The sequence below is a fragment of the Myotis daubentonii genome, chromosome 7 (genome assembly GCF_963259705.1).
Source record: "Myotis daubentonii chromosome 7, mMyoDau2.1, whole genome shotgun sequence".
NCBI classification, from domain to species: domain Eukaryota; kingdom Metazoa; phylum Chordata; class Mammalia; order Chiroptera; family Vespertilionidae; genus Myotis; species Myotis daubentonii.
The window spans coordinates 85,822,839-86,110,499 of record NC_081846.1 but is presented as its reverse complement, the minus strand read 5'-3'; the positions used below and the strand labels follow the sequence as shown (position 1 = coordinate 86,110,499).

Genomic DNA, 287,661 nt, shown 5'->3' with positions numbered 1-287,661 from the left:
TGTGGGGCCACAGGGGGAGAGGGAAGGGCTGTGGGGTCACAGGGGAGAGAGGGAAGGGCTGTGTGGGCACAGGGGGAGAGGGAGGGGCTGTGGGGCCACAGGGGGAGAGGGAAGGGCTGTGGACTGGGCTGAGGAAGCAGTTTGTGGAAGGGGCTCTGGGAGAAGTGGGCACAGCAGGGGGAGTCAGGGGCTCAGTGTGTCTGTGCTTCCAATCGTGAGCACGTGTGTGTGTGTGCGCGCATGCACGTGTGCGTGTGCATGTGTGTGCACAGCTTGTGGTGGGAGGACTGTTCAAGACAAAAGGCACTGAGGAAACATATACCAAATGCAATGCGTGGACCTTGTTTAAATCTCGATTCAAACAAACCAACTGCACACCAAACATCGTTGGAACAATGGGAGAATTTGAATGTGGATTGGGTATTAGAAAATCATAAGAAACCTTTGCTCATTTTGTTAGATGTGAATGTGTGAACATGGGTGAGAGCAACTTAAATCTGCTTGTTATGTAAGAAAATGTCCTTATTTTGTAGAGATACATACTGAGATCATTTAGCAGCATCGTGATGTCTGGGATTTTTTCCCCACAAAAATAAAAATAGCTGAAGTATGGCAGGATGGCAATGGTTGTTAAATCTGGGATGAGTGTTTGGGTGTTTATTGCACCGTTTGTATGAGTCAGGATCTAATGAGGAGGCAAAAACCACTTGAACATTTAAAGCAGAGGGACTTGAGACAGAATATTGGCTGCACAGGAGATGGGAGCCTGGGGAGCCTGCAGAGAACCCCGAGATTAGGGCCAGCACTGCCAGCTCTGGGCTGGGGGGACAACGCCAGAAGGTGCTGTCCTGGAGCCCAGTAGGAACCACAGCAGGCCGATGGTGGGAGGGGGTGCTGGGGTCACCGTGGAGCCACTGCTGCTGGGGACACTACCCAAGGCAGAAAGGAGGAGAAAACCCTGCCCCCCCCCCCCCCCCCCCCGCTCCAGTCTCCTTCAGTGATCGCTTTCAGCCAAGCACAACCTACACTCAAAATGAGCCTGTCAGGGGTCAGCCTCTCACACCACAGCGCAGAGCAGGGGGGTGGGCACGTGGAATGGGTCTGAGGGCAAACAGGTCTAGGGCCTGTGTGGGATTCTCTTGGCGTGCGCGTGCGTGCGTGCGTGCGTGCGTGTGTGTGTGTGTGTGTGTGTGTGTGTGTTAAAAAGGGAAGCAGAGGCAATCTCTACCCTGAAGCGCTATTGCACTGGGACATCCCAGCCTGTGGAGGCTGCGGACCCCTGGCCACCCCGCCACGCTCTTAGGGTAGAAGAGCACTAGCTCCATTTCCAGCAGATGATGCCTTTCTGACAATAAACCAGGAACCTCTGTGTCGGCGCCAACGGCTGACAAGGACCCAGAAAGAATCGACTGCGGTCTGCAGAGCATCAGCTGTGCCACACCCTGGAGATGAGGCCCAAGATGCCACAGCAGTCCTGCTGATGACCGACCCAGATCCAGCTCCATCTTCCCACCAGCAGAACCTGGATTTTGTTCCTGCTGGCAAGGTGCCCAGCTTAAAAATGTGCTTCCGCAGTTCTCGTGGAGTTACTGGTGGCGCCTGGACACGTTCTGGCTGGGACGATGTAGCTGGAGGTCCTCGGGGAAGGTGAGCCTTCAGAGTGAAACGGCAGGTCTCCTTGTGCCCCTGCTTCTGCCTGTGTGCACACGGGCGCGAGGCCTGGGGAGGCAGCCGCAGGCTTGTGACAATGAGGACTGAAGTGTGATGCGGGAGCGGGAGGGCGTCTGGGGTAGCAATGACATCTTTGAGCAGCTGCACCAGGCCTGGCCTGCCTAGCCCTGGGCTGCTTGTTAGGTGATGAAAATAGATCCCTTACTTCAGCGGTTCTCAACCTTCCTAATGCTGCGACCCTTTAATACAGTTCCTCATGTTGTGGTGACCCCCAATTTCATTGATACAAATTGAACATAATGAAAGCATAGTGATTCATCACAAAAACAATATGTCATTATATATGTGTTTTCCGATGGTCTTAGGTGACCCTTGTGAAAGGGTCGTTCGACCCTCAAAGGGGTCGCGACCCACAGGTTGAGAACCGCTGCCTTACTTATTTAGCCGCTGAAGGGTTTTGTGTTATTTGCAGGTGAACACATACCTTGTCTCAAAGCAAAGAAATATGCTTTTACCCAACAGAAGGAAAAGACGGCAGTAAATAAGTTGGCTGCCGAGGAAGAGGCTGGCAGCATGCTCTCCATGCACAGCACACAGCAGATGCTCTGAAACAGACGCCAACGCCTGGGTGAATCGGTGTGGACAGCAAGTAGTGAATCTGAAGGGTATAAAGGCTTCAGGTGGTAAGACAACCGCTCCCATTGTCAACTCAAGGGAAACCCACAGCAAACATGGCCCGTACTCCTGCTGTTATCACAATTATCTTGGGATAAAGAATTTTATTTCCTGAGTGTCCTGGCAAAAAATGGAAATAGTGTACATGGAAGGCAAATACATGTTTGTTCGTCACTCAACAGACAGCAGGGCTCTGAGGGGATAGGTGTGGAATACACACTCTAAGGGACCCCAGTGAGTAGCACTCGGTATAATTCCCGCCCGCCCCCGTCATTGTGCTTCACTTTATTGCGCTTTGCAGATGCTGAGATTTTTACAAATTGAAGATAAAACCCTCCACCAGCAAAAAGATTATGATTCGCCCTTAGCGGTTTGGCTCAGTGGATAGAGTGTTGGCCTGCGGACTCAAGGATCTCAGGTTCGATTCTGGTCAAGAGCATGTACCTTGGTTGTGGGTACATCCCCAGTAGGGAGTGTGCAGGAGGCAGCTGATCGATGTTTCTCTCTCATCGATGTTTCTAACTCTCTATCCCTCTCCCTTCCTCTCTGTAAAAAAATCAATAAAAAATATATATATTAAAAAGATTATAATTCACTGAAGGCTCAGATGATGGTTAACGTTGTTTTTAGCAATAAATCATTTTAAAATTAAGGTAAGTACATTGTTTTATTAGACATAATGCTATTGCATATTAATAGACTACAGTATAGTGTAAACATAACTTTTATATGCAATGGAAAACCAAAAACTTCATGAGACTAGCCTTATTGCAATATTCACTATTTTTGCGGTGGTCCAGAACTAAACCTGCAATATCTCTAAGGTATGCCTGCGTATGGCAAAGGTAATCATATATGTGTGTGTTATAGGAACACACACACACACACACACACACACACACACACACACACTGGGCAGACTGGAGTCAGAGAGAGAGTCTTCCGTGCTGACTTTGAAGAAGGAAGCTGCCATGTGGTGAGATGGCCACTTGGCAAGGAGCTGTGGGCAGCCTCGACAGCCAGCAGGAAAACAGAGACCTTCATCCTAAATCTAAGGAGATGAATTCCGTTACAAGCTGGATGAGTCAACAAGCTTGAGAGTCGACTGCCTGTGCCCAGGCTCTGAGAACAACTCCCGCCAAACCTTCAGATAAGAACTCAGCCCCTCCAGCCCCTTGATTGCAGCTTGTCACCTGAGCAGCAGCCCTAGCTAATCTGTGCTCAGAAACTCTGAGATAATAAATGCGTGTTGTTTAAGCCACTAACTGTGGGAATTTTTTACACAGCAATAAAAACTGATACAACGGGACAGAGAATAAAGATCCTCTCTGGAGAAGAGTCATCCTAGAACCCAGCCTGGGGAGGGCAAATCCTGGTAAAATATTCATTTCTTCCTTCGTTGATTTGTCAACTGCTTATTAAGAGCTACTATAATGTACTGGGCACCAGGTCACATACAGCTTGTGTCTCTTACTCCTCATTTCTTCTTTTCCAGGCAGCCATAGCTGTAACTTTTCCAATCTAGACAGGGCTGCAGGGAGAGAAGGGGAAGTCACAGTTACAGTTCCCATGATGACCTGGGCACAGGGCCAGACTTTACATGCACTGACTCATCAATCATCACAATGACCCTGAGGGTCTGTATTAATATCATCATTTTACAGATTTAAAAAGCTGAGGTCACACAGTGGTAGAGCTGGGATTCTAAGAAATGAAGTCCCCTCCTCCTGCTCCAAGTTGGGTTAGAATTTGGCGCCGGGAAAAATCAGGTCATCTGAGCTCATGTGGCCTACTTTATCAAGCACCCTCCGCCTCCCTCTTCCTCCCCTCAGAAGCACATTCTTGAAAGAATTAAAACATTATGTATTTAAAAATACAATCTGTAACTTATGGCTATTTTAAAATGAAATAAATGTCGAGTGTACCTTTGTCCCTTTCCTTTGTCGGCATGCTCTTCCCTTCCGATAAAGACACAGTCGGAACATCCCTTCAAACATTTCTAAATGCGAGCCTGGTGTCAGCACTCCCCCGGCCTTCCGCTGCCTGCTGTGAGGGACCGCGGCATAATGCAGAGAACGCACCTGGCCTTTTCTTCTCTGCAAAGCTTTGTGTTTTCTTTTCACTTAACATGTTATCTGTCAGAGTCCTGGCAGGAAACAGCACTCACCCGGGTGGCTCAAATGGAGAGCCATTTAGTGAAGGGTGATTCACTGAGATGTGGGAAGGTGGAAGCCATCCAACAAAGGCTGCTGAGGCACCACCCTCCACCAAAAGGGCAGGGGAAAATGGTGGTAGCAGGGCCCCAGAGGGCTGCAGGCTTAGGGGAGGCGCCCAGCAGGACCTGTAATCCTAGAGGCACCGAGACAAGGATTGAATGGAGAACATGTATCACAGCCTCTCTGTCCTCCCACCCTTCCATCTCCTGCTGGTGTCCCCCATTGGCTGAGCCCAATGCAGACCGAAGGCAAGGGAGTCGGGATAAAGTAGTTGGCTGGGGCCAGCTTCCTGGGGTGTAGATTAAGGCGGAAAATAGTTCTGGAAGGACAAATGGAGAAGAATTAGCACATTATATTATGAAATAAATGTCGACTATCCCATGTCGTTAAATGTCCTTTGAAGACAGTATGCTTTTTTTTTTTTTTTTTAAATATATTCCATTGATTTCCCACAGAGAGGAAGGGAGAGAGATAGAGAGTTAGAAACATCGATGAGAGAGAAACATCAATCAGCTGCCTCCTGCACATCTCCCACTGGGGATATGCCCGCAACCCAGGCACATGCCCCCGACCGGAATCGAACCCGGGACCCCTCAGTCCGCAGGCCGACGCTCCATCCACTGAGCCAAACCGGTTTCGGCGAAGACAGTATGCTTAATGGCTAAGTAATATTTCACCATTTGGTGGGTCTACAATTTATTATTATTAATAGCAGCAACAGCAGCAGTAGAAACATTATTGCTATTCTTCTCACCTGCCATTTCTAGTGACCCAGTTCATGGAGGGTCTAGGCGGGAAATACCAGAGGCCCAGCCATCCCAGGATCCCTGGAAACCACCTTGAGCCATCAAGTCCTCACTTTCCTTTGCCCAGTTGCAAGTCAGGAGAAGGCTTGGGCGGCACCTGAAATAACAGCGCTTCAGAAAACGCAAGGCTGGGTTTGGGGCTGAGAGAGGGCGATGGATGTCCAGGGTTGGGTCTGACACTCACAAAGGTGCCTTCTCCCTAGAAAACTATTAAGGCCAAGAGACTCAGCATTCAGGTCTTCCACCCACCCTTCTCCCTGGGGCTCCAGGGCCTTGGGCTGTGGTGAGCTTGCGCCCCCTGCTGGCCAGCCATGGCATCTGCATGAAACGGTGTCCTGCCCAGCTCCAGTGGTCGTGCGCATCAGCCGCTCTGAGCAAAGTCACCGGTATGGTATGTGCCCAGGCTCTGGGACTGCCTGCTGAAAAGTTCCCGCAGGGCTTTGAGCACCAGAGGGATGCTGGGATTCACCTCCCTGGAATAGAAAACTGTCCTGGTTAGAACAGGATCTCTCGGACACGGGTGGAAATTTAAACTGGACTATCTATTGAAAGCCTTCATATTTTTGATTCAGCCTCACCTCCTCCAGGAAGCCTTCCAGGACCACACTCCCAACCTCCAGTGTAATACATCTGCCCCCTTTTTTCTGCTCCTGCAGCTTTTCTGCTGGTCTCTGATTCAGGTGAACAGTAACTTTATTTTGCCCTAATTTTTAACATCTCTATTTTGAACTCCAATTCTGCAAGCTATTGTAGTAACTTGATTTCAGTCATTTCAGGGTTTTTCTCTGCTTTTTCCCTGGGATTGTGAACTAGAGGGAGGTGGAGGGAATGCCTACTAGCCAAGACACAAGGGACGTGGGCAGCCCTAGGCCTCTGAGTCATCTGTCCTCACACAGGCACACAGGCACCTGCTGAGATGCCCCTGGGCGGCAGCCAGGGAGTCCCACCAAGAGCCCTGCATTCCTGATTGTGCGCTTCTTCCCTGGCTGCCCTGGGATTCCTGGGCACCTCTCTGAGGTCCCGTGCACAGGGGCACAGGACTTTCTGAAAGAATAGCTGAGGCAGTGGTCAGCAAACTCATTAGTCAACAGAGCCAAATATCAACAGTACAACGATTGAAATTTCTTTTGAGAGCTAAATTTTTTAAACTTATATAGGTAGGTACATTGTTATTAACTTAATTAGGGTACTCCTAAGGCTTAGGAAGAGCCACACTCAAGGGGCCAAAGCCGCATGTGGCTCGAGAGCCGCAGTTTGCCGACCACAGAGCTAAGGAATAAAAAAAGCTGAACTCTTTTGACCTCTCCCCTCCCCGCACTGGTGCTTCCTGGAAAAGAGGGCCTGGTACCCTCTACTCTCACATCCCATTGCCCCAGCTGGTCCTGTCACACCCCAGGGGCTCAGCTCAGGAAGCAGGGCCAGGGCCCACCTACCCCCTCCTCCCCTCCGACGGGTCTCCGCCCAGCCTGAGAATCCTAGCCCGGGCAGGAAACCTGGCTCTCATTCCCCTCCCAGATCTTTTGTCCTTGCCCAAGTGACTCTTCCCCTAACAATCTGGGAGGGTGTTTGAAAAACAAAAGCCAGGAAGTGACTGCTCTCATTCTGCTTTCTGCTCTCCCACTTCTCCCGGCTTCCAGGAGGAAGGGAACACTGGTGAACAGCGGGGAGGAAGGGAAGAGGAAAAGGAGATGAGGAGCCCTGGCTGGGTAGCTCAGTTGGTCAGAGCATTGTCCCCATACACCAAGGTTGTGGGCTCGATCCCCAGTCAAGGCACAGATAAGCATCAACCAGTGAATGCATAAATAAGAGGAACTACAAATTGATGTTTCTCTCTCTCTCTCTCAAAAATAATAAATAAATAAATAAATAAATAAATAATAAAAAGTTTTAAATAAGCAAAGGAGGCGAGGAAGTGGAGGAGAAACCCTGATGTTTTAGTCATGCCACCACACATTCCCACTCTCATTCTTGCCTCACCTGTCCTCACTCCTCCTGTCCCAGGGTGGGGGTGGGGCAGTCAGGACCTGCCCTCTATGAGCCCTTGGCGGCAGGCCCATCCCTGTTGCCCGAGCCGGGCCTGATCTGCAGCTCGTCCTCAGTCAATGCAAGCCGTGAGGAAGATCTTAAGAGAGCCAGAAAGCAAGGAGGTAACCTTCTCCCGAAAGAGAGAGCCGGAGACAGCGAGAGGCGGAGAGAAAAACAAAGGGAGGGAAACCTGCCAGGAGAAACAGCCTTGGAGAAATGAGCACTTAACTAGAAGCTGGGAGACGCATGTGCACGGAGACCTTTGAAATGGTGCTTCCACCTTATCCTGGGCTGGTCCTGAGAAAGCTAAAAGGCTAACTCCAATGTAACCCTGATGTCTGGGAGGCTACAATCTGAACCTGTGCGGGAACCTAATGGACATTCTTGATAACCTATAATTAAGTCACTGCCCCTTTCTCCACAATCCGGTCTTGCAAGACCTGTTACCTAAATGCTCACATTTTACAGAGCCATAAACCATGAACAATACACAACCCCCGGAGGGGTTATCAGCCCTGGCGCCAGGCCAGGCCCTTAGATATGATCTCAAGACCCCCATCCCAACCCATGGGGCTTTGTGCAAAGCCCATGAAAGGTCCGGAAGTCCCCATCCATATTTGGGCGACAAAGAAACCAAAAGGGGATAAAAGAAGGGCTTCCACCAGACTGGTTTGCTCAGACTTTGGAGGCAACTCCTCTGAGACCGCTGGCCTAATAAAGCTGTGTCACTCCATTTCTCTAAGCGTCCCTTGGGTTTCTTCGGTCTTCTACAACAGTCCTTCTATGGAGACTGGGAGGCAGAAGAAGACAGAAGAAATCATGGTCTTGGCCGTTGATATTGTCTATGAAATAGCCCACTGGTGGGTGTGACCCTGGGCAGTCAGTTAACCTTTTCTAAGTCGCATTGTTCTCATCTGTAAAGAATTTCCACGTTGCAGTGCTGTTCTGAGGATTAAGTGAGAATAGTTGTGAAAGTGATACCATTGTAATTAACCCAGTTATTATTTAACTGGAAAGGAGCAAAGGAAGGCCACATTTTGTAGGCACGCCATTTGTGAGCTTTGCCAGGAAGCTGCCCTTCGACACTCCCCAGGTAGCCACCAGAAGGGACTGGACGGACGGGGGAGAGTAGATGTGTGCCCAGTAAAGTCTGGATGAAATGGGGAAGGTACGTGTCTGTCAGTCACACCTGGGAACAGGTCATTGCCAGAGTAGGCGTGGCCACTGCAACTGCGGGAAGAATTGCGATACTTAAACTCCTAAACAGAGGATCTCTCTCTCTCTCTCTCTCTCTCTCTCTCTCTCTCGCCTCTTTCCTGCAGGGACTCTCATGCTCCTGCATTTGCCCACACACAATGGACTGCGACCAGCCTGATGCTCCACGGGACCAGCCCCACCAGGGAGCGGAAACTCTGGACGCTGGCTTTGCTTCTAACTCTGCAGGAGCCCCAGCTGCAACTCTCTCAGGACTGGATTAAGGGAGAGGGGCTTTGCAAACCCAGGGGTGCAATTCCATGCAAATAAAGCTTTCTACCACATCTCATCGCCCTGCAGGAGCCTCCGGAAATGCTTATTCCAGCAGCACCCCAAGAACCCCACTCCCACTGGCAATGGAGAAAGGCCATCCACGCATCTCTCTGAAAACGAAAGGACCCCACGTAAAGCCGGCCTGGCATGAGCATTCTCCCGAGGTGGACAAGCCATTGTTTAAACGTCCCGGAAAACCAGGGACAGCTCCCAGCACAGGTAAACGGAAGACTCAGTGATGTGTCACCTGGGAAGCCTGCCGGCTCTGTCCACATCCGGCTACCCCTTGTCCCCGCCTTCCTTCCAGGGCCTGGGAGCACTAGCCCCCTGTCCCCATCTCCTGCTTCACTCCCAGCCCTGGTCCTCTCCACCCTAAAGCCCAGCCACCAGAACCAGGGAGCCAACACTTGTTGTTAAACAAGAACTTCTCGAGACTTCATGCAGAGGCAATAATGCCTGTGTACAAGGGAACAAAATCGACACTCAGGAGGAGAAAGAAGCCAGGAAGTCCCCCGGCACAGTGATTCCGCTGATGACGGAGGAAGACAGAGGGGGGTGTGAGGAATCAGCCATTTCCTGGGGGATGGAGCCTGGGGAGCCAGATGACGAAGGCTGCGGTGCTTCAGGCACGTGCACGTATCCCGGCGACGGGAAGAGCCCGCGGTTACACAGCTGGATGCTGAGCCTGTGGCCACGGAGCAGAGGCAGAGGCAGACACGTGCCCCGGCCCTCAGTCCTGTGACAGGGCTGGTTCCGTGTTCTAGGGCAGCACCACTCAAAGGCAAGTTGGTGTGATCTGCACCTCAGAGCCGTGTCCTCGGGCCTCCTGGAAAGGCCAAGGTCCCGGGAGCTGTGTCCAGCAGCCTGTCTGCCATAGTGACCATGCGCGGGCCTCAGGCAGGCTCCTTTCCAGGCCGACGGGGCTGATGTCAGCAGCAGAGGCAAGAAGATAAGCAAAGGTTCCACGATGAAGCCAGTCCTTCCTTTACAAGACCCTGATAAACCACAATTAGTGACAGGCTGTGATGAAGCATAAAAGGCATTTTTTTTGAGCAAAAAGGAGCTGCAGCCTGGGAGACTGACTCCCTTGCAACCTACACTGTGTTGCACAGAGACAGAGGGGAGGCCGTCCTTCACAGAGAAAGTCCTGCCCAGGTTCCAGTTAGTCCATTTTGTGGGAATGAGGTACCAAATCGTGCGGTTCTGGTTGGACCGGGCAGTTGGTAGGAAGAGAGACCAGGCCCTGCAGGGTTGAGCAGATGGCATCAGCAGCGGGCGCGGGGGGAGGGGGAGGGTGGGTGGGTGGAAGGGGTGGGAGGGCGGGGGGGGGGTAGCTGAGAGTTCTTCCAGGGGCCAGAGCTGTGAGGAGCCCGTCAGCAAGTGCCACCAGGCTCTTGTTATTCATAAAATGTGTGTCCTCAGATGACCACAGAGTCCATCTCAGCAGATAACTTCCTTCTCAGCGTTCACATCACATGGATCTTCTCAGGGTCCACACCCTACATAATCCAACCCCTTCTCTCACCTCCCTCATTTCCTCTCCCGCTTCTCCCTGCTCCCCTCCTGCTCCAACCTCAAGCTGCGGGCACAGCTTCTGCCCCACAGCCTTTGCCCTGGCCTTTCCCTTAGCCCAGATGCTCTTCCCCCTGATTCCACTGGGCTCCCTCCCTCCCTTTGCTCAGGTCTTGGCTCCAAGGTCACCTTCCTTGGCCGCCCTATTTAGGAAAGCCCCTGTCTCCTCCCCCCCAACCCCCCAACACTTCTAATCCCTGGCCCACAGCTGTCCTTATCAAAATCGTGTTTGCTTGTCGTAGCCGGGTTTGGCTCGGTGGACAGAGCGTTGGCCTGTGGACTCAAGGGTCCCGGGTTGGATTCCGATCAAGGGCATTTCAGGCTTCATCCCCGTTGGGGGCATGCAGGAGGCAGCCAATCAATGGTTCTCTCTCATCATTGATGTTTCTCTCTCTCCTGCTCTGAAATCAATAAAAATAAAAAATAAAAAAAAATATTATTTGCTCTGTAACTACTTATTCCTAGTTTATAGTCTAGACTCTAGACCAGTGATGGCGAACCTATGACACCTGTGTCAGAGGTGACACGCAAACTCATTTTTTTGGTTGATTTTTCTTTGTTAAATGGCATTTAAATATCTACACTAATAAAAGAGAAACATGGTAATTGGCGTACGACCGCTACCCTTTTCATTGGCTAATCAGCGAGATATGCAAATTAACTGTCAGCCAAGATGGCGGCCAGCAGCCAGGCAGCTTGAAACTAACATGAGGCTTGCTTGCCTCAGTGACGGTTGGCGTTCCAGCCTCTGAGCAGGCAGTTTAAGAAACATTATAACAAATACCGCCAGGCTTCAGCCAGCAGGATCGCAACATTGTATGCAAAGGTCAGAAACCTAGAGCCAAGCCTCAAGCTAAAGCTGGCCCAGAATAAAAAAAAAACAAGGAAAAAAGGAGCGGTTGGGAGTTCAGTCACCCCCAGCCTGAAAACAGCCATCATCCCCTCACCCAGGCTGGCCAGGCACCCCAGTGGGGACCCCCACCCTGATCCAGGACACCCTTCAGGGCAAACCAGCCGGCCCCCACCTGTGCACCACGCCTCTATCCTATATAGTAAAAGGGTAATATGCCTCCCGGCACCGGGATCAGCATGACAGGGGGCAGCGCCCAAACCCCCTGATCAGCCCTGCTCTGTGTGTGACGGGGTAGAGCCATAACCGCCCCATCGGCCCTGCCCTGAGTGTGAGAGTGGCGTCGCCCCAACCCCCTGATTGGCCCTGCTCTGTGGGTGATAGAGGGCGGCGCCCCAACCCACTGATCCGCCCTGCTCTGTGTGTGACAGGGGATGGTGCCCCAACTCCCCTATCGAACCTACTCTGTGAGTGACAGGGGGGAGCTCCTCAACCCCCTGATGGGCCCTGCTCTGTTCGTGACAGGAGGGAACTCCCCAACCCCCTGATGGGCCCTGCTCTGTGCATGACAGGGTACGGAGCCCCAACCCCCCTGATGGGCCCTGCTCTGTGCGTGACAGGGGATGGTGCCCCAACTCCCCTATCGAACCTACTCTGTGAGTGACAGGGGGGAGCTCCTCAACCCCCTGATGGGCCCTGCTCTGTTCGTGACAGGAGGGAACTCCCCAACCCCCTGATGGGCCCTGCTCTGTGTGTGACAGGGGGTGGCGCCGCAACCTCCCCATCGACCCTGCCTTGAGTGTGACTGGGGGCGGTGCCCCACCCCCCAATCGGCCCTGCTCTGAGCCCAACCAGGGGCCGCACCTAGGGATTGGGCCTGCCCTCTGCTACCCGGGAGCAGGCCTAAGCCAGCAGGTTGTTATCTCCTGAGGGGTCCCAGACTTCGAGAGGGCACAGGCCAGGCTGAGGGACTCCCCCTTCCCCCCCGAGTGCACAAATTTTTGTGCACCGGGCCTCTAGTATAAAATAAATATCAAAAATATAAATCTTTGTTTTACTATGGCTGCAAATATCAAAAAATTTCTATATGTGACACGGCACCAGAGTTAAGTTAGGGTTTTTCAAAATGCTGACACACCGAGCTCAAAGGTTCACCATCACTGCTGTAGGCTATAAAGGCAGGGATTTTTCCCCATTGCTGTTTCCAGAGCCTAGAATGGAACCTGGTGCCCAGCAGGTGCTCACTAAACGTGTGCTGCTGAACGAAGGGCTGAGGAGGTGGGGTGTAGATCTATGTCGATGCCCCTGCAACATGGTGGTTACCACAAGGTCAGTGACCACACGAGCTGTCCAGTCCTCCTGGGGTGTAAGAGCTCTCAGTGTCCACCCAGCTGTCCACCCAGCCACACCCTCCCTGGGCCTGGCCCCTTGGGCCAGATTTCTTCTCCGAGCACTGATCTCTGCCCACGTGCTCTTGAGCAGCTGGGATTTCTGGCCACTGTCCCATCCAGGCTGCCCATTCCTCGGTCGTGCATGTATTCACTGCGTGCCTCCTCAGCCAGGCCCCGAAGGATGCTCTGTGGACCTGGAGCTGAGGGGGTCCCAACTGCCCCCAGGCCTGAGCCTGCTATCACACTCAAGGCACCTGCACGCCTCTTGCTCAGTGAATCAAGCAGCCCAGGTTTCAGGCCAGGCTGGGGTGTGGGGAGAAGGGGGCGGTTGCAGGGCCAGCCCCTCCTTTCATAAACCAGATGCTGAAATTCCTACAGTCACTTGCCGTTGGGGGCAAATCCAGGAGGACTCAAAGCAAGGTGCATGGTCCAAGGCCACTCCCCCTTTTGCCACAACTCATGTAAGCTCAGTAAACCCACTCTCTTCTACAGCAGAACAGGATACTTTATGTACAGTTTGCCTCGCCACAGTGTTGTCAAGTTCAAAAAACAAATATAGGAAGGTGTTCATGATGGGGACTTTCCCCACGCCTCACCCTGTGGTACACAGTGGGTGCTCAGTAAATGCGTTTGGATTGGGTTCTCTCAGGCCCACGGGGTCCTCCTCTCCCGGGCCTCCTCCTGGCCTTCCCCCACCCCCACCCCCACCTAAAGCGCCAGGTGCTCAGCCAGATGGCCGACACACAGGAAGGAAGGCCCGGCCCTGCCCTGCCTGAGACATTCACAGCCCAGTTGGGCGAGACTGACAAGGTACCAGACAAAATGCGGTGTGAACGGTGCCTGGCAGAGCGTGCCAGGCTGCCATGGAAACCGAGGGGGCTTGCAGCCATGGGATGAACACAGCTCCTTACATCTGCGCATTGCTTTCAGCTTTTCAAAGAACTGGGTGTGAAGGGGGAGGAGGGTGGTGGGAGACAGACACTGAGAAATGGCGGTTTCCCACCCCATTTGCTCACATTCCAGGACTGTCGCCTCAGTTGAGCCCTTTCCATGGAGAAGAAAGAAGAGACACAAACTCACCCACCCGTGAACGAGGCATGTTAGCAGCTCCGAGAAGCAGGCATTTCTCGGCAAGGCTTTGTAGCATCAGCTGACCGTGCTGTCGAGGATGAGCATTAAGAATCTGTAGGTGAGCCCTGGCTGGTTGGCTCAGTGGATGGAGCGTTGGCCTATGGACCGAAGGGTCCCAGGTTTGATTCTGGTCAAGGGCACATGCCCGGGTTGTGGGCTCCGTCCCCAGTAGGGCGCGTGCAGGAGGCAGCTGATCAATGATTCTCTCTCATCATTGATGTTTCTATCTCTCTCTCCCTTTCCCTTCCTCTCTGTAATCAATAAAAATATATTTTAAAAAAAGAATCTGCAGGTCGGCTTTGAGTGAGCAGAGTCCTCACCCTGTGAATGAGCCACTCCACCCCACCTCTAGTTTAGTGCCAGTTACATGCCAGTCTAAGCAGAGGGACTTAACCTGGGGGTGGGTTGGCTCTTAAGTGTGGCATTGCAGCAGGAGGGGGAGGTAAGTAGGTGGTGACAAATAACCTAATCTGGGCCTTAAAACCACAAAGGTTTCTTTTTGCTCTCACTACATGCACGTCCGTGGGTGGGCAGGTCTCTGCGACAGGCCATCCCCACCTGGGGACCCAACATCCGGAGGCCCATTGGGGAAGGGGAGATGGAGACACGCTGGCTCCCGAATGCTTTCATGTGGAAGCGCTGCTACGATCTAACGAATCCACTGGCCAGAGTGGGTCCTGTGGCCATGCCCACCTGCAAAGGGGTAGGGAGTAGCTGGAACAGAACCTGGTCCACTGTGACGTTCACACAGGTGGCAAAGCGTGGGGTCCATCCCTGCCAGTCACCCGGGTCTCAAGGCTTCCCAGGCCCCACCACAGGTGGCGCTTAACCACCTGGGAGAGAATGGGACGGAGCCAGGGAATTAATATCACCCTTATTTGGGCTAGACTTCCAAAGGCTGCCTGGAGTGTGGGGGGTGTGTGTGTGTGCGTGGTATGTAGATTGCATGTCTGTGTGTGTACTCTTTAAGGTGGTGTGTGTGTGTGCATGTTATGTAGATTGCATGTCCGTGTGTGTACTCTTCAAGGCTCCCATTGGTGTGCAGAGGTCACATGGGTGGGCCACGTGGTTCCTGCAGCAGACCTTTGCTTCAGACGTGGCCCAGGCCTTTTGCCATAGAAGGAGCTGCATGGATTTGAGAGGCTTCACTCCTCAGGCATTTAAAGATATTAATCTGCCCAGCCAGTGTGGCTCAGTGGTTGAGCATCAACCTATGAACCAAGAGGTCACCGGTTCGATTCCCAGTCAGGGCACATGCCTGGGTTGCAGGCTCGATCCCCAGTGGCAGGCGTGCAGGGGGCAGCCAATCTATGATCCATGATGTTTCTCTCTCATCAGTGTTTCTATCTCTCTATCCCTCTCCCTTCCTCTCTCTCTAAAAAAATCAATAAAAACATATTAAAAACAAAACAGTATTCGTATTTTTTAAAAAAGATATTGACCTAAATGTTGGCTTATCCAAAAGCAGCGATTCTCAAATTTTAGGGGACACACGTCACCTCAGGGACAGCCTGTGAGCAGTGAGCCTCCTGTGCCCACACGAGGTCTGACTCAGGTTCTCAGGGGGGCCTGGGGATCTGCAGCCAACAAGCGTCCCACGTGGTGGTTCAGAGCTTCCTTTTCTGAAAGCTGATCGAGTTTCACTGTCCATCTTTGTCTCCTTAGAGGAAGTTTTACGAAGAACCCGCCCGCAGGCCAGCATCATCTCCCTGTCTGACAAAATGACAGAGCAGTGACCCAGGGACTGAGCTGCTGCAGCTGGGGCTCCCGGGGCCCATGTGCTACTGCTGGAGACCTGTTCAGCTAGAATGCCCCAGCAGGGGAGGGGGGCTCCCGGGGTCTCCAGGAGGCTTTGCCACTTCACAAGAGGACGCTGCCGTCCCAGCTGTAGAAACCCTAGGTGGCCCCTACTTCCCCAGGGAGGCTGCAGCCCCGCTAGAAGAAACAGCACTGGCTTTGCATTAGGGCTCGGGAGTCTCATTCTGGTCCCCCAGCAAGAGCTGTGTGTCCTTGGGCAAGTTACTTAACTTCTCTGAGCCACTGCTTCCCATCCGGATCAGGACACAGCCTGCACAGAGCAGCTGCTCCAGGCACGGGGGCTGTGACACTGGTCAGTGGAGGGAGCCTCTGCGAGGGCCTGGGGAAATAGGAAAGCTCTGCCGACCTGGGTGGGCACCAAAAGCCACCCCTGCCACCTCTGCTGAGGACCAGCCCAGCATTGGCCCCTCAGGGGGCAGGGGCCCAGCACCACAGCAACTTCCTCCTCAGGCCACAGGGCATCCTGCTTGCTGGGCCTCCTTAGTTGTCTCTAGGCCTCTAGCCTCTGCCCTTCCCCAGGGCTGTCAGTTCTGCCTCCAGGTTAATGTAACCTCTGAATAATTTAGCCAATCTCCCCTTGCTCAACTGAAGAACATATCATGAGGCAAAACAAAATTGAATCGTATGTATGCAAGCATTTCCCCAACAGCTGTCGCTGGCTTACGCAACAGATGGCTCCCGACATTCACTTGGCCTCGGGAGCAGGATCCAGAATGGAGGGGGCGGGAGTTAGGGAATGAAGGAAGCTGAGTCTGCCGTTAGGAGGCGGGCCAGGCCAGAGTGGGGCCGCTGTGGCCCAACTCCCGAGGGTTCCCTGCAGCCCAGGCCGCTGCACAGGCTCCTCTGCAGGGCTGAGTGGGCCCAAGGCTGGGGCGGCTCGCCCCCAGGACCAGCAGAGGACGATCCCGTGTGCCATCAGGACCTGGGGTCGCTGCCTGAGGGTGGCCTCCAGCTGCTACCGGGAGCAGGTGCTGGGGTTGAGGTACCCTTTCCAGAAGGGGCAAGACGGGGTTAGAGGCCTGGCTACAGCAGCCTGTCCCTGTGGGTCCCCGAGAACTGTGGGCTCAGCTGAGCTTCACAGGCCAGCGCCGCTGGGTCCACGTGCCAGGCACACCTCTTCACTCCCAGCACAAGTCACTCCTTATTCCGCAGACTCCCTGCGCGCGGACTGTCGGCGCTGGGAATAGGAGAGTGGATGGCCCTGGGCTGCCCTTGGAGAAGTTCCAAGCTGGTCTGGGAGTCAGACACGGGAATAAGACTGCCAGGGGTTGAGGACGCTGTGGAGGGCAGCACTGCCAACCCTGGCTCACCTCAGGTGATAACGTGAGCCATTTCCAAAGGTGCCACCTGAGCCACTTCCCAACCACCGTGCCTTGGCTGATAGAGATAAGACTCACTTCCTCAGCTGCCCCTGTGCCAGACACTGTTCACAGTGCATTACAAATATCATCGTATTAAATTCTTAACAACACCCGGGCGTGGGCCTTGTCATGGTGTCATTAATGGACGGGGAAACGGAGGTACAGTGCGGGAAGTAACATGCCCAAGGAAGTAAGTTGCAGAGCCAGGATCTTTTTTATTTTTTTATTTTTATTTTTATTTTTTAAAATATTTTATTAATTTTTTACAGAGAGGAAGGGAGAGGGTTAGAGATTCAGAAAGGGAGAGGGATAGAGAGGTAGAAACATTGATCAGCTGCCTCCTGCACACCTCCTACTGGGGATGTGCCCGCAACCAAGGTACATGCCCTTGACCAGAACCGAACCTGGGACCCTTCAGTCTGCAGGCCAACACTCTATCCACTGAGCAAAACTGGTTAGGGCCAGAGCCAGGATCTTAACTCAGGTGTCTGGTCCTGAGGCCAAAGGCTGCCTGGAGTGGCCCAGATCCGGCCCCTGGACAACGGCCCCCAGTGGACCCAGTCTCCTCGGACCCCGACTCTGCTTCTTTCCTGCCTCAGCAAGTGGACAGGCCCCTGTCTCAGGCCCGCAGGATGGCTCAGGAGCAGGGGGAGCTGGCAGGGGCCTCCCATGGCCAGCGCTGGGAGGTCACGGGAGTGAAGCTCAGGGACCCAGGAAAGTGAGGGAGGCCCTCTGTTGGAAAAAGGGGCCGGGCCCTTTGCTCACAGGTGGGGCACACAAAATTCCACGCTGACATTGACTTGGGGTCTTGGAAAACCGAGCCAGTGAGCAGTGTCCACCTGACCGTGCCATGGGAAAGACGCAGATTACGGCCAGGCTGTAAGGGTCCCTGCCCATGCAGCGGTCAGTCCGAGGTGTCAGGCTCTGGCAGGTCTTGTTTGATGACAAGCAGAATCTGTACGATCATCAGAAGGTCTGACTATGAAGCGGTGACACTGCTGTCTGTGTGCTGTTGCCCTTCCCCTCTTTCCACGTGGGCTCTGGCTCCGGTTTGTCCCTTCGCCAGGCCTGCAGTGCCCGCAACCATCCCGTGCAGCAGGTGGGGTGAGAGGGAGGGTAGAGGCGGAGAGAACCTGGGTTGATCCTGGATGTGATTTACCGTTGATGTGCAGCAGGAAGCAGGGCCCTGGTGGGTGGGGTGGGGAGGGTGTAGGGGAAGGCTCTCAGGGGTGAGTTGGAAGAACTCCAGGGCCAGGGAGGCTTTGAGTCCAGGGGGCACAGGCAGCGCAATAATAAGCGTGTGCTTCCAGCCTGCGAGAGCTCCGGGGCTGAGTTAGAGGGTGCAGGGCGGAGAGCAGAGGGAGAGGCACGCGGGAAGGAGAGGGCAGGGCCCAGCCACAAGCACGGGGCTCACCTCCATTAGCCTTTGTTCTGAACAATCTGTGATGCTTTACAGACCATTTCGTTCCTCTTCCTCACCCTGCCTCAGTCAGGGAGCTCTCAGGCATCCCGGTGGGTTGAAAGGCTTCACCCATCATCATCATCCGTAAGAACAACAACATTGTGGTTCCGAGGAGGCATCATCAATGAGGGACGGCTCCCACTGCACTTACAATAAGCCCTGGACATCTCGCCATGGCCCCAAGGCCCTGTGCACCCTGGTTCCTGCCAGGCCCCTCAGCCTCACCTCTCCCCGCACCCTCCCTTGCACTCTATGCTAGCATGCTGGGTGTTGTATTTTTTATCGTTGACAGTATTACAGATGTCCCCCACAATTGGAGCAGTTATTGATTTATTGCCTTTCACTTACAAATCCATTCTTCCTTGCCTGTTCTGAGAAAATGGAGACGGGCATGCTAAGCATCTCTCCCCAGTTGGCACAGTGTTGGATGTTGTTAGGAGAGGGCGCTGGAGGGACCCTGGGGCAGGACTGGACTTTTCTCTTCCTGGTTCCATGGTGCCACTCGGGCCAGGCTCTTGCAGGGCCATTGCTCCTCCTGGGTGTTGGGCCCCTCCTGGGTGTCGGAGCCCTGCAGCTGCCTGGCATCCCTTCCGTGGCTCTCAGCAGAGTGCTGCGGGTGAGGCCCCTCCCCAGGGACCCCAGCATTCCCTCAGGCGACTTTGAACCAAGTTCCGAAGTGGGGCACCTGCTGTGGTTGTCTTCCCTGTTACCCCGAAGAGGGTATTTCCAGCAAGTTCTTCTCAGCATGAGCCATGCCGGCACCTTCTCCAATGAGGCCTGGCTCAGCCAGGGCAGGGGCGTGGGCTGCTCCTCATGTATTCCTAGAGTTCTCTTCATTTCTATAAACTAGTCCCTCATCACTCTAATCCCGTTATAATGGTAATAACTCCTCACGGAATAATGATTCTTCACACTGAACTTTTCTTATTGAAATTTCTGTGCGACGTCAGTCGCCTGGTTGGGCCCTGACTACACAAAACGACACAAACCGTCGCAGTTCTGGCTTGGGTAGAGGCTACGTGCACATACGTAGCCTGTCTCACCCGGCGAACTCGGGATAGTGCTAAGAGCATGAAAACGAGAGCCAGCCTACCTTTCCCAGATCCCAGGTCTAGCACTGGCGGGTGGGAAACCACTTACTCTCCCTATGCCTTGATCTCCCCATCAGAAACAGGGGGATAATAGGATTGCTGTAGGGATTACATAAATCGATACATGTAAAGCGTCTGGTATGTCACTGTTACATGCCTTTGATATTATTAGCATTAGCTTCTTTTACCTCACACTTAGGGGTTTCCGCACCACGTCCCCTCTTCTGGGAAGTCCTTCCGGCCCACCTCCCGTCCCAGGCTGTTAGTGCCCCTCCCCTGTGCTCCCACACGAGTCTGCCCCTCATGCTCCTTCACTGCACGGATCTCAGTGTGTTGTCACTGCAGGCTGACGTGCCAGTCTCTTCTGCAGGGCTGCAAGCTCCATGAGGGCAGGGTGTCCTCAGGACCTCCTTGTGTTGTGCCCAGATTTCAAGGTTCCCAGGACCCCCAGGGAGCCCGTCAGTCCGATGCAAAAGCAAAGAGTCATTCATTTCAAACCTAGGTTTGGCTCCCCTGCCACACTCACCGATGCAACGGTAAGCTCCAGTGGCCGAGAGAGAGAGGCCTGATGGGACAGGGGGTTTTAAAGGGGGGTGGAGTGAGGGCAGGAGAGGGGACTATGGGCCCCGCCGATTGGCCAGGCGCGAGTCGGTACAGGATGTGGTCATAGTGATGGCGTGCACTTTCCTTGATTATTATTGGTTAGTCCAGAGAAATCCTGGGTGTGGCTAGCAGCGGCTTCTTCCCGTGAGGAAGCACATGGCACCGTCCCAAGATGGAGAACCCAAGGCAAGATGGAGGGCGCAGTAACTGCCCGGCTCCTGCTGCTGCCGCTCGAACTCGCCACAAGGCAGGATGGCCCCCCGCACAGCACCCGCAGCCGGCCTGCGGGCAGACCGGGACTCCAGCGTGTCTGGGCGGCAGAGGCCCAGCACACGGGGTGCGGCCGGTGGAGCGGCCCAGCTCTGGGGGAGCAGCATCCGCTCGGAGCAGGCCCGGCCCATGGGGCCGGCGCACCTCAGCATGGCGGCCTCCCCGAGCCAGGGCACGCGCCCCACTCCGCTGCCGCCGCCGCTGCACTGGGCCCGGTCCGGGGGTGGGGGCAGCCCGCGCTGGGCTCCCGCTGTGGGCCGGGGAGCCAATGCCCCCCCCATGGGGCCCCGTGGCCGGCCCACGCAGGCCCCAGCCCCCCCGACAGGCCCCGAGGGCCGCATGGACCCCCGGCCCCAGCGCGGGCAAGCGGGGAGCCAACCACGGGGGAAGGGAGGAAAGAGCCAGGCGGTGAGGCCTTCCACTCCCATGACCACCCCCGTGGTCGGTCGCCGCCCGGCCCCACCCCTCGGCCGCTGCCGGCCACCACGCAGCCGGTCGGGACACTCGGACCCGGACCCACTCCGGGGAGGCCAGGCCCTACGGCGGGCGCGGAGGGATTTCAGAGCCGGGCGGCCAGACTCCTCCTCCCGCACCGCCCGGAGAGGCGGGTGGTGCGCCTTTCACTTGCACCTGCCTGAGTGAGGGGTAACCTGTTAGTTCAGGTCCTCTGAGAAGCAGACACTGAGACAGGGTAAGAGATGTGTTGGGGGAAATGCCTGTGAAGGGAAAAGGGGAAGGGACAGGAGAAGGTGGGGAGAGCCTTCAGACCACCACGCAGGTCTGGCACCTGTGGCGGGGAGAGGGGAGGAAGGAGGCTGGGGAGGAAGGGTCTCAGGTGTCAGAGCAGTTCTAAGAAAGATCTGCCCAGGCCACTGGCACGTCCTTGAGCCTTAGTCCCTCCCTGGTGGACTCCTACAGTCCACTGGAATGGGCCTGGGTTAGTACTGCCACAGTGATCAGCCCTTGGCTGGAGCAGCCCGCGGGAGGATGGCTGGGTGGGAATGTGGTGGTGGATCTGGAGAAACAACAGCTGGGGCTGTCAGTCCGTTCTGCTCCCACAGCAGATCCCAGCAGCACATTTTCATGACCGACACAGTAACTGACAGACAGAAGGTTGGCTACATCCCAAGGATACAAGGCCAAAAGCAGTGATGCCAGAATCTGTCACCTTGATGCAGGGAGAGGGAGTGGGGCCCATGGACTCCCCCTCAAGTAAGTTTTTGTACATATATATAAGTATACACAGAGCTAAGTCCTTATATATATACAGGGTGTCCCAAAAATGTATACAAACTCTAACAGCTAATAGCTCAATTTTGAAAATGAAATATATTTTAATAAACACTGCCTTTATAATTATTTAAAATGTGTGTATACATTTCTTTTAGGACACCATATATATTGAATGTATAAAGTCATTCAAAATTCTACCATAACAGAATTACTTTCAGTGTGTGAAATTTCTTTCCAGGTCTTATCATGTTTACATTATTGCAATCACTGTGCAAGTAGTGTTTCATATTTTTAAATATTTAATATTTATAACTAATATTTCCATGTTTTTACCATTATCTTCATAGTTACAGTTTTTAAAGTGGTATTATTTTATTTTTACTTTTGTTAATCCTTACCCGAGGATATTTTTCTTAGAGAAAGTAGAAGGGAGGGGGAGAGACATAGAGAGAGAAAATCAATGCGAGAGAGACACATCGATTGGTTGCCTCTCGCACATGCCCTGACTAGGGCCAGGGATTGAGCTTGCAACTGAGGTACGTGCCCTTGGCTGGAATCGAACCCAGGACCCTTCAGTCCACAGGCCAACACTCTATCCACTGAGCCAAACTGGAGTGACTGGACAATATTCAACAAATGGATGTACCACAATTTCCTAAGTCATTACTGTTCAAGATTTCCATTATTCCTATTTTTGTGTGTTATAGCTAATAGTCTTATATACGTACTAGAGGTCTTGTGCACGAAATTTGTGAAGGGGGGTGTGGTAGGGGAGGGTCCCTCAGCCTGGCCTGCACCCTTTCGCAATCTGGGACCCCTCAGGGGATGTCCGACTGCTGGTTTAGGCCCAATGCAGGATTGGGCATCAACTGGCATTTGGACAGCCCTCTCGCAATCTGGGACAGCTGGCTCCTAACCACTCACCTGCCTGCCTCATTGCCCCTAACTGCTTGCCTGCCTGCCTGATCACCCCTAACTGCTCACCTGCTTGCTTGATCTACCCTAACCGCCTCTGCCTCGGTCCCCACCACCATGGCTTTGTCCGGAAGGACATTTGGAATGACGTCTGGAAGGTCCTTCGGCTGTCCAGTCTAATTAGCATATTACACTTTTATTATAGACTTGGGCATATACTTTTTCGTTTCTGTTAGATTATAGCTCTAGGATAAATTTCAAGGTTTAAAGTTACTAGATCAAAAAAGCAATTTTATGATTTTATCAAGTTTTGCCAAATTACTTTCTAAAAACATTATGCCAATTAATAATGTGTATTGGTTGTATATTGCTGCATAAAAAATACCATAAAACTAAATGGCTTAATACAACCCACATTTGTTGTCTCACTGTTTCTGTGGATCAGGGATGCAGACATGGCTTAGCTGTGTCCTCTGCTTTATGGTCTGTCATGGGCTGAGATGAAGGTGTTGCTGAGGCTGGGGTTGTGCCTGGCCAGCTCAGCCAAGGGTTCAGTGAGCCTGAGGGGGGTTGGGGGTGGTGAAGGATGTAGAAAAGACAGACAAAGAGAATAAGCTGGGTCTAGGTGGATCTCCGTGCCTGGCTTGGGCCACAGAGAGAGAGAGATCCAGAGGCAAGCTGAGCCTTTATTTTGTAGCCAGAGGTAAACAAGGTAGTGGTCACCATAGTTACAATGTTCTTGTGAGTTTCACTTGTTTGGCAGCACTTGCTACATCTCCCTCAGCCCATTACTTCCAGATAAGATCTAGGGAGTATCATAAGGTCAAGCCTAATTATGCTAAGAGGACTGTGCCCTCTAAGCTGGGACTTGTTTGTGGTTTTGCCAACAGGTCAGTCCAATGCTTAACCCTACAGCCGCTCCCTACATGGGGTATCATCTGAAAGGCTGGCTGGGGAAGGATTCTCTTTCATGCTCACATGGTTATTGGGGGCTGTTGGACTGATGACCTCAGTTCTTAGCCAGCTGCTTGGCAGAGGCTGCCCTTTTTTCCTCTCCATGTGAGCCTCTCCAACAAGGCAACTTGCTTCATCAAAGCATGTATCTGAGAAGATAACATTCTACCAGCAAGATAGAAGTAAAAATCCTTTGTAATTTAATTATAGAAGCAACATCTGCTTAATGTTGCTGTGTTCTATTGTTTTAAAACCAAGGGGAGCAAAGGAAAGGATGACACTAGACCAAGAATTCAGGAGCAGGGAGGAGGAGGAGGAGGAGGAAGAGGAGGAGGAAGAGGAAGAGGAAGAGGAGGAGGAGGAGGAGGAAGAGGAGGAGGGGGATGAGGAGAAAAACATAGTTAAAAGAATAAAATGGCAATAAATATTTCCCTATCAATAATCTCTTTAAATGTAAACAGTTTAAATGCTCCAATAAAAAGATATCAGATAATTGAATGGGTAAGAAAATAAGACCCATATATAAGCAGTCTACAAGAGACCGATCTCAGAGCAAAAGATACACAGACTAAAAGTAAAGGGACGGAAAAATATTATTTCATGCAAATGGAAATGAAGAAAAAGCTGGAGTATCAAAACATATCTGACAAAATAGACTTTATAACAAAGGCTATAGTAAAAGACAAAGAAAGACACCACATAATGATAGAGGAAGCAATCCAAGAGACTATAACCCTTGTCAACATGTATGCACCCAACTCTGGAGCACTAAACATGTAAAGCAAATCTTGATGGACATAAAGGAAGAGACTGACAGTAATAGAGTCATAGGATATTTTAACACCCCATTGACACCAATGGATAGATAGTTCAGGCAGAAAACCACAAGGAAATGTGCCAGAAGCCAATTCCAGCAGGTCATAATTTCAAGAGTTTCATCAAAAGGTTGATGGAACTTGGGGACTCAACAAGGGCTGAGCCACATATGTTGTCACCTGCTGGGAATGGCTGATGGCATTTCCACAGACCTGAATAGGATACATTAAATTGATTGTTTGCTGCCAGACAGCTCAAGGCATCTTAATCTACATGTTATTGCCTCCTACTGGCCAAACACCTGAACAGCCATAGGCTAATTCTCCCATTCTGACAATGCCTCTGTATATGAAACCCTGACCCTCTGAAATGTATATCTCTGCCTTGCCTCAGGACAAATTGTGTTAATAAAAAGCATGGAGCCCTGAGGTGAGTAGATCTTAGTTTCCTTTAAACTAGGCTCCTCTGACCCCCTAATGCCTTTCAAAATTATGCTTCATCTCTGGACTCCCATTTAATCTACGCACAGCCTTCTCCAGATTTCCTAAACCCTTCTTAATGCTGGAACAAGAACCCTGGCAGAAATGGTGATCTCTTAAATGACACACAAATTATATGGATTTAAATAAAATCTTTGGAGCATTTCACCCCAAAGCAGCAGAATATACATTCTTTTCAAGTGAACATGAAACATTTTCTTTTTTAAAAATAAATATATTTTTTATTAATTTCAGAGAGGAAGGGAGAAGGAGAGAGAGATAGAAATATCAATGATGAGAGAGAATCATTGATTGGCTGTGTCCTGCATGCCCCACACCGGGGATTGAGCCCACAATCTGGGCATGTGCCCTGACTGGGAATCAAAATGTGACCTCCTGGTTCATAGGTCAATGCTTAGCCACTGAGCCACACCAGCCAGATGAACATGGGACATTTTCCAGGACAGATCACATATTACGGCAGAAATCAATCACAGGAAAAAACCCAAAACAACAACAGAAAAACACAGAGACATGAAAGCTAAATTACATGCTATTAAACAATGAATGGGTCAACAGTGAGATCAAGGAAGAAAGCAAAAGATACCTTGTAACAAATGAAAATGAGAACACAACAACCCCAAATCTATGGGACACAGTGAAAGCAGTCCTAAGAGGGAAAGTCATAGCATTACAGGCCTACCTGAAGAAACAAGAAGAATCTCAAATAAACAATCTAACTTTATACTTAGAGGAACTGGAAAAAGAAAAATAATTAAAGCCCAAAGTGGGCAGAAGAAAGGAAATAAATATTAGAGCAGAACTTAATGAAATACGGTCTAAAAATTTTAAAACATCAATGAAACCAACAGCTGGTTCTTTGAAAAGATAAACAAGATTGACAGACCTTTAACCAGACTCATCGAAAAAAAAAAGAGAGAGGACCCAAATTATTAAAATCAGAAATAAAAGAGGAGCCCGGCTGCGGTGGCTCAGTGGTTGAGTGTCAATCTATGAACCAGGAGATCACGGTTTAATTCCTAGTCAGGGAATGTGCCCTGGTTGCAGGCTCAATCCCCAGTAGGGGTCTTGCAGGAGGCAGCCAATCAACGTTTCTCTCTTATCACTGATGTTTCTATCTCTCTCTCTCCCTCTCCCTTCCTCTCTGAAATCAATAAAAATATTTTTTAAAATAAAGAAATAAAAGAGAAGATGTAACAACTAACTCCACAAAATAAAAGGGATTTAAGAAAACATTATAAACAACTATATACCAACAAATTGGACAATCTGGACATAATGGATAAATTCTTAGAAACATACAATACAATCTTCCAAAACTGAATCAGGACAAATCAGAGAATCTGAATAGACAGATTACAACTAGTGAAACTGAAGTAGTAATAAAAAATTCCCAGATCAGACAGCTTCACAGGTAAATTTTACCAAACATTTAAAGAACTAACATCTATCCTTCTCAAACTATTCTAAAAAATTCAAGAGGAAGGAAGACTCCAGAGTTCACTTTATGAGGTCAGCATTACCCCAATTGCAAAACCAGATTGAGACACTACAAAGAAAGAAAATTATAGAGCAATATCCATGATGAACATAGATGCTCAAATCCTCAACAAAATATTAGCAAACCAGATCCAGGAATACATTAAAAGGTCATATACCATGACCAAATGGGATTTATTCTGGGGATGTAAGGTTGGTAAATATCTGCAAATCAATAAATATGAAACACCACATAAAAAAAATGAAGAATAAAAAACACATGATTATATCAATAGATGAAGAAAAAGCACTTGATAAAATCCAGCACCCATCCTATATAATAAAAGAGAAACATGCAAATTAACTGTCCCTCCACCACACCCACCAGCCAATCAGGAGTGAGTATGCAAACTAACCCAACTAAGATGGTGGCGGCCACAGAGCTGGAGTGAACAGGAGGCTTGGGTTGCCCCTGGTAATGGAGGAAGCCAAGCTTCCTGACTGCCCTGGCCGGCCCTGGGCTCCGCTCAAGGCTACAAAGTTTCAATTATAGAAGATAAATAAATCCCAGAAAAAAGAAAAAAGAAAAAAAGGAGAGGCTGGGAGCTTGGGTCACCAGGGGGCATGGCCAGCCTGTAAACGGCCCTCGGCCCCTCACCCAGGCTGGCCAGGCACCCCAGCAGGACTCCCCCCACCCTGAAGGAGCTGTGGGCAGCCTGAAAACAGCCCTCAGTCCCTCACCCAGGCTGGCCACACCCCCATGGGGTGAGGGTCCCTGCTGGGGGGCTTGGCCAGCCTGCAAACAACTATCAGCCCCTCACCCAGGCTGGCCAGGCACCCCAGTGGGGACCCCCACCCTGAAGGGGGTGTGGCCAGCCTGCAAACAACCCTCATCCCCTCACCCAGGCTGGCCAGGCACCCCAAGAGGGACCCCCACCCTGAAGGGGGTGTGGCCAGCCTGCAAACAGCCCTCAGCCCCTCCTGACTCCTCAGGAGTGCTAAGGATATCTGACTGCAGCTTAGGCCTGCTCCCCGCTAGCAAGTGGACATCCCCTGAGGGTTCCCGGGCTGCCAGAGGGATGTCTGACTGCCAGTTTAGGCCTGATTCCCTGGGGAGTGGGCCTAAACCAGCAGGTGGACATCCCCCGAGGGGTCCCAGAATGCGAGAGGGCTCAGGCCGGGCTGAGGGACCCGCCCTCCCAAGTGCACAAATTTTTGTGCACTGGGCCTCTAGTCAACAAATGAAAAGCCAACCCACTGAATGGGAGAACATATTCACTGATATATCTGAGAAGGGTTTAATATCCAAAATTTATAAGGAACTTATAAAACTCAACACACACACACAAAAATCCAATTAAGAAACAGGCAAAGGACCTAAATAGACACTTCTGCAAAGGGGATATACAGATGGTCAATAGACATATGAAAAAATGCCCAATGTCAATAATCATCAGAGAAATGCAAATTAAAACCACAATGAGATATCACCTCACACTTGTCAGAATGGCTGCCATCAATACATCAACAAACAACAATTGTTGGTGAGGATGTGGAGAAAAGGGAACCTTTGTGTACTGTTGGTGGGAATGAAGATTGGTGTAGCCACTGTGGAAAGCAGTACGGAATAACCTCAAAAAAATTAAAAATGAAACTTCCTTATGACCCCACAATTCCACTTCTGTGAATTTATTCAAAGAATCCTGAAATACTAATTCTAAAGAATATATACCTCCGTATGTTCATTGTAGCATTATTTAAAATAGCTAAGATTTGGAAGTAGCCCAAGTGTCCCTCAATAGATGAGTGGATAAAAAAAGCTGTGTGGCTCATTAGGCTGAGCATTGTTCCATGTACCAGAAGGTCACCAGTTCGATTCTTGGTCAGGGCACATGCCTGGGTTGCAGGCTCAATCCCCATTAGGGGGCTTGCAGGAGGAAGCCTATCGATGTTTCTCTCTCACATTGATGTGTCTCTCTCCCCCTCACCCTTTCTCTCTCTCTCAAATCAACACACACACACACACACACACACACACACACACACACACACACACTTTAAAAGCAGTGGTACATATACACAATGGAATACTACTCAGCCATGAAAAAGAAGAAACTCTTACCATTTGGATGGACCTGGAGAATATTATGTGAAATAAGCCAGTCATAGAACGACAAGTACCACATGATTTAACTTATATGTGGAATCTAATGAACAAAATAAACAAAGTGGAGACAGACTCATAGATTCAGAAAACAGACTGATGGCTGTCAGTGGGGCAGGGGTGGGGAGCTAGGTGAGAAGGATAAAGGGATTAAGCAAAGAGGAGAAAAAGAAGACTCATGCACACAAACAACAGTATGGTGATTACCAGAGGGAAGGTGGGGGGGATGAGGTAGAAGAAGGTAAAGGGATAAATGGTGATTGTGCTAAGGGCAGGGGCCTGGCAGAGAAGAATTACTAAGTGGGCTGAGGGGCAGGGACCATGGGAGAGAAAAATTGCTAATTATCTTGCTAGAAAAGCAATGTGTTATGATTAAACCCAGCCAGGTGTGACCTTGCTTTCCTCCCGTTTGTACTTGTAAACTTTATGTGAACTTTTACCCAGCCAGTATCAGAAACGGCTAATGAACCGCTTTGCAGTTTTTTTCTTTTTTTAGAAATACTTTGTAGTGTTGCAGATAAAAGGCTTTGCTGTACTCTTGGTCAGCACTGCAAGCTGTGAGGCTCCTACAGGAGGGACGCGGCTGTAGTCAGCTGGCCAGCTAAATAAAGGCTCTTAAAATTTAAATTTTGAGTCAGTGGTCTATCTCGCTGATTGAACCTATAACAGTGATGGAAGGCTACTTAACTTGGGGTGGTAAATACACAATTCAATATACAGATAATATATTATACAATTGTATACCTGAAACCTATATAATTTTACCCAATGTTGCCCCAATAAATTTAGTTAAAAAAAAAAAAGGTCAAGCCCTAGCCTGTTTGGCTCGGTGGATAGAGCGTTGCCTGCCAACCCAAGGGTCCCAGGTTCGATTCTGGTCAAGAGTAAGTAGGTAGGTTGCAGGCTCCTCCTCAGCTTGGCCCAGGTCAGGGTGCATGCAGGAGGCAACCAATCAATGTGTTTCTCTCACATCGATATTTCTGTCTTTCCCTCTCTCTTCCACTCTCTCTAAAAATCAATGGAAAAAATATCCTCCTGGTTTCTGGGGCAACGAGTGGTCGGGCCACGTGCCCAACATGGAGGGCGGAAAGAAGAGTTGAGCGACTGCTCCGGCTTAGGCTCCAGGTTCGGTAGGCTGGCCGCAGTCCCAGCCCACGCTCCTATATTTCGCCTGTGGGCATCCTGGCTGTGGGCACCTGCGAGGCGCGGGGCTGCTGGGGTGCGACATGAAGGTCGATGGGCGCCAGCTGCGCAAGATGCTCAGCAAGGAGGCGGCGGCGTGCTACCTGGTGCTGGACTGAGGCCCTACCTGGCCTTCACTGCCTCCAGCAGGCGCGGCTCGCTCAGCGTCAACATCAACTCTGTGGTGCTGCTCCCGTGGCGGGGCGGGGGGGGGGGGGGGGGGGGGGGAGTGCTGGTGTGCTGGGCCAGGGCAGCCGCCACTGGCAGAAGCTGCGTGAGGAGAGCGCTGTACGCGTTGTGCTCACCTCACTGCTGGCTGCCTGCCTGCCAGCCTGCAGGTCTACTTCCTCAAAGGGGGATATGAGACTTTCCACTCGGAATATCCTGATTGTTGCGTGGAGGTAGAACCCATCTCACAAGAGAAGATTGAGACCCAGAGAGCCCCCATCAGCCAGTGTGGGGAGCCCGTGCTCAGCATCAGCTACAGGCCAGCTTATGACCAGGTCGGCCCAGTTGAAATCCTTCCGCTGGGAGGCTGGGATCTCCGGGCCACCCACCATCTGCAAGGCTTACCTCCTGAAGACCAGGCAGTTGCTTCCGAAGGACGCCTTCCATTACATCAAGCAGAAGAGGGGTGTGGTCTCACCCAACTCTGGCTTCATGGGCCAGCTCCTGCGTATGAATCTGAGATCCTGCCCTCCATGCCCACTCCCCAGGTTCCCTCCTGCCGAGGGGAGGCAGCCAGCTCTTCCTTCAGAGCCCATTTGCAGATACTGGGCCCTGATGTGCAGGGTTCCTACTACACATTCCCTACCTCGGTGCTGGCACCAGTGCCCACCCACTCGATGGTCTCAGGGCTCAGCAGGAGCCCCATGGCCACAGCCACATCCTGCTAAAACTGGATGGGGAACCCACCCAGCCCCAAGAAAAACTGATTTTGTTTTTTAAACTGGTGGACATTTCATACCTGGGCAATACTGAAGACCCCTTCTGTCCTGCTGCCCCTGGGGGATAGCGAAGGGTCCCCAGGCTTGCAGACTGACCTCGGGGATAGGTTCTCCGGACCGAAGGAAGGTGAAGCCATTGTGAGAGCACAGCTTGTGCTGACTACTGTACTTCCAGACCCCTCTGCCCTCTCGACTGCTCAGTCCTGGCACCTCAAAGTTCGCCTTTTCATGTCAAGCGTAAGGCAATAGACACCTGCAGCAACATGGGAGAAAGCAGTTGCTGGACCCGGAGAAAAGGCAGTTAAGAAGTGGCAGTCTCCATGTCTGTCTCTGTTGCTTCAGGGAATAAGCCTATCTAGTCAGGCAAGTATCCCCATGGGATTTGTAGGGACCCCATATATATGCTGATTTGAACCCTCATATCCTTTCTAGATTCCCTCTTAGGTTCGGTAGACACAGTTCGTTGAAGTAACAAGATGTTAACACTTCCGAGTTGCCTTTTCACTGTGGGTTCCTCCCTGACTTTGGACTTTGGCGTAACTTTTACTCATACTTGAACCTTTCTTGTTACACCTTTACTCAAAGCAACTCTTGTGTCATTTTGAAGAGAGTTCCTTAGACCATAGACCAAAAAATCACCCATTTGAAGTGGTGGCATGGGTGCCAGAAGAAAGGGTATCTACTGTCTGGGTCAGAGTCATTGACATGGTCTTTTCCCCAGCTTGCTGTCTTTATGTGTGCTTGTCTCATCTCTTGTAACACTTATTTTCCCCCCTACCCCTGGAGATTGTCTTCAAGATGTTGATGTCTAGAATTTGTAGATTTCACAGTGTGGTACAACTTTATATTTTGTCTAGGTTATTCCTCCAGGGGAAAAGGCAATAATTTCCTAAAATCCATACGAATGTGAAGACAAGCAGTATGTTATTGGTTGTCATTTTTTACAGTATTAAATAAAAATAGTACAAAGAAAAATATCCTCAGGTGAGGATTAAAAATAAAAGTCAACAAGAGTATATGCTTGTGTCAATTTCACCAAAACCTTACTAACACACAATGTTATAGTACAGTGGTCGGCAAACCACGGCTCGCAAGCCACATGCAGCTCTTTGGCCTCTTGAGTGTGGCTCTTCCACAAAATACCACATGTGGGCGCGCACGTACAGTGCGATTGAAACTTCGTGGCCCATGCGCAGAAGTCGGTTTTCAGCCTGGGCGAGGAGTCTATTTTGAAGAAGTGGCCTTAGAAGAAATGGGGGGTATTGTTGGTTGGGCGACGCCACAGGGTACCAGCGCGGGGGAGGCGCCAAATATCAACAGTACTTAAACTATGCGCATGTACAGTGTGATTGAAACTTCGTGGCCCATGCGCAGAAGTCGGTTTTCAGCCTGGGTGAGTCTATTTTGAAGAAGTGGCGTTAGAAAAAGTGGGGGGTGTCGGTAGGTTGGGCGACGCCACAGGATACCAGTGTGGGGGGAGGCGCCAAATATCAACAGTATTTAAACTATATAGGTAGGTTAATAACAATGTACCTACCTATATAGTTTAAGTTTAAAAAATTTGGCTCTCAAAAGAAATTTCAATCGTTGTACTGTTGATATTTGGCTCTGTTGACTAATGAGTTTGCCGACCACTGTTCTAGTATTTAAAAATTACCAATATAGTGGGTGTAAAGGACGATCCCTCATCTTAATGCCCTCTTCTCCTCTCAAGACTGCTCAGTCCTGGCACCTCAAAGGTCCTGGCACCCTAGGGCCACCCGGGTCCTTTGCTCTCAGCTGCTGCCAGGTAATTTCCCAAAAGGTGTCAACTGGCAGTAACCTGAAGAACTGCCCTAACTGGGACTTGAAAAGCTATAAGCACAGACTTGTATTAGGCAGCAGTGAGTTCCCTGAGGGTTCGAGTCTCAAAGAATTGCTGGTATTTGGGCAGCAACTCACAGACCTGAACTTCTTGGTACTTGTACCACTTAAAAATACTAAAATTTAGGAAACCAATCTTCTTTTAAAGTTTAAAACTATTTCATTATTTTTGTCAAAACAATGAATATACATATTAATACCCCACTTTTATAAATAGGAAACTCAAGATCAGAGATGTGAAATCACTTGTTCAAGGCCATCCTGCTCAAATGGCAGGACCAGGATTTGAACCCATAACTGGCTGCCGAGTCAGTGCTCTCCCTCTGCCTCCTAAGGTGCCCTGTCCTCAGCTGGAGCCTCCTAGGGCTCTGTAACACTGCCCTTCCACCCCATTCCCACCTCGGCACTAAATATATCTGGTGGCCCTTCCTCTTCGGTTAGCTGAAAGGGTCTCCTGGAAGTTCCAGACTTTTTTTTTCTTCCTGATAAGAGCTGAGGCTAGAGTCACCTCTAACCAGCATGGGGAGAAAGGCTATAGAGTCCAGAGTATAAGTTTGCACCATGAAACCCTCAGGATAAATAGGACAGTATAAACATTGTGTCTCAAGAATGGGATCTGGAGCCAGACTGCTAGCTTCAAACTTTGGTTCTGCCACTTACAAAGCTTTATGATTTGGGTATATTTCTTCACCTTTCTGTGCTGTTTGCTTGCCTGTATAATTGAAATAATGCCAATTACATGTCCTAATTTGGGGATAAGTTCTTTTAAATGCCTCTAAGAACCCAGCACAGTGTCTGGAGTACAATAAAGGCCCCATAAACATTACCAGAGGGATGTGAGGACCTACACATCCATTTGGGACCCAGCCTGTGATGCGGGGGATGGCTTCCATGTGTGTGTGCTCAGCTCCAGGCACGGCTGCATGGGGCCCTGCACTGTGGGCACTGGCTGGTGGGGAGGGAGGCAGCAGAGTAGGATCAGGGATGGGCAGAGCCAACGCCAGCACCTGGGACTCCCCTCCCTGTATTCTGGCTATGCTCGGATGTGTATGTGTGTGGTGGAGGTTGTATTTGTGTATTGATGTAGCTCTGAAAACTATGAACATGTGGGGGCAGGACTCAGAACTATGTCCCCTAGGGATCCAGGGCAGGGTGCTGATGACTGAGAAGATGCAGGGCTGTGTTCACTGGGTAACTTCCTGTCTCCTGGCCCATCTGCGAAGCCCTAGAGCATGTGTTTTAACCTTTTTGTGATCAACCCCCAAGTTGTGTGGAGGGGCCCAATATATCACAATAATTTGGAGGTCACCTTCCCCTAAAGCCTCTTGGCATCCCAGCTTCAGTAGTCACCTGAGCCCTGCAGGAAGTGACCCAGAAGTGTCCTGGTTTCCCCACTGAAATCAGCAACGATGGGAGATCAGGACCAGGCCCCGTCCCAAGTCGGGAAGACAGGACCGGGGTCACGTACCATCCGCGTGTCTAGCCAGCCTTACTGTAACTGCTGAGACTCCGAGGAGCCAGGACTGTCTGTTGTCGTCTCAGAGCCTCAATCATGTATTAAAAATGTTATGGAGAACCTCAGTCCAGAGCTATAAACAAGATACAACCTGCCCTTGCAGATAGTACTGCCGGGAGCCGGTCCATCCTTGCTGTTTCAAGGGACCTGGCATATATGGCATACTGTTCTTAATATATTTGCTCACCTTCTTGGCGCTATGTGTTTTAACCAAGGTCACCTCTCCGAGAAAGGTTGTTTCCCCAGGTAGGAATTTTTCCCTGAAGTCAGGGAGGGGATGCCTCTCCTAGAAAGGTTGTTTCCCCAGGTAGGAATTTTTCCCTGAAGTCAGGGAGGGGATGAAACTCCTTAACTAAGTGCCAGGCGGGTAGTTAATCACTACAAACAATCATGCTTAAGCTACATAATCTTTACTCCCTGGAATGGAGATAAGAAACGCCCTAACCTTTGTAATAGAGATTGATAGGATTGAATCAACTGGTATAAATACAGATGTAACCAGACAGAGAGAGACAGAACTTAGAAGAGAGCCAGGAGGACAGAACCCCTACACAGAACCTGCAGACAGAGGAACTTCGCTGGAGAGAACATGGCGGGGGATCCTGGACTGAACCTGACTGCAGAGGTTGGCAAGAGAGCCTGGCTGGAGCCTGGTGACAGAACCTGGCTGGAGAACCTGGACCAAACCTGGCTGGAGAAGTCCCCGTGTCATTCCTTCTTCGCCGACTCCGTCCACACCTTTGGGGACCCCTGGACCCGCTGGGGTTGGACCCCAGCATAGTACATTTCAGCAGGAGATGCTAAGCCACTAACCCCAGGGCAACTTACTTAATTACAGTTAGCAGTAAGGGCTAGGCAGAGGTACAGGGTGTGAAACAGGGCATGAATGGGGACGGTTACTGGAGTCGGGTCCCTGAGTAATCTTGCAGGACAAAGTGCTTCAGGTGAAGGACGGAGCCATGGTAAAGGCCTGTGTGGGGATGGAGGGGAGGCACTTAAGCAACCATAGAGCTGGGGGAAGTGGGATGCAGGACAGTTGGGCAGGCCAGCAGGCCCGGGCTAACAAGGAAATGCCAGGGGCGGGCCTGCAGAGAGAGGGTTTCGGATACTCATATTGCTTAGGCTTGGGCCAGGCTCGGGGAACGTGTGGAAGGCGGCGACGAGGAGGGGCAGCTCACAGATGGGAGGCTCTGAGCCAAGGTTCGGAGCTGGGCCCGTGTGGAGCATATGCAGGGAGCGGGAACAGCCTACCAGCAGAGACAAAATTTGACATGGAGCAGAGGGAGCCAAGTGAGCAGCAGTTTTAGGGGACCCCCCCCCACACACACATAATGGGGCTCCCTTATCTTACCATTTGGGAAGGCAGGCTTGATGCCACCATCTTGGCTCTTGCAGGGGTGGTGAGAAAGTGGTCCCATGTGGCAGCAACAGCAGCAACAGCAGCTGGATGACATGCTGAGGGGCCACTGAAGGTGGTATTTCTGAGTGGGGGCTTGTTCACCCATTCACTAACTCATCCATTCTTCTATGCATACATCAGGCCTGTGCCCAACACTGCTCCAGGGACCTGAGAGCCAGGGTGCTCTGCCTCCAACAACAGTCTGGCTAGGCCTGATATGGGGAACCACAGGCTGGCAGAATGGAGCCAGAGCAGAGTGCCAGCCCAGAGCGAAGGACCCAGCAGGAAGGCCCGTTTCCTCATCATGCTCCTCTCCATCACAGTCCGCTGCAGGAACCATGTGCCACCGCGTGGCCTCCCGTAATGCTATGTACCTTCCCCGAGTTACATGATACCGGCCCGAATCCTTCAACTCTTCCAGGCAAACATAATCACCAACAAAAACAACACAGGAGGCCTGGCTTGCTGATCACAACTCTCCTCACCAGCCCCATCTGATCAAAGGTGGGCTCTGGCTCTGTCTACCAGAGGGCTCAAGGAAAACAGCAGGCTCAGGATGGGACACCAGGCCGGGTTGACAGTCCACTTCTATCCCTCTGCTCTCATCACGGTCTCCTGTGAGCCAAGTTCATCCCAGCTCCATCTCCCCTATGCCCCACCTCACTTCCCCTCCGAGTCCTGACCATGCTCGATATTACATCAGTGGGCTCTGTCCCTGCAGGGCCACAGTCTAGCAACGGCTTGTTCCTTCCTCTTCCTTTGGCCAGAGCTCCAGCCAGGTTTCCCTCACCATGGTCCTACCAGGTTCCAGCCACACGTCTCCCCTTCAGGCCCAGGGGCTCTCCTGGGGCCCACACCTTGCTGGCTTCCCAGCCCTGAGCATGCCAGCTGCACTTGGACACACCACCCTTAAAGCCCTCCTGCAAACTCTTATTTCCCAGCCTCACAGGCACAGTAGCTTCTCATCTTGACCTCTCAAAGCGTTTTTTAAAAAAAGTTTTTATTTATTGATTTTTGAGACCGAGGGAGGAAGAGGGGAGATAGAAATATCATTGATTGGCTGCCTCCTGCACACCCCCTACTGGGGATTGAGCCTGCAACCCGGGCATGTACCCTCATTGGAAATTGAACTGGTGACCTCTTGGTTCCTGGGTTGATGCTCAACCACTGAGCCACGCTGGCTGGGCACCCCTCAAAGCTTTTAATCTCTACCACAGAAGGAAACTGGGATCTGACCAACAGGCAAACCATGGGGTGGTTCTTCGCTGTAGGAGTGTTCACATCCTGCAAGCACCTCTGGTGGTGAGATGTATGACCTCATCCCCACAGCCTACTGGTTTCAAAGACCTAGAAGGAGGGACATCCCAGGAGGAGGGTGTTTATTTATGCCACACCCTTTTTGCCAGAGGACCCACAATCCTGCCAGAAGTGTACCTCATCCCCATTTTACAGTGGAGTAAACCAAGGCTCAGATTCATAAAGGGATGTGCCCAAGGTCGCTTAGATCAGAAGAGGTGGGTTGAGGTAGAATCCAGGCTGTTTAACTCCAATAACATTGGGCTGTGGGTGCAGGGAGCCCCCAGGGTCAATGGCAGGGCTGTGCCTGCACGCGCTGGAACTGTCCGTGAGATGATCCCTTCAGGAGTGGCCCGGGTTGCGTGTCGCCCTCCACATCTGCAGCACGGAATCCCGGCGGGTCGTGTAGGGTAAATGTTTGATGCGGAACCAACTTCGGGGAACGATGTTCCCACTGGGCGTATACAGCTTCTCTCCGGGTGGACCCAAGAGGCTGCGCAGGGCCAGGTTGCCAGACAGAACCTTCTCATAGAACTCCGCTCCGCCCTGGGCATAGGCTGCAGACATGGAAGCTGTGCGGCGGTCCAGCCAGGCTTCCAGGGCATGGGTGAGAGAGTCCGTGGAGAAGGCGTAAGCCACAAAGCCTACCACTGCTGCCACCAGGTTGAAGGCAACTCTTAAGTTCATGGGGCCTCCGTAGAGCCCCAGGGCATGCTTGGCACTCATGCTCAGCGTCCAAGTTCCTGCCAGGCAAGCGGGGGCCGGCAGGGCCTGCAGGGCCGCTGTACCGCTCTCCAGGTACACCACCTCCCTGGCCAAGGCAAACTTCTGGGCATCATGGGACAGGGTCAGGGCATCTCTCAGCCGGGTACCTTCTGGGCTTTTCCAGTCCACTCTCTGCCCATGTACAATCACAGGGCGGTCAGTGTTGGTCAATGTGTCACTCAGGAAGCTGGCGGGGATGCCCACCACGGCCCCAGCAGGGAGTCTTGGGAAGCCAGCACTCACCGGCTGGAAGGTGAAAGTGGTGAAGGCCTTGTAGCAATGGCCTGACGGGACGCCAACGTCCTGTAGCACCTCTTGGAAGAGTCTCTGAAGCTTTGGGGAGAGCAGGGCTGGCTGGCCCTGAGGCCAGTACTGGTAGAGCCATCGAACCACAGGATCTGGGAAGAGGTGGTACAAGATCTGGGCCCCAAACAGGCCTGCACAGGAACCCACCAATAGGCCTGTCCTATGTCTCTGCACAAATGCCGCGGCCCGCCACAGGGGACCCGCCATGGATGCTGCCACTGCTGGACACCTGGGCCAAGAAAAAGAGAAGTCAGCCAACGGCTCCCTGGGTCTGCCTGTAGACTGAAAATCCTCCCAGGGCCACATCCTTTCTAACTAGGGCAATACAACACAGTGGTGAGAGCCCAAGTTCCAATCTCAGTTCATCAGCCTCTCCATTTGCCAAACAGGCATGTGAAAATGACCCACCACTACGGTGGCTGTGATGAGTAAATGAATGAACACACATAAAGCAATTAGTGTCTGACATAGTAGTGGACAGCCGTGATCATTTCTGCGACTATTACTTTTATTCCCACTGCATTATTAGTAAGTGCCCAACGGCCTCGCTCCATTATTTACCCGAGTGAAGCGCTTCGACCACGAATTTACAGGTGAAGCCTAGGTTCAGCTTACTGAGCACTATTGTACGTTAGACAGTTCTGACAGCCTTGCATGTGTTATCTCACAACGACATGCTCACAACTCCATGGCCTAATGACTACATTTGCCCCTATTTAAAGCAGCGAAAACTGAGGCATAGACAGGCTAAGTGAATTGGTCAAAATTCCAAACTAGTAAAGTGGCTGTTATGGGCTGAACTGTGTCCACCCAAATGCATATACTTAAGTCTTAACCCCAGTACCTCTGAATGTGACTGTATTTATAGAGACGGGGCCTCTAAAGAGGTAAAGTTAAAATGAGGTCATTAGGGTGGGCCCTGATTCAATATGACGTCCTCACGAGAACAGGAGATTAGGACACACAGAGGGAAGATCCTGAGAGCTGACAAGCCAGAAACTGATCACCCACAAGCTAAGGAGAGAAGCCTCAGAAGCAACCAGCTCTGCTGACACCTCGACCATGGCCTTCCAGCCTCTAGAATCATTAGAGAAATAAACCTGTGCCATCCAGTTCTTGTCCTGACAGGCCTGGCAGACCAGTGATACAGGCACAGTATCTGAGCACAGGTGGTCAGGTGTTCACAGCAAACTTCATTTTAGGAAAAATCTTATCCCTGGCTGGGAGGCGTGGTTACTTAGAGTCATCCCTACACCTAAAGGCTGCCAGTTTGATGCCTGGTCAGGGCACATGCCCAGGTCAGGGCAGGGACGGAGGCAACTGATTGATGTTTCTCTCTCACATCGATGTCCCTCTCTCTCTAAAATCAATTTAAAAACAGCATATCCTTGTGTAAGGACTAAACCAAAATTGTAATGCCAAATTGCAAACATACAAAAGTAGAAAAAAAATATTACATCAACTTTAATCACATGGCCAATCTTGTTTCATCTCTACTCCCACCCATATCCCCCCTTTAACTGGTTTATTTTGAAAAACAGCCCGGGCAACCCATTATTTCAAATGTGAATATTTCAGGAAAGTTCACAATTAATCTAACTTTTGTTGAAGCTTCCTGTCTACAAAAAGTGTGTGTGTGTGTGTGTGTGTGTGAGAGAGGGAAGTGTTTAATTGGAGAATAAGACGCTGCACATAAGAGCGCGGGGCACTCGTTTTAATAAATTCCTAGTCACACACCTGGCCCTTTTTCCGATGAGGAAACAGCTAGGAAAGGAAGGGTCCTGGCCAGGTCCCGATGCCCGGCACCTGCGCCCAGGCCTCCCCGTCGGCACGCACCCCTCGGCAGCTGTGAGGCTTCCTGCGGCTCCCAGCCGGGCCCCCAGGCTCCGCTCGGGACTCCCACTCCCTACCTGCAAGGAACCGGGGGCGGGATCGGCCTCTGGGTGCCAGCACCGACCACCCAGGCCCGCACGCTCACCTCCGCCGGCTCCACCGCCGCAGCCTAGGACGCCGCAACGTGGGCTCGGGGTGGCGCCGGGAGCAAAGCAGGCCGGCGGGGGCGGGGTAGAGGGCGGGGCCTGTCGCAAAGCACGCCGGGGGGCGGGGACAGGGGGCGGGGCCTGTCGCAAAGCAGGCCGGCGGGGGCGGGGTAGGGGGCGGGGCCTGTCGCAGGAGGCTCCTCCCCCAGCTGAGTGCCCTGCGGGTGGTCTGCGACCTCAGCGTCCTGGCGGCGGATTGGCCCCTCGGTTTAACTCTGGAGGATACGGGGCTCCGCGGGGTTAGGAGGCGGGTCATAGCCCAGCCTCTGTGGGAGCCCCTGCCCTCCCGACTGCCGGGCCGTGAGCGTTCTGGGAGGAAGCGCACCGCCGGCGGGGTGCTCTGGTCCTCAATTACCACGCCCTCTGCCCCGCACCCCAGTTCCTCTCAGGTGATTCACACTGTACAGTCCATAGAGCAGCGTCACATCTGTCACCTCGCCTTCCAGCAGCTCTATGAGTAGGTCAGGGATGGGCTTGCCACCTGTTTTTGTAAATAAAGGTTTATTGGAATACTGTATAGCCAATAGAATGGACATGAGAGTACCTACTACCCCCTAGTGTAATTGTGGGGCGTCAGTGAGTTCATGTGTGTATAGTGCTCAGCACAACCCGTGCCATGTAACTATTAGCTGTTATTATTAAGATCTGTTCTGGTTCTGAGACTCCAATTTTGGCTGCTCAGTTGTTTGTATGCAAATGATGCTATAACATCTTTTAATATGTGACCTCAGCCAGATCCAGATGTGGGATATTCTACAGGGCAAATGATGTGTTTTTTCTAACAAATCAATGGCATGAAAAAGATGGAGGCAAAGGAGACTTGAAAGATAGCAGGTAAATGCAACTTGTGGCTTTTATTCGGGTCCTGAATTAAGTTAGTTTACTAACTGTCAAAAAAAGACGCCATATTCAGATTTCCCCAAAGACACCTTTGGATTGAGTATTAGGTGAAATTAATAAATTGTTTATTTTGCTAGGTGAGATGAAGCATGATATTTATGTAAACAAAAAAGCCCTTCAACTAGAGATGAATACTGAAGTACTTAAAAGTGAAAAGACATGATGTCTGCTATTTAGTTCAAAAGATTACAGCCAAAACAAAACAATGAAACAGGCATATATGAAACAACACTGACAAAATGTTGGTAGTTGTTGAAGCTTCATGACAAGTTGGGGAAGGTGTTCATCAGACTGTGCTGTATTTTATATATGTCTGGATACTTCCATAATAATTTTTTTAATGTGTCTTTAAAAATAGGCTGACCATTTTGAGTTTATTCTTGTGTATGGTGTAAGTTGGTGGTCTAGTTTCATCTTTTTGCATGTGTCTGTCCAGTTTTCCCAGCACCATTTGTTGAAGAGACTGTCTACTCCATTGTATGTTCTTGCCTCCTTTGTCAAATATTAATTGACCATAATGGTGTGAATTGGTTTTTGGGGTCTCTGTTCTGATCCATTGGCTTATATGTCTGTTCTTGTGCCAGTACCAGCCTTTGATTACAATGGCTTTGTAGTATAGTTTGATATCCGGTATTGTGATCCATCCAACTTTGTTCTTTCTCAAGATTGCTGTGGCTATTCGGGGTCTATAGATTGCTTTAGGTAGATGGACATTTTAATGATGTTAATTCTTCCAATCCAAGAACATGGTACACACTTCCACTTGTTTGTATTTTCCTCTATTTTTTCCTCCCAACATCCTATAGTTTTTCTAGTTAGGTCTTTTATCTCCTTAGTTAAGTTTTTGTGAGAAATGCTCACCTGTCTGAATTCAAATAATGGACTCAGAGATAGAAATATGGTGAAAATGAGACTTTTTAAAAAATATATATATTTTATTGATTTTTTTACAGAGAGGAAGGGAGAGAGATAGAGAGTTAGAAACATCGATCAGCTGCCTCCTGCACATCTCCTACGGGGGATGTGCCCACAACCCAGGTACATGCCCTCGACCGGAATCGAACCTGGGACCTTTCAGTCCTCAAGCCGACGCTCTATCCACTGAGCCAAACCGATTTCAGTGAAAATGAGGCTTTTAATACACTCTCCAGAGTGGGTGTCCCATCCGGTTATACAGGCACATCTGGGGCAGCAAACATAGCCCATTTATTCAGTCCCTCCTTCGGTTCTCATTGGCTGAGCACCATGGGGGGGGGGGGTAACCTGTTTCCTCATACATCACCTATGTCTTGCTGTCTCCCATTTGGGTCATTTAAAAAAAAATTGGGCTGAGGCCTTTTCTAGCTGCCTCCACCTCCTCCTGTCTAGCTGAGGCAGGCCCCTCAGGTGGTTTCCACTATGATGCTGGCCCACGTACCCTTTGTTCTTACATCCTCTTTCCTCCTCCCTACGTTCTGTTTGCCCTGGGGACATTCAGCAAATCCCATCTAAAAGCTGACCATGCTGGAGATGGATCACAGAGGTCCATTTCCTACAGTTTATTCCTAGATATCTTTTTTTTTTTTTTAATGGGATTGTTTTTTTAGTTTCTCTTTCTGAGAGCTCATTATTGGTATATAAAAATGCCATCAATTTCTAGGTGTTGATTTTATATCCTGCTACTTTGCTGAATTCATTTATTAAATCTAGTAACCCCGAAACACCAATCAGAAAGAATGTATGCACCCCTATGTTCATAGCAGCATTATTTACAGTAGCTAATATTTGGAACTAGCCCAAGTGACCATCAATAGATCAATGGATAAAAAAGCTGTGGTACATTTACAATAGAATACTATGCAGTTGTAAAAAAGAAGGTTCTCTTACCCTTTGAGATAGCATGGATGGACCTAGAAACTATCATGCTAAGTGAAATAAGCCAATCATAGAAAGACAAATATCACATGATCTCACTTATTTGTGGAATCTGATGAACAAAATGAATTGATCAACAAAATAAGACCTGAGACATGGAGATACGGAACAGACTGACATATCTCAGGGAGTTGGGAGGACAAGAAGAGATAAACCAAATAACTTAATATGCTTACTAGAGGCCTGGTGCACGAAAATGTGTGCACTTAGGCAGGGTCCCTCAGCCCAGCCTGTGCCCTCTCGTAGTTCAAGAACCCTCAGGGGATGTCCACCTGCTGGCTTAGGCCTGCTTCCCAGGGGATCAGGCCTAAGCTGGCAGTCAGACATCCCTCTGGCAGCCCGGGAGCTCTTGGGGGATGTCCAACTAACGCTAAGCCATTAGTCGGACATCCTTAGCGCTGCCAATGAGGTGGGAGAGGCTCCTGCCACCGCCGCTGCATTGGCCAGCCATGAGCTGGCTTCTGGCTGAGTGGCGCTCCCCCTGTGGAAGCACACTGAACACCAGGGGGCAGCTCCTGCGTTGAGTGTCTTCCCCCTGGTGGTCAGTGCACATCATAGTGACTGGTCGTTTCAGGTCATTCCATCGTTAGGGTCAATTTGCATATTACCCTTTTATTATATAGAATATGCATAGCCCGTGGACACAGACAATAGGGTGGTGAAGGCCTGAGGGGGTAGGGGCTGGACAGAGGGGGAGTAAATGAGGGGAATGGCGAACATTTGTAATACTGTGAACAATAAAAGTATATATTAAAAAAATAGGTTGACCAGTTTGACTTAATCAAACGAAAACTTTTGGGCATTAAAGAACATTATTAAGAAAGTCAAAAGACAAAAAAAAGTCAAAAGACAGTTCACAGAATGGGATAACATATTTGCAAATCATATATATGATAAGGGTCTAGTATGCAGAATATATAAAGAACTCCTAACAACTCAACAACAAAAAGATAACAGCCCAGTTAAAAAATGGGCAAATGACTTGAACAGACATTTCTTTAAAGAAGATATACAAATGGCCAACAAGCACATCAAAAGATGTTCCTCAGTAGTCATTAGGAAATCCACACTACCGGTAAGATACTACCTCACCTACTAGAATGTCATAAAAACAACAGACCAACAGAAAATAAACGTGAGAGTGTGCAGAAACTGAAACACTCGTGCATTATGGCTGGGAATATGAAACGGTTCAGCCCCTGTAGAGAACAGTTTGACAGCTCCTCACAAAGTTAAACAGAATTATCATATGATCAAGCAATTTCACTTCTAGGAATATACCCAAAAGAATCGAAAGCAGGTACTTAAACAAATACTTGTGCACAAAAGTTCACATATAATCACAGTAACCAAAAGGTGGAAACAACCCAAATGTCCATTAACTGATGTATGGATAAATAAATAAAGTATGGTATAATCCACACAATAAAATATTATCCTATATAATAAAAGCCTAATATGCAAATTGCCCCCTCCACCGGGAGTTTGACCACTCGCTATGACGTGCACTGATTACAAGGGGGCGGCGTGGAACATGGTGGGCGTCGGTGATGTGTGCTGGCAGCAGGCAGCAGTGGAGGCACTGCCAGCCCTGATGGGCCTGATGAGAGCGGGACCATGGTGGAATGGTGGAGCAGGTGAGCGGGCGGTGCCAGGCCAAGGCAGCGGGACCTGATCGTCCCGCAGATGGTGACCAGTGGGGGAGCAGAGGGTGGGCCGCCACCCGGCTCCCAGGTGCTCAGGGAGCTGGGCAAGGGGCCAGATTGTCCCACCAATTGCCCTGCAGACTTCGACCAACATCCATTATAGAGAAAGGGCAAATAGCAATATTAAAGTATTTCTTCTTATTACTTTCCTCTCAATGTAGACTAATCCGTGCACCGGGTTACTAGTCAACACTAATAAAAGAGAAAAATGGTAATTGGCGTACGAGCTACCCTTTTCATTGGCTAATCAGGGCTATATGCAAATTAACTGCCAACTAAGATTGGCAGTTAACTGCCAACAAGATGGCAGTTAATTTGCATATGTAGGCACAATGCAGGGAGGCGAAAGGGAAAGCAGGAAGAAGCCCCCTGCCACTGACAGTGATCGGAAACCCAGGGGGGAGCTAAGAGCTGGGAGGCAGGGCAAAGGCGGCCCTGGGGCCGCCTTTGCCCTGCCCCCCAGCCATGATCGGAGAATCAGGCGCCTTTTCCACCCTGGCCAGTGATAGCAGGAAGTAGGGGTGGAGCCAGCAATGGGAGCTGGGCACGGTCGAAGCTGGCAGTCCCAGGAGCTAGGGGTCCCTTGCCTGGGCCTAAAGTGAAGCCCACGATCGCGGGGCCGCTGCAGCTGCGGGTCCCCGCTGCCTGGGCTGGACGCCTAGGCCAGAGGCGTCAGACCTGGTCAAGGGGCCGATCCTGCGATTGGAGGGTGATGGGGGTCAACGCCTGAAGGCTCCCAGTATGTGAGAGGGGGCAGGCTGGGCTGAGGGACACTCCCCCCCCCCCCCACACACACCCAGTGCACGAATTTCGTGTACCGGGCCCCTAGTTTGGTCATAAAAAGGAATGACCACAACATGGATGACCTTGAAAATGTGATGCTAAGTGAAAGAAGCTCATCATAAAAGGCCATATATTGTATGATTGCATTTATGTGAAATGTCCAGTATCTATAGGCAAATCTATAGAAACAGAAAGGCTGTAAAAGGATGAGGGAGGGATAATGAGGAGTGACTGCTGATGGAGATAGGGTTTCTTTTAGAGTCAATGCAGAAAAATATTTATTTAATGTGTTATTTAACAACATAAGAAAATAAGGTAATTTCCGGGAGGGATAAGGCTACTAAGGAAGTAAAACTGGTACTAGGATAAAAGCGATAGAGTGGGGAGATTCTTCAGCTACAGTGTTTAGGGAAAGCCTCTCTCTACAGAGGTGAAGTTTGGGCTGAGTCCTGAGTAATGGGGAGGATAAGATGATGATCTGTGTGAAAGTTGTCCCAGCAGAGAAAACAGCCAGTTCCATGGCCCAAGGACAGGAACGAGAGTGTGTTTGAAGAGCAAAAATTCCAATGTAGTTGGCGGGGACTTGGATACCTTAGGCCCTTGCATTGTATTCTAACTGCAATGGCCTGTTATTGGTGATTTAGGCAAGAACTGTTCAGTGGAAAGTGAGCAGGATAGTTTGATTGGGTGACGAGAAAATGGGAGGAGGGGTTTAGGAAGTGGAGGTTTAAGAAGTGGGAATATAGCCAACTATTTTAGCTATGAAAGATAGCGTTTAAGAAGGGTTTTGCTTTGTATGGCATGTTTATGATAATTATCTCACTGAGAAATATTATTATTGAAATGATCTCATTGTGAGAGACAAATGGAAGGTCCCAGGGAGAGGGGATCCCACAGGAAGGAATTCCTTGAGTAGGAAGAGGACATGGGTAGGAGGAGGAAGAGAGATCAGGACCAATTCTACACTATAACAAGGGGGAAGCTGCTATCGACTCAACACTTTGCACACCTTAACCTTAGTGTTGTGTATAAACTATATCTCAATAAAGCTGGGAACAGAGGAAACTGGTGGTCACTGGGCCCAGGCCAGTGGTTTCATGATGGGAAGATGAGGTTGCTTTTATCTGATTGCTTCTTTTCTCCTCAGTGACTTATGGAGGAAGAGTGTAGAGGGAAGTGCCTGGTGAAGGCTTAAAGAAAGCAGAAAATAAGGGAAAATTCCATTCGAAGGGGGAGAAAGAATCCACCAGGAAAATGTAATAATTGTTGTAGAGAACTGAGTGCCTGTTTGAGATCTGAGACTAGTTAGTACTGTTGTGCGATTTTCTCCAACAGTGTTCAGGTGCTCAGGTGCAGGGATAGGTAGATGAAGTTTGAAAGTCAAGTGCAGAGTGGGGAGCAATAGGCAAGGGAGGTGGGGCTGTTTGCAAAGAAGTGATGATGTAGTGGTGGACCAGGAAGTCTAAGCTGTTGAGGAGGATGGCGAGGACCAGTGGGAGTGATTTATGTGCTTAACACTTAAATGGTGCATACCATGTGCCCAGCACTGTTTCTATGCACTTCACAAAAGGCAAGATTACTGGTCCAGTTGGAATGGGGCCACCAGAATAAGCCAAGTAGAAGTATAAGGAGGTGGAAATTAGAGGGTGGGAGTCGCTGGCAAGGTCAAGAGTATGACTGTGGGAGACAGTGACTGAGGTAGAGTTAAAGAGATTATAAAGAATTGAGAAGGTGTATTAATCATGTTTTTATTTTCTATATTTTATAATGCTTCGACAATTTACAGGCCTTCCTAATCTGAAGAGATTACCCCTCCTAGAGATAGCAAAGGACTCCATCCATCCTCACTCTAAGGGTACCTTTTATAATCAAACCAGCTAATCCAGAATCCATACCCTCCACCGGCTTCTTATCTAACTCGCAGTCCAAGTCAATATTTCCCTTGTTCTAAATCACCAGTGCCAGGTACCAGGCAGCTAGAGACCACCTGCTAGCCCAGAGCCTGCAAAAATTATACAAACTAGCTAAACCTAGACTTGCTCAAACTCCCCTACCCTGCTTTGCTCACTCCCCCCTACCCACTTCCCCCATGGAAACCACAATAAAGGCTCTGGGCCATGCTTTTCACTTGCTCCTTCTGCTTCTTGTCCAACCCTGGTACTTCCCCATGTGGCCCTGCATGGCATGGCATGATCCCTCCTCTCAGGAAATATAAATATTAAATACTTTAAATGGCATTGACCTTTCCACATTGTTCCTCATTCACCTCTATACATTAAATCTCAGATGCAATCAAAACAGGAGGCTCAGTTACAAGAGGCCAAAATGTTGGGTGGATTGTCTCTGCCAATGTTGAATTTGGCACGAATTGTGAAAAGGGGAATGGTGAAGAATACAGGAATCCAGATGCTAAAATAATTCAAGAATGAGAGAGAGAGTGACCAGGAGGTTGGTGGATGAAAGCAGCGCGGATAGTGGTGTACTGTACTGGTCTGATGGAATGCATTTCAAAGGACTGAGGTTTGTGAAGAAGAAAGTGGCCACAGGGAGCAAAGAGGACATCCCTTCTACCCTGATGTTCATGGAGCATGAGGAAGAAATTGGTTTCACCTAAGGAGACTATACTGTCCTCAGGGAAGACAGACCCGTTTTGGTGAAGGCAAGCAAGAGAAGTGAATGTTCAAAGAAGGAGGTGAAGGTGAATGTTCAGAGAAGGAATTTGCTGAGGATGCACCAAGAATTCTAAAGGTTACAGTGCAGTTTGGGAGGCCTGGGTGATTGGGAAAAGATTAGAGGAAAAACAGGAAATACAGGGACAAGCATCATGGACATGATGAATTCCAGGACATCTAATGTGTTGTTCTTTTAAATTGCAAAATGAAAAAATACACATAATATTTACCATCCTGAATATATTTAAGTGTACAGTTCCATGGTATTAATATATGCATAATGTTGTGCAACCATCACCACTATCCATCTCCATAACTGTGTTCATCTTGTAAAATGGAAGCTCTATATCCATTAAACACAAATTCCCTATTTCCCTGCCCCCAAGGCCCTGGCAACCACCATGCTGCATTTGGACTCTCTGATTTTGACTACTTTAAGCATCTCATAGAAGTAGAATCATACAGTTTTTTTTTTTTTGTCACTGGCTTATTTCACTTAGCATAATGTCCTCAAGGTTTATTTATATTGTAACATTCCCTTCCTTTTTAAGCTGAATAATATTCCATTGTATGTGTATAGCACATTTTGCTTATTCACTCATTTGCTGATAGACACCTGGGTTCCTTTCACATTTTAGTGATTGTGAATAATGCTGTTATGAACATGGGCATATAATCTCTTCAAGATCTTGCTTTCAATTCTTTTTGGGTATATGCCCAGAAGTAGAATGCCTGGATCATAGGATAATTCCATTTTTAATTTTTTGAAGATCCAGCATACTGTTTTCCACAGGGGCAGCACTGTTTCACATTCCCACCAACAGTGCACACTGGTTTCAGTTTCTCCACCTCCTTGCCAACACTTGTTGTTTTCTGGCGGGTTTGTGTGTTTTGTAGTAGCCATCCTAATGGGTGTGAATAGGTATGTTGTGGTTTTGATTTGCATTTTCCTAGTGATTAGCAATATCTTTTCATGTGCTTATTGACATTTGTATATCTTCTTTGGAGAAATGTCTGCTCAAGTCCTTTGCCCATTTTTGAATCAACTTTGTTTTTCTGTTGTTGAGTTTTAGGAGTTCTTAATATACTGTGCGTATTAATCACTTATTAGATACTAGTTCTTAATATACTGCGGGTATTAATCACTTATTAGATACTAGTGCAAAAATTTGTGCACTCTGGGGCCCCTCAGGAGATGACCACTTGCTGGCTTAAGCCCACTACTCGGGGGATTGGTCCTAAGCTAACAGTCAGACATCCCTCTGGCAGCCTGGGATCCCTCGGCGGTTGTCCACTTGCCAGCAGGGAGCAGGCCTAAGCTGCAGTTGGACATCCTTAGTGCTGCTGAGGAGGCGGAAGAGGCTCCCACCACCGCTGTGCTGGCAGCCGTCAGCCTGGCTTGTGGCTGAGCAGAGCTCCCACTGTGGGAGCACACTGACCACCAGGGGGCAGCTCCTGCATTGAGCGTCTGCCCCCTGGTGGTCAGTGTGTGTCACAGTGACCAGTCATTCCCAGTCGCTCTGCTGTTAGGGTCAGTTTGCATATTACCCTTTTATTATATAGGATAGAGGCCTGGTGCACAGGTGGGGGCCAGCTGGTTTGTCCTGAAGGGTGTCCAGGATCAGGGTGGGGGTCCCGCAGGAGTGCCTGGCCAGCCTGGGTGAGTGGCTGATGGCTGTTTGCAGCTGGTCACACCCCCTTCAGGGTGGGGGTCCCCACTGGGGTGCCTGGCCAGCCTGGTGAGGGGCTGATGGCTGTTTGCAGGTTGGTCAAGCTCCCCCTGCCAGTGGGGACCCTCACCCCATGGAGGTTTGGCCAGCCTGGGTGAAGGGCTGGTGGCTGTTTTCAGGCTGGCCACACCCCCTTTAGGGTGGGGGGTCTCCACTGGGGTTCCTGGCCAGCCTGGGTGAGGGGCTGATGGCTGTTTGCAGGCTGGCCACAGACCCCAGCCACCCAAGCTCCCAGTGGAGGCTGGCTGGAAGCAGGTATCTGAGATTTATTTAGCTTCTATAATTGAAACTTTGTTGCCTTTTGTGGAGGCCACAGCCGGCCAGGGCGGGCGGGAAGTTTGGATTCCTTTATCGCTGGGGCAACCAAGCCTCCTGCTTGCTCCAGCTCCCTGGCTGCCAGCCGCCATCTTGGTTGAGTTAATTTGCATAGAGTTGCTCTGATTGGCTGGTGGGTGTGGCTTGGGCATAGCGAAGGTACGTCAAGTAGCATCTTTGTCTTTTATTAATGTAGATTTCAGTCTTTGATACAGTTTTAGTTAATTTTTACATGTGGTGCTAGGCAAGGGTCCACCTTTTTTTTTTTTTTTTTTGTATGTGGATATCCAGTTTCTCAGCACCATTTGCTGGAAAGACTGTCCTTTCCTCATTGAATGGTCCTGCCATCCTTGTCAAAAATCATTTTCCCATGTATGCCAGGTTTATTGCTGGACTCTCCATTGGTCTCACTTTATGATAGTACCACATTGTTTTGATTAGTGTAGCTTTGTAATGAATTCTGAGATCAGGAACTGTGAAACCTCCAACTTTGTTCTTTTTCAAGTTCATGTTGGTCCCTTAAGATTTCATATAAGTTTTAATACAGGTTTTTATATTTCTGGGAAAAATAGCATTAGAATTTTGATAAGGATAGCATTGAATCTGTAGATTGCTTTGGGTTGTATTGACACCTTAAACATATTAAATCTCCACCTCATGAGTAAAAGGCAGCAGGAAAAGAGGAAAACCAAATATGAGATGGATTGACTCCATAAAAGAAGCCATAGGCAAGAGTCCCCAGGAGCTGAGTAGGGTTGTTGAGGATGGGACATTGTGGACTTCACTCATTAGTAAAGTCTACAGGAGTCAGAGCTGACTCAATGGTACTCAACACATACAGTCCACAAATATGGATGTGTTTCCATTTATTTGTGTCTTCTTTAGTTTCTTTCAGCAATGTTTTATAGTTTCATTATACAAGTCTCTCACCTAAAACACAATTCCTGTGTGTTTTATTCTTTTTGCTGCTATTCTAAATAAAATTGTTTTCATAACTTCTGTTTCAGATTATTTATTGCTAGTGTATAGCAATTGGTTTTTGTGTGTTAACTTTGTATCCTGCTACTTTGCCGAATTCACTTACCAGCTCTGACAGGAATTTTTAGGGTTTTCTGCATATGAGATTACATCACCTGTGAACAGAGATAATTTTACTTCTTCCTTTCTAATTTGGCTGCTTTTATTACTTTTCTGTGCCTAATTGCTCTGGCTAGAACTTCGTGTGCCATGTTAGATAGAACTGGGGAAAGTAAGCATTCCTATCTTGTTCCTGATCTTAGAAGAAAAGCTTGCAGTCTTTCACTATTGAGTATGACGTTTACTGTGGGGTTTTCATATATGGCTTTTATTATTTTGGGGCAGTTTTCTTCTCTTCCTAGTTTGTTGAGTTTTTTTCTCATGAAAGAGTTTTGAATTTTGTCAAATGCTTTTGCTGCACCAATTGAGATAATGTGTTTTCCCCTTTAATTTGTTAATGTGGTTGATTTTTGTACCATTCCAGGAATAAATCCCACCTCGTCAGGGTGTATGATCCTTTTAGTGTGCTGCTGGATTTGTTTTGATAGTATTTTGTTGAGGATTTTTGTAACAATATTAATTTTTGATATCAGGGCAATACTGCCACACAGAATGAATTAGAAGGTGTCCCCTCTTCTACAATTTTTGGGAAAAAGTTTGAGGATTGGCATTACTTGTTCTTTAAATATTTGGTAGAATTCAGGAATTTCTTTGCTGGAAGACTTTTAATTACTGAATCAATCTTCTTATTATAGGTCTACTCAGATTTTCTATTTCTTCATAAAATATTTCTGAAGGGATGCCTGGCTGTGTTGCTCAGTGGTTGAGCATCAACCTATGAACCAGGAGGTTACAGTTCAATTCCTGATCAAGGCATATGCGGGTTGTGGGCTCAATCCCCAGTGTGGGGTGTGCAGGAGGCACCTGATCAATGATTCTCTCTCATCATTGATGTTTCTATCTCTCTCCCTCTCCCTTCCTCTCTGAAATCAATAAGAATGTGTAAAAATTTTTTTTCTCATGGGGCTTCTGGGCATAAAATTTAAGAGTTACTATGTTTTAATTACTATTCAGTTGATTAAAGCAGCGAGTTTATTTTTATTTTTTTTAAAATAAAGCTATTTTTATTTTATTTATTATTGATTTTAGAGAGAAGAAGGGAGAAAGAGAGAGAGGAATCTGTAACCTGGGTATGTGCCCTAATGGGAATAGAACCCACCACCTTTTGGGTGTACGGGTGACGCTTCAACCCACTGAGCCACACAGTCAGGGCTAAAGCAGTGAGGTTAAGTATCCTGTGTCTCCTAAGCTTAAAAAACTTCAGTTTAGAGGAGAAACTAAGATGGCGGCATAGCTAAACACCGGGAAATTGCTGCCTCCCACAACAATTGAAAAATACATCAAAAAGACAAAACGGACATCATCCAGAACTACAGGAAGGCTGGCTGAGTGTAAATTCTACAACTAGAAGGAAAGAAAAGCACACTAAGAGCCAGAGGAGCTGCGGAAGTAAAGTGCAGAGGTACGGGGGCTCACGTGTGCCCGTGGAAAGGGGCTGGCACCTGAGGACGCGGCTGTCTTTTTGAATCAGGAGGGAGTCACAAGCTCCCGACTGCTCTGAACTCCGGTTCCGGGAAGTCTCTGGGGACCCAGGACTCATACGGGGAGAAACTGGACTGTCTGGCAGCGGGCGAACTTGAGGGCGCCTTTCCCTCAGAGGTGCTTGCAGCTATTACCAGGACACTGAGACGCCCGACTCCTTAGGGCAGGGCTGAGGATTCGCCATAGCTGCTTGCTCCGCCCTTTGATTCCTTGAGACCCCGCCCCACCCAGGCTGTGGCAGAGGCTTTTGCATATGAATGCCCTGGCCCTTTGCAACCTGATAATTACCTAACTGCAGCTGGGCCAGACAGACCCAGAACTTCCAAGAGAAGGCCCAAGGCCCCACTGCGGCTTGCATTGCTTCACAGCTGAGCCTCATCAGGGCACCTCCAAACTCCAAAAAAGGAAGGGGAATCTGCAGTTCTCTTCGTAGCTCCTGCTGTGTAACCTCAGGCAGAGACTAAATTAGCACCTCCTTAGATCCAAGAGCCACTGTACCCAGTGGTCAGAGGGGGACCATCCAGATCACAACTCCTCAGATCCATAAGGGACACATTCAGGGCGCAGACTCAGTGAGCACCAAAGCCCCACTGAAGCAAGTCTTGCCCCAGAAGGGTGTCTCCAGCACAGAAGTTCTCCCACTGCAGACATAGCTGATTCTCACTGCCAATTGGCCTGGAGGTCAATTCCTCCCGGTGATACCTACAAAAATCAAGGCATAACTACAACAAGACTGTGCACAAAGCCCACAAGGGGTGCACCAAGAGTGTCCACCTCAGGTAACTGGGGAGGCTGAGCCACTGGGTCGTACAGGACACCTAGCACACAAAGCCACTCTATCAACTCAGGGAAGCAGCCAAAATGCGGAGACAAAGAAACAGGTCACAAATGGCAGAAATGGAGGAAAGCAAACGACTGGACATAGAGTTCAAGGCCACGTTTATAAGGTTTTTCAAGAATTTTATGGAAACCGCCGATAAATTTAGTGAGTCCCTCAATAAGTATAGTGAGACCCTGGAGGACATGAAAAAGGACCAACTAGAAATTAAGCATACACTGACTGAAATAAAGAATAATTTACAGAGATCCAACAGCAGACAAGAGGATCCCAAGAATCAAGTCAAAGATTTGAAATACAAAGAAACAAAAAATACCCAACCAAAAAAGAAAAAAGAAAAGAGATTCCAAAAATATGAAGATAGTGTAAGGAGCCTCTGGGACAACTTCAAGCGTACCAACATCAGAATTATAGGGGTACCAGAAGAAGAGAGAGGGCAAGATATTGAAAACCTATTTGAAGAAATAATGACAGAAAACTTCCCCTACCTGATGAAAGAAATAGACTTACAAGTCCAGGAAGCGCAGAGAACCCCCAACAAAAGGAATCCAAAGAGGACCACACCAAGACACATCATAATTAAAATGCCAAGAGCAAAAGACAAAGAGAGAATCTTAAAAGCAGCAAGAGAAAGACAGTCAGTTACCTACAAGGGAGTACCCATACGACTGTCAGCTAATTTCTCAACAGAAACCATGCAGGCCAGAAGAGAGTGGCAAGAAATATTCAAAGTGATGAATAGCAAGAACCTGCAACCAAGATTACTTTATCCAGCAAAGCTATCTTTCAGAATTGAAGGTCAGATAAAGAGCTTCACAGATAAGGAAAAGCTAAAGGAGTTCATCACCACCAAACCAGCATTATATGAAATGCTGAAAGGTATTCTTTAAGAAGAGGAAGAAGAAAAAGGAACTCTTACCATTTGCCACAGCATGGATGGAACTGGAGAGCAGATAAATACCACATGATCTCACTCATTTGTGGAATATAATGAACAACATAAACTGATGAACAAGGGCTGATCCAGAGACGGAGAGGCATTGATTGGACTGTCGGGCCTTGGAGGGAAGGTAGGGGAGGGTGGGGGTAAGGGGGAAAGATCAACCAAAGGACTTACATGCAAGCATATAGGCCTAAACAATGGACACGGTCAACGGGGGGTGAGGGCATGAGCGGGGGGGGGGGGTAGAGGGTAACGTGGGGACAAGGACACATATGTAATACTAGGGGCCCGGTGCACGAAATTCGTGCACTGGGTGTGGCGGGGGGGGGAGTGTCCCTCAGCCCAGCCTACCCCCTCTCACATACTGGGAACCCTCAGGCGTTGACCCCCATCACCCTCCAATTGCAGGATCGGCCCCTTACAGAGGCGTCAGGCCTGGGCAGGGGACCCTCATTTCCCCCCATCACTGGTTCTGCCCCCAGCCCAGGCCTGATGCCTCTGGCCTAGGTGTTCGGCCCGGGCAGCGGGGACCCACAGCTGCAGCGGCCCCGCTATCGTGGGCTCCGCTTTAGGCCCAGGCAAGGGGCCCCTAACTCCTGGGACTGCCAGCTTCGACCGTGCCCAGCTCCCATCGCTGGCTCCACCCCTACTTCCTGCTATCATTGGCCAGGGTGGAAAAGGTGCCTGATTCTCCGATCATGGCTGGGGGGCAGGGCAAAGGCGGCCCCAGGGCCACCTTTGCCCTGCCCCCCAGTTCTTAGCTCCCCCCTGGGTTTCCGATCACTGTCAGTGGCAGGGGGCTTCTTCCTGCTTTCCCTTTCGCCTCCCTGCATTGTGCCTACATATGCAAATTAACCGCCATCTTGTTGGCAGTTAACTGCCAATCTTAGTTGGCAGTTAACTGCCAATCTTAGTTGGCAGTTAACTGCCAATCTTAGTTGGCAGTTAATTTGCATATAGCCCTGATTAGTCAATGAAAAGGGTATCGTCGTACGCCAATTACCATTTTTCTCTTTTATTAGTGTTGATCTTAATCAATAAAAAATATATTAAAAAAAATTAAAAAACACACAACAACTTCAGTTTAAAAATAGTTATCTTGCCCAGGCCTGTCTGCCTCAATGGCTAGAGTGTCGGCCTGTGCACTGAAGGGTCGTGGGTTCAATTCCTGGTCAAGCGCACACACCTGGGTTGCAGGTTTGATCCCTGACCAGCAGGGGCACATGTGGGAAGCAACTGTTTTTTTGGCAAAACATTGGTATTCCAGGCCCTTCTTCATTATCTTTACTCCAAGATATAGATTCAGATAACTTCCCAAGGCTTCCTGGTTCCTTTGGCTGCGGAATTGTATTTGGGATCAAAATCTACGTAGTTTGGACACAGATTGCTCTTCTTGACGCTGGGGGTGATAACGCAGCAGACCACATTAGAGGCAGGCTCAGAAAATACATGTCTTTGAAATGTCATGAAACCATACAATTATTTCCAAGTTAACTTCAATCTAACAGTTCTTAAGTAAATCTTGTTCTAATATAAAATGATTTCTTTTTTTCTTGTCTTTTGTGAGATACCAGCTCCCCTTATCGCCACAGTATACTGCATGCTCTTACTAACTTTAGCATGCCATGCTGCATATTGCAACACTGGCCAGCGAGGTCCAGGGGCCCTTGCCTCGGCTGGGCTGCACACTCCCCGTCTGCTTCCGTGATCCCATTTTCCCACAGAACTAGTGCTGCTTAGTGTCTTTTTGCCGTCGGGAGCTGGGACTAATGTGCTTACTCTCCCTGATGGCGAAAGTTTCCAAAATACGCCATTGGAAGCCAGTGATGACTGTAGTGTGAGCAGTTAGATTAAGTAATATCAGCTCACTGGGTATCAATGACATGACTTTATTTTTCCAGTAATTGCTACCTACTATACCAGTGATGTTGGAAACCCCTCTTTCTAGACCAGTGATGGCGAACCTTTTGAGCTCGGCGTGTCACCATTTTGGAAAACCCTAACTTAACTCTGGTGCCGTGTCACATATAGAAATTTTTTGATATTTGCAACCATAGTAAAACAAAGATTTATATTTTTGATATTTATTTTGTATATTTAAATGCCATTTAACAAAGATAAATCAACCAAAAAAATGAGTTTGTGTGTCACCCCTGACACGCGTGTCATAGGTTCGCCATCACTGTACTATACTTTCAAACCATCTGATTTCCTGCTTCTTAGCAGGCTCCCTTAATGATGCAAGGTCCAAATCTGTCAGTTGTCCACCAATAGCAGTTGCTGAGACAGTATCAGTTTGGTTAAGACTCAGACTCATTGTCTGTTTTCAAACTTCAGGCCTGGTATTTCACACCAAGCTGCCCCTACCACATTAGCATCCCACCCCCAGTGCAGACTAGACTGTGGCTCCCCTCCGCTCTTCTCCTTGCATGACTGCTCACTGGGGCTCCTCCTACTTGTGGGTCATACTGTGAACAGCCGATGCTGGTGGTAGCAACGTTTCTGTCTCCTGTGAGCCTTTCTGCTAACCAAGCTTGATTTTTGGTGGTGGTGGAAGTAAACAGCACTCCATGGCAAGGTGGGATTAGTCTTGGTAAGTACTCCAGACTTAGAGTCTAGGGCAGTGGTTCTCAACCTTCCTAATGCCGTGACCCTTTAATACAGTTCCTCATGTTGTGGTGACCCCCAATTTCATTGTTACAAATTGAACATAATTAAAGCATAGTGATTAATCACAAAAACAATATGTAATTATACATGTGTTTTCAGATGGTCTTAGGCGACCCTTGTGAAAGGGTCATTCAACCCCCAAAGGGGTCGCGACCCACAGGTTGAGAACCGCTGCTCTAGGGGAAGGTGGGCAAACAGTTTAGTTAAGGCCCACAGCCGTTAGCTGGAAGTTATAGGATAGGCCTGGGGCATCTGGTCAGGCTTGTAATTGAGGTGACTGTATCAGCCCAAAGCAGAAGCAGAGCTTCCGGAAGCCAGAGTGGGAGGGGGAGCAGCAGAACCATTGGTGTCCCAAGGGTGGCCAGCGTGGGGCTCCGGGCAATCTGGGTCATGAGAGTAGCCTGACCCTAGGTTCTGCCTCAACTCAGGTCAGCTTCTGCCACCAGGAAGAGTAAGCACTTCAAGAAAGGCCCCTCCTTTTGCGGGCCGCTAGCTGCTGAGAGATTGACGGCTGTACCTGGGCTAGGGTGTGTGTGTGTGTGTGTGTGTGTGTGTGTGTGTGTGTGTGTGTGTGTGTAAGGGCTGAGCTACTGGATAATGGGGAATAAGCATTGTCTGACAACCTTCTATATACATCTTAATGTCTCTTGAGTTTTTTTTCTTTTTTTTATTATTATTAGTTAAGGTATTACAAATGTGTCCTCATCCCCCCCATTAATCCCCAACTTCCCCCCCACACACAAACTCATGCTCCCATCCCCCTGTTGTCCATGTCCATTGGTTTGGCTTATATACATGTATACAAGTCCTTCGGTTGATCTCTTCCCCTTACCCCCGCCCTCCCCTACTTTCCTTCTGGGGATTGATAGCCTGATCACTGTTTCTCAGTCTTTGCATCGTTTCCTTTGAAGTTTTTTCACAATGGCTTTAACAAACTTCCTACAAACAAAGTATCTGAAATAAAACATTTAATTGAAGACACTTCCTCAACAAATAAACATTGAGATCCTAAAAATAGCTAATGTTTAGTATGTACTGTGCTGTGACATCTCATTTAACCCCATAACAATCCCATAAAGTCAAAAAGGTTATTCCCCTTATTTAATAAAAGTTGAGAAAACTGCATGAATTTGCTAAATTTGTGGTGACCACACCCATATTTAGCAGGACGGGATTAGATGATGTTCCATGTCTTTCCATCTCTGATGTTCTGGATTTTAAATTCTCTACTGGGTTTAACTCATTTTTTTCCTATAACAAATATACTCTATGAACACGTATGTCCATGGAAAGGTGAACAGATATTAGACATATAGTTCTCGTATTTCTTTTACATTCTTTGATCCAACAAACATTTATTGAGAGCCTACCTGTGCCAGACGTCTCGCTGTGTGCTGGGGTGCAGAAATGAGTGAGACGCGGCCACTGCCCTTGTGGGACAAACTTACCACTGTGTTTCTTTAGCTCCAGACCGATTGCTCTTAGAGCCAGGGCTTTTAGAGAAAGCACTTCCAGAAAGGCACTTACAAATGACTACGTAAAACGTAAACATCATTATGTAATATCTTTACACTTAGAGACCCAAAGTTTGAAAGTTTAAATAAAAAGTAAAGAAATGTAAATCTGTAATATTTTCATGTGATCAAGAGAAGAGTGGAGTACGAATCAGGAAGCCCAAACCAGGCCATTTTGTTTATTGGGCAAATCCATGAACCTCTCTGGACCTCAGTTTCCCCATATGCAAATCCCCATAGTAACAACTACTCTATGTGTCTCAGAATGGTGTGAGGAAAATGCTTCACACACTAAAAGGAAGCAATTATAATTACTTGTAAAATGAAGCAGTTTAGTAACTTATCCTGTGGTTCTTTGGTTTTATATAGTTTGGGCTTTAGAGAGAGAATGGGGTGATAAGGGGAGCGATGCAGGAGAGCGAGCTGGCAGTCTTTAGGGGCAGCTGTTTACGCCTGACGCCTCGTGCCCTCAGCCAGCCCTTGCTTATATCTGGGTGTCGATGGAACCTGGCTCTGATCCCACAGGAAGCCCTCAAACTTCACGTGGCCAATGATTTCACGGAAGGAGCTTTTTCTGTGGGGCTTATCCCAGATGACAATATATAGAAGGTCTTCTCACCTTTGCCACCTAGTGGTTGTCTGAAAAAAGGGAGGAAAGCAGAGACCATCATTCGTATTTGGAAGTCGCGTTGCTTGGCTTCATGGTGGGAATCCTAGGCTACTACTTAGGAGGCAGAAGAGGCCTTTCCTGTGGCATCCACCAGGTGGCACCAGATCCCCAATATACTCAGCCCATTCCAGGGGCCACAGCCGAGATGGGCCTTGGAAGGCAGGGAGAGAAATGAAAGGCATTGGCTCTGGTTTGTGGGTGGGGAGACAGATGGATACAGATACATGCACTGACATGAGAACGGGCTCAAAGTCAGTGTAACACGCCCTAAGCAAGAAGCTCACACAAGTAATGCAGTGCTGGCTGCCAGGAAGAAGGCGGGGCTGGGGGAGGTGGGGTTGCAGGGGCTCAGGAACCGCTGGCTGGACATGCTGAGTGCAGCGGCTAGTGAGGTGGAAGGTGGACGTCCAGGGAGGCAGCTCCCTGAGTAAGCCTGACAGGGCCCTCCCCTCTCAGTAGCGGTGGGGACTAGACACTGGGAGATGACTTAGTTCCACCTTGGAAGTAGTGCAGGGCCCAAGGGCCAGGGGCCTGGGGAAGACTGAGCTGTGCAGGACTTGAAGGCCAGAAGGTGGTGCAGTCTTAGGAGCAGCAGGCGCAAAGGTGCAGGTGTGAGGGCAGACTTAGGAGACTGCTGAGGCTGGTGAGTGCGGAGGAGGGATGCAGAGGGAAGGTCAGGGTTCTTGGCCCCCGGGAGCCTTGAAAAGATCACCAATCAGGCCCTAATTGGTTTGGCTCAGTGGATAGAGCCTCGGCCTGCGGACGGAAGGGTCCCTGGTTCGATTCCGTTAAGGGCATGTACCTTGGTTGCGGGCACTTCCCCAGTAGGGGCCGTGTGGGAGGCAGCTGATCGATGTTTCTCTCTCATCAATGTTCCTAACTCTCTATCCCTCTCCCTTCCTCTCCGTAAAAAAAATCAATAAAATATATTTAGAAAAAAAAAGATTACCAATCTGAAGGATAAACTGGAAACTACAGAGATTGATTCCCTACAGGGGATAGTCTCACGGGGGTAATAAGATGAGGGAATGGGAACTGGGAGTAAGAATGAGGGGGCAGGACACTTGCCTGAGTCTGGCTCTCAGAACCAGTGTGATGCTCCACATACCCGTCACATGCCCACATATAAACAAACAGCTAAAACCCATGAGGACACGGGGGACCCCGAGGTGGATATAAACCGTGAACCCAACCGTGTCCCAGATGTGTAACATAACCACACTGATAGGAGTGGAGAGAAAAAGAAAAGGACCGACATGAGTAACCGAGGAGAATTGTATTCTAACTGGACTCTGCAACGTCAAAGACAAAATGAACTCAAGTAAGAACTGTGATCTGGTTAGTACATGCGTTTCCCACAGGGAGATGGGCTGCCATTCCGACATTACTCTGTGGATATGCTAGCACTGGATGAATAAGTCACACTGTGGACAAGGAGAGTGGGATTAGCACTACTAGAGAAAGAAGTTACCAACGAGGAGAGGGGGAAAGCTCAAGTGAACCTCATAGGCTGGACTGAATCAGAAGTTGCAGCATCAATTCAGGGTTTGTAAGCTAGATAGATATTCAGATAGATATACAGACATGGTTATGCCTGTGGGTTATATGAATACATGTATTCCCAAGCTCTGTCCACTGAGAGAGACTAGAAGCAGTGAGACCCCAGTGGCACTGAGCTGCTTGGCTTCTAAGGGAAGGGGACCAAAGTTTTGCTCTCCTACAACTGCCCTTTGGATATGGGGAGACTGATCTTAAGCTGGTTATTAAAAAACAAAAGACTCGGAAAGAACCTTTGACCCTCCCTCTTTCCTGCAGGAGAGATTCGCTTGGAAAGGCCTGTTCCAGGAAGGAAGTCGCAGGATGCCCGCCTTGGCCTGATCGAACTGAGCGTGATGGACGGGAGGGCTGGCGGGAAGCCGGTGACAGGGTTACCCCAGGGCCTGTTGCCTACCAAGAATTTATCTGCTATAAGTGTTCCACAACTCCTCAATCTGTAAATTACCTAGTTCCTTTGAAATCTCAGCCCCTGCACCCCACTTCCTCTTGTACTCAATATTACCTTAAGGTCTTTGGGAATTTTCATGCTTATGTGAATTCCCAGTGCATACATATTACAAATTTGATTTTCTCCTGTTAATCTGTCTTTATTAAGACAGATTAACTGAGAAAAACTTAGGAGGTGGGAAGAAAAGTTTTATTTTAGCAGCATTCTCCCATAAAAGGAACCAAGGCTCTTTGGAGAAATAGTTGACTCCAGGGTTGAGGCAGAGAAAATACAAGATAAACCCAGGATATCTTGTAATGCCAGAAAGTGAGAAAATGCTTTAAAAAGGATGGGGGCATGTTTAAAGGACAGAGTCAACCTGAGGGAACTCCCAGTGGCCAAAGTTGAAACAGTTTGAGCAGCAAAATAAGTAATGATGGTATTGAAGTATAACTCATATAATAAAATAAATATCCATCGTTCTATTCTGATATAAATAATGAATGAGTGAATGAATGAGTGAATGAATGAATGAGGGAGGGAGGGAGGGCAGAGGCAGGTCATGGGAATCATCATTAAGCAGACACCGTGGTAATAACTGTTGTAAACGAGAACCACTGGTGGGTGCTGAAGTTGAGGAGAAATAGGACATTTCCATATTCTCAAATCATCTCCTCTAAGATATTAACTATCAAGAGAAAATTGGAAATTTTTCAGTGGAGAAACTCAGCAGACAGCTCTTTAGTCAAGTTTAATCACCAGCTGTAAGACCCACTGACGGCATGCACCCTTGCTAAGAGGCACCAAGCATGACACGCCATTCCTGTGGCTCTCTTGCAGATGCATAACCTCCTCCTCATCGTGAGAACACACCAGACAAACCCACACCGTAGGACAGTGATGGCGAACCTTTTGAGCTCGGCGTGTCACCATTTTGAAAAACCCTAACTTAACTCTGGTGCCGTGTCACATAGAGAAATTTTTTGATATTTGCAACCATAGTAAAACAAAGACTTATATTTTTGATATTTATTTTATGTATTTAAATGCCATTTAACCCTTTGTGGTCGTTTGTCTACTCTCAGCCACCAAAGCTTTTTTACCATTCCGGTCGTATGTCTGCTCTCAGCCACCACAGCAAGGAACCGTACAAATCTTAACTCTATTCATTCATGTATCAGTTCATAATTTCTCCGAAAGCTCTTAAGTGTCTGAGTGACCTTGTCATGAACCAAAACATTGCCCCGACAAATCGGAGATATCGAAACTCAATATAAACAAACGCGGTCGTTCCACACTCGCCATGCAAAACACCGTGGCGAGTCAGTCGCCTTTTGAGAGTGAAGAAATCGACAAGCTTCGGAGATACTTCGCAGAATTTCAAATAAAGCTTTACAAATTACGTTTAACTGTAATTAGGCATTCTCGTTTGTTAAGATATTTCAAAATAATACTCCAAAATGGCAAAAAGAAAGTTACCGAAAGAAGTGTACTGCGAATCTGAAAGTAACGATGAGGAGTTTTATTTTGGCACCTTGAATACTGACTCTGACGTAGAAAGTGATAACGTTTGTAGTGATTCTACTAGTAGTGACGTAGTTCCAAAAAAGAATTAACAAATCTTGTTTATCCTTCATAATCTTGCATGTTATGTATCACTGCTCTTCCAATGGAAATTAATTCCGACCAGTACGACACCCATGTCCAAATTTAATACGACCGCAAAGGGTTAACAAAGAAAAATCAACCAAAAAAAAATGAGTTCACGTGTCACCTCTGACACACGTGTCTTAGGTTCGCCATCACTGCTGTAGGAGATCCTAGAAAACTACCGCCCAAAGTGTCAAGGTCATGGTGATAAGAAGAGACCTCGAGGACTATGGCAGATTAGAAGGGACGAAGGAGACGACTGAATGCAGTGTGGCGTCCTGGGAAATAAAGGGGCATCCGCCAGGAGCACGGTGCCAACCTCCATGTCCTGCTTCTAATAGTTGTACCAAGTGGATGTTAACGTTGGGGGAAGCTCGGTAGCATGTATGTGGGAGCTCTGTATCAGTTTTATAGATTTCCCTTCTGTCTGAAATTATTTCAAAGTAAAAAAAAACACAAAAAAACTGGCTTAGGAAGGCAGCTATGCTCACCACTATACCACCAACGCAAAACTGGCCTAGGATGGCGGGCAGGGGACCCGTGTCCCAGGGTGCCTCCTCTCCACCTTGCCCCCATGCTGCATCCGGAGCACCCGTGTTTTCCTTTGTTGGTGTCACATGGTACCGACCCTGAGGTGAGCCTGCCTGCCATCCTCCAAAAGGCCCTGGTGCCAGACAGCCCGCGTTCTGACTGGAGCGTCTGGTGCCAGGGTCCCCTCATGGCCTCCTTTTTGCACCCCTGCTCCATATGGTCCCTTCCCCACAGGGGCCCATAACGTCTGTTCAGAACAGGAAAAGCTCATGTTGCTCCCTTGGTCAAAACTCTTCGAGGGCTCGGCATCTCACTTAGAATGAGATCCAAAGCCAAAGTCGTGTCCTGGCCGCGAGATCCCACGTGTCCTGCGCCTGCATCTCTGCGTTCAAGCCCCCCTTCCTCTCAGCTCACTGTGCTCAGCCCCTTGCCTTCTCACGGGTCCTCTGAGAGACCAGGCACACACCTCTGAGGGCCTCTGCACGTGCCCCTCTGCCCAGAAAGCTGTCCCCTTCCCTCAGGTCTCTGCTCAGCGGCACCTCCTCTGGCAGGCTTTGGGGGGCCACTCCCGCTCCCCTCGCCTACTTCAGTCTTCCTTTGTAGCACTTCTCACACCTGGCAGCATGCATGTGTGAAATCTGGGTTTTGCCAAGGGGAGGCTGTAGTGGTGTCCCTCCCCGGACCACCGGGAGCCTGGCTCCTGGATGGCTCAGCCACGCCAATGGAGCTTGTGTGTAAGTGTACACTTTTGTGTACAGATGTGTGTGTACACGTCTGCTGTGGAGGACAGCCCGTTTCCTGCTGTGACCACTGCCTGGGCGCAGCCAGACCTGCCAGCTAGATCCGGGACAGAAGAGGGTCACTCCCTGAACCCCCTCAGAGGTTGTCTGACTCCTCCCCCATGCCCTGCGGTGCCCTGGTTTGTGCTGGTTCCTGGGACAGGCCAATCGTTGGCCTGGGGAGCAGGATAGGCGGTTTCCCCTTGCCTGGGGCGGGTCAGACCCCAGGACCCTATCCCTCCTGCCCTGTCCTATATGCCCCCCAGCACCTGCCAGGCGGTGCAGAGGGTATCATGGCTTCTAGTGCCGCCTGGGACATGCCTCCTATGTAAGTTCCCATAATAAACTCTTTTTGGAGTTATTCAAGTATGCTCACATTGTGAACATTTATGGAGCCATACTCTTTCACTTTGTGCTCTTTTTTTGGTACATGTTACATTTTTAAAAACTTGTTTATTGTCTTTCCTGGTGTGCTTAGTACACTCTTAATGTGATGACCGAGTTGTGTCTTCCCCTGCTCTCCCAGCCCTGGGACATGTTCCCAACCCCCTGCCCGAGCGCGCATGTGCTCTGTGCTCTCTCCCAGGCCCGCATCATGTGCAGTGCCCGTTCTCCCCTCCCGCGCCCGACCAGCAGTGGTGGCTTAAGCCTTTGTCCCACGGCGGATGGGCACCCATCAGACTGCAGAGATACTCCCTGTGGGGGCAGCCCAGGCCCAGGGCGCCTGAGTGATTGTCAGGACCCGGCCAGGGGCAGCGTGTGGCCCCCGGGTGCATGGACTTATCCTGGGAAGAACACTGGCCCCTGGAAGGCAAGTGCACCATTTTCTGTTGTGGGTGGGGTGGGAGATATGAATTTTGGACTTTGCATAGTAAAAGTAATGTGACCTCATTTTATCCCTTAAGCAGCGATTTTCAGCTGCTGTGCCGCAAGAATTTTTAAAACATGCAATACCTGACTATTTAGCTAGGGGCACTGATCTCTTTTCCCTTCGATTGTCAAATAAAACATGACAACAGCCAACACATCCACAGCCATCTGGTGTGAATGAATTAAAGTCATACCCCCTTTTTTAGGGTCAGGTCGGCAAAAAATATATATTTTGGTGTGCTGCAGAATTTTAGTAATTAGTTTATGTGTGCCAGGAGACGAAAAAAGTTGAAAATTGCTGCCTTAAGCTGATAATGTGGGATACATTTGTAGCTTAAAAAAGAGGAGGAGATTGGCGACAAGGAGAGGAGGAGGCAGAGGGAGAAACAGGGTCTGCTGTGTCCCTTGAATGAAGACGGTGTCCTCTGGCGGCAGCAGGCAGTGACCCTGGCTCCCGCCGCCCCTCCAGCCCAGCACCTACGACTGGCCTGGCTCCCAGTGCCTCCCAGTCCCTTCCTGATTCTGCCCAGGCCTCACAGTCACAGGCTTCCTGGGGCCTCACCAGCGTGGGGAGTAACCTGGCTTCGGGACCTTTGGGCTTCTCTCCTGGGGGAAGTAATTCGGCCTCTCTCTGGGGAGGGAGTGAGGATGGAGGGAGCACTGCTCTCACGGGTCAGCAGAGGGCCTGGCACATGTGAGGCCCCACAGAAAACTGTTCTTCTACGTGGATGGAAAGTCTGCCTGGTGCCTCACACACAACTCCCGTGTGAATTACTGCCTCTGTCTCATTTGCACAGTATCCACTCAGACATTATTTCTCAAAACCACTGGGTGTTGAGTAGGGTTGTCAGATTCAGCAAATGAAGATATAGAACAGTTAACTATGAGTTTAGGACAAACAATGAATTACTTTTTTAGTGTAATATGTCCCAAATAGTACATATGCTACTGGGGCGTAAAACGCTATTTGTAGTGTACCTGAAACTCAGTTGTAACTGGGCACTGCTGTCCCTGGTACACCTAGTTTTGAGGAGTGGCAACTGGGCTCTGCCTCCCGTTGCTGGTGTCTCCCTCTGCCCCCCGCCCTAGGGCATTCCCCACAGGAACTGGTGCATAACTGAGTGATAAAAACTTCTGTTTTGCACATGGGGCTGGGATGGTGTTGGCTTTGGTTTCATGGTGGAAAAACAAATCCCAGAAAAATGTCAGGTTCAATGAATTAATGAAAAGTCCTTTCAAAATTGTATATACAACCTGATATCAGCAATTTAAGTGTACGCATAAAAATAATGGAAGAAATACATCCAGGCATATTTGGATCAGTATGGGTTGTTATATATAGTCCAAGTGCTGCCCTAGCCGGTTTGGCTCAGTGGTATGTACCTGGCCTGCCACAGGACCCATGAGAGGGCGCGTGGCTGAGCACAGCGGGTAGAGCTGGTCGGCCTGCGGACTGAAGGGTCCCAGGTTCGATTCCAGTCAAGGGCACGTACCTTGGCTGCAGGCTCCTCCCCGGCCTGGGCCCAGGTGGGGGCTTGAGCAGGAGGCAACCAATTGATGTGCTTCTCTCACATTCATATCTCTCTCTGTCTTTCCCTTTCTCTTCCTCTCTCTCTAAAAATCAATGGAAAAATAGCCTCGGATGAGGATTATAGTCCAACTGCCATAAGCCTTACCAGCTCGTGTAAGCGAACGCAGCCATGTTGACAAACACAATCCAAGGCCTGATTTTTACTGACATGTTTACAGGGCCCCCAGAGGGGTGTTTTTCCGGTTGCTCTCAAACCAGCCTGCAAGCTCTGCCCCACAATGTCCCCTCCATTTCCCACCCCCTCGCTAGTGTCTGCCAAATCCTAGCTACGTGGGGAGCCAACGTCCTTGCCAAGGCTGATCTCTCCCGAAATGGCTGCCAGGGAACCAGGGGCTGGTGCCATGCAGAGATGGGAGAGTGGCCCTCCCCACAGCCTCGCTCCTCTGGCCCTGGCGCCCCCTCCCCCGGACTCTCAGCACTGGCTCCTCCCCTTTCCCCAGAGGCTCACTCCATGCTCCAAGTCTTTGTCCACGAAGTCTCCCACCTAGAAGCTTTAGACATTGCCATCATAGTAATGACATTTTATTTTTAAAAAGAAAAGTTATAACAAAAATATACACATCATTCATATATCCACATTTCATTTTTTTCTCTAGAAACTTTAATTGCAAAAATGGTTGGAACATAAGTGGACACAAAGGACCACAGTGACTTGCAGGGAGCCGATGAGAAGAACTGGCCGGCTGGTTTTTATTCTAGAATCAGGTATGAGTTGAGAGCTTTGGCCCGCACATTCTTCATCTCCTCCAGCACCTTGTCTCCTGTCTTCTCCGGTGGTTGTGCCTGGTCTCTCACCTCTCTAAATATCAAAGGGCCGGACAAGGATACATCAGGGCACTCACAGAACATCCACGCCACTCACCAATGCCTCAGTGAAGGTTTAAGGAATATATATATATATATATATATATATATATATATATATATATGATATTAGTGGTAATTTAGTTGCTAGTGAAACACTTGGCTAAGTGATTCAGACCTGGCTCTCATCTCACTGCACAGTTTCTTAGCACGGCCAAGTTGCCTAAAATGTTCAGTCTCCCTTTCTAGATGTAAAAATGGTGGCGACCCCCATCTCCTAGTACTACTGCCAAGTGGAGAGAGAAATGATTCACAGACATCCTAGCACGCTGTCTTCTGAATGCTCAGTTGGCTTGTTAAGTCTTCATGTTTGTAAATAAAGTTGGCACACAATATCTCTGACTCAGATGAAGACTCCAGAAAGGAGAGGGGGCTAGAGCCAGAGTTAAGCACCTGGATGAGTAGTGGCTGACTGGAGCCCAGAACTTTGCTGGGTGTGGCAAGGAGTTGTGAGTAGAACTTTCTCAGTATCTGGGAGGAAATGATGAGTGCATTTGGTCCAAAGGACAGATGTCTAAAGATAGTGAGCTCAGTCACATGATCTGCCTAGACAGAAGAATCTATACTAATAAAAGGGCAATATGCTAATTAGACCAGACATCTTCCAGACATCCTTCTGGACATCCTTCTAGACAAAGCCACAGTGGCAGGGGCCAAGGCAGAGGTGGTTAGGGGTGATCAGGCCGGCAAGGGAGGGCAGTTAGGGGAATCAGGCTGGCAGGGGAGGGCAGTTGGGGGCGGCCAGACTAGTAGGGGAGGGCAGTTGGGGCAATCAGGAAGACAGGCAGAGGGGTTAGGGGTGATCAGGCAGGCAGGCAGGCGAGCAGTTAGGAGCCAGTAGTCCTGGATTGTGAGAGGGATGTCCCAGATTGGAGAGGGTGTAGGCCGGGCTGAGGGACACCCTCCCCCACCCCACCCCACCCTACCCCACCCCACCCCACCCCACCCTCTGTGCACGAATTTCGTACACTGGGCCTCTAGTATATTATAAAATCAAGTGATTCTGATACATTTTCTAAAGAGGGTGAAATGCAAAGTTCTGCAAATGCCTGGTAGTTTTGCAAAAGCAGAAATATCTGAAAATGGAGAATTAAAATGTTCCCTAATACATATACTTAGAAAATTAATTGGTACCATTTTATGGAATCATTTAAAAATATATAGGTCATGTCTTCCTTTAAAGGTATTAATGACTGAGTGATATTGTGAAAATCTAAGGAGTGTTGAATGAAGTTAGTCTCACAGTTTCCTGGACATTTTACATGATTCCCTTAGTGGGTATTGAGAGAGCGGAGGTCACCACGAGGGTAGCAAAGGATCTGTCGGTTAATCACAGCCAGGGAGGGAGAGCAGATGGTTCTCTGCATTCATGAAAATAGTATTTGCCAGAAACCAAACAGACAGCAGTCTTCCTGGGGAGTCAAACACCACTGGCAAGTTCCTTTTGCTCTGTCCCTGCCTGTCCGCGCTCTGTCTGTGTGTGTGCCTGACAGCGAGGCTGAGGCTGAAGGAGTGAGGAAAAGGAACAAGAAGGACAGAGAAGACAGAACTGAGCATCAGACAGTGATAGAGCTAAAGAGACTTTCTGAGCCAAAAGAACCTTTGAAAATCATCTATGGGATATTACCTGTTGGAATTCTAGTCAGCCAATAAAATGATAATTATGTTGACAATTTTAACACATGAAAAAATATACAAAAACAATTTAAGCTGCAAAATATTTGAATTCAAAATGCATGGCTATGTTTATTAAAATGTGTGAAATATATGTGTATTTTGAAAAAACTGGAAACTAATTTGGTGTGCAAAATATGTTGTTTATTGTTAGTTTATTTTGTTTGGTAAAGTAGCTAAAATACATTTAAAAAGGAAAAAAGATATACTACTTGGGTGGATATATAAAATAATAACTTCTATTTCATTTAATAATAATTTGATAATCCAGTGGCTTTAACATTAGCTTTGCAGGATGAAAAACCAGGTTAAAGAGCAAGTAAGCAGAGAGGTACTGGATATCCCTCACTCATGGGACAAGCTATTCTATGTTGAGGGGTAATTTTTGAAGTAGAAAATAAGTTTTAATTTAAAACTTCTAGTCAACTGCTTGGAAGCTGAAACAAAATGCTGTGCAAAGGGCATCTATTTGCTGAGGTGTGGGAGGTTTCATGGGCTATGTAGAGCAACATGTTATTTTATTGGTAATTAATTGATCAAAACAGAGCCCACTGAAATTCTACTTAAAGTTTTTATTTCCTAAATTTCCTTTTAGCGGACACTGCCAAACTATTTTCTGAGAAGAGCTTGTTTCTTTTTTTCCTCTTTTTTACCTTTATTGTTGAAAGTCTTACCTATGTCCTCCTATTTCCCCCATTGACCCCTTCTAGACTGCCCCCACTCCCCACCCCAGGCCTTCACCCCCTTATTGTCTTTGTCCCTGGATTATGCATATATGCATACAAGTTCTTTGTTTGATCTCTTCCCACCCACCCACCCTCCCCCGCCTTCCCTCTGAGATTCAACTGTATGTTTCATGCTTCTATGTCTCTGGATCTATTTTGTTCATTGGATTTCACATATGAGTGAAATCTTTTGATACTTGTCTTTCTCTGACTGGCTTATTTTGCTTAGCACAATACTCTCCAGGTCTCTCCATGTTGTCTCAAAGGGTAAGAGATCCTTCTCTTACTGCTGGATCTTTTTTTTTGGGGGGGGGGGTCTAAGAAGCTCTTTCATCATTTATTTTGAATGATAGCTCTGCTGGCTATAGTAATCATTGTTTCAGATCCTTGTTTTTCATTACCTTGAATACATCATGCCATTCCCTTCTGGCCTACAGCATCTGATGAGAAATCCGCTGACAGTCTTATGGGAGTTCCTTTGTAGGTAACAAATTGCTTTTCTCTTGCTGCCTTTAAGATTCTCTCTTTGTCTTTAATTTTTGGCATTTTAATTATGATGTGTCTTGGTGTGGGCCTGTTTGGGTTCTTCTTGTTTGGTGCACTCTGTGCCTCCTGGACTTGTGTGCTTTTTTCCTTCACAGGCTATGGAAGTTTTCTGCCTTTATTTCTTCAAACACGTTCTCTATCTCTTCTCCTTCTGGCACTCCTATTATGCAAATGTTGTTACATGTCACGTTGTCCCACAGCTCTCTTAAGCTGTCCTCCTGTTTTTTAATTTTTTCTTTTTGGTTCTCTGAGTGTGTGATTTATTTCTACCCTGTCTTCTAACTCACTGATATGAAGTTACATATCTTTTCTCATGCTGTTGAGCATCTTTGCCATCATTATTCTGAATAATGGGGGCCTTGACTTACGAGTGTCCCGACTAACGAGTTTTTCGAGATACGAGCCATCTCTCAGCTGATTTTTTGCTTTGAGTTGTGAGCAAAAATTCAGGTTATGAGCCAGCTTCAGATACCCCACTGCTAGTTGGTGCAGTGAACATCACAGTGAACGCCACAACATCAGCCCAGCATCACGTGTCTCACTCATTCACTTTAAGATTTGACATACGAGTAATTTGAGTTATGAGCTCCGTCACAGAACAAATTAACCTAGTAAGTCAAGGCCCCACTGTATCTGATAATTTTCTTATCTCCATTTCATTTATCTCTTCTTCTGGAGAATTCTCTTGTTCTTTCATTTGGGGCTTGTTTTTTTTCTCCCCATTTTGGCTGCCTGTTTGGATTTGTGTCAATGTATTAGGTAGACCTGCTATGACTCCCAATTTCTGGTGCAGGACAATGTCAGACACTCTTTCTGACTGGCCCTGAGTACCCTGTTTGGAGCTATCAGCAATCCACAGCTTGTGGCTCCATCTGCTGGAGCTTGGTGCCTTTGGAAAGGACCAAGATGTGCACCAGGGTCTGGTGAAGAGCTTATTTCTGTAGGTCTCTGAAACCATCACAAAGACACCGAAGGAAACCCACACTACTCTAAGACATGTGGGCATTCCTTTAAACAAAGGCAGGGCCTATAGCCTTGGCTGGACTTGTGAAGTGGTTAGAGCATCAGCCAGTGCACCCAAGGGTCTCAGGTATGATTCCTGGTCAAGATAATATACCTAGGTTGAAGGTTTGATTCCTATCTGAGCGATGTGTCTCTTTCACATCTCTCTATTTCTCTCTCTCGTCTTCTTCTCCCTCTCCCTCCCTGCCTTCCACTCTCTCTCTAAAAAAAAAAGTAAAAAAAAAAGTCAGAGCCTCCTAAAACACCCCAAACACATTTAGAAGATGAACTGAGAAATTTACAACACATATAAGAAAAGGTAATTATCTTTAATATATGAAGGACTCTTACAAATAAATAAGAAAAAGATACCATTTCCTATAAAATAGTCAAAATAAGCCCCTCATTAAAAAAATAGTTGATAAGCTAAGGAAAATGTAATATCTTTTGAAAACAAAAGAAGTTAGAATTAAAACAAGAAAGATGGACATTTAAAAATCTATCATATTGGTAAAGAATTAAAAACATTATAATATTTTGTTAAGGGCATTTGAATGTGGGCGGTCCTGACCTCTGCTGGTAGGAGGTATGCTGATGCACTTTGTGGGCAGCAATTAAATAATATGTATTAAAACTTTACAATGCACGTTGTTGTAGCATTAACATTTCTGGGAATTTATCCTAAGGAAACAGTCTGATAAGTTTGCAAGAAATTATGGCACAAGGATGTTTACTGAAGCACTACTGGTAACAGCAAAACATTGAAAAGAATTTACATGATCATCATAAGAGGGTTGGTTAACTAAATTATGGTACATCTACCAGTGAAATATAATGATGTGTGTTTGTATTTATAGATATATGTTTATGATATACTAGTGGCCCAGTGCATGTATTCATGTACATTGAAAGAAAATTAATTAGAAGAAATATTTTAATATTGCTCTTTCTCTATAATAGAAGTGTCATAGATGAAAGAAAGTTAGTAAAATACATATGAAAATAATATATAAGTTGATTAATAAATAAACAATAATATCAATAATATGTGAGCGTGAGGCAGTCTGCATTTCTATTGTGCCAATAGTTGGTCTTCAGATATATTCTATCAATGATGCCACTTTTATTCAGCCTCAGAATGTCAACAAAAACAATCAAATTCATGATCGATAATGACAGATTGAAACACACATGTGCGATTGGTGCCAGCAAGAGCTTTATATGTATCACGCATGCATGAGTCAGTGTTTATTTTTATTTATTTTTATTTATTTATTTATTTTTAAAATATATTTTATTGATTTTTTTTACAGAGAGGAAGGGAGAGGGATAGAGAGTTAGAAACATTGATGAGAGAGAAACATTGATCAGCTGCCTCCTGCACACTCCCCACTGGGGATGTGCCCGCAACCAAAGTACATGCCCTTGACCGGAATCGAACCTGGGACCCTTGAGTCCTCAGGCCAATGCTCTATCCACTGAGCCAAACTGGTTAGGGCTCAGTGTTTATTTTTAAATTGCCGGAGAAACCAATATGGCGGCATAGGTAAACACCAAAATTGCTGCCTCCTACAACAACTTTACAAATACAACAAAAAGACAAAATGGACATCATCCAGAACTACAGGAAGGCTGGCTGAGTGGAAATTCTACAACTAGAAGGAAAGAGAAAAGCACACTGAGAGTCAGGAGCTGAGGAAGTAAAGTGCAAAGGTACGGAGGTTCAAGTGTTCACGGAAAGGGGCTGGTACCGGAGGACACAGCTGTCTTTTTGAATCGGGAGGGAGTCACAAGCTCCCGACTGCTCTGAACTCCAGTTCCAGGAAGTCTCTGGGGACCCAGGACTCATACTGGGAGAAACCGGACTGTCTGGCAGCAGGCAGAACTCAGAACTTGAGGGCGGCTTTCCCTCAGAGGTGCTTGCAGCAATTAAATTACCCAGACACTGAGACGCGTGGCCCCTTAGGACAGGGCTGAGGATCTGCCATAGCTGCTTGCTCCGCCCTGTTGATTCCTTGAGACCCCGCCCCACCCAGGCTGTGGCAGAGGCTTTTGCATATGAATGCCCTGGCCCTTTGCAACCTGAAAAGTACCTAACAAATTACAGCTGGGCCAGACAGACCCAGAACTTCCAAGAGAAGGCCCAAGGCCCCACAGCAGCTTGCATTGCTCCACAGGTGGGCCTCATCTGGGCACCTCCAAACTCCAAAAAAGGAAGGGGAATCTGCAGATCTTTTCATAGCTCCTGCTGGGTAACCTCAGGCAGAGACTAAATTAGCACCTCCTTAAATCCAAGAGCCAGTGTACCCAGTGGTCAGAGTGGGACCATCCAGATTACAACTCCTCAGATCCATAGGGACACACTCGGGGGGCAGACTCAGTGAGCACCAAAGCCCCACTGAAGAAAGTCTTGCCCCAGAAGGGTGTCTTCAGTACAGAAGTTCTCCCACTGCAGACATAGCTGATTCTCACTGCCAATTGGCCTGGAGGTCAATTCCTCCCAGTGATACCTACAACAATCAAGGCATAACTACAACAAGACTGTGCACAAAGCCCACAAGGGGGTGCACCAAGAGTGTCCACCTCAGGTAACTGGGGAGGCTGAGCCACTGGGCCCTATAGGACACCTAGCACACAAAATCACTCTGCCAACACAGGGAAGCATAAAAAATGTGGAGACAAAGAAACAGGTCACAAATGACAGAAATGGAGTAAAGCAAACGACTGGATATAGAGTTCAAAACCACGTTTATAAGGTTTTTCAAGAATTTTATGGAAACCGCCAATGAATTTAGTGAGACCCTGGAGGATATGAAAAAAGACCAACTAGAAATTAAGCATACATTGACTGAAATAAAGAATAATATACAGAGATCCAATAGCAGACAAGAGGATCCCAAGAATCAAGTCAAAGATTTGAAATACGAAGAAACAAAAAATACCCAACCGAAGAAGCAAAAAGAAAAAAGAATCCAAAAATATGAAGATAGTGTAAGGAGCCTCTGGGACAACTTCAAGTGTACCAACATCTGAATTATAGGGGTGCCAGAAGAAGAGAGAGGGCAAGATATTGAAAACCTATTTGAAGAAATAATGACAGAAAACTTCCCCTACCTGGTGAAAGAAATAGACTTACAAGTCCAGGAAGCGCAGAGAACCCCAAGCAAAAGGAATCCAAAGAGGACCACACCAAGACACATCATAATTAAAATGCCAAGAGCAAAAGACAAAGAGAGAATCTTAAAAGCAGTAAGAGAAAAAAAGTTAGTTACCTACAAGGGAGTACCCATATGACTGTCAGCTGATTTCTCAACAGAAACCATGCAGGCCAGAAGAGAGTGGCAAGAAATATTCAAAGTGATGAATAGCAAGAACCTACAACCAAGATTACTTTATCCAGCAAAGCTATCTTTCAGAATTGAAGGTCAGATAAAGAGCTTCACAGATAAGAAAAAGCTAAAGGAGTTCATCACCACCAAACCAGCATTATATGAAATGCTGAAAGGTATTCTTTAAGAAGAGGAAGAAGAAAAAGGAACTCTTACCATTTGCCACAGCATGGATGGAACTGGAGAGCATTATGCTAAGTGAAATAAGCCAGTCAGAGAAGGATAAATACCACAGGATCTCACTCATTTGTGGAATATAATGAACAACATAAACTGATGAACAAGGACTGATCCAGAGAGGGAGAGGCATTGATTGGACTGTCGGGCCTTGGAGGGAAGGTAGGGGAGGGTGGAGGTAAGGGGGAAAGATCAACCAAAGGACTTATATGCAAGCATATAGGCCTAACCAATGGACACGGACAACAGGGGGGTGAGGGCATGAGCGGGGGGGGGGGGGTGAGGGGGGTTGGGGGTAACGTGGGGATAAGGACACATATGTAATCAATAAAATATATTAAAAAAAATTGCCAGCGTGTGTCAGTGAACTGGCCAGTCGGTCAGTCACTTAGCCTTTTATATATATAGATTGCTAAATAAAAGTGTAGCCCAGCTGGCATGGCTCAGTGGTTAAGCTTTGACCCAGGAACCAGGAGGTCACAATTTGGTTCCCGGTCAGGGCACATGCCTGGGTTGTGAGCTCAATTCCCAGTGTGGGGCATGCGGGAGACAGCCAATCAATGATTCTCTGTCATCATTGATGTTTCTATTTCTCTCTCCCTCTCCCTTCCTCTCTGAAATCAATAAGAAAATATTTTTTATAAAGTGTAAAAGACCAAATAATATGCCCTAATTGGTTTAGCTCAGTGGATAGAGTGTCGAACTGGAGACTGAAGGGTCCCAGGTTTGATACCAGTCAAGGGCACATGCCTGGGTTGTGGGCTCGATTCCCAGTGTGGGGCATGCGGGAGACAGCCAATCAATGATTCTCCCTCATCATTGATGTTTCTATCTCTCTCTTCCTGTCTGAAATCACTAAAAAATATATATATTAAAAAAGACAAAATAATCTGAATAATATGATTGAATTTTGGTAAAACATATGTACATTTATTTACTTAAATAAATATTTGGATGGCCATACATCAAAATGTATAAGTTACTGCTTCTAGGTGGTAGGGTTATGTTTTTATTTTATATATATATATGTATTTTTTTAAAATGTGTTTTATTGATTTCAGAGAAAGGAAGGGAGAAGGAGAGGGTTAGAAACATCAATGATGACAAAGAACCATTGATCAGCTACCTCATGCACACCTTCTACTAGGGATCGAGCCCAAAACTCGGGCATGTGCCCTGACCAAGAATCGAACCATGACCTCCTGGTTCATGGATCGACCCTCAACCATTGAGCCACACCAGCTGGGCAGTTTTTGATTATTTTTAATAACAAAAAGCATTTTTTTTAAATAAAAAGAATTTTTAAAAGTATACCTGGAATTTCAAACTTATGAACCATATGAACGACAGGTGGTTATGTCCATTATGAAAATATTAATCAACACCAGTTTCTTAAGGATGATGATGCTTGCTTAGCTGGCTGGCCCCTGATATAGAGGCCAAGGGAGACATTAACATTTGCCAAGCATCTGGTTCACATCTAGCAACTCGCTTGGTGTCTTCACATTTGAGTCTTATTTAATCCTCACAACTGCCTCGGAGAGTTTGCTTTCTGTGTATTACCAATGAGGAAACTGAGACCCAGCTACTAAAGGTAAGTAACCTGGCTGGCGATCTCACATGTCATAAATGGTGGAGTTGGGACTCATAGGTCTCATTTGGCTCCAGAGCCTGGAATGAAACTCCCCTCATATGGGATGAAACTCCTTCAGCTATCAATAAGAAACAAACACATCTCTGAGATTAATTGATAAGCAACTGGAAAAGTTGGATTCAGTTTTTAAAGGCGTATTTGCTAACAGCATTTAAAGGAATGCAGCGTGCCTAAAATAAAATACATATCTAATTACCAAAAGCATAGGAAACCTCTTTCTCTTAAAACCCGAGATATGTCGATTCAGACAACATGACAGTTCTGTGGTTCGTGTCGGGCAAATTTTATCCAAGGCCACCTCTTAGTAGGCATAAAAGCATCCACTTACTTCTCCTTTTTGGTGTCCTTGTGTTCCAACATAGGGAATTCCACTTCGATCATTTCTGGAGTCAACATAATTTCTATATTCTGTTCACAGAGCTCACTGAAAAGGAATAAGAAAACTGTTTGGCTGGAACAGTTTTTCCTTCCCAAAATAAAAGAAATACTGAATCATTTAAGAGTTATGCAACTCCTGTGGTCTTCAATGTTAGTTCTACCTACTTGTGTTGAGTCCATGTTAAGAGAAGCAGAGGGCTGATAAATTGCTTTCCACCAATGAACAGTAGTAGGAGTCATTATTTATAACCAGAGAATAAAAAGCAATGTTTAAAACAGGATTACAGAATTCATGTTCTTTTCAAGTGTACATGGAACATTTACCAATATTGACCATATCCCAGCCTGTAAAGAAGGCCTGAGTGAGTTCCAAAGATTGAAGTCATTCAGAGTACAATCTCTGCCCACAATGGAATTTGAATAGATTTCAACTGCACAGAAGATAACTAAAAAAAATCCACAACTGTTTGAAAAATTAAACAATATGTTTATAAATAATTTATGGGTGAAAGAAGAAATGAAAGGGAAAGAGCCTAGTGTTATCTGTGGTCTGCTATCCCTTAGGCCGGATTCAGCAGGCTTTTTCTGTAAAGGGCTTGCAGGTCACACAGTCTCTTGTGTAATTGCCAACTCTGCTTTTGTAGCATGAAAGGAAGTAGAAAATACTCAAATAAATGGGTGTGGTTATGTCACAGTAAAACTTTGTTTACACATCAGTAAAACTGATGACAGGAGATCAGCTATGTCTCAGATACTGGGCATTTCACTAATTGATTATTTACATATAAAAATGCTTAAGTGCGCCAAAACTGGTTTGGCTCAGTGGATAGAGCGTCAGCCTGCGGACTGAAAGGTCCCAGGTTCGATTCCGGTCAAGGGCATGTACCTGGGTTGTGGGCACATCCCTGGTGGGAGATGTGCAGGAGGCAGCTGATTGATGTTTCTCTCTCATCGATGTTTCTAACTCTCTATCTCTCTTCCTTCCTCTCTGTAAAAAATCAATAAAATATATATTAAAAAAAATGCTTAAGTGGGCACAGTGATAGGAGCTTCAAGGACATATTTCCGCTGGCTGTTGGATGCTTATCAGTGAAATTAAATGTAAGTGCCTTGGTTTCGGGCCTGTTTTTTTATCCCTCTCCAAGTCCTACCTGTCATTCAAGTACTGACCCAAGTCTACACAACCACTGAAGTCTTCCCACCCACCCACACTGCCTCTGCTCTCCCCTCCCTTGAGCTCCCAGACACCTACAGATCAGCACATTTGAGCCCTAGAGACTGTTATCCCCTGCAATGAATTTAACATCTTAACTACTTAGGGGTTCGGCTGGCTGTGAGCCTGGTCTCATTTGGGTTGCAAGCTCAGGCACTGAATGCTCCTCTGAAATCTCTCGCAGCATCCAGCATAATTGTGGAAAACAGACTACACAAGAGACAAAGGTGAAGACTGTACCGTTCGACTGTATCCAGTCTGTCTTCTTCTGGTAAGGCTTTAAGAGTCGCAGGGACGTCTATAGGGAGCATAACTGAACTGAGGGAGTCACAGCTGTGGGAAAATCACACAAGCAAAGGTAAACGATCACGTTAGCAGTCTTGGGGTCTTTGCGTAATTTCCTAAAGCACTTTTGTTGTACCCCCGCGGAGGCCTTTACCATTCTGTCCTCCCGCGCTCCCGAAATCCCACTGACATTTTCCTAGGGGCAAAGGCGGGGCGTGACAGGTCCCAGTCAAATCCAAGAATATGTTGCCAAATAAGACATTTCCCAGGGTTCAGAAACATAGATTTTTTTTTTTTTTGGTATAAGAAAGAAGGGAAAGTGAGGAAAACACATATATTCTGCTTAGCATTATAAAGAGAAACTAAGGGTGGATAAGTTAGAAGCCAAGCTGGTTGGGAGGAGGGACGGGAGGGTGTGACATTGCTCCCTGTGCCTTTCCTGTCCTTCTGAGTTTGGAAAGCATGCCGTTGCTCTACACATAAAACAATGACATTAAATCTATAAGAAAGGAAAGAAAAAGCCCTAAACGGAAAGCAAACGGAGACAAATAATGTTTCACATGAATTCCATAGCCGCACTGGAGGGACAGAAGAGAAAGAGAGGGAGGAAGAGAAAGAGAAAGGGGGAAAAAAGGGAAGGAAGGGAGGTGGGAAGGAGAAGTCATCCAAGCAATTTACAAACACAGTGCCTGACTATATACTTCCTGCTTTGAATGTGGTGGGGATAGGGGAAAACTACAAATAAATCCGAACTCTATTGTGCTTGCTTATTAAAGTGGTTACAGGTGCGGTGATTCTGAGATGAGTTTAGATGTGCTGTAAAACTGAGCAAGTACCCGTGTTAGGAGCCAGGGTTCCCACAGTGAGAGAAGGAACATACAAATACGAGCGGGGGAAGGAGGCAATACTCTGTGGGTAGAGAATTTGTATAAGCGCTGGTGTGAAGTCATGATTTCTGATATATACACTGTATATGTATATGTACCTGTGTTCATGTGCACATGTATACGCACACATGTACACACTATGTGTGTGTGCATGTGTTTTGGTATGTACGTGTGTGTGTGTGTGTGTGTGTGTGTGTGTGTGTGTGTGTTCCCTACTGACACACCCTGGCTTATCTGCTGAAGAGGCCAAGAAAGAAGCCCCCCAGGGGCAAGGAGTACAGGGAGCGCCCGATATTGGCTTTCACGTCCTTCCTCACTGAAAGGAACCCAGGCAGTGGCTTGCTGCCTGACCGTGGCCGAGTGCAGGCTCTAGCTGCCAGCGCGCTGGGCCTCCCAGGGGCAGTCGGGGGGTCCTGCCCGGAAGAGGGCCCAGCAGCTGCAAGCCCGGACTATCTCCAAAGCAGGCAGCACTGGGAAGACGGAATGGCAACCGCCGCGTGCTTTCCCTGATTACCCGCTTTTAAAGTTTTGAGACTATGTTCCTCTAACTTTTTGTTGTTGTTGTTGTTAATCCTCACCTGAGGATTTTTTTTCCCATTGCTTTTCAGAGAGAGTGGACAGGAGGGAGGGAGGGAGAGAGAAACATCAATGGGAGAGAGACACATTAACTGGCTGCCTCCAATATTCAGCCTGGATCGAACCTGCAACCCAGGTATGTGCCCTTGACGGGAAATCAAACCCGCGGCCCTTCAGTGCCCAGGTAGGTGTTCTGGCCACTGAGCACACCAGCCAGGGCTCCTCTTACTTTTTGTTCTTCTGAAACTGAAGTAATGGCAACGACAGAGGGTGGATGGGTGTTTTGCTCTGCTTTGCTTGTTTTAATGCCTTACTTGGCAAAGTAAATGCTGACAATGCTAAAGCAGTCCCCAAATTCCTCAGGCCATTTCACTCTCCTATAAAACCCAGAAGTCTGGGCACTGGATTAGATAACTCATTCAGTTGCCGTCGACTTTATGAAAGTCCTAGATATTCAACAAATTCTCTCTAAATTTATTAAAGAGTAAAACCAAGTTGAGGTGTTTTGATTATTCTGAATACCAAAATGACTTGGAATAAACACTAACTATATCACAGGGTTTAACAGCAAATAGGTAACTAGGTAACTCTCAGGGGAAAAAACACAAGGGAAACGCCTCATAAGTAATAGGTTAATTTATTCAAGCAAAATGGTTGCAAAGTTGAAGTATCATTAATGGATTGGTAGGAATTTAAAAAGAAATGCCATTATTATTTTATAACTCCTATTAGAAATAAAAACAACAACAACTCCCTGATCTAGAATCTTGTATCATGAAAATCCAGGATAAGGAAATATAGAATCCTCTTTTGATTTTATAATCTGTTACCAATTACAGTTTATTTGGAAACAATCTGGCCCAACAGAGCACTCAGACCCAGAAGCTGAAAGTGACAACTCATGGTCGGGGACTTTTCTCTAGTTCACGTAGAATTCGTGTTTAACTCATGGTTAATTCAAGCCCCAGGTAACTGCATTCTGACTGCTTTAGAAAGAACAGCCTCGGGAGATTTCCCCCCCTTCTTTCTGGAGGCCTGTGCGTGGGGCCAGTTGGTGGACAGGGCAGTCTCTACCTCTCACCATTTCTCATCTCACTTAGTCAGTCTCCTGACTACCCCACACCAGCTATATTTACGAATTATAAGGGTAAGTTTGAAGTGTCCTCACCCCACAGCAAAATGAGGTGGTCAGGTGGTGGCAGACTGTCGCCATCTGGTGGAAACAGGGGGATTGCAAGCTGTAGTGGGTGGGTATGGAAGGTAGAAGAGCAGGAAGTTATTGAAGACTAGAGGACTGGTGCACGAATTCATGCACAGGTAGGTTCTGGCTGGCCCGCCCTGGCTGGGGATAAGGGCCTCGGGTGGTTGCCCAGCCCCGCTCCCTGGTCGAACTCCCAGTTGAACTCCTGGTCGAGGGGACAATTTGCATATTAGTCTTTTATTATATAGGATGGTGCTAATGCATCACATCATCATTTCACTTTAATCCGCACAGCAGTGGGGTGAGGATGCCATCGCCATTGCTGTTTCACAGGCGGGGAAACTGTTGCACAAAGTGCTTCAGTAACAAGTAACTCGCCCAAGGACATAGAGCTGGTGACAGCTAGCAAGTAATGGAGCAGGTCTCTCAGACGCCAAAACATTGTTCTGTCTGCAGCGTCACTGCCATTATGGAGATTTGGGGTTTTGGAGATATGCTTAAGTGAAGAACAGAGATGCTTAGTTTATTTTGAGATGGCAGTGGGGTGGATGAGGTATGAATAAATGCAGAGAAAAAGAACGACTGTTTTTGAAGTCCTACATGTCCTATGCTTGGCGTCATGTTACTCTCCAGGTGGGAGGAGGAGTAGAGAAGCACTAAGGAGAAACCCCAAAGGGATGGTATTCGGAAAATCTCTGGAAGCAAGTCTGGATTTTCCTTAATTCAGGAAAAGCTTTTCCGCAGGCGAGAAGGAAGAAGTGAATGAAGCGTTCTGGAGTCACACACTGGATTTCAACTCGCTGCTCCGGCCCCGGGGAGGGGCGGTGGACGGTGGTACACTGAGGTTGCTGCACCCTGGCTTAGCTCTCCTCCTCCTCCTAAACGAAAATGTCAAGGCTGAGAAGGGTCTTGCCACAGTTCCAATCCCCCCCTCTGGACAGGAGGGCTGGGCTCGGAGGTGGCCGGGGGCGTGGCTGAGTTACAGCCGCGGGAGGCATTCTGCTGAGGGGGAGGGACTGGACACACTGTGGGGAGCCGGGGGCAAAGGTCCCCGCTGATCCTGTGGTGGCAGAGCTCGGTCACCTGACCACTCCTGGCACCATGGCACGGCTCTGTCGCCTTGGGTGGGCCTCATTCTGAAGCAAGGATTTGAACATAAGGTGACAACAATCATTTCAGGATACTAGTCAAATTTACTCACCAACAACTTATTTAACTATGTTTATAAGGATAATGAGCTGAAGATGCAAATTCAAGGTTTCAGAAGTGGGTTCTTGATCAGGCAGAGCCTTAAGGAAAAGGCAGCAGGCTTCTTGTTTGGTATCTCAGGGCTTTGAAGAGGTGTTATATAAGCAGATTGGACAAGGAGGGTGACTCTAAATTTCTTTGGTCCAACAATATTCTCATCTCCCCATTCGGCTTCTGGAGCTGAGTGATAGGCTGAATCCGGAGCTGAGCTATGCCTCTACATGATGATTACTGTGGGCCTTGCTGTGGCTCTCTCACAGGCTGTGGCATGAGGGAAACGTGGATCCTTTGGAACCGGACTGGAATGGTGTAGAAGGCTCATCTTGGCAATTTTAAAATGTGAAAAACTAACCATGAATATTTCATGTATGGATTGGTTGTTCACTTTTATTAAAATACAGAGGCCCAGTGCACAGATTTGTGCACCAGTGGGGTCCCTTGCTTTGGCCTGTGGGATCAGGATCTCTGACATCCCCTGAGAGGTCCTGGATTGTGAGAGGGGGCAGGCCAGGTTGAGGGACCCCACTGGTGCACAATCGGGGCCAGGAAGGGACCATGGGAGGGCTCCAGGGCATGTCCAGCCTGTCTCACCCATCCCAATTGGCTGGGCCCCAGCAGCAAGCTAACGTACTGGTCGAGTGTCCGCCCCCTAGTGGTCAATGTGCATTATACCAACTGGTCGAATGGTCAGACACTTAGCATATTAGACTTTTATTATATAGGACTAGAGGCCCGGTGCACAAAAATTTGTGCACTCGAGGGGGGGGGGGTCCCTCAGCCCGGCCTGTGCCCTCTCATAGTCTGGGACCCCTTGGGAGATAATGCCCTGCTGGCTTAGGCCTGCTCCTGGGTGGCAGAGGGCAGGCCCAATCCCTAGGTGCAGCCCCTGGTCGGGCTCAGAGCAGGGCTGATTGGGGAGTTGGGGCGCCGCCCCCTGTCATGCACAGAGCAGGGCGGATCGGTAGGTTGTGATGCCACCCTCAGTCATGCTAAGGGTAGGGCCAATTGGGGGGTTGGGGCACCGCCGCCTGTCACACTCAAGGCAGGGTTGAGGGGGAGGTTGTGGCGCCAGCCCCTGTCACGCACAGAGCAGGGCCCATCAGGGGGGTTGGGGCTCCGTACCCTGTCACGCACAGAGCAGGGCCCATCAGGGGGTTGGGGAGCTCCCCCCTGTCATGCACAGAGCAGGGCCGATCAGGGGGCTGAGGAGCTCCCCCTGTCACTCAAAGAGTAGGGCCGATAGGGGAGTTGGGGCACCGCCCCCGGTCACACACAGAGCAGGGCCGATCAGGGGGTTGGGGCTCCGCACCCTGTCACACACAGAGCCACAGGGCGATCAGGGGGTTGGGGAGCTCCCCCCTATCAGGCACAGAGCAGGGCTGATCAGGGAGTTGGGGTGCTTTCCCCTGTCACAAACAGAGCAGGGCGGATAGGGAGGTTGTGGCCCCGCCCCCTGTCACACACAGAGCAGGGCCAATCAGGGGGTTTGGGTGCTGCCCCCTGTCACACTGATCCCGGTGCCGGGAGGCCTCGCAGCTCCGCTGATCCCGGTGCTGGGAGGCATATTACCCTTTTACTATATAGGATAGAGGCCTGGTGCATGGGTGGGGGCTGGCTGGTTTGCCCTGAAGGGTGTCCTGGATCAGGGTGGAGGTCCCCACTGGGGTGCCTGGCCAGTCTGGGTGAGAGGCTGAGGGCTGTTTTCAGGATGGCGGGTGACTGAAGCTCCCAACCGCTCCTTTTTTTCTTTTTTCTTTTTTTATTCTGGGCCAGCTTTAGCTCTGAGGCTTGGCTCCAGCTCTGAGGCCTCGGCTGCTGAAAGCAGGTATCTGGTTTGTTTGGGTTCTATAATCAAAACATTATTTCAACTCCAGCTCTGAGATCCGGGCTGGCTGAAAGCAGGTTTCTGGGGTTTTGTTTAGCTTCTATATTTGTAACAATGTTTCAAACTGCAAGCTCAGAGGCCGGCAGTGGCAGGCGGGGAACATTGGAGTCCTCTGTCACTGAAGCAAGCAAGCCTCATGTTCGCTTCAAGCTGCCTGGCTGCCGGCCGTCATCTTGGCTGGCAGTTAATTTGCATATCACCCTGATTAGCCAATGGAAAGGGTAGCAGAGGTATGGCTAATTACCATGTTTCTCTTTTATTAGATAGGATGGCCAACTAGTCACCTCTGACACTAGTTGTTTTTAAAGTGTATCTTAATTCAAAATTTGAAAATCAGTGTACATCATCTTTTTCTGTGACTAGCAAACTTCCCTCATGAATTAAGAAAGCATAACCTGACACTAATTGGCATGTCACATTTTGGGACCACAGCCTCCGTGAGACATGAGCTGTGCTTACCTCTGTGTTGTCTCTATCTTGGAGGTGTCGGGCAGAGATGCGAGAACCAGGGGCTGGAACCTCTTCCAGTGCATTATTCCGGGTATAATGTCCTGGAATGGAAGCCGGCACAGGGCACTGCATGTAAAGGAACTGTTTGGTGAGGCAAAGCCTAGGAAGGACTTTCATTTCATTCAATTGACTATAGTTTATGCTTAAATCTTAATTCCAAAATTTATAATTTCATTCAGTTTGATTGAATTTGTATGAAGCTAAAAGACAAGTGCTCCAGCAAAAGGCATTCAACAATGCAGCACACAATTAACATGGGGCCAACGGAGCGTTCCTTCCCCTGATTCATTAGGCACATCATGATTCAGCAGGGCCTGGGGGAGGGCAGATGTGGCCTTACCATCTGCTTGGTTATGGTGACTATGGTGCTGAAGCCACAGTCAAAGAGGCTGGTGGTTCATCAAAGGGCATCTAGGCAGGGAGGTGCAGGGGGGTGTTGTCAGGAGGGCGCCCGCTGGGCTGAGTGTGAGGGCTGAAGGGAATATGTCTGGAGAGGCAGGCTGGTTATGAAAGGCCCAAGGGCCAAGCTAATGAGCTTGGAGCTAGTCTCATGGGTAGCAGGACCGCAGAGAGAGTTCAACTTAACAAACAACGTGATTGGAGGGATGCGTATTGAAGGAAGTTCTCTAGAGAGGGCTGACAGCACAGTGGTGGCCGCGGGGGTGTAGAGGGAGATTCAAAAGCTGTTTGAGGCAGACTGGTAGAACCCAGTGATGGTAGGTATTTGAGGGAGAGGCAGGGATCAAGGATCACATGGGCCATTGCACAAATCACAGAACAAAAAGGTAAGGCCGGAGGAGGAGCTGTTTGAGGTGTAGTTGGCAACAGTAGGGCATCGATAATGACCCGAGTTAGGGATTTATTGAGTGTAAAGGTCCTGAGGGCAACTCCCAAGAGATGTCACTGGATATTCGGGTTGGTTATCGGGGGGAAGAAGGAATTCTTTGGAGCCTCTTCCTTAGAGTGCATTTGCCATACCAGCACCTTGTCCATTCTGAGGTTTCTACACTTGCTGGGGACAAAGAAAGAGGCAATCAGGCCATGGGGTTATGCCTGCCATGTGATGGTTTTTGCGGGGTTGAAATAGGAATAAAAATGCATAGGAGGTGTCATCTTCAAGGGAAAAAGAGAGAGAGAGTGTGAGTATTGAAAAAGGGCAACTTGCAGCGGGAGAGGTGGGTCTGGATGGGGCCAGAGTGGGTGAGTCCCCCCCCCCCCCAGCCCCCCGACCTCTGGAGGGCTGTCAGTGCGAGAGTGCACATAGCCATCGTTGTTAGCTTTCTCGTTCCTCAGCTGTGGCTGCAAGCCTTCTTTGTCTCAATTCCAGTGGTGCCCCTCCATCCCTGTTCCCCGCCCTTCCCTGCAGCCCCAGGCGTGCTCTGCCAGCGAGCCTGGGGACGGCATTACCGTGTGATGGAGAAACTGTTTCTGGGTGAGAGGAATGCTGGACCCGCTGTGGGACTCCTTGGTGAACTTGTACTTGGGGTGAGTGCACAGATAGTAATCTATCAAGGTTTCTGTGTAGGTCAGAGGGTGCTTCACAGCAAATAATCCTGGGTTGGGATTCTGCAGGAGAGAGAGAGAGAAAACGATTCTCGTTTGTTTACTGGCCTATGAGCCAGGCGGAGGGCAGGCGCTGCTACTGCTCTTGGTGGCTTCCACTCGCACTAACAGGGTCTCCGTGGCAGCGCCTCTGGGGAGGAGCAGGAGAGCAGGTGTCTTCACACCGGCAGTCCCAAATGTCAGCCATTCATCAGTGTCCCTCTTCCGGCATGACATACCACATGGCTGCACTCAGCTCATCACATGGAAACAAGTACAACTGAAATCACAGCTTAAAACGGCTTAAAGTATTTGTTTCTTAATTCAATGAATTAGGGGGATTTATTAAATAAGCAAAGTGGTTTTAAAAAGCAAGTAAGCTTCTGGCTTTGAAAACAGAAGTAGCTTTTGAAAAACTACTTCGAAAAGAAGGCAAAGAGGGTGCCATTTGCTCTCTCAGGAAATGTCAGCATTTAACACTGTTTGGGTGATGTTTTTAATTGAGGAAGGCTCCAGTAGAGGTAGTATCTGGTTCTAGGGAAGAGCCTGCTTTTTATTAGTTTTCCAGCAGAACTAATGGAGGCACAGAGCAATTATACCACAGCATGAGAACATCGAGCCTTGCAGTGACCCTTCCAGGATTTTCTAACAACAACTCCATTCTTGTCGCAAACAACAACATAGCTGTTGCCCCTTCACAGTTGTTTAATTTCAGATGTTTAAGAAGTAGTAGGTTGAGAACTAGTTTGTTCTATTTGTTTGTATGTATAATTTTCTAAAACATTAAAAAAAAATCACAACAAAACACATGGCTTGTAGAAACCCAATCTCATTGCCAAGAAACAAATGTCTCTCAATTTAAGGCAGCGGTTCTCAACCTGTGGGCTGCAACCCCTTTGGCAGTTGAACGACCCTTTCACAGGGGTCGCCTAAGTCCATCCTGCATATCAGATATTTACATTATGATTCATAACAGTAGCAACATTACAGTTATGAAGGAGCAATGAAAATAATTTTATGGTTGGGTCACAACATGAGGAACTGTATTTAAAGGGCCAGAAGGTTGAGAACCACTGATTTAAGGGAACTGCAGCCGACCAGGGAGGCATAGAAGTGGGGGAAGGAGAGCCTAGTGTGGTGCCGGCATTGAATGGTCCAGTCAAGCTCTGCAAGCTGCTGCAGAGGGCCAGGGAGAAAGACGGAAGAGGGGTCTTGCCTGAACTCATTTTTTAATGTAGGTGAATAGTGTTATAAATTTCCCACAAAATTGTTGTGTTATGTTTTCATTTTCATTCAGTTAAAAATACCTTGTAATTTCTTTTGACTTCTTATTTGGCCTTTTGGCTATTTTACAGTATATAATTTAGCTACCAAATTTGGGGGGGGGGGATATTCTAGATATTTTTATGCTATTTATTTCTGACTTAATCTATCCAAGTCAGAAAAAAATACTTCCTTTAATTTGAATCTTTACCATTTCATTGAGCCTTGTTTGTGAGAGAGGGGTGTTTAAGTCACTAACTATAATTGTGGATTTGTCTACTTTTCCCTTTGTGGTTCAATCAGTTTTTGCTGCATGAGTTTGAAGCTCTGGCATTAGGTGGGTAGATATTTAGGGCTGTTGTGCCTCTTGGATGAATTGCTCCTTTACTTGGGCTCCTATCCTATGCATAGCAGGCACACCCTAAGTATTAGTGGAATTAATAAATTAATAAATAACTACTGATGTTTTCTAAGGAAGTTTAGTATGACTGGAAAATCCCTCAGTTCTTCCAGACCAGTGTTCTCACTTTTATTTATTTATTTATTTATTAAAAATAGATTGTATTGATTTTTTACAGAGGGGAAGGGAGAAGGATGGAGAGTTAGAAACATTGATGAAAGAGAAACATCAATCAGCTGCCTCCTGCACACCTCCCACTGGGGGATGTGCCCGCAACCAAGGTACATGCCCTTGACCGGAATCAAACCCGGGACCCTTCAGTCCGCAGGCCAACGCTCTATCCACTGAGCCAAACCGGTCAGAGCAGTGTTCTCACTTTGAAAACAATGAGAAGATGGCAGTGGGGGGGTCTGGGGAACAAACACTGGTTGTTCAGACCTTGCTGCGGGGGGGACCCCAGGGCTTTGCTGGGATGGCCCCTCAGAGAGCCCCTGCCCCACTGCCATCCGAGCAACCAGAGCTTTATCTGTTTTACATTTTGCCTTTCTCTGTAAAATTTCAGCTGTTGAGAGGCTTCTGGTACTAAAGGACATTTGAAAATCACTGAGTTAAATGTCCTGCGAGGTTATTCTAGTTCTAAGATTCCATGTCTCTGAGGAGCATTCTCCTCAACCCACGAGACAATAAGAAAATGCCAGAGCACGGCCAACACCACAGCTCTCCACAGAGAAGCAGCACCGCTCTGAGGGGAGCCCTCGGAACAGGCAGGAGACAGGCAGGCGGCATCCCAGCTCCCCACCAACTGGCTGGGTGCCCTGGGGTGTGACCATTAGCACCTCTGCCCACACGGAGATTCTCACAAAGGGGACTTTCTCAAGTGGCGATTGAGGCCCCCTGTTCTCTGTGTGTATGTGATGCCATCATGGCGTAGAACTTCATCAGATTTCCTGTCTGGATGGGACTTAGGCAGCTGGAAATGTGGAGTCGGAGAGAGAACCCCATGAGCGCAGGCCAGAATGAGCAAAGACCTGGTGATGGGAGGGACATAGAGTTTGGCAGGGATTTGTGTTGGGGGACAGGGACGCACAGGGCTGGGGATTATGACTGGCCTCACAGTTCCAGGAGTGTCTGCTTAATTTGGTAGAAAAGCAGGGTCCATGAAGACTAATGAGCAGGAAGTGGCATGGTTAGGGTGCTTCTGGTGGGTAAGCATGTGCAGCCACAGAAACAAAGTAGGACAGAGAAAGCTGGTAGGCAGAGGCATGAGTATGGCAGCGATGCACTGCCCAAGGGTGGAATAGGAGCCAACATTGAATGATGGGATTTGGGGTAATTTTACTTTCTTTTTCTGTTGTGATTTTTCTTTCTCTTTTTTAAAACATTATGTGTGTGCGCATGTATATACATGTAATCTATAATAAAAGCGTAATATGCTAATTAGACCAGACAGCCGAACAACCTTCCGGACGACTGTCCAGACAAAGCCGGGGCTGTGAGGGCCAAGCCCCTTGCACGAATTTCGTGCATCGGGCCTCTAGTATATTATATATGATATATAATTAGAAAAGATCACAAAGCTATTGTTATAAAAATAAATGCTGGGATTACTAAAAGACAGAAGCATTGATATTCTCCAAGCAAGCAATTTTGAAGATGACATATTTTTTAAACCTTGACATTCCAAAGAGGTAAAAATATTCCCAATTAATACATCTGTTTTCTTATAAAGCAACTGCTGAAATAAAGGAACACAGAACAAAAGACTTCAGCCAATGGTCACTTACAAAGATGTAAAGTGGGTCATAATCTGGAGACACAGCTAAGGCCTTGGGTGGCTTCATGTTCAAGATTGAGATCTTGCCAGGGGACTGAGGGGTGACGTCCTGCTTTGGCAGGGCTATCACGGTGGTAGCTTCATCCTGTGCAAGGACCAAGAGCAGTGTGAGTCTTAATGCTGGGACAAGAGGGGAAAGGTGAGGGCAAATTCCCAAAGGGAGGATGTGTTACCTCAGCTCCTTGCTTCAGGGTTCGAGCAAGCTTTTGAGGTCTGTAACTTGCTGAAGACAACTGAACAGAGAATGGCTGGTACCCCCTAATTTTGTACAATTGAGGAACCTGGTGGTGAAACAAGATGACTGATTCAATATTCCTAAAAATTTGTGACCATTTAATGGTGTCTACTCTCAACAATAACACTTCTGAGCTGCCTGGTGGTAAAAGAAAACAAGCTCCATGCTGTTGCCACAAGATTGTGGCAATGGTTCATTTCACTGTGCTGGGTGACTTGGTGCCAGTCCCCACAAGTACCCTTCAGTGTCACATGCTTAGAAAGACCTCAACTACTGATTAGTAATAAAAAATATTTATATTTTCAGGGGAGGATTAAAAATGATGGTGGAATAAGTGGATGCTGCACAGACATTCTCCTATGACCAAACTGGAATTACAACTGAAACACAGAAAAAGTTCCTTAATAATCAATGGAAGACTTGCTGGAGAGAACCCTGTTAACTGTGGACTGAAAGTGGAGACCACATAGAGACTGGTAGGAGGGGTGGAGGCATGAAAGGGCTGGCTGGGCTCCCACAGACAGCAACTGAAGTTTTAGAAACATATCTCAGATTGGGGGGAGGGGTTTGTCACTGAGAACTCTGGGGTCTAATCCTCAACCTGGGCTCCCCTAGCAGGGAGCACCAGAGCTGAGAAGGGTACCCACATAATACCTGGCTGTGAAAAGCAGCAGGATTGCTGTCTGTCAGGAAGAAGCAGCTGGAAATTCAGGCACCCTCTTAAAGGGCCAATGCACAGAATTCCCTATGGAGCCAACCACCTTGCGCTTCAGCAAAGGGAGGGAAGAGTGGACTGGAGCTGTGTGAGCAGGATCAGGGGCTCTGGGGTTAGAGCTCAGAAGGCAGACACCCTGGTTTCCTGTGCTGTCATTCCTTCATGCTGCGGAGGTCATCTTTCCCACACAGACATTTGTTATACAGGCAGCCTTGCTGTGGAAAGACAGTTGACCCACCCTATTGGAAAACACCTTGCCCCACAGTGCAGAGTTGCTGAGGCCCATTAAGAGACTGAGAATAACAATTAGCCCTCTAGGCAGAAGCAATTGCCCCACCCTATTGAAAAAAAAAACCTCTTGCAACACCTGTGGATGATTGCCTGAGGGCAATTCAAGATAGAATCCTGTAAGTCTGTAGACCAGTGGTTCTCAACCTTGGCTGCACATTAGAATCACCTGGGAATCTTTTTAAAATCCTGATTTCTGGGCTTCATCCTCCGGAAATCCTGTTTCTTTGTTTCTAATGTTTTGGCCCCATCCCATAACAAAGAAACAGAATTTCCAGAGGATGAGGCCCAGAAATCAGGACTTTAAAAATATTTCCAGGTGATTCTAATGTGCAGCCAAGGTTGAGAACCACTGCTGTAGACAGAGACAGTCTCTGGAGGCTTTGAGTATTTGCCTGATCTAATTAGTCAGAAAAAGTGTTTGACACTGTCCTGCACTAGAGATTAAGAGGCATTGCAGATCTACGTAATACATAGTCACAAATCCAAACAGGCAGTCAAAATGAGGAGACAAAGAAACAACTCAAAAATGAAAGAACAAGAGAATTATCCAGAAGAAGAGCTAAATGAAATAGAGATAAGAAATTTATCTGATATAGAGTTCAGAATAAGGATGCTAAAGAAGCTCAACAGCATGAGAAATGATATAGTAACTATAAATACAGAAATAAAAAAATGACATAGCACAAATAAAGAACACATTGGCAGGAATACACAGCAGATTAGAGGAAGGTGAGGGTCAAATCAGTGAATTAGAAGACAGGGTTGAAAAAAATCACTCAATCAGAGAACCAAAATGAGAAAACAGTTAAAAAACAGGAGGACAGCTTAAAGGAACTGTGGGACAACATGAAACGTACCAATATTCGAATAGCAGGCATGCCAGAAGAAGCAGAAAGGGATAGAGAACATGCTTGAAGAAATAATAGCAGAAAACTTCCCTAATTTGGTAAAGAAAAAAGTCACACAAGTTCAGGAGGCTCAGAGAACCCCAAACAAGAAGAACCGAAACAGGCCCACACCCAGACACATCATAATTAAAATCCCAAAAATTAAAGACAAGAGAAAAGCTTAAAGACAGCAAGAGAAAAGCAAACTGTTACCTATAAGGAGCTCTCATAAGACAGACACCTGATTTCTCATCAGAAACTCTACAAGCCAGAAGGAAATGGCATGAAGTACTCAAGGTAATGGAAAGCAATGATCTGAAACCAAGATACTATATCCAGCAAGGCTACCATTCAAAATAGACAGTCAAATAAAGAGTTTCCCAGAAAAAAAAAGCTAAAGGAATACATCACCACCAAGCCAGCATTACAACAAATGCTAAAGAGACTGTTGTACTGAGAAGAAATGGAGAGAGAAAACTAGGCATACAGAATTAAAATGGCAATAAATAAGTAAGTATTAATAATAACCTTAAATATAAATGGATTAAATGCTCCAATCAAAGGTGTAGGGTAGCTGATACAAAAACATGACCCAACTATATACTATATACCCAACTATATATTCTACAAGAGACCCACCTCAGAACAAAAGACCACACAGGATGAGAGAGAAGGGATGGAAAGAACATTTCCATGTAAATGGAAAAGAACAAAAAAACTGGAGTATCAATACTCATATATGACAAAATAGACTTCAAAATGAAGGCCATCACCAGAGACAATAAAGGCAAAAAAGAGAGAGACAATAAAGGTTACTACATAATACTAAAGGGATTGATCTAACAAGAGGATATATCCCTGGTAAACATATATGCACACAGTATCGGAGCACCTAAATATATAAAAATCTTATAGAGGACTTTAACGGAACAATTGACAATAATACAGCCATAGTAGGGACTTTAACACCCTGCTGACTTCACTGGATAGATCTTCCAGACAAAAACTTAACAAGGAAACAGTGACTGTAAAGGACACACTGGACCAGATGGATTTAATTGACATTTATAGAACATTTCACTCCAAAGCTGCAGAACATGCATTCTTCTCAAGTGCACATGGATCATTAACAAAGATAGACCACATGTTAGGACACAAAACAAGTCTCTACAAGTTCAAGAAGACTGAAATAATACCAAGCATCTTCTCAGATCACAGTGGAATGAAATTAGAAATCAACTACAGTAAAAACACCCAAAACATCCAAACACATGGAAGCTAAATAGCATGTAATTAAACAATGAGTGGGTTCCCAATGAGATCAAGAAAGAAATCAAAAACTTCCTGGAAACAAATGAAAATGAATACACAACAACCCAAAATCTCTGGGACATAGCAAAAGCAGTCCTGAGAGGGAAGTTCCTAGTACTACAGGCCCACCTCAAAAAACATGAAAAAGCAACAATAAATTATTTAACCCTACAACTTGAAACAGAACAACAAGAAAACCTAGAGTAAGTAGAAGAAAGGAAATAATAAAGATTAGAGCAAAAATAAATAACATAGAGACAAAAAAACAATACAAAAATCAATGAAAACCAAGAGCTGATCTTTGAAACAATAAACAAAATTGATGAACCAAACTCATCAAGAAACAAAGAGAGAGGACCCAAATAAATAAAATCAGAAATGAAAACAAAGAAGTAACCACTGACACCACAGAAACATAAAGGATTGTAAGAAAATACTATGAACAACTATATGCCAACAAGCTGGCCAATGTGGATGAAATGGACAAGTTCCTAAAAAACATACAAACTCCCAAAACTGAATCAGGAAGAATCAGAAAACTTGAATAGGCCAATAGCAACTCATGAAATAGAAGCAGTAATTTAAAAACTTCTAGCAAACAAAAGTCCTGGTCCTGATGGCTTCACAGGAGAGCTTTACCCAACATTCAATGAGGAACTAACACCTATCTTCCTCAAACTATTCCCTAAAAATCCAAGAGGAAGGAACACTTCCAAGCTCTTTATATGAGGCAAGCATTACCCTAATTCCAAAGCCAGATAAAGACACTACAAAGAAAGAGAATTGCACGCCAATATCCCTGATGAACATAGATGCTAAAATGCTCAACAAAATATTAGCAAATTGGATCCAGAAATATATTAAATGGATCATACACCATGACCAAGTGTGTTTTATTCAAGGGATGCAGGGTGATACAATATTCACAAATCAATAAATGCGATAGATCACACAAACAAATTGAAAGACAAAAATCACATGATATATCAATAGATGCAGAAAAAGAATTCGACAAAATCCAAAGGCGATTTTTGATAAAAACTCTCAGCAAAGTGGGAATAGAGGGAGAATATCTCAACCAAATAAAGGCCATATATGACAAACCTACAGCGAACATCATACCCAATACCCCAAAACTAAAACCATTTCCCCTAAGAACAAGAACAAGACAGGGATGTCTGCTTTCCTCACTCTTATTCAATATAGTTCTGGAAGTTCTAGCTGCAGTGATCAAACAAGAAGAAAACATAAAAGGCATCCAAATTGGAAAGGAGGAAGTAAAACTCTCACTATTCACAGATGACATGATATTGTACATAGATAACCCTAAAGACTTTACCAAGAAACTACTAGATTTAATAAATGAATTTGACAATGTAGCAGGATATAAAATCAACACCCCAAAATCGATGGCTTTTTTATACACCAATAATGAATTCTCAGAAAGAGAAATTAAACAAAGAATCCCATTTACCATTGCAACAAAAATATTAAGATACTTAGTAATAAACCAAGGAGGCAAAAGACTTGTACTCGGAAAACTACAGGATATTGAAAAAAGAGATAGAAGATATAAACAAGTGGAAGAATATACTGTGTTCATGGATTGGCAAAATCAACATCATTAAAATGTCCATAGTACCCAAGGCAATCTATTCAATGCAATCCCTATTAAAATTTCAATGGCATATTTCACAGATTTAGAACAAATATTCCAAAAATGTATATGGAATAAAAAAAGACCCTGAATAGCTGCAGCAATCTTGAGGAAGAAAAACAAAGTTGGAGGAATCACAATACTAAATATCAACTTGTACTACAAACCACTCTAAGCTAAACAGCCTGGTACTGGCACAATAATAGGCATATCGATCAATGGAACAGAACAGAGACCCCAGAAATCGACCCAAGCCATTATGCTCAATTAATATTTGACAAAGGAGTCAAGAACATACAATGGAGTCAAGAAATTCTCTTCAATAAATGGTGTTGAGACAATTGAACAGGTACATGCAAGAAAATGAAAATAGACCTCCAACTTACACCATACACAAGAATAAACTCAAAATGGATTAAAAGAATTAAATGTAAGTCAGGAAACCATAAAAATCCTAGAGGAAACCATAGGCAGCAAAATCTCAGACATCTCTCATAGCAATATGTTTATGGATACATCTCATAGGGCAAAGGAAACTTAAGGAGAAAATAAATAAATGGAACTACCATTAAAATAAAAAGCTTCTATACAGCAAAAGGAACCATCAACAAAACAAAAAGGGACCACACTGTATAGGAGAACATATTTGGAAAAGATACATCTGATAAAGGGTTAATATCTAAAATATATGAGGAACTCATACAACTTAACAAAAGGAAGACAAACAATCCAATTAAAAAATGGGCAAAGGACCTAAATAGACACTTCTCAAAAGTGGTCGTACAGATGACTAAGAGACATATGAAAAAATGCTCAAAGTCACTGATCATCAGAGAGATGCAAATTAAAACAACAATGAGGTACCATCTCACACCTGTCAGAATGGCTACCATCAACAAATCAACAAATGACAAGTGCTGGTGTGGATGTGGAGAAAAAGGAACCCTCCTTCACTGCTGGTGGGAATGCAGACTGGTGCAACAACTATGGAGAACAGTATGTAGTTTCCTCAAAAAATTAAAAATGGAAATCCCATTTGACCCAATAATCCCACTTCTAGGAATATATCCCAAAAAATCAGAAATACCAATCAGAAAGGATATATGCATCCCTATGTTCATAGCACAATTTATAATAGCTAAGAACTGGAAACAGCCCAAGTGCCCATCAGTAGATGAGCGGATAAAAAAGCTGTGGTACATTTATACCACGGAATACTATGCAGCAGCAAAAAAGAAGAATTTCTTACCCTTTGAGTCATAATAAAGGGACCTGGAGGATATCATGCTAAGTGAAATAAGTCAGTCAGAGAAAGATAAGTATCATATGATCGCACTCATCTGTGGAATCTAAGTAACAAAATAAACTGATGAATGGAGTGGATCCAGAGACACAGAAGCATGGAAGTGGGGAATCTTAGAGAGAAGGCGAGGGAGGGTGGGTGGGTGCGAGGAAATCAGCTAAGGACCTTATATGAATATATGCATGGCCTATGGGCACAGACAGTGGGGCAGTGAGGGCCTGGGGTGGGGGGTGATGGCGGGCTGGATGGGGTCAATGGGGGGAAAAAGGGGAATATGTAATACTTTCAACAATAAAGAATTATCTTTATACTTCTTTATAGTTGAAAAAATAAAAATATTTATATTTTCAAAAGCAGAAGTGGTCATATATACTCAAGGAGGACTGACTAACTTTGTTCACCTCATCTTGTGCTTTTTCTTAAAGTTTCTAACCTGTGTGCCTTCATGGTGCATAATAGATGGTATTTCCACAGAATAAGGAAGGATCCTGGATCCCATAAGCCACATCAGGAAAACAAAGTCTGTTAGCTTCACACATACCATAAAATGACAACAGGAAAGTACACACAGTATGTGACACAGTACAGTCCATAGTAAAATAAGCTATTAAAATAATGCAATTCAAATGTTTCGTTCATGTCATAAGGAGCCTAATTAACGATACCATGTAATCGGTCTGACCTGCAGGTTGAAGAAGGAATGATGGTGCTTGACTTGAATGTCTGAAGGTTTAATTGGGACAGGTCCAAGGCCGCCAGGAGCCTGAAAGGGGAAAATGCAAGGAATTGACACATAACCACATTAAGCAACGGTGGCTGTGCTGCTGGCCCTGACATTCTGAACATTAAGTGAACAGCTCTATTCTTAAAGCATCCCTTCCCGCGACCACAGTCGCTACTGCACGTGTGGGGCCTGGAGGTGGCGGTGGCCAACCTTCCCTCCTTGTCTCTTAGTAGAAGTGATTCTTCATTTTCATTTTCTACTGTCGTGGATGCTGCAAGGTGCCACCCAGAACACCTTTAGGCTCAAAGGGTTCAGTCCCCCAGTTGCTAGGAGTCCAGTTCATACAAACAACTCTCTGGGGTCAGCCCTCTTCAGGAGCTGCCCGGGCTGCAGGCGCTGCCTCAGTGAAGGCCACGTGCCCCTCTGAGGGCAGCCCACCTCCAGCGACAGGTCTAATGCTGGGTCCTCTCACCCTATCTCAGCATCAGAGCTCCTCATGAATTCAGCTGAGGCCTTTGTCAAGAAGGTCTGCAGTGCTGCTTCTCTCTCTGTCCACTCCCGCTCCCGCTCCCGCTCCCACCACCCTCGCCCAGCTGCGAATCCCTAAAGCACTGCCAATCCACGCCCTGCAGGCCAAGCTGCCTCAGACACCTAGAGAATCTGAAACAGCGCCTTCTGTATTATGGCACTCAATAAACATGGTATTTCACCTGATCTAAGACACCATAGTTAAATTAGTGTGATGCATGTTAATATGCCATCAACACTAATAAAAGAGAAAAATGGTAATTGGCGTACGAGCTACCCTTTTCATTGGCTAATCAGGGCTATATGCAAATTAACTGCCAACTAAGATTGGCAGTTAACTGCCAACAAGATGGTGGTTAATTTGCATATGTAGGCACAATGCAGGGAGGCGAAAGGGAAAGCAGGAAGAAGCCCCCTGCCACTGACAGTGATCGGAAACCCAGGGGGGAGCTAAGAGCTGGAAGGCAGGGCAAAGGCGGCCCCAGGGCCACCTTTGCCCTGCCCCCCAGCCATGATCGGAGAATCAGGCGCCTTTGCTGCCCTGGCCAGTGATAGCAGGAAGTAGGGGTGGAGCCAGCGATGGGAGCTGGGCACGGTCGAAGCTGGCAGTCCCGGGAGCTAGGGGTCCCTTGCCTGGGCCTAAAGCGGAGCCCACGATCGTGGGGCCGCTGCAGCTGCGGGTCCCCGCTGCCCGGGCTGGACGCCTAGGCCAGAGGCGTTAGGCCTGGGCAGGGGTGGAGCCTGCAACCGCGGGGATCTGGGGGTCCCCTGCCCAGGCCTGACACCTCTGCCGGAGGCCTCAGGCCTGGTCAAGGGGCCGGTCCGGTGATTGGTGATCGGAGGGTGATGAGGGTCAACTCCTCTGGCCGAGGCATCAGGCCTGGGTGGGGGGCGGAGCCAGGGATTGGGGGGATATGATGGTCCCCTTGCCCAGGCCTGAAGCCTGGGTCAGAGGTGTCAGGCTTGGGCGGGGGGTGGAGCAAGCAATCAGAGGGAGATGGGGGTCCCCTGCCCAGGCATGATTCCTGGGCCAGAGGCCTCAGGCCTGGGCGGGGGCCAGAGCCAGTGATCGGGGGGGAGATGGGGGTCCTCTGTCCAAGCCTGACACCTCTGGCGGAGGCGTCAGGCCTGGGCAAGGGGCCGATCCTGTGATTGGAGGGTGATGGGGGTCAATGCCTGAGGGCTCCCAGTATGTGAGAGGGGGGCAGGCTGGGCTGAGGGACACTCCCTCCCCCCCCCCCCACACCCAGTGCACGAATTTCGTGCACCGGGCCCCTAGTCAATTATAAGACACTTCCTAATTTCAAAGATGCTAAATATTTTTAAAAATATATTTTTAGTTATTTTTGAGAAGAAGGGGGGGGGGGAGAGAGAGAGAGAGAGAGAGAGAGAGAGAGAGAAACATCACTGATGAGAGAGAATCATTGATCGGCTGCCTCCTGCACACTGCACATCCCACCACACTGGGGATTGAGCCCACTACCCGGGCTTGTGCCCTGACCGGGAATTGAACCGTGTCCTCCTGGTTCCTACGTTGATGCTCAATGACTGAGCCACGTTGGCTGGGCAAAGATGCTAAATACATTTTAAAAGTTATTTTAAAATTGATAAAATAGAGTATTTGTGAAATGAATTTGAGACCTCTCTAAAGGCAGGAATGCTGGACAGTCTGCTTCTCATCAGCTCTGAGCAGCAGAGAAGCCTTTGTAGAACTAATTAAAGCAGCAAATGAAATGCCTAAGCTTTGAGCTGTTCAAAAGGAATGAGCGCAGTGGCGATCTCTGCCATCAGTGATTAGGTGTCAGATATCTGTTCTCGCTGGAAAATCAGATTTTTTTTCCTCCTAGGACAGCCGTGGGCAAACTACGGCCTCCCGGGCCAGGCCAGGTCCTCTGGGTCTCTCCGTCTGCCCAGCTGCTCTCAGGCCTGAACCTGGGCTGTCAAGCTCCGCTCAGTGCTCTTGCTGGGCCCCAGGCTGGAAAGGGCCAGCCCGGCTCTCAGAGGCTCTGCACAAGTGTGTCGGATGCCAGGCGGTGGCGGTACATGACCCCTGGCTTCCCATTGGCCACAGTCCCTGGTCACAGTCCGGGGGAGCCTCTCAGAGGAGGCAAAGGGACCGAGACAGCGATAGGGCCTGCCTTGGTGTCTGCCGAACAACCATCTGACCGAGCCCGGCCCCTCCCCAGCCCAGCAGCACCCACCAGCTCATCGAAGCCCTGGGGAGGACTGTGGGATGGGAAGGCGAAGGGCAGCACTTGCTTGGGTGACACATAGCCCCAGCTGGAGTGATTGTCTTGACTGTGCCGCAGCAGATGGTATTTGGAGGGAGTCTTCTCTATGAGGGAAAAACAAAACAGCACTTTTGGGGAGACTCCTAAGGTATTTCTATGTGAAACCCCATCTTCAGTTGCTTATTTGTCACACACCATGTGGTACCTGCTACATGCCATTCCAATCACAGTATCTATGTGTGCATGTATTTATTCCCATTTTTAATGTCTCCTTTGTCCTTTACCTCCACCCCGCTCCAAAGTATAAAAAATGTTATTTTATTTTCACTTTATTTTTGGGGAGGACAGGGCAGCCTGAGCCAGGTCCAGGGGCTCGGGCTCAGGAGGGAGAAGGGCTGGAGAGACCAGGCCCGCCTGTGGGTCTGCACCTGAGCCACAGATTGGAAATACATTTTCTGGAAGGAGATGGTGATGTGGCTGTTGGGCTCCTAGAGCTAATGAGGATGGGCCTCCAACAGCCCCAGCCCACCTGTGGATTGGAACTTTTTAAAAATAGCAAAGATAATATGAGGTAAAACACTGTGTGTGTAAATGCTAGGCTGAGATAAAACCAGACCCAGCCAACCAGCCAGCAAGTGTACGTGTTGACTGTCCTAGTCTCTGGCGACCTTACATGGTACAGGGACTTTGCAGGCGTGATTAAGTTAAGGATCTGGACTGAGATGGGGAGTTTGTCCTGGGTAATCTGGGTGGGCCTCAAGCAGCGGTTCTCAACCTGTGGGTCGCGACCCCTTTGGCGGTCGAACGACCCTTTCACAGGGGTCGCCTAAGACCGTCCTGCATGTCAGATATTTACATGACGATTCATAACAGTAGCAACATGACAGTTATGAAGTAGCAACGAAAATAATTTTATGGTTGGGTCACAACATGAGGAACTGTATTTAAAGGGCCAGAAGGTTGAGAACCACTGGCCTAAAGTCATCACAGGATCCATAAAAGAGGGAGAGAAGGGGGTCAGAGTCAGAGAAGGAGAGGTGATGACAGAGGCAAGAGGTCAGTGACGTGAGGAAGTGGCCAGGAGCCAAGCGTGCCGGTGGCCTCCGGAAGCCGGGAAAGGCCAGGGACACAGTCTCCACTGGCGCCTCAGGGACCCAGCCCTGTGGATCCCCGATTTTAGATTTCTGACCTCCACACGTTTGTTCTGAGCCACACGTTTGTGGTGACTTGTTTAGCAGCCATAGAAAACATACGTGTGATTCATGAAAACATCGTATTTCTACGCAGCCAACTTCATTGTAAAGAAACCTCATGCTGTGACGACGGCTGGTCGAAGCATCGCTGACTTCCCGGCCGTATCTCACCTTGTGCTATCGACTGTCTGCTGTGCTTGAGCCTCTTTAATATGGTCTCTCTGTCCATGAAACGCATGATGTCCAGCATTTTAAGTAACCGTCGGTGAACCATGATCTAGAATCAGAAAGAATAAGGGTTTCAAACGAGTCGTTGACACATGCTCATTTCGTCATTTGATTTAATTCATTTTCCCCAACCACAGCTAAGGGCTAAGGCCTCCGCTGTAAGTCAGAATTCACCAGGAGAGTGGCAAGCTGCTGCCTGAGGCCGAGGCTGGGAATTCAACACCAGGATGATGCTGACTTCCCTGAATACAAACGAGACCAGGCTGTCATCTAGCCTTGTCTTACCCAGTTTACGAGACTCGGTTTTCCCATATTTCCAGAGTGCAAACAATGACTATTTCTACATTTCCTTTTTCCAGTGTATCTGAATAGCAATGCTCCCACGGTGTTGCTTTCAGAGTTGAAGGACAAACGGAAGGGACCATTCTGTGGAAATGGGGCTGTGGAATGTGGGCCATGCTCACTGCGCACCGCTGTGCTTTGGCTTCGGAGCGGATGCGCGCAAATCTGTCCTCGTTATTGGAATGATTATTCATTCCGTAACCAACACGCCTTTCCATCCTGTGAAAATTCTTTCTTTTAACACAGGCGTGGGGAACCTTTTTTTCTGCCAAGGGCCATTTGGATATTTGTAACATAATCCATAGGCCATACATAATTATCATCTTAAAAATTAGCCTGCTGTATTTGGTCAAACATTTAATTAACTCACCCCTGATACCGCCCGCGGGCTGGGCATGCCCCACCCCTGGCTTAACAGATATTATGAAGTGCCTACTCTGTGGCCAGTTCTGCGCGAGGCATTGGAAATACAGTGGGAACGAACAAATATTAGCCTGCACAGAGGTGATGGTCCACGTGTGTGTGTAAACTGGGGCTTGGGGGGTGGAATGGATGACAGTAAACACTTAAACAAGATCAACACCATGAAGAAAATAAGAGAGAGTAAATGCACGAAGACATGACTGGGGGCTGGGAAGGGAGTGGTCTGGCCATTCTGCAAGAATAATTAGCGAAGGCTACTCTGAGGGGGTGAGGGTTGATCTCAGACTTGAGTGATAAGGAGGCAATGACCCTGGGAAGAAGGTTCTGGGCAGAGGAACCAGCAAGTACAAAGACCCTGGGCAAGGACCAAAGGAGACATGTTGAAGAGACGAAGAGAAATCCAGCCTGGCCTTGTAGCCTTGATAATAATTATGCAAGAGATTATTATTTTTTTTTATTGAATTTATTGCGTGGACATTGGTTACAAAACATACGGGTTTCAAGTGTACAACTCAGCAAAACATCGTCTGCACACGGCAGTGTGGCAACGCCCACAGCAAAGCCTCTTTCTGCTCCTATTTCCCCCCACCTTTGCCCGCCTCCGCCTCACTCCCACCACCCTTCCCCGGTGCACGAATTTAATGCTAGTTAATCCATAAAAAGGAATGAAGTACTGGTATATGTTACCACATGGGTGAGCCTTGAAAACACGTTAAAGAGAAGCCAGTTGCCAAGGGACATGCATTGTATGATTCCATTTATATGAAATGTCCAGAAGAGGCAAATCCACAGAGACAGAATGTCGATTAGTGGTTTCCAGGGCCGGGGGATGGAGATGACCGCTAGTGGGAACCAGGTGCCTTTTTGTGGCGATAAAAATGTTCTAAAATTAGATAGTGGTGATAGTTGTAGAACTCTGTGAATAGACTAAAAACTACTGAATTGTACACTTTACAAGGTAAATTTTATGGTATGCAAATTATATCTCAATAAAGCAGTTACAAAAGAACTCAATGTTTGATTTCCTTGTGCTGACGACTAAGCAAATTAAAATTTCAATCTGGTGCTGAGATTTACCTTGCGTGCTGCTTGCTGAAACCGTCTCTGTGCCCTGAACCTGCTGACCCAAGTGTTATTAACAAGTGGATCAAAATCAGGTTCAAATTTCTTGCTTTTCTGTGAACATAAAATGAAAGCACATCTCAGATTTAAAATGTAACCCCTAATATAAGCATGTAATAAACATGCTTGCATTTGATCCCCAAACTAGTTTACTTTTTATTTGTTCTGCTTTATAATAAGCATTTACTAAGTGCTTTAGTATACACAGCATCATAGGGGATGCCTATTGGGTTGGGTCTAAAAGTGGGAGTTTTGGGCTTTAAAAAATTTATAGTCTAGTTCAGGAAGCTCAAGCACACACATGTGACCCTGAGGGAGAAGAATGAAGTCAGATGTGGTGGGTGCCGGCACTGCATCCAGACGCAGAGGAGCAGACGGTATGATGCCAGTGGAGGACTGCCATGCTCAGCCTTCCCCCAGCACCAGCAGTGCCTGTATATCATGGGCGCAGTGGGAGGTGCTGGGTCAGTGAATGCAGGGGACAGGGTATCTGAGGGTGTACTGAGGCCAGCCAGAGCCTCAGGCACTGTAGATTCTTGAACAGGGAAATAAAATGAGAAAAATATATCAGAAATGAATGTCTCACATTGCACATACAGTGGGCTGGAGAGGAGAGGGCAGAGGGACAGATATATGAACAGACAGTCTGCTGGATTAGTGGGGGTGAGATCTGAAGGTTGGGCTTGGGTATGACCTTGTGGAAGAGCCATTGGCAAGACTTGGTGGCCAGGTTAAATGTGGGGGAGAAGAAAAGAGGTTGAAATAATTCAGATGTGCAAACCCAGGAAAAGAAAGTGGGGGTGATGAAGGTGGGAGATTAGGAAGAATCTTTCCATTAAAATTAAAAATTGGGGTTCAATCAGGACAGTGGATACTCAGGTGGAGGGGCTACTGTCCCCATTGGACATTTGAAGAAACTAAGGCATCAAGGCCCAGAGGCCTTTTCCAAGGTCCCAAAGCTGTGGTAGAGCTGGGACCTGAAGTCTGGCTCTGGCTTCCTGTCTGTACCCTTCCCACCAAGGGGAGGGCCAATGAAGAGAGGCCCAGAGGCCCACCTTCCGACAGCGGCATGGAGAGCAGAGGGGATGGAAATGCCAAAGGAGAACAGAAGGAGAAAGTGAGGGTGGGAAGGAGAAGCCACAGTATGTGAATTGTGATGTTTTACTGTGAGTACGTAGTAAAAGCACTCTGAAAACATAAGCATATTAAAGGTTATTAAGGATCTCTTGCTAAGAGGATTTATTTAACATCGTTTAGCTTTTTAAAAGTGAGCATTTAAAGAGCTGCCAATAGTTAGTTTCAAAATAAAGGAAAGCTACCCACTTCTTCCAGGTTGTGAACAACCCGCTTCTGGTTAATTTCCGTCGTCAGTCGCTGAAATTCCTCCTCCAAGACAGGATCTCCTCTATCTAGCTGGGTTTTTAATCATCAAAAATATTAAAATTGAATACAAATGCACACGACTTCATTTCTTTTTAAAACTGCTAGAGCCCCATTAGACAATTGGTCAAATCCACCCAAGAAGTTCCGTTGGGAGGGGTGGTGCCATAACTAGGTTAAAGGTATCATTGTAATTATACTCACTGCTTACACATAGGAAGTTTTTATAGAAGCACAAAACTAATACCTTCTTTTTGTAACTAGAGGAAAGTGCCTAGAAATTGTTTCCAAGGCATTTAGAAGTCACAGGAAGGATTTTAAGGAACCATGTAACCACAGGACTACAGAGATTTCTTTGAAAAGCAATGCAATGTCCCAGATTTAAGCTCCTCAGAGCTGGTTATCCAAGTACCAGGTTTTAAAGGCACTTTAAAAGGCAAACGACGCCTGCCCTATCCTGCGTGGCGGAGGTTGGTGGGGTCTGCTCCTTCCTGGGCCTAAGGCCCCCCCTCCTGCCCCCCCCCGCCTGCTCCCCTTCCTCCCCTGCTGCTCCCCTTCCCCCACTGCTTCTCCAGTGGCCCCCCGACCCCAGCTCTCCTTCCTATACCCCAGGAGCCCTGGGTCACCCCAAGGAAGGCTGACTGGGCTGGGACCAGTGTCTGCCCATGCCCGCCACCGTGTACGCTGCAACCGTTTTTGCCTGTCTGTGCTGTTTATTACTTGTTCGTTAGGTAATGTCCAAAACTAGTTTGGCCCTTAGGTATACTGATCATAAGCATTTTTAAAGACTGAACCAGAAGAAATCTATTCTGATTTCCACAATAACACCCTATTCAGAGATGAGAGGGGTACAATATTGTCCCCGGGGGGTGGGGGTGGGGTAGGGGTGATCTGTCCAGCTCTAATTTGCACGCGTCAGGGAGTTTGAGATTGTGGACCTTAGGTTCTAAACACAGAGTTTGTGGGGAGAGACCCAGACCCTCACAACCACTAAACGTAAAATAAAACAGGCAGCCAGCGAAGGGATTGGCAAACAGGTTGTTAGCTAGAAGAAAGGAGGGCGATTCCTTACATCTTGATTAAGACTCTACTTACTATGGTGAACACTTCTGAAGTTAGTGTATCGATCTCCCGTGAGCTCGTCATCCCTGCGGGTTTGTGCCTTCCAGCTAGAATGCTGGCTCCCGCCACGTGCTCCCACCCTCTCCCGCTCCCTTTTTGCCACAGGGCTTGGGCCTCCAGGGCTCCCCGCCACTGGGCTACCAGCCAGGATTCAGCTACCAGATGAAGTCTGGACACACTGAACTGTGTCCCCGCAACACTTGCTCTCCCACTACACTGGGCTCTCAGGGTGGCCTGCTCTTCCTTCTGCTTGTCCTGCTGATTGATAGCAAGGATGCGACAGCTCCTCTCCTGCTCCCCTCAATAGCGTTTGCAAGCCTCTCTCCAGTGTCTGCCCCCCACAGTCTCTGCAGTGGCCTGCTTCCTGCGTCATCGGGAAGACAAGACCACCAGCACTCCCCAACCGCTCCCCCTCTGCATGCAAGCCCGGCTAGACTGCAGCCTTCCTTACTCGGCCTTCTCCAGTCCTTCCTCCTGGTCAAAGGCAATCTTTCCGCCTGACCACGGCCTCTTCCCAAGCATCTTCAGCCTTTTCCTCTGTAATGGCTCCATCACTCTTTGCCCCGCTCATCTTAACTTCTCAACAAACTACTCACTCCCACCCATTCCCGAGAAGTCCGGTTTGGCGTTTCCCTCCTCATCTACTGGAGCTGCTATCACTCGAGGCACACAGGGACTTCCAAGTGGCCACATCCAAGGTGCACTCTCCAGGCCTTGTGATCCCGGAATCCTCTTTGCACTTGACTGATCCCTCCACGTCTGCTTTCTCTGGGTCCTCCAGGTCCCCTGGCCTCCCAACCATTTCTGCTCTATCTCCTTAGCCGTCCGCTGCTCTCCCCTTAAATCATGAAGTTCTCTAGAATTCCTGCCTTGAGCTACCATCTTTCTCAAGATACTTACTTTCCACAGGTCACCACACTTGTTCTGGCGCCAGTCTCTACTCCATGCTGGTCACTCCCAAGTCTCTCTCTCCAGCCCAGATTTGTTCCTTCAGCCACCCCCTGGAAGCCCTCCAGTCACCTCAGATGTAACACAGCCCAAATTAAACTTTTCATCTGCCACCAGACCAGCTTTTCTTCCATGTTTGAGATCTCATTTAACACACATGCACCCAAGCTGGGAACCTACGAACCTTACCCTTCATTTCCAATTTATCTATAGGTTCTAGCTCTATCACTGCACTCAGCACACTTTGTATAATCTCTTAATGGGTCTGTGCCACTTCCGCACTGACCTTCTTGAACTGACCATCACTTATTCACTAGCACAGAATCTTACAGACACTAGGCATTCACTCAATGCACTGGCCAAGTGAATAAACAGTTGAGTTTGTCTGTCAACCAAATGCTGGCGATTACAGCCTTACCTCTCACATTGACCTGGCTGTGGCACGTCTGTGTCACCTTCATCTTTAAAACGGTTAGAAAATATTCCATTGTGGGGTTCACAGAAAACACTTGATATTTTGTCCTTAAAATCATGTGCAAAGGATCTGAATAACATACCAAACTAAATTTAAATGCCAATCTAATATGTGCCTTTCCTAATGCTAAGATTTACAAATGTAATGATTTAACATCCTTTAAAAATAAAAAAGGAACAAATTCATTCAAATATCTGATTTGTACTTCAAATCTAGAAAGAAGATATATTTTATATGAGAAATATATTCACATATGACAAGATACATGATTTTCCCAATCCCTCCTACCCAGTACTGCCACCATGTGTAGCACTGAGTGTGGGGAACACAGACTCCCAAGCTTAAATGCATGTACCAGGGTATTATGGATGAATTGTGTCCCTCCAAATCCATATGTTCAAATCCTAACTCCTAGTCAGGAGATAGGTTACTTAAGGAGGTAATCAAGTTAAACTGAGGTCATTAGGGTAGGAGGAGATTTGGACACAGAAGGAAAACCATGTGAAGACCCAGGGAAAAGACGGCCACCTACAAGCCAAGGAGAGAGACCTCAGGAGGAACCAGTCCTGCCAACACTTTAATCTTGGGCTTCCAGCCTCCGGAACTGTGAGAACATACATTTCTATTGTTTAAGCTACATAGCCTGTTGTATTTTGTTACAGCAGCACTAGCTGACTAATACAATAAGTGATGATTCCATAAGTCCTATCAATCAAGTCTGAGCCCCTGCAACATGGAGCCCTAGCCAAGTGCTATCACCTCTGGTCCCTGTGTGCCCTGTGCTTCAGCCAGTATGGACCTGTCCTTGCTGTTCTCTGCGCCTGCCCTGCACTTAACAGTGCCTGTGCCACAGGGATCCCAGGGGTGTTGCACAGTCCCACAGTTCCCCTCTTTACTCTCCCTTCCCTGAACCTGCAGTGCTGACTTGGTGAGTCAGATGTGGCCTTCTCCTCTAACCAGTTTTCCCCTTTCTGCTCAACCTCTTTGAATGACTCTGACTTGGAGCTTTCATTTGAATCTGGATCTGGCCTGGCTCCTAGCTATTGTTTTTGGGCCTCTCTTGCCTTCATGCCCTGCAGATCCGGGTGCAATTCACACCCAGAATTCCAGCCCAAACTTGAAGCATTCCATCACTCTCAATTGAATGCCTTTGTTCTCTTTAAAATATTTCAGAATTATATCATGTCTTAAAGAAAGCTTTCCAATTAGATGAGTTTTCTCTCCTCTCTGGCTTCTGCATCCCCCTAATACTTAGTATAGGTCTCTTGTGACACTTACAGCCAGCCTTGATTTACAGGTAACAATTAACTGGTCATCAGCCTCCTCCCCTCCCAACTTAACATTTAGTTTTCTTTCTCCTGATATGGCATCTTGCCTATAGCAGGAATTCAAAATAGTTAGTGAACTACATGATATACAATTAGAAGTAATTCTGACCTTGTATTTCTCGTTTATTTTTTGCTGCTCATCAGCAAGGTCTTTTATAAATTTAAAAGCCATATGTTCTTTACCAAGGTGCACCTGCCTGGAAAGAAAAAAACACACACAACTTCCAGAACCCATCAGAATGGAGTCTCTTAGCTATGCTCTATGACTGAAAAGGGATGCTGAGGTATTGGAGGGGACATCGTGGGGAAGAAAAGTTGTAGACTTAAGCAACATAATTAAGATGAATAATGTGCTCTAGAAGATAAAATTAAGCTTATCTTCTAGTGACACATGCTGAAATATTTATGAATACAAAAATCTGATGTTTGTCCAGCTGGCATGGCTCAGTGGTTGAGCATTGACCTATGAATCAGGAGGTCACGTTTTGATTCTGGTCAGGGCACATGCCCAGGTTGCAGCCTAGATCACCAGTGGGGGGCATGCAGAAGGCAGCCGATCAATGATTCTTTCACATCATTGATGTTTTTATCCCTCTCTCCCTCTCCCTTCCTCTCTAAAATCAGTAAGAATATATTTTTAAAAATCTGATGTTCAACATCATTAGTCATTAAGGAAATGAAAATCAAACTACAATGATGTACCACTTCACACCCACTAGTATGGCGATGATGATGATGATGATAATGATAATGATAATAATAATAAAAAAACAACAGGTATTGTCAAGGATGTAGAGAAATTGGAATGCTTAAACATTTCTGATGGGAATATCAAATGGTTGGCCATGCTGGAAAACTTGGCAGCTTTGCAAAATGTTAAACATAGAATTACCACATGACCAAGCAATTCCACTCCTTGCTCTCTGCCCATGAGAACTGAAGATATGTTCATACAAAAACTTGTATATAAATGTTCATAGCAGCATTATTCACAATCACCAAAAAATGGAAACCACCCAAATATCTACTGATGAATGGATAAACAAAATGCAGTCTGTCCATATTATGCAATATTATTCAGCCATAAAAAGGAATGAAGTCCCGATAGATGCTATGACATAGATGAACCTTGAAAACATGTCAAATGAAAGAAGCCAGCTGCAAAAGGTCACGTATTGTATGATACCATTTGTATGAAATGTCCAGAATAGGCAAATCTATAGTGGTTGCCAGGGCCTAGGGGAGAAGGGAATGAGAATGACTGACTGCTCAATGGGTATAGAGTTTCTTTCTGGGGTGATGCAAATGTTCTGGAGCTAATTAATGGTGATAGTCACACAGTATTGTGAATATACCTGCACACTTTAAAATTATTAAAATGGTGAATTTTATGTTTTATGCATTTTATCACAGTTTAAAGATATCTGGTATGTAATATATTTATCATGAAACGTGGTACATGTTAAAAATGAGTAGTAGCTATGGTTTTACAAGTGGAATGGGTCTAGCTGGCGTGGCTCAGTGATTGAACCAGGAGGTCACAGCTCAATTCCCGGTCAGGGCAAATGCCCAGGTTGCAGGCATGCTAGAGGCAGCTGATCAATGATTCTCTCTCATCATTGATGTTTCTCTCTCTCTCTCTCTCTCTCTCTCTCTCTCTCTCTTCTTCTCTGAAATCAATAAAAATATATTTTAAAAAAAGAAAAAAGAATGAAAGGGTGTTTCTGGAGAACTGTTTTAGATTAAAGGAGACTAAAGAAAAATGAAAACTAAATATAAATTGTATGGGCTTTGATTGGACCCTGGATTCCTCCTCTCCAAAAACAAAAACCCAGGTATAAAGGACATTAATGGGACAACTGGGTAATGTTGTGTATGGGCTGATTATTACAATATTATTGTAACAATGTTAAATTTCCCAGAAGTGATTATGGTAATGTTGGAGAATGTCTTTGTTTTCAGGAACTACATGCTGAAGTCTTTAGGAGTGAAGCTAAATGATGCCTGCAATTTACTTTCAAATGGTTCAGAAAAGGGTGTGTGTGTGTGTGTGTGTGTGTGTGTGTGTGTGTATGTGTGTGTGTGTAGAAAGTAAGGGGAAGTATATGTGGCATAATGTTAACAACTGGGGAACCTCCATCAACTGTATACGGGTGTTACTGGCAGGTTTAACATCTTTCAACAAAAAAGTTGGGAGAAACTGAATTTAGGATGTGATTTCAAACATAGAAGGAAGGACATGGCCATTGCATAATACTGATTATTTTTTATTTTTTTATTATTATTTGAAAAGAATATATAGAGTGATAAAATATAGTGATTATTTTCCCCTCCCAATACTTTATAAATAATATTTTTCAAGTTTTCTACCATGACAATGTGTTCATTTTTATAATAGGGAATTAATATTTTTTAAAACGCTCTTTGAAAATGGTGCATAGGTAAATTTGGTATGCAAATCCTCCCACAACACCATCAAAATAAAAATTAACCTATAGAACAACCATCATTCAGAACTGCCTGAATTCTAGCTAAACAGAAGTCCTACAACTAAGGATACAAAGAACAAGCCACATTGAAACTGGTAGAAAGGGCAGGTCCCACACCTACATGTGGCAATACAAATTGGGAGGGATATCTAGGCTGCAGAGGTCCCCCCTGAGGAGTGAGGGGTCCCAGACCCACACCAAGCCTGCCAGCCCAGGATTCCAGTGGCAGGAAAAGAAGTCCCCATAACTTCTGGCTGTAAAAACCAATGGGGATTACGGCTGAGTGAGATGAAGGGCAGAGGGAGTCCCAGGTGTTCCTCTTAAAGGACTCATCCACAGACTTCCTTAGACTCACTCTCTCTGAGCTCCAGCACTGGGAGAACTGCTGGAAGGGCACCAGGGACATATGGGGAGGAACTGAATTGTTTGGCATCAGGGCAAGAGCTGGAGGGTCAGCTTTCTCCAGATAGAAGTGTTGGCAGAGGCCATTGTTCCTTTTTTGAGTCCCTCCCCCCTGAGCCGGTAGGTGGGCACCAGCCTTGGACCACATCAAAGCTCCACCCAACCATCTCCAACAAAGGATACACTCAGCAAGCACCAGAGCCCTGCTGAAAAGTCCTGCTCTGTGGGATCAACCCTTGAACAGTTGACCCTCCACAGTGTTTGCAGACAGTGTGTACAGCTGGTCAGCTTGTGGTAGATCCCTCCCATTGAGGTACCAACAGCAATCAAGGCTCAACTGCAAGAGGAGGGTGTACACAGCCCACATGGGGACCAACCTGGAATGCCAAGCTTGGATGACTGGAAAGGCTGTGTAACTGGGCCTTACAGGACACCTATGACACAAGGCCGATGTACGAAGCCCGAGAGATCTACATAACATAGAAACAAACACAGGGAGGCAGCCACAATGAGGAGATAAAGAAAAATGTCCCAAGTGAAAGAACAGAATAAAGTTCCAGAAAAAGAGCTAACCAAAATGGAGACTAGTAATCTACTAGATGCAGAGTTCAAAACACTGGTTATAAGGAAGCTTAATGAACTCAGGGGAAGAATAAATCAACTACTGAGAACTTCAACAAAGAGGTAGGAAACAAAAACAGAGCTAGAAAACATAAAAAGAACTAGTCAGAAATGAAGAATGCACTAATTGAAATGAAGAATACATTACAGGGAATCAACAGTAGAGTAGATGAAACAGAAGATCAAATCAGAGATTTTGAAGACAAGGAAATAGAAAACACCCAATCAGAATAGAAAAAAAGAAAAAAGTTTCCAAAAAAGTGAGGGTGGTAGTATTAGGAGCCTCTGTGACAACTTCAAGCGAACCAACATTTGCATCATGGGGGTGCCAGAGGAGAAGAGAGACAGGAGGAAATGTGAAAAAATAATGATGGAAAACTTTCCTAACCTGTTGAAGGCAATAGACATACATACAATAGGAAATACAGAGAGTCCCAAAACAAGATGAACCCAAAGAGACCTGCACCAAGACACATCACAATTAAAATGCCAAAGATTAAAGATAAGGTGAGAATCTTAAAAGCAGCAAGTTAAAGAGTTACCTACAAAGGAGCTCCCATAAGACTGTCAGTTGATTCCTCAACAGAAACTTTGCAGATCAGAATAGATTGGCAATAAATATTCAAAGTGATGAAAAGCAAAGACCTACAAGCAAGATTACTCTACCCAGAAAAGCTATCACTTAGAATCAAAAGACACATAAAGAGCTTCCCAGACAAGAAAAATTTAAAGGAGTTCATCACCACTTAAACCAGTATTACCAGAAATGTTAAAGAGATTTATTTAAGAAGAATGGGAAAAACATTAAAAATATGAATAATAAAATGGCAATAAATACATATCTAACAATAATTAAATCTAAAAAACAAAATAAAGAAACAAGCAGAACAGAAACAGACTTGTAAAGAACACTTTGTCAGTTGCCAGAGGGGTGGGAGGTTGGGTGAAAAAGGTGAAGGGATTAAGAAGAACAAATTGGTAGTTACAGAAAAGTCATGGGGATGTAAAGTACAAGGTAGGGAATACAGACAATGATATTGTAATAACTATGTCTGGTGACATCTATAGTCAGATGGGTACTAGATTCATTGAGATGATCACTTAGTAAGTTGTATAATGTCTCATCACTGGGTTGAACACCTAAAACTAATATAATATTGTATGTCAACTGTAATAAAAAATTATTAAAACTGCTCCTCACTTACTTGGCATACTTCCTATTTAGCTGAGGTCACACCCTGAATACAGACATATGCTGACGTAGAAGGTATTTCCATGAGAACAAAGGGCACTCCCCCTCCCATGCAAGCAGGGTGGCTGGGTGAGGAGCGCTTAGGCAGGGGAATGGACAAGATGGCTTCTAAAAGACCTTTACTGGAGTCTTTATTTTTAGCTTAATTTAAGAGTTTCTGAAGTTTTTTTTTTAGCTGAATCTGAACACATGGAAATGCCTGGTGCGACCTGGTAAGAAATTGTGAAAAGGGCTCCATCTTGATTGCAGGAGCACAGGCAGCAGTCTCACATCTGAGTTTTAAAACCTCCCCCAGCAGCCTCCCCCAGCCTGTACTGCTGGGCTCCCAGCAGACCCATGGGGCTCCTGGTGTGGTGAGACTGGGGGCGGCCGGGGCAGCAGCGGGCAGCAAGGAATGTCCCTCTTCTTCATGTGCACGCTGGTTCTGCAACTGGCTGGCCACACGTAGGAAAGGGCATAGCTTGGTCACACTGATTTATTCCCAAAAGTAACTTTGCTCTGAAATAGCGGGTCCAGTGGAGGGAAAGAATCAAAATTTTCAAGAGTTATGACATTTCAGTCTCATATAAAAAAGCCATTACTCAAAACAAAGCATTGTCACTTGATACAAATAACTGCTCAATATTTACCATCTAAGGTGATTTTCAATCTCTTCGCAAGTGTCCTGTCTGACTTTCTGTTCAAAAAGTGCTTCCTTCATCTGTCTTGTTTTTGAAATCTCATTGCCTTGGTCCAAAACTGAGGACAGGAGCAGACAATGATTATACCGGTAATCAAATCAGAATCATTTGCTGAGAGGAAAACACATTTCTAAATATAAAACTCAGCGACCTAATTGGGTTTTGTTGTTATTGCTCATGAATAGTAAATGCCACAGGCAATAATTCGTTCCTATTCTGCCCAGGTGCTGCCCAGCTGGTTACCTTCTCTTAATTCTTTAATTTTCAATTTTCCTGGTTCTTGGTTTAAAACAGTTGCCACAGCAAATGGATTTGATAAATCTACTGGAAATCTCAAGTTCTGATATTCAATTTCCTGGGACCAAATCAGGAAGAAAATGTCATTATTTTGCTTCTCTCTCACTCCTCCCATTATGGTTAACATGATGCCCACTTACCTTAACCTTTGGAGGTTTTAACTTTGCTGGCAGTCGGTGAAAATTTATCTGTGTCATTGTCTTCTCTGCAGGAATGTCTACTTTCTTAGAAAGAATATTTAATCTTTCAAATTCTTCTAATCTATAGTTTAACACATATTAAATTAGTATATAATCAAACAACTCAAGATTCCCATTTCTATCTTCCTTCTAATAATACCATGACTTATGGTCCATTAGTTAGTAATTGAAGGTCAATTTGGTGTGCTAAAACATTGGTCTACTAAAATAAATTCAATGTCAGTATACCAAAGGATAACCATTTACAGCAAAATAGTTTACCAATGGCTGTTGTTACTTACATTCACAAAGAACAAAACAAGTGGAAACATGATAAGCTGAAAATTGCTCTCATGGTCTAGCATAATTTATTTTTAGGCTATTGGTTTTCATTAGCTAAATTTACTACATTAAAAAAAATCTTACATTGATTTATCTTCACAGCAAAAGAATGATTATGACCACTGTTTGTAATAAGATCTTTCAAAAGGCGATTCAAATGTTTGAGATCTTTTCTGTAACTGCAAACTGGCTTTGGACATATGTAGATATAGTGCTGCTAACATGACCACGGAAACTATTTGAGTTATATTTAAAGAGATGTAGTAGGACTATGTTACATTCCTAAGTGCTACCTATGGAGCATTTCTTTAAGCAAGAATACCTGAACACCTGTTTTATAGGATTACAGATTTCCTGGGTATTACAGATAGAAATTAAGACTATGCTAACATCCATTCATTCTGACTGTCAATGTGCATTTGCTGAGCACCTATTGAACAGGCCCAGTGCACAGCATGGGCGCCCAAGTAAGGGCATCCCGCAAGGCCCATGGCATGGGAGCACCTGTCGCTGGTGACACACACACTGACGGACATGCTGTGATGTGCAGAGATGAGGCGCTTGGTTAGGGAGCGAGCTGTGACTCAGCCTCCACATCTCTATAGAGCCTTGACATCACTTCTGCTGTAAATATAGGGGAACAACAATAACAAATGAGGGTGTTAAAAAAAGTCTCCTCAAGAAATCTAATTGCTAGTGTTGACAAAAAAAATAAATGAAGGGATCTAAGATAGTGACAGAGAGTTACATTTGGCCATGCCAAATTTAGGACACGAGTAAGTCCATCACACACCCAATAGTGAAACAAAAAGCAACCTATGAAACTTTCAGAGAACATGGATGCAGGATAATTTTCTCCTTCGTGGTGAAATTTATATGTTATGTGCCATGTGGGGAGAGATGAAGGTATTGAAACATAGTCCTTGAAAACGTTGAGTGTGCAAAATGAGATATTAAACTAGTTGGGAAACCAAAAATGACAGTTTAGAAATAGTGTATATCAGCATTTCCATACAATGCTCTTGTGTAGTTAAGAACCTGTCTGTGGAAAGATATGTAAGTAAAAATCCTACTCAAGTGATGTCTTTGGGAAGAAAATCATGATATAAATACATAATAAATCATGAAGTTACCCTTTTAATATGCCTTATGATGTAAATAGGTAATGTATATCTATGTGTGACAAGAAGAGGAATATCAAGCTATTTCTTTATCATTTTTGAAATATTTATAAGGATTTTCCAAAATTAGTATTTATACTGTGGCAAATTTTCCGTTTAACTTTGATAAAATCATGCATACTAGGATAAAACATAATGTTAACTAGATACATTGGGATATAAAAATACGAGCTCACGTTCAAATGAAAGTAGAACTTCAGAAAAAATTTGTAGTGATCTACAACCTAACCCCATTTCACATCTTTCCTCTGACTTGAATGTTGATGGTGTTTTAACACACCTCCCGTGTGGCACGTTTCCCTTTCCGCCTTACGGAGAAGTCACTGTGAGACCGGACTTATTTCGGCTCCTCTGTTGCGGGTATAATCAGGGTTTCCCATGGGAGTAGCAGTGGGTACTGCCAAGAGAGACACTCAACAGGTTATAATAATATATTGAAACTTTGAAGAGTGATGTTGTTCTGGCCTTATGGGTTAATTTCTTGAGTGAACAGTAACATATACATCTGGTCAAAAATTCAACCAGCACACCAGTAATCATCAGTGAGAGAATATCCACCCCCCCTCCCCGCCCCAGTCAGAGCTTCCCCTCTTGGCAGAAGCAACAGCTGCTACAGCATAGAGACATCCTATGCATTACCATTATACTTTAAAGTGCATTTGAAGTAAGTTTTCGATGGCATTCTGTTAGAAGGAAGGAAAACAGAATGGAAGGGAGACTGGATTTTAAAAAGGGCTTAAGGATAAACACAAACAGTCCACGGCTGCCATACTTTAAAGCCATGTTGGGATAGCAAGTTCCGGTGAAGACACACTCGTAAGGCCGAGAGTTGAACTGGGAAATCCTCAACTGCATTCTTACTTGTGCCATCCCGTACTGAAAGGGCATAAACTTGACAGCCACGTTCACCTTCCCATTCGCTGGGATTATCCCTGAGGGAAGAAATGAGAAAAAAACTGATACTTTCTCTTCTGCAAAGTCCAAAGTCCCTGTGCACACACATTCTTCCCAGGATAAGCACAAGTTTTCTATCCTCTTTACATAGTCTTTTCAATAAAAACACGTGAATTGCCTTTTGGTGTTTACATCGATTTTATTTACTAACTAGAGGCCCGGTGCATGGATTCGTGCATGGGCGGGGTCCCTTAGCCTGGCCTGCGCCCTCTCACGATCCGGGACCCCAGGGGGTGTGTTGGACTGCCAGTTTCAGCCCGATCCCCACAGGCCAGGAGAGATGTAGCAGTGCCAAAGCTGCAGGTGGCCAGGGAGGAGCCTGAGCCAGGGCCGATGCCGTGCTGCTCCCGCTCATCCTGGCCCTGCTGCGCCTGCCATTGCAGCTCCGTAGCATCGCAGCTTCGCTTGCCAGCTGTGAGCCCGGCTTCTGGCTGAGCGGCGCTCCCCCTGAGGGAGCACACTGACCACCAGGGGGTAGCTCCTGCGTTGAGCGTCTGCCTCCTGGTAGTCAGTGAGCCTCATAGCGACTGGTCATTCTGGTCATTGGTTATAATGGTCACGTAGGCTTTCATGTATATAGATTACTACATAATAATTATTGGATTGTGTCAGTTACATAAATACATGCATATCAATCAGTATCAGTAAATCACAGATGAACTCCCAGAACTGCTGTCTTTGAACTAATTACCAGATGTCAATGTGAATGCTGTGAGCAACAAAGAAAAGCTCGGAACACACATGAACGTTTTTGTCCACATAATGAAACTCCCTATATTGTTGTGTAATTGGATTCTTCACTTTAAAACTTTCATGATGGACAGCTGTTCTCTTCCAAGTCAAATATCCCACCATCTCTTATTCCTCCCGGTGTCTCTGTGGCCATCAGGGATGGAACACAGCAAGTGCTTAATACACATAGAAAGAAAAATGAAAGGGAGAGCGGGGAGTGGGTGGAGGGGAGGATCAGCGTGCTCCGTGTGAGAAGGGCCAACGATCTGCCTCCACTGAAGGCTCTCCGGTTTGCTTTCCAAATGACTCCTCATGCCCCTGCGCCTTGGTCTCTCCTGTCCCTGCAGGGCCTTGCACATTCTCTCATAAATTCCTGGCGCCCCTCCCTCCCATTTCACTCTCCTCTGAACCTTGCACCCCGCCCCCCCCGCCCCCCCTGCTCTCTATGCTTAACCACATGGACACCCCATGCTGCCAGCTAAGCATTCCTGGAGCACTCACTGTATGCCAGGCGCTGTTTTAGGCACTCAAGAAATAGCAACAAACAAAACAAAATTTACCCCTTTACCGTCTACCTCCCCCTGGATCTGAGTGTAAATTTTACAAAAGCAGGCGCCTCCTCATAACTGTGTTCCGACCCAATGAATACTTGCTGAATGAGTAAATGAATCCAAACTTCAACGCCAATTACACGAAACTCCTCCTGACTCTCTGTCCAGGAGAGGGAACCCCCTCTCAGCTCTGTCAGCCCTACAGGACTCCAGTACTGCCTGAACGGTTGCCTTTCAGAGCTTACAAGCTCCTAACTAGGTTGCAAGCCCCCAAGGCAGACAACAGGCCCAAAACTCTTTTATCTTCATGGATCCCAAGCCCAGTGCTTCAGAAATAGGTATTTGTTAATTTCCTGAGGGCAGAAATGAAAATCTTTAAGTAACAGCCACTAGTGATTCGAGAGACCACGGCGGGAAGAGGTAATCAGAAGCGCTCGCTCTGTCCGTCAGCCTATCAGCCATGAAAGGCCATGACGCCCGGCAGTTCAGTGCCTCGGCCACCCGCTTGACCAAAAACACACCCGTTTGACCTGCAATTCACTGGGGGCTTTAGACTAAGAACATTCTAGTGCTTCTGCTCCAGCTCGTTAACTTAAAAAATAAGGACAAGCTCCGGAGCAAGGATTCATGTTTGCTTGACCTGGCTGATTTATGTTTAAGTGCTCCCAGCCCAGCTCAAATACATAAAGCACACTGGGGCTGTCGCCTAGGCAACCGGAGTACACACGGCCTTTTCCATTAACAGGGACACCAGGTAACACAGCTCTGTTAACAGAACTGGGTCGTAGCCCGTTGATAAATGTTAACAGCCACAAAGGTGTGACAAGCGCTCTAGCTTATTGCTTGGCAAAAATTAATGGTGGGAGAAATGAGAAACTGTTGCATGTTTTAAAAGTGAGAAGAGCGCCCCAAAATTTACTACTTCATTTAAAACCTCCCCAAACCATGATTCTGTGGCTTCCATTCAATTCAGATCATTACCCTTAACACAGCCAGGGATAATGGTGAGTCCAGGGCAGGGAGGGTGATGAGGCCGAGACAAAGGCTAAGGAAACCCCAGTTTATCAATAAAAGAGTATTATGAAGAAAATGTAACAACACTTAGCAATTATAAATGAAGTCACCAGAAAATACCACTATATATTTGCCTTGATTACAATTACGTAAAACAGGCATAAATATGGGCAGTTACTAAAAGAAAAGGGAAACTAAAAAGTACATTATTTGTTAGGGCATAGGCCCGGGATGGGGATTATTTTTTTAAAAAATTATTTTCTTACGTGTCCATATAGTGTTATTACAATGTCGTTATAATTTTTAAGTAATATTTTTCTTCAAAGAGCTCAGGAAGTATAGACCATTCTCCCACATGCTTGGAGTGTCAGCAGGTATTAGCCTTAATCTTCCAAATTTAGGCTTTCGCTAGCTATGATTTTGGGGCAAACTTCTTAATCTCGCCAAGCCCCAGCTGGGAATTTAATAGCTAATACTTTAAAACTGTCCCTGAACAAGCTGTTGACAAACTCTACCAGTTGTTTGACTCACTGGGTTACAGAAGGGAGGGCTGCAAGGTGGTCCTTCCACCTGACTCACACGCCACCCTGGGACAATCGCAGGCCATCACTGCTGCCCAGAGCGTGTGGACAAGGAAAGGCCAGAGCCCATACAGACCCAGACTCACACCCTTGTTCGGCCTTCTACGAACCCTGTGACTTGGTGCGGTTACTTTACCTGAGCCTCATTTTTCTCATCTATAAAATGGGGTGAGGAGAAAAGAATGCACAGGGTCTGTGATAATGCCTGGCACACGGTGTGTGTCCTGTCAATGTGCTCCCCTGATGTCTGAGCCAAATGAGCAAGTTGTAATTTCTTGTGTAAGAAATGATCATTGAAATGTCAAGAAGAGCCCAGCCGGTGTGGCTCAGTGGTTGAGTGTCGACCTATGAACCAGGAGGTTACGGTTCGATTCCCAGTCAGGGCACATGCCTGGGTTGTAGGCTCCATCCCCAGTGTGGGGCCTGCAGGAGGCAGCGATCAATGATTCTCTCTCATCATTGACATTTCTATTTCTCTCTCTCCCTCTCCCTTCCTCTCTGAAATTAATAAAAATACACTTTAAAAAAATGTCTAGAATAGGAAATGTTTCTTGGAAAAACGTATCCTCATTTTAATCTTTCATCCCTTCTCCCTCCAGCCAGCGCTGGTGACTGGAACCAGGGGTACGTCGTATTGAAATCTTCCCTTCCTCCCCGTCCACCAAACATCCAAAACACAGCCCTGGGAGCAGGCTGAGAGACGGGGCTCTGCCGCTCGGGTGGGCAGCAGAGGAGCAGCCTGAGGAGAAGGTGCTGGGAAAGCTCAGCCGGTCAGCAGGTCACTGATGCCGGGCCCACAACCACTGCGGGGAGCAGTGCGTGCAGCACACGTGTCCTGCCTGCCACTGTGCCGGGCAGCGTGCTCAGCGCCACCTGGGAGGGTAGAGTGACCGCACAGGAGTGCTTATTGCTGAACTCAAGGAGCTGCTGGCAGCGTAGTGAAGAGCCCCCACAGCGCCCACCGCTCAAACTAAACCAGGAGCCCCCTGCTGACCCTGCCAGCTCGTCCGCCCTCAGCCTGTCCACTCCACCACCACCCCGCCCATCTCCATGGCAGCACCCACCCAGGCCCACCTCAGCTGCCTTCCCCAGGGACTGTCTGCTGCTCCAACACACTTTCCCCCAAGTGAGGTCATGCCACCACCTGCTTAGCAGCCTCCAATGGACACACACCCAGCTGAGAACCAAACCCTAACTCCTACCCGACTGAGTCCCCATCACCCCCTCCAGTTTGGTCTCATGGCCTCCTGCCCTTGCTCACACCTTCCAGACACGCTGGGCTTCCCTCTTTCCCTCCAACATGGCCATGCGAGCCTCTCCTGGCCTTGCTGCCTTCGTGCTGACGGCTCCCTCTGCCTGAAATCCTCCTCCCCGGCTCTGCCCTGGCCTGACCTCACTCCGTCAGGTCGAAGCTGACACTCCTTCTCAGACACCTTTCCTGACCGCCTGGGTGAGAGCCAAGCTGACACTCCTTCTCAGACACCTTCCTGACCGCCTGGGTGAGAGCCGTGAGCTGGTCCCATCACCAGGTCTTATTTTTCTTCCCATCATTTCTCCTCTGGGCAATGCCATTCTTGGGGTGCTGTTCTCCCTTCCCCACTAGAATGCCAGCCCCAGCAGAGCGGGGTGTCTGTCTTGTTCCCTTGGCACCTCAGCTCCTGTCACAGTGCCTGATGCTGGGCAGGCGCTGAGGCCCGGGCTCTGAGTGAAGGCCGGAGAGGAAGTGGGAGGGTGCGAACCCTGCAGAAACACCCCCAGCAGCACTTCTGGTGAACAAGGAAGAAAAGAAGCTACTTAAACTTGACTACCATCCCGTCACACTCACCAAAACAACAAGGAAAAAAGTGCCAAATGAAAGAGAAGAGAGATCTATTAAACAAGGGGAATGCCGACAACCGCAAAGCACAGCCGAGCAGCACGCCTGCCAGCTACTGTCACTGAGGCACGTGGCACCTGAGAGCTGGGGGGCAGCAGATTTCCCCTCAAGTGAGAGTCACAGCCCTGAAAACACATCCAACTCCCCTTTGCTTAACGTGACAAAATGTGGGAGTGTGGCTGGGCCCTGGAGAAGTGGGGATCATGACAAAGACCCAACCCCAACAGCTCAGACAGCAGGGAGGGGAGCGGATGCAGTCACTGGCTACCCGGCAACTTCTAGCGTCAGAGACCCCAGGCCCGCTCCAGAAGGCGGCTGGAGGAGACGCGGAGGCGCGCAGAGAGTGAGCGACCACTGAATTGCCGTTGCTCACGGGACAGATGCTGTCGTAGACTCTCCTACCACTCACCCGGCCCTGGTGGGCACCGGGCAGTTGTGGGAGACATTCTCCCAGGGAGCTCGGAGTGTGGTGCCAGATGCCCTGGGTGCCAATCCCAGCTCCGCCCCTGGGCAACTTCCCTAACACTCTCTGCCGCCAATTCCTCATCTGGAAGGTGGGCATTCCCACGGAATCAACTCTCAAGAGTTGTTGGGAGTATTGAGTGCGTTTACATTCAGAGTGGAGTCTGCCACGTGTGTAGACATTCGCTATTGTTTCTGTTATTATTACTGTTGTTATTACCATCAACCCTTCTCCCACCTCATTCCTCTGCCTTTTCTACCAGTCAAGTTGCCCTTCAAGATGACAGGCAGCAGAGAGACCTCAAACATGCTGGCACTCCAGGAGCGCAGCGCCCAGACATGCCAGCACTCCAGGAGCGCAGCACCCAGGGACCTCGGTTAGCAGGCCACTAGACGAGAAAACCCAGATGCCAGAAAAGGAACTGAAACACAGACATGGAGAAAACAGGGAGCAAAGAATGGAGGTGAAACCCTAGTTCCATTCATTTGTTCATTTAATCCTCATGAGAGGGTATGTTTTTTATTGCCTTATAGAGAGAGGAAGGGAGAGAGAGGTTTATTGTTTGCCTCCCATATGTGCCCAAACAGGGATCCAACCTAGGTCTGTGCTCTGACCTGGAATGAACCCGCAACCTTTTGGTCTAAGGGATGATGCTCCAACCCACTGAGCCCACCGGCCAGGGCTCCTAGTTCCATTGAAATAGAAACAAAGTAACTGAGGCACTTATGGCCATTAGTCAGAATACAAATGCTACAGAACTGGATGGCATAACCAAACAGAATTGGGAGCTGTAAGGAGGGGAGGGGAGAGTGTACGGGTGCAAACTCCCCCTCGTCCACAGCCAAGACATTGGCTGAAGTTGAAGCCCGCAATTGAAATAGAAAGTGGCTCTGACCTCTTCATGTTTTATAATCTTTCTTACTTGTAGTCATACATTTTAGGAATGAATATCACTTATACCAAGGAAGTTCATCAATTCCTTCGGTTTCATCTGTTTTTCTTCAATCAATATCAAATGACAAAACCAGTATTTTTATGTACAACTAGAGGCCTGATGCAGGAAATTCGTGCAAGAGTAGGCCTTTCCCCCCGCCCCATGCTGGCACCAGCTTCCCTCTGGCACCTGGGACCTGGGCTTCCCTCGCAGCCCCGGCTTCATCCTGAAGGATGTCTGGTCTAATTAGCATATTACGCTTTTATTATTGTGGATAGGTCCTGCTTTTTTACTATTGTTACCTGTCTCTGTATCACTGTCTGTGCGCAGTTCCCCTCCATTTCTGCTCGTTGCACAGAAGCATGGACGGTGTAACAGTGCCCAACAGATGCCAACGATGGCTTTTTCTGGGGTGGCGATATTCTGGGTATTATTTTTCAAATTGGATTTTGTACTTCTTTGCAGTTTTGGGATTTTTTATAACAAACACATTTCCTTTTTATACGGCCACGTTTAAAGAAACATATTTAGATGTGTTGAGCCCAATATTCCCACACTTACTTACACCCCGAGCCTCTTTTTCCCTCTGTTGGCACCATTACCCTTACCGGTCAGCCCTGTGGGGCCCACGGAAGGGCCTGCTCCCCGGTGGAGACAGGCTGCCGTTCCGGGCAGGACCCAGGCTGGGCCCCACACTGCCTCGCCCCTCCCCGAGCCCAGTGGCACTGGCATTTCAGAATGGAGGGTGCAGAGTTTGGTCAGGGCACAGGCATCGTTCCCCGGGTGAAGTTCACTGACCGCCACTGTAGTCAACCGCGTGTACCCAGCCCAAATCGACATGTCATCTTGAACAGGTGATACCAAGGGCCCTTGAAGGCAAGAAGAATACATAAGCTTGGTTGAGAGCTACTATTAATTTCTCTAACTTTTCTCTCACAAAATACAAGTTTCCTAAGCTCTAGTCTGTGCTACATTCTATTTGCCCCCCTCTCCTACTTCTCGGCCTCCTGGTGCCATTCCTCCTCCAGCTTAGGGTGTCCTCGAAGGCTGAAGTCTGCAGTCCGGCCAGCTGGCCCCCCAGCACCTCAGTACCTCAGTATCCTCAGCTGTGGAAGGTGCTGACAATGGGCCCTCCTCACAGGGCTGGGGGTGAGACGAGGCAGTGCGTGTAATGAGGTGCCCAGCATGTGGCTAACAGTTAGTAGGCGGGAGCGAGTGCCAACATCGCGCCAGCGGCTGCGTGCAGGCTCTGCCGCCCCCAGGGCGTACTGCGCGCCTAGCGACATGCAGCCTCGCCACCAAAGGGACAGGGCTGCTCCGGAGTCTGTGCCTAAAGAGCCACCACTTGCTTATCTGGCTTCCCCGCTTTCTTCAGCACGCCACCATTGACCAGTTCAATAAGGGACACAGGGAACGCATCTGCATTTATATATTAACTGTCCCCAGCGGTTCTCCCTCACCATTGGGTTTGGTGCTGGAGAAAGTCATGAGAAAGTCTGATCTCCGGATTCCACTCTCCGGAGCATTCCTTTCCATCCTCACGTGTGGCCTGGCTAGCCTTCCGCTTGCTGAGCTGGAAGGTGGTCAGAAGCCTTTTGCTGTGTATCTCACTCAGCTGTGTCACTTGCCAAAGATACCACCGTGTCTCCATCCCTCTGTGTAGCCCTGCAGTCAGCAAATATGTCCTGGGATGATGCTATTCTCGATCGTCCTGACCACCAGTAAGAAACACTTTACGGGGCCTCCTGTTGTCTGGAGATCCCAAGGTCTTGGCCTCCCCTCGGCAATCCTTGTCCGTTCACCCATCACAGGCGTGAGGGGAGGCAGGGAGGAGCAGCGGGGTGAGCTTTCCTAGTCCCATTCCTGTCGGGAAGGAGTGGCTTTGCCCGTGGACGCCCTACGGCTTCCGGGCCCCGCAGGTGAAGCGCGATAAGATAGGTTAGTCAAGGGGTTTTTGGAGAAAAAAAGAGGCAAACAGGGTGTGACACTCGCTTCCTTTGGAAAGCTAAGTGCTGGGGGGTGGGCAGCGCATGGCAGCTATTGTAGGAGCATGAATGGGTTCGACAGAGAGGCTGTGGCTGGACTAGGGGCTGAGTCCAAAAGGGCCGCCCAAGCCAGGAGGCCCCCGGGGGACCTGGCCTCTTCAGCAAGGTGCAGTGCTTGCGGTGTCCTCCTCGTGCTGATCCGGGGAGGGGGAGGGGTTTGCTCTTCGCTGGATGTGCTGCCTGCTGGGTTGGTGGCCCCGGGCTGTGGGTAACGCCTATAACCAAAAAGTAGCCTGAGGCCAAAGCAAGACCAAAGGCTCTGGGATTATGCCCAAATCAATACAAAGTTGTAAAAATGTACATTTTGAAAATAGAAAACTATTTGTAAATGCCTGATGTGTCCATCATAGTTGAAAAAGAAAAGAGAGTGAAAGTATTGAAATAAGAACACTGGGCAATATAGCCCCAGGAACTCTTGCTAAACTAGCCATTTTTATGCTACGTTACCATTTATGTGAATTGGATTCGTTCTCCCTGAGTGTGTGACACCAGGTGGATGTCCACGATCTCACAGTAGTCAAAAGTAAACAAGTGCAACACAGTTCTGTGGAATGTGGCTGGTCTCCAACAGTAATAAGATCTTGACCAAACTCATGTATTGCTGGCTCTTCCAAAATTATCAACAGTGTCTTGCTGTTTTAATTGTGTATGATTTCTTGTCAACAGTACAAGGCAGGTCACAGAATCCTTTACTCATGTCCCCCAAGCTCAGGGAAATCTTGGCGCCATCATTAGACCCAACTCCTGGCAGTGCAGTCATCATGCATGAGGATGGCCGGATGGCCAGTTGAGTTGACGCTAAGGGCTCTATGTCAGGTTCAAATCTTGTAAGGGGAATTAGCTTTACTCAAATGTTGGCACTGGGCAAGCCTGAGCACAAAATCCCTGGGGGGCATGGATGTTGGGTGCTTCCAGTTCCCAGAGACAAAGTTGCTTTATAACCTAATGGGCCAATGGGCAGCTCCACGGGCCTTCCGGCAATCAGTTAGCAAAGAAGTATCTGAAACAGTGTGTACAAAACACTCCTGCTCACTGTGTAAAATCAGCCTATAGTTCCTAGTCTACCTGTGAAATGGAGGCAAGATGACTTACTGGCCAAAAAAGTGACCCCGGACTGTCCAACCGCAAGGCCTATGGGTCAAGTTAGATGCCTGACAAGCCAGGGAAGCCCAAAGCTCCCGTGGGCTGCGTGCCGCCCAAACTGCATTCACTGTCCACACAGCCAAGGGGTTTCACTGCAGGTGAATAAAAGCCATCACTGAATTCTACAGCCTCAAAATAATAACAGCCAAGGTGTATCGCTACACCAACAAAGTGGGAAACCAAAGCAAGAAAATGCCGAGACCAGTGGAGCAGAGTGATGGGCGAAGCCTCAAAAAAAAAAAAAAAAAAAAAAGAGCTACCCAGGAGGCTCAGTGGTCAGCCTAGGAGACCAGCTTGTAAAGCCAGGTCAGCAGCACCATCCACATGAAGCAGATCATTTAAAACCACAGAGGCGGGGTTCCCCAAGTTCAAGGCCCCGGCTTGCCCTTGTTCCTTCACCCATCCATTCATTCATTCACTCATCACTCATGTCTCCTCCTGCACCGCACTCTCCTGATTCCCTCCCTGGTCTCTGCCCCAGACCCACTTCCCTTTTCTGTCCTCTGAGTGCCTGTGTCCAGGGCTCGGGCCTCAGTCTACTCAATCCCTGGGTGACCTCATGGCCAGTCCCACAGCCCGACGACCCGTCAATATTCAGGCGGTGCCAACATTTATCTCCCTAGCGCTCATCTCTCTTTTGACTACAAACTGGTAGATTCAATTTAATTTACTTAAAGGAGGAATTTAAAAGACAAGCAACCAACAAAGCACCAGAGCAACCACAAAAGCTTATCAGATTGAGCAGGAAATGTGCGCAGGTATCACCCTCGGTCTGAATTGTGTGGCTGTGCAGTGCACAACCTGAGCGCCTGTGGCAAGGCCTGCATGGTGTTTTAGTGTTTCACGTACAGTTGTTATTCATAGGTGCCAGCACTGTCTCTGCTTATGGACACAGCCACAGGTGTTTAATAGGTTGTGCTTCAAAACCCTTTTGGTAAACTAATATTCTGTGTCTTGGGAATTATTATTTTTTTTTTTTAAAGAATGACTTGGCCATAAGATTCTCTAGCTTTCTCCCAAATTCTCCCTTCCTTTTTGTTGCTGCTGCCACCAGTCTAGTTCAGACTCTTGAGGCCTAAATGATTTCATTCCCAGCACAATGATCTCCTGCTCCCCTGCCTGCCCCCACTTCGGTCACACCTTCTCACTGCAGCTCCACTGGCCTTCCTAAAAGTCGTTCCCATCAAGACTGCCCAGAAAGCTCAGCGGTTCCCTTCTGCCTGTGGAACTTAATGGAATTATAGACCACCAGGCCGGGTAGGCTGAGCCCGGGGCTGCTGAGCCCAGGTCATCCTGGGCATCGCAGTGTTGGACACTTTGGGGCACTGACCGAGTTGAAGCCCCCATCTGAGGTTTGACTGCCCTCTGTTGCATTCCCACCAGTCTCCAGTGATGGCTAAGCAATGAGATCATCTTTGGGCATCTAGACGATGCACTGGTTCTAGCTCTACCCTCTGGAGTCACAGGGCACAAGCCCATTCCTGTCCTCTCCACGGCGACTCTCAAGATTGACACAGCTAACCTGCCTCCAGTGCCCTTTTCTCTTTTCCAGGCTTGTCATCCCCATGCCTTCCCTGACCCGATGTCCTTTCACCAGGACTCAGCGACCTGCTTTAGAATGTGGCTCTCAGGGACAACCCATAGGTTCAGTGTCGTCTGACGGGCCACTGTGGGCAGGATTACCCTCTCTTTCTTGCTACAATCTCTACTTCCCTGAGTAGAGTCCAGACTAAGATCACAGGAGCTATTTTATTTGACCGACACACCTCGTGGGTGAAATTTTTATGACCTCTCCAGAGTGAAGGTGAAATTCAGTTTGTGCATATGAGGCAGTGCACACACACACTTTGTAACCAGGCTGAGTGGGTCCAAATCTCACCTCTGCCACTGACTACTGAGTGTCCTTGGACAAGTTACTTAACCTCTCTGTGTCTCATCTCTATGTCTATAAAATAGAAATAATAATGGTAGATCTTATGTGGTTCTGGTACAGATTGAATGTATGTATATAATGTATCTCTATCTATATGTATAGCCTAGAATAGAAGAGTGCCTCACTAAGTGTTATTATTGTTCTACCAAAAGGCCGATTGTGAGAACATCAACTGTAGTAAAAGCAGAAATATTACCTTGTTTAGTTTGTTTTTTGTAACCATTTATTTTTATCTTCTTTTTAAAGCTTAAAAATAACAAAATTCTTCTCTCTGGAAAGAGAATCAAGCCGTTTTCTGCAATATAAATAGTGGCTACAGTGTATTGCAAAAATCTCAGAATGGCTCCTGGTTCTCTAGGAAATAATCAAGTTACATTTTATAATTTAGAAGTGATTCAAAGTTTCTGCTTTGAACCCTCATTTTGGACAAAATATGCACTTGCAAAGATGAAAGGGCAGGAAACAAATGGACAACTCCCCTGACATTTAAAAACAGCCTCCAATGCTCACAGTGGACCACTGTGGACAGCTATTTACATCCGAAACCCAGACACCACATGCCGGGAGCTGGGGCGCAGCACCCACTTCAGAGGGGATTTTTCTCCCAAAGGCCCTGAGCCGCACGGGGACCCAGGTCCTTGGGGCATGCAGAGACGGACTGTCCACATTCATCAGAACCTCACTAAGACTTGGAGGCTTGGGGGGAAATAATACTCTCATTTTATTTGACATTGAATTGAAAGATGAATATAAGGTACCAAGAGGCAAAATTAGAATTACAGTCAATTCAAGTTTTGATCTTGGAAAAAAATGTACCTGGGCATTATTTTAAATTATCTGCATGACACAAATGATCCTAAGTGTTTTTATCTCCAAGTGTCTAATTCCAATTTACACTGTGCCAGATATGTAAAAGCTGTCACCGTTAGGCATTTGAAAATATCATATCTGCCGGAAACCAATTCCAGCATGTTCAGCGGGCTGAATCATCTGGAGTGGCAATGGCATTTCCCCAAACCTGAAAAGGGATGATGGTTGGCTGCCAGACAGCTAAAAAGGCATCTTAATCTACATGTTATTGCCTCCTACTGGCCAAACACCTGAATAGCCATAGGCTAATTCCCCATTCTGACAATGCTTGTGTATACCCTTTGAAGTGTTTATCTCTGCCTCACCTCAGGACAAATTGTGTTAATAAAAAGCATGGGGTCCTGGGATGAGGAGACCTGAGACCTTAGAACTTAGAACTTAGCTCCTTCAGCAAGGCTCCTCTGACCCCCAAATGCCTTTCAAAATTATGCTTCATCTCTGGACTCCTATTTAATCTACACACAGCCTTCTCCAGATTGCTGAACCCTTCTAGATGCTGGGACAAGAACCCCGGCACATATCCAAGTGTGGTTTATTCTCTTTTGTAACTTGAGACCTACTCTCCAAATCCTCTTTGGTCTAAGAACTCTAAGGAAATTGGAAACTTGAAAATTTGTCTCTTCTTACCTGACGTTGGCTCAATAGTAAAGGCCGGATGAGACTGAATCACAGCAACACGGAACTCAAAATCTACAGGGCAGCTGCACTGCAAAGGAATAATGTATTTTTTGCTGCAAAAAAAAAAAGAAAAATAGAAAATATCAGCAATCTTGGCAATTCCCTTCCGCCTACGGAACTGAATAGAATTACAGGCCACCAGGCAGGGTGGGCTAGTACAGTGATCTCCAAACTCCACTCTGAGATGTCTACATCAGAATGACTGGTCGGGGGGGGGGGGGGGCGCGGAGGGAATGAGGCACAGAGGGGTTAAGTAACTTGTCCAAGGACTCTCAGTAGTAGGTGGCGGAGGTGAGATTTGGACCCACAGAGTGTACGCATGCACTGCCTTCTTCTACAGGACACCAGACCCTTCCCAAGCGGCTCAACACAAGTGACCCTGGGCATTGCAGTGTCAACATATAGCTAGCTCTTTGGGTGCAAAGAATAGAGACGCAATGTATAATAAACAACTACAACAATGACAACAGTCAACGCCAGAACAATAATTCCTGGGTGCCAGCCTGCTCCACATTTCCCAGACAGCAACGGTTCTAATCCTGTGTGGTAGTACTATGATCTCCCCACTTACAGATGAGGAAACAGGCACAAAAGAGAATAAATGTCCTGCTCACGGTGACATGGCTACAGGAGGCAACCAATCACTGTGTTTCTCTCACATCGATATTTCTCCCTGTCTTTCCCTCTCTCTTCTATTCTCTCTAAGAATCAATAGAAAAACATCTTCAAATGAAGATTAAAAAAAAAAATTAAGAGAATGATTCCCTATTTTGAATAAAACCCAACCCAAATCTTTAAAATACTAGACTTATGGGCCTGGCCAGGTGGCTCAGTTGGTTGGAGCGTCATCCTGTACGCCAAAAGGTTGCGGGTTTGATTCCCAGTCAGGGCACATGCCTAGATTTCAGGTTTCATCCCTGAAATGGGGGTATACAAGGAGACAACTGATCAATGTTTCTCTCTCACATTGGTGTTTCTCTCTCTCTCTCCCCTCCTCTCTCAAAAATCAATAAACATATCTTCAGGTGAGGATTTAAACACAAACCAAAAACAAAATTAAACTTATGTTATGATCATGTACACATTTTGTGCCTATTAGAAGAGGGCATAGATTTGCCTTATAGTAAGCAAATATTATAAAATAATTTAATATAAATTCAAATTTCTTTCTTGTCCCTTCCCTAAATAAATGCTAGCAGAGGGCCAGACATCCCTTTAGTTGCTAGTTAATTATATAGCACCAGGCGATGCTCGACCAACTGAGCCACCCTGCTGGGCTGCTTATCTTATTTTCAAAGACATGATTTCACTGGCACTGGAGCCTCATAGTAGACTCAGGGATCCTTAATGATACAGGCAAATAAAAACACAAGTTTACATAAAGACATGTGCACATAACAGGCACTTAATTACTTTCACACCCAGGGAATTCACCACCAGCCTCATCTAGACTAAGCTCAGACCAATACTAGAGGCAGAGACCAAAGAAGAGGTGGGGTCAGAGAGGCGTAAGGTTTCTCTTTTGCTGGCCCTAGACTCCCTTCTTGCCCTTGGTTTAATTCCTTCCCAAACTTTAGTTAGTCCTCCACGTTGGTGCTGAAAGAACAAAGCAGAACTGACTATCCCCATCCTTGTAGAGCTGGGTCTTCAGCCTGACCCCTATTCCACCCAGGGAGTGACCACAGGAATGCCAGAAATGTCCTAACTCCCCCAACCACCGCCTGAGTGGACCAATGAAGCTCAAGGAACGCAGTTAGGGTCCTAACAAGGCTATACCATAAATTGTTCCCTATGCGTCGCTGTTGACCAATCAGGACGTAGTGAGGGACGGCTCAAACCTTAGAATGTGTTGGTCACTTCCTGACCTTTGTGCTGAAAGACCCTGACCAGAGTGACCAGTCTCTGTAACCCACGTCCCTTACCTAAGCCCGCCCAAATGACTAGCCCTATATAACCTTTGTTCTCCTGGGAATCACGCTCTCGTCTCACCGCTGTGTCGGTAAAGGGGCTGAGGGCCAAACCTGGGTTTGCAATAAAGACTCTTTGTTTATTGCATCGGAGGAGGCTCCCTGGTGGTTGATTCTTGGGGACCCGGAACTCTGGGCATAACAGTGCAACCACCCTACTCCCCAGCCTCGCCCATACCCCTGTGGTTTAGGCTGGAATGCTGCTGAAAACCTGGGAAACCAGCAGAATTAAATGAAGTCCCCTCTGTGTGCTTGTGAAAAAGTGGCGGCATTTCTCTGGAGATTGGAAAGGAATGAAAGGAATGGGTTCAGGAAAAGGTACAAGTGACCAGGGATACACTCTGTCACTTGTGGAGATACTATATACCCTATTTATATATTTCAAAAATTGTGGCAAAATGTACATAAAAGGTTTACCATTTTAACCATTTTTAAGCGGCATTAAGCAGATTCACATTGTTTTTGCAACCATCACCACCATCCATCCGCAGGACTTTTACCACCTTGTAAAACTGAAACTCTGTTCCCATTAAACAGTAACTTTCCATTCCCCGCTCCCTCCGGGACCTGGCAACCAGCCTTGAATTTGACGGCCCTAGGTAGCCCACATCAGTGGAATGATACAGTATAAAATACCTTTTACAGCTACCTCCACTTAAAAATATGTGTTAATATGAATAATACATTTAATAGAAAATAACACCTTACAACTGACCAAAGTTGCAGATGATGTGGGTGAGGTGTGGAATCAGGGGCGGCTCATTGGAAACAGCAGGGCCCGCGGCCAGAGAGCAGGGAGGTCTGTCTGGCCTCAGCAAGAAGTCGCCTTGGGGGGAAGGAGGGGAAGAGCCTCCTGCAGACGGATTTCATTTTGTTGAGGAAAACATAGCATTTATTCAGAGAAGATAAGAATACACTAAAACCTCTGGTAGCTTTGGCACCTTTTAAAGCCGAGGTCGGAGGAACCGCGTGCTAACTGCGTTCAATCAGGCTTCCTTGAGGCGGAATGACCTGTCATGACATTTGGCCTGAAACCGCCCGCAGGCAGCAGCTGCCAGCCTGCAGGTCCTGTGGCTTACCCACCAGCAAGTATTAGAACAAAAAGGTCACCTGGCAGTGGAATAGGAAACACATTTTTAAAGCAAAGCAACTTAAACTCAAATACTTTGGGGTTTAAAATTGTAGTACATACGACTTTTTAGTGAGAAAATTTGGGCATTTGTAAGAGAAAGCAACTATTTAAGAAAAAAGTCACAATGCAATTGAATGGTTGCTTGTTACTCTACTCTAAATATTATGACACCATTAAATAACCACATTCCTGAATTCATATGAACAGTGTGTGTGTGTGTGTGTGTGTGTGTGTGTGTGTGTGTGTGTGTGCAGGTATCACAACCAGTGACACTGGGCAGCAGAGCAGAAGCAGCAGTGACCAGAGGTGGCCGCCTGTACAGTACTTGGTATGAGGTTCAACAGCATGTAAAACAAACGAGGAGGAGGAGAGCCCAGAAAACACTTTCAGTTGAGGGTGTCTCTCCAAGACCAACCATCACCCACAATTTCTTTTTTCTTTTCTGTTTTAAATATATTTTATTAATTTTTTACAGAGAGGAAGGAAGAGGGATAGAGAGTTAGAAACATCCATGAGAGAGAAACATTGATCAGCTGCCTCCTGCACACTCCCTACTGGGTATGTGCCCGCAACCAAGGTACATGCCCTTGATCAGAATCGAACCTGGGACCCTTGAGTCCCCAGGCTGATGCTCTATCCACTGAGCCAAACAGGTTAGGGCCACCCACAATTTCTGCCTTTGCTTCTTCTAGGAATGTGCTTTGGGTAAACACTGAAATTCCTTGTTATATTCTTAAATATTGAATTGAGAATTAATTCACGGCTATATTTTATAATAATATTTTAAAGTTCCTTACAGCTTTATATCATGATACTTAGTTTCATAGGAACCACAAATGTATATGCTTTTGAAATTAATGAATCAGTCCAAGAATTTATACAAAGGCTAGAAGACCCGAAACAAGAAAAATCCTCCATGTTTAATTACTGTCCTGGACACACTTTCATTTGCTCTAGATGATGACCATAAATTTGTGCTTCCCACTGTATGGGAGAACATATTTGGCAAAGATACATCTGATAAAGGGTTAATATCCAAAATATATAAGGACTCATCCAACTTAACAAAAGGAATACAAACAATCCAATAAAATAATAGGCCAAGGTCCTAAATAGACACTTCTCCAAAGTGGACATACAGATGGCTAAGTGACATATGAAAAAATGCTCAAAGTCACTGATCATCAGAGAGATGGAAATTAAAATGACAATGAGGTATCACCTTACACCCGTCAGAATGGCTACCATCAACAAATCAACAAATGACAAGTGCTGGCGAGGATGCGGAGAAAAGGGAACCCTAGTGCACTGCTGGTGGGAATGCAGACTGGTGCAGCCATAATGGAAAAGAGTATGGCATTTCCTCAAAAAATTAAATATGGAATTTCCATTTGACCCAGTGATCCTACTTCTAGGAATATATCCTAAGAAACCTGAAACACCAATCAAAAAGAATGTATGAACCCCTCCATACATAGCAGTGTTATTTACAATAGCTAAGATCTGGAAACAGCCCAAGTGCTCATCAGTAGACGAGTGGATAAAAAAGCTGTGGTACATTTATACCATGGAATACTATGCAGCAGTAAAAAGGAAGGATCTCTTACCCTTTGAGACAGCATGGAGGGACCTGGAGAGTATCATGCTAAGTGAAATGAGTCAGTCAGAGAAAGCCAAGTATCACATGATCTCACTCATATGTAGAATGAAGAAAATACTAGTAAACTGATGAACAAAATAGATTCAGAGACATAGAAACATGGAACAGGCTGTGGAACCTCAGAGGGAAGGGGGAGGGTAGGTGGGTGGGAAGTGATCAGCCAAAGAGCTTGTATGCATATATGCATAACCCATGGACACAGATAACTGGGTGGTGAAAGCCTGGGGCGGGGGGCAGGGGCGGGCTAGAAGGAGTCAATGAGGGAAAACGGCGGACACGTGTAATACTTTCAACAATAAAGATTTTTTTTAATGAAATAAAAAAATAATAAATGAAGAGTGAAGCACATAAGCCCTCTAGTTATTATAGATCCTTGTGATTTAGGGGTTGGATAATTTTCTTTTCCTGCTAAAATTTAGAAGAAAAAAAAACATGGTCAAGATGAGTAACTCGATCAATACTAGGTCAGCAAAGGGATATTAAATCAAAGGCATTTTAACTACAAAATATGGGAGAATTTTTCATGCAGTAAAAATTCAGGCTACTGTGAGTTAATAGTGATGCTTTATCTGAATCGAAATTTCAAAGCAATTTTAAAATGTAAGTTCACTACTGCTTAATAACCCAAGTAGGGGCTGAAGTAAAAAACAAGTTTTTTGATTAGTTCAGGTCATCCTTGTCAGAATGTTTTCATGAAATGCTGCTGTTCCTTCAAATCCACTTTGAGTTTAGGACACATGAGACCTTAGCACGAGTAAGAAGCGTATTTCCCTCGGTGAGCTGAGAAATGTGAATTCCTTCTTTGAGCGGGCTTCTAATATCCTCCTGAAGGTCAACGTTATCTTCTCCTGACACCCGCATCCTAAGCCAGTCACAGCTGGCTCTCGGGCCCCCTGCTGCTCCAGCGGGGCCAACTGCTCGCATCACTCTTGCCCTCCCAGGGCTGGTGGAAGCTCCCATCCCCCAGGCTCCAGTTGGGCATCCCATTCTGACCTTGGTTATTCCCACACTTTCTAAAATCAGACACAGTCCCACCACTTAAGGAAAAGCATCCTTTGGCAAACTCTTTAAATTAATGATGGGAAAGTTCCAGAGACTAAAATATCCTGGCTTAGAAAGGAGCAGCAGGGACCTTCTCTGTCCGTGTTGTGGATGTGGCCTGTGGTCTGCCGAGGGTCTGCAGCCCTGAGAGGCGCACACGGTTCCACTTGCTGTGAGAGCAGCGTGGCTGCCCTGCCCACGGGACCAGGTGCAGAGTAGAAATGGGAAAGTGAGGGGGAAGCCAGGGAGCACCCCGCTGACTTCAAGGCAGCTCGTCTGCAGCAGACGTGAACCAACTGGCAGGGGGGTCAGCTGGTAGCAAAGGAGGGTCAGTTGATGACTCATGGAGAGAACACTGGCCAACTGCCTGGATTTGCTCTAACCAGTTATTTGGTGCCAGGTTGACTCTGCGGGAGAAACCACAGAGCATAATAAATTCACACAAGTCTTTCCAGGACCATGAGAATGGAAAGATAAAATTTCAGTACCTAACATGAGCATGTTCTTGTTTCCTTGTGTGTATAGAAAGGGTAAGATTGTACTTTATCCACAGAGCTTTCTGAGATATGAAGCGATGACAAAATTTAACCCGCTATGATGGTTAGGTTCACCCAGTTATAAAGCATAACTTCCACTCACAGGAGAGAGAGAGAGAGAGAGAGAGCTGGACGTCCTCTGCACCAGTGCTTGATTTTGGGACATTTGACAGAAACTGGAATGCAACTTTCTGTTATTTACAGAAGCTGTCAGAATTCATCTCACTAGAGCGTAACCCACCCAGGCTGTTTATAGGTAGCTGGCAAATGTCCACATGGAAAATGTACAAGCACCAAACCCAGACAATGGAAATGTAACTGATGAATATACACAAGTCCACTTCATGACCTTGTGGAAATGTACTGGTGCCATCCAGGCCTCAGAGAGGCTCTGCCCAGACCACACAGCCTCAATGTAAGGAAACAAACTTAGTGGCACTAAATGCAAACCCTACAACTTCTGGCCATTTTGTCCAAATCAATTCTAGATGCAAAGAGAAATATATCCTTCTGAATTTTCCTTCTGCTGACTTTGTGCTCTCCCTTCACCTTTGTCCTTCTCCATAATGTGCAGTATGTTTTCTTTAGCTGGAGATGGTTGAAATGGGGTGGGAGGTGGAGGTGGAACAAAATATTAGGGGGGGACATATGGTGATGGGGAAAATGATTAAATAAAAAATTACAAATAAAACAAAAGGTTCTCCTTTCATACACATATACATGTATATATATATGTATACACACACACACACACACACACACATATATATATATATATATATATATATATATATATATATATATGAACTTTCATACATTTCATACATTTTTAAGAATAAAAAATGGTGCAGTCACTTCGGACAGTAGTTCAGCATCTCCTCAAAATGTTAAACACAGAATTATCACATAAACTAGCAATCTCACATAATATTTGCATAAAAACATATATACAGCAGATGACCTGATACTGTATATAGAAAACCCTAAATATTCCACAAAAAACTACTAGAACTGATAAATAAATTCAGTAAAGTAGCAGGATACAAAATAAAGATCAAGAAATCAGTTGCATTTCTATACACCAATAATGAACTATCAGAAGGGGAAACTAAGAAACAATCCCACTTACAATTGCATCAAAAATAAAATAAAATACCTAGGAAAAAATTTAACCAAGAAGGTAAAAGACCTGTACTTTGAAAATTATAAGACATTGGAGAAAGAAATTGAAGAAAATACAAATAAATGGAAGCATATACCCTGCTCATGGACAGGAAGAAGTAACATCAGTAAAATGTCCATAATGTCGAAGGCAATCTATAAATTCAATGCAATTCCTATCTAAATATAAATGTCATGTTTCACAGAACTAGAACAAATAATCTTAAAATTTATATGGAACAACAAAAGACCCTGAACAGCAAAAGCAATCTTGAGAAAGAAGAATAAAGTTGGAGGTATCATGCTACCTGATATCAAACAACATTATAAGATTTTAGTCATCAAAACAGCCTAGATCAATGGAATAGAATAGAGAGGCCAGAACTAAACCCATGCTTACACGGGCAATTAATATTTGACTCAGGAAATAAGAACATACAATGGAGTAATGACAGTCTTTTCAATAAATGGTGTGGAAAAACTGTATGGATACATGCAAAAATATGAAAGTAGACCACTTTCTCACACTATATACAAAAATAATCTCAAAATGGATTAAAGACTTAAATGTCAGACTTGAAACCATATAACTCCTAGAAGAAAACATAGGCAGTAAAATCTCAAATATGTCCCTTAGTAATATTTTTTTGATATATCTCATTGGGTAAGGGAAACAAAAGAAAAATAAACAAATGCTAAGACATCAAACTAAAAAGTTTTTCACAGCAAAGGAAGCCATCAACAAAATAAAAAGATAAACAATTAAAATCAAAACAAAAGGAAAAAACAACCCACTGAATGGGAGAATATACTCACCAATAATACAGCTAATAAGGTGTTAATATTCAAAATTTATAAAGAACTCATACAATTCAATATCAAAAAAACAAATAATATAATAAAAATCGACAAATGACCTGAGTAGGCACTTTCCCAAGGAGGATATATAGATGGTCAATAGACACAGAAAAAGATGCTCACCATCACTAACCATCATAGAAATGCAAATTAAAACCACAATAAAGTATCACCCCACACTTGTCAGAATGGCCAGCATTAATAAGTCAATAACCAACAAGTGTCAGCAAGGATGTGGAGAAAAATGAACCCTCATGCAGACTGGTGCAGCCACTGTGGAAAGCAGTATGGAGGTTTCTCAAAAAATTAAAAATGGAACTGCCTTATGACTCAACAATTCCACTTTTGAATATACATCTGAAGAAACACAAAACAGTAATTCAAAAGAATTACATGCAGCCCTATGTTCATTGCAGTGTTATTTACAATAGCCAAGATATGGAAACAACCCAAGTGTACATCAATAGACAATTGGATAAAAACAAAGTGGTTCATATATATATGATGGAATATTCTCAGCCATAAAAAAGAATGAAATCTTACCATTTACGACAGCATGAATGGACCTAGAGGGTATTATGCTAAATGAAATAAGTCAGCCAGAGAAAGACATATGCCATATGATTTCACTTACTAGTATATGCAGAATTTAAAGAACAATATAGATGAACAAATAAAGCAGGCTCATAAATACAGAGATTAGACTGATAGTTGTCAGAGGGAAGGGCATGTGGGGAACTGGGTGAAAAAAGTGACGGGATTGAGAAGTACAGATTGGTAGTTAAATACGAAATAGTCATGGAGAGGTAAAGTACAGCAAAGGAAATATAGTCAATAATAGTTCAATAACTATGTATGATGCCAGATGGGTACTGGAAATATCGAGAGAAACACTTTGTAAAATATATGATTGTCTAACCACTATGCTGTACACCTGAAACTAATACAAAATTGTGCTTAAGACCCAGAGTCATAGAAGCATGAACAGACTGTTGAACCTCAGAGGGAAGGCAGGGGAGGGTGGTGGGAAGAGATCAAAAATGAACTTGTATGCATATATGCATAACCCGTGGACACAGACAATGGTGTGGGGAGTGTCTGGGGGTGGCGGTGGGATGGGAGTGGTTTGGAAGAGGTTAATGGGAGAAAAAGGAGGACCTATGTCAGTGATGGCGAACCTTTTGAGCTCGGTGTGTCAGCATTTTGAAAAACCCTAATTTAACTCTGGTGCCGTGTCACATATAGAAATTTTTTTGATATTTGCAACCATAGTAAAACAAAGACTTATATTTTTGATATTTATTTTATATATTTAAACTCCATTTAACAAAGAAAAATCAACCAAAACAATGAGTTCGTGTGTCACCTCTGACACGTGTGTCATAGGTTCTCCATCACTGACCTATGTAATACTTTCAACAATAAAGATTTAAAAAAACAAAAAAATAATATTTCATGTAAACTATAATTGAAAAAAAACATACACACAAATGTTCACAATAGGAATTCAAAGTAGCCAAAAGTAGTAACAACCCAATGTCCATCAACTGATGAATGGATAAATAAAATGTGGTCCATCCACACAATGGAATGTTATTCAGCAATAAAAAGGAATGCAGTACTGATATATGTTATAAGAGTGATAAACCTTGAAAACGTTATGCCAAATAAAAGACGTCAGTCACAAAAGACCACATAAGGAAGTGTCCAGAATAGACAACTTATGGCGATAGAGAGTAAATCAGAATTTGCCAGAGGCTCAGAAGTTTGGAGGGAAAATAAGGAATGGGTGTGGGGTTTCTCTTGAGGGTGATGAAAATGTTCTAAAATTGATGATGGTGATAGTTGCATATACAAAAACTGTTGCCTTGTACATTTTAAATTAGTAAATTGTATGATATGTAGATTATCTCAACCAAACTTTTCCTAAAATGTAAAAGCCAAGAGAGAGAAGCTGCTCATCCATCCTAGACCTGCAGCCACACCCTCATCTCAGTCCCTGCTCGGTGCCCCCGTGGAACTGCCCTTGGGCCATTAGCTTGTGCAGTTTCTGGCAGGCTGTTTTGGGGGCCTCCACGTCCCCATCTGCCAGAAGCCCACCTTCAACTTGACCACCAGCCTTTGCAACTAGAATTTATGTTGTCTACCTTTGTTACTGTGTGAGCCAAACTGGCTGGGTCTCGTTTGTGCATTCTTTAGGTAAAATTCTCTTTGGTGGTGGTGGTGGTGGTGATGATGATGATGATGATGGCTAATACAAATCACTAACTATATGCTTAGCAGTGTTTTTACTACTATATATTAAAAACTTGCTCTAGTCGATTTGACTCAGTGGATAGAGCGTCAGCCTGCAGACTGAAGGGTCATGGGTTCGATTCCGATCAAGGGCACATACCTCGGTTGCAGGGGTGATCCCCCATATGGGAGGCAACAAATTAATGTCTCTTTCTCACATTGATGTTTCTCTCTCTGTCTCTCCCTTGCCCCATTCTCTCTAAAAATCAATGGAAAAATATCCTAGGATAAGGATTAACAAAATTTTTTAATATTAAAAACTTCTAATTATTCTTGCTAAAGTTCTATTTTAACTCAATCCTCAGAATAATTCTACAAGGTAGTTATGCTTGTGAATTGCCAGGAACCAATTCCAGCATGTCATAATTTTAAGAGTTTCATCAAAAGGTTGATGAAACTTGGGGACTCAACAGGGTTGAGTCACACATGTAGTCACCTGTTGGGAATGGCTAAAGGCATTTCCCCAAACCTGAACAGGAAACTGATTGTGGCTGCCAGACAGTTAAAGGGCATCTTAATCTACATGTTATTGCCTCAAACTGACAGTGCTTCTGTACCCTTTGAAACCTTACCCTTTGAAGTGTATTATCTCCACCTTGCCTTAGGACAAAGTGTGTTAATAAAAGCAAGGGTCCTAGACAAGGAGGGAATCTTCAGTTCCTTTAGCTGAAGGTCCTCTGACCCCCAATGCCTTTCAAAATTATATCGTGTCTCCGGACTCTTTATTAGTCCCTGGATTCCTATGTCATCTACGCACAGCCTTTTCCAGATTCCTGAACCCTCCTTGATGCTGGGACAAGAACCCCGGCAAGGAATTGCATTTTAAAGATGAGGATTCTGAGAGGCACAGAGAGGTTGCCATTTTTCAGGGTCACACAGCCATCATGAAGTAGAGCCTGCATTGGAATCCAGGCAGAATGACTCCAGAACTTTAGTGGTCTATGCTGTTAAACACAACACTGTATTTCCGTGTCTCCTTTTCAGTTTCCTTATTGAAAGTCCTGTGGGCCAGGCAGGTAGCAAAAATGAGTGAAGAGGGCTTAGTGTGAGGTGATAGGGAGTGGTGGGGAGTGTGGCGAGCTGGCCAAGGCACTGCCCTCTAGGAGGCGCTTCTTTTCCATCCCAGCTGAACTGACGGTGATCATCCAGGAATGTGGGCCCAGTATTGCTGGATTTTCCTTTCTTATATGTAGAAACCTAAAATGTGATGTGAAATCTTTTGGTTTTTAAAGGTTGGCAGCTAACTCAAATGTTTTTTAAAAATAAAACATTGGGACCACATCCATGTGGACCAAACCAAGCAAGTCAATAGTTTAATTAAATCAGAAGCCACAAATTGGAAGCCAGCAGGCCAAAATCAGAATGGATGGATGAATGAATGGATGGATGAATGAGTAAATAAATGAATGAATGATGAAGCAATGACAGGTTAAGGATTATAAAGTAGTCTTTAATAGACAAGATTTGAAGATTTGATAGACCAGTTCTTCATTCTCTTCCAACAACCTAAAAATTCCTGGAAGATCACCCTGGGCTTTCGGCTTTCCATGGAGGAGGTACAAATGAAAAAAAGGGGCTAGGAGGGGAGTAGAATGAGCCAGGGGCCAAACTGAAAGCAGCCGGCATCCCATCTATGAAGACAATGACAATAGATGGTAGAGCTGAAGGAGGTGCTGACTGGAGCTGCCCTCTCGTCGGAGGGGCGGGTAGAAATGGGTGAGGTTGGACTCAGAAGTTGCTGAGCAGCTGGGACAAGCTTAGACAGGCAGGGCTGAGAGGCACGTCTGCTCTGGTCCCACAGCCTGAACTCACAGACAGCCTCTGAAGAGGGCATTCTTGTGCATATGAGGGCAAGGGCCTCTTCTGGGGCAGAGGAAGAGCAGGAGCTGACAGCACCAGAGGGAGCAGGCTCCATGGGCCACACAGTGAGGAAACACTGCAGGAACAAACGTGAGAGCGGCAAGCGTGGAGACCACAGTCAGACAAAGATCACAGACGAGATGATCGCGGCTGCTTATGCTTCTAACAGTGGCTTGTAGGGAGGAGTGTTTTATCGCTGATAATATTTAAATTGGTGCGTGGAGATATTCAAAAGCAGAATGACTTCTAGTAGGTTCTGTTGTCTTAAATTTTTTCTACAGACAATCAACTCTCATAGCTCTCATGTGGGCAGGACCACTCCCACCACCCCTCCTTGATGTGACCCAGTGGGAGTTCTGGAGGCTGCCCAGGCCTCCTTCCCAGTCCTGGGGAGGGAAGGCAGCCTAGTGATGGTTCACCTGGTGTATACCAGCCCTGCATTCTCCAATCCTGATAAAATCTACCAGGACATTATTACCTCTGCCAGGCAACAGCTTATATCAGCTCAACTGTTCATGGAATCCATATCATCACTCCATGTAAGTACAATACCAGAGCTAGATGAAGCCGGATGGAGTGTTGATAAGTGGATGTGTAAGTCGAAGATCAGCCTGCTTGCTGAAGATTTGTAGTGAATGCTGTTGGCACGCTTCTTCACCAGCTGGTGCACCTATCACCCAGCTCTAGGAGTGCTGTGGCTGATGACTTTCACCTTGACCTTCTCCAGAGAAGTACCCTTGGCTGGGGGCTGGGAACCCCATCCATATCCTTCACTCCTTTATGGGTTATGCCTTAATAAATCATGTGCAATGAATCCTTATTTCTGCTTCTTAGAAACCTGACCTAAGGACCTAAGCTACATTTAAATATTTGTAATCATTGCTTTTGTTTCCTTTAAATAATCATTTTATTTTCAATTACAGTTGATATATGAAATTATATCCCAGTCATTATATATAGCATATAACCCAGTCATTAGACATTATATAACTAAGTGATCATCCCAATAAATATAGTATCCATCTGATACCATCTCTGATTTGATTCTCCAAATCTCTGATTTGATTCTCCGCTTCATCTACTTCACTGTTGATTTCCTATAGTGTATTCTTCAATTATAACTCATTATTTTTTATATTCTCTATCTCCATTTTTATGTTTCCTGTATCATTGTTGAAGTTCTCACTAAGTTCATCTACTCTTACCCTAAGTTCATTGAACATCCTTATAACAACTGTTTTTGAACTTTGTATCTAGTAGCTTGTCTCCATTTTGTTTTATTTTTTTTCTGGAGTTTTGTTCTATTCTTTCATTTGGGACATGTCTCTTTATCTCCCCATTTTGGCTGCTTCCCTATGTTTCTGTGTTAAGTAGAGCTGCTATGTCTTCTTAGCTTGTAGATTGGCTGTATGTAGTAAGTATCCTGTAGGGCCTTCCTGATCATCCAAGCGGGGACTCTAGGTGGACCGCCCCTTGGGGGTTGCATACACCTTCCTGTCATAATTGAGCCTTGATTGCTGTTGGCACCTCAATGGGAGGGTTTCCCCACAGGATGATAAGCTGCACAGACTGTCTCAACCACTGTGGAGGATCAACTGTGCAGGGGTTGACCCCACAGATCAGGACTTTTCAGTGGGGCTGTGGTGTCTGCTGAGTCTGCTCCTTGAATGTATCCCTTGGTGGAGGTGGTTGGGTAGTGCTTTGATGTGGTCCAAAGCTGTTCATTGGTTGCACTAGCTCTGGGGCAGGCACAGGTGGTGCTTGGCATAGGGCCACCCAGCATGAGCTACAGAGAGATCTGCAGATAGCTGATGCTTGTTGCAGGGCTTAGAGATGCCTAGCAGCAGCCAAGCTGTGAACCAAGGCTAACTGCTGTTAGGACCAGGCCTGGGGCCACTTAGCAAGAGGTACATAGCACACCAAGGCCAGATGCTGCTTGTTTGAGAGATTTTAGGACAGTTCCCAGCATGAGCTAATACAGGCCATTTTTTTGGTAAAGCCACTGGAAACAGTTTTTGTGGGTCCATAAGTTGGGTGTGGTGGAGTCTCAGGGAATCACTCTGGCAGGCAAATAGTGTAAGCCAGGTTGATGGAGATTCAGATATGGCACTCATAGGCCAGCTTGGTGAGGGGAAGGCTCAGAAAAGGAACAATGGCCTCTGTCCAGCCCTTCTGTCTGGGAGAAAGCTGCCCCTCAGCTTTTTCCCTGATGCCAGACAATTCAGTTACTCCCTGTATATTCTTGGTGACTTGTGAGCTGCTGCCCCAGCACTGGAATTCAGAACAAGTGAGTTTGGTAAGTCTATGTGCCGGCCCTTTAAGAGAAATGCCTGGGATACCAGCATTCCTCTGTATCGCTCAGCCACTATCACCTTGGTTTTTATAGCCAGAAGTTATGAAGACTTCTCTTCCTGGCACTGGAATCCAAGGATAGAGGTTCTGGTGTAGAGCTTGTACCCCTCGCTCCTCAGGGGGGACCTCTGCAGTCAAGATAGTCCTCCCAACTTTTATTTACCCTACGTGGGAGTGGGACTAGCCTGTCTTTGCCCCTCTCACCAGTCTTGATGTGGCTTCTTTATATCCTTAGTTATTGGACTTCCGTTCATCTAGATTCCAGGCGGTTCTGAATGAGGGCTGTTCTATAGTTTAGTTGTGATTCTGATGTGGCTGTAGGAGGATTCAAGCACTGCATTCACTTGTGCCATCATCTTGACCAGAACCCCCCTCATTGGTTATTTTTGAAGTGTCCAGGCACTCCCCTGCTCTGCTGTCTTGTGCCTGGCTCACCACAGCAGTCCTACCCATCCTCCTTCACTTCTTTGCATGGGGCACCAAATGAGGTTTCTACAGGGTAGCCATGATCATGCCATTTCTCTGCTTAAGTCTTTCGCTGACAGCCTCAGGGTACAAGCTACACATCCCTGTAGAGCCTATCTTGCTCAGCCCTATTTCTATTTCCCCTGCCACAGCTCTTACAACCCATGTCCAGTCACACAAATATTCCAGACAGGCTCAAAGGTCTGTACCATTTCACACCTCTGCTTTTGCCCAAGCTACAGCATTTCCTAAAACACCTTGTTCTCTCCTACTCCGCTCCCTTCTTCTGCTGGCTGGTTTCAGTTCAGACGTGTTCTCTAGGAAGCCTTGTGGAGCTTCCCCATCTCACATGCTCCTAACTCCCCTCACACTGAGCTGGGTTAGGTGTCCTCACTCAGAATACACTGAATTAGAAGTACAATCATCTGTTTAATCATGATATCAGGTCTTAATCATCTCTGCACCCTCAGTACCGAACACTGTGCCTGAGACATAGTAGGCATTCAATAAAGATTTCTTGAGTGAATAATGCTAAATAAAGAATTTACCCAAATGGTACCTGCAATCCCCAAGGCGGCCTAGGCTTAGTAGGAAACATTTCATGTGAAACTCATTCATGTACTCAACTCTGTCATGCTACCAGACATTCTGGATTGAATGCAGCCTAAGATGGTTGGGTAGTTACAAGTTGGTTGAAACCCATATGTAAAGTGCCTAAAGTCTTTGGGAGGCACTGTGGGCTGCCAGAGGGTTAGTAGGAAAAAAGTAGCATGCTTATTGTTTGAAAGATCTTTAAAAATATTATATCATTATACATTATAACTCAGTTTAATAAACAGTTTAGCTGAAATGTTCATTTCTGATTAAAAATGAAGGGAATTATATACAAAACTAGAGGCCCGGTGCACAAAAATTTGTGCACTCGTGGGGGAGAGGGGGGTCCCTCAGCCTGGCCTGTGCCCTCTCGCAGTCTGGGACCCCTCGGGAGATAATGACCTGCTGGCTTAGGCCTACTCCCGGGTGGCAGAGGGCAGACCCAATCCCTAGGTGCAGCCACTGGTCGGGCTCAGAGCAGGGCCAATTGAGGAGTTGGGGCGCCACCCCCTGTCATACACAGAGCAGGGAGGATCAGGAGGTTGTGATGCCACCCCTAGTCACGCTCAGGGTAGGGCCAATTGGGGGGTTGGGGCCCCGCCCCCTGTCACATTCAAGGCAGGGTCGATAGGGAGGTTGCAGCGCCACCCGCTGTCACGCACAGAGCAGGGCTGATCAGGGGGTTGAGGAGCTCCCCCCTGTCACTCACAGAGTAGGGCCGATAGGGGAGTTGGGGCACTGTCCCCTGTCATACACAGAGCAGGGCGGATCAGGGGGTTGGGGCACCACCCTCTATCACCCACAGAGCAGGGCCGATCAGGGGGTTGGGGAGCCGCCACTGTCACACTCAGGGCAGGGCCGATGGGGAGGTTATGGCTCTACCCCGTCATACACAGAGCAGGGCCCAGGGCGGGGCAGTTGGGGCGCCGCACCCTGTAACACACGGAGCAGGGCCGATCAGGGGGTTGGGGCGCTGCACCTTGTCACACACAGAGCCACAGGGCAATCAGGGGGTTGGGGAGCTCCCCCCTATCAGGCACAGAGCAGGGCTGGTCAGGGGGCTGGGGCACCTTCCCCTGTCACGAACAGAGCAGGGTGGATAGGGAGGTTGTGGCCCCACACCCTGTCACACACAGAGCCGCAGGGCGATCAGGGGTTTGGGCGCTGCCCCCTGTCACGCTGATCCCGTGCCGGGAGGCCTCACTGCTCCGCTCATCCCGGTGCTGGGAGGCATATTACCCTTTTACTATATAGGATAGAGGCCTGGTGCACGGGTGGGGGCCGGCTGGTTTACCCTGAAGGGTGTCCTGGATCAGGGTGGGGGTCCCCACTGGGGTGTCTGGCCAGCCTGGATGAGGGGATGATGGCTGTTTGCAGCTGGTCACACATCCTTCAGGCTGGGGGTCCCCACTGGGGTGCCTGGCCAGTCTGGGTGAGGGGCTGAGGGCTGTTTTCAGGCTGGCGGGTGACTGAAGCTCCCAACCGCTCCTTTTTTTCTTTTTTTTTTCTTTTTTATTCTGGGCCAGCTTTAGCTCTGAGGCTTGGCTCCAGCTCTGAGGCCTCAGCTGCTGAAAGCAGGTATCTGGTTTGTTTGGGTTCTATAATCGAAACACTGTTTCAACTCCAGCTCTGAGATCCCGGCTGGCTGAAAGCAGGGATCTGCGTTTGTTCTATAATTGAAACAATGTTGCGGTCCTGCTGGCTGAAGCCAGGCTGGCTGAAAGCAGGTTTCTGGGTGTTTTTTTTAAGCTTCTATATTTGTAACAATGTTTCAGACTGCAAGCTCAGAGGCTGGCAGCGGCAGGCGGGGAACGTTGGGTTCCTCTGTCACTGAAGCAAGCAAGCCTCCTGTTCGCTTCAAGCTGCCTGGCTGATGGCCGCCATCTTGGTTGGCAGTTAATTTGCATATCACCCTGATTAGCCAATGGGAAGGGTAGTGGAGGTACGGCTAATTACCATGTTTCTCTATTATTAGATAGGATAGTTCTAGAAAGTCTCTAGGGAAGTTGGTAGATTTGTGTTGTAAGAACCAAGATTGATGTCTGCATTTTAAGGCATGTCATTTTCACCAGTTTATTAAACCATCGTTCTCATAAGCCTGATTTATGGTCCAAACAAAAAGTAATTTGTGGAGGGAAAGAAAGAAGGAAGGAAGGAAGAAAGAATGAAAGAAAAAAAGAAAGTAAATAAAAGAAGGAAGAAAGGAAGAGGGGGGAGGAAAGAGAGGTGTGGGAGAAGGAGGGAGGAAGGAAGGAAAAAAGAATGAAGTTAGTTTTTTCCTGCCACTTGGATTTTGGTAAAAATTGCAATATTCGCCCATTTAAAGGAAATAGCTATGTTTGGCCTCAAAATGCATAGAGTGAGTGGGTCCCACCAGAAGGGATTCACCTTTGTTAGGTGAATCTTGGGCTCCCTGCACAGAGCATGGAATCCTGAGAAGGACCAGGTGAAGGCAGGAAGGGCTGATGAGTGGGAGGGAGGAAGCCCTGGTATAGTTTTGGCAGAATATTTGGGGGCAAATAAACAGAAAACAAAAGGACAAGGAGCCAGAATGTAAAAGTCTGATAATACCCATTGTTGGCAGTCATGTGGAAAACAAATTTTCATGCACTGCAGGTGTGTGTATCAGATGTGGGTACAACCATTTTGGAAAATAATTTGACATTAGACAGTAACAATGAATTTCATTTCTATGTATATACCCAGGGAAAACTCTAGAACATGTGTCCCAGGCCATTTACAAAGAAACACAACAGTAGTGTTGGGCAAAGAAAAAAAAGTGAAAACAACCCCTTAGGTCTATTAGCAGTAGGACAGAAAAAACTGGCACCTGTATACAGCAAGACACTAGAGCTGTGAACTACAGCCATATGCATTAACATGGCTGAACCACAAAAACAGAATATAGAATGAACAAAAGCAAGTCACAAAAGAATGTAGATACAGTATGATCCCATTTATATAAAGATAAAACCCTGCAAAGCTAAATAATGTGTTATTTATGGCTACATATGTGTGTGTCAAAACTATTAAAATAAATCAAAAAATGATTATCACAAAATTCAGAATAGTGGTTGCAAAGTTACTGGTAATGTTTTATGTCTTAAAACTATTGTTTATTATACTATTTTTATCATTCTTTAATTTGTACAAATTACTATATATTGTTTTGTATTATTTATTTACAATTCCTAAAGAGCTGTTTAAAAATTGAGCGCACAGAGATGGTGAGTCAGAGCTCATGGGAAGGTGTGGGAGGTGAGAGAAGAGGGGCACCCACCAGCTGAACCAAGGCCATTGTTCCAGATCCAGACCTAATCTGGGGGGTTTCTCTCAAGGACAACAGATGGGAGTGAAAAGGAAAGGTCCTGAACCTCCTATACACCAGTCCTCCCACCACCTCCAAAGGGGTTCAGTTGCTCTGTCTCTACCTCCAGAGCCTTGATACCCCTCCCTGCTCTGTGCTGCCTGCAGAGACTTGAATTGGCCTTGACCTGCAGAGCATGCTGAAGCCCAGTGTCGTTGCTCACCGTCTGGGGCTATATCAAGAGGCATCTAGTATTTGCCAGGTCCCGTGTGGACTGAAATTGTTCAGTGGCCCTTCAGGCTCCTAAAGATGTAGCCCCTGCCCTCGGCTGCCACCAAGCCTTTGTACAGGCTACTTCCCTGCCTGGAATGCCACCCTCCCAGCCCACTCCATGGTGTCCTCTTAGGATAACCATGCCATCCCCAAATGAACGGGGACTTTCCCCATGTGTGCCTCTGTGACAGCACTCAGTAATTAGTGCAGTTCACTGATGGCACGGCTCTATCCCCACTAGACTCCAAGACCTCCAGAATCAGAACCTTTGGCTACTCAATCCGGACTTCACAGTCAGCACTCAATTAGAATGGATAAAAGGCGGGAGCAGGTCCCGCAGGTGCTTCCCCAACCCCAAATGCTAGGTATTAACAACTTAATTGCTGCATCATTGGGAAGTCAGGGAATGGCAAGAGAGAAGGAATGGGCAGCTGGGATTGGGGAGTTGGGGACAGGGCTCAGAACAGTATAGATTTCCCAACCAGTCGAGGAGTATTTCAATATTTCAACAACTGGCATGGCCATTATATCTCAATATCTAACAGCCCAATATCCATCTTCTCTATATCCTTAGGGACAAATTGCACTATGCCTGAGAGTAGATATTCAATAGATATTTATTGAAAAAACAAGACACAAATAAATTACAACTGGAATCATCAACTATTTTCCCAACAATGTGGAGGAGGAATCTGAAATTTGGCATCTATAGTGACTGTCTATTGCCTTTGTCATCTCTGCAGTTATTTTACCCTTCATTTCAAAATAAAGATTGGTTGATGGAGGGGCACAAGCTCTGAGTTGGTTCAATAAGACTTAGTCCTGAGATTTTTGCTTAAATACCCCAACCCCTCCAGCCCCTCCAACCAACCACCCATGTTGCCAACAGTCTCTGGAGCCTCTGATAGCTATGCTCTCAGGAAGAGGGGCCGCTGAGAATGAAGCCTGCAGACCCTGATGTGGGGAGAGTCAGGTTCCTGTAACCTGATTTAAACTCAGACCCAGCCACGCCTGAAGACCCACCTTGCACCTGCCAGTTAAATGACCAAAGTAATTCCATTTCTCGCTCATAGTATTTTGACTTTGTTTATTTTTCTTTTGCAATTACAAGTCTGGTCTAACTCAGCTAGAAAGATAACCTTCTATTAGGGAGAATAGAAATCTTTATATATGTCTCTCTTAATTTTTCACATTCTTTGACATTTTGGTAGTTCGTTTCGGTAACTCACCTTTCACCAAGTAGAACATTTGATAGGTTTATAAATGAGGGAAAATCCAATGTGTTCATGACAGGATAGGCGTGGATGGGAATAAGCAAAGTCTCATCATCCTAAAATTAATGGAGAAAGTCCAGTTTACCACACCGAAGACCAGGATTTTAAAAGATGAACTTGTAGATATTTATTTTGTTTTCTGTCATTAAAAAAATATTTCTAGAAAAAAATATTTTAAGAAACTTGAGTATTTAGATACAATATTTAAAATATTGATTTTTCCTTGCTATGCCAAGGTGTAAATAATTTTAAATATATTTCAGTTAAACAATGCTCACTATTATGCAGAAAAGCCAAAGACAGAGATGCAAATCAAAACAACAATGAGGTACCATCTCACACCTGTCAGACTGGCTATCATCAACAAATCAACAAACGACAAGTGCTGGAGAGGATATGGAGAAAAAGGAACACTTGTGCACTGCTGGTGGGAATGCAGACTGGTGCAGCCACTATGGAAGACAGTATGGAGTTTCCTCAAAAAACTACAAATGGAACTCCCATTTGACCCAGTGATCTCACTTCTAGGAATATATCCCAGGAAACCAGAAACACCAATCAGAAAGGATATATGCACCCCTATGTTCATAGCAGCACAATTCACCATAGCTAAGATCTGGAAACAGCCTAAGTGCCCATCTGTAGATGAATGGATTAGAAAACTGTGGTACATCTACACGATGGAATACTATGCTGCTATAAAAAAGAAGGAACTCTTACCATTTGCAACAGCATGGATGGAACTGGAGAGCATTATGCTAAGTGAAATAAGCCAGTCAATAAAGGAAAAATACCACATGATGTCACTCATTTCTGGATAATAAAGACCATTATAAACTTATGAACAAAAATAGATACAGAGGCAGAGCTGCCTCGAACAGACTGTCAAACTACAGCAGGAAGGCCGGGGAGGGTGGGAGGGCAGGAGGGGGGTGGGTAAGAGATCAACCAAAGGACTTGTATGCATGCATATAAGCATAACCAATGGACATAAGACACTGGGGGGTAGGGGAGGCCAGGGGATTGTCAAGGGCGGGGGGGAAAAAAAGGAGACATATGTAATACTTTTTGTAATACTTTAAGCAATAAAAAAAAAAAAAGAAACTTGAGTATTTAGATACAATATTTAAAATATTGATTTTTCCTTGCTATGCCAAGGTGTAAATAATTTTAAATATATTTCAGTTAAACAATGCTCACTATTATGCAAAAAAGCCAAAGACAGTGATGCCTTCGTGTAGATATGAAGACAGTAGCCTGTCTGCTTCTATTTCAGGAAGGTGTAGGGAAGAAAGGGAAACCAGCACGGAATCAGCTGCTCCAGAGCGGAGCAGTAAACACAACTGGAAGCGTGCAGACGCCAGCTGCTAGTCCTGCCTACAGTGTGACCTCAGCCATGACCTTTAACCTCTTCAGGCCTTGTTTCTTTCTTTGCAAAACGGGGATATTCTGCCTTTCCTTAAAGGTGTTTTTGAGAATGAGAGTAGATGGTGGCCTCAAAAAGTGAAAAGGACTGCATAGATGCCGGCTATCCTTAGCATTGCTGCTGATAGCGGGACACGTGCTGGGCTCCCTACACAGGCCTGCCTAGGGATTTGAGTTCTTGGTACAGAATATTTCTCTGGAAACAATATTCTATTTTCAGTTTTAGGTATTTTTTCTTTATAAAAATTGAAAGTTGCTGGGCTGGTGTGGCTCAGTGGTTAAGCATCTATTTATGAACCAGGAGGTCATGGCTCCATTCCTGGTCAGGGCACTTGCCCGCATTGCAGGCTCCATCCCCAGTGTGGGGCATGCAGGAGGCAGCCGATCAATGATTCCCTCTCATCACTGATGTTTCCATTTCTTTCCTTCTTCCTTCCTCTCTGAAATTAATAAAAAAAACCTGAAACTCATTTGTTACTAAAGCATACTCTTCCATTTTATTTTTGAAAAATTAAATTTAGTTAACCTTAAGGCTTCTTGACTTACAAGAGGTAGGGCTGGAATATAGAGCAAGGGGGTGTGGAAGTGGCCGTTTTAAGAGAAGGGTGGGTGGCACCGGAGCTGGCTCTGGCTGGAGGCCAAAGGATGACTTAGGTGACCTAGAGAAAGGCTCCTAAGAAGTCCTGCAGCATGGCCAGCCACCTGGGTCAGGCCACCCCCTCCCACATCTCCGCAGAGCCCAGGCTGCCTCTGAGGACATTCCCACACAAGATACGATCCCGTCCCCTCAGTTCATAAACACAGCTCGGGGTTCCTGCTCACTTTCTAATCTAGCACTTAACAAGTGTGGCTGCGCTATTTGGAAAAGCCATCACCAACTCCCAGCACCGTGTGATCAATGAGGCTTGTAGGCCAGGGCAGGTGGGAACCGGGTCGCGAACCGCATCTCGAGTCTCGTGGCTCTGCCCCAGTTCTCAGCAGCCTCGCACCCTCCCAGCTGGGACCCGCTGGACAGGGACCCTCGTGCCATCAGACTGGCCGAAGAGGGCCTCCAGGCGCTGGGCCGGGAAACTTCACACCCGTCATTCCTTCCCTCTGCTTCCCTTGAAGATGTTAGTTTTGACATCACCCCACCCCCGAAAGCCTGATTGTAAGACTTACCTTACAGTGAATACGGATGCAATCATAATAGTATCGCCACTCGTCTGGAGAAAACGTAACGGTGACCGCGAGGGACAAGCCAGGGACAAGGCGGTGCTCCTAGGAGAAAAGGGGCTCTGGTTGGGACAAGCCCCAGTGCACTCAGAGCGCAGGATCTGGGGACAGCCCTCCACACACCGTCCCCAGGTGACAGGTGACAGAAAACAAGGGCCCGACAAGGAACAGCACGAGAGAGGGGCCATCCAGCCAGCGGCGCTCACCTTTTTCACATACTTGATCTGGAAGTACTTGGTTTGTGGGGGTAAAATATGAACATGGATGTCCTCATTGGAAATATTGATCAGTTGCTGGGAGAGAAAAAGAAGCAATCAGAGTAAACACACCGTTTCATCTATGTGCATAGTCATTTCCTCATTTAGTTATCCCCCATCTTATTCCAAAAGCAATTCGAGAAGATAATGCTGTATTTCTTAATTTGTAAAAGACCGTAAACACCTCATATGCCATTTAAAGAATAATAAAATGAGCACAGCAAACACCATTGAATGAATAGTGAACTGTGCCCATGTGCCTTCTGCCCAGCTGAAGGGCGTGGCCAGAGGAACCACCCTTTCTCCTCGGGGTGGCCCCTGGGCCTGTATCCTTCTCGGTCCTGACAGCTTACAGCGTGTGCCTTCCCCTTGAACTCCGTTTAGCCCTGCGATTCACTGAGCTAAGCAGCCAGCCATCCACCAACGCTCGCAGGTTCTCTGATTAATGCCACTGGTCTGGGGACCTGACACACTTAGGTAGTCAAAGTTTCAGGAGAAAGAGTGTGGCCAGGAGAGCCTCCGACCCAGCCCTGGGGCAAACTTAAAGGAACTCGAGGTCGGGATGCTCTGAGGTGACAGGAGGCCAACCCAGTGACGCAGGACCACGCCGGGGGAATGAAGTGCGTCCCTGAGGATTTGGGCTGCCCCTGGGCCAGGGGACAGTTGAGAGCCTTTGGTTTCCAAAGTCTGGGCCAGAGGCTGGGCCTGTCGCTGACCCATTGCCCGAGGCCTCACATTTCTCAAACCCCGGATTAGACTTCAGACAGTATTTCTTGTTGAGGTTAAGCTGGTGTTTGCGTTTGTTAAAGGTTCCCATTTATCACCTGCCAACATTCTCAGAGTACACTTTTAGTGATCCTGTTTTGGCATATTTCCTCTTTGTTTCAATTCCTTCAAAGCCTACAAAAACCCACAAAAGTTGCCAAGACATCTGTTTCCCTCCGAGGGGCCTGCAGAGGGCAGTCTTGGTGACGGTGGGGCCCAGGTCCTTCCACCTGAGGGACGGTCCTTCCAGGAGAGGCCGAGAGGACCATGTGCTGGAGCGGGAATCTGGGTGGTGGCACCTGCCTGGAGACCGAGAGGGAGCCACTCAACACCAGGGTCTGAAGTCTTCCCAGAGACCTCTGTCCCCATTCTTGTCCCGGAGGGAGGACTGTGACCTCCTCGTGCTGGAGCCCAGGAAGGGCTGGGAGCAGAGGGGTTGCATTGTGGTCCCGCACTTTAAACGACTTCAGGAAGGAGGAGGGACAGTGCAGCAAAGGAGGTGCATGAGGACGCAGGGACCCAGGAGAGCCAGTGGGCGCCAGGCGCCGAGAGGGCTGCAGCCTGGCTCTCAGGGTGTCCGGTGTTAGCACCAGGGATGCTCAGGATACTGCGTAGAAATGTCATGCAGGCACTTCTGCTCTCGAGCAAAAGGGCTGTGAGAATCTGGTGATCCCTGAGCCCAGTGTCCTTTGGAACAATATTCAAAGGCCCCAGGACCCCCTCAGGCCCTGTGTTTCTCGCTGCACAAAAAAAAGGCTGCCGGCTGTCGAGGTTGGGCCAGTTCTAGTCAGGACTGCTGCCCTCGGGCTCCCCTGCTAGGGGAGGGCCGCGCTCAGACTTCTCAGAGACCCCATTCAGATAGTGCAGGGGCTATGATTTGGCTGCCATTTCCCATATTCACCGTTAAAAGATTATTGATCTGGAATTAAGCATTTGGATCAATAAAAAATAAGAAATAACAGATTCACACAAAAAATGTAGATATTTAGGGTTATCTAGACGGAGTGTAAGAAGAGGAAGAAAATGTTCAGCCTTTACTTGACATACGAAGTGAAAGAAAGACTTGCTAAGTCTGAAGGCTGGGCCCACGGTTCCACACGGTGGATAGTGCGGGGGGGGGAAGGGTGTTCAGAAGGCAGCCAAGAGACCCTCGCGATGGGGAGGGCCAGTCCTTCCTCTCATGAGGGCTTTTAAACCAAATGTTCCTGGGACAATTCCAGGGGACATGTTTGCCAATGAGTTTTTAAACAAACTTAAAACAATACAAAAATCTAACAAATTAAAGCAAGAAATGAACAACTTGCTCTCTACATTTTTAGAAAACAAAATCAACATCTCAGATTGACTTCTAAAATATACTGGGAACACTGAGCTTCTATAAATTTTGCAATTCTCAACTTTTGGGTGCAAATACTCATTGCATGCTGTAATAGTCATGTTCTCCGCCTACTGGAGACTATTGTCTGGGCCCAGGAGGACTGAAGAGACATTGAGGACAACCCCTTATTGCATGCAGACGGCGGTTGGGTTCTGCTCACAGCACTAGGGCTAGTGGCCGAGTCGGGCCTAGGACCCTGTGCCCAGCTCTGCTCTAGGGATCCCTCCACTACATCCAGCTGCCTCTTAGCTTAGCACAGCCCAGTGCCCAGACTGCACTTTCTATCTTTCTTTTTGTATTTTATCAGCAGGTCAGTGTTGTTTCAAATTGTTCAAAATAATATCCTTTCAGGACTAAAATGAGGGAGTGGAAGGGAGGGAGGGGAGGAGGGAGGGAGGGAGAGAAACATGGATGGGAGAGAGACACATCTCAGTTGGCTCCTGGGGCCCTTCTGTGTGTGCAGGCCAGCACGCCAACCACTGCATAACACTGGCCATGGCTAGAAAGTGTATTTTAAATGAATAATAAAAGTTTATTTGAGAACATGAGTAACTGAGTGTGAGAACTGCCTAAGATCCTACCCTGCCTTCCAATTTGAGGGGTCAACAGATGTCCCCAAACCCTCCAAGATCTCCCGTCCACTGGGGGCTGACCTTCTCCTGGCCCTCATGACCTTGATGTTGCCTCCACAGGACACCATATGAACTTCAGCTTCTGCTTCAGTGTTTTAGAACGGATCCCCACAGCAAACAAAAAAACCCCACACAAACAACGGGTTAAACAGTTTTTACTCAGATTTCCCAAGAACTGCCCACAGCTCCCTCCACTCCCCCTCCTCACAGGCCCCTCCTGTGTCCCCTCTGGAGATTCCACCCTCCCCTCTACTGGGCAGCGCAAAACCCACCCCCAGTGAAGTATTGGCTTGGGTTAAAGGGGGCTTTAACCCAAGCACGTGCCATAGTATTTTCCCAAACCCCATATTTCAGATTCGAAGTTGGAGTCTTTTAATAGCTGCCCTCAGTGGCACAGCTTCTCAGTCAGGGAAGGTTAATACTCAACCCCAGGGATCTGGGGACAAAATTCAAGCAGACTTACGTTCTCAAAGTGTTGGTCACGCATTTTACTCTAAAATTTTGCCCTGTAATATACTTCTCTAGAGCAAGAGAGCAAACGGATGCTCCAGAAATATGTGCTTACCCCGGGGCCTCACCTCTCTCTCTGGCACCCGGGGGAGAGGCTGCGGGTCCCAGGTGGGGAGGCGTGCCCGGCGCTGCACTGTGAAACTGAAGACCAGCACTATGGTTTCAGAACCCGGGAGGACTGCGAGGTGACGTGAGGTAAGGCTGTAAGGCGCTAACAACTGTGTTTTGGGCCAGCGACGTCAATACCGGATGTCTCATGGGGAAATGGATTATTTAATTAGTAAATATAGTTCTCCAGACAAAGCCTTAACAGAGAGGAAAAAGGAATTTAAGAGAAAACTGGACATCATTATTTCAAATTTTAAAGTATTTCGAAACATTGATTTCAGTATGAATCCATGTAAAATGTGTTCACTTCTTCCACCAGGCCTGGATCAAGCTCAAACGTTAATGAACAATCTTTTGTGGTTTTCAACCCACGTTCGTTCAATCATTCCATTCTTGGGCAATTTGCATAGTTTCCTGTAGCAAAACCAAGATAAAAGCAGCGTTGGATTTCCCCTGGTTTGGCAGGAATCTCAAGGCAATTGCCTTAAGCTTCCGCTTAACTTTGCTGATGGAAACAGGAGGCTGGCTCTCCTAAAAGCTCCCAGAATGTTACTAAGATGAAATCGTTTTGTACTTTTATCTATTTCTGTTTGTCTGAATGTCCAGTAGAAGCAGTGTGATCATGTAGGCTTTCCCCTGTATTTATTTGGAATTATCGAGTCTCTGCCAAGTCACTCACTTCTAACTGTGGACCCTGAGGAAGAAGAAACCTACCCAGGAGGGCTGCTGGTGGCTGGCTGGGCTCACCTTGAAAGACAAAGTCTAGCAGCCATTTCTAAACAGCAACACAAACCACACTCCAGGGAGAAGCCTGCCCTGGACTGCCTCCCTCCCACCAGGGTGCCTGCACTGTGCTCCTGACCTCTGAGCCGGCCCTTACAAAGGAGTTCCTGGGGATGTATTTCAACGAATAGGACTGAGGCTTTCCCTGTCCAGTTGGAGCTGCACAGCAATATCCCCATCAGCGTCTTCACCAACCAATCAGAGCGACTCCATCTTAAGCCATCAGGACAGTGCCTTTTGGGCCAGTAAAACTGTGAGGCCTTGGAGTCTTCATTTGCGTGAGTGTAGAGCAATCAGGGAAGAGGGGCAGGGACTCCTCTCTATATAAGTCAGCACCTGGACTCGGAGAGAGCACTTTCCCGTTCTTCTGAAGACAGAAGGTTGTGTTTCCCAGGATGGAGCTGAAATGGAAGAAGTCTCACTGAACCTGAGTAGAATGGAGCAGAGCAGACCAGACCAGAATGGTGCAGAGCAGGCAGGCGAGGACCAGGGCAGAGCAGAGCAGAGCAGACTGGAGCCAGTGCAGACACTAAAGCAAAGCAGAGCAGAGCTGCCTCACCCTGGGGCCACCTTGCCCAGGGCCACCTTGAAGTTGTGCTGCTCCAAGCTGTGCTGCTCCACAGATGCGCTGCATCACACGTGAGCTGTTTGCACTAAAGTTTCCTTCTTCACAACACCCCAACTTGGGGATTCCTGTTGGCATTGAGTTTGCACCAACAACCATTAGTTGACGCAATAAAGTGAGTTCAGTATCTGCATAAGTGTTTACTGAGTGCCTCCTGTGTGCTGGGCTCTGTGCTGTACAAAAGGCAGAAACCGCCTATTCTTCAGAACCCCCCCCCCCCCACCCAGTAAACCAGATCGCCTCTGGCTTCAAAATATGCCGCGAGCTTGCTCCCCTGCACCTCTCTTCATGACTTCCTCTCTTTCCAGACTGTGTCTGCCCCACTTCTCACTTTGCTTTTGGACTATCCCAAATGGCTTCTCCGCCCAAGCCTTTTTTACATCATGACCAGTAGGTGGATGAAAAGATGTTCGACATCATTAGTCCTTACGGAAATCCAAATAAAACAACACCGAGCTGAATGGTGGCCTCAAAAAATATGTGCACACCTAACACCCGAACCTATGAACGTGACCTTACTTGGGAAAAGGGTCATTGCAGATATGATTAAGTTAGGGACCCGGAGATAAGGTCATCCTGGATTACCCAGATGAGTCCTAAGTCCAATGAAAGGAGCCCGTTTCAGTGACAGAAGACGCAGGGAGTCAGAAGAGAAAGTCACGTGCAGACGGAGTTATGTAGCCACAGAATGAAGAACCTGGAGCACCACGAGCTGCAAGATGCTCCTCAAGAGTTTTGGGGGGAGCACGGCCCTCCTGACTCTTTGATTTTGGACTCTGGCATCCAGAACAATTTTCTGTCCTTTAAACCCCTAAAATTGTGGTGATTTATGGAGCAGCCACAGAAAATTAATATGCATTCCTTGATAGATAGCCAAGAGAATATGTCCACCCCAAACATGTACGTGATGTTCATAACAGCATTCATCCTTCATAATGGCCCCAAGGTACAAACCCAAATGTCAATCCGTGGTGGATGAATGCATAAAAAAATGTTATACACCCATATAGTGGAATATTAGTTAGCCATAAAAAGCAATGGAGTATTGATATATACTACAAGCTGAATGAGCCTGGGAAACATGCTAAGTGAAAAAAGCTAGTCACAGAAGACCACATGTCCTATCGTTCCACTTATACGAAATGTCCAGAATAGGCAAATCTATACCAACAGAAAGCAGACTGTAGCTGTCTAGGGTAGGGGTGGAGTGGTAGGGTGATGAGGAGAGTGAGGGGGCTAGAGATGGGTGGGGAATTGTTTATTCATCATAAACAATGAATATTTATGAATGATAATCATTTTAGATCTATCCTACTATAATCTAAACAGCAAACCTAATAACCAGGAAAAATAAGCCCCAGAATGTATTCTTGACCGTGGTCTTTGATGCCATGTTCTAAGAAGTGTGCCCCTATAGCAGTGGTTCTCAACCTTCCTAATGCCACGACCCTTTAATACAGTTCCTCATGTTGTGGTGACCCCCAATTTCATTGTTAGAAATTGAACATAATTAAAGCATAGTGATTAATCACAAAAACAATATGTAATTATATATGTGTTTTTCGATGGTCTTAGGCGACCCCTGTGAAAGGTTCATTCGACCCCCAAAAGAGTCGCGACCCACAGGTTGAGAACCGCTGCCTTATAGGCTGATGGGTGAAGTTCCTAGTCACAGTTTCAAATCCTAATCCTTTTCCTGAGAGGAGACCCTTGGCACCTAGCAGGTTCCTCTCCTGATCTACCCTCTCTCCCCACTTCAATGCATAAGGACTCATGGAAACCGCCCCTCTGCTCACTGGGGGCTATGACGAAACCTACCCCACTCCCTGAGGAGCTTCACCATTGGTCAGTGTCTCTCAGATTCTCCTCACTCGGAGCATCTAACACAGCAGTCAGAATTCTATCTTAAAACGATCCATGTGAAGACATGGCTTTTGCCCTGGCCGATGTGGCTCAGTTGGTTGGGTATTGTCCTGTGCACCAAACGGTTGCCTGTTGGGTTCCCAGTCTGGGCACATGCCCATGTTGTGGGCTCAATCCCGGCTGAGGGGCGTGCAGGAGGCAGCCAATCAATATTTTGCTCTCACATTGATGTTTCTCTCTCTGTGTCCCTCTCCCTTCCTCTCTCTCTATAAATCAATGAAAAATCTTTTTTTTTAAAAGACATGGCTTTTAAGAATTCACTACATTTAAAAAAAGAGACTCTTGTGGTGGCTGGGGACAGGGCTAGAGGTGACATTACACAAAACCAGTTCTCAGAGGGCCCACTTGAGCAGAGCCCACCTCCGCCCACTCTAGCACATGCTCAGAGGCCTGTCTGGCTCAGTTCCAAGGCCCAGTGGAGTGATTCTCATGTGTTGTTCTGTGTGACTTCAGGGGACTGTGCTGGGGGCAGATCTGAATGTTTGGGTCCCCTTTGGTATGGGAGTTGGGAATGCTGTAGTCACCCATAACCACTCCAGTCTGAACATCCAGGTCACTGGAGAGGACACAGCAAGGACTGGCCCTCGGTGTGGCTCTGTGGTGGACTGCAGTCACTGCAGGCTCCCATTGTCCCTTTCGAGGCCTGTTCAGTGGAGCTGGCCCCTGCCGTCCAGGTCTGGCCAGAATGACTGATTTAGGCATGGGCATATGACCTGGGCAAAGGAAACAGGACCCTGGTCGGGGGGCCTCTTAGGGGAGGAACCTGCTTTCCCTGCTGGTGTAGGCACCATCGGGCGGGCACTGGCTTGGAGGAAGGCAGCCTCCACCACTTCGTAGCTCAGCGTGTTTGAGCAAACTATTTAACCTCTGGAATCTTGGGTCCGCATGTATATAGACTAACATTACAGCACCCACAGAGCTGGTATAAGGACTGAATTGAATTTTGAGGGACGCAAAGCACAGTCCCCTGCCTCTAGGAGTCACTCAGCAACAACACCTACATGTACAGAGTGCTGGGAGGAGCCGCTGGCACCGGCACAGCAACGGGTCCAAGGACACGGGCAACTTCAGCATCTCTTGTCCTTGAACGACCTTTCTGGCCCGATTTACACCTGCACTTCTGCTGCTTTTTAGGTGAATGAGTACTATGAATGCAGAGAATTCACATCGTTCATTGTTTTGATTAATTATTCCGCTCACACAGCACCTACCAGAATCTGCTGCTGTTGTTTTCCTACTTGATAGCCTCCAAAATGCAGGATGCCAGGCTTTGCTTGTAAGACCTTATTGTGCAGAAGTTTTGTATAAACCTCTATAAAAACAATGCAGATAAGTACATTGTGAGATGAGACATAAAATATTAAATGAAAACAGATCCTATGAACATAGCTTTTTAGTTAAGGATATTTCCAGCACATGAAGGCTTCAGCTGGAGCTGTCAACAACATGAATGGTCTGTTTCAAATAAACTGTCTTCCCTCTCCTCCTACTTTTACACGTGACTTGGGAGAGATCGTCATCACAATACAAATCCATGTGTATCATTTGTTACCTATTAAAATAATGTGCCCTTTCCCAAGCCGGTTTGGCTCAGTGGATAGAGGGCTGGCCTGCGGACTGAAGGGTCCCAGGTTTGATTCCAGTCAAGGGCCGGTACCTCGATTGCAGGCTTCTCCCTGGCCCGGGCCCTGGTCAGGGTGCATGCAGGAGGCAACCAAACAATGTGTTTCTCTCACATCGCTATTTCTCTCTGTCCTTCCCTCTCTCTTCCACTCTCTCTAAAAATCAATGGGAAAAAATCCCTGGGTAAGGAATAAAAATAAATAAGTAAGTAAGTAAATAAATAAAATAATTTGCTCTTCACGTTTTGTACAAGTCTCTGCAGTAAAACACGAGTTCACAACGTCACACGCCCGTCTTTGCTCTGGTTAACACTGTGCGTGCTTATTGTGCAATGAACGCTCAGTTTAAAGAATCTAAACGCCGTTTAATTGTGTTACTGCGTATTTAACTGTTATTGTTTCCCTCTGAATAGAACTACAGTGTGACACAGAGAAATCTTTTTTAAATGGATGTTACTCAATATCTGTTATTTGATGTAATCTTAAGGCTCTGAATAATCATCGCTCTGGACAGTAAAGTCTCAAACTGTCACTGTAATATAAATACCTCCCTCCCTGCCCCCCTGCCCCCCACACCCCTCCAGTTTTGAAAGGAAGGTTAAAACTGCTGTGCTCACAAAAGTGCCCGGGTCTACAAAACTCCCTGGCTCCTCATGCTGGCACCAGTGAGGTGTGTGGAGGCCACTGAGGACCCACTCCACCATAGCTCCCGTGCCTCCAGTGCCTTAAGCCAGGCGTGCGTTTGCAACCTCACTCCACCCCTCCGAGGCAGGCATTACCTCCATTTTGTAGCTAAGAGAGCTGAGTGAGACTCAACAAGATTAAGCAACTCGCCCACAGCTGATAGTTAAAAATTAAGCCTAGCCCTGACCAGTTTGGCGCAATGGACAGAGCGTTGGCCTGCACACCGAAGGGTCCTGGATTTGATTTCTGGTCAAGGGCACATACCTCAGTTGCAGGTTCAATCCCCCACAGTGGTCGGCAAACTCATTAGTCAACAGAGCCAAATATCAACAGTACTTCTTCAAAATAGACTTGCCCAGGCCGAAAACTGATTTCTGCGCATGGGCCACAAAGTTTCAATCACACTGTACGTGCGCCCGCACGTGGTATTTTGTGGAAGAGCCATACTCAAGGGGCCAAAGAGCCGCATGTGGTTCGCAAGCCACAGTTTGCCGACCATGGCCCCAGACCAATCAATGTGTCTCTCTCACATCAATGTTTCTCTCTCTGTTTTTCTCTCTCTCTTTCTCTCTCTCTCTCTCCCTCTCCCTCTCCCCCTCTCTTCAACCTCTATCCCTTCCTTCTCTCTTTCTAAAAAAAATCAATGAAAAGAATATCCACTGGTGAGGATTAAAAAAACAATTTAAGCCCAGGTCTGTGTTATTCCAACCACTAAACTACCTCAATATGAAAGCACTGCCCAGTTTTTTTTAAATAAATGATCATCTTTCAACTTTGGCCATCTCCCAGTCCTGTGTGCCACGGACACCCTGATCATCCCTTTGCCCGCTGTGATTCCAGCGTTCACCTCAAGTGGGTGTGGCACGTTTGGTGTTTCTGCTTCTCACCAGGCGAGCTGCTGCTGTCATCAGCTTTGGGCCAAACTGAAGGCTGGGATGGGGTTAGGATGGTGTTTCAGGGAGACTGACCATCTCTGCAGGTTGTTGGGTAATTTGTAAGTATTGAACTTAACATTCCTTGATAATTTCTTTTTAACACTGAAGGTTTTGTTTTTGTTTTTAGGGCCACAAAATACATGTAAATGAGCATTTTTCTCTTCAGACCCAGATTAGTCAAGTTCTACAATGACAAAAGAGCCACACCAAATACTACATTCCCAGCATTCGCAGTGGGCCTGGAAAGACGAGGGGAGGCAACCTAGTGTGATGGTAGGAAGCTGGACATGGGGCTGCAACAGCTGACACCGACTCTCCACTTTGGGGAATTCACCTGACCTCTCTGACTCTCAGCTTCCCCAACACGAACATGGAAATAGAATGCTGATGTCATGCAGATTAAGTGAAAATAATGCAGGCAAAATGCTTTAGCATTTTACTTAGTAGCAGTAGGATTTACCAGGCTTTCCAGGCTAAGAGATGTGCAGGGGAAAAGGCAAGACATTACAAAATGCCGAGGTGTTGGAGGCGGCGTATTATGGAAGGGCTGGAGCTGGGGATGGGAGGGGCGTCCACAGGGATGGTGCAACTTCAGACCAACAGCAAAGCGGGCCAAATGCCAATCGGAGGAGTTGTCACTCTGTCCAGTCTGCAAGGGGCGCCTCTTGGAATATTCCAGCAGGTCGGGGGCAGAGGCCAGCCGGGGTTCCACAAAGGAAACTGGCTGGGGTGTGCAGGGTGGTCTGGGGGAGAGGGTGGCGGCGTGGGAAGCACTGCCATAGCCCTGGGACCTGCTGAGGACCGGGGACCAGGCTGCGGGGACACAGAGGAAAGCTATTTGAGGAAGTGGAAGTAATAGAACTTGGTGACTAATTCACACCTCAAAAACCTATCAGGAAAGTGGACCTAAATAGGGCCATTGTTCCTAATAAAAACTCTTCTGCGCCCAGAAAGTGATCTAGAGTCAGCGGTTCTCAACCTGTGGGTCGCGACCCCTTTGGGGGTCCAACGACCCTTTCACAGGGGTTGCCTAAATACATCCTGCATATCAGATATTTACATTACGATTCATAACAGTAGCGAAATCACAGTTATGAAGTAGCAACGGAAATAATTTTACGGTTGGGGGTCACCACAATGTGAGGAGCTGTATTTAAAGGGTCGCGGCGTTAGGAAGGTTGAGAACCCGGACAAATCAGCACCAAGCACCCACTGCGCCTCCTGGGCCCCGGAGCCTCTGGGAGGTGTGAGCTGTAAAGCAAATCTGCTCCTAGCCGCGTACTTGATTCTAGCAGGTGGTTGGGCACTCCTCTTCTCTTCTGGGGCTCCTCCACGAGGCTCTTCAAAAGGAGGGGCGACACGTCATTGAATGGTTCCTCCACATCCTTCAGTTCTCTGCCGGGGGTTCTCACTGCTGCCATTTTATCATGAAAAATGGAGTGTTCTTCCTAGAGCCGAAGGTCATGTCCTGGGAAGAACACGGTAGCAGGACAGTCACCCGTGAGAAACCGCACACTTTTGTCCTCAGCCCTTGACAAGTGTACCCCTGGCGTCACTGTGTGCCGGCCCTCCCGGCCTCTGGTCTCTGCGGCCACCCCATTCCCACACGCGGCTGTCCCATTAATCTCCTTGCATCACACATGCACCCAGTATCGTGCCAGTGCTCAACACCCTTTTGTGTCCTAACTCTCAACAGCTTTTTCCAAAACGTAGTCCCGACATGCTTCTTGCGCTGTTAGTAGAGGCGAGTGGCAGCAAAGTTAAGGGCCCTCACAGTTGAGTAAGTTTGGAAAATGCTGAAGTAAACAGTTACACAGGCCTGTTCTTTCTGAGGTTTCTCCCAAGCAGATTCTCAGATGCGACCATGAAACCCTTTAATCTCGGAGACACTGTGAGGACACGGGGCATTTCTGAGCTGCCTTCCTGGGCTGCTCTCTGTGGCAATGAAGAGGGGGAGACGCCCCAGCCATCCTCTGCCTCCACTGGCCCCTCCTAGGAGCTGTCTGAGAAGCCAGGAAGGGTCCTGGGCATATCATACCCTTTGCCAGCCTTGCCTTCCCTAACACAGTCATTTCAAGTCCCACCTTCTTCGTCAAGTCCACACGGATCCCAACACTCTAACATCCGTTAGCAATGGCTGCCTGTCCTCCTCATTTGGCATTAACAATGTATTGCCCTGGCTTCACTAAGAATGTCCGGTTCGAAGTGGAAGCTACACAAAAAACAATGTATTGCCCTGTAATGGCACCTTACAAACGCCACACATCTCGATATTTTCCCAGCTAAGTGTCTAACCCGGGGCCCTTGTACAGACGGGGACAGCTCTGTGAAGGCCCTGAAATTGAATGTAAAATCGCGTATGGATCTCTATGTCCTGTGTGTTTGGGTGGTGGTTTGGCTTCTGAGTAGGTTCATAACTAGATCCCCCACAAGTCCCCGGCATTGAGCAAAAGGAGGCTGACTACCCGGAGGTGCTTAACAACCACTTCCTGAAAGAAGTTGCTCCTTTCCCCTCACTGGCCATCCCGCTCCCTGGCATCGCTGCATCCCCGCCCTCGGCCCAGCCGCCACCTCACCTGCTTCAGCCCTGACACCTCCCACACTCCTCCTGACCCTTCTCCACCACAGTTCCCATTAATCTCCTCGCATCACACATGCACCCAGATACCTGAGCAAACCCTCCTCCGTTTCACTCACCGCCAGGATGACCCTGTTTCCTTTTGCACAGCGCCCGCCCCTCCTAGCCCCCCGTCCTGGGTCCCCTCCCCCATCCTCCCGGCAGGCCCTCTCCTCCCTGCTAAACGCCGCTCCCTGCTCCCTCCGCTCGCTTTACTCCATGCCCTGCTAGGGGTTGGGATGGGCCCTCGACCCACGGCCACCACATCCCCACTAATCCTTTAGGCCCGGCCTCTCCTGCGACCCAGCCAGGCTGACTTGCGGCTGGACACCGCCAGGGGTTCAGGCTGCCCCAGCAGCTCGGAGGCCATGGATGGGGGCCACCCCCGCCCCAGTCCCAGGGCGGCTCACACTGGAGGTGGTCCCCGGCAGGATTTCGCGAGCGCCAGCGCTTGCACAGTGTCGCCATGACAACGGGACGCGCTCCCGGGGGTTGGGACGGGGCGGGACCAAATTCCCCAGAAACGTGGGGGAAACCGTGCCGTCGCAGCATGAGGTCCGGAGGCCCTGGGTGTCTTCTGGGGACCCTGAGCAGGCTGTAGGGCCTAGGGGAACAGAGAGCCACTTGGGCGGCGCAAGGCCAATGGGTTCCCGAGGGGAAATGAGAAGTCGGGAGAGGCTATATTATAACCTGGGCACCTGGAAGAGCAGATCGCGGGAGAGGGGCGGGCTGAAAGGGGCGTGGCCTCCCGGCGCTGTAGGTGCAGCTTCCCCAACACGTTCGTTCAAGGACGCCCTACTTTAATATCGTTTGTTTTGCATTTTCTACTATGACAAGTTTCAAATATATGCAAAGGTAGGAAGAATAGTATGATGAACCTTCAGCACTCGCCTGCAACAATGATCCAATCATGGCCAATCTTACTTAGTTTGTACATTTTCCCCTACTCCCTGCATTATTTCAAGAAAACCCCAGACATCATTTCCCACCGTAAATAGTTCAGAATATAACTCCAGAAGATAAGGACTCTTTTAAAGAACATACCCACAAGATGCCCTGGCCGGTTTGACTCAGTGGTCGCTCAGGGTTAGAGCATGGGCCCCTGGACCTGAAGGGTCTCAAGTTCAATTCCCAGTCAAGGGCATGTACCTTGGTTGCAGTCTGGATCCTGGGGCGGGAGGCAACCAATCCATGTGTCTCTCTCACAAGTCTCTCATCTCTCTCTCTCTCTCTTTCTTAAAAAACCAATGGAAAAAATGTCATCAGGTGAGAATTAAAAAAAACAAACAAATTGTGAGAATTATAACCACAGTATCAGTACCTAAAAAATTACAATAACTTTTAACGTCACATATTCTGTACTCAATTGTCTCATAAATGTCATAAAATATTTTTAGAGTTTGCCTGTTTGAATCAGAATTCAAATAAAATCCACACATTGTGATAGATTGATATGTTTCAGGTCTCCTTTAATCAATGGATTCTCCCTCCGTATCATTTTGTTGTTATTGCAATTTATTCTCTAAAGAAGTTGTTTCTGTCCTTGCTACTGATATTTAGGGGTTATGCCGTGAAACTGGGTCAGCTCCCCTAACTCCCTGCCCTGTCGAGGCCACCCTGCTCACCCAGGACAGTGTTCCTTACACAGCCGCTCAGGCCTCTCTGCCCAGAGCTGCCCTTGTCCTCTCCCTCCATCTATCACTTGACACTTGTTTGATGCCATTTATGGCTTCGTGTTGCTAAGAGATGACAGTAGGACTTCAATGAGGTTACCTGCCTCCTCACACCCACATCACTTGCTATGCTCTTGTGGTTTCTTGGTTTCTTCCATCTTCCCATTCTCCAATCCCTCCCTCCTGGCTACGGTCATCACTGGTTAAAAATCTGCCCATCTTTCAAGGCTACCGCTAGAGATGGTGTATCCCCTCCCCTTCGCATAGCCTTATTGGTCACCAGGGCTGTTTCCCTCTCTGGGTCTTCATACACTTTGTTGCACCATCTTTTTTAATACATCTTTTTACATGTTGTACCCATCATTACTTGTGTATGTGTCTTAAATTGCAGAATCCATTTATCTTTGGATCTCCCACAGCAGTGGTCGGCAAACCGCGACTCGCGAGCCACATGCGGCTCGTTGGCCTCTTGAGTGTGGCTCTTTCACAAAATACCACATGTAGGCGCGATTGAAACGTCGTGGCCCATGCGCAGAAGTCGGTTTTCGGCCTGGGCGAGTCTATTTTGAAGAAGTGGCGTTAGAAGAAGTGGGGGATGTCTGTCAGTCAGCAGTCCAGCGACGACGGGAGACGAGACGGGGCGGGGCGCAGGCAGGCCGTGGGAGATACAGTGCCGGGGGTGGGGGGGTGGGGCGCTCGACTCATGCAGGAGTTAAGGTAGACTGGCTACAAGACCAGTGTGGATGGGAGAGTTGGAAGGGGTCAACCTCAGCAAACGTACCTCAATCAGATTGAGGACGTTTTTAGCAAAGGCCAGCTTAGGAGTACCTAATTAAGTTAATAATAATGTACCTATATAGTTTAAGTTTAAAAAATTTGGCTCTCAAAAGAAATTTCAATCATTGTACTGTTGATATTTGGCTCTGTTGGCTAATGAGTTTGCCGACCACTGTCCCACAGCCCTTGACACAGTACTTTGTTCATAGTGATTACCCAGTAACTGTTGGCCAAGTGGGTAAAAAATTCATTTGCTTCTAGAGTAGGTCACTTTAGTTCTTTCTGTTTTGTTGCCCCAACAAGGTTGTAGATTTCAGGACAGGTACTATGTCTCCAATAGTGCCAGAATTTTCCACCCAGCTCAAATCATCAAATGCTTGTTTCCACACATTTTTTAAAATGAGTATTGAGTAGCACCTAAAACTTTTTACTTAATTTATTCCTTGGAAAAATTGTCAAATTCCCCCTTTTATCCATAGATATGCTATAATATGCAGGTCTCTGTACAATCAATTAACCAAATTGTGTGGTTGCCTACTTCCACTTTCTTACCAACAGAACCTCAGCTTTGATTAGGTTTCTCCCCACATCTCCAATTCCAGCAGTAGATCCTGACTAGTGTAGGCCAGTCACTGAATTCCTGACCCTTTTGCCCATGGCTGATTTAGAACTGAGTCTGTAACCCAATTCTGGTCACAGACAGGCATAGGCTTCTGGGAGACCTCTGGCAAAGGCTTCCTCTCTCCTAAGAAAGAGGCATTCATAGATGCAGTATCTTCCTCTGCCTGGACACTGCAGGTCCAGAAGTGAATCCTTGGAATTGCTGCAGCCAGCAGAGGCGACAGGGGCCCCAGCACTAGGTGAGGCTGGTGAGGACAGCAGGAGACAGGAAGAAGGCTCAACCTAGAGGACCGCATTTCACCTTTGATTGTTTGGCACCTGCATTCCATATCTCTTCCTTTCAGCTGAAAGCATTCTAGCATACAATTAAAAGCGTGTTCCTGCTCAACGTGTGAACTGTGGCACAGGAGCTTGTTAGAAATGCAGAATTCCAGGTCACCCCAGACCTAATGCATCAGATTCTGCATTTTAAGAAGACTTCTCAGGAGATTCATAGACACATTAAAGCTGTTTTAGGTTATCCGTTATTTAATCAATTCAAGAAGTAAAAATTCTCCCTTTTGACTCTTGTCCTTAGCCACCAGGTTCCTTTTCCCAGAGGTAACTCATGTCACTAGATTCTTATATCTTTCCAGGGATATGTTACACATACAGAGGCAATTATATTTATGCTTACATGTGTGAAAAGTTCATCCCCTGTTTAAAAGCCCAAGTATCGTACTCTCCCGACCCCTGTTTTTTCACTTAAAAATATATCTGGATGATCATTCCATATCACCATAGCATTGTTCAAGTACCTCCTCATTCCTTTTTGTGGCTATAAATACTCTATGATTTATATAATCAGTCCCCCATTATTAGATATTTGCATTGTTCCTCATCTTTTGCTATTATAAACTGTACTAGTGGCTCGTTGCATGAAGATTCGCGCAATAGGCCTTCCTTGTCCTGGCACTGGTTTTCCTCCGGCACCCGGGACCCAGGCCTTTGGTCCAGCTGCAGCAGCAAGGCTTGGCTTCTCTGCTCCAGCTGCTCCCAGCCCTTCCTTTTTTTTTTTTTCCAGCTCCTCGAGCGGAGGCCAGGGCTGGCTGAAAGCCTGGGTTGCCCCCAGTGACCCAGGCCCTCAGCCACTCCTTGAGCAGAGTCCAGGGCCTGCAGGAAGCTTGGCTTCCTCCATTGCTGGGAGCAACCAAAGCCTCCTGCTCGCTCCAGCTCTGTGGCCGCCGCCATCTTCAGACGTCTTCAGTCTTCACTCTGTGCCTGCATATGCAAATTAACCACCATCTTTGTTGGGTTAATTTGCATAGTCACTCTGATTGGCTGGTGGGCATAGTGGAGTGACACCAATTTGCATGTTTCTCTTTTATTAGTGTAGATTATAATGATTTAAACAAGTGAATGCAGCATTTCTGCAAACATGTACATACATCCATTCATATATACCTTTGTGTCTGTAAGAAAAATCCCTGAAGTGTGCTAGGTTAAAGGGTCTATACATTGGTAATACTGATAACTATTGTCAAATTTCCCCTCATGGACTTTGTGTTAATTATTCACTCCTACTTGTAATGCATGAGAACACTTGTTTCCTTACAACCTCACTAACAGAATATATTATAAAGCTTTTATATTTTTACCAATCTGATAGATAAAAATAGTATTTAATTATGGTTTTATTTTTTATTTCTCTAATATAAGTAAAGGTGAGCATGCTTTTATATGTTTAGGAGACATTTGTGTTTCCTTTTCTATAAATCCATGTCCCCATTTTTCCATTGGGTTTTGATCTTTTTCTTATTGAGTTGTTGGAGCTCTTCATATATTAGGGATATTAGTCTATTGTTTGTGATGTTGTAAAATGTCTCCCCAGCTTGTCATTTGCTCTTAATAGCTTTTTAAAATTATTATATTGTGTTCATTATATCTTGAATAATACTTAGTGGCTTAAAGCAACTATAATCGTTTAGTATCTCTCACATTTTCTGTGGGGTGGGAATTCAGGCAGGGCAAGCAGAGATGGCTTGTTTCTGCTCCATAATGTCTGGGGTTTCAGGAGGAAGACCCAAAAGCTAGGGGGTGGGAGAGTCTGAAGGCATCATCTGGTGGTTGGTGCTGAAGCTGCCAGCTGGGAACCTAGGTAAGGCTCTTGACCAAAACACCCACCCGTGCCCTGAACTTCCTCACACCGTGGCTGCTGGGTTCCAGGAGAGAGCCAGGCTTGGGCTGCATTTCTGCTATGACCTGGCCTTGGAAGTTATGCAGCAGCACCTCCGCCTCATTCTATCAGTTGGGAATGTTGCAAAGCTCCACCAGGAGCATAGACTCGGCCTTCTGGCGAAGGAGGGTCAGCTTCCGAAGAGTGTCTCCTTCTGGCATTGACTGGCTGTGAGGCTGCAGACCTGCTGCAGACATTTTGCCTAGAGCAAGATTCGCCTGAGGTCATCCCACGGAGAGGAAAGGGCAGAGGAGCCTGAGCCACGCACTAGTCCACCCTGAAGCATGCTCTATCTCTGGCTCTCCACCAGGTGAGCTGATACCTACCCTTATTGCTGTCACACCCCGTTTATGTTGGTTTGTCTATTTTCTGCAGCCAAATGCATCTTAATTTATGTGTCCAGACAATTTAACTGCACTGAATTATTTTCAACCTCATAGCAATGCTGAAATATGGGTATTACTTTTCCCATTATACAGATGAAGAAATTGAAGCCTAGAGGGCCAGAGTAGCTTGCTCAAGGACACATGGCTAATTGATGACTAGGTCAGAATTTGAACCCAGTTTTGTCTGTTGTGAATATTCTTTTCTGTATGCCAAGCCAAACTGCCTTATGGGCAGAAATGTGGGGAGCCCTGGGAGGTTGGGAGGTAAGGCCTTGGGAGCAATAGCTCATGTACAGTTTTATTTGCTCTCTTTTGATCTGTTTTAACCATAATATTTCATATAAATGCTCAAAAGGATGCTGACAAATGGAGGAGGGAATAATAAAAGTAAAGGAAAAACTGCCTTCCGGACAAAGCCAGCCCACATTGCCAGAGTGCAAACAGTGAACCCGGACCATAAAAGTCTCATTAAAATGTCATTGTTACATCTTTGTACTTCAACACTGAATAGGAAATCACGCATGCCCCATTATTTATGGCTCATCAATAATACATTAGCTGGGCTCCCAGTAAAGCTCACATTCAGGCTAGTGCAGACGTTTTTGTTTGGTTTATTGAGCAGCTGACAGGGCAGAGCAAGTTCATTTCATTGGTAGAGCCACTCGGTAAAGGCCTTAAACCAGGGACAGCCAACTCCTCACTCCAATGCTCTCCCCCTTCCCACCCCAAATCAACCCCTTCAGCTCATTTATTATGTTCCCTGGAAGCCTTCCTTAAGTGTATGTCAGGGCTCTTTCTGTTACCAGTGACAGAATGGATTCAAAAGTGGGCAAAAATTTTTTTAAAAAATAATCTATCATCTATTGAGACAGGATTTAGCCACAGCTGCATCTAGGTGACAAGGTGATGAGTTCAAGATCTGGTCTCTCTTTGTTTCCTGGTTCTCTCACTCTATGTTGCCTCCGTTCTTAGCCAGAATCTCTTCATGCGATGGGAAGGCTGTCATCTTGCTCCCAACTTGAGCTTAGTGCCAACACATACTGTTTTCGTTGCTGCTGTGTCATCCCTATTGGCCCGGCTTCAGTCATGTGCCCATTCTTGAGCCAATCACTGTGGTTAGTTGGTGAGGTGACTCCTCCTCCTCCAGGCCAGGGTCACGTGCTCACTCCTGGGCTATTGGTGGTGAAAGCCCCACCCAAGCTTCTGTGGTCTGAGAGCAGGAAAGGGGTCTTGTATCAAAAAAAAGGGAATAAAGTCTGGCCAGACACAACCAACGGACTGTTAGGTTGAACCTTATAAAATTGTCAATATTCAAATGTATTTTACCTAAAATACGGTGATCGATATGACCCAACCTAAGACATTACCAGGCTTGTTCTGGTCCCTCAATACATGCTCCCATAGAATTTATCAGTTTGAGTATCATCCACCATACGTTCTGCAGTTGCTTATTCCATCCAACCAATAGATTTGTTCAATGTGTGCCTATAATAGCGTCTGAAGTTTTAACCACCAGCCTCAGTCATCTTTCCAGGGCTCCCAGGAGGGGGCCCAATCATAGCACCTCTGGCTTTGTGCTTGGGGCTGAGGTTACCAAGGGCAACTTCCCCAGGCCGCTATCATCCTGGCACACAGCACCTGAGTCAGAGTAGGTACTCCATAAATATTCATTGAATGAATGTGCTTATTTCGTTTTCTAACACTGCTTATTGCTATTGGAAATATGCCACACCATAAAAATGACATGACTTCTTGTTGGAAAAATAATTAAAAACAAAATCTCCTGCAAACCAGATGAATCCTCTCCACAAAATGAAGAACAAACCAGTTTTATTATTGGATAAGTGTTAAACTAGACTGGGAAGCACATCACCAGCAATCCACAAAAGAGATTGCAAAGACAAATAAAAATCTTACCCTTTTATATAGCCAGGCAGATACAATCCATGGCACGCATTTGCTAATTGTCTTTGTCTAAAGGAAAAAAGGAACTTCTCATAGCTCTTCCACAAGCAGGAAATGACAACTTGGAACTGCATGCCTGGGCCACTCTCCCACAGTGAGAGGGGAACGGAGCTCCATCTCCTCCAGCTCACATTTCACAGAGATGACAAGGCCTTCGAGAAGAATGCCTGGTGTGCAAAACTGGCAAGAGGCTTAATCAGCTTTTAACAAGATTTGCATGGGAAAGGGAAAGCATTTCTAATGGTAGTTTTCTAAAGAAAATGCTGAAGGAAGATGGAGAGGAGAAAAGATGTCTTTCCCTTTGACAACAGGGAAATTTTTAATTTTTGAGGGAATTTGTATTACAAAGAGGAAAAATCTCCCCACCCGACACCCTGCTCTCCCAGGTTCAATGGTGGAGGGGAAGAGAGTTGGGGAGAGGGTTGTAACAGAGAGATAGGGAAAGAGGGCTGAAGAGCCCCCGGCTGCTCCAGCCCCAGACATAGGAGTCTTTCTGCCCAGGCTCAGATATTTGAGCGACCATATCTTGGGGTGACTCTGGTCCCAGCCACCATCCACGTAACTGTGTGAGAGAACCCAAGTGAGAACTACCTGGCTAAGCCCAGTCAACCCCTAGAACTGGGACATGATTAAAAACAATAGCTGGTTTTTCATTGCTAGACTTGGGGTCGATGGGTATAGGAGTGATGGAAACAACTTATGTCTGGGAATCAAAAGTCCCAAGTTTTAGTACTAGCAGTCCTACCTCTCAGCTGTGTAATCTTGAGTTACAGATTCATCAAATCTCAGTTTCTTCATCTATTAAATGGGTGTAATGATATTTCCAAGTAGGGTTATTCTCTGTTTGCCTCATCCCTCCCAAACCCATTTTCAACCTTCTCCACCCAGGAGATTAAACTCTGTGGACAGTTTCTTCCTGTGGCTTCACTCCCCATCTGCCTGCCTTGTCTCTGGGTTTAGGTTGGGTCAGCCCTTGGAAGACACTGCTGGGAGACCAGTGGACAGGGGAAGAGAGAGTTCAGGGTATTTATCCCACCACCGGATGCCCTTGCCAGGCTGCATTTTTGTCAGTGGCTACATTTCTCCATGGTTAAGCTCATATGGGTGGCTCCTCTCCTAAGGTGGACAAAGCTTCTGAGCCAGCTTCTGAGAACACTGCTTTCTCTCCCTGCCCTTTATTACAAAAAAAAAAAAAAAAGGCCTGCCCATGTGGCTCATTGGTTGAGCAAAGACCTATGAACCAGGAGGTCACAGTTCAATTCTTGGCTGGGGCACATGCCCTGGTTGTGGGCTCAATCCCAAGTAGAGGGCATGCAGGAAGCTGCCAATCAATGATTCTCTCTTATCATTGACATTTCTATCTCTCACTCCCTCTCCCTTTCTTTCTGAAATCAATTATATATATATGAAAAGAGCATTATTCTGACACTTGATAAAATGTAAGATTTTATTCCAAAATTTAATAAAGGAACATTTTATTCAAGACTATTGCAATAGGGGAGAAAGATTGAACTCAGCTTGAAATACAAGAAAGGACGAATGGGGATTTATAGAAAAGAAGCAGGTAAGGGATCAGTGGATGGAGGATGACTAAGAAGAGACATCAAGCATCAAGAATAGGGGGGTTCTTGCCCTAACCGGTTTGGCTCAGCGGATAGAGTGTCTGCCTATGGACTGAAGGGTCCCAGGGTCGATTCCGGTCAAGGGCATGTACCTGGGTTGCGGGCACATCCCCAGTAGGGGGCGTGCAAGAGGCAGCTGAATCGATGTTTCTCTCTCATCGATGTTTCTAACTCTGTATCCCTCTCCCTCTCCCTTCCTCTCTGTAAAAAATCAATAAAATATATTTTTTAAAAAAGAATAGGGGGGTTCTTGATAAACTGACAGGATTTAGACATGAAAGGTGAGGGATGAGGAACTTGATCAGATATGAAGGGTGATCAGATATCAGGAGTAGGGGGATTCTCACAAAACTGATGGCAGGGCTCTTACTGAGACCCGGCTAGGCAGGCCAAAGACAGACAGCGCCAAGGCGGAGGCTGAGTCAGAAGAGGACTCAGAGAACTGGAGTGAAATTTGGTCAAGAGGGTGTCTTTGTCAGCCGCAGGCCCATTGTTGCTAATCCCTGGCTCCTCGGCTCCCTTGTTGGTTCTCTTAACCTCGCCCACACCTCTGCACACAGTCCGGTTCTTGAACTCTCTGAGCAATGGTTGCTCCCTCTCCTGCCAGCACTGACTGCTGGGCCCTACCTAACCCACAGACTTGCTTTGAGGACCACATGAGATGATGTGTGCAAAACAACTCTGGAAGGCCAGCATTAAGGGAGTCATCTTCATGACTGAGAGGACTCCTAGTGCAGTGGTCTGTCCTGTGTTCAAATCTTGGACTTGCCCCTTTTTATTTGTGTTGTTGGAGGCGAGTGCTTACCTTCCTCAAGCCTAAATTTTCATCCTCCTAGTCAAAGGAAGGATTCTCTCTCTTGTAGTCTTGGAGGATCCAGTATGACAACACACCCTAAATTCCTACAAGCCTCCCGCACACATGACAGGTATTAAGTATGGTGTTCGTTCCCTACCTCTTCCCCCAACCCCTGTTATGAAATTGTTTTCTCAGTGGGTTTTACAAAGCCACTGATGCATCCCAGGCTTCTAAAAAGGCTTCTCACACAGCACTTCAGACCCTTTTCTCAATGCTCTGAGAGCAGAGCCTCCCGTTATGGAAGAAACAAGGCTTGCCACAGGCCAGGAATTTATTGAATTGCCCCAAACAAATGTTGTTTTGCTTTTTCACTGAAGATCATGAGGTTCTGGTATAGCACACTAATTGCATTTTTGTGTTGTTTTCTTTTTATCTCTTTCCATAAAAAAGAACAGATACATACAGTGGTTACAGATAATATTCAAGCAACAGAGAAGTCTATACAGTAAAAATTGCAAGTCCGTACCTCATGCACTTTCTGATGCACATTTAGGGTGTTGGAGTAACAGTTTTCTTTCCAGTCTAAATGTCAAACCAATTGAGAAATTAGATGAAGACAGACGGGACCAAACATCACTTTTATTAGCAATGATGTCGGCCTTGGAGAATGTGGTTGACAGTCGTGGGCAAGTGAACCCCAGAATCAGATAGACCACCACCCTGTCACTGATGTTATTCGATCAACAGTCAGAGTCTTGGCCACCAAGGACAGCCTGGCCCAGGGCAACTCAGCTACGGGCTCTCTGCAGGTCGGAGTGCTGTCAAAGGAAGGCGAGATTTGGGGGGCAGAACTTCATGCCAGTCCTTATCCCAAATGCAACAGTCGTGTAAAGCTGGCCTCACGTGTATGTGTTTATGTGTGTGTGTGTGTGTGTGTGTGTGTGTTGGGAGGAGGGGGATTAATGAGATGGGTAGAGAGAGGCAGGAGGGTTATACTCGTGGCTGTTCTCCATGAGGAAGGAAACATCAAGGAGGGCCAGTGCTCCCCTTCCACATGCATTATCTCCCGTTTTCTGCTCCTGCGATGGTGCTCCCACAAACATCCACGTGCATCTTCCATTGGACGCTTGGGTGAGCGTTTCTGTAGTGAAAGTTCCTAAAAGTGAGATATGTAAACTTTAGATGGCCATGTACTGAGTACTGACTGTGGACCTGGGAGCTGAAAGTGGATTCCCCCCTTTTTTCCTCTGTAGTTTACCAAGTCCGCCGAATCCGTCGCCTCTTCATGCAGGACAGCTGCTGAGGCTGCAGCACCTTCCTTGAACAGCGGTTTAGCATCTGACCAGAGGCCAGTCACCGAGGCGGGTGAGCAGAGCCAGGCTGTCCCATCTCACCTTCTGAATCGCATGTATCTGGACATGTCACTGATCCTCCTCCACCCTCCATGTCCTCCTCTGTAAAACCGATATAATATCACCAAAGGGTTTCGGGGGGATTTAAATGAGTTGATGTATAAAGTGCCTGGGGAAAGGCCACGATGGAAAGAGAGAGAAGAGGAAAGGGAGTGGACACGTGCAGAGGGAGTAAAAATCGGGTGTACAAGAGCCTTTTGAGGGTGCCTTACACGGAGAGGCCAAAGGCCATCCTTGGGAACATCTGCGCACTCGGACTCGGTTGAGCAGCTCCTGGGAAAACCTGCCTGGTGTTTAATAGCCTCCAGCAGCGCCCGGAAGCAGCAGCTTTCCAGGTGGCTCATCTTCAGCGCAGCCCCAAGCGCCCCGGTGGCCCACAGGGTCCTCCTTGGTCCACCTGACGTCAAAGGCTTCTTTCCAGAACGGGCCAGTGTAGCTTTAATAGTAAGAAGAGTAGAGTGAGAACCAGAAATCAAATGCAAGGTGCCTGCCCCAGGGCCTCAATGCAAGAGCCACTGACAGCACCTGCTGGTCACGGGCACTAGCACAGCCTTCTCCCTCCCGAGGTGGGTATTAGCACAGGTGCCCTTAGGCAGGGGAACCGAGGTTCTGAAGGTGGCTGGGTTGCTCATTCGTGCGCAGCAAGGTTGTGGCCGGGCTGAGCGCTCTTTCCGGAACTGGGGGTGTTGCTAAGCCCTGGTGCTCTCTCCCGGTCTCCTCCGCCCCCGGCCGAGCCTGCGGGAGCCGGCTCCGGGCTCTCACCCTCCCTCCCTCCCTCCGCCTCCTCCCCTGCCAGCCCGAGTGCCTGCCCGCGGGCAGTGAGGCTGGGTGGAGGGCGGAGGAGTGCGGGCAGCGCGCGTCTTTCTCAATGGGCAGGGCGGCTTAGCGCGCCGCTCCCTCTCCGAGAAGGCGCAGCTCGGGGCTTCCGCGGGGTGCGGGGCCCGTCATGCCTCCTCGGGGCGCGGCGGCCGGCCGGGACCCGGGACCCTGCGGAGGGCGCTGAGCTGCGGCGCGGGCGGTGAGCTGGAAGGGCAGCCGTCGGGGCGCTCGCTCGCGGAGAGCCGCCGGCACCATGCGCCCCTGTCCGGCGCTGTGGCTGCTGCTCGCCGGCGCCGCGCACACCGTGAGTACCGCGCCCTTCCGCGGGCGGGGGGCCGATTCGGGGACAGGCGGGATGGAAGGAGCGGGGCACCCCCAGATCTTCCCCTCAGGATAAAAATGTGTGCGCCAGAAGAAGGCAGCTCTCAGATGAGCCCCTGCCCCGACCGCGCCCCGACCGCACCCCTTCCTGAGGACCCCGCACTGCGCCCCAAGGCCCCTGGACGGAGATTCGGGCGCCGTCCCCGCGGTGCTATTGGGTGCCGGGCGCTTGGCTTCCGTTATTTTATGGAAATCTCACAACCTCCTTACGAGGTGGATATATCAGCCTCACTTTACAGACAAGGAAAGGGAGACTTGGGAAGACCAAAAATATTGTCCCAAGTGCAGACTAATGGAACCCACATCCGTCTGCCCGAAGCCTTGACATTTTCACACACACAGGCTGCGGGTGGGAAAACCTCAGAAAGCTCGGAAAGGCAGCTTCCGGGGCTGAGACGGGACGGCGCTGTGATGGGACCGTTTGCAGCTCCCTACCCCTCTCCTGGGGATTTGGCTCCCTGATGTCTGCGTGCCTGGGGGACTCCTGGGAGCAGCTGCTCTCCCCAAACCAAGTCCAGGGAGGAGCTGGAAGGAAAGCAGAAGGCCGCAGAGTGGGTAGCTGGTGGTTCTTTCCCACAGAAACTCCTGGGAATCGCAGAGGCTCTCCCTGTGGGATTTGTGAAGGAGAGAGTGGCTGCACCCAGACTGGTGGAAGGAATGGGGAGGCGGAGGGGTAGAGGTAGGGGTGAGGGGGCCAGATTTCAGAGCTATTTCTTTCCACCAACATTCCAGACTGGCCTCCAAGGCGTCTGTCCCAAGAAATTCCCCAGGGGCAGCACTTGGGGACCCCGTTTAGACTCTCTAATCTCTGTCCTGGGCTAGTCCTTGCTGGTGCCCAAAGACCTTGCCCTCTTGTAGTCCTCTCCTGTTGGATCCTACGGAAAACCCCAGCTCCCTGAGCGGTGGGAGTGTTGACAAGCCATAGATGCCACCTTTCTGCAGGCCCATGACATCCCAGCAGCGGCAGTTGGGAGGAGTGGAATTTGGGGATTTTTGTCCCCATCTCCCTGGTAACCTGGAGCCTCAGCTAGAGCAACAGCACCCACTCCTTGTCTGAACTCCCAATTTGGGGGAAAGCACCTGGGCACTGGGGACAATTCAAAGCCAAGTGCAGCTGAGAGGGGGTGTTGTTAGGCAGCACCCAGGGGTGGGGGAGGCCTCTAGTTTCCCCTTTGTGACCCTCCCAGCCTCCTTCTTAAGTATTTGCGGTAACGTTGAGGTTATCCCCAAAAATCAACAGGTCTGGGCTTCAACCTACATTTTAATCTCAAGGGGACCCCCACATTATCTCAAGAATAAGCAGGGGGGGTGGGGGTGGGGAGTGAGAGCCCTCACTTGGTTCAAGTATTCAGTGAGCCTTGGAAGGATGCTCCATTGTGCTCTAGCCCAATTCCCTCCCTTTACAGAGGAGCAAACTGAGACTGCAGAGAGAAGGGACCTGCCCCAGATCTTCAAGTTAGTGGTAGGACTGGGACTAGAACCACCCCGGGCTCTGCCAATTACAGCCCTTGTCCTTACATGTCTTTTTCAAACACTCACTGGTACTGCCTAGTATTATTACCAGATAGCTCCCTGGAAGTTTTGGCCCTCTGGTTATTTTATGGGCTTATTCAGACCTAAGGTAGAGAACTTTTTGGTAGAGAACTCCTTTAATAAATAAGAGTGGAATTGACATACATTGATTGGCATATTTCCCAGTCTATGAAATTCTATTTTTCTTCTGTGTGACTGAGTGGTCAGGTACTTGATTTTGAAATGGAAGGGTATTCAAACAATTCTTTGTTCATTTGGGTCTCTCCTTTGAATAAGAGCATAGGCACCTTCCTAATGGGAGGTCATTAAGGCCAAATTGCTTGTTACTACTCCCCCCCACTGGCTTGCCTTTCCAGAGGTGCCAAGAAGGAACCTTGCAAGTGGAAACCAAAAAGCGATCACCACAGGAAAGCCTGAGCACACCTCCCTTTGCTACCCCCACTCCCATGTATCTATCTCATGAGGACAGTGTTGTAATTATTCACTAGCACAGCTGTCCTCCCCTCGTCCTTAATACGTACACTTTGAACTTGAGCACGGAGACTTAGTTGTCTTCACCCTTTATCCCTAGACCCCATCACAGTGTAAGAGGGAGCTCGATGATTTGTATTGAATGAATGAATGAATGAATGAATGAATGAAATGATGATGATATCCACAGGGACTGTCTTAAACTGTGGCAGTTTCATACAGGAACAAGTAATGAAGAATGACATCTTGAAAGCAATCGTTGCTTACAGACTTGTACATAAATGTATCAGGCAAAGGAGAATTAGTCATTCAAGGTAGGGTGTTTAATCCAGGGCATATGGCAAGCTGCCAGTTTGATAATCTTAGTGAGTTAAGTGGGTGTGGGGGACTCCTTTTTCCTTCAATCGCAGTTTCTTAACTTTGACACTGTAATCTTGGATCTTTTACCTGGGATTTCAGCGTGCGGTGCCAGAAAGAGAGCGATGGCCTCCCTTGGCCTGGGTGGAATGGGGCGGGGATGATGGGTGGAGTGAGGGCAGTTGGATAATTCTTTGTTGTGTGTCCTGTGCATTGTGTGATGCTCAGCAGCATCCCTGGCCTCTACCCCCTAGCATCCCTCCAAGTTGTGATAACAGAAACGTCTTCAGACATTTCCAAAGCTCCTGGGAGACAGGAAGGGCAAAATTGCCCCTGGCTGAGAACCATTGCCTTAAAGGCTGTCAGGTTTCTGGGGCGATGCATTGACAGGAATAATCGTAGGTGTCACTTGCACTTGGACTCCGGGCAGTGGGGTTGGTGACAGGGAATCTGAGTTGGAGGACGGAAGCAGGTACACCTACTGAACTCCATGTCGAAGCCAGAAAAAAAAGCTCCAGCGGGCCTTTTACTCCTTCCCTTCCCACTTTCCCCTCCTCTGTCTATCCCTCCCCAGTTGACAGCTCAGAAACATAAAAACTCCAAGTCTGGTTCTGGCATAGAAGCCTCCGGCGCATGGTGGTCCTGCCTCTTCCTGCGGTGGCTCTGGACCTGGAGGCGGACAGCTCTGTGGGGGTCTGGGAGAGGGTTTTAGGAAGCCTGCCCAGGCCATCTGAGGGCTGGCTCTTGAGAACTCTCCAGAGGAGGGTACCTGGGGTTTTGTGTACCTGAAGAATCACCTTCTGAATTTATGAGGAAGTATTGTAGCTTTCTATTAAGATTTTTACTCTCTCTAAAATTACTGTGAATGATGATGCTGGTAAAGGCTTCCCTTGTTGGGCACTTACTTCACACTTAGTAGGTAGTCTGCTAAGTCCTTCCCAGCTCTCCCTGATTTAATGCTCAGTTCCAGCACTAGGACCCCAGGCCAGTGCAGCGAGGACACTGAAGCCATTTGCTCAGGTCGCCCCGCTGGACGTAGTGAGAGGACTCACACCGTGTGCTGAACCAGCGCTGCGTCTGCTCCCCAGAGCGGCTGCTCTGCTCCCTGGTGCCCAAGGAGCTGTTGTACAATCCTGTCCCCAGCCTCAAAATGACATTAGATTCAGTTTAATCTAATCTATAATAATAAAAGCGTAATATGCTAATTAGACCTATTGTCCTTCCGGACGACCTTCCAGATGAAGCCGGGGCTGTGAGGGAAGCCTGGGTCCTGGGTACCTGCCTGTGGCTGTGAGGGAAGCCTAGGTCCCGGGTGCCAGAGGGAAGCTGGTGCAGGCAGCCGGGGAAAGGAAGGCCTACTCTTGCATGAATTTTGTGCATCGGGCCTCTAGGTGCTTTATAAAACATAAAACAAATACTGAAACACACACATTTTATTGAGGGAGCCAGAAAGGAGCTTGGGGTCACCAAATCAACAAGCAGGAGGTATACTTCCTGGACTGTTTAGGGGAGTCCTCTTGGCTTTGGCATCACCTTTTTGGGGCTCCTTTCCCTCCTCCTTGTCCCCTTAGCCTCACCCCGTCATTACCTCCCGTGACCAGGGAGGGCACAGCCCTCTTCCTGGCACTCCTGTGGAAAGCCCAGGTTTAACATTCAGGATTAGAGCTCCATGACCAGATCGGCCGCCTCCAGTGACCCCTGACTTGGTCCCTGCTTCCCTGCCCTTAGCAAGCTGGGGTTTCTCGCCACTGACCTTCACTCAGGCTCTGGGACAGCCTGCAGCCCAAGGTAAAAGCCACAACACCCAGATCCTATCTACTTGCTTACTACAAACAGAGGACTGCTCAACCTTTGTGTGGACCTGAGAGAATGAGAGTATCCTGGGCCCACCCAGCCTCCCTGTCCTGTGGCTGACAGATTCCAAGGGGCGAATGGGGAAGGGACGCCCCTGGTTGATGGCCTTCCACAATCAGCTCACGTGCTGCCAAGACTCCAAGTTTCCCACACCTTCAGAATCCCCACACGCCCGGCGTCAGTTCCCTCACCCTGGCTCTCTGAGGTGGTGTCTATGTGTCTTTTCAAGTTCTTGACCTTATCACCTCCCCTTTCACTTTCAACACACAGGTTTGCCTCCCATTTCCTGAGAGTCTAGACCAGTGATGGCGAACCTTTGAGCTCGGCGTGTCAGCATTTTGTAAAACGCTAACTTAACTCTGGTGCCGTGTCACATATAGAAATTTTTTGATATTTGCAACCATAGTAAAACAAAGACTTATATTTTTGGTATTTATTTTATATATTTAAATGCCATTTAACAAAGAAAAATCAACCAAAAAAGTGAGTTCGAGTGTCACCTCTGACACATGTGTCATAGGTTCACCATCACTGGTCTAGATCAAGCATGTCAAACTCAAAGGCTAACATGGGCCAAATAAACAAGGTTTAAGTTTATGTGGGCTGCAAAAAAAAATGAAAGTTTCAATTTTCAAAGAAGCGTAGGTTTATTTCGATAGGGACATGCTGAATACAAAGGGCTGAAATAAAAGAGCAATCGTTAACATAAAATAATAGAACATTTTAATAAAAATTAATATTTTTTCTTGAACATTAGCTTACCAGACACTGAATAGCTGCACAAATTAATAAGTGTAATGCAAATAAACCTATTTTTCTTGTTCTCCAAAAGCAAAATATTTCCTGATGCACGCACCAAACAAGTCAGTCCAAGACTAATGATGTGGCCATCGGCTGCTAAAATCTTCGCTGCTGGTATTAGTGGAGAGAAATGGTGCGCCTGCGCGTAAGGTGCGTAAGGGAAATGAATGCAACATGATTATAGTAATCAGTCATTAGTGAACGTTGTACTAGTTCCTTATTAATAATTATGTATAACAGGATATTGTAAAAATTGAGTTACGAAATTTTTATTAAAATGTTTCTTACATACATTTTGTAATATTGGCTGGACCGCAGAAATATTCGTTGTGGGCCGCATGTGGCCAATGGGCCGCGAGTTTGACATTCTTGGTCTAGACCAGTGGTCGGCAAACTCATTAGTCAATAGAGCCAAATATCAACAGTACAACGATTGAAATTTCTTTTGAGAGCCAAATTTTTTAAACTTAAACTGTATAGGTAGGTACATTGTTAGTAAATTAATTAGGGTACTCTTAAGGCTTAGGAAGAGCCACACTCAAGGGGCCAAAGAGCCGCATGTGGCTCACGAGCCACAGTTTGCTGACCACGGGTCTAGTCTATGTGGATGAACTTCCTCTGACCAATATCTTATAGGTGTGCCTAAATTATACCCCCTGTTCTCTTCCTTCTGTTAGCTTTCTAACCCCCTATTAGCTTTCTCAGTCAGCTTGGGCTGCCATAACAAACACCACAGGCTAGGGGCCCGGAACAGACACTTATTTCTCACAGTTCTGGACACTGGAAGTCTGAGATCCAGGGCCAGCATGGTGAGATTCCGGGGAGAGCCCGATTCCCGGCTTGCAGATTGCTGCTTTGTGCTCACATGGCCTTTCCCTTGAGCAGCTGCAGACAGAGAGATAGAGAGTGAGCTCTCTGCTGTCTCTTAGGACACAAATCCCATCAAATTAGAGCCCCACTCATATGACCTCATTTAACCTTAATTACCTCCTTATAGGTCCCATCTCTGAATACAGCCATACTCGGTGTTAGAACTTCAATATACTAATTTTGGGGAGACACAAACATTCCACTTATAACATCATCTGAGTGAAATAGAGGCTCTACTCCTGCCCAGGGCCAGTCCCCACACCTGTGCTCCTGATCCCTGCCCCCACCACCTTAGCGACTTCTGTTCTGAGATGACACAATGCGGCCATTGTGCCCAGTCTTTACCATCTTCTTCGTGACTGGCTTTTGCCATCAGCTGGTCAACTTGCCCAGGTCTGTCCAGCCCAGGTGGTAGAGAGCCTTCCCTCTGCACGCTGGGCCTTTCTAGCCACAGTTCCACCTCTGCCCCCGCATGGCCAGCTTCTTGGAAGTAGCGTCCCTGAGCATTGCTCCAATGTTCACTCCCTCTGCAATCGGGTTTCCATCCCACCTGAAGTCAGTCTCACAGTGGCCTTCATTGCACCACATTCATGATATACGTTTCAGTCCCGGTCCTACCTCATGTGATCACGTGATTTATGAGAGGGATGCAACATTATGAATAATGACAATGGGACAGCAGGCATCCGTGTAGACCGTACTCCATGGGTAATGTGAAGCATGGGAGCCAACCTCTTGGAGGCATTGGGTGCCAGGACCCTCCTTCCTTTCCTCTTTCCCCTCCTTCGGCTTCTGCTTTTTGCAGTCTCCTGGTTCCCACCCTGCCTCTCGTGTTGTCCCTCAGTCTCCTTAGCCTCTGAGGCTCACTTCCCCAGGCTCTGTCTTTTGCCCTTGCTCTCTGCATTCTGCTTGCTCTTACCCTGTGATCTTCCATGGCAGTCCTACCATGTCATGAATCCCATCTTCCTTAACCAAAGTTAGCTCACCCCACCCCCAGGTCTGTTTGTTTTCCCTATTCTTCAAACTATCGAGGCACCCCAACCAGACTCATGGGAGCCACACTGTCCACTGCTCTCACCCCCACATTCAGTCCACCTCCTGCAGAATCTGCCTACTCTCTGGGCTCTCTTCCTTAGGGGTGTTGCTACTCTGAGTGCAACAGTTCTTCCTCACTTCTTGCCTAAATGGTGGAGCCACCTCCTAGGAATCCCCTGCTGCCACTTTTGGTCCATCGTGATCTGGCCATTGCCTTCCCCATGCACTCGGCTATTGGCCTCCTGGACCCCCTTGGAGACCATGAGCTTCAAAGGCAGGAGCCATGTCCCTTTTACTTTTGTGTCCCCAATGCTGAGCGGATGGCTGGGCATATAGTAGATGTCCAATAAAAGTTTGCTGAAATTTTGTGTTTGAACTGGTTGTAGGATAATGAGTTCCTTCTTCTTATTTTTCATCGTAGGGACTAAACTAGTAATTCCTTGTTTTTCTAGATGCCAGTTAGCTTTATTAAAAAAAAATTTTTAACCACAAAGTAAAATTCTTTCCAGTCTTACGTTGGCAAGCAAGTAATTATATTATAAAATGTGATAAGCAAAGTGATGTTGAATCTCTTCACCGTCTTCAGAATTCAATAGGTTTTTATTTTATCTCCTCCCAGATTTTACCTTTTCAGATTTGAGTCCAAAAATTGAACTCTAAAATAGCTTCCAGAACTGTCTTTTGACATCTTTCTTCTCTCACTTTGGGGTTTGCTTCATTATTCTCTCTCTTGTTCAGCAGACTGGAGTTTTCTGTTGCTTTATGTAGGACAGACTATAGCTGCCCCGTAGCTTCGAAGCTTTACACGCTTCAGGAATTGACGTTACTCCCAATTCCAATAGCAAATATCCGAGAGGAAAGCAGACTGTTTCTGAGTGGGTGGGGTTGTCTCCCTTGGTCTGATCGGCGATATGGGACCTCACAGCATAAACCAACCTACCTGGCGATGGAAGGGTCTTGCCCGGGATGGGAGTGGGCAGAGTTGTTGACTGAAGGGCTAAGAAGACATCTCCAAGTGTGTTTACCATCTAAGCGAATCCCCCAAAGAGAGGGACAGTGGGAGCAGTGGGCCAGCCATGTCTGGGTGCTGAGTGAGGAAACAAAGGGTGACACTTCCTACCAGAGACACTATTAGACAAACAACATCTCAGAAGGTTTAGAACACACGTGCCTTTTCTAAAAAACAACAACTGTAGATTATGCCCTAGCAAAGCTGAAACTGAACCTATAATACAGGATGCAGGAGTGGAATTCACCCAGGATGGCCATAGGCAGACATCGGTTCCATGGCTCTGCAACAGACCAAAGAGGATTTCGTTTGGAAGGTCAAAAGGCTCCTTGGGGCCAGTCTCAGAGAAGCTAGTCGTCAACATTGCCTGGTGGTGTTCTGTTCAGAGCCTGGGAGTACAACGAGGACACGTAAATTGATGTGGTGAAGGCCTATGCATTTTGTGATCAACAAGAAGAAAGAAGGTCAACTTAAAGCACCAGAAAAAGACAAAAGTTATAGAAAACTTTTGTGGTCCAAGTATTTTAAAAGCAATATTTTAAAAACTCTAGATATAAGGATGGCTTGGACTCAAACTCTGAAACTGAAGAGGAGCATAGCTGTATGTTTTTCTTTGGGTAATTTTTAAAAATAAAGAAAAGTACCAGTTAGTAAATTTTTCTGACACTCACTTTTTAAACTTAAGGGGAGTATATATTTTCAAAGATTCTTAGGGCTGAGGTTCTGTTTTTACTACCAACAGCATCTCCTTCTTCATACCAACTACTTTGGTATTTTTTGCTCAAAACATGTCACAATTACACCAAATAGATGAGGTTTTTCCTCACACTGACAGCTAATTCTTCACCCTTCCGGACACCAGCGAGGTGTTCTACGATTTAACTCAATTCCGACACCAACTACCTGGAGTTACACAGACCCCACAGGTAAGGACTCGGTCCCATGAGATGACTCCTGCTTCAGACACTGATTCCAGGTCTGGGCCACCCATATTTCTGACCGACTGGCTATATATCGGGGTTCCCATGACCTCCTCCTTGGGTTCAATAATTTGCTAGAATGACTCACAGAACTCAGGAAAGCACTTTACTTACTAATTCTGGTTTATTTTAAAGGTTACAACTCAGGGACAGCCAAGTGGGAGAGATGCTAGGGCGAGGAAGGGCCGCCTGGAGCTCCCTCCCAGCAGCTCGATGTGTCCACCCACCTGAGAGCCCTCTAAACCCTATCATGTAGGGTAATTATGGAGGTTTCATCACACGGGAATGACTGATGAGATCATTGCCCAATGCTGATCAACGCAGTCTCCAGCCATCTCTCCTCTCAAGTGGTTGGGAGGATGGGGCTGAAAGTTCCAACCCTCTACCACAGGCTGGTCTTTCTGGTGACCAGCCCGCAAACTGTCTAGGGTAGGGGGCCTCAAACTTTTTAAACAGGAGGCCAGTTCACTGTCCCTCAGACTGTTGGAGGGCTGGACTATAGTTTAAAAAAAAACTATGAACAAATTCCTATGCACACTGCACATATCTTATTTTGAAGTAAAAAAACAAAACGGGAACAAATACAATATTTGTATTTGCATGTGGCCCGGGGGCCATAGTTTGAGGACCCCTGCTCTAGGGTCTCAGCCACCAGTCATCTTATTAACATCAGTTGTCACTTTGGAGATTCCAAGGGTCTTAGAAGCTCTTATATCAGGATCTGGGGGTTAAGAACAAATATTCAATAAAAGATGCTCCTCTCACCCCATCACTCAGAAAATTACAAGGCTTGCCCTACCCGGTTTGGCTCAGCGGATAGAGCATCGGCCTACAGGCTGAAAGGTCCTGGATTCGATTCCAGTCATGGGCACATGCCTGGGTTGTTTACTCGTTCCCCAGCAGAGGGCATGCATGAGGCAGTTGATCAATGATTCTCATCATTGATGTTTCTACTTTTCTCTCCCTCTCCTTTCCTCTCTGAAATCAATACAAATATATCTTTTTAAAAAAGAAAATTATAAGGCTTTTGGGAGCACTGTGTCAGGAACCAGGAACAAAGACCAAATATATATTTTTATTATATCACAATGTCACGTTAGGACATCCAGTTTAAAATGGCAGATCAACCACATGTGTTAATCCATGCCCAGGTTTTAGGCTCTATGCCCAGTAGAGGGTTTGCAGAAGACAACCAGTCAATGATTCTCTCTCATCACTGATGTTTCTATCTTTCTATCCCTCTCTCTGAAGTCACTAAAAACATACTTTTTAAAAAGTGACAGTAAAGGGATCAGAAGACAAGAGACAAGGAAGCAGAGATTTCAAGAAATCTTTGGGAAATGGAAAGCGACTGAAGTAGCGGTGGCCATAGGGAAGAAGAACAGCCTAAATGCCTGCAGTGGGTGTCGAGGGCATTGATGAGAAACTGTCCGGTTGGCCTGCAGCACCCAGGAAAGGCCCAGCCACGGGGGAGAAACCCTCCATAGCTGGCAATGCGGTCCTTCCCCATCTGGTTATTTTCAGAGAATGCCACCAGTCAACAAAGGGTTCAGGCCCAGCGTGGTTCCAAAGGCCACTTTAGTGTCTCAAGCCTAAATATGACACGGAGAGGCCTCCAACGTGGGAGCCAACAAACTGGGGAGAGGAACTTAGAGGAAACAGAGACCATGAAGAGAGGAGGAAAAACTTCAAACACAAGGTGAGAGCCAATATCCTGTTCTTTTAAAGATCTTTTAAAAGGATGCTGGAGCCAGGAAGAGGAGGTGTGGAACAGAGGATGCCATGGAAAAGGAGTCATCAGAGAATAAGAAAGCCTGTCTGGAAATTAAATGTATGAAGAATTAAACAGAAGGATTATGTAGACAAAACGGTGGAAGCGTAGAGAAAGGTGAAGATTAGGGGGTCCATCCAGGCTGTTCACTGTTCAACCTACATGAATCCCAGGAAGGCAGAATAGAGAAGAGGATGCGGGACGTAAAATAAATAACAATATTGTTTAAATTCCCAGAAATTAAGAACACAAATCTTCAGATAGAAATGCCCACTGAATATCTAACTAAGAGGTAAAAAAGGAACCATTTCCTCACAAAGTTTTAACATAACTAAAAACAAAGAAAAATCCTAAATATTTCTAGAAAGAAAAAAGAGCCATATACAAATGATTTAGAATCAGAAATAAATTTCTTAACAACACAGAAGAGAGAAGGGTGAAAGCCTTGAAAATTTGGAAGAAGAGTTATTTTCAACCTGGCGTTCTCTCAAACAAGATCCAAAAGTTTACCTCCTATGTACACTTTCTTAGGATGTTGCCTGAGAATGTGTTTCTATCAAAAAAGGAAGCAAAGCCAGAAAAAGACATGGGATCTAGGAAACAGAGCTCCTGCCAGGAGAGATGGGGAGAGAATGCCCCAAGTCATGGCCAGGTATCAGGCCCAGACTGAAGCAAGAGGGAGAGGGAGTGTGGGAGAGGTCTCCAGAGGTAAAACAAAGAACCGCGGATTGCCGTCTCACAGACCGGTTGGAGTACTTGGAAATTTAGTCGTACAAAGGAAACTAATCAAATGAAAACACAAAGTAGTTATTGACCTCAGGAAAGACAAAATGTACAAGAAGAGACATAATCACTTTACAGACTAGACTCAGCGGTGGACCATATTTCACAGTCAAAAGAAATCACTAGAAATACAGATCATGCATTTAGAAATTAGGTCAAAAGGAGGATATGTAATGCATGGGGGAGAGAAGTATATGTGGGGAGAGCGAAAAACATCTAAATCTTTACCTCCCATAAAAGACAGTTTGGGATAATGTCTTAAATTAGTAAACCAAGAAATAGCTGTATAGGAATATATTTTTAAGTAAGGTAATACAAATGAGAATCAACAGCTCAAGAGCATTGAAAGTGACTGCTGGGAGCAGGTAGGGTTAGGGAAGGGAACAGCTATTTTTCATTAGAAATACTTTGATACTAGTACAAGCAAAATTTTTAGAGTATTTACACAAACTTGATATTTTTAAAAAATGATTTAAAATCAACTAATGACAAATGCTGGCAAGGATGTGGAGAAAAGGGAACCCTAGTACACTGCTGGCAGGATTGCCGACTGGTGCAGCCATTATGGAAAACAATATGGAGTTTCCTCAAAAAATTAAATATGGAACCGCCATTTGACCTAGTGATCCCACTTCTAGGAATATAACCTAAGACACCTGAAACACCAATCAGAAAGAATGTATGCACCCCCATGTTCATAGCAGCACAATTTACAATAGCTAAGATCTGGAACAGCCCAAGTGCCCATCAGTAGATGAGTGGATAAAAAAGCTGTGGTACATTTACACCATGAAATACTATGCAGCAGTAAAAGAGAAGGATCTCTTATCCTTTGAGACAGCATGCAGGGACCTGGAGAGTATCATGCTAAGTGAAATGAGTCAGTCAGAGAAAGACAAATATCACATGATCTCACTCATATGTAGAATCTAATGAACAAAATAAACTGATGAACTGAGTGGATCCAGAGACATGGAAGCATGGAGGGAAGGCGGGGAAGGTGGGTGGGTGGGAGGTAATCAACCAAAGACCTTGTATGCACATATATGCATAACCCATGGACATAGACAATAGGGTCATAAAGGCCTGGGGTGGGAGGTGAGGGTGGGCTGGAGAGGGTCAATGGAGGAAAAAAGGGGACATGTAATGCTTTCAACAATAAAGAATTATTTTTAAAAAATGGTTTAAAAAGAGCTTTTAAGGTAGTGGTTCTCAATCTTCCTGATGCCGAGACCCTTTAATACAGTTCCTCATGTTGTGGTGACCCCCAATTTCATTGTTACAAATTGAACATAATTAAAGCATAGTGATTAACCACAAAAACAATATGTAATTATATATGTGTTTTCTGATGGTCTTAGGCGACCCCTGTGAAAGGGTCATTCGACCTCCAAAGGGGTCGTGACCCACAGGTTGAGAACTGCTGTTTTAAGGGCTAATAGCACTTGTTTTGAGGAAATTTTAAAATAAATTTTAGCAATTCTGCAAATTTTAAATAAAATTATATTTCTTTTAAATTTAATAAGTATATAGAATTACTGGTATATGCATAAATGTACACATGGCTGCTAAATGTCAGTTTCTCCTGGGACTTAATTTAGATCATAAGGAGGCTTCTTCCCATGCATTCTCCAATCCAGGCATCTACCAGGTGGTTGCTCCATGGAACACACCATCTTGCTAGCCACTCCCAGGAACTCTGAGGTCCTCTTTCCTCCACCGCTGGTCCCCATCGGGAAACTGTGGACTCAGTCTTTTCAGGAGAATACTGTTGCTGCCACATATCAAGGGACCCCACACACTTCTTTAGTTGGAATACCACTGCACAAAATTATCTTGATTTATTATATTTTAATGGAAGGATCAAGAGTAATAGGTTATTAACACAGAAAAATAACCCGGGTAGATGAGGATGTAAAGAAATTGAAACCCTTGTGCCTTGCTGGTGGGAATGTAAAATGGTGTATCTGCTGTGGGCAACAGTTTGGTGGTTCCTTAAAAAAAGTAAACATAGAAAAAAAAGTATAATGATATTACCTTATGATCAAGCAATTTCACTTCTGGGCATACCCCCAAAAGAATTGAAACGGGGACTCAAAGAGATATTTGTATAACCATGTTTATAGCAGCATTATTCACAACTAGTAGCCTTGTGCACGAATCTGTGCACCAGTAGCTCACCACCGCCCTCCTGTAGCTCCCCCTGCCCCCTCCCTCATAGCTTGCTGCCCTGCCCCTCCTGAAGCTCTCCGCTGCCTGCTTGTAGCCAGTAGCTCGCTGCTGCCCTACTGTAGCTCCCTCGGCCCCCCTGTCCCCCCTCATAGCTTCCTGCCCTGCCCCCTCTTGTAGCTCTCCGCCACCCACTTGTAGCTCACTGCCCACCCTCCTGCTGATCCGTGATCCTGTCGTTATGTGGTCGGTTGTTACGCTTTACGGTGTAACAAACATTTGCATATTACATTATTATTATATAGGACAGCCAAAAGTGTAAACAACTCAAGTGTCTATAAACAGATGACTGGATAAACAAAATGTGACATATACATGCAATGAATATTATTCAGCCTTAAATGGGGATGAAATTCAGATAGATGCTTCAACATGAGAGTGAAATAAGCCAGACTCAAAGGAATAAATAGTGTATGATTCCATTTATATGAATGATTTAGAATAGGCAAATTTATAGATTTAGAAAGTAGAACAGAGGTTACCAGGAACTGGGGAGAGGAGCAATGGGGAGTCAATGGTTGATGGAGACAGAGTTTCTGCTGGGATGTTGAAAAAGTTTTGGAGATGGATAGTGATGATGGTTGTATAACATTGTAAATGTACTAATGCCACTGAACTGTATATCTAAACATGGTAAAATGGTAAATTTTGTCATATATTTTTATTACAACTTTAAAAGAAGAAATATAAGATGAGAACTTTTCCTGGAGGAGGTGGTTCCCATTGTAGGTGTTCTCTCATTTCTAATCTTCTCCACTGCATTCAAGAGACTTCTTTGTGGAATGCCCCCTTTCTTCAGTCTCCAGCAGTGCAAATTGCCACTCACTTTGGGGAAACTTCACACCCTCTCTATTCACCTTGCTGCTGCATAATCTACTTCCCACCCTGTCAGTCAGCGATGCTGCGTAACAAAAATCCCAGTGGCATACAGCAACAGATGCCGCTTCTCTCTTAGTGTTTGTAAGAGAGCAAGAGTTTGATTGATCAACCATAATATTAACAGTGATACAGTCAAGGGACAGAACATTTCTATTATCTAAGGTTCCTTATGGTGCTCTATTATGGTCACACACACTTCTTTCCCACTCTCACCCTTTCCTTAACCCCTGACAACCGCTAATATGTTTCCTATTTCTATGATTATGTCATTTCAATAACATCATATAAATGTAAGCATGAAGCATGAAACCTTTGGGATTGGCTTTTTTTTTTTTCATTCAGCATACTTCTTTGGAGATTAATCTAGACTGATGCATGTGCCAATAATTTGTTCAGCATCTTGGATCTTTAAATTTATGTCTCTTGGTGAAGTTGGGAAGTTTTCAGCTCCACCCTCTTTCCTTTCTCTTTATCAACTTGTGAGCATTAGTGTAGTGTTAACAAGAAGGTATAAAACCTGGTCCTTCGCTGTTGGAAGGTTTGCTTCTGAAATGGAGAGATTCCTGGGTGAACAACCTTGGTCACAACCTCTAATCACCATGGACCGTGGTTTCCTTTTCTGGTTATTTTTTTCAGAGGGCTGTTTTTATTTTAAGTTTATTATTTATAACAGTTGACATTCAATATTATTTTATATTAGTTTCAAGTGGATAGAATAATGATTAAACATTTATATAATTTATGAAGTGATCCCTCCTTAAGTCTAGTACCCACCTTGCACCATCCATAGTTATTACAGTATTATTAACTATATTTCCTATACTATACTTTACATACAGTTACTGTTTCATAACTACCAATTTGTATTTCTTAATCCCTTCAAATTTTTCACCCAGTCCTCATACTCCCCTCGCATCTGGCAGCTATCAGTTTGTTCTCTGCATCCATAAATCTGTCTCTGTTTTGTTTGTTCATTTATTTTGTTCTTTGTATTCCACATAGAAGTGAAATCTTATATGGTATTTGTCTTTCTCTGTCTTATTTGACTCAGCACAATAATACCCTTTGGATCCATCCATGTTGCAATAGTAAGATTTCATCCTTTTTTATGGCTGAGTCATATTCATATAACATCTTTATCCAGTTGTCTACTGATAGGCACTTAGATTGCTTGCATATCTTGGCTATTGTCAACAATGCTGCAATAAACATAGGGGTGCATATATCCTTTTGAAACAGTGTTGTGGATTTCTTCAGATAAATATCCAGAAGTGGAATTGCTGGGTCATAAGGTAGTTCTATTTTTAATTTTTTTGAGGATCCCCCATGCTGTTTTCCACAGTGGCTGCACCAATTTGCAAGCTCACCAACAAGGCATGAGCGTTCCCTTTACTCCAAATCCTCACTAACACTTGTTGTTTGTTGATGTATTGATAATAGCCATTCTGACAGGTGTGGGTTTTAATTCTCATTGTGGTTTTAATTTGCATTTCTCTGATTATTTGTCTTATCTGTATGCCTCTCTTTAGAGAAGTATCTATTCAGGTCTTTTGCCCATTTTTAAATAAAAGTTTGTTTGGGGGATTTGGGGGTATTAAAATGTATTAGTTCTTTATAAATTTTGGTTTTTAACTCTTTATCAGGTGTATTATTGGTGAATATCTTCTCCCAATTGGTAGGTTCTCTTTGCATTTTGCTGTGCAAAACCTTTTCAGTTTGATGTAGTCCCATTTGTTTATTTTCTCTTTTGTTTCCCTTGCCCATATATCAGAAAAAATGTTGCTATGAGAGAGGTCTGAGATTTGACTGCCTATGTCCATGGTCAGCAAACAGCAGCTCGCGAGCCACATGTAGCTCTTTGGCCCCTTGAGTGTGGCTCTTCCACAAAATACCACGTGCGGGCGTGCATTAACATTGCAATTGAAACTTCGTGGCCCATGCGCAGAAGTCGGTATTTTGTGGGAGAGCCGGTATTTTGTGGAAGAGCTACACTCAAGGGGCCAAAGAGCCGCATGTGGCTCGCGAGCCGCAGTTTGCCAAGCCGACCATTGGCCTATGTTTATTTTTTCTTCGAGGAGTTTTATGGTTTCCAGTCTTACATTTAAATCTTTAATCCATTTTGAGTTTATTTTTGTATATAATGTAAGAAGGTAGTCTAGTTTCATTTTTTTGCATGTATTTGTCCAATTTTCCCAACACTATTTACTGAATAGACTGTCTTTACTCCATTGTATGTTCGTGCCTCCTTTGCATTGACCATATTAATTGACCATATAGGTGTGGGTTCATTTCTGGGCTCTCTAATCTATATGTCTGTTTTTATACCAGTACCATGCTGTTTTGATGACTGTAGCCTTGAGGTATAGTTTGATAACAGGTAGCATGGTACCTCCAATTTTGTTCTTTCTCAATATTGCTGTGGCTGTTTGGGGTCTTTTGTGGTTCCGTATTTTAGGATTATTTGTTTGAGTTCTGTGAAACATACCATTGATATCTTGATAGGAATTGCACTTAATCTATAGATTGCTTTGGGTAGTATAGACATTTTACCAATGTTAATTTTTCCTATCCATGAGCCCAATATAAGCTTTTATTTATTTGTATTTTCTTCAATTTCTTTCCTCAATGTCTTAAAATTTTCTGACTATGGGTCTTTTACCTCCTTGGTTAAATTTAATCCTAGATTTTTTAAAATACAATTGTAAATAGGATTTTTTTTTAATTTCTCTTTCTGATAGTTTGTTATTGGTGTGTAAAAATGAAACCAATTTCGGATTATTACTTTGTATTCTGCTACTTTACTGAATTCATGATCAGTTTTAATAGGTTTTTGGTAGAATCTCTAGGCTTTTTTCTATATAGTATCATGTCATCTGCAAATAATGACCATTTTACTTCTTCCTTTCCAATTTAGATGCTCTTTATTTCTTTTCCTTGTTTGGTTGCTGTGGCTGGGACTTTTAATACTGTGTTGAATAAAAGTGGTAAAAGTGAATATTCTTGTCTTGTTCCTGACCTTAAGGGCCACACTTTTAGCTCTTCACCATTAAGTATGGTGTCATATATGGCCTTTATTATGTTGAGGTATGTTCTCTCTATTTCCACTTTGCTGAGAGTTTTATAGGGTTTTGTTTTCTTTTGAGGATTGAATAAGCCAATGTATATGAAAGGAATCTGTAATATTATAATTGTATATTCTGTAAAAAGTAAAGTAGGAGTTTGATTTGGCTATCTGTTTAGTTGTTCATTCATTCACATATTTTTTAAGTCTCAGGTACAAATGAAAGCATGAAGCCTTGCTTTGGAAATTCACTCTAGGAAGAGCTAGGAAGCCAGGACTGTGTGACAATTGTTCCTTGGCCCTCCTGTTCAACTTCTCCCTGAAGTCAGCTTTCAAAACCTGAAAAATAAACACAGTTGGAGTGGAATATGTGAAGTCCTACAGAATAATAGTGAGGTGCCCAGAGAGCAAATAGCTTGTTGGACTGGAAGCCTTTATAAATTTAAGGGCAAGATTTGCAGTGGACAAGCTGCAGATTGCTGTTCTGAACTCCTTCCTAGAAGTGGCTGCCTGTACCTCACTATGGACTAGGAGATTCTTGTGGGCAGGGCTTTGTCTCCCTGAATTTGAATCCCACTGTCTAGCACCATTCTTGCTCACAGTAAGTCCTTATGGGGTAGAACCAACTTAGCTGCAACGATGAGCATTCTTGGTTTTGGACTTGCAGGTTGGAGCCCTCCCTCGACTGTGCGATGTGCTGCGGGTGCTGCGGGAGGAGCGGGACCAGTGCCTGCAAGAACTCTCTGGAGAGAGGACAGGAGACCGTGGCACGGTGCCGCCAGCCCCAGGTGTGTAGCCCACCTTAGTCCACTCCTGACATGAATCGTGTCCAGTTCCACTGTGTCAGGGGAAGCTGGGCCTCTGGACCAGGATGGGGATGTAGGGGCTGGGCCAGCTGTATTCAATCAGGTAATCAGCTCGTGATCAGTGTATGCACACCCCAAAGCCAGATTACCACCATTCTTTCTTTCTCTGGGCTTGTGCACACAGCCAAGGTTTTTGTACCATTAACGTCTGCGTGATAACTTCACCAAGTTTGGTAAGAATTCCTTGTCAAGGCATGTACCTCTCGTCCATTCTCTCACCTCCAATGCTAGTTTGATGAGTAAGCTAGTCAGAATGACAGGGTTGGGTCAGAAAAGCCTGGGGTCTCTAGTGTGCGACCATGGACAAATTATTGAACCATCTGGGCCACAGATTCCTGTCTATAAAGTGGTTTCTACTTCAGAATTATAATGATACACGAGAGAAAATATGTTAAATTTATCAATTTAAATATGAATTCTTATTACTAATCAAGACTTTACATATTATTAATTTGATATTTAAATGTTAATTTTATTTCCAGTCCCTTCCTTAACATATCTTCTTTGCTTTCCCTCATCTAAGGACAAGGAAGGGTTGCATTAAGAAAACAGTCCATTACAGGTATTCAAATAAAAACTTGTACACGTGTGTTCATAGTAACACTAGCCTAGAGATGGAAACAATCCAAGTGCCTGTCAGCTGATGAATGATAAACAAAATGCGTGTATGTCCAATGGAATATTATTGGGTCTTAAAAAGGAATGAAGTACTGATACATACTACAGCATGGATGAATATTAAAACATGTTAAGTAAAGAAGCCAGTTATAAAAGATCATGTATTACATGTTTCTATTTTTATGATATGTCAACTTTAGGTAAATCTTTAGAGACAGAAATCAGACTTACATTTAAGTATTTAATCCATTTCAAGTTTATCCTTGTGTCTGATGTAAGTTGGTGGTCTAGTTTCATTTTTTTGCGTGTACCTGTCTAATTTTCCCAACATCATTTATTGAAGAGATTGTCTTTATTCCATTGTATGCTCCTGCCTCCTTTGTCAAATATTAATTGACCATAAAGGTGTGGGTTTATTTCTGAGCTCTCTGTTTTGATTATAGTGGCTTTGTAGTATAGTTTGACATCTGGTATTGTGATTCCTCCAACTTTGTTCTTCTTTCTCAAGATTGTTGAGGCTATTTGGGGTCTTTTTTGATTCCATATAATATTTTTTTCTAGATCTGTGAGATATTCCATTGGTATTTTAATAGGAATTTCACGGAATCTATAGATTGATTTGGGTAATACGGACATTTTAATGATGTCAATTCTTCCAATCCATGAACACAGTATATGTCTCCACATATTTGTATCATCCTCAGTTTATTTCCTCAATATCCTATAATTTTCCAAGTACAGGTCTTTTACCTCCTTGGTCAAATTTACTAGTATTCCTAGGTACTTTATTCTTTGTTGTTGTTGCAATACTAAATAGAATTATTTTCTTAATTTCTCTTTCTGATAATTCATTATTGGTGTCTAAAAATGCCACCAATTTCTGAATATTAATTTTTTATCCTGCTACTATGGCAAATTCATTTATTAGACCTAGGAATTTTTAGGAGTTTCTATGTACAATATCATGTTATCTGTGAATAATGACAGTTTTACTTCCTCCTTTCCAACACAGTACTTCCAGTACCATGTTGAATAAGAGTGGTGAAAGAGGACATCGCTGTCTTGTCCTGATCTTAAGGGGAATGCTTTTAGATTTTGCCCATTGAGTATGATGTAGGCTGTGGGTTTGTCATATATGGACTTTATTATGTTGAGGTATGATCCCTCTATCCCTACATTGCTGAGAGTTTTTATCATAAATGGGTTTTAATTAAATGCTTTTTTTTGCATTTATTGACAACGTCATGTGATTTTAATTTTAAATTTTGTTTATGTGATGTATCATGTTTATTGATTTGCAAATATTGCACCAACCTTGCATTTCTGGAATAAATCCCACTTGATCATGTTGTATGTTCTTTTTAATGTATTGCTGGATCTGCTTTGCTAATATTTTGTTGAAGATTTTAGCATCTATGTTCTTTAGGGATGTTGGCCTAAACTTTCCTTTCTATTCAAGTCCGTTGCCCATTTTTAAATAGGGTTGTTCAGTTTTTTGTTGAGTTGTAGGAGTTCTTTATATATTCTGGATATTAGCCCCTTGTAAAATATATGATTCTCATATTGTGTAGATTGCCTTTTTACTGTGTTGAGTGTGTCCTTTGATTCACAGAAGTGTGTAAGTTTGCTGTAGTCCCATGTATCTGTTTTTACTTTCATTGTCTGTTCTTTTGGTGGTGTCATATCCAAGAAAGCATTGCCACATCCAAACTCACTAAGATTTCCCCCTATGTTTTCTTTTAAGAATTTTGTAGTTTTAGCTCTTATAGGTTCTTGGTCCATGTTGAGTTAATTTTTGTATATGGTGTGAGGTAAGAGTCCAACTTCATCCTTTTGCAAGTGGATATCTAGTTTTTCCAGCACCATTTATTGAAAGACTATACTTTTCCATGGAATAGTCTTGGCAAATCTGTCAAAATTCACTTGACCATATATGTGAGGGTCAATTTCTTGGCTTTCTTTTCTATTCCATACGTCTTCATGTCTCCCTTTATGCCAATACCACATTAATTTGAATACTGTGCCTTTAGTAAGTTTTGAAATCAGGAAATGTGCGATTTCAATCTTGTTATTTTTTTTTCAAGATTGTTTTGGCTATTTCAAGGTCCCTTGAAATTCCATAAAAATTTTAGGGTGGATTTTTCTATTTCTGTAAATAATATTAAATAAATATTAAATGAATAAATATTAAGTAAAATATTTCTATCACTGGGATTTTCATAGAGATTGCTAAATCTGTCAATCACTTTGGGTAGTATTGACATATCTAGCAATATTCAGTCATCAAATCCATAAGCCCAGATATCTTTACATTTATTGCATCTTCTTTAATTTCTTTCAGCAACATTTTATAATATTCACACGGGTTAGTTTATTCCTAAGTATTTTATTCTTTTGGAAACCATTATAAGTTGGATTTGTTGCATTTTTAAAATGTTGTTTCACACTGCTTTACTTAGGGGGTTCTGTTTTCACTCCTCAATAGATTTTATGTATTTCTCACACTTCTTCATGCCTTGGCTCATCTGGTTCTGAAAGTTATTCAGTGTCATCTTGATCAGCCAACCATCTTCATAACAAGATTTGTGGACCAGCCCAAGACTTTCTGCACGAGCTTCATTCATTCCAGTTACTTCTGATAAAGGAGAACAGAGTTCACTAGCAGCTTTCACACTTTCCAAAGCACCAAACTCATCTTGTTTGTTCAATTATGTCCCAATTTCAGGCAGACTTCATGAAACAACATTTCCCAAAGCTTCCTGTGCAAAAACTGCTGATTCCCACTGTTCCAGGGCTATTTTCTGTTGCTACCCATTCATGTTTCTCTGTGAATTTACTCACTTAGAGCAGACTGGGGCTGCTGGACAGCATCCAGATGGTGCTCGTCCTCAGGCCCCAGGGCTGGGGGACCAGAGCCGTGGGCGCTGCCTAGGCGGCATGCAGGCTGCAGACCACGACCTGCACACGCCGCGCTGCTTGCAGCTCTTTGTTTGCTGGAGTGTGGGAGTCACTGCACAACTCCCTGGCCACCCGAGCCATTGCGGGTGGAGGTGAGTTGGCTCCCTGAATCTGTTTTTTAATTTCCTTTTCAGGTTGTTTCTCATTAGTGTATAGAAATGCAACTGATTTTTGTATGTTGATTTGATCCTGCAACTTTGCCAAATCCATGTATTAGTTCTAACAGTTTCTTTTGTAGAATATTGCGGGTTTTCTACATATAAGATCATGTCATCTGCAAACAGAGGTAATTTTACTTCTTTCCTTCCAATTCAGATGCCTTTTATTTCTTCTTCTTGCCTAATTGCTATAGCTAGTACTTCCAGTACTTCCAGAAAACAAATGCCCAAAGCAGGCATTCTTGTCTTGTTCCTGGTCTTACAGGAAAAGCTTTCAGTCTTTTACCACTGAGTATGCTGTTTGCTCTGGGCTTTTCATATGTGGCCTATTCCTAGCTTAAGTTTTGTTTGTTTTTTCTTTTTATCATGAAAAGGTATTAAATCTTGTCAAATGCTTTCTCTGCATCTGAGATGATCATGTGATTTTTGTCTTTCATTCTGTTAATATGGTGCATTACATTGAATGATTTTCATATGCTGAATCACTCTCACATTGCAGGAATGCTTTTCAATTCAATTCAGTTTTCTAGTATTTTGTTGAGGATTTTTGTATCAATGTTCATCAGTGATATTGGTCTGTAGTTTTCTTGTAGACTCTGTGTGCCTTTGGTATAGAGTAATGCTGGTCTCATAGAGTGATTCTGAGAGTGTTTTCTCCTTTTCAGTTTTCTTTTGGAAGAGTTTGAGGAGGATTAGTGCTGCTAATTCTTATTTAAATGTTTGGTAGAGTTCATTAGTGAAGTCATCTGGGCTTTTCTTTTTTGGAAGATTTTTGTTGTTACAGATTCAACTTCCTTACTGATTAGCAGTCTGCTCAAATTTTCTATTTGTTCATGCTTCCATCTTGGTAAATTGTGTGTTTCTGGGAATTTATCTATTTCATCTAGGTTGTCCAGTTTGTTGGTATATAGGCCACATATATCTTTTTGCAATACTCTTCTCTCCAAGTCATGACCTTTGTTCTTCAAATTCTTGAGCTGTTGGTTGTCGGGTTTCCCATTGTCCACTATGGCCAGTCGCATGACTCCTTCCCTGGCTCCAACCACGGCACTGTGCCAGCACTGCCAAGAACGTGGCCACTGTGCCCACTGTGCCACTCTGCCTCCCTCCTTTCCCCTGACTCTGCAGAGCCTTGCCCTCTACCTGCTGCCCCGCTTCAGCAGCTCAGGGGAAGACTACTGCCTGGCCGGAAATGTGCTGTGGGCTGGAAGGGAGAAAGAGCTTTGATCTCTTATGTGGATTTTACCCCATTTTTAAAAAGAAAGAAAGAGGACGAGGAGGGTAGAGAAGGGGTTCAGCCCTTTAAGTTATACAGGCTGTGTGATCTTGAACAAGTTGCTTGATGGGGTTAGTGTGAAATTAAAAGCATTCATTCAAAATATATTGAGTGCTTACTTTTATGAGGTAAGTATGGTGAGAATAAAGGATACAATGGTGAGAAAAAAGGAACATAGACTCAGCTCTTATCACTAAGGAATGTATTTACTGCCCATGACAGATTAGCTTTATCAAACAGGAGCTGATTTTTTGTACTTTACAAAAATCCAGAACTGGTGCAAAGTTCCAGGATGTCATCAGATTCCAGATTCCTTCTGTCCTTCTGCTTCATGTGTAGCATTTGCCTATGGTCAGATGATGGCTGCTATACCGCCAGAGAGGAGAGGAGAGCGCCTGTTTTTTCTGACAGGAAGAAGATGGTACAAGAAGGAAAGGTGAGATATACTGGAAGCCAAACTTCCCTAAAGCTCTCCAGGTGGCTTTTGTTTATACTTCATCAGCCAGAACTGGACTGCATGGCCACCTCGCTATGCAACAGAGGCTGGAGACTGACATTGTTAGCTGTGCATGTGGCCACCTTGAAGGAGGTCTTGTTCTTTTAGTGAGAAAGGAGAATGGGCAAGGGACCATCTCTGCCTCAGCCACTGTAACTCTGGTGAGGTAGACATTGGCACACAGCCTGGGGATGTGAGCTCAAAAGGCGGCAGGACCACAGCACAGAGGACCTCATTGAACATGTGGAGGACTTTTATCCTGATCCTAAGAGCAATGGAAAGACCTGGCAAGTCTTAAAGGGGAGTGATGTGGAAGGTGCATTGGAGTAAAATCAGAGACCCACTGTGAGGTCTGCACAATATATAATGGTCACTGGGACTAGAAAGACTGTATTCCTTTGAATTACCCAGAAACAGGCCCTGAGAGAAGGATTCAAATATGAGTAGCTTGGCTTCTAGCAAGCTTGATAGCAGCATAGGTAAACACTATACTCGCCTCCTTCCACAACCACATCAGAATTATAACTAAACTACAAAAAACCCTCATGCAGGACCCCCTGAAGCCTAGCTGAACAGCAATGCTGAAAGTAAGGATGCACAGAAGAAGCCACGCTAAGGCTGGTCAGAGGGGTGGAGACGCAGAATGGGCTGGTCCCACATGCATGTGTGGTGGATAAAAATGTGGAGGGATATCTCAGTTTTGAAGGTCCCCCTGAGGAGCCAGGGGCCCCAGCCCCACAACAGGTCCCCCAGCCCAGGGTTCCAGTGCTGAGAAGAGAAGTTCCCCTAACTTCTGGCTGTAAAAAACAGCAGGAATTGTAGCTGAGTGAGATCGAAGGCTACTAGAGTCCCAGACATTCCTCTTAAAGGGCCCACACATGGATCCTTGGATTCACTCTCTCTGAGTTCCAGTGCTGGGGCAGCAACTCAAAGGTGCCAATGATACACCAGGAAAAACTGGAGTGTCTGGCATGAGGGTACGAGCTGAGGAGCAGCTTTCTCCCAGATGGCAGAGGCCATTGTTCCTTTGCTGAGCCCACACCCTGCAGTACAAGCAGGTGCCATATCTGAGTCTCCATCAACCTGACTAACACTGTTCACCCCACCCTGGAGATTCCCTGAGACCCTGCCTCACCTATCTTGTAGGCCCACCCAGGCCACTTCCAGTGACTTCTTTATAAATGGCCTGTCTTGGCTCATGCTGCAGACTTTCCTAAAATCTCTCAAAAGTTCACAAACTCTAAACAAGCATAACCTGGCCTTGGCATGCCCTCTACCTCTTGCTAAGTGGCCTTAGCCTGGTACTAGCAGAAGCCAGCCTCAATTCACAGCTTAGCTTTTCCCAGGCACCTCCGAGCCCAGCCCAAGTGGCAAATATCTGCAGATCACTTCGTAGCTCAGACTGAGTGGCCCTGGGCAACGGATGATCTTGGCCTGCAGCTCCCACAAGGCTCAAGAAGCAACATATCTGGTGGCCAGCTCTAGAGCACCACCCAACCACCTCCACAAACCACACACCCACAGGACAAACTTGGCAGCCACCAGAGTCTTGATAAAGGGAATCCTGCTCTGTAGGGTCAGCCTCTGCATAACAGCTGTAGTCACGACCAGCTCTCATAACCAATCAGCCTGAGAGTCAATCCCTCCCATTGAAGTGCCAACAGCACTCAAGGCTGAACTACAACAGGAAAGCACACACTACCCAAACAAGGGACATACCTGGAGCACCTTGTTCAGAGCGACTGTACCACTGAGCCCCATAGGATGCTTACTACATAAAACCACTCTACAAGACCTAATTCATAGAAACAAACAGAGAAGGCCATAATAAGGAGACAAAAAAAGTATGTCCCCAATGAAAGAACAGAATAAAACTCCAGAAAAAGAACAAAACAAAGTGGAGACCAACAATCTACCAGATGCAGAGATCAAAACACTTACTAGTTATAAGGATACTCAATGATCTTAGTGAGAACTTCAACAAAGAGATAGAAAACATCAAAATGGAGATAGAAAACATAAAGAAGGGTAAGAAATGAATATAATAACTGAAATGAAGAATACTGGTACATTAGAGGAAATTTATTGGGTAGTAGATTAAATGACTCAAAGGATTAAATCAGTGATTTGGAAGATAAGAAAGCATCCAAACAGAGCAGCAAAAAGAGAAAGGAATTTTTAAAAATAAGGATAGTTTAAGGAGCCTCTGGGAAAACATGAAGTGTACCAATATTCATATCATAGGGGTACCAGAAGGAGAAGAGAAAGAACAAGGAATTGAAAACTTATTTGAAAAAATAATAACAGAGAACTTCCCTAACCTGAAGAAGGAAATAGACATACAAGTCCAGGAAGTGCAGAGAGTCCCAAACAATATGAACCCAAGGAGGCCCACAACAAGACACATAATAATTAAAATGCCAAAGGTTAAAGACTAAGAGAGAATCTTAAAAGCAGCAAGAGAAAGAGATACCTACAAGGGAGCTCCCATAAGACGGTCAGCTGATTTCTCAACAGACCAGAAGAGAGTGGCAAGAAAGATTCAGTGATGGAAAGCAAGGACCTACAGCTAAGATTCTTCTACCTAGCAAGGCTATCATTCAGAATTAAAGGACAGATAAAGAGCTTCCCAGACAAGAAAAAGCTAAAGGAGTTCATCACCATCAAACCAATATTACATAAAATGTTAAAGGGACTTCCAGAAGAAGAAGAAGAAGAAGAAGAAGAAGAAGAAGAAGAAGAAGAAGAAGAAGAAGAAGGAGGAGGAGGAGGAGGAGGAGGAGGAGGAGGAGGAGGAGGAGGAGGAGGAGGAGGAGGAGGAGGAGGATAAAAAAATATTAATAGTAATTTGGCAATGACTAAATATCTATCAACAATTATTTTAAATGTAAATGAATTAAAAGCTCCAACAAAAGACATGGGGTGGCTGAATGGATAAGAAAACAAGACCAATATATATGCTGTCTATAAGAGACTCAATTCAGATTGAAAGACATACACAGGCTAAAAGAAATGGGATGGAAAAAATATATTTCATGAAAATGGAAACAAACAAAAAAGCTGGGGTAGCAGTACTTATACCAGACAAAATAGACTTTAAAACAAAAGCTATAACAAGAGACAAAAAAGGATCTAGCAACTCCACTTCTGGGTATTTTCCCAAAGAAACCCAAAACACTAAATAAAAAAGACATATACATCCATATGTTCATTGCAGCATTATTTACAGTAACTAAGATATGCAAGTAACCCAAGTGTCCATCAATAGATGAATGGATAAAGAAGTGGTGATATATACAATGGAATATGATTCAACCATAAAAAAGAATGAAATCATGCCATCTGCAATACCATGGAAGGACCTAGAGGGTATTGTGCTAAGTGAAAGAAGTCAGACAGAAAGACAGATACCAGATGATTTCGTGTATATGTGGAATCTAAACAACAAAATAAACAAACAAACAAAATGGAAACAAACTTATAGACACAGAGAACATTTTGATGGTTGCCAGATGTGAGAGAGGTTGGGGAATGGGTGAAAAAGGTGAAAGAATTAAGAAGTACAAGTTGAGCCCTAGCTAGTTTGGCTCAGTGGATAGAGCATTGGCCTATGGACTGAAGGTTTCCGGGTTCGATTTCAGTCAAGGGCACATGCCTGGGTTGCAGTTTCGATCCCCAGTAGGGGTGTGCAGGAGGCAGCCGAACAATGATTCTCTCTCATCACTGATGTTTCTCTCTCTCTCCCTCTCTCTTCTTCTCTGAAATCAATAAAAATATATTTTAAAAAAAGAAGTACAAGTTGATAGTTACAAATCAGTATAGGGAATATAATCAGTAATATTGTAATAACTATGTATGGGGAGATGTGGGTAAGCCCCTGACCACACCCCTCTCATCTGGATTTCCCTCTCCTCGTGTGAGAAAAGGGCTGTGCTGGACTTGCAAGGTTTGAGACTGTGGGTGGCAGGGTGGCCAGGCTGGCCCCACCCGCCACACCTGGCTCAGGCCACTTGGACGTGCTTTGCATGTTGGCCTTTGCAATTTTCGTCTAGGAGAGGGGTCTGTTGCTTTGAAAACCTGGTTCACAAGTCCCTGAGGCAGAGGATGTCCGGCCACTGGGAAAGGCTTCAGGCTGCTCTGCTGAGAAGTTGGGAGGCAGAGCCAAGCACCCAGCGTGGAGTTTAGAACAGATGTGGGGAAATTCCAAAGACAGAAGGGAGCAGAGCACTGACAAAGGGGCAGAGCCGTGGGGCGGGCACGCCCACCGTGTCCACATCAGAACCCAGCTGGTGGCAGCCCAGCCGCCCCCGAGGAGCAGGACCCCCGGAGTCCAGGGCCACCGCTGCCCAGCCCACAGGACCGCCATGCTCAGCAAGGTCTGCCCGGCACCCACGGCGGAGAGGGCTGGTGGCCTCTTCCTTGGGGCACGGGGTTAATGGTTAAACTCCTGGTCCTCTCTGGGGAGGAAGTTAATGTTTGAACACCAGACGAGTCACAGGAAATGCCACTCATGGAACTGTCACCAAGCTCAGCAACTTATCACAAATAAAAAATTAACTCTCTGGCTATTCCGGGTTCCGCGGCCAAGGCCTTCGCAGCGTTCTGTGGGAATGTTTCAGGGTCACCCTGCTAGCCGCACGGCCTGCTCTCCCGAGCTATTTATTGCTCTGTTTACAGAAGCCGATGCCCCTCAGAGCTGGCTGGCGGGAGGCCTTTGGCTCTGCCGAGGGAAGAATGTTCCAGAGAGACGGTGTGGTGGCAGGACAGATGTGGGCTTGGCAGTCAGACAGATCTGGCGTGTGGATGGCTGTCACGTAGAGGCCTGTGACCTTGAGCAAGACACGATCCTCCTTGGGCCTTCGTGTCCTCGCTTTTAAGATGGGGACACGCCGTCCCCTTTTGTTTTTGCCTCTGCCAGCTGGTTGTCCACTCCCAAGGGCCATGGGCAGGAAGGCATGGCTGGCTATTTTTTTGCTGGGGGAGACTTTCTCTTGAGGTAAAATTCACATACATTTAGAGTGAGCAATTAAAGGCATTTAGTTAATTGTAAATATTAAACCCAGTATGTTTCATTACATTCAATTTTTACATGTGATTAACCAGTGTTTAATTCTTTCATTTTATGAATGTGATTTAAGCAATCTTCATTTATGGTCAAATGACGTTTTCTACATTGTTTCTTTTTTAAAAAGAATATTTTTATTGATTTCAGAGAGGAAGGAAGAGGGAGAGAGAAACAGAAACATCAATGATGAGAGAGAATCATTGATCAGCTGCCTCCTGCATACCCCCCACTGGGGATCGAGCCCACTACCCGGGTGTGTGCCCTGACCGGGAATCAAACCCTGACCTCCTGGTTCCTAGGTTGACGCTCAACCACTGTGCCACGCCGGCTGGGCTCTACATTTTTTCTTAAAAAACAAGTATTATTTAGGTTTTGATATCAGTTGCATGCTTGCAAGTATTATTAGGTGGTATGTTTCATTAACAGAGAAGAGGATCTGTTAAAATATCCCATTCTGGAGGTCTAACGCATTTGTATAATTGTGTCAATATTCTGTATATGTTCTGGTGTAATAGTGCTAAATACATACACCTTTAGACAAAAAAAAATAATAATAATGTTGGAGTTAACATTCACAATATCATGTAGCTACCATCTTATCTAGTTCCAAAACTTTTCATCACCCCAAAATAAAACCCCATACCCGTGAAGTAATCACTCCTCACCCTCCCCTCTCCCCTGGCCCTGATAACCACTAATCCACTTTCTCTCTCTATGCATTTGCTGACTCTGGGCATTTCATATAGACGGGATCCTACAGTATTTGACCTGCTGTGTCTGCCTCCTTCCACTGAGCATACTGTTTTTGAGGTTCGTCCACGTTGTAGCATGTTTCAGTATTTCATACGTGCTAGCTTTAAATGCACTTTTCTCTAACAAACATTCCCGGGTCCTTTTCTTGACTCTTCTTCTGGCTCCTGGTGGCTTTGGGCAGCCAAACCCGTCCCCCTGCCCCGGGACATCCCCTGACCTGCCCACAGCGCAGTCTCCACCCTTTCCTTGGCACAGCTGATCTTGGCTCCTTCTTCAGAAACAAGTAACTTAGGTTTGTATAACATTTTAGACATATTCTTGTTTACTTCTTAGACCAAGCTGCGCAGTCAGTACCACTATCCCCATTTCACAGATGAGGAAGTGGAGGCTCTGAGAGGCCCGGGAGCACTCAGAGCTGAAACAGGACTCTCAGCCCAAATCTTTGGCTCTGAATCCTGAGGATTTTCTAGTTCACAATCCAGACCGAGACGGCTTTACCCTCCCAGGAAGGGATTTGCTTCAGAAAAAGAAGGGACTGTCGATACCAATTAATCTTCCATTGGTGTGACAGGTACACGAGGCTAGGAGCTTAGGTCCGGTGAGGACGGTTCTCGGGCCAGAGGAGGAGGTGTGAGGCCGGGAACAGTGTGTGCAGACCCTGGGCGGGAAGGGCTCAGCACGTGCTCAGAGCTCCCCGCCTCACCTGGAGCTGGCCTCCTGGAGGGAGATTCGCGGGCGGCCCCAGAACCAGGTCCTTTATCTCATTTAGTGCAGCCTCCGTTCACCGCCGCCAGCCTTTCCCAGCCTCCGCATCCCGTGACCCTTTCGGCTGTGCTTCTTGGTTTAAAGAGAAGTACCCCCCCCCCCATACCGTTCCTCCTGTGCTTTGCTTTTAAGTGCCCAGGAAACCCCCAGGCTGCTCCTTGGATGTGTAGGGACGGGCTGTGGGCGCTGAGAAGGGTGAGGGGAGACAAGAAGCAAGAAACCAGGGCTGCGCAGGAGCAGGAGCGCCTCCTGAACTGCCGTGGGTCCGGGGGATAGGGTGTGTGGGGGTGAGGGGGTCCTGAAGGTGCTAGAAGATGGATATGGCAGCTCTAGGCAGGGGATAGCGTTAACACTGACAGGGGCAGATCCTGGCCCCACCTCGCTGCGTCACTGCGGCCTGACACATTGCTCCTGAAATAGTCCAGATGATGGTCAGGCCATCCGAGCTTGTTTATAAATAAACCAAGGACTGCAGACGGAGCCCATGGTGGCGAACCCAGGGCAGACTTGCAGTGCACGCCTGGCTCCCGGCTGGGGTATCGAGAGACTGGCACTGGCCTTTGCCCTGTCCCAGCCCCTGCCCACAGCCAGCCCTGCCTCTGGGGCCACCTCTTTTTCTCAGGATGGTGGCAGGACAGAGGGACCCAATGTTCTCTGGGCCTGGCCCAGTGACAGGGGCTTCACACATATGAAGGGAACAGTCCTTGTCCATAAACTCCAGTGGGAAAAAATAGAACGTTCTCCGTTTTCTATAACTTTAATTCTGGCCCCATTCTCCTGGGATGGCAGGAACCTTCCCCACCGAGATCCACGTGGCACATGTCTGAGGAGCCCAGAGCGTGGTGGCTGACAGCCTGCCCCCAGCCCCACCCGGACTTCTCGGGAGGCGTGGGCTCTGCAGCTGCCCGTGTGCCGCTCATCTGGACGTGACTCACAGCCATCTCGCCTCTCAACTACTCCTGTAGGTGGGCAGGCACCAGGGCGCTCAGCCTCTTTCTGGAACCTTCTGTGTCCTGCTCATCACTTCCATTCCCTGTCTCCCCAGTCTGAGGAAAGTCTTGCTCCTTTTGTTTCCTCCCAAGCATTTGGATTACACCAGCGTTCCTCTCATCCCCCCTCCCGGCCCTTTGGGGTTGCAGCCAGGAAGACTGTAGGTTTCCTGCCGCCCTGCACAGCTTGTGAACCAGTAATCTGAGGAGGAAGAGAGAGAGAAAGGGGAAGAAATACCATGAGACAAAAAAGGAACAAAGGTTAATATATTGAAAAATATTGCACTGCACACATAAATCACTGATAATTCTCACTGAAATCCTGGGGTATTACTATGCCCATTTTATAGATGAGGAAACTGAGGCTGAAAGGGGTAAGGGGCAAGGCCTAGGTGGATTGGGGTCCAAAGCTCACCCTAGCTCCACCACACCGCCTGCCTCAAGCCAGTATCCCATGCTGACCACTCGGGCCCCGGGCACTCAGCAGGCACCGCTGCTCTCACAGATGGCATTTGTGGTCCGATGCCATCTTTTCTTGTGTCCCCACTTAGACTTCCCCAGCCATTCATCCCATCCCCTCCGGCCAGGCAGGCATGACGACAGGTGACCATTAGAAATGGCGGGGAAGGTGGGGGTGGGAGGCGTGCCCTCACCTGCCCTGGGCCCTCCACTCTCACAGCAGCTGATTTCTGTCTGTTTCAGCCCTGCCTCCCAGAGGAAGTGAGCCCTCCTAGTGGCTCAGTAGCTGTGGCCCTGTTTACAAAGCTCTCCCATCAGATTGCCCTCACCCCCAACTCGGGCGTCCGGCTTTGCCACTGTGTTCCTAAAACTACCAGGACCCCACAGTGGCCTGAATCCTTCGCATTGTCCCTTCCTTCCAGAGCTCCCGGGGAAACTAGGACAGGACGCCCTCCCCCCTCCCCCAGCCCAGAGCAGGAGCTGGTGGGGATGGAGCCTGAGACCCTCCCACACACCCTGGAGCTAAGGCGGTGCCTGCAAGCAGCCGGAGGTGCACAGAGCTCCCTGCCCCCCCCTCCCCAGCCCCCCCAGCTGCAGCCGCACCACCTGTGCTGGGATTTCCTTAGTAATTTTCCCTTTAAAACAATGGACTTTCCCCCCATCGTGCTGCACATGAGATCTTAGACTGACTCATCCTAGTAACCGCAGCTTGGCCTTTGCCCCAGCTCCCCCCATTTCTCCCACCCAGCCCCGACCACCCTTCTACTCTCTGGTCTATGACTCTGCCGTCTTTGGGCTCCACAGATGGGTGAGGTCACGTGGTATTTGTCTCTCTGTGCCGGGCCTATTTCATTTGGCGTAATGTCCTCCAGGTTCACCCATGCTATCACAAGTGGCTGGATTTCCCTCCTTTTAAGGCTCAGTAGTATTTACTGTAATTTTCTCTACCCATTCGTCCTTCCATGGACAGTAGGTTGTTTTCCTTTCTTGGACATTGTGAACACGCTGCAGGGAATGCAGGGGCTACAGCTATCTCTTTAAGATAATTAATTCTTTGCATTTAGATAAATACCCAGAAGTGGAATTGTTGGATCGTACGATAGTTCCACAATTAATTTTTTGAGGAGCCTCCATACTGCTTGCCGCAGTGGCTACACCAGCTCACATTCCCACCAACAGTGCACGAGGGCTCCCTTTTCTCCAAATGACTTTTTACTAACTTAACCTCATCATAAACAATAGTAGCTATAAAACCACAAATGTGAGATGCTAGTTCTATAACTTTTGGACACACATTTAAAATTCTCTTAAGAATGTGTCACTGTTAAAAGTAAAGTGTTCTACCACGTCCCAGCTAACAGTGCTCGCCACGCAGGAGGTGTCCCTGATGCTGGGCGCCGGGTCTGACCCACACCGTCCATGACCAGACAGGGAAGCCGAGGCTGGGAGCGAGTGTGGCATGTCGTGTGCTCAGGACACGAGTGAGGTGTGTGGAGTTGGCATCCAGGTCTGCTGCCACTAACGGTAGCCCAGCAGGTGGGGTCCGAGTTGCACCCTTCTAAGCTCTGTCACCTGCGCATGTCACTTTACCCCTGGAGCCTGGTTTTGTCCTCTCTGCTGTGGGGCAGTGACCCTGCCTGACCCCTACAGGCTCCACGGTGTCTGATCGTGTCTGGAACAGGCCAGATGGCCCCTTTCCCCCCCCCCCCTTTTCTCTCTCCAGGGCTGCTGTGGAGGGCGTGGCAGTGAACCGCTGGCCGGGGACCCCACAGCGGAGTCTGCCCCCCTTTCTTCCTCACCTCTCACCACCAGCCATTTCTACCTTGCATTTTGCCAGTACCAGGCCACTGTCCCTGCAGGCCCAGCCTGGCATGACCTGGGTCAGGAAGCCTGCCAGAGGCCCTGGCACCCTCCGCACCTGTCTGGCCAGCCGGACATAGGTAGTCCAGCCTCGTGGACTGGAGCCGTGGGCCAGTGTCCTGCTGACCCGGTCAGCCCAGCCCTGGATCCATTTCCCCCAAAGTGAGGGAAGAGGCTGCTGCATTCTCTACAGCTGGGAAGGGCGCCCCTGCTTCTGATCCAGGCGGTGCTGCGGAGCTGGCAGGGAGGCTGTGCCCTGGCTGAGGCGCTGCATCCCCGCCCCCCCCCCCCCGCCCAGCCTGGGGGTCTCTGCAGCAGCCGGGGGGGGGGGGGGGGGTGCAAGGGCCCAGCTCCGCCTCCAGGCTTCACTCGCAGTCATCGGTGAAGAGCCCTCCCAGGGGAATCTGGGGAGGCCAGAGCCCCGGGGCCTGTGAGCTCCAGGGCCCCTGCCAGGCCTGGCGAGTGGTGTCCACAGCTGGAGTTGAGGCAGCCAGTAGCCGGGCCAGTGGGGGGTTCTGGGGCAGTTCCAGAGGGAGAGGGGCTCCGCCCTCCTCAGCTGGGCTCCCTGTGAGGGCGGGGTGAAGGTTCAGCAATATCTAAGGGGCTCTCATCCCCCACACTCCTCAAAGGACAGACACATGGCTGACAGTCCTGTGGGAGCCACACCCAAACCTGCCTCTGTCCATGGCCTCTCCCTCCCTTCCCACACCTCCCTGCCGGGGCCACAACCCGTGCTGTCGTCCTGGGGCTCGCATCCTGATCCAGGCCTGGCCTCCTTCCTGATCCAGGCCTGGCCTCCTTCCCGCTCCCCGCCTCTCCCCCGCCTCCCTCTGGGGGCTGGTCCTACTGCCTCCCCTTCCCAACCCTCCAGTCCCCTCCCTGCATCCTCCCCAGCCCCACGCCATTTCTCCTCCACCTCCTGGCCTCTCCCAGCATCCTCAGCCTGGCTCCCGTGGGGAGGGCTCTAGGAAGCTGGCATTGATGCCACCTGGAGACAGGGCACGTGGGCAGAGCCTGTGCCGTGGCACCAAGCAGGGTGGCTAGCCGGTCCTGGCCTCCATGTCCTGGCTCGGTGACTCCAGGAAGCCCCTGGCTGCGCTGCCGTGGATTGAATGAGCTCCCAGGTGTAACCCAAGCAAAGCTGGCAGGCAGAGGGTGGAGGCCAGGGCCTGAACATGGAGTTTAAAGTAATGTGTGCAGTGCCTACGCTGTGCCCAGCCCGTTGCAGGTGCAGGCCTGCAGCAGTGGGGCCTCGCACAGGCTCGGCTCTCACGGGGTCTCCGCCCTGTGCAGGGAGCCGCCTGCACCCAGGCACCAGGTGGAGCTGCCCTGGGCAGGACCTCCCTGGTCCTGGGGAGGCTGCCTCTCTCACTATCTCAGTTTGCTGGTGGATCTGAGCACAGAAATAGGAGCCCCACGGAGGGCCGGCTGAGCACAGGCAGCAGATCTCTGGGGAGTTGCTGCGACACATTCCCGGGCCCCAGAATGCCGCTAGCCTCTCCTGGGGGCGGCCGAGAGATCTGCAGTTAGACTCGGTGATCCTGGAGGACCAGCACCTGTGCGTGGGCCAGGCCTCGGGGACCTTCACTTAGAGGAGACACGGGTCTCGAAGGAAGGACATTGATGCTTTGGGTTTGGTTGTATTCATGCCTGAGAAGAGACTCTGGCTCTTTACAAAAGCCGGGGTTTGCCCTCCGGCTACAGGCCACACCCACCTCCCAGTCCCTGCAGCTGAAATTGCCCTGCAGGTCAGAGCCAGCCGGGCCGGTCGCCTCCTGGTACCAGAGTGAGACTGGAAGGAGCCTGGAAAGGACGTGGCGGCTGCCTTTCATCTGACCCGCTGTGTGGGGTTGATCTCTTCTTCTTGACAACCTGGGAAGAAGGCACCCTCCCCTCCCTCTCCTCCCCCCCCCCCCCCCGCCCCACGCCCCTGCCCCAAGGAAGAGAAATGGGCTGGGGAAGCTCCTGGGTGGTGAGGCAGGATGGAACCCAGGCCGGTGGGACTCAGAAACCGGGCTCTCCCTGGGGGCCCTGGGCTCTGGTGGGGAGGTCTGCGCTCTGTTCCCCAAACTGGATGAGGGCCGACTCTTCTCATGAAGCCACCTCAGCCCCATTCCCAGCCCCTCCTAACGCCGCCATGCTGCGGTCTCAGGGACCGGCCGGGGCCCCAGAAGCCCAGCACCGGGAGCCCTTTCCCTGCGTTACTTTCCCCACGGCCAACGCTGAGAGAGTCGGTGGCTGGTGATGTGGAATGATAACTTTTAAAAGAGAGTACAGTCATAACTCACAAATCTAAAGTGAACACCTGCCAAACATTGTACTTCATTAATGAGAGAGCCAGTACGATGTTGCCACTGGCTTGTAGGAAAATTCAAAGCACCTGACACAGAAGGCTGAATGGTGAAATGGATTTACAAACAGATGCAGAACTGGCTGAACACAATTTTGCCCAGTTGAAACCCGACTGGACAGAACTCATTGCATGCCTGTGGACAAGGATCATTTGCGTTGCTATCGGGTATCGACAACTTAGAGTTGCATGGTAGCTCAAGGACAACAAAAGTCCCCGAAGACAGGAAAAGTTGGGAGACCGTAGCATCAGATCACCCGGAAGGCTGGCTTAGAAGTATCTTATTTTGCATTGAAGACACCAGCAATCTTCTGACTCCTTTCAAAGTCCTTCATCTACCAGATTTGGGCCACAAACGTGGCTCTGAGCTTCCTGGCAGCCAAGTCACAGAGGAAAACAGCGCTCTAAGGACAGCTGTGTCGTAGTTGTTCACCATACGCTCAGCGTCTCCTTTCTTGGGACCAGGTCCATCTTCCAGGAGGGGCCTCGTAAAGGAAACCCGGTGAGAAGGAAGTCTTTCAGCAACATTCCCACGACAGAGGCAGTGGCCACACCGCTGCAGCTTCCTGAGGCCGCGCAGTGGCGCTCAGCGTGTTCCCGGCCAGCAGCAGCAGCCTCACCTGGGCACTTGTTCGAAAGGCAAATTCCCAGGTCCACCGAGACTCCGGGGTGGGGCTCAGCTAGCTGTGTTGCAACAAGCCTTCTGAATGATTCCGATGCGAGCTGGAATTTGAGAACCCTGGGTACGGATTCTCAACCTCGCCATCTCTTTGGAACGACCTGGAAAGCTTGACCACAACATCATGGCTGGGACCACCCCAGACCAATTAAATCAGGATGGCTGGTGTAGGGCCCAGTTATGTGTATTTTTAAAGCTCCCCGTAGGGTTATACTGGTGGCCAGGATGGAGGCTCACTGCCATTGAGTCATTTAATGAGAACCAAGGGCCGGAGAAGTCTTGCTCTAGAGAAAGCCAGACCTGCACTAATGAGCCTCCCTCCCTCCCATCCTCCCTCCCTCCTTCCCTGTTGTCAATACAGAGCTCATCTATGGCAGAGTCCAGGGCCCTGATGAAAAGACACTCAGAAAGGCAGTCCCTAATGGGAGCTCTCGGCCACCAGGGTGTTGGGGATGACGGCAGGGCAGCGGGGTAGCCCTTGGCCCACGCTCCATCCCTGTCTGATGTTGCTGCTCTTCTTGGCAGGCTGCCCGCGGCTGTGGGAGAACATGAGCTGCTGGCCCTCCTCTGAGCCCGGACAGACGGTGGAAGTGGAGTGTCCGCGATTCCTCTGGATATTCACGGGCAGAAACGGTAACCATCAGCCCCTGGGCTGGTGGAGAGGCGGTGGGTGGCCTCTGAGCGGGGCCTCAGCCCGGACCATGAGGCCAAGGAGACTTCTTTGGGGACAAAACATGAGTGGAACGATGGGGGTGGGTCCTTGCTAGGGATTGGAAACCTTTCTTGGGTTGGGGGGGGGGGGGGGAGTTGATCCTTAGGGTCCCAAGCAAGGGGGCAGGAGGCAATGGACTGGGGACATGCTGAAGGAGTGTAGGCTGGCTCCGCTCCTTCCTCCTATGTTCCTGCCCCTCAGGAACCAGGACCCTTGCTCCAGCACCGTGCGGGGTCCCAGCCGGGCACAGCCTGGCCTTCCAGGACACTTGCTTCCTGTGCCCCTTCTGCCAGGCCCTGCTGAGCAGCTGGCCTCCTGGGGTCTCTTGCCTGAGGAAAGCTACGTTTACAAGGACTTTCTTAATCTCAGGCAGGGAGGCGAGGAGCTGCTCAGACGGATGCTCAGGGACTAACGCTGGCTACAGCGCCATATGTGCCAGCACTGAGTCATCACAACCCCCTACACATCACAGGCCTTGCCCCCGTCTCTCTCCCCCCTGCCCAGCACATCACAGGCCTTGCCCCCGTCTCTCTCCCCCCCGCCCTGCACATCACAGGCCTTGCCCCCGTCTCTCTCCCCCCATCCCCCCCACCACCACCCCACACTTGGCCCATCAAGAGTAATAAAAGCAGACAGAGAGATTTAGCAGTTCGCCAAAGGTTCACAGCTAGGAGATGGGGAAACCAGGACTCAAACCCAGATTTCTCCGACTTCACAACTGGAGCTCTGTTTGAGGCCATGGTCAAGGTAGGCCGGGGCCCCAGTGGGGCTCACCTGGATGGAGGCCTTTGGCTCGTTTGCTCAGTGGGCTCACTTAAAGCCTAAAGCCTGGCCTGGCCCTGCCACCCTTCCCTTCATCCTTGAGGGGCAGGAAAAGCTGCCCGATGAGGCCCTTAACAAGAATGAGCTCAAAACGATGATTTTACACTAAAACCCACCAGCCTTCCACAGTCAGGACACTATGAACGGCACATGCCAAGGCTGCATGGGGGGCAGGAGTGTGCATGCTGCACACCGTGATGCTCTAGTGCACATGCACGTGTCCACACACCAAGACTGCATGCGGGACCAGGGTGTACATGCTGCACACCGTGATGCTCTAGTGCACATGCACGTGTCCACACACCAAGACTGCATGCGGGGCAGGAGTGTGCATTCTGCATACCACGGTTCTCTAGTGCACACGCACATGCGCACACACCGAGACTACATGAGGGACAGGGGTGTACATGCTGCACACCGTGATGCTCTAGTGCACATGCACGTGTCCACACACCAAGACTGCATGCGGGGCAGGAGTGTGCATTCTGCATACCACGGTTCTCTAGTGCACACGCACATGCGCACACACCGAGACTACATGAGGGACAGGGGTGTACATGCTGCACACCGTGATGCTCTAGTGCACATGCACATGCGCACACACCAAGACTGCATGCGGGCAGGAGTGTACATGCTGCACACCATGGTTCTCTAGTGCACACGCACATGCACATGCGCACACACCAAGACTGCATGTGGGCAGGAGTGTACATGCTGCACACCGTGATGCTCTAGTGCACATGCACATGCGCACACACCAAGACTGCATGTGGGCAGGGGTGTACATGCTGCACACCGTGATGCTCTATTGCACACGTACGTGTCCACACACAGATTTGGGGAACAGGCTGCTGTAGTCACTGTTCCTCTCAGCCTCACTTGACACCCCCGATACAGAAAGTGGAGGGGGCCAGGGAGTCCAGCTTGAACCCCACCCCTCCGTTTACTGCGTGGGTAATGCTAGCTGCTGAAACAGACAACCCGGATCTTGCAGCCTCCTCCAGTGCTGCCTGCTGAGTCCCCAGCAGGTGCTTCCAGGGGCAGAGGCTCCCTCCACCGGGGCCTGGCATCCGGGCACCTTCCTGCTGGGTGCTGGCACGCAGCTTGCGGCTGACTGGGGAGCTTTTGGTACCAGGCCTGAAAGGGATACCACTTCTGCCCATGTTGCTTCTGCCAGAGCTCAGTCATGTGGCGACTCCTAGTTGCAAGGGATGTGGGAAATGGGTACCAGCCTCTGCTTATTGGGTACCAGCCTCTGCCTTTGGGCCCAAGTTCCTCAAATGGTCCCTGAGCTTCCGTGTTCTCACCTGTAAAATGGGGAGAGCAAATAACACCAGCTCTGTGAGGCTGTGCTTGGAAATAACTTTTAAATATTTCCTTCGTCTCTTCTTCTCCCCTCATATCCCTTCTTGTCCTTCCTTTCTACCCCGAAGTCCCGCCACAGGCACACACACAGCAGCAAACTCCTCTACAGCCTTTATTTCCTGCATCCCCCCTCCTTGCCTGCCTCTGGGGTACCTGGAACTCGGGACACAGAAGGTTAATCCAGGCCTGACCTTGAGTAACTTGCTGGTCAGGTGCAAGGCCAGGACCAGACCCTGGTCTCAGAGGACTCCCTTTCCAGTGCTCCTCTCTGGCTGGCCTCGTTCTCCCGTTGGAGGAAGCTCTCCTCTTTTCTGAGCCCTCCCGTCACAGCCCTCTCAGAGCCACTGTGCCTCTGCCTCCCCACCCTCCCACCGGCCCTTGGCAGAGGCTCCAGGCGGAGTGGGGCTCATGGCCACGTCCCTCCCCAAACAACTGCTGGAACCCCTGCCTGCCTCGTAACTACAGTCCAACTGTCTCCTTCTTAAGGCTCCTCCATCTTAATTGCTCAAGACCCACCGGGGATCACCCATGGGGTGCAGTTCCAGGCCTGCTTGCTGAGGGAAGGAAGCAGGGTTCCTATGCCGACCTCTGCTGCAGTTTCTTCTTGCTGCCACCTGGTGTCGCTGTAGGGCTACAGGACGGACCCGCTGGCCACACTGAGGCTCTGCCTGCTGGGTGCTAAGCATCGGCCCCCAGGGGGTGGGGTGGGATGTCTCACCTGCGGGGAATATTGTGCTCATACCCAGCCCCGGGCCCAAGGCATGGGCCAGTCCCGGAGCAAGGTCAGGCCCAGTCCAGCCTCCCACCTCCCACCACTACCTTCCCTCCCCACAGATCCATGGGGTCCCGTTAGGTCCCAGCCCCTGTGTCTCCTCTCAGGAGAGAAGGCTTCCCTCACTGATCTCCCACAGGTTTCCAGGGCTCCCCACCCTGACCCAGGAAGGGTGCCCAGTGAGGACAAGCCGGTGTTCTGGAGCCCTCTTTCATTTATTTATTTGTTTATTTTTTAAAATATATTTTTATTTTCAGAGAGGAAGGGAGAGGGAGAGAGAGATAGAAACATCAATAATGAGAGAGAATCATTGATATGCTGCCTCTTGCACGCCCCCTACTGGGGATCAGCCCGCAACCCAGCATGTGCCCTTGAGCGGAATGTGGCGACTCCTAGTTGCAAGGGATGTGGGAAAGGGGGCCCTCAAACCCGGGACCCTTCAGGCCTCAGGCCGAGGCTCTATCCACTGAGCCAACCCAACTAGGGTGAGCCCTCCTTTAGTAAGAAGAGACTAATAGTAACTTAATTCTATCTCAGGACACCCACTGCATGGGCCCAGACAGGAGGGGTGTCTGTGTGACTGGAGAAACTGCGGCTGGATTCTGCCCCAGATATTTCTCTGTGTGTGGCAGGCCGAGAATGTTCCTCTAGGATGCATCCCTTTGAGTCTTAAAAGGGCACCGGTCTTCCAGGTTGGCCCTCTTGCTCCTCTATCTTAGTGGGGATTGCAGCCTTAAAGCAGCAGAGGTTCCTAACCTGATGAGGGCCCTGGGACCACACCATGCGTGTGCACACAAACACTGACCGTGCTTTCAGGGCTCCTTGAGGACCCTTACCTGTGAGGCAGTAAGCCCATGGTCTCCTGCTGCTGGAAGCTGCCCCTGGGTCTGCAGGGAGGGGGCCAGGCTGGAAGGCAATACGGTGACGGGACATGTCCTGGCTGGGCACTGTTACCCCATTCTGAGCCTTGGTTTTCTCATCTGTAAAATGGCCAGCAGCGCCTGCCTCACTGGGCCCTCTGACGATTAGATCAGCATCTGCCCGTTCGCCTTGGCTGGTCCTGGAAATACTAGTTAGTGCACTCGTATTTCTCCAGCTCAGTGGAATCTGCTTGAGCCTAAACCCTGAGAGCCAGTGAGCCAAACCTGGAGCTTGTCAGAAGGTACATGCCAGCCCAGCTGGGGGGCTTCAGGGGCCCCCGGACAGGGTACAGATGAGAGCAAAAGCAGTGTCAGGGCTGTGGTCAGCTCCCTGCACCCCTGCAGCACCCACAGCAGCCAGACCCGGGGACCGGAACTCAGCCCTTCTTGGCAGCCAGAGTGGCGATGCAGCTGAGCCTGTTGTCCCAAGGAGGGAAGCTCCCTGTGGCTCTCCAAGGCCCCCCCTTGGCTGGCAGCTCCCCTCCCCCAGTGCTCCAGCTCCTGCTCTACAGGCTGTTGGTGGGCAAGGTCTCCCCTCTCCCCCATGGAGAGCTCAGAGCAGGCTCTTCACCTCTCATCTGCTTCTCCAGCCAGCCAGCCAATGTTTGGAGACCAGGGACTCTGGGCTGGCGCGAGGAGCCCTCAGAAATCACCTGCTAGGGGAGGCAGGGAAGCCACTGCACCCCATGTGAGGACATGGGGTACAGCCTGTGCTGGACCTGGGCAGGGAGCTCCAGATGCCAGTGGTGCAGGTCAGCCAGCGGCGGGGGGAAGGCAGACAGGGGAAGGCCCTCCGTGAGCATTGAGGGACCTTGGAGCTGAGTTTGGGGCCTGCGGAGGGAAGGGTGAGGGGGCAGGTGGGAGTGAACAGGGTTCTCAGAGAGCCTTGGAGTGGGCTGGCCCCGGAGCAGGGACCCTGAGGGTTGCTGTGGCCGGGACACTTGGGGCCTGGCTCTGATTGAGTTGTTGTTGGGGCCACTGAGTGCTGCGCCCTGGCCAGTTCCTCCTTGTGCACCCTGGTGCCTGGCACAGTGGCCATGGGTGTGGGTGAGGCAGTGGGAGGAAGACAAGCGGTGACTGGAGGCTGGGAGGGATGTTTGCTAGTTTGTAGATCAAGTGTCAGGGATCAGCAGATCTCTCTCTCTCTCTCTCTCTCTCTCTCTCTCTCTCTCTAACACACACACACACACACACACACACACACACACACACACCAGGTCTTTGCCCCTTCTAGGCCCAGCTGCCTACTAGCTCTCCCTCCACTTCTACTGACGGACAGATCTATGTATTCTTCAAGGATCAACTGAGCCAACTGGAGTGGACGCTGGTTCAGAGCAAGGCAGCTGGGGACAAAGTGGCAGAGGAAGCTCCGGGCTGCCCCTAAGGCATTGCCGAGGGCACCCAGGAGGCCCAGCCTCTGTCTCTGGTCCCCACGGCTCACACATAGCATGCTTGGCATCCCCAGGTTCCATGTTTCGAAACTGCACGCCGGGCGGCTGGTCAGAAATCTTCCCCAGGCCTGACCTGGCCTGTGGGGTTAACGTGAATGACTCGTTCAAGGAGACCGACGAGAAGCGGGTAAGCCTGACAACCTCCCTGGAAGGGCCCTACAGGGGGAGAGGTCTCAGCACCCGGCCAAGGACAGTGACCTGGGCTGCGGCTCCCACCCACTTTTGTCCGGCACATCACCTGGGGCTCTGTGGGCCACGGCACAGGTGGACTGCCATATGCTGCCATGAGTCGGGGGGATTTGGTCATGAAACCAAAAGAGAAGCTATGTGGTGGCTACACGCTCAGACCAGGCTGGTGAGTCTCAGCCCTGGCCTGTGACCTTGGTGGGGGTGTGGGCGACTTTACTCCTCTGTGCCTCAGTTTCTTCACCAGGGAAATGGGGTTAATAATCGTTCTGACCTCACAGGCTTGCCCAGAGAATTAAATGAGTTAATCCATGGAAGTGGTGAGCTGGGTGCCTGGCCATAGTAAGTGCTCAATCAATGTTCGCTCTCAAAAGAGAGAGCCCAGCCCCAGGGTAGTCAGTCCTGGGTTGAGAGAGGACACTGTGAGCGGTGGGCTGAACTTCTCTGGGTGCCTCCTGAAGGAGCTGTCAATTTCAGAGAACCCTTCCCTCCTCGCTTTTCCTGACCGGCTCCTCCACAACCTTTAAAACTCCACTCCAGAGCATCAACCCCAGAAAGCTGCTGCTGCCTGTCCCCAAAGAGGGGCTCCCTGACCGTGTTAGCCTCCAGCTATTACCATATTCTATGAAGTCATCAGCATGTCCATGGGCACCCATCTCGCTCACTAAAATATAAGCTCCTCAAAAGCCTCCATTCCATACTTGACAAACATTTGGGCAAGGCCCGGGGCTAAGCACGGAAACACAGCAGTGACAGATTGAAAAGAGTCATTTCCCGGCCCCATCGCCCAGCACGATGCCTGGCCCCTATCAGGTGCCCACTAACGCTCATTGTTGGGCTGAACATCTACCTCGTGCCAGCTGCTTAATGCACAATCACATTAATGCTGAAAAGCGTTCGATGTAAGTTCATCATGTTCTCCATTTTGCAGGTGAGGAAACTGAGGCGGAAAGGGGTTAATGCAAAATTGGACTTACCTCAGACAATGATTGTCCAGAAATAGTGGAAAGGAGACCTACTTGGCTTCAGCTCACATTAAGAAAAAATTAAAAAGCTCTTAAGATTGGAAGGGTTCCAGACCATATGACTCACAATGGCCCATAAATGCTGGTCCACAAATCAGCACACAATTTGTCTTTTATTCTGAGATTTGAACCATCCTTCTTATTTATTTATTTATGTATTTATTTATTTATTTTTAATCCTCTCAGGATGATATGTCGTTTTTCCCATTAGATTTAGCGAAAGAGGAAGGGTTTTATTTTCCTTCTTCTTTTTAATCCTCACCCAATGGTATATTTTGCCTATTGATTTTTGGATAGAATGGAAGGGAGGGAGAGAGAAACATTGATGTGAGACAGGCACATTAATTGGTTGCCTCCTGCACGTGTCCAGACTGGGCATCAAACCCCCAACCTGGGTATGTGCCATGACTGGGAATCGAACCTGCAATCTTTTTGGTGTGCAGGACAACTCTCTAACCAACTGAGTCACCCAGCCAGGGCTGATCATCCCATTTATTATTGCTGAAATTCTTTTTTCTTTTAATCAAATGATGGTGAAAGTCTGGATTTGTTGGTTTTCTCTCAACTTCCTTACTTGGCACACACCTCTCTATTACTGACAAATATTATTGACAGAGTGGACTCAGACTGGCGGAAAGACCAGGCAAAGATATCACTTGAACAAATAAGATGAGATTTGCTTACCTACAGCAGAAGTTGGCAAGCTACAACCCTTGGGCCAAATCGGATCCACCACCTGCTTTTGCAAATAAAGTTTTATTGAAACACAGCCACCTCCATTTGCACTACAAGGATAGAATTGAGTTAGCTGCAAAAGAGATCTTATGGCACCCAAAGCCTAAAATATTTACTACTTGCCCTGTATGGGAAAAGCCTGGTGACCCCAATCTAGAGGATGCAGAAGGAAGGTGGCCCAGTCAGAATACAAAGCAGAGCGATAGGTAACTTGACCCTTGATGGACAGCAGTGAGGATCCTGGACCCGCGTTCTGGCGGGCGGTGCAGTAGTTGCAACTGTCAAGGGCAGAGACACTGAGGTTGCATCAGGCCTCCTGGGAACAGGACTCTTTCTGGGTCAGACCTTAAAGACACAGGGCAGGACCAGGTCTGCATGAGAGCTGGCCCCTGTGTCCTGAGGGTCAGAGGTGGACAATGACCCCAGCCACAGGCCAGTGCAGAATACTCAGCCTGAACACTACGCTGTCACCGGGGCCTCCTCATGCTGCCATAGGCTGCCCCAAACTGCTCCTGAACTGAGGGCTGCGAAACCAGGCGTCCCCGAGGGTGAGGCCAACACCCTCGGCTATGGGGCTCATGTGGGTCCTCCAATGTTTTGATACTTCACTGCTCTCTGATTAAAGGTGTGGGAACCATTAATCTGATGCAACCTACTGCCCTTCTGGCTCTCTGCCTTGTGCCTCTAAGGTGGCTCCTGGCTCCTGGGACTGCAGTGACATCAGTGGGGAAGCTCGATGTCACAAGGCAGCCATCCTGTCAGGGATCACCTCTTGCTGCCAGAAAGTTTTTGGTCACTCGGAGTCAAACCTACTTTCTGGTAACGTCCCCCCACCAGAGCTCACACATTAGGTCTTACTCTGCTTCTACTGCCCATCGACCTGAGAGTGTCCTCCCGGGGTTTGTTTATCCCTCTGGGTGTAGTGTACGCAGTGTAATCATGTGCTCTTCAGGTGACAAGATCAGCCTTCTCTGGGAATACTCCAGTTTATTAATGTGCCTCTTAAAATAACACGCCCAGACTGGATCAAGCACTCCAGATGTCCCCATGTGGCCGGCTGCTCCCCAGCACTCCACTATGTAACCGGGTGCAGGCAGAGTTTTTCCAACAGCTACCTCATACCTCATACTTCATAACATAATCTCGAACAGCAATTGCACAGTGCTGAGTCATGTTGAAGGGTGGATGATGGGGGTGGAGGGTGGAGGTGGGGAAAATTAGCATGCCTTGCCTGTCTTCTAAGTGCCAGCCACTAGACACTCTACCTGATACCTTATTTGTTCTTCCAACAAGGTAGATATTATTCCCATTTTGCAGATGAGGAATCTGAGGCTCAGAGAAGTTAAGTAATTTGCCCAGGGTCACACAGCTGGTAAGAGTCCTGAGTTTGGAACCCTTGTTTCTGGCTCTGAAGCCTGTGTTCTTTCTGCAGGACACTTCCCTAGCACTTGAAGCTTTGGCCATTCGGCCTGAAGGTCATTTTCATATGAATAGCTGTCAGCCAGCCAGTTTCCCCAATACTATTCCTGCGCCTGTTTTGTTTTTAAATCAAATACCCCTTTTCTTCTGGTTACAAAGTATGACTGACCCACTGTAGCAAAATGAAAGGTGTAGAAAAACACAACTGAAAACAACAGCGCTATACACCAACTTATTATCCAAAGCGAACTGGTATTAACATCTAACACATCTCCTAACTATCTCGTTTCTAAGCATGTATGAGATTGGACTACATGAAACGTCCATATTTAGTCATTTTTTATCTACAACAAGGGGCGATTTCATGTCACTTGACATAACACTTTTTTGCAGAGAGGGTATCTACTGTCATGTGAATTGTTTTCTCTTTCCCATGACATTACGGTCTTAGCATGTCCTGACATCTTTTCAAACTCTTGGTAAGCAGCATTTTAGTGGTGGCCTAACATTAAAATAATTTGGATTTAAAATAATTTAGTTTAAAAATATAAAATAATTAGTTAACTATTCTATTGTTGGGCATTTGAATGTTTTTCATCAAAATAGTTCTGATAAATATATTTATATATAAATATGCATTATATGTCTGATTAATTCTTAGAATTAATTCCTGTTGGTAGAAGTAAAGCCTATTTCAAAGGTTCTTAGTCCCTGATACTTTCCAGAGAGATTGAACAATTTCCACTCCCACTATACCTTCACCAGCATAGAATATGATTACTTCCAAATATTTCTTAATTTGGTTGATTAAAAAATGGCATAGTATTATTTTTTAAATTTTTACTTCCTTGATTATTTTTAAGGCTGTTGTACAATTTATTTATTTTTTAACCTAAATGCAGGTCTTTACATTTATCTCTATATGTCAATTTATTCTATTCCATTGAGATCTTTTTGAATCAAAGATGAACCAAGAGTGTGAAGTGGCTACTGGACAAGTAAGTGCCTGCTTGGTCACATTAACAGGAGTGCAGTGTGTAGAACAGGGGAGGTGATGGCCCCTTTCTACTGCTTCCTGGTGAGAGGATACCTCTGGAGCTTTTCAGCTATCCAGTTCTGGGTATTTTATTTAATAAGGACATTGACAAATTGGAGCATATTAATTGAGCAAAATGGTGAAGGAGGTGGAAAAAGATTAAAGACACAGGGAACATTTAATGCTGAGAAGATAAGTGAGTCACAGATTGGTGGAATAGCTGTATTAAAAATGACAGGCCCCTCCGTAAGGTCTTCGTAACTTTTCTGTTATACTAAAACTATTCTAAACTGAAAAGCTTATTTTTTAAAAATAAGGACAGGCCTTGGGTACAGTTTATTTTAAATGGTTTAAGAAACAATAAGTGCAATTCAAAAGGTAATAGGTTTTAGCTTTAGATGAGAAAAAAATACCTAGTATTTTGCACTGCTGTATACCAAATGACTTCCTTATTCCTTGGAAGGCAGTGAGCACCTTGTCCCTAGAGGTATTCAAGCAGAGCCTTTAAATTCAGGGTGAGGTAAGAGGGATATAAGTTTGAGTTCCAAAGCCAAGATGTTGTGAGTCTATGAATTGGTGCCCTTGGCCGTTTGGGTTGAAGGGATTCAAGCAACCGGAAGCAGGTGCACTGCGAGGCAGAAGAGAGCAGAGCCAGCCAGGTGGGTGGGAGGGGCTGACACACGCCTCTCTCTGCAGCACGAGTACCTGCTGAAGCTGAAGGTCATGTACACCGTGGGCTATAGCTCCTCCCTGGTGATGCTCCTGGTTGCCCTCAGCATCCTCTGTTCTTTCAGGTGAGAACACGTGAGCAGCTCTCCATCTCCCCAGCCTTCCCTGGACACAGACTTTGCATCTCTTTTAACTGCACGGGCCAGAGGGTGGGCCACTTTGTCACCTCTTGATCTAAGCGGACCTGTGGCAGACGTTCCTGTGACTGACCTTCCTGTGAAGTTTGTGACCCTGTTCATTCCTTTATTCACTCAACATTTACTGAGCATTGCTAGGAACTTCCCGTATCAGTTACTTTACACGTTGTTATTTCTAATGTTCACTCAATGCTATTGCCCTAACTTTTCAGGTATGTTAGCCAGACTCTTGGTTGCAAGAAACAGAAACCTTCAAACAAAGGTGACCTGACCCACATAATTGACAAGTTCAGGGGCATCTGGCTGAATCTAGGCGCCCAAGGGTATTGGCACAACTAGGTTGGTCTCCCTCCATTTTTCCACTCGCACTGGCCTCATCCTGGGGTAGACTTTCTGCAGGGGAGCAGAGACAGCCACCAGCAGCTGCAGGGGTACATTCTATCATTCTGCAACACCAGCACAAAGAACGTCTCTTCCCCATTAGATGCAATGAAAGTCCTGGGGGAATTCTCATAGGCCCAACTTGGGTCACATGCCCAACCCTGAGCCAATCACTGTGGCCAGGATTGGAGAGCTTCAATTGGTCAGGTCTGTCATGAGGGTGGAAGGGTGGAGTCAAACCCACCAGAGTTGGAGTGGGTTCCCCCTAAGAAAGCCTGGTCTGGTACCTGGCCAATGGGAACAAGTAACAGTCCTCTGTCCCTGACAGCAGAATAGGAAACAGGCTATGGGAGTGAAAAGACTAGCTCCAGGTCATATAACTGACAAGGCTAGCTCCATCCAGGTCATATAACTGACAAGGCTAGCTCCAGGTCATATAACTGACAAGGCTAGCTCCAGGTCATGTAACTGACAAGGCTAGCTCCAGGTCATGTAACTGACAAGGCTAGCTCCAGGTCATATAACTGACAAGGCTAGCTCCAGGTCATGTAACTGACAAGGCTAGCTCCAGGTCATATAACTGACAAGGCTAGCTCCAGGTCATACAACTGACAAGGCTAGCTCCAGGTCATGTAACTGACAAGGCTAACTCCAGGTCATACAACTGACAGCGGCAGAGCCCAGGTCTGTCTTCTCCCTGAAGCCCGTGTTCTCTCTGTGCTGCTCTCCTCTTGGACCCCTCTCCCCCATCCCTTCTGAACAATTCTAGAAGCTAGAGATGCTTAGGTCAAGGAAGAATATAATGCTGCTCCTGTGACCCAGCTTTTGTTATCATTATTATTACAGCATGAGACAGAGTAGACTGAGCACCTGGGGACCTGGGTTCTTATGCAGATTATACTAACAAAGCAATACAGAGAAATGTGTCACCTGGGAAGAGCTATGTCCAGGACCTGGTTCCCCTGTGCACTGAGGGAGAGGTGGGCCTGCTGCACCCTGGCTCCTCCCAGCTCGGGCCCCTATGGCCCTGCTTTCTCTCCCTCCAGGAGGCTCCACTGCACCCGCAACTACATCCACATGCACCTGTTCGTGTCCTTCATCCTGCGCGCCCTGTCCAACTTCATCAAGGATGCTGTGCTCTTCTCAGACGATGATGACCACTGTGAAACCCACAGGGTAATGTGCCTCCGTGCCCCAGGGCGTGGCTCACTTTGGAGAGGGTGGTAGCCTTGTTCCTCCCAGAGTCCCTGCTGAGGCGGCACTAATGCCCATGGTAGAGGGCCAAGAGCTGGGGCCGGGTCAGGAGATGCAGGGAGAGCTCTACGCCCCCACACGCAGGCTGGGTCCGGTATGAGCTCGGCTTATGGGGAAGCCACTGGGGGGTTGCCACTCAGCTCCCAGGTCCGGGATTAGCCACTCTGAGGCTGAGATATATAGCAAGGATCCTCCTTTCCCTTCTCTTGCCAAGTCCCACTGTAGACAGATGGCTAAGTCTAGAGAGGGTTGGGTTGGTTGTAGAAAGAAGGGGGAAGCATATGCCTGTATGTCTGCACACACAGGTCTGCAGTGAAACCATCATGCTTGGTTCAATCTAACCCTCTTCCTCTTCTGAATGTGCTCAGATGAGTCTTCATTCATTGTAATATCACTCTGTGCCCATGGGAACCCCTTTAGTGCACGTAACAGAAAAGTATCCGCCCGTGGCCTAGACAGGGGGGTTGTTCCCCACATACGCAGTCCATAGATGGGCAACCCAGAGCTGGCACGGTGGCTCCATGACGCCATGAAGGACACAGTCCTTGTCCCTCTTTGTGCTCTGCCATTCTTGATCCCATGTTTATACCACGTTAGCATATGGCTCCTGCAACCCCAGGCCCACATCCACGTTCCAGACAAAAAGGAGTTAAGTCGAAGGTTAAACACTGTTTCTCTTTGGGAGGCTTTGACTTTTTGTTTGGGAAAGAACACCCTCCCCAAGACTCCTACCTGCCTCTTATTGACTAGAACTGGGTTGGGTGACCATACTTAACTGCAAAGGAAGCTGGGGGATTGAGTTTTTTACTAGTACAGTCTCCAAAGCAGACACAAGTGAGGGAGAAGGGGTTTGGAAACTGAGATTGGTTCAGTCACCTGTCTGCCTCTTTCCAGCATTCACATCTGGAATTCCTTATTGACCTGTTAGGTTTGTGTTTATAGTTTTTGTGTGTGTGCTTGTGTGTGTGTGTGTGTGTGTGTGTGTGTGTGTGTTTCTGACTCAAACTACGAGGTCCCTACAGTGGGAACCATGACTCTCAGAGAGGTCTCCAGGATGAAGTAATAGTAGCAGACTGGGGGTCAGGACTCATTCAGGCCACCCCCCTCATCCCTGACCAGCGGTGGAGAAGTCCAGCTGTGCCCAGCAGGGAAGCTTCTTGGATTCTGCTAACATCAGACTTTTGAGCCAACCATGAACCACGCCTGGAATCAGAGCCTCTGGGAGGACACAGGGTGAAACCACAGATGGCCTGCAGTGCAGCAGTGGGAACGCCTGCTCTCTGGACCTGACCTTGCAGCAGTCCATGCAGCAGCCCTCAGGCCAGCCCAGGAGCTGTCCTGTCCCTAGGGGACAGCTCAGTGAGAGGAAAGGGGACCCTCATGAGATGAGTATAGGAGCCATGCTGGCCTAGAACCCCACAATCCCACAGGCATAGCCCCCAGGGATTCCGCAAGGGCCATGCTTGCTGTAAGAGTCACTGCATCAAGCAAGGCCGACACTGTGGCAGCCTCATCAGGTGTTAGAGGGCTCCGGTCCGGATGCCATGTACCAGCCAGGGGCCGTTTTCACTATAATCAATGTTGCCCCATCATACTTGGCATGTCCCTTCTTCATCCATTTCCAGGGATCCTGAGCTCGGAAGGATTTTAACCCTTTAAATGTGCCTTTTCCTCTCTAGTTCAGTTTCCTCATCTGAAAAATGAGGGAGTCAGGGGTTGGACAATATCTGACACAATTTTACAGCTGGTAGCCAATTCCAAAATGTGAATGCAGTTCCTGCTTCCGCGGTGCCGTCGTGACTGAGCCTACCGACTGTGGTCTTCTGATAGTGGGAGGCCACAGGGGATGGCCGGGAGGCCCGGGGCTCACTCTGTGGCCTGGCCCCTGACCCTACCAGACCTTGGCACTGCTGTGAGGCGGCCACCAGAGGACAGCCCACACTCGCCCATCCTGGGACTCACCTGCCTCTCTCTGTCCAGGTGGGCTGCAAGCTGGTCATGGTCTTCTTCCAGTACTGCATCCTGGCCAACTACACCTGGCTGCTGGCGGAGGGCCTCTACCTTCACACCCTCCTCGCCGTCTCCTTCTTCTCAGAAAGGAAGTGCCTCCAGGGCTGTGTTGCCCTCGGATGGGGTATGTTTCTCTGTGGGGATGGTGGCCGAGTGGTATGTGGGAAAGGGCGCTGAGTCAGAAGAAGTTGGTTCCTAGTTCCAGCTCCACATTTAAATTGAGTTAACTTGTATCATCTTAGATAAGTTACTTGCTGTTTCACCAACAGGCCTCAGTTTACTTATCTGTCAAATGGGAAATATTAGCTAAAATTTAGCCCCAATTTCAGGCACCCGAAGCTTTTTACAATTTGATCCTACCCAACACTTGTCGCCTCATCTTCCTTAGACATTCCATTTAGATGTCCTCATTTTTGCTTCCTTTCTATATCGGTTAGGGTGCTTTTGACTGTAGATATCATAAAATCTGGCTTATATAGGATTTAAATATAAAAGAAATTAAGTGGCTCATGTAACTGAGAAGCCCAGGGGTCACTAACTTCAGGTGAGGCTGAATTCAGCAGCTCAGCAGCGTTTCTTTCTGTCTTTCTACTTGGCTTCCTGTTAGTGCTCCCAGCTTCTGCGCTACCGGCCTTCTTGTTACATCTAACGGGGCACAGCATCTCCGCTTGCTGGGAATGCCTTGTCCTAGCATTTCCAGGAAATTTCCTGAAGTTCTGTTTGGACTTAGATTGGACCAGTGTACGTCTCATACACATCCTTGAACCAATCATAGGGGCCTGAGATTGGATGGAATACACAGGGATGGAATACACTGATTGGCTTAAGCTATTCAAATCACACAGCTTCTCAAAGGAAATCAGGATTCAGTTTCTAGGAAGGAGGGAAAATGATAGCGAGACAGTCAACTGCAGACCCCATTACATCTCTTTCTTCTTTCCTTTCTGGTCAACGAGAATAATAAAACTCTCTTCTTCTTCTCCTCCTTCTTCTTCTTTTTTAGAGAGAGAGAGAGAATGTGTAAGGGGTGGGGGAGAGAGACACAGAAACATCGACCGGAATCAAACCTGGGGACCTTTCAGTCCAAGGGCCAACACTCTAACCACTGAGCAAACTGGTTAGGGCACAATTCTCATTTCTTGAGCACTTACTATGTGCTAGGCATTGAGCTCAGCACTTTTTAAAAAATATTTTTATTGATTTCCAAGAGGAAGGGGGAGAGAGAGAGAGAGAGAGAGAGAGAGAGAGAGAGAGAGAAACATCAATGATGAGAGAGAACCATTCAACAGCTGCCTCCTGCACACCCACTACTGGGGATCAAGCCTGCAACCTGGGAATGTGCCCTTGACCGGAATCGAACCCAGGACCCGTCAGCCCGCAGTCCAATGCTCTGCCCACGGGGCCAAACCAGCCAGGGAGAGCTCAGCACTTTTCATGCATAATTTTATCATCACAACCTTCAGAGTCCTCTCAGAGAAACTTTGGCTTAGAGATGTGACATAAAATGCTCAACTCACACTGTAGACAAGGGCAGGCCCAGGATTCAAACCATGGGCTATTTTTAAAGCCTCTTAGCTTCTATTCTGCCGTTAATGAACATCCATCCATCCATCCATCCATCCATCCATCCATCCATCTATCAGTTTTTCATTAGATAAACATATGTAAGTTGCCTGCTGGGCTCTGCAGAGAGAACCAGGTTCCTAGGGGTGACTCACAGGCTTACAAGGATAGTCCTGTGTGCCAGCCACTAGCTTCCCCTTCTTTCTTCTTGGTGCTTGTAATTAAGAAATGCCCCAACCAGGAATGCCCTGCACTTCTTTTCTGCTTGTCTAAATCCTACAGGAAGGGCCCTGTCTCCTTATCAGACCGTCAGGGAAGTCCTCCTGCTTCGGAACAGATGCTGCCCGATTAGCCCATGACGCTTGGCTGGCAGCGGCTGTGGGGCTCTGTGGCCTCTGAATGTCCTCATAGGCCGCTAGTCCCGGAGTGCCCAGGGAGCCAGGACTTGCCCGCTGCAGCTGACTCTGCCGATAGAACACCCAGCTTGGGGCCCAGCTCAGGGAGCCTTGACGCCAGACCTGCCGGGATTTCGCTGTGTGGATGTGGGCAGTGTCACCCTCTGTAATATAAGGAGCATAATTTATTCATTTTCTCCACACACTTCTTTATGCTCAGAGGGGCTCACAGAGATTACAGAAACAAAACCAAAACCATTTCCACAGCGTAGAGGGTTGGTCATCTAGCAGGAAGACAAACTCGCATTGTGGAATCGCCTACAGGTTTCTAGGAGGTTTAAATGAGACAATGAGAGCCTCCCTTTCTTTCTCAAATATTTGGTGAGCATCTTCTATGTGCCAGGCCTAGGGACAGAGCAGCACATGAAACAGAAGCGGCGTTCTCTCCGGGCTCTCTGCCTACACAGCCCCAGGAGAGTGCGCAGGAAGGCCTGCAGTTCTCCATCTGTGACATGCCTTTCTCTTGCAAAAGCAGCGGCCCCTCCTCAGTTTGTACTCAACTTGTTTCCACAGAGGCAGGTTGTTTAACTCCCGTGCCCACTGTAAAACTTTGCAAAAAAAATTTTTTAAGTAGGAAAAAAATGTACCCTAGGCCCATCTATTGAACATTTTCTGGGGTTTTCTTCCAGGCTGTTCTTCCTCCTCCCAGTTTCCACCACACGGTTGTGGTCATTCTGCAAGTAGAATTTTGAGCCTTGCTTCTTTCCATTAACACACAAGCATGCTCCGTCTTCTTCCTACTCTTCCATAAACGCCTTTCCTTCTCTGTGGATGTATTTAACCAAATACCTATGATTTGGACATTTAAGTTGTTTATAATTTCTCACTATTATAAATAACATACTGATGAATGGGCAAAGTTTATTCCATGTGTTATACAGAATTCTAGAAGTGGGTCACTGAGTCAGAAGGAATGAACACTTTGGAGGTGCTAATGCTTATCCACTTTACAAGGTGGCTGGGGTATCAGCCTGTACCCAGAGAAGAGTGACACGTCTGGCTTTTATGGGCGTGAACCAAGTTCCCACTCCTCAGTGAACTTAGGCTGGCGGGGCTGCAGCTGGGGCTGGCACCAGAGCCACGTGGAGGGCATGTTGAAGGCGTTCAGAACAGGCTCCCCAAGATGAGCCGCTCTGACATGTGGATTGTTTTGACTGAAGGCAATCAAGATGCTGTGGGCTCATAAGGAATTTTTATCTCTCTCAAATTTAAATTTGGGGCCCTGCCCATAATAAGAGTTATTATCAGAAATAACTTTTTATGACCTGTTTACAGGGCAGGGCCAACTTCTAATTACTGAATCTCTGCTCTTTCTATCATCTTGCAGTGACTTCCTCCCCTCTGAAGCTCCAAGACACCTTGCCTCATCTTTGTCTCTGACTGCCATAGGTACCCCAGCTCCCTTTCTGTCTCGGAGCCTCTCATGCATGTGGTGTCTCTGACTCCCATGTCTGTGGGGTTTCCATATGTAATTAAATTTGGTATTTTCTGTTGCCAATCTGACTTAGGTCGATTTGATTATTACACCAGCTGGAAGAGCCAAGAAGGGTAGAGGAAAATTTCTTCCTCCTCCTCAGTGTCAAACCCAACTGGCCCCAGAGTCTCTGAGCCAGTGGCCCGCGGTGTAGCCTGAGACGCTGCATTTATAACACTGCTGGTCCAGGGACCACACTGAACCCTGACTCGAGCCATTGTTAGTTTTTCCCTTTCCCACCATCTCTCTATTAAAGATGGAAGACAATGAACAGGTGGCCCCCAAAATCCATACTTTGCCCAGAGCCCCCCCAAATGGAGGCAGGGAATTTTTGAAATTGCTATTTTTATCAAAGTATATATGTTCTTGGTTTAAAGAATTACAAAGGACTACAAGGCTAATAATAATAATAATAATAATAATAATGAAAAAGCAGTCTCCTGCCCTCACTTCTGCATCCTTCAACTCTACAACTGTTCCTCTTATAATGTACTCTCTTGCTTTTAAAAATAATCTACTATTTTTTAAATTTATCCACATGAAGCATTATTTATTGACTCCTGATGACAGAAGATAAGGATATAAAACTTCTTCACCCATTACCTCTATCCTACCATTAGAGCTTTTCACAGTTTTTGGTTAAATCATATTCAACACAAACATCATTGATCTATGTAAATATTGTTTATCACTGAGCCAAGTGGTGTACAATATTTTCCAATATTTAGCTATTTATTTTTCATGGAGTAATTTTTCATTTAATTATTTGTTTTATATTGCTGTACTAATTCTCCCAAATTGTCCAACAGAACTGGAAAATTCTCCAGTGCTATTCCCCAAACCATCAAATTCAACAACACATCTATTAGTTCGCACCTGTTTGTTTTCGTCCTGTTGTATTAGTTTCCTAGGGCTGTTGTAACAGACTGCCACAAACTTGGAGGTGTAAAACAATGGGAGTTTATTCTCTCACAGTTCTGGAAGCCAGAAGTTCTCAGGCACCAAGGTTTTCACCAAGGATTCCTCCTGAGGGCTCTGAGGAACGATACGCTCCCCCCCTCTCTCCTCGCTTCTGGGGATTGCTCGCATCCTTGGTGTTCGCTGGCTTGTAGCTGCATTATTCCAAGTTCTGCCTCCATCATTACATGGTCTCCTTCCCTCGATGTCTCCTCTCTTTCTGTGTCTCTTGTGGTCTTCATATAAGGATGCCAGTCATGTTGGATCAAGGTCCCAATATGATTGCCATTCTTATAAGGTTGACCTCATTTTTCATAATTACACCTGCAAAGACCCTCTTTCCAAATAGGTTCTAAGGTTCTGAGTAGATATGAGCTTCGAGAGCACACTATTCAACCAAATACACTCACTGTTAAAGAACAAAATTCAATGGATTCAAAATGGAAGGTTTTTGTAGGCAGAAAGAAGGTGGGCAAGAACGTTAAGAGTGGATTATTTCAGGCAAGGTCACCTTCTCTTGGGGCAGGGGCGGGGAACCTTTTCCTGCCAAGGGCCATTTGGATATTTAGAACATCATTCACGGCCATACAAAATTGTCAACTTAAAAATCAGCCTGCTACATGTGGTCAAACATTTAATTAACTCACCCCTAATGCCTGGGCAGGGCCAGACCCAATGATTTGGGGCCATATATACCCCACCCCACAGGTCTTATCAGGCAGATGACCTCACTAGTGTTGACCAGGGAATTTCAGATTGATTGGCTTAAAATTTCACTTGTGGGAGAGGCTGACACTGTAATTAGGTTAGGAATTAAGTCTTGGTGGGGCCTAGCCAAAGGGACTCCATTTTAGGTCTGTTCTGTCTTTTTAACTTCACCAATGTTCCTTCTAGAGACTTCTGCCTTCCTGCTCTATTTGGGGTGTTTTTTCCCTAGATTTGCTCAACTCCCGTAACTTTTATGCTGAGAAACTCCTTCATTTTCCTCCACAATTTTATCCCTTTATTTCTTGTATCCCTCTCTTGGTTTTACTCTCTGGTTGTGTTGGAGCACAGCCTCCAGTATCTGCCTAAGAAAGAGTTCATGGGGGGGAAAAAAGAAAGAAAGAGTTCATGGAAAGTATATTTTTTTGCATTGCATATCTGATAATACCTTTGTTTAATTTTCACACCTAATTTGTAGTTTTACTGAACATAGAAATTAGATTGAAAGATCATTTTCACCCAGAATTTTCAAGGCTTCTGTTTTGGCATCTGATGTTAGGGACATACCATGTCATTCGTTTCTTGAGCCTTTTTATACATCTCTCTCTATATATGAGCCGAGGGATCATCTCTCTGTAGGACCAGACCTCCAGCAGCTGGTCCTACCTGCTCAGCTGTCACCTCTATCCCAGGCAGGAGACTGAAGGGTTCTTCTCTGGAGGTGAATGGATTCAAAATGGAAGGTTCTGATTGGCAGAAAGAAGGTGGGCAAGAACGTTAAGAGAGGATTATTTCAGGCAAGGTCACCTTCTCTTGGGGCAGGAGTGGGGAACCTTTTTCAAAATGTCACAGGGAGGTGTTCATCCTTTTAGCTGGCATCTGGTGGCTCTTCCGTGTGGAAACTCACATCCTTCATTTCTTAAGCAGTATTCCTACATTATCTATTTGACCGTTTTTCCCCCCCTCTGGTTTTTATCCTCTTACTGACACTTCTAATCCGAGAATGCATATCCTGGAATCAACCTCTAATGTTCTCATTGTCTCTTCCTACTTTTAATTTCGCTCTTTGTGTCCTGCTTTCTGGGCAATTCCTAGTCTTTATCCAACCCATCTATGAATTTTTAAAAAATCTTGGTTATTCTATATTTCATTTCTGAGCCCTCTTCCTTGTTCTCCGCATGCTCCCTGCTTTCAGCATCCTGTTTGCGTCTTGCAGATGTAATCTTTTATCTCTCTGATGATATTCCTGAGGGTTCTTTGTTCAACTTCCTCCCGCCTCCTCTATGGCCTGTTTCCTCTGAGTTCCTTTTCTCTGATTGTTTTGGTCCTTGTCTTTTATGTCACCAGCTTTCCTTAGATGCCAGTGGCCTTGACTTTTCATATGTAAGCACGAGTCACTTCAGAGCTGACTGTTCGCCGTTGTCGGGGGCATATGTCTCTAAGGAGACTGGGCTAGGAGCGGCCACTGTACTGGAGGGTTGCCAGCATCACTCTCTACAGGCCCTTTGTCTGCGGCTATTTGGTTCCTCAGTCTCCTGCCTGGGGTAGAGGTGACAGCTGAGCAGGTAGGACCAGCTGCTGGAGGTCCTACACGGAGCAGCCCAGGGTGGGGCTCTTACATCAGCACCTAGACAAGCATGTCCACTCGAAATAGCAGCTGAGCCACACACGTAACGTAAAATTCTCTAGTAGCCACAGTAAACACAGTAAAAAGAAATACACAAAATTAATGTTAATAATATGCTTCCTTTCAACCCAATACAACCAAAATAGTATTGTTTTAACATATAATTAATACAAAAACTGTTAATAACATATTTTACCTTCTTTGGTTTGTACTAAATCTTCAAACTCTGGTATCTATCTTGCACCTCCCGCACCAACACATCTGCATGGGGACCAGCCACACATCAAGCTCTCAAGCGCCACATGTGGCGAGAGGCCACTGTCCGGACCACACAGGCGTCGGCCATCACTTTGTCCCCTCTCTTCTCTGAGTGGCCCTCCAGGGCCTGGCTCAGGCTCCTGGGAGACCGCAAGCCCCTCGTGGCTTCAGGATCCGCCTGATCCTGCCCGTTCCCGGGACACCCCTGGTTCCCGCAAGCCTGAGCCTGCACATGGGTGCAGGACGGATTGCCAAGCAGGTTTCCATGGCACTTGCTCCTACCGGGGCTGGGTGCCTGATTGTCCTGTTCTTCATACGGGCCCCCCTTTGTTTCCCACCCTCAGGCTCCCCGGCCATTTTCGTTGCTTCGTGGGCTCTCACCAGGCACTTTCTGGAGGATGCTGGGTAAGCTGTTTGAAGGAGAGGCAACGAGAATGCACTTCATATCGTCCGGGTCTTCAGGCAGGGTGGGCATTTCTTGGAACTTTCTAGGCGGGGCCTGTTCCTCACACTGGGGCCACAGGGGTCCTGCAGTGCCAGGCTGCCAGGGCCCCGCCCTCAAGGCCCCTCCCTGCTGCCGGCCCCAGCAGCTCTGTGGTTGGGTCCGTGCCGACAAGAGCTTCACAGCTGCCGGCAGGTGCTGCCAGGGAGGAAGCTGTAAGGGCCAACGCCGCTCTTCCTCCCTCCTGGGCTCCCTCCGCTCCTCCCTCTCTACTTACTCCACCTGGGAGAGTCCTCCGCAGCTGCTGCTGGGGACAAGGAGACCCAGTCCTGTTCTCTGAAGGCGGGAGGCGCCGGGAGGGAGATGAGCCCGCGGCCTGGCCTTCGGGACGGGGACGAGGCACAGGAAAGGAAGCTGACGGGAGCCAGGGAGGAGGCGAGGCGGCGGGACAAGGCGGGCCGGGCCTCACTGTCACAGCGACACCCCGGCCAGCACGTGGACCAGGTCGGCTGGGCTTACAAGCGTCTTGCAGTCCAAAATCGGCCCCAAATAGTGGTTTCAAAATGCATTTTTCATTGGGTAGATTCATTAAAAAATCTGGATTTTCAGCTTCTCTAGAAAAAATAGGAAGTTCTATTAACATTTCCACTTCCTTTTATGACAAACCAGCTGGAACAGAGTGTGGCTGCCTTAGACCAGGCACATCCCCTCCAGTTTGCCAAGAATCCGCCACACAGACATCCCTGGGGTCCTAGGTCACATGTCAGTCACCCAGCCCCTTCACTCACGCGTGTCACCTGCCTGGCTACTGTTGGCAGTGGAGTTTTGAGATCTGGAACCTCTGGCTCCCAGTTCTACACCCGTCTGCTCCCCCAGCACTGACCAGGCATGTGCGGAGACGGCGCTAATGCCTCAGCCCCAGCAGTGCTCCCGGGCAGCAGGAGAGGGGCAGCAGGAGGGGCAGCAGGAGGGGCAGCAGGAGAGGGGCAGCAGGAGGGGCAGCAGGAGAGGGGCAGCAGGAGGGGCAGCAGGAGAGGGGCAGCAGGAGGGACAGCAGGAGAAGCAGCAGGAGGGGCAGCAGGAGGGGCAGCAGGAGAGGAGCAGCATGAGGGGCAGCAGGAGAGGGGCAGCAGGAGGGGCAGCAGGAGAGGGGCAGCAGGAGAAGCAGCAGGAGGGGCAGCAGGAGGGGCAGCAGGAGAGGAGCAGCATGAGGGGCAGCAGGAGAGGGGCAGCAGGAGGGGCAGGAGGAGAGGAGCAGCAGGAGGGGCAGCAGGAGAGGGGCAGCAGGAGGGGCAGCAGGAGGGGCAGCAGGAGGGGCAGCAGGAGAGGGGCAGCAGGAGGGGCAGCAGGAGGGGCAGCAGGAGGGGCAGCAGGAGAGGGGCAGCAGGAGGGGCAGCAGGAGAGGGGCAGCAGGAGGGGCAGCAGGAGAGGGGCAGCAGGAGGGGCAGCAGGAGGGGCAGCAGGAGAGGGGCAGCAGGAGAGGGGCAGCAGGAGGGGCAGCAGGAGAGGGGCAGCAGGAGGGGCAGCAGGAGAGGGGCAGCAGGAGGGGCAGCAGGAGAGGGGCAGCAGGAGGGGCAGCAGGAGGGGCAGCAGGAGGGGCAGCAGGAGAGGGGCAGCAGGAGGGGCAGCAGGAGAGGAGCAGCAGGAGAGGGGCAGCAGGAGGGGCAGCAGGAGAGGGGCAGCAGGAGGGACAGCAGGAGAAGCAGCAGGAGGGGCAGCAGGAGAGGAGCAGCATGAGGGGCAGCAGGAGAGGGGCAGCAGGAGGGGCAGCAGGAGAGGGGCAGCAGGAGAAGCAGCAGGAGGGGCAGCAGGAGGGGCAGCAGGAGAGGAGCAGCAGGAGAGGGGCAGCAGGAGGGGCAGCAGGAGGGGCAGCAGGAGAGGGGCAGCAGGAGAGGGGCAGCAGGAGGGGCAGCAGGAGGGGCAGCAGGAGAGGGGCAGCAGGAGGGGCAGCAGGAGAGGGGCAGCAGGAGGGACAGCAGGAGAAGCAGCAGGAGGGGCAGCAGGAGAGGAGCAGCATGAGGGGCAGCAGGAGAGGGGCAGCAGGAGGGGCAGCAGGAGAGGGGCAGCAGGAGAAGCAGCAGGAGGGGCAGCAGGAGGGGCAGCAGGAGAGGAGCAGCATGAGGGGCAGCAGGAGAGGGGCAGCAGGAGGGGCAGCAGGAGAGGAGCAGCAGGAGGGGCAGCAGGAGAGGGGCAGCAGGAGGGGCAGCAGGAGGGGCAGCAGGAGAGGGGCAGCAGGAGGGGCAGCAGGAGAGGGGCAGCAGGAGGGGCAGCAGGAGAGGGGCAGCAGGAGGGGCAGCAGGAGAGGGGCAGCAGGAGGGGCAGCAGGAGGGACAGCAGGAGAAGCAGCAGGAGGGGCAGCAGGAGGGGCAGCAGGAGAGGAGCAGCATGAGGGGCAGCAGGAGAGGGGCAGCAGGAGGGGCAGCAGGAGAGGAGCAGCAGGAGGGGCAGCAGGAGAGGGGCAGCAGGAGGGGCAGCAGGAGGGGCAGCAGGAGGGGCAGCAGGAGAGGGGCAGCAGGAGAGGGACAGCAGGAGAGGGGCAGCAGGAGGGGCAGCAGGAGAGGGGCAGCAGGAGGGGCAGCAGGAGGGGCAGCAGGAGAGGGGCAGCAGGAGAGGGACAGCAGGAGGGGCAGCAGGAGAGGAGCAGCAGGAGGGGCAGCAGGAGAGGGGCAGCAGGAGGGGCAGCAGGAGGGGCAGCAGGAGAGGCAGCAGGAAGGGCAGCAGGAGGGACAGCAGGAGAAGCAGCAGGAGGGGCAGCAGGAGGGACAGCAGGAGAGGGACAGCAGGAGAAGCAGCAGGAGGGGCAGCAGGAGAGGGACAGCAGGAGGGACAGCAGGAGAGGGACAGCAGGAGAAGCAGCAGGAGGGACAGCAGGAGAGGGGCAGCAGGAGGGGCAGCAGGAGGGGCAGCAGGAGGGGCAGCAGGAGAGGCAGCAGGAGGGGCAGCAGGAGGGACAGCAGGAGAAGCAGCAGGAGGGGCAGCAGGAGAGGGGCAGCAGGAGAGGGGCAGCAGGAGAAGCAGCAGGAGGGGCAGCAGGAGAGGGACAGCAGGAGGGACAGCAGGAGAGGGACAGCAGGAGAAGCAGCAGGAGGGACAGCAGGAGAGGGGCAGCAGGAGGGGCAGCAGGAGGGGCAGCAGGAGGGACAGCAGGAGGGACAGCAGGAGAGGGACAGCAGGAGAAGCAGCAGGAGGGGCAGCAGGAGAGGGGCAGCAGGAGAGGGGCAGCAGGAGGGGCAGCAGGAGGGACAGCAGGAGAGGGGCAGCAGGAGGGGCAGCAGGAGGGACAGCAGGAGAGGGGCAGCAGGAGGGGCAGCAGGAGGGACAGCAGGAGAAGCAGCAGGAGGGACAGCAGGAGAGGGGCAGCCGGAGGGGCAGCAGGAGGGACAGCAGGAGAGGGGCAGCAGGAGGGGCAGCAGGAGGGACAGCAGGAGAGGGACAGCAGGAGAGGGACAGCAGGAGAAGCAGCAGGAGGGACAGCAGGAGAGGGGCAGCAGGAAGGGCAGCAGGAGGGGCAGCAGGAGGGACAGCAGGAGAGGGGCAGCAGGAGGGACAGCAGGAGAGGGACAGCAGGAGAAGCTGCAGGAGGGACAGCAGGAGAGGGGCAGCAGGAGGGGCAGCAGGAGGGGCAGCAGGAGAGGGACAGCAGGAGAGGGGCAGCAGGAGGGGCAGCAGGAGGGGCAGCAGGAGGGGCAGCAGGTTAGGGCCGGTTCCCATGTGCTGAGCACCCGGCCACAGGAGCAGGACCAGGAGTATGGGTCCTTCACAGGAAGGGCACCTCGGGGAATGAGTCTTGTCTGGTCAGCCAGCTCCTCACTCCTAGCGATGCCTGGCTGTGCCTCTGTAGGTGCTGGGACATCAATGCCAACGCATCCGTCTGGTGGGTCATCCGAGGGCCTGTGATCCTCTCCATCCTGGTGAGTGGCCCTCCTCCCCTGCGCTGGGCTCAGGAAGAGAGACCGAACAGTGACTGGCCTGTAGGGACAGAGGAGACAGGGCTAGCCGCCCCCTCCAGGTGCCGGAGGAATGAAGCTCAGAGCTGCCGGAGGTTGGCCTGCAGCAGGGCGGCTGGAAGCCCCCCCAGAGAGTGTCGAGGGCAGTGGGGCCAGGGACAGGCGGAGGCACAAGAGCTCCTATGACTCATCTTGCCCGTGTGTAGGCGCTGCAGGCGCTGCGATGCGGTGAGCAGAGCTCCTTGCCCTAAACTGGCTGGCCCCATGGCGGCCTCAACTCCACCTTCACCGCTTCGGCTCTTCCTCTTCGGGTCCTGGTCACCTGGAAGCCTCCTCTTGTTAAAGGGGAAGAATCGCTGAGCTGGGATGGAGAGGGAGGGGGCGGGTTGTGGCTGGGAGGCTGTGGGCCTGGGCACTCGTCCTAACTCTAAGGTGCTTCTGCTGAGCCTATGGCTGTGGACAGGAACACAGGACAGAGGAAGGGATTCATGGGGGGATGCGCTGGGGTTTTCTTGTGACTAAACCAGCCCCTCAGCTGCGCACAGGGCTCAGAGGGAGGCCAAGGCTGCAGGACCCGCTGATAGAAAGTGCCTCCCGAGGCCTCGCTGGAGCGGGGAGAGGGCGAAGGACATGCAGGAGCCCACTCCTCTCCCGCCGGCTACTGGGCGGCCTCCAGGGCAGTGGGAGGAGGTGGCCATCCCATGGCTTTCTTCTCTTTTTTTTTTTTTTAAATATATATATTTTTTTATTGATTTTTTACAGAGAGGAAGGGAGAGGGATAGAGAGTCAGAAACATCAATGAGAGAGAAACATCGACCAGCTGCCTCCTGCACACCCCCCACTGGGGATGTGCCTGCAACCAAGGCACATGCCCATGACTGGAACCAAACCTGGGACCTTTCAGTCCGCAGGCCGACGCTCTATCCACTGAGCCAAACCAGTTACGGCAGCTTTCTTCTCTTTTTTTTGGAAAATGATAGAATGTGTACTTAAAAAAATAGGAAGACACAAAATATATTTTTTAAAAGGGAATAAAATCACCCATAAATCACCATTTAGCATCTAGATACACATTTTGAATACACATGCTTTTCCTTATCTTTTTTGACATTTTTATTTATTGATTGTTTTTTGAGAGGAAGAGAGAGACAGAGAGAGAGCCATCAATTTGTTGCCCCACTTATTTTTTTAAAATATATTTTTATTTATTTCAGAGAGGAAGGGAGAGGGAGAGAGAGATAGAAACATCAATGATGAGAGAGAATCATTGATTGACTGCCTCCCGCACACACCCTACTGGGGCTCAAGCCCGCAACCCAGGCATGTGCCCTTGACCGGAATCGAACTTCAGTCTGCAGGCTGATGCTCTATCCACTGAGCCAAACCGGCTAGGGATGCCCCACTTATTGATGCATTCATTGGTTTCTTGTAAGTGCCCTGACCAGGGAGTGAACCCATAACCTTGGGGTATCAGGACGACTTTGTAACCACCTGAGCTAACCGGCCAGGGCTCCTTCCTATCTTTTCTCTGAGCACGCGTCCTTCCCCCACCCCAAATGCTGAATAAGGTTCTGTGGCCTCCTTTGTTTGTTTGTTTGTTTGTTTGTTTGTTTCGCTTAGCAGTAGATGTGAGCTCTCCTGGGTCCCTTGAAGCTATTTGACCAACCAGTGGCCACGGCTGCATAGTGCTCCCCCAGGAGTTGGTTTCCTCACTCAGTCGAGCGGTTTCCTTTCTGGGACTCTGGGACTCTGACAGCCCCGCCCGGTGGACCCCAGCTGAGGGACGACCAGCCCCAGTGTCCAGGCTGACTTCACAGGACTGCGGTCTGTCGTGGTTGAGGGATGTGGGATGAGCATTCCTGATGCAAATATCTCCCTCCCAGCCTGTCACGCAGCCTAGAATTACATCATTTACGTCTCATTCTTGGGATCTTAAGATTTTGTTTCTTTTGCCTACAGTGCTCCCTATTAAATTAAATACAACTCCAAGACAACAAAATAAAATGAAATCGAGAGCCTTTCTTTGGTCACCCCATGTACAGCCAGCTCAGAGCAAGATGCATAACAATCCGAGAAGCAGTGTCCCAGAGCAGCAGTGCTGGGCGAGGAGTCCTAGACGGGCCACTAGTCCTGTGTATTGTGGCAAGTGTCCCCAGGCCCCAGGCTATTTGTATGAAAAAGAGGGTGCCTCGCTGGGTGATCCCACTCATCTCTGCTTCTGGAAATGGTGCTGGAGCTGGTGATGAGCGGGGAGGAGAGGTGCCACCACGTGGGCAACTTCATCATGTTCTGGCGCTGGGCACCAGGGTCGGGGAAGGGGCACCAAAGAAGCGAAGAAACTCCATTCCTGTCCTTTAGGAAGTGATGATCGAGTTGGCAGACAGTGGACAAGCATACAACTTGGACAGATGCATGCATTTGGCCCCTTTCAAATATGCCAAGTGCTCTTATGCAGTAGCATGACCCCTACTACAGTGCATTAGGAAAGGGAGGTGATCAAGGATGGCTTTCTGGAGATGGTGGTTGAGCTGCCCAGTGACCACAAGGCCCTGAAGCAGTTCTGTGTGATCCCTACACCAGCAGCTTCAGCATCGCCTGGGAACTTGAAAAATGCAAATTCTTGGGCTGTTCCCAGATGCAGCAGTCTGCACTCTAAACTTTGAGAACCTGTCTGTAATGGTTCTACTCAAAGCGTAGCCCAAGGGCCAGCTTTAGCATTCCGGGAGCTGGTTGGAAATGCTGGGTCTCAGGCCCACCAGACCTGCACTTGAACAAGCTCCCAGGGGTTCCATGGCTCCGGGTGTGAGGAGTCCTGCCGTGGCTGAGCCAACCTTAGGCTCCTGCAGCGCTGGGCAGGAGTGCTGGGCTGCACGGCTCCACACAGCGTTTCACCAGAGCGAGGTGGGGGGAGCAGGGGAGCAGTGATGTGCCATCCTGGGGCGATCCTGGGTGTGGTCTGCAGTGCCGTCTCTGCCTTCAGTTCCAGGGGCAGGGCCAGGAGAGGTGATGGGGATGTAAATCACCTTAAACACTCCTCTGTCTTGTGTTTTACAGATTAATTTCATACTTTTTGTAAACATTCTAAGAATCCTGATGAGAAAACTGAGAACCCAAGAAACAAGAGGAAATGAAGTAAACCATTATAAGTGAGTGGGGGGCAAAGTCTTAGGCAAGCTCAGCCAGCACACATTTACTGAGCACCTACTGTTCACCCAGCGGGTGCTAGGCACCACTGGACACAGGGGAGAAGGGAAAACCGTGACTTAGTTCCAGGGAGTTTATATTATAAATGGGGGCAGGGGAACGGGTCTGGGGTGAGGAGATAGGAAATCCCAGCAAGACCCAGGAGTCAGGGATTTCACCCTTGGGAAAAGGCTAGGTGGGTGTATTTTTCAGGAAGAGTGACCTCAACTTCCATCACATTTTTAAGATGTGTAATCCAAGAATACTTTAAAACTGTTGAGATGTTAAAGAGGGATGCTGTATTAGTTTGCTAGGGCTGCCATAAAATTCCACAGAAGTCTGAACAAGGGATATTAAATTTCTCACATTTGTGGAGGCTGGAAGTCCAAGATGAAGGTGTCGGCAGGTTTGATTTCAACAGAGGCCTCTCTCCTTGGCTTGTAGGCAGCTGCCTTCTAGCTGTGTCCTCATGTGAACTTTTTCCTGTGCTCACATAAGCCCCACACTAATGACCTCAACTTAATCACCCCTTATAGGCCCTGTTTGAAAATACTATAGTCATATTCTGAGGTCCTGCAGGTTAGAGCTTGAACTTGTGAATTTGGGCGGGGACACAAGTCAACCCATGACAGATATTGAAGGCAAAACAGTGTCTCCCAGAGACTTTCTCTGCCGTGTTCACAGTGTTAAGAAGCTCGCAGCAGCCCGGATTGCTTGTTGATGGATTCCTTAGAATGTCCGCAGGGCAGTGGGCTCCAAAGCAGGGTGGAGCTGGGCAGTCAGGATAAAACGGCCAGATAAGCCCAGGCTGCTCAGTTCAATTTGAATTTTGGATAAACAACAAATAGTATTTTTGTACTTACACCCCCCCAAAATCCATTGTTTATTTGAAATTCAAATTAAACTGGGCATCCTGTATTTTTATTTGCTAAATTTGGTCAATCTAATCTGGGAAGAAAATGAAAGAATTTCACCTTATTATCAAACAAATGTGAATGCTGGCCTTGCTGATACTATATTAGGCCTAGAGTGGCAGTCATATTTGCACATCATTATGAGTCAATAGTTATTTGAGCGAGTCCATGTTCTGATTTCTTTACTGGTGGGATGCCTGGTCAGGAAGTTTTGGGACTGGCCATGTGTCGGTAAGTGTTGTGTCTCAGTGATGGGTACATGAGAGTTGAAAATTTCCAAAGTAAAAACAAAAAGTTTGGGGACACTGCTGCTATGCCTCCTGCAAAAGGCGAGACGGGGTGTGCAGAGCCGGGCGCCCACGGGCGGGCGAGGGACAGAGACTGTAGCGTGTCCCTGCGTCCGCAGGCGCCTGGCCAAGTCCACCCTCCTGCTGATCCCTCTCTTCGGCGCCCACTATATCATCTTCGCCTTCTCGCCAGATGACGCCATGGAGATCCAGCTGTTTTTTGAACTGGCCCTGGGTTCATTCCAGGTAAGTTTCAGGCCTGTGACTTTCAGGCGAAAAGGGTAGCTCCCTGTTTCCTGAGAGCAGCATGCAGGCCTAGACTGCAGCCCGGCCTTCCGGAAGGGCTGAGCGGTGCGCTTGGGGAAGGTGGGTGCCGTGGCGGAGACCCAAGAAAAGCAGGGGCAGGACCCCACTGTGCTGTGTGACCCTGAGGGGACCCAAGTCCCCACCAGTCAAGTGGGGGTGGGAGGTAAGACTAAGGAGAGAGAGAGACCGATTCCAGGAAACAAAAGGGAAAAGTAACCTTAACACGCAATATTGTGCAACTTTCAGCCTCCACACAGTCAGTGGTGTGAGCCCCGAGGGCTATGGCTGAGCCATCAAAAAGTGGGGCAGGACGATGAGCATTGCGGGAGGGTGTTTGAAAGAATAATATCCTCATATTCATATTGGGAAGTCCATAGAAATGCCCCAAACTGAGAAGCCAGAAGTAGCAGCATCAGCATATTGTTTAGAATCCGTTAAGAGTTCCAGCAGTCGCCCCTGAGGAACAGGAAATGGGGGCAGGGGTGTCAGCAGGCTGCTGTTACGTGTGACTAGAATCATTTGACTCTGAAACCATGAGCATACGCAACTTATTGAAAATAAAAACCAACTTAAAAGGGAAAACAATGAAGGGAGAAATTGCCTACCTACTAATTCAACATCGGTTGTGAGGTTAAAAGAAATAGTAGCCATGTTTGGCAGCAGAGGCCCCCCAGTTTCACAGGTCACTTGCTTATCTGCTCACAGTTGTATCCTTCCACAAACAATGTGGTGTAGCTTTTTCAGGGAAAACAGACAGAGGGCAAAAAAAAGTCATGAGGGGTCAGCGAAAAAAGAAAATTAAGCCCAAAGAGTCCATACAGAAGCAAACTCCATTAAGTCCTGTAAAGGTGGGACAGGTGGGTCAGAAACTTGGTCTGGAGCTTCCCAGGAGCCAAAGCAAAGACAGAAACACAATTTGTTTCAAGATTGACAGTATGCACAGATGAAAACGAGCGAGTGCCCTGGAAAGGCCTCTGGATTGCAGGCTTTGGGGCCTGAGGGGAATTGTTCCCCGTGGGTTTTCCTAGAGAAGCCAGCCTGTTCCCAGCAGGCTCCAGCAGGCTCCGGCAGGCTCCAGCAGGCTCCGGCAGGCTCCAGCAGGCTCCAGCAGGCTCCAGCAGGCTCCGGCAGGCTCCAGCAGGCTCTGGCAGGCCTCCGTCCTCTTCCCGGGCTGGCCAGGGCCGGGGAGGGGCTCAGAGCCGCCTCACTCCCAGGCTCTGTGCAGGGCCACCCTTTTGTCACTCTCAGGTTCAGGAGGACACGTCACTGGGAGCACATAATTGAGTAGAGTCAAGTCTTGCCCTCAGCCACGCCATCAGACACCCCCCCCCCCGGGGCTGTCCCCTCTGCCCTACCCTGAGCCTGCCTTCTGCCCAGAGCCCCCAGCAGCAGGCAGACCTCCAGGGAACCCAGCCTCTTGAAACCCAGGCCAGAAGTGCTGAGCCCACTGTTCTTGGAATGTACGGGAGGCCCATTTAGCAGATGGGGGGTTCCCAGGTCCAGGCAGATGGAAGGCCTGACCCAGTTGAGAGGGGTAGTGGCCTCTCTGAGGGCACAGACCCAGGTGGTCCCCTGCGTGGACAGGGACTCCCTGCCCTTGGGCGCTGGGGTTTGTAGTTGGGGCTGTGGACACCCAGGAAAAGGCTCGTCTCTGGGGAAATGACTTGTCCAGAGAAAACCAAGAGCATTTTCCTGCATTCCATAGAAATGCTTACAAAGAAAAAGGATCTTGAGTGTTGTTGTTTTTTTTAACAGAACCTTTCTTTATATACAAACATATATCATTGTATCATGCATTATGCATTTATTATATAACATATTTTTTAAATTTGTATTATGGAAAATTTCTCCAATATGTATATAAAAGTGAAGAAAATAGTGAACCCCACATGGCCATTGCCAGTGGCATATCCCGTTTCATCCCCAGCCCCATCCACTCCCTCCACACATCCCGCCCCCAGCATCTTAAGCAAATCCAAGACATCATTTTATTTCAAATGTTATTATTTTAGTATGTATTTCTAAAAGATGGACTTAAAGAACACACACAGGACCACAATACTATTACCCCTGTCAATGTTTTTAAAAACCAAAGTTTATTCGCTCTTTCCAATTGTAGAAATAATACTTGCTTATTGGAGGAAATTTGGAAAGTAAGGAAAAGTTGAAAGAGAAAAATTCATTCGTAAGCTCAGAACCCACAGATGACCTCTGTTGAGATGTGGGTGCTTACTTCTCAGTGTCTTTTCTGTGCAGGAAGACACACAGGTGAACCCCCAGGCCCTGTAATCGGGATCAAGTCGTGTTTTTGTATCCTGCTTGTTTGCTTAGTTCTCTACCAGGCCCATCATGAACAATTCCCCACGGCATTAAGTCTTTAAAGACTCCCTTTTGAATGACTGCCGAATTTCTCACAGTGGCTGGCTGTGCAAGGCCTGCCTTATATGAACCTGGAGCACATCTAACTTTCCCTGGCCCAGGGCTCCTGCCCTCACCTGTGAAAACATGTCCCTGGATCTTTGGGGCCCAGACAGGTGAGGCCAGGCAGCCCTGGGCCCGGGGAGGTGGGCAGCAGCCGCAGCCGGCAGCCTGACTGCCCCCTCTGGGCCAAGCACACACAGCTCTCATCCTGCCTGAACCCCCGAGGCCCAGAGCACTCACCTGCAAAGGGGATCCTCCCACCCACCTCCTAGAGCTTTGGCAAGGATTCAGTGAAGCACCTGGCACCCAGAAGCCCACAGTTGTGCAGGCCAAGCTGTGCTCAAAGCTGCTTTATCTCGGCCTGCCCTTCATGCCCCCTGGCAATGGTTCCTAAGTGATGTCCACCCCAACCACCTGGGGATTGTTCAAAGCTGCTGATGGCCCACTCCCAGACATTCAGATTTGGGGCGCAGAGTAAAACCTGAGCAGGGCTCCCAGGTGTTCTAATGTGCAGCAAAATTTCTGCTTTGGGTAAGTGTTCACCACCCACCCCCGCCCCAAGTTGTCCCCATTCTAGGCAGCAGTCATTGATGCCTGAAAATCTAAAGCAAGTCCTCCTAGTTTTGTCACTAAGCCTGGGTAAATGCCAACACCCCAGAGCAGTCGTGGGATTAAGCCCACTATCGATGGGCTGGTTTCTTGCTCTTTGGGGTCCTTTCCAATGTAGTAAGTAGCTAAGGGCAGGCCTCGGTGGAATTGGGGAAGAGGGCTTGGCCACTGAGGTCAGAGCTGTGACACCTGGGCCTCGGGCAGGGCCTGTAATGGAAGGAAGAGCAGGGCGGCCCGAGGTGGGTCCCTGAGGTGAGCAGGGAATTTGCACTGCAGAGACCTTGCTCATGGCTCATGGCTCTCCGCACACCTATTAGGCTCAAATCCTGCATCCAGGCTGTAGTCCCTACCCTGGCAGGGCTCCATGCCCGGATCCCAGGGGGCACCATTGGGCAAACAGGAGCTCCTGATAGCGGGGGGCACAGGCTGCACCACGCCAGGGAACACGAATGGGATGTGGCCCGGAGGCCCCTGCCCCAGGAGATGCATTCACCTGTCCGTTAGCAGGAGGTCACGCCCACGGCTGGCTGAGTGCACACAGGCTTATTCTGACCACACATCGGCACACTTATTTTTCAGTTTGAATAGTTGGCCACGTTTAAACATCTCCAGCTTACCTTTTTTTTCCTTTAAATATTTCTTTGGGGGAGGGACACCACTCTTCTACTCAATTGAAAACAACATTTTGAACAGAACAGAGGTCTTTTGTTTCTTTACACCTGTCATGCCATGTGCTCCCAGGTAGGGGGCTCCCTCTGCCCAGGCTCCGTTGCGTTGGTTCTCACCGGGAGCTGCTCTGGGCGGGGCAGCTACCTCAGTTGAGCCCAGGCACCTTTCTGTTTGGCTTCCTTCTTCTTCTGAACATTTTCCTTTACGTTTCAGGAAGCTCTCTCGCTCTTGGAGGCTTGATATGCTCAACTCCTTTCATTCTCGTGCCCTTGTGTGTTTGCAATGCCCACGCTTGCTGGGTGACGCTGCCACCCTTCCGTTTGCCCTGGGGACATCCGTGGGGCATCCTTTGTGAACAGTGCCCTCGAAGGCAGCAGCATTTCCTTTCTCGTAGATTCGCACGTATGTGGCCCAAGGAGCAACTTCGTGTTTTCTAAGAGAACGTGTAGCAGGGCCTCTCTTTCCCTTTGTGTTAGTCATTTTGGCGAATTAGGGGAAGATGGCGGTTCTGGTGGGAAGGCCCTGCTTGTCTTGAACTTGAGCCCACTCAGGGCCCAGGGTGTCACATGGATGGCCCCAAGCCTTCCTCCAAGTGCCACTACCCCCTGCTTCTCCCAGGTGGCCCCCTGACTAATCAGGTGGCTGGCCTTCCCCATGCCCTGTGAGAGCCCTTACTTCAGTGTCACTGACACCACATGTGCAAGGTCTACGCTAGACACTGGGGACAACGAATGAAAGGAACCCTGTCCTTGCCCCAAGGAGCTGTCTGTGCTGGTGACGCAGCACTGACAGAAGAGGCAGCCCATCCCCCTGCGGTGAGGGGTGTGAGAAGGCTCTGGAGCACTCCGGGCCCGGGGGGGGGGGGGGGGAGCCTGGGCTGGTGATGGGAGAGCTGAGGAAGAGGTCAGAGGGAGGCGAGTGCTGGGCACTAACCCTGCTGCCCTGTCCCTCCGCAGGGCCTGGTGGTGGCCGTCCTCTACTGCTTCCTCAACGGGGAGGTGAGTGCTCGGGCTGCCTAGCGCCTGGAGGGGCTGCCAGTCACTGGATTCCAGGTCAGAGCGAGCTGCCTGGAAAGGGTGGTGGGGTGTGGGCAGGGCAGGCCGGGGTGTCCGGACTTGGGCCTGTCTTCACGAGTCTGAGTCACTTTATGGGAGCAACAGAATCACCTGGAAGGCTTGGTAAACAATTGCTGGGCCCTACCCCCAGTTTCCAGTCAGCAAAAATGGCCTGGGTTGGAGCCTGGGATGCTTCTAACAAGCTGTACAGCGGATGCTTATCCTGGGAAAGTCAGGAAATGGAGGAGAGTGCAGGCACGCCCCACCCCCCTGAAGCTGGGCTCCTGGCTGGACGATGACCTGTCACTGCTCCACTCTGAGCTTCAGTCTTCCCATCTGTAAAATGAGTAACTCAAATGACACTTCTGCCAACTCAAAGGCTCCCAGTGGCCATTGATTCCTTGGGGCCTGCTCACGTACCTTGAGGCCTGTGCCCTGACCCAGCATTTGGGTCAGGACATGAGGTTCCTGGCACACAGAAGCTGGTAATCACTAGTGAACACAGCATGGCACGCAAGTCAGGCCTTTCTGTGACTGCTGGCCATCTGCCTGCTTCGCACACTCTAACGGGGATAACTTCCGGTGTTTCCCCAGAATGAGCCACCAAGCCCAGCCTCAAAGATTCGGCTGCTACAGTGGGTTGATGGGGGAAATTTCCAAGCGGCTCTTTGGCCCTCAGATTAGCTCTGAGCTAGGGTGGCTTCCTGGGCACGTGTCCTGTTGTCCCGTGGGATGATGTGGATGCTGGTGTTCTCAGCTAGTGTGACAACGACAAGCCCTTCAGGACATTTGCAGTGAGATGGCAGGTGATCGTGCCCAGGGAAGAGCCCTCAGTACCCCCTGGACATCGGGGTTGGAGCTGGTCCATCTGAGTGGCCTGCAGGAGGTGGGGAGGCATGACTCCTGGGCAGGAGCGGCAGGACTGTGCAGAGGCCCCAGGGGGTGGGCAGGACTCTAGGCCCCGGGCCCTTCTTGCTGTTCCCTCCTGGGCTGACGGCTGGTCTCCGGGACAGGTGCAGCTGGAGATTCAGAAGAAGTGGCGGCAGTGGCACCTGCGTGAGCGTCCACTGCGCCCCATGGCCCTCAGCAACTCCTCTAGCATCGGCACCAGCAGCCTCACCCACAGCACCAAGGCCAGCCCCTCGGAGCCGAGCCGGGGCACCTGCAGGGCCAGCGTCATCTGAGAGGTCAGAGCAGGGCCACCGTGGACATAGGCCACGCTGGGTCCTGAGAGAGCAGGTCATTGCTTCGGGACAGCCCACCTCCCCCCAGGCAGCATAGGCTTTCTCCTGCGACTAGTGACCTCTTCTCCAGGCCCTGGGTTGGAGGGTGAGAGTCCCTCAGAACTCAACAGAAGGAACCTGGGCAGCATGGGACAGGGAGTGGGAGAGCAGCCCAGGGGTCTGAGAAGGGAGGAGGAAAATAAATGGGAACTGAGGTGAGACATGGTGTGTACTTGTCAGTCTCCTTGTCCTTGAGACAGGTGAGGGAGGATGCTCTGGTCCACTCCCTACTGCTTCCTGGAGGAGGGGCTTCCCTGGTCCCCTGCTCGTTTTCAGGGACAAACTTAGAAGCTCTGGAAACATGAGACATCACGGTCCTTGGCCCCAGGTGGACCCTCCCTGCCCCTCACCTCTTCAGGATCTCTCATCCCAGAGCAGTGGTTCTCAGCCTTGGCAGCACATTAGAATCACCTGGGAATCTTTTTAAAATCCTGATTTCTGGGCCTCATCCTCCAGAAATTCTGTTTCTTTGTTATGGGGTAGGGCCACAACATTAGTAACAAAGAAACAGAATTTCTGGAGGATGAGGCCCAGAAATCAGGATTTTAAAAAGATTTCCAGGTGATTCTAATGTGCAGCCAAGGTTGAGAACCACTGTCCTAGAGCCTTCAAGACAACTGAATTAATCTGAGCAAGTCCCAGGGGAGGCTAGGACAGCCCCAGGACCCAGCTCCCCTTTAGTAGCCCTGACATGGTCTGAGGCATCCCTCCGCCTTACTGCCCTGTCAGTCAGTTATCCTGGGCCCCCAAGGCAGGGAGAGCAGGAGATGGGGCATTATACCATTTGATAGGAGAGAAGCAGGTTCACCCAGGCCCTGTGACTTGCCCAAACTACTAGGCCAGGAGGGGGCAGAAGCCCAGGCTTTAGGTCTCAAGTCCCCATGCTCCAAGGCTGTCTCCTTTACCAGGGCCTGTCTCCCCCTCCCACTGGGGATTTTAGTCTCACCCTTTCCTCTCTGGATCTCAGTTCACTTGAATACCAACACTCCCTCCCCACCAGCCTTGTGAGGATTAAAGAGTGCTCAATATTTAAACCCTTTTACAAAACAAAAACTACCAGTGCTCTCCGGCCCATGCATCCGGACAGAGTGGAGACCCCGCCCCCCACTGTAGAGAAAGAGCATCCTGCTGGTGAGGGGTCCAGCTCTAGTCCCGGCTCTGGGCGGCCCTGGGTGAGTGCTATCCCTCTCTGGGCCCTGGCCGCCCACCTCTGCACCTCTGCACAGACAAGGTCACCCTTTGCCCCTTGAAGTCTGCTCCTGGTGAAGGCCAGGTGCCCACTTCCAGGGCTAAGAACCCAGCCTACGTGGTCGATGAGCTCTGCCCTCCAATTACCGATTGGTCCACAATACCTTTCTGGAGCCATCGCCACAGACTGTGCATTTTGGAATAAAAGTTTTTAAAAAACACAAGAGGTAGGTACAAGCACCCAGCCCAGGCCAGGAAGGGAAACTGAGTGACCAGAACTCCTACAGCCCGTGGCAGGCAGGGTGAGCCAGGGCAGGCCAGACTTCATTCGGCGGGGGAGCGGGAGGGCTGGGGTGGCTGGAGTGGGCTGAGGGCACAAAGGCACTGGAAAGGGGGCCATTTAATGCCCCAAACACTGCTCTGCTGGCGAGATGGAAATCTTCGCTGGTTCCTGGTCCCCTTCACCTGCGAGCACCTTCAGGAGTTAACCATCACCCAGGGTCCAGCAGCTGCTCTCTGAATGTTCTGGGGTCAGAGATGGTGCACCTCAGGCTGCCTGGTCCTCACCAAAGCTGGGCACGCACACTTGCCTCAGGGAGCGAGCGCTGCGCATTAGAAGTCAGGTGGACTTTTCTGGAAGGCTTGCTCCAAACTGTACTCAAAGAGGTCAGGCAGGAATCCCGCAGGCAGAGCCCCCAGAGGAGACAACCAGCTGCTGGAAGTGGGGGGTTAGAATCCCCAATGGGAGGGATTATAGAGTTCCCCAAAGGGCAGGGGTCGAATCAAGTAAAATGGTTTGAAAAACTACCAGGTGCAAGAAATCCTGAGGTCATCCTGAATTCTGCCTCCCTGGCATGACCAAAGCTAACGCAGAGGCGTGCCCAGAGGCGCCTGAGTTGGTGGAAGGAAGTCCTGGGCTCGGCTGGACACCCTTAGCGGGAAGGCGATCCACTCTTAGCCACGGCGGAGGCCCCAGGGACCCTGCAGCTGGTCTCCCAGCACAGAGCCGGGAAGCAGGTGTGAACAGCACTTGGCTGCGCAGCCAGCCCAGGCACCAGTTACCTGAGCCGCTTCCACATCGATTCCCTTCCTGGGAAGGAGGATTCAAGAGAAGGATTTTACAATGTGTTCTACAATCTACATGCTAGTAACTTGGCTACACTTGTGCAGTTGGTGGCATGGAGGCACGTTCCTGGCCTCTGGCCCTGGGCACAGGGCCCTGGGCCACTTCTGGCTGACCCCCCAAAGGTTACTGGGTAAGAGGCAGCAGTTCCAAGGTCATTGTCCCACCCCTACCCCCACCAGAAGTCACGTCTTGACCACTCTGTTGCGGAACCTGATGTCCTTGGAGGAGGGCCTAAAATTCCCTCAGCTGGCCCCAGGGATGGCTGATGCTGTTGGCGTGAAGGCCGCTGATGGCGTTCAGGAAGAGGAGGAAGGAGGCAGTGAACTGGCACCAGAACATGAGGGTGAAGCCGGTGAGCGTGACCTGGTTCCTGAGGAGGATCACAAAGCTCAGGAGCCCCGCAGAGGAGAGGACAAACGAGACGAGGAGCAGGACGCAGCCCAGGGCCCACTTGCGCCGTGAGTGGAGGTCCTCGCACACCTGAGACACCATGAGGAGCTCCAGGCCAAAAATGGCGGCCACCACGGCCAAGGCGCCCGTGCTGCGGGCCAGGACCATGCCCTCAGCCAGCCCTGGCACGCGGGCCCGGCTCAGGTCTCTGAGGCAGTGTGGCCCAGTCTGGTTGGAGCTGGTGCAGAAGTGCCATAGCCCGAAGAGGCGGTCCCCAGCCAGGAGCCAGTGACCGTCACAGATGGAGACGGAGGAGAGGACCATGGCCAGCGCAGCACACACGATGATGAGGGTCCGGATGAAGGATTCAAAGAAGGACCGGCGGGGCCTCCGTTGGCCCAGCAGCCTCTGGGCCTGGAAGATACACAGAGGTGGCATGTCAGGGAGGGCCCCGCCAGACCTCCAACCTGTGCAGGGAAGACCCTGACCACTTCCCACAGCCATGACTTCTGCTCCGTCCCCCACGAAGCCTGGAATATGGCCCTTACTCAGCCTCCTGCCCAGCTCCTCCTTCTTGGGGGACCTTTCTCCTTCTACCTGTTCCCCGTTCTCCATTTGAGACCTACACGCACTGTCAAGTCATTTACCAGGCCCGAAGGGTTCCCTGACTTTTCTTCAATGATCTTCATGAGGAAGGAATCCAAATTCTATTGGCTGGCGAATCCTACTCCCTTCTGAATTTGGAAAACCTGTCTGGCCTGGCTAGTGTGACCTTGAGCTTGCAGCTGGCCTGGGTTTCTTTATAAGCAAAACAAGAAAACTGCCTGGAAGGCTGAGGGTTGTAAAATCAGCGGAACATAATCCACGGCCGTTTCCTCTCTCGCCAGGACTCCCCCAGTACAGGTCCAGGTTCCTCCTAACCCCCACCCGCCGCTTCTGCACTTTCCACACTCTGCCCTGGCCACCGTCCCATTAACTTTTTCCTCAGTGCTGACGGTGATGTTTGCACCTTGCCCTTCAGTCTTGCTCAGCCCCTCCCTGGACTTGCCAACCAGACTTTCTGTTCTAGCAGCTTCGGGGGGGGGGGGGGGGGCCTTGAGGCTCTTCTTTAGCCTCTGGTTTCGGCACAGGTGTCCGCCCCCCACCCCCACCCCCATCCCCCGCCCAACCTCTCTGACAAGCTGAGCCAGGTACCCAGTGAGGTGTCCCTTATCTCACAGCCCTCAGACACCACCCAGGTGCCATTCCCAACCACCAGCCCTGGAAGCAAAATAAACACTTCAGAGTACATTCCTTGCCCAGCCCCCAGCGCTGCAGATCCGCCCTGTCTCCCTCTCCAGCTTGGCCCCAGTGGGCTCCCCCTGGCCACCTCACTCAGGCACAGCAGCTCTCCCTCCAGGCCTAGGCCAAGCCTAGCACTTTCTTCCCTCAGACCTATTGGCCCTCCACCTGAAAGGATCTGCTCCAGTTGCCCCCTTTCTCCGCTCTTCAAAAATGTCAGACACGTCTTTTCTGCCTACCGGGTCCCCTTCTGAAACTTCCCATCAGGCATCTGTTTTCTCCACCGTTCTGATCACAAGTTATCCATTCCCTTCTGACTTGTATTACATATTATCTACCTTCCCATGAGAAACTACTACGTCCCCAGTACCCGGCACACTGGGTGTGCAAGAAGAGCCATGGGATAAGTGAACGGGCAAGTTTGCCACCACTGTCACTTCCACCTGAATCTGCCTTTAAACCCAAGTCTCCCACCAGCCAGTGTATGTCAAAGCAGCCCGGGTTACACACCACTTGGGAAGGTAAGCAAAGCAAGACAGCTCATGACAGCCGATGCTGGGGAACTGAACCGGGCAGTGGAGACACCCTGCACCAGGTGCAAAGGGAGGCTTCCAGAGGCAAGTCCAGGCCACACCTCTCAGCAAGGGACACCAAGCAAAGCCACGCTCCTGGCACAGTCCTGTGGTTAGAGACCTAGAAGAACATCAGGCTGGCTGCTAACCTGCAGAGGTGAGCAGGAGCTACTGCTAAGTTCAGTCCCAAGGTTACATGAATAAGGACCTCGCTTGCTTTCTGCACTTCTGCTTCGGCAAGGTCCTATTTTACTCCTAAACCTGTGAGGCTGGTAGAGTAGGAAGCTCCATGCAAAGAAAAAAAACTGTCATGCAGAGGTCAGGTGACTTGCCCAAGCTCACGCACCTAAATCACAATAGAGCCTGTCACAGCTGCCCAGACCACTGATCGAGTGCAGAGGATGAGGTGCTCATAAGCACCAGCTGGGGCCTTCCCAGTGCAGGGCCTTGTGTTAGGGGCTCAGTACAGAGTGCGGAGGGGGACCCAAGCTGTCAGGACAAAGGCAGCCTTAGGGCAGCAAAGAGCTCTCAGGCAGGAGCCTGGGCTGTGGTTCTCAAACTGTGTCCCCCTGCTTCTGATGGGGGCTTCCAGGGGAGTAGGGGAAGCTGCCTCCGGGCCCTTCCTCCCTCCAACTAACAGATCCATTACCGGCTGGAGACCGGGGGGATCCGGGGGTCTATATTGGGGAGCTTTAGAAAAACCGGCTGTGCTGCTGAGAAACAAACCAAGGAAACTGAAACCTCTGTCTACAAACCGGTCAGGGTGCTTGTCCTCCGGCCTTCTTCAGCTCTTTGGCCCTTGTCCTCTCACCTACAAAGTGGAGCTGGTGACTCCCGCAGAGCAGCGGTGGCCATAAAGGCACCGGGCAAAGTCACGCCCTCGGGTGGGAAAGCCCCAGGGGCAGAGAACAAGTCACAAGAACACGGGGCCCAGAAACCTCCTGCCCCTAGACATCACGCTGTCTGGGAAACAGGCACGTCCTGTCCCTCTCGGCCCCACCTGTCCTGAGCACAGGCTGGACTTTCAGCCCTCAGCTATCACACCGGGGTCAGAAAGAGAAGACAGCTGATGTCAGTTCATTCTTCCCCTCCCACTACAACGCAGTCAACTCTCCCCCCACCAGGAAAACTCCTGAGGATGAAAGGGATCGTGTATAGAAAGGAGCTTGGCACAGGTGCAGCCCCCATGTCACCCTCTAGTAACATTAGTAACAATAATAATGCACACAGAGTCTTCATTCCTAACCACCTGGCACCACACCGGCTTCTGGCCTGCCCAGTAGTGGCCCCGAGCCTGAACCCTCTCCTGGAGGCAGCGTGGGCAGTGGATGCCCGGTGGGTAACAGGAGGTGAGGGCAGTGGAGGTCTGCCCCTGTCCTGCCAGCCCCCAGCTGTGGGACCTTGGGCGACGCGTTAATCTCTTAGAGCTTTGACATTCTTGGATAAAAATGGGCAAACCTTCCCCTTTATTCATCTGTAAGCCCGAATGAATGATTTCTTGTGACTCACAAAAGAGTGTCCCTTGACACTCTGGGCCTTTGAGTCCCAGGCCAAGATCTTATAACCCAGGACCCCATCTGCTCCCATCAACACCCAAGTACGTAGGTACTTTGGGCTGCTCACTAGTAATTCTCCACATCCCCAACACAGCCTCCAAAATCCATCCTCCCGCCCTGGACCCCCATCATCACCAGCTGGAAATGTCAATGGCTTCCCTAAGCCTTGGCCTGCTGCCATCCCGGGAGCCACCGAGTGGCTGGACATGCAGCCCCAGGAGCCAGCCAGCCTGCTCTGCAGCTGTGTTTGACCTCTGGCAAGCGATCCCCTCTTTTTCCTCAGCTATCAAGGGAGATCGCAGAGGCTACCTCCTGTGGTGGTTTCGGGCTGAAATGAGTCACCCCTCCAGGTGCTCAGAGCAGTTCCTGGCACCTTGGTTAAGCTCCTAAACCACAGTGGCCATAGTCATACAAGGCAGCACCCTCCCCCTCAGGGCAGCCTGTGTCCAATCTCAGAGAGCCCCTGGCCTCCACCTCACTCCCCACTGCTCCCCTCCCCGCGCGGGCCTCTCCTCTTCCCTCCTCTTCCTCCACTCCCCACGGGTCTTCCCGGCTCCCCTCTTCCTAACCGCACAAAGCACCGTCCTCCCCATCCCGCCTCAGCTTTTGCACCAGTTACTTTATCACTCACTCCCGACCTCTTCTAAGTCCTTGTTTACATCTCTCTCTCTCTCTCTCCTCTCTCTCTCTCTCTCTCTCTCTCTCTCTCTCTCTCTCGGAAGGGGCAGTCAGTTCCGGGAGGGGAGAGCCCACAACCCGGCCTCAGGCTCCTGTCCCTACCGCCCAGGGCCTGTCCCAGGGGGCTGCCCGGTCAGGAATCGGATTCCGCCCGGAGCAAAGAGGAGCGGCATGGCGTCCCCTCCTCCTTCCCACCCCAGCAGCTGTGGCCGCTAGACCGGCCGGGGCGCCTCTGGGTGGGCTGTGCGGGCGAGGCGGGGAGCGCGAGGGAGATGTGGAGCCAAGAAGCCCTGGTTCTGAATCTCCATTCCTTCGCTTAGCCGGCCGCACGGACAGGTCCCTCGCCTCCGAATGGCAGTAACCTCGTCGGTAAAACGGGCAGAGCAATGTCTACCCTCCCGGCGTGGCGGGGTCTGAGACCTGCTGCCGAGTCGCGGAACCTCTCCTGTCGGCTCAGCCCGTCGGCGGGGTGTCTCCGCGTAAAGATCGCGCGCGGGTGGCGGTCCCGCCACCTGCTGGCTCCCTGGGAGCCCCCGCCCAGGGAGGGCAGGAATGGGGGTTCTCCGCCACACACGCAGGGCACACACTAAGAAGGAAACAAGACTTGGGGGCGGACCGCTCCCCGCACAGACCCTTTGCTCTGGGGCGTCCGCGCGCCCAGCGAGTCCCTCCCCGGCCCAGAGCCGCAGGCGCAGTCGTGGGGAATAGGGGGGGGGGGGGGCGGGGGGGGGAGGGGAGAGTCGGTCTCGCCCCGACCCAAGAAAGCCGGCTGCCCAGGGAGGCACCTCGGGTCCCGGGAGGCAAGCCTCACTCCGAAAGTGGGTTCTGTCCACCCTCCACCCCAGGCGCACCTCCTTTTTGAAAAGGAGGGACCTCTTCGCTGAGCCTCACCGACCGCGCTGGGGGCTCCAACGAGAGGCAGAGAGAAGTTGGGGAGTCCCGCGGGCTGGCGCGCGAGCAGAGCCGGAGCAGACAGCGCTGCCCGACTTCGGTCTGCGAGCCCGCAGCCTGGGGCGGCGCGGCGGACACCCCCAGCCCCTCGCGGTCCCCTCCCATCCCCCCGCCCGGCCCCCCTGCCGACCACCCTCCCAGCCCCCTCCGGGCCCCCCTCCCGGTCCCCTCATGGCCCCCGCCCGGCCCCCCTGCCGACCGCCCTTCCGTCCCCGCCGTGCTCGGAGCTAAGCCCCTGGCACCCGCCCCTGGCGGCCCCGGCCCCGGCGCCGGGCTCGGGCTACCTGCACCGCGATGGCGGTCATGCTGCCCCGGCCCCGCCGCGCTCCCTCCAGCGCTGCCCGCGCGCCCGCGCCCGTCCTGGGACCTCTTCCCGGGGCGGGGCGGGGCGGGGAGGCCGCGGGGCGGGCCGAGGGCGGGGATCAGGCACCTTTCAAAGCGGAGCGGCGAGCCCCGGGGCGGGCTCGGCCGCCTTCGCCGCTGGGTTTACGCAGGGTCAGCGGGGCGCCCGACAGTCCCCGGGGAGCCAGGGGAGGGCGGTGCCGGGAGAAGGCCGGGCGCCCGGGAAGGTGCGGCCCCCCGCAGGGGCCTGTCCCGCCCCCCCCCCCCGGATCCCGGGGAGGAGGACGGGGCCCTGGGGGAGGGCTGACCGCTGACGTCGGGCCGGGAGTCGCTGCCTCGCTTCCGATGCTCGGGGACCAGGTCTCCGGACCGACTCTCCGGGGGCCTGAGGCGCCAGCGGGGACCGGGGATTCTGTTCCCGCCCTGGCTCCCCAAGTCTGGAGGAGGAGGTAGGGAGAGGAGGCTCGAACCCGGGCTCTACGGTCTTCACCGCCTGCTGTGTGACCTTGGGCTGACTGACTAACGTCTCTGAGCCTAGGTTAAAAACGAGTTACTTTTGAAAGGCTGGCGACTGGCGAGGCCCTCGGTGAGCGTGAAAGCAGTGGAACCGTCTGGGTCGGTTTTCTATTCGTGAAAGGGGGATGTACAGATCTGCACCCCTCTGGCCTCCTCAGGACCATCCAAAGGCAACAGGACCAAACAAAAGTCATTCTTCTTCCTCGATTTCTAATGGGGCCTGAATTCTAGGAGGTCCTGTGTACGAAGTCTCCGCACCAAGAGGGATGGGAGTGGGCAGGAGGGCCCAAGGGTAGAAATTTCCAAGTAAGACTGTCCCCTGCCATCTGGGTGGGTAAGTGTGTGTTGTAAAGATGGGGATCCCCCTCTCCGTCACTAAATGGGGTAAATGACATTATTTGTATCTTTCAGACAGGCGGGCGGCTGCCCCCTGACTTCACTCAAGGATTCAAAACAACTCACTTATCTCTTTTCCCCCAGGAGCCACGTGAAAAAGGGGGAAAGTTGCAGTTATCTGCATCCCCAGTCAGATGGTCATGGGATTGCATGACCACTGCCCAGGAGGCCTTGTAAAAACCCTCAAACCCAGCCCGCAGGCCCGGGGCAGGAGGCCATGCCCTCAGCCTCCACATGTGAGCCAATGGAGAGCCAGGCCTGGACTTCCCCCGCAGAACCAGTCTGGGCCTGAGTTCTTGCCAGTTTTGCATCAGAATCACCGGAAGGGCTTATTAAAACAGACTGCTGGGCCCACCCCGGAGTTTCTGACAGTGGATCTGGAGTGAGGCAATTTCTAACAAGGTGCTCCTCCTGCGACTGGTCTGGGGGCCCTGCTTTGAGAGTCACTGAGCTAAGGCAAAGGGGAGCTAGCCAGGCCAGCCCCTCTCTGCTAGGGGCCTTTCCCCAGTGGCCCCCACCTGCCTTCTCCGCAAGCATGGGTCCCAGAAGCCAGGTTCTCCTCCCTCCACAGCCCTGGGCTCCAGAGCAGGGGCTGACATGGGAATGGAGCACCTGGTGTTATAGCACAGTAAGAAGCTAGGAAAATTCCAGGACAAGCGGAGTAGGGAACCTAAGACAGGTTGCTCCCTGGAGCCATTATGGCCCCACACCCGAGCCCTCTGCCCCGAAGCATGCTGGGATGTGCTGACCCTGACTCAACTCTGCAAGCCTCCCAGCTGACAGCCTCCTTTGCGGGCGGGGTCCCCTTGCCAATGATGAGGGCCCCTCTTCTCTCCCAACTTTGCCCTGGATGGCGTTTTGACTCTGACCCCCCTGAACTAATTTGATTAGTACATTTCAAGATTTCTAAATGCGCCATTCTCCAGCTTCTACGTATTTTCTGGATATTTATGTGATTCTCAAACTTTTCCAGCAAGAGACGCACCTCCACCCCATCCTTTGTTTTGAGAGATCCTGGCTCAGGACCCTGTCAGCGTTCTCTGACCGTGGCACGTGGGCATGATTCTTGCATTCAAGGTCCTCCTGGGGTGTCTTATTTTTCATCCCCCCGTTGGAACCCCCTCTGCTGTGTTGCTAGATGGGATGCTGCCCGATTCATGAATCACTTAATAAAGCCAATTGCATCTTCACATTTACTAGGTTGGACTATGTTTTTTTAAAGATTAAAACAGAACACTTTTATAACTTCAAAAAATTTTCAGAATTCTACATGATAGTTTCCTGATTGAAGAACATACATATTTGCATGTGGATCCCTAGACTCCCTGCAAAATACCCCTGCCGTCTGCCCTCGGTAAACTGGGAGCCGCTGTCTGAACTCCTGACTGACTAGCAGAGAGGCCATCGTGCTCCCTTGTCCGTCAAAGACCCCCTGGCGTGCTCTGCAGGGCTGGGTGACAAGTGTATGGTAGGGGCTGAGGGGCCTCCAAACTCCCACGTCCAAACTCAGAGTGTAAGGGGTGGCGTAGGTGTACATTAAACAGTTCCATGTTTATCTGTAGGTGTAGAGAGGTCTTTCCTAGTCATGGAGGTAGGATGTCCTAAACTCTCTTTCCCCCAAAACCTTCTCCTGGAAGTTTCTTGCTCTGACTCGGTGTGCCTCTCCCCCTGGAAGTCGGTTATCCGCTGTGGCAAAGTGCGCAGGCGGGCCGTCGCCGCTGCTGTGGCCCAGGGCTGCTGACTGAAGGATTCCGCGGGGCGCGAAGGGAGGAAGGACGTTTTCGTCATTTCCCCTGAGCGTGGGCTGCAGCAGATTTATTTTGAACTGAAGGCATTTGAGGATAGATTTTTTTCTGGAATCCCCTTGTCTAAAAGCAGAGCCTCTCTCTGTCTGGTTCATGGGCTGGGGCTGACAGAAGATGGAGGAACAAGAGAGCAACAGACACGTGCATTAGCTTGTGCATCACACAACAAGGGAGCCCACAGTGACTAGAAACTCAGAGGGGCAGTTACAACTGGCCTGATGGGAACAGAAGGAAGAAGAATGCTTTTGTAGGAAACAGACAAGACAAAGGCAGGCTTTGAATTCCCAGGGTGACCAGGGGGAAGGTTAAAGGAAGGGAGGGCCAGGGAGAAGGCTGTTATGTGGATTCCTCTGGTGCCTTCTCCAAGCTGATAAGGGTCTAGGGTTATTTCAGGTGAATAAACTTTGTCCTTTCTGGCAGAAAGGGGAGGGGACAGATGTATGTCCTGCTGTGAGGTAGACAGGGACAGGGCCCAGAGCTCCACTTGGCTCTGCTTCTCAGTTGCCATCAGCTCAAAATAATCCTTAGGCCCAAGTGCAGATTTGGGGTTTGGCATATCTGCCCCCCCTTCAAACGCAGTTGTTATAAATTCCTCCCCAGAGGCAAGCAGGGAAGATGAACTCCATCGCCAGAAACTGGAAACCCTCATGGCATCACTCCTCAACAGAAATTGTCGCGAGGTCTTACCCCTTCCTCTATCAAGATGGCATATAAGCCCCCAGTTCTAACTACTCCCTCGAGTCACATTCTTTTTCTGAATTTCCATTTGTAGATGATTAAAGCCTGTCATCTCTCTTGCTAATCTGGTTTTCTGTCTGTTTAATTTGTAGCCCCCCAATTACTTAACCTAAGAGGGCAGAGGAAAAGCTTTTCCTCTCCAACAATATCTTCCCATCGCCTTTCTTATACAATCTATTTCTTTGTGACTTTCTCCCCCTAGATCAGTGACTCCCAACTTTGGCTGCTCAGTGAATGGAGGTTCAGGTGTAATAGTCTGTCCTAGACTCTAAAATTGTGACTGGGATACACCCAACCCCGGTAGCTCCCCTAACATTCTTGAACTTTCTTCATTGACTTAAAATTCAATTGAGTTTGAGGAACTAGTTAATATTAAGTTGTAATATTAAGTTGGGGAAAGTTGATTTACTTTTCCCAAAGAAGTAAACATTGGATTTGATGACACACAGATCTCTAATTTGAAGACTATCTGGAAGCATAGAAAAAGTCAAGTAAAATAACAGAGTTTTAAGCTGAGGACAGATCCTGAGCCAGGATTGCCAACCCAACCCTAGAATCACCTGGGAAGCTTTTAAAACCACATCAAGCCAGCCCCCACCCAGACCTGGCTAGGTGTGCCTGTGGGGCAGAGCCTGGGATTTGCTTTTTAAAACTCCCAGCTGTTTCTAATATGCAGTTGAGGTTGGAAACCTGTCCTAAAGGCTTTCTGCTTAGTTTCTTGCCCTACCCTTTTCTCTTCTGGGCTTACAAATGTTTTGACCTTGGAGTTTTGTTAGTTTGTTTACAACTGCTCAGAGAGAGCCATGTGGGTTTAGAAGGGAAGGGGGGCAGGGGAGGAGGAAGGCGGGAGGGAGGAGTGGATCCTATGGACAAAAAAGGGATTCTATGGAAAATAACTTCACAGGATGATCTGACCATAACTTCCTCACTGGGCAGGTCACGGAGGGTAGTCAGTCCCAGGCCTGTAACTTCTTCAGTGAAAGGCTTATCATTGCCTGAAGCCAGCCCTGTCCATCGCGCATCTAGGTTAACACACCTTTGACATGGCTCTTTCACACCCCTCCATCTTGAGCTGACTGCTCTGGTTAATCATGGTAACCATCCTGTAATCCACTCCTGCAGCTTTCTCCCATCTTCGTGTAATCTCCCTTATTTTCCCTCCTTACTTCACGTGTATAAAAGCTCCTTCTAGAAAGCATTTTTCTCAGCCTGTGGATCTTGCTTCTGGTGCATCCTCTGACTCAGGTAAACACTTCTAACATTCTCTACAGCAAGCATGTCAAACTCAAAGGCAAACACGGGCCAAATAAGCAAGGTTTAAGTGTATGTGGGCCGCAAAAAAACAAAAGCTTCAATTTTCATAGGTTTATTTTGATAGAGACATGCTGAATACAAAGGGCTGAAATAAATGAGTCATCGTTAACATAAAATAATAGAACATTTTAATAAAAGTTAATATTTTTTCTTGAACATTAACGTACCAGACACTGAATAACTGCACAAATGAATAAGGGTAACACAAATCAACCTATTTTTCTTGGTCTCCGAAAGTGAAATATTTCCTGTTGCGCACACCAAACAAGTCAGCCCAAGACTAATGACGTGGTGATCAGCTGCTAAAATATTCGCTGCTGGTATTAGTGGAGAGAAATGGTGCACCTGTGCGTAAGGCGCATAAGGGAAATGAATGCAACACGATTATAGTAATCAGTCATTAGCGAATGTTGTAGTTCCTTATTAATAATTATGTATAACAGGACATTGTAAAAATTAAGTTTCGAAATTTTTATTAAAACGTTTCTTACATACCGTTATATTGGCTGGGCCGCAAAAATATTCTTTGTGGGCTGCATGTGGCCCGTGGGCCGTGAGTTTGACATGCTTGCTTTGCAGGTTTGGACATTTCTTACACCAACACTTGCTTACCCCACATGCCACTTACTTGGCAATTTCACACGTCTCAAATGCAAGTGAGAACCAAGAAATAAGCCTCCAAAAGTTCCTCAACTGTCAGTCCCTGAAGTCATTGAATTAACTTATTACACTGACTGATGTTCCCATGATCTCAGGTCAATAGAGAAAGTGTGCTCACACTTGTTTAAGAAGATAGGGAGCCCACAAGGCACTGAGGTTTCTAATTTTTACTGATGGAATGTTGTTGCCCGAAGGACCGAACACAACTATTTGAAAGACTGATTTTTGTCCATTCAGATAAATAGGGTATTAATGTGTGCTTTTTTTGCTAGGGGTGTTAAAGAACAGAATTCAACAAGTAAATTTGAAGACCTAATTGGCTTTATTTAGCAGTTCATGAATTGAGAAGCATCTTATTTAATAAATGGAAGGGCACCATAGGGATTGCAAAATGGAAAGTTCTTATAGGCAGAAAAAGGGTGAGACAGAAAAGTTAAAAGAGTTGATTACCTCAGGAAAGGTCACCTTTGCTCAGGTGAAGGTAGGACTCTGATCAGGCAGATGACCTCACTAGTGCTGACCAGGGAATCCAGATTGATTGGTCTAAAATTCCATTCCTGGGAGAGGCTGAAACTGCAGTTACATCAGGTGTTATGTTTTGGTTTGGTGACATGGCTTAGCAAAAGTGACTTCATCTTGGTTGTTCTTTTTTTTCTTCCTTTTTTTTTTTTTTAAACAGAGGGCATAATATATATATTATGCCTAAGCGACCGTTTGACCTTCTGACCATTCTACAGCTGCTATGATGCACAGTAACCACCAGGGGGAAGACCTTCCAACCGGTAGGTTAGCTTGCTGCTGGGGTCCAGCTGATAGGGCAGCCGTGGGCAAACTACGGCCCGCGGGCCGGATCTGGCCCGTTTGAAATGAATAAAACTATTGAAATAAAAGACCGTACCCTTTTATGTAATGATGTTTACTTTGAATTTATATTAGTTCACACAAACACTCCATCCATGCTTTTGTTCCGGCCCTCCCGTCCAGTTTAAGAACCCATTGTGGCCTTCGAGTCAAAAAGTTTGCCTACCCCTGTGATAGGGACTGGGCAAGACAGGCTGGACATGCCCTGGAGCCCTCCCTCAGCCCTCCCTGGCCCCAGTCATGCACCGATGGGGACCCGGATTTCGAGAGGGCGCAGGCCAGGCCGAAGGATATGTAATATTTGCTGTGCACATGTTATGTACTAGATACCATGCCAAGCATGCTAGAATGTATTATTTTATTTATTCCTCTCATCAATCTTTTAAAGCAGGTACTATTGTCTCCATTTTAGAGAGAATAAACAGAAGCACAGAGAGGTTAGACAACCAACCCAGGCACACACAGTCAGCAATGGCAGCATGGGTGTTCCTATCCAGGCCTCTCTGCAGGTCCAGCACTCCAAACCTCAGCACGACACCCACACCCTGGACTCATTGTTCATATCCTGAGTGCTCTGCAAGGGCCTGGTTGTTGTTTTTGTTTGTTTGCTTGCTTGTTTTAAAATCTGCTTTTATTGATTTTAGAGAGAGTGGAAGAGAGAGGGAGCGAAAGACAGAAACATCAATGATGAGAGAGAATCATTGATCTGCTGCCTCCTGCATGCCCCCCACTGGGGATCGAGCCCACTACCCGGGTGTGTGCCCTGACCGGCAATCGAACCCTGACCTCCTGGTTCATAGGTCGACACTCAACCACTGAGCTACACCAGTGGAGCAAGGCCCGTGTTTTTAAAGAGTCTCACAAATATACCACAGATGTTTTCTGGAGACTATTCAGAATGCCCAGCTGCTAAGATGGTGAGCAGAGAATGAGGAAATGCCTCTTTCTGCAGAAAATGTAAGCAGAAACTTGCCTGGGTAGGCAGACTGTGGATCTGTGGCCCAGCCTCCCTCGCCCACACCCCTGGGCAGGCGGAGCAAGGGAGGAAGCATCTGTTTCTCTTCCCTTCCTCGCCACTTACCAACAGAGCTGTGCCAGCTGGGCATACCTTTGGTTCTCAAGTCTTGTCTATGGGCAGAGGACTCCACAAATCTCAGCAAATCACAACATCTCCCTCTGCTGGCATCTGCCTGGGATTACAGTCAAGAACTGATGTTTTATTCCCCCACCAAAGCCTGGCACCCTACTGCCTCCCTGGTAACACTGCCCAGCTCTCTAGGGAGAGATTGGCCCTCATGTCACTCCATCCCAATGGAAATATGATCTCAAAATCCCATGCCCCTTGGGCATAGCAATGGGCACATGGTCCAGGGTGGCAACAGTGAGGGGCCCAAGGGGTGCGAGTGGACGGTCCTGGGCATTATATGTGTACGCTGTGAAGGTCCCCTTCCTCTTCGGTGTCCCCCGGTGGGGCTATCAGCCTGGGCCGTCTGTGGCCTTGGCCCTCCTTCCGGAATAAGGAAGCCCACCACGGCGGAGGGAACAGGCCAATGGCAGAGAAACCAGAGGGAGGGAGCAGGAGCCTCATGTGAATTTTCAGATCCAGTCTGAGCTGGCTGGCCAGTTCCTTTCTTGAGAGCAGGGTTTGCTGTGGGAGTGGACATTCACATGAAGGAAAGGCCCCACAGGAGGAAGCTGGTGGCTCCCTAGAGAATTTCCCACCCTCAGTCTTCCCCGTGGATGTGGCAGGACACACTGACCACCCGTAACTGGGAGTACCCTTGATCATTTCCGTTTGCACACTATTGTGGGAGTTCAGAATGAGCACCCCAACATGTGCCTCCGTGGTAAGCAGATTACTTTGAGCTAAAGGCGGTTTTAGCTTCAGGCTCAAGAGAAATATCTGCCCCCTCCCCACCAACTACCTAGAAGAACTTGAATCAGGGGCCTTGCTCATCATAAGACACTAGCAGAGGTAACTTCTTTGACCTATCTGTAGGGCAGGGCAAACTTCTGCTTACTGCACCTCTGTCCTTCTTATCACCCTGCAATGACCTTTGAAGCCCCCAAGGTACCTGACCTCATACCTAGCCCAGAATGTCTTATGCACCTCAATCCCCCTTTCTGTCTCTGAACCTCTCCTGCATGTGGGGTCTCTGACTCTCATGTATGTGGGGTTTCCATACATATGTATGTAGTACATTGGGTTACTTTCTCTTGGTAATCTGCCTCATTAGACCATCTGAGAAAACATGAGGGTAGAGGACAGTTTGTCTCCCACAGTATCCATGTCTCATATATGTCCTTTGGTCTAGCCTCTATAGCAGCGGTTCTCAACCTGTGGGTCACGACCTTTTGGGTGTCGAACGACCCTTTCATAGGGTTCTCCTAAGACCATCGGAAAACACATATATAATTACTTATTGTTTTTGTGATTAATCACTATGCTTTAATTATGTTCAATTTGTAACAATGAAAATACCTCCTGCATATCAGATGTTTACATTATGATTCATAACAGTAGCAACATTACAGTTATGAAGTAGCAACAAAAATAATTTTATGGTTGGGGGTCACCACAACATGAGGAACTGTATTAAAGGGTCGCGGCAATAGGGAGGTTGAGAACGACTGCTCTATAGGTTAAGCTCTCTAACTTTTTCCTGAGCAGGGACAGATGCTTTCATTTTACCCAGCAGTCCTGGTCCTATGTTTTTAAATTGGGAGGATCTCAAGCTAAGCCTCAGTTTACCCAGTGATGTGTTGGGGGCCTATGGCAGGAGCATAGCCTCCCCTCCTCGTCTCTACACAGCTGCTGGCTGCAGAGGTGCTGGAACCTCCAGAGGCAGGATTGCCCAGGGGCCCCTCAGGGGAGGACAGAGGGCAGTGGTCTGGCTCTCCTTTCCCTTAGTGCCGGGAGTCCCAGATGCAGCTACACCAAGTGAGAGTGCACATTTTAAAACCTGTGCCATTTTTGCATTCTAGGCTTGGTGGCAAAGAAAGAATACTCTTTCTTTCTTAAAATCCTTCCAAAGAAAATTGTCATTTAGACTGCAGAGGTCGAGCCAATGATAAACCACTGAACTTCTGCAGGTCATCTGATGTTAACCTTTTTTAAAAAGCAATCTCTCCTAAGATATTGAAAGTACAACTAAAACACAGAACAACCATCATTGAGAACCCCCTGAAATCTGGCTGAATGAAGTCCTACAACCACAGAAGGAAAGAAGAACACACATTGAGACTGGTAGGAGGGGTGGAGAAACGGAACGGGCTGCTCTAACACCCACACGTGGCATTTCTTTAATCGAAGGGATATCTCCAAGACCTCCCCTGAGAAGCTGGGGGCTCCAGAGCCATACCAGACCCCAGCCTAGGGTTCCAGAGCTGGGAAGAGAAGTCCCCATAATTCCGGGCTGTAAAAACTAATGGAACCCTAACCGGTTTGGCTCAGTGGATAGAGCGTCGGCCTGCGGACTAAAAGGTACCAGGTTCGGTTCTGGTCAAGGGCATGTACCTTGGTTGCGGGCACATCCCCAGTAGGAGGTGTGCAGGAGGCAGCTGATTGATGTTTCTCTCTCATCGATGTTTCTAACTCTCTATCCCTCTTCCTTCCTCTCTGTAAAAAATCAATAAGATATATTTAAAAAACAACAACAACAAAAACGGTGGAGATTGTGGCTGAGTGACACAGGTTGCTGGAGATCCAGGTGTTGCTCTTAAAGGGCCCGCGCACACAAACTTACACAGCCCTGATTCATCTGAGCTTCATCACCAAGTGGCAGCTTGGGGGGAATCCAGAGATATACGGGGAGGAACTGGACTGTCTGGCATCAGGGCAGGAACTTGGGGGTGGCTTTCTCCCAGACAGGGGTGCTTCCAGGGGTCACTGTTCTTATGTTGGGACCTCCCGCACCACAGAGCCGACTGGCAGCCATTACTGAGTTTCTGTCGGTGTGGCCCACACTGTTTGCTCCGCCCTGGTGATTCCCTGATACCCTGTCCCATCCCATCTGTAGCCCCATCCAAACTGTTTGTAGCTGCTTTTCCATAGGCATGTCTTGTCTTGGCTCAGGCTTCAGACTTTGATGAAATCTCTTCAATAAGCAGACTCACTGGGTGTGGCGCCCCCTTCTCCAAACTGACACTGGGCTTGAGTGGGCAACACACATTACGATTTAAAGACATTTTTAACGTAGGAAGGGGCAAGTTTAAAACTGATGCTAGAAAAATATGCCATGCACTTCTGCCTCACTCGCTGGAATCCTCACTCCTGACACCTCCAGCTCATAATCTGCCTCTGAGGGACAGGAACGCTGCAGCTGGAAGATGGCCGTGGGGAGCAGAGCCGGTGGGGCTGGTGGTGATGGTGTGGCTGGTGGTGACGGTGTGGCTGGTGGTGATGGTGTGGCTGGTGGTGACGGTGTGGCTGGTGGTGATGGTGTGGCTGGTGGTGATGGTGTGGCTGGTGGTGATGGTGTGGCTGGTGGTGACGGTGTGGCTGGTGGTGATGGTGTGGCTGGTGGTGACGGTGTGGCTGGTGGTGATGGTGTGGCTGGTGGTGATGGTGTGGTTACAAGGAAGCCCTGAAGCTTTGCTTTAAGGCCTCTCTCTTGCATGGGTCTTTTCTAGACAGATAGTAACTTTCAAACCCAATCCTGGGCGAATCATTTCACATCTTCTGCTTTAAAGAACCCACTGGGCCCCCTGCCACTAAAATGTTTAAGCCCACAGAACCTGCCACATCCAGCCAGCAGGGAGCACCTAACCTGACATAGGGGCTTCGAGTCTAACATTCATATTGTTTTAGTCTTTGGTCAGAAATGTGGGTGTTTCTTGTGTGGTGGTTGCAGTCAGATGGTTGAATGAATGAAAAACGGACAGGCAGCCCTCTGACTTCCTGCTCTCTCATGGCCTCTCATGGGGTTAGACCGTGTGGGTGAGCTTGGGCTTCCTAACAGCATGGCAACCTCTACAAAGTCAGACTGCACGCATGGCAGCTGAGGTGTCAGGAGTGAGGATTCCAGTGAGTGATGCAGAAGTGCACGGCATATTTTTCTAACATCAAATTTAAACTTGCTCTTTCCTGCATTAAAAATGTCTTTAGATCATAATGCATGTTGCCCACTCAAGCACAGTGTCAGTTTGGAGAAGGGGGCACTACGCCCAGCGTGCACAGGGGGCAACCCCACAGCAGCATAAAGAGGGGGTCTAAGGCTCAGAGAAGGTGAAATCTCTCGCACAAACCCCAGCAGGACACAGGGCCTCCTCTAGCTTCAGGGAGGCCGGCCTGGGAGTCCTGTGATAGGCTCAGGCCAATTCTGGTTCTTCACCTGGGGCCGGGCACACTAGCAAGCCTGGGGCAAGGAATGGCTCTTGACTTGGCTGCTCTCTGTGACAGCCACGGGCACCCATTGGGCAGAGCCTCCTGTCTTCCAGCACCTCCCAGAGCAGGATGTACAGGAGCCCCCACACTGGGGACACTCAGTGGGGGACTCCAGGCTCTTCACCAGAGTGGCCAGATTCCGGCAGAGTCCGTAGAACCTGGGCTGGCTCCAGGGGAATTGAGCCCATGAAGTTCCAGGGCCCCGTGCTCAGGAGGGCCCGGCTGGTTCAATGCTCTACTGTCACCATCTTGAAATTCTTACTAGTTTTTGAACAAGAGGCCCTGTATTTCCCTTTGGCTTTGGTCCCGCAACTTATGCAGCCAGTCTTGCTTGTGTAGGAGGCACAAATCTAAGGGCAGGGCAAGGCCAGAGCCAGCTGTGTGGAGCTGGGGAGGACGAGACCTGGGCTTCCCCCCCCCCCCATTTCACGGATGAGAATGGAGGCCTGGGGGGGTGGAGGGAGGGGAAGGCTGGAGGGAATTTGGTTAGGGGCAAAAAGCAAGGTACCTCTCCCTCCCTTCCTCGTTCTTCCTCTTTCTTCTTTCTTTCTTTCTTTCCTTCCTTCCTTCCTTCTTTCTTTCTTTCTTTCTTCCTTCCTTTCTTTCTTTCTTTCTTTCTTTCTTTCTTTCTTTCTTTCTTTCTTTCAATTAAAATATAGTTAACATACAATATTTATTATTTTCAGGTGTACAACATAGTGGTTCAACATTTATATTCCTTATGATGTAATCACACAGTAAGTCTAGTAACCATCTGTCACCGTACAAGGTCATTACGATAATATTGACTATTTCTCCTGTGCTGGTCATTATATCCCCGTGACTTATCTATTTTATAAGTGGATCTTTGTATCTCTTATCCCCACCACCTTTTTATCCATCCGCCACCCCTCTCTCCTCTGTCATCTGTTTCTGTGAGTCTGTTTCTGTTTTGTTTCCTTGTGTGTTGCGGGACTCTTCGTTTCCACACGCCTGGTGCTGCAGCAGCTCCCAGGAGTGTCCCGGTGGCACAGGCCCAGCGGCTACTCCCTGCAGAGGCTGCCAGAGCGAGGGGCAGCCCAGCGGTGGCCTCAGATGGACTGGCATCCGATTCCTACCCGTGGGATCTTGGAGGACACTCAGCCATCCCCTGTCCTCAAGGGAAAAATGGAGATGACACAGCTAATGTGAGGACTCCGTGGAGCCTGGAAGGGGCCAGTCACGTCCTATAGGCCATTTTGTAAGTGTTAGTCCACTTTGTTCGTTCCTCCCCAGGGACAAGCTGCAGCATCGAGAGGGGTGGCTGCTGGACCCAGAGCATGCGGTGGACTCCAGGGTCTGGGCCGGGGGAGGTCTGCTTGGGCTAGCCCTGTCCCTACACTGTGAGGTCTACTTGCTTGGCCATCGTTCCCATCAGCACCTATGTCTCAACTGCGCTGAGCTGGCATCACTGATCAGGGCCTTAACCCTTTGTGGCTGGATGTTGGAGACTCCTCAGGAGGGAGGCTGTGGGGAAGGGACCTGCAGGAAGTTTCCACTGACCAACTTGTGCTAAAGCAGCTGAACTTGGGGGTGGGAACGGCCGGAGAGGTCAATGGGGGTGGGGGGTTGGGGGGGAGGAGACATAAGTAATATTTTAAACAATAAAGAATTTAAAAAAAAGAATAAAATCAATACAAAGAAAGCAGAGTCAAGAGACAGAGAAGACAGGTGTTCTCTAGATGATGCTGTTCTAAGCTCTGCATGTAGTCATGCAAGAAGCCAGGCCATTTCTTGATCTTCATAGGTACATGTGTTAACGGATATTCTTTTATACAAGTTTGAATTTTATTTTTATCACTTGTAACAAGCCAAATAAACTGTAACACATTGCATATTAAACCAAAACCAAAACCAAACCAAAACCCAAAACACCCATGACAGGGGTACCATTATTCCTGTTCTATAGATGAGGCAAGGGGAACAGAAATGTTAAGTAACCTGCCCAGTGGTGTCATCATGGTAGAAGTGGGTACCTGATGGAGCTATCACTTATATACACTTAATATGTATTGACCCAGGTGGCCACCTCCCAGATCAAGATTAGAACATTTTCATCCCTTTCAAAACTTCCCTCATGCCCCTTTCCAGCAAATATTCAACACCCCTTGCTCCCAAAGTAACCAATATTCTGACTTCTGTTCTCAGAGATTCTTTTTATGTATTATTAAACTTCATATGAATGGAACCATAAACAAACAAACAAAAAAGCATCTGAGCTTTCCGGTTCAGTGGGCGACACACAGCAGTAATCCGCAAATGCTTGAGTGAGTGAATGGAGAACGGAACAAAGGTGGGGGGGAATACACTTGTCCCAGATGACTTCAGGCTGTGCTCCTGTCTTTCATGCTGAGCACAAATTCCCCTGAGGCTCCTGATTGGAGTGGAGTGAGCTGGAGGGGTCAGACCCTGAACCCGTCGCCCTGCACCAGGGGTGCTCTCTAGACTCCAGGTCTGTGACAGTCTTGGGTGCTTAGGGAAGCACTGCCTTATCCTCCCTGCCCTTGCCCTTGGCACCGGGGAGTTTCAGCTCCAAGCTTGCAGGGCTTCTTCCTGCGGGTGGTTGCTGCAGGATGGGCCAGAAAGGGGCAGCAGAGTGTAGAGCCCAAGTTGCAAACTGGAGTTGTGCTGGGAGCACCAGGGGGGCTGCTGAAACTCAGGTCAGTGGGCCCCATCCCGAGTCTTCGATTCAGCAGGTTCGGGGTGGGGCCTGAGAAGTTGCCTTCTACAAGGTAATGCCGAAGCTGCTGGTCCAGCGGCCGCACTTTGGGAAGGACTGGTAGAGGCTGGATCGGGAACGAGGAGACACTGCTGAAAAGTCCCTGGTGACTCAGTAACTTATCCATCCTCTCTCTTCTCCAGCTTTCTCATCTGGGAAGTGATAAAACAACCCAAAACTCAGAGCCATTGTAGAATTAAGTGTGGTAAGATGGGTAAAACATTTGGCACAATGGCTGGCACATCGTAAGCGCTCAATAAATACTAGCGATTATTTCCTGTAGAATGAGGGTGGGCTAAAAGCTTGGTGGTGGGTATGTGTCATGTGGGCAAGCCTCCGACCTCTCTCAGCTCGGGCTTCACTAATTAGCGCGTTCTTACCCAGCCCCGAGTCTGGCTTCAGAATCCTTCTCAACACAGTTCTCCAGGGGCCACCACCAGCCTCTCCGTTGGGCTCAGCACTCAAGTTGAAGCCCATCTTCTCCTTGAATGTGGAGACCACAGGCCCTTCTAGTGCTCACAGTCAGATGCGAGCTGAGCCTCTCTGAGGGGACACCAGTCACCATGACAGGCAACAGGTGGACAGAAAGCCCACAGGGGGGAGGAAGGAGTGCCTGCTTGGCCTCGGGGATCAAAAAACTGGTCCAGGGAGGACTCCCCCAGAACCGTGATTGATGCACTGAATTGCCTCATGTGACACAGAAGGAAGAACTAGTAGGAAACCTGGCTCATGCGATGAAGATAGGGATGGATGTCTGGGACACCCACAGCCCATGAGTCTCTCATGGAAAAACGGGCCATCACACTAACAATCAGAATTTTCTCAGTTTTCCATTAAAAATAATTTAATTCATTAAACATTCTTAAAATTGTTGCTACTAAGAAAAACTTACAGGAAAAGCACTTAAAACTGAGAACATTCTATTCATGTCTAAAAAGTCATGATTCGTGCTGGAAAGAACCTGGGCCCCCCAGGCATAGGCTCAGGGTGGCCAGTCATCCAGGTTTGCCTGAGGCTGGGCAGGTGTCCAGGATGCCAGGACATTCCTGCGCAAACCGGACAAGCAGGTCACCTCTGCGGGCTCATCGGCTGAACCGCTGTGAGCACTGAAGGAGCACAGGGCCGGAGACGACATGCTCAGCAAGTGCCCCGGGAGCAACCAGCAGGCAGTGCGTGAGCTCAGCCTCCACCAGGCTCCGGCATTGGCACCCCAGGTGTCAGGAGGCCAGAGCTCTGGCTTTCCTGGGGAGCTGTAGAAATTTCAGGAAAGCTCAGCTCCTGATGGTGGGGGAGGCCTGGATCCACCTACGGAGAGTCGAGCTGTAGGACTGGTTGCAATTAGGGTCACTGGTTATTTACATGCCCGGGCCCTGAATTCCATTTTACATGTCAATTATTAAAATGTCTATACAAAAGCATGTACCCATCACCTACCCATCATCGACTCACGGCCAGTCTTCTCTTATCTATATGCTGCTACCTACTCCCCTAACCCCCATCGACCCTTGAATGATTTTGAAGTAAACACATCATATTTCATTCAGAAATACTTCTGTATGTATCTCTAAAATGTAAGCATAAGAATTCTTTAAAAAAAATCAAAACTCAGTATCAATATCACACTCCCCCAAGAGTAATTCCTTAATATCATCGAATGTTCTATCAGTATTAACATTTTCTAGTTATCTCATCACTTTATTTTTGAATCCTCACTTGAGGATATATTTTTATTTTAGCTTTTTAAAAAAATTGATTTAGAGAGAAGAAGGGAGAGAGATAGATACGGGGTGGGAGGAGAGAGAGAAGGGGGTAGAGAGAGGTGAGAGAAACATCAATTGGTTGCCTCCCATATGTGCCCCAATAGAACGATGTTCCAACCAACTGAGCCACACCGGCCAGGCCTTTATCTCTTTTTAAAGAGAGTTGTTTTTCTCAACTCAGGATCCAAACACAGTCCATCCATTGCACTTGGCCGAGTTGTCTCTCAGGAGTTCTTCCTCCCTCTTTATTTCCCCCAAAGTTTTGCATCTTCCTGACAAAACTGGAGTTTTGCCCTATGGCATCTGTACCCGCTGGATTTGCTGGTTGCATCCCCATGGGGTGGTTTCACATGTTCTTCCTCTGTCTCCTACCTTTCCTATAAACTGATGGGCCTGGGGCGTGATCAGACTGGGCTAAGGACCAGAGGTGGAATAGTGGCTCCATTTGCCTCTTTCTTGGGGGACTGAGAAGGCTTGAGAGCAGGAACAGGCGTACACACCTGTGTGGCAGGGCCCCCATATCCTGTGCCTGAGATGAGGAGCCTCGGTTATCAGAGCAGAGAATTGCATGGATGGCCTTTCCCCATTGCCAGTGGGAGTGGGGCTCTTGGGTACCGCTGGAATAAGCATTTCCGGAGGCCCCCACAGGAGGGTCAGATGTGGCAGAAGCTTTATCTGCATGGAATTATATCCCTTGGTTTCAAAAGTCCCATTTCCCTTAAACCGGTCCTGGAAAAGGTGCGGCTGGGGCTTCAGCAGAGCTAGAAGCGAAGCCAGCGTGCAGAGTCTCCGTCCCCCGGGGGAGCTGGGCCTGGCAGAGCATCAGGCTGGCGGCAGTCCATCAGTGCGTCGTGTGTGGTCCATCCAGCGGTGAACCATGTGGGTGAGTGCAGAGGAGCGTGCCCCTGCAACAAGAGATCCGGGAGCCCAACGTGCAAGACAGAGCAAGAGAGGGAACGCCTTGTTCAGGAGTTTACGTATCTCAGATGTCATGCCCTTGCAGTGGCCATGCCCGTCCGGCCACGGCCTGCTCCCAGGTGTGATGGGCAAGCACCCTTCCTACGTCTCCCAGACTTCACTGGGCGTGCCTATAAGATCCGGCCTCCTCTTTGTGTTTCCAGTTAATTAGTAACTGGGTTAAATACAATAGTATCATCAGCTGTGGCCTTTCCGGAGGTGAGAACCTGGCCTCCGATTGCATCAGGCTCCTGTGTGTACCCCCTGGTGAGGAAGGCATCCCCAAATGCCTTCTCCCCCAGTGTGGTGCTCTGTCTGTGGGCAGACCCTCCTAACCCGGAGCGCACCGCAAGCCCACGCATGGGGGTGAGTCAGACTCCCTGTTGCCAGGGTGGGCAGAGGTGGGGGCAGCAGGTCTTCCAGAGCCACCATTTCTTTCTCTTGGCAAAAAGCCCATGAGGAGGCCATGTGGAGAGTTGGGGTGAGGGCTCTGGGGCTGGCACCTAGGTCACAGCCAGCACTGCCTCTTACTGTGCACCTTGTGCCACTTACTGAAATTTTCGGTGTCTCAGTTTCAGAATCTATCAAGTGGGGACAATAATAGTATCTACTTCCTGGTGCACGGTTCCTTCCTGCTCCCCATCGTCAGCTATTCCATCGCCTGAACACCCAGGCAGTGCCCAGGCCCCTCAGGCAGCAGGTGGGCAGGCAGTGACCCTGGGAAGGCGGCATCACCCCAGCATCTTCGCTTGCTCTGACACCCACAGACGCCCTGGGAGTGAGTCACCTCTTAGCAGTGAGCATTGCCTGTCCCTCATTTCTCCTTTTGAAAAGCAAATATGTGTAGAAGCATTAAATCCTAAGTAATTCTGGGGATGAAAGTAAGAGGGAAAAAAAAATCCAGCAAATGGAGACTTGGAAGGGGTGTCTGTAAAGGCCAGTTCCTCTCCCATCTGGGAGGAGCAGCCCACAGGGGGAGAAGCTCTGAGCAGATTTAGCTCCTGAGATAAGCAGGGGTTGTTGCCCCAGGATGTCCCAGAGAATGGGCACATGGCCAGGGGCCTTGCACAGTCATTCTCAGAGCCGTGTGTGTGTGTGTGTGTGTGTGTGTGTGTGTGTGTGTGTGTGTGTATCTCAGGGTGGGATGGGGCATGTGTATTTAGAAAACACATTCAGGTTGTAAGAACCTTGTTTGGCTGAGGAAAAGAACCCTACTGCAGTGCCACCAGCCGCCTACAGAAGTAAAGACGGCCACAAAACCCTGGGGAAACAGCGATGAGCTTCCCAGGCCCGGGACTGCTTCTGAGGCCCGAGGCGGCCCTGGATTCACTGAGTCTTGAGAAACACCAGCTGGCTTGGTGAGTGGAGGCCGGGTGTGCCCTCTATCGTCCAGGAGCCCAAAGTACACCGGGAGCCAGTGTCACAGCCCTGCCCCCTTGCTCCCCTCCCTCTTCTGCGGGCCCTCCTGGAGTCCGCAGCCAGAAAATGCCCACCTTTACCGCGGATGTCTATGTGGGTCTGCAAGAGCATGAGACCCAGGGACAGACCTGGCAGTTGAGGCTTATAAGTCAGTCTGGAGCGAGGGGAAGCGGGAGGTGTTTGCACTTCAAAGGGCAGGGAGGGATTTGCAGTGGGACACAAAGGCAAGTGTTTGGTAATGAGGTCTGTGGGCCCTCTTTAACCATGGACACAGAGGGGCTGTGAACAGCTGGGCCCGCGAGGCTCCTCCCTGTCTATCTCGCACTAGTTTTCCTGGAGCAGGTGCTCTTTGGGGCAGTTAGGGGGAAAGGCAACGGTTTATCCCGAGTCTTTTGTTTCCTAAAAATACCCAGCTTAAGACCAACGTCCCCAAAGGCATGTTCCGGGGCAACTCTGCTTCTCTTCCTCTCTGAAGGAAGAGGACGGACTGCCCAGACGTCATTCCTTGAGCTCTGGGAGCTGAAACCTCTCTGTCCTCGTGAGTTAGAATGAGTCCTCCTCATAACGCGAGGTGTTTCTGACAGGGGCTGAAATGGAATGTTGGGGACCAGCTAGAATTGTAAGCAATATGAATCCTGCTCTGTTAACTGATTGTTTTGTTCTGATTAAAGAAGGCACATTCTGACCTGGCTGGCAGTTACACACATAGGACCTGGGAGCTCACCTGGAAGTGAGGCCCATCCTCCCCCTCAGGGAGCTGCCTGTTATCATGGAAAGGTTAACAACCTGTTGCAGAAACCAGAGCTGCCAGCCCGTTGAAGATCCCCAGCCCTCTGCTTACCTGTTTACTATTTGGCACACCCTTTGCCTACTTCCCCAAGAAATCTTTGTCCTTCTATTCAATATAAGCAGCTGGCTTATGGGGGGTGCAGAACAGATTTTTGTGGATAGCCTGCTGCTCTCCCATACTGCTGGCAGTATCGGAATAGACGCTCATATATGATTCAACCCCGTCTCTGCTTAATTGGCTCAAGTAGTGACAGGCAGCATGGACCCTTGGTTATCTGGGTACATCTCCTCCTCTCCCTCTTTCCCCTCTTCGTTTCTCTCCTTCTCTTCCATCTTCTCCTCCCTCCTCTGCCCTTTCCAGGGTCTTTTTATTGTATTCCTAGAAGGTATTGAAACCAATTTTCTGTTCAGATCCAAGTTCGCTGTCTCCTGAAATCAAAGGACTTCATGGACAAAGAAATGAGTGAAAGCAAAGTTTTATTACAGAAAAGCCACCTGCTGCAGGGAGGGGACCCGGGTCAGTTGCCAAAGAAGCTTCTTTGGGTTAATAGGTGCCCTGCTAGCTTCCCATTGGTTGATTGGAAAAATGTAGCCCTGCAACATCCATACATTTTAAACTTCAGGGTTCCCACTCATTTCCCCTCCCTGTGTGTCCAGCCTGTGACCAGAGCCCTTGGTTCTTGCGCTTTTACATGGGACAGCGTGTGGCTGACAACTGGTCCTGCCCACGTCTGCAGGGTTCAACTGCATCTCCCTTTCACCCCAGTCCCGCCCCTTACTGCCTAGCTGCTTCTTACTCCTCGTATCAAAGTAGGCCCCGCCATAACCCTACAAAGGTAAGAGAACAGTGTAAGGGTGATGATTACAAGATAAATCCCATGTGCCGATATTTTAAATCAGTTTTTCATGTAAATGTAGAAATTAGCTTTGTAGTCATTGTATTCATGGATATTTTATTTCAGTCTAGATCAGTAGTTCTATGCCTGTGGGCCGCGACCCCTTTGGGGGTCAAACGACCCTTTCACAGTGGTCGCCTAAGACCATCGGAAAACACATATATAATTACATATTGTTTACAGTAGCAAAATTACAGTTATGAAGTAGCAATGAAAATAATTTTATGGTTGGGGGTCACCACAACATGAGGAACTGTATTAAAGGGTCGCGGCGTTAGGAAGGTTGGGAACCACTAGTCTAGATCATTGCAGAGGAAAGGCAGCCACAGATAACCTCTGATTGACAGGCAGGGCTGTGTGCCAATAAAGCTTTATTTAGAAAAGCAGACAGTGAGCTATAGTTTGCTGCCTCGTGGACTAGGATATCTGAAGTTTCAAATGTCAGTTGTGGATGAAAAGGGGCCACATGCTAACCTGACAAGCTCAGGGAAGACCTGTGTGGCAGCCTTGCAAACTCGGAGACCTAAAGTAACCCAAAGGATGGTCTGAAATTAAAACTTTTAAAATTAAAAAGCAGTTTATGATGGGTAGTCATGTCCTAGGTCGGTATCTTCCCTGATAAAGGTCAATCTTTACCTTAATTGAGCCTATTGTCTTTTTGCCTTTTTGCATCTATGATAACATATCATTGAGATGTCAAAGTAATTTTCCTTTTCTCCATATCCCTCAAAGCACAGGCACCCCTCAGCAGAGACCACAAATCCCCTCGTTGTTATTGAATTAATTGTTGACTGTTACTATCCTGCACTCACCTAAGTGCAGGAAGAAGTAAGTGTGCGTCTATCATTCTACTTTTATCCAATCCCAGAGGTTTCCCGGCTTGGCTTTCTCCCTCCTCCCTAATCTATCACCAATGGAGTTCATGTAACCCACTTACATCTCCCCCTTTGATTGTAATGTATAAAACAAGGTGCAAACTACCATTTTCTGGAGCATTATCCCAATCTGTTGAGACTCTGCTTCCCAGCAATCGTCGACAGTTTGGCTCAAATAAACTCACAAAAATTCTTTATAGGTTTGAATGTGTCTGACGTTCGCACCGCCATGATAAGACTATAATTGTAGTTTAAATTGTTCAGGAAACTTATTGAATTAAGTCTGTAATAAGTGTTCAAATGTTTATGAAAAAATGTTCTCTAGATGTGGTTTATTAGAATTTTATTGTGTTTCATAAAGGCAGCACTAACTCCCATACAAGTGGTGAGACGTGTCCCTCTCTTCTTGCCAAAGCCCTTCTGAAATTAAAATAGTCTGTCTACCAAGGTAAAGGGCAAAGCTGATTCTAACTCCCCACGCCTTTCACCGGGTAAAAGCATTCCCGTTCAGGTGAAAGGCAGAAACTGGCTAGCAGCTAAGCAGACCGTTTCCTCTTCTCTCTGGGCACACACGGCTAGGCTACCTCCCGCCCTCCCTACAGGTAGGTACACATGGCAGTTCTAGCCAGTGGAATGTCACACGGGCCAGGCACGTCAGCCCCAGACCTGGCCCATCAAAACCGCCACGTCTTGCCCAGGGCACAGGCTGAACACGGAGGCCCCCAAGGCTGCAGGGAAGGGCAGAGCCAGCCACGGAGCAGAAATCTGTTTGGGGCGTCCCACGGGTGAGCAATAAAACTCTATTCAATTAAGCCACTGAGATTGTAACTGTTATCGCAAATGACATTATCTTAATTATGGCATTAACTATTATAGCAATGAAGCTTTATTAACATATTTTATTTTGAAATACCTTTGAAGGGGGTAGGATGAAGGAAGGCGAGAAGAAGAATGAATTTTGAGGGGTCCTTCCCTCCACACATTTAACAAATGTTTATCGAGGATTTATGTGGCTAAGGTCTGAGGATACAAGGATGTCACCCAGAAGAAAGCAGGCAGTTGTGCTAAGAAATCATTCTAATACAGCACGTAGAGTCCTGTGATAGAACTATGGGCTTGTGGGTGGGTGGGATACAGGACAGAGTTACCAGCTGGAGCAAAAAAGGAACAACTTTTCAAGGGCATGCGAGGATGCCACGGCCTGGGGCCAGCTGGATCTAGAGTTGGGCAGGGAGAGGTTGGGGTGGGAAGGACTACTGGGAGGTGTGCTGAAGAAGCAGATACCCCATCAGTCCCACCAGGCAGGTGAGGCAGGTGGGTGGGGTACAGGATTGAGCTCTACATAAAACGTTCAAGATTGGGCCCAGCTGGTGTGGCTCAGTGGTTGGGCCGTTGTCCCATGCACCAAGAGGTCACAGCTCCATTCCCATCAGGGCATAGAGCTGGGTTGTGGGCTCGATCCCCAGTCGGGGGTGTGCAGGAGGCGGCTGATCTATGTTTCTCATTGATGTTTCTATCTCTCTCTCTCCCTTCCTCTCTTTAAAAAATCAGTAAAAATATATTTTTTAAAAAGTTCAAGATTGAGCAGAAATCTACCCTCAGAGTGCCTTTTCCAGCCACGGCAAGAAGAGGCTGCGCAGTGAGCTGGGCAACAGGACTGGAGTGAGTTTGTGGGGACCCCTGCAGTGATGGTTGGCATCATCAAGTGCTTCCCTTGGCCTCCAGAGGGAGCCCTGTTGCTTCCTACGAAGGTTCATTCTTTCACTTCTCACTGACAGCAGGGGTGCCAGGTCAGCTCCAATCCCACTGCCCAGTAGGCAGCGGACGAGAGACACAGAAACAGGTCATTGAAATTCCATGCGTGTGATTAGCCCGCCCAGAGGCACACATGTGGGATTCCAGAGGAACTCAAAGGGGATGGCTATGTGTCCACCATCGGTAGGGAATTCTTGCCCCTCCTTCTGGAATTTGCACACCAAGTGCTTGTTCGCTCCACACAATAACAATTGTCCCATTTATTGAGCAGATGCTGGGGGCCAGGCACTTCATACACTTCATTCAGTGCTCATAACAACATGTGTGTTTTTTCCCCGAAGAGTAAAGGAAGTCCCAGAGAAGGTAAGTAGATAGTGACAGAGGCAGGATTTGAATCCAGGCCAGCTGGCACTGAAGTAAACCCCATGCTGTAAGCCCTCTATCCTAGAGCTCCTTCCGGCAGGGGCGTGCACACGATGACCGGTCCCCAGGTCTTCCTTCCTCCAGACCTGCGCCCACTCCACCCCAGGCGCGGTCGCACCACCTCTCTCCGTGCCTCTCTGACAACTGTAGCTCGCTCCCTCTGGGCTGTCTCGTCCTACTCTGCCTTCCTATGCAGTGGTGGGCAGAATCGCCTGTCCTCTCCCTGAGGCACTGGGCAATCAGGTCTCCTGTGACAGCTCAGCCTTCTTCTACTGCTGAGATGTCATGGCCATGGTCACGGTACAGCTTCAGGTTTAGGTTTTCTCCCACCTCCAATGTCTCCTGGCTCTCCCACAAATTCTATCCAATGTACTGGCTGCCTCAATTCCACCTTCTCTGGGATATTTACTTCCTGGCCCACAAGGACCTCTGCCTTCGAATTACCTACTATCACCACTGCTAGAGCACGAACTGAATGATCATAAGTTGCACCAAGACACCCCTTTCCTATACTACCTATTTCTAGTATATTACCATATATACATGCTTTTCTTACTTTAGCAAGACTGAAAGTGAATCTAATTTTTAATAGGCTTAAAATGTTAAGATGCAATTAAAGTACAACTTTATTTTTGTTTCTATTAGTGCTCTTTTGGTTTTGTTACTTTAAAAACATTAACTGTATGAGGTATCATTTAAAACCAATAAAATACACCCATTTTGAACGTGCAGTTGATGACTGTTGACAAATTTACATCATCGTGTTAGACCACCACAATTGAGATACAGGACATTTATATCACCCCCAAAGAATTCCCTGTGTCCCATCTCCACCAGTTCTCCACCTTCATCCTGGCCGCAGGCCATCACTGCGCTGGTTTCTGACACTATAGATTAGATTTGTCTTCTCTAGAGTTTCATATAAGTGAAATATAAAGCATGTACTTTTGTGTCTGACTTGCTTTACTCAGCATAATGTTTTGAATATCCATCCATGTATCAGTGGTTCTATGCTGTTGCTGAATAGTAGTTTTACTGTATTAATACACTATAATTTGCTTTTCCATTCCCTTATGTTATGTTGTTTTCTGGCTATTGAGAATGAAGTTGCTAGAACCTTTGTGTATGAGGTTTTCTGTGGCTATGTTTTCATTTGTCTTAGCCAATGCCTACAGAGAGGAATTGCTCGGTCATATGGTGAAGGTTTGTTAATAAGAAACTATCAAACTATTAAGTGGTTGCACCATTTCACATTTCCATCAGCAATGTATGAGAGTTCTGATGTCCGGTTGCTGAACATCTTCTCCAACACTTAGTAGCATTAGCCTTTTTTAACCTGAGCCATTTAAAAAAAATTGATTTATTTTATTTTATTTTATTAATATATTTATTGATTTTTTACAGCGAGGAAGGGAGAGGGATACAGAATTGATGAGAGAGAAACATCGATGAGAGAGAAACATCGATCACCTGCCTTCTGCACACCCCCTACTGGGGATGTGCCCACAACCGAGGTACATGCCCTTGACCGGAATCAAACCTGGGAGCCTTCAGTCCATAGGCCAGCGCTCTATCCACTGAGCCAAACCGGTTAGGGCTATTGATTGATTTTAGAGAGAGAGGTAAGGAGAGACAGAAACACTGATTTGTTGTTCCACTTATTTATGCAATCATTGATTGCTTCTTGTATGTACCCTGATCAGGGGTTGAACTCACAACCTTGGTGTATAGGGATGCTGCTCTAACCAACTAAGCTACTCAGCCAGAGCAATCTGAGCAATTTTAGTAGATATATATGATATCTCATTGTAGTTTTTACTTTCATCTCCCTAATGACTAATGATATTAATCATCTTTTTGGTTTTTATTGGCCTTTTGTATATCTTATTTTGTGAAGTGACTATTTCAATTGTTTGCCCATTTTTAGAAATCAGTTTATCTTCTTTTTATTGAGTTGTAAGAACTCTTTATATTCTACATACAAGTTTTTTGTCAGATAAATGTATAGCTAATAAAGATAGTTCTTCTTCTTCTTCTTCTTCTTCTTCTTCTTCTTCTTCTTCTTCTTCTTCTTCTTCTTCTTCTTCTTCTCCTTCTCCTTCTTCTTCTTCTTCTTCTTCTTCTTCTTCTTCTTCTTCTTCTTCTTCTTCTTCTTCTTCTTCTTCTTTTCAATCTCGATGCCATCATTTCTTTTTCTTGCCACATTGCTTTGCAAGAACCTCCAGCACGCTGCTGAATGGGGTGGTGAGAGTGGATGTCTGGACCTTGTTCCTAATCTTAGGGGGAGAGCAGTCAGTCTTTCATCATTGGGTGTATTATCTACAGTTCTGTTGTTCATGCCCTTCATCAAGTTGAAGATGATTCCTTACAGGCTTTGGACTGTATTCTCTATGTTTATCTATTCCACATTATTTATCTATTCTCCTGTTGATGGGCATTTGGGTTGTTTCCAGTTTTTGACCATTATGAGCATTTTTGTGCAAGTCTTTTCATAAATGTAGGTATGCATTTCAGGTGGGTATATAACCAGGAATTGAATTTCTGGGCCATTGGGTATATATTTAGCTTTAGTAGACACTGCCAAACAGTTGTACAAAATATTGAACTGTGGTTTTAAGTTCCCCTGATGACTAATGAGGTTGAATACCTTTGTATGTGTTTATTGGCCATTTGAATAGCCTCTTTTGAGAGGTTCAAGTCTTTTGTTCCATTTCCTGTCGGGTTATCTGTTTTTTGTATTTTTAAATTTTTATTTTTAGAGAGAGAGGAAAAGACATTGATTTACTGTTCCACTTATTGGTTGCTCCACTTATTGGTTGATTCTTATATGTGTCCTGACTGGGGATCAAACCTGCAACCATGGTGCTTGATACAATCCTCTAACCAACTGAGCCACCTGGCCAGGGCTGGATAGCCTATTTTGAGAGGTTCAAGTCTTTTGCTCATTTTCCCATTATCTGTCTTTTTAAAATTATTTTTAATTATTACTTTGTTTACTGATTTTTAGAGAGAAAGAGAGAAACATTGATTTGTTGTTCCACCTATTTATGCCTTCATTAGTTGATTCTTGTATGTGCCTAACCTGGGATTGAACCTGCAACCTTGGTGTATTGAGGCAACGCTCTGACCAACTGAGATACCCAGCCAGGGCAGATATCTGTCTTTTTATTATTAATTTGTATGAGTTCTCTATATGTTCTGGATAATCTTATAGGATAGACATATTACAAGCATATTTTCCCACTCTGTGGCTTGCCTTTGTACTCTCTTTTTTAAAAAATATATTTTTATTGATTTCAGAGAGGAAGGGGGAGGGAGAGAGAGAGAGATAAATGATGAGAGAGAATCATTGATTGGCTGCCTTCCGTACACCCTACACTGGGGATTGAGCCTGCAACCTGGGCATATGCCCTTGACTGAAATTGAAGCCAGACTCCTTTGTCCACAGGCCGACGCTCTATTCACTGAGCCAAACAGGCTAGGACGCCTTTGTACTCTCTTAATGGTGTTTCCCACTGTCACTTTCAATGTTGTTTAACGGGAAAAGTTGTTCCCTTGTCCCTGAATGAAACGGGTTTCCAGCAGGCCCTATAGTTTGTCAGTTTCCTCTTACACAATAAAGTGTCCTTAAAGGTCCCTGCTGAGTGGTTGAGGGATGACCTAGGAACCAGGAAGTCACAGTTTGATTCCAGGTCAGTGCACTTGCCCGGGTTGTGGGCTTGGTCCCAGTAAGGGGCATGCAGGAGGCAGCCGATCAATAATTCTCTCTCATCATTGACGTTTCTCTCTCTCTCTTCCTCTCCCTACCTCTCTCTGAAATTAATAAAATATATTTTTCAAAGTCTTACACAAAGAATACAAATATCTGATTCCATCTCTAGTAAGTGGTAGAACAGGCAA

General features: G+C 48.1%; 4 protein-coding genes and 1 pseudogene across 8 annotated transcripts; 2 read left to right on the top strand and 3 right to left on the bottom strand.

Annotated features, from left to right (window-relative positions):
- The first annotated feature begins 29,756 nt into the window (after positions 1 to 29,756).
- On the top strand, positions 29,757 to 30,608 carry LOC132238886 (dual specificity protein phosphatase 5-like; annotated as a pseudogene).
- A 5,808-nt stretch (positions 30,609 to 36,416) lies between these two features.
- Positions 36,417 to 39,850, bottom strand: TMEM177 (transmembrane protein 177). Of its 3 annotated transcripts, none has more exons than XM_059704685.1 (2): positions 39,641 to 39,717; positions 36,417 to 38,033 (listed from the first exon to the last, which is right to left on the bottom strand). In XM_059704685.1, exon 2 carries the CDS (start codon positions 38,009 to 38,011, stop codon positions 37,076 to 37,078), a length of 936 nt encoding a protein of 311 aa, XP_059560668.1. In that variant the 5' UTR covers positions 38,012 to 38,033; positions 39,641 to 39,717; the 3' UTR covers positions 36,417 to 37,075. The 3 variants fall into 3 exon arrangements, with proteins under 3 accessions (XP_059560668.1, XP_059560667.1, XP_059560669.1); XM_059704684.1 differs by lacking the exon at positions 39,641 to 39,717 and adding an exon at positions 39,783 to 39,850 and having other exon boundaries at positions 36,418 to 38,033; XM_059704686.1 differs by having other exon boundaries at positions 36,418 to 38,033; positions 39,542 to 39,776.
- A 27,295-nt stretch (positions 39,851 to 67,145) lies between these two features.
- On the bottom strand, positions 67,146 to 164,693 carry CFAP221 (cilia and flagella associated protein 221). Its single transcript, XM_059702516.1, has 23 exons — positions 164,355 to 164,693; positions 161,043 to 161,143; positions 153,057 to 153,143; positions 152,797 to 152,895; positions 150,166 to 150,266; positions 129,385 to 129,488; positions 116,434 to 116,593; positions 114,100 to 114,220; positions 113,906 to 114,017; positions 113,612 to 113,720; positions 108,328 to 108,415; positions 104,289 to 104,378; positions 102,921 to 103,019; positions 101,022 to 101,127; positions 99,628 to 99,761; positions 96,857 to 96,937; positions 89,949 to 90,056; positions 89,726 to 89,860; positions 86,144 to 86,302; positions 84,686 to 84,777; positions 78,385 to 78,477; positions 76,882 to 76,977; positions 67,146 to 67,321 (listed from the first exon to the last, which is right to left on the bottom strand). The coding sequence occupies exons 1-23, from the start codon at positions 164,491 to 164,493 to the stop codon at positions 67,213 to 67,215; spliced, it is 2,523 nt and encodes an 840-aa protein (XP_059558499.1). The 5' UTR covers positions 164,494 to 164,693; the 3' UTR covers positions 67,146 to 67,212.
- Positions 164,694 to 177,988: 13,295 nt separating this feature from the next.
- On the top strand, positions 177,989 to 252,480 carry SCTR (secretin receptor). Its single transcript, XM_059704680.1, has 13 exons — positions 177,989 to 178,279; positions 196,657 to 196,777; positions 215,807 to 215,914; positions 221,338 to 221,450; positions 226,421 to 226,518; positions 228,018 to 228,147; positions 230,206 to 230,359; positions 237,619 to 237,679; positions 241,558 to 241,627; positions 244,718 to 244,809; positions 246,167 to 246,293; positions 251,009 to 251,050; positions 252,121 to 252,480. The coding sequence occupies exons 1-13, from the start codon at positions 178,229 to 178,231 to the stop codon at positions 252,289 to 252,291; spliced, it is 1,338 nt and encodes a 445-aa protein (XP_059560663.1). The 5' UTR covers positions 177,989 to 178,228; the 3' UTR covers positions 252,292 to 252,480.
- A 1,290-nt stretch (positions 252,481 to 253,770) lies between these two features.
- Positions 253,771 to 260,571, bottom strand: TMEM37 (transmembrane protein 37). 3 transcript variants are annotated; one of them, XM_059704682.1, is made up of 2 exons: positions 260,417 to 260,571; positions 253,771 to 255,508 (listed from the first exon to the last, which is right to left on the bottom strand). In XM_059704682.1, exons 1-2 carry the CDS (start codon positions 260,435 to 260,437, stop codon positions 254,936 to 254,938), a joined length of 594 nt encoding a protein of 197 aa, XP_059560665.1. In that variant the 5' UTR covers positions 260,438 to 260,571; the 3' UTR covers positions 253,771 to 254,935. The 3 variants fall into 3 exon arrangements, with proteins under 3 accessions (XP_059560665.1, XP_059560666.1, XP_059560664.1); XM_059704683.1 differs by lacking the exon at positions 260,417 to 260,571 and adding an exon at positions 257,294 to 257,514; XM_059704681.1 differs by lacking the exon at positions 260,417 to 260,571 and adding an exon at positions 255,742 to 256,059.
- Positions 260,572 to 287,661: the final 27,090 nt, after the last annotated feature.

Excerpts from the sequence above, each read along its gene's own strand:
- TMEM177 (XM_059704684.1), bottom strand. The coding sequence starts at position 38,011 with ATGGCGGGTCCCCTGTGGCGGGCCGCGGCATTTGTGCAGAGACATAGG.
- CFAP221 (XM_059702516.1), bottom strand. The coding sequence starts at position 164,493 with ATGGCAGCAGTGAGAACCCCCGGCAGAGAACTGAAGGATGTGGAGGAA. Across the intron at positions 96,938-99,627 it reads CCCAGGGCTTCGATGAGCTG|GCTCCTGGCGGCCTTGGACC; the intron begins GTGGGTGCTGCT and ends TTCCCCTTTCAG. Across the intron at positions 89,861-89,948 it reads CCCTGAAGCAAGGAGCTGAG|GATGAAGCTACCACCGTGAT; the intron begins GTAACACATCCT and ends GTCCTTGCACAG.
- SCTR (XM_059704680.1), top strand. The coding sequence starts at position 178,229 with ATGCGCCCCTGTCCGGCGCTGTGGCTGCTGCTCGCCGGCGCCGCGCAC. Across the intron at positions 178,280-196,656 it reads TCGCCGGCGCCGCGCACACC|GTTGGAGCCCTCCCTCGACT; the intron begins GTGAGTACCGCG and ends TTGGACTTGCAG. Across the intron at positions 241,628-244,717 it reads CTGTGATCCTCTCCATCCTG|ATTAATTTCATACTTTTTGT; the intron begins GTGAGTGGCCCT and ends TGTGTTTTACAG.
- TMEM37 (XM_059704681.1), bottom strand. The coding sequence starts at position 255,783 with ATGAAGATCATTGAAGAAAAGTCAGGGAACCCTTCGGGCCTG. Across the intron at positions 255,509-255,741 it reads CAGGGAACCCTTCGGGCCTG|GCCCAGAGGCTGCTGGGCCA; the intron begins GTAAATGACTTG and ends TGTATCTTCCAG.